A 259,859-nucleotide genomic window follows, 5' to 3' on the forward strand; every position below is an offset into this window, starting at 1 on the left:
GTAACAATGTAGGCCTTCATGTAGGGAAATAAAACTAACCGAAAGTTGGTGTGCTTGAAACTTCATTAAATAAAATATTCTTGTAATTTATAATCTATAAAAGTATTAAGTTAATTACTTTAGAAATGGAATTTCTTGTAATTTGTTTGGATTCAGTATTTCATATTTTTACTTATTTATTTTCTGTTTTTAATTTATTTATTTTGATTTATTTGTTATTTATTTATTTTATTCATTAATTATCTTTATATTGAATATTATTGGCTTATTCTTAATTCTATATATACAGTACAGGCCAAAAGTTTGGACACACCTTCTCATTCAATGCGTTTTCTTTATTTTCATGACTATTTACATTGTAGATTCTCACTGAAGGCATCAAAACTATGAATGAACACATGTGGAGTTATGTACTTAACAAAAAAAGGTGAAATAACTGAAAACATGTTTTATATTCTAGTTTCTTCAAAATAGCCACCCTTTGCTCTGATTACTGCTTTGCATACTCTTGGCATTCTCTCCATGAGCTTCAAGAGGTAGTCACCTGAAATGGTTTTCCAACAGTCTTGAAGGAGTTCCCAGAGGTGTTTAGCACTTGTTGGCCCCTTTGCCTTCACTCTGCGGTCCAGCTCACCCCAAACCATCTCGATTGGGTTCAGGTCCGGTGACTGTGGAGGCCAGGTCATCTGCCGCAGCACTCCATCACTCTCCTTCTTGGTCAAATAGCCCTTACACAGCCTGGAGGTGTGTTTGGGGTCATTGTCCTGTTGAAAAATAAATGATCATCCAACTAAACGCAAACCGGATGGGTTGGCATGTCGCTGCAGGATGCTGTGGTAGCCATGCTGGTTCAGTGTGCCTTCAATTTTGAATAAATCCCCAACAGTGTCACCAGCAAAACACCCCCACACCATCACACCTCCTCCTCCATGCTTCACAGTGGGAACCAGGCATGTGGAATCCATCCGTTCACCTTTTCTGTGTCTCACAAAGACACGGCGGTTGGAACCAAAGATCTCAAATTTGGACTCATCAGACCAAAGCACAGATTTCCACTGGTCTAATGTCCATTCCTTGTGTTTCTTGGCCCAAACAAATCTCTTCTGCTTGTTGCCTCTCCTTAGCAGTGGTTTCCTAGCAGCTATTTGACCATGAAGGCCTGATTCGCGCAGTCTCCTCTTAACAGTTGTTCTAGAGATGGGTCTGCTGCTAGAACTCTGTGTGGCATTCATCTGGTCTCTGATCTGAGCTGCTGTTAACTTGCGATTTCTGAGGCTGGTGACTCGGATGAACTTATCCTCAGAAGCAGAGGTGACTCTTGGTCTTCCTTTCCTGGGTCGGTCCTCATGTGTGCCAGTTTCGTTGTAGCGCTTGATGGTTTTTGCGACTCCACTTGGGGACACATTTAAAGTTTTTGCAATTTTCCGGACTGACTGACCTTCATTTCTTAAAGTAATGATGGCCACTTGTTTTTCTTTAGTTAGCTGATTGGTTCTTGCCATAATATGAATTTTAACAGTTGTCCAATAGGGCTGTCGGCTGTGTATTAACCTGACTTCTGCACAACACAACTGATGGTCCCAACCCCATTGATAAAGCAAGAAATTCCACTAATTAACCCTGATAAGGCACACCTGTGAAGTGGAAACCATTTCAGGTGACTACCTCTTGAAGCTCATGGAGAGAATGCCAAGAGTGTGCAAAGCAGTAATCAGACCAAAGGGTGGCTATTTTGAAGAAACTAGAATATAAAACATGTTTTCAGTTATTTCACCTTTTTTTGTCAAGTACATAACTCCACATGTGTTCATTCATAGTTTTGATGCCTTCAGTGAGAATCTACAATGTAAATAGTCATGAAAATAAAGAAAACGCATTGAATGAGAAGGTGTGTCCAAACTTTTGGCCTGTGCTGTATATGTAGGCCCATTGCATCTCTATATGTATGAATTTATTAATCAGTAAGTAGTGTTATTTGACCTCAGCATTTCTACAATCCTGCTACTGTCGTGTTTTTTTTAAAATGTATTTTCTATGTAGAGTATTCAAGAAAACTGAAGAGTAAAAGAAAGAGTTGACTTTTCTTTGATGCACAGATGACCTCGTATCTCTATCTCCCTCTCCTCTTGCTTATGTCTCAGAAGGAAGCCTACAGGCCGTTTATTGATGTCCTTTCCAAGTGATAATTCTTAACGAGCCTATTTAATTAAGTTGACAAAGGAATATGCTAGGTGAAGCCACCAAACCAGCTGTCAGGAGATAATTGGAATTTTAGATTCAAAGGCTGTTTTTACTCCCAGAAGTCTCATCAAGTCTGTAACCCTGAACATTTGTATTATGTACCTTGTATAATTCATTCCCTTCATTTTCAAGAGGAGCTCAGGTCCAACATAAATCAACCCCGTGTGCTTTTCCTTTGAGAGTCCTTCATCTGTGCAATCGCAACTGCAACAGAGGACCAGAGGACCAGGACTCAATTAACATGGGAGACTGTGGGTGGATGTGATGAGAGGAGGCGGTGAGGTGTGAGACAGGGAAGTCATTGAGGTTAAATGTCAACATGGATTTACATTTAAGTGTTTGAGGAAGATACTATTGTATCACAATGATCGCTCTGTACAGGTTAATGTTACGTTTAAATTTTGACAGCGTACACTGTTGAGTTGAATTCTCTACTAGCTTTTATTCACTAACAGATGTATTTACACTGGATTAAAGAATTGGCTCCTTTCCTCTTCGCTCTTTCAGTTATTTAATTTATTAATTTTTTTTTTCGCTGGATGAAAAGAAATTGTTAATGAAGATAAGTCATCTGCACAAACATCTTCAAACAGTTTATTTAAGCTTTTCAATTTGTGTGGATGCTTTGACTTATCACCCGAATGATCATTAAACAGGTCCAACCAGATAGTATCACACTGAATACATCATGTTGTCATTGTTTTATTATGTTTTTAGTCATTTAGCCACAAAAATGAAATATCAGTAGGTTACAAATGCATCACTTTCTTCATATTCCCCTGATATAAAAGTAATTCAGCCCCTCTGAAAGTATGAGTCAAATTATATGCCATCCCTTTAAAAAAACGCAGGTATTATGGACCGTCCTTTCTAACACAGATGATGGCGGATAATGCAGTTTCATTTATTTCACTGTGTAATGACGTCAAATAAAAGCACTCTGCCAAGACTCAACTGAAGTTTATCATGGGCAATGTTTGTAGTGACAGTTTGGGACATGTCCAGCTGTGTTTGTAGCAACAGTTCGCCACACATCTAGCTGTGATTGTAGCGACAGTTTGGGACACTTCCAGCAGTGTTTGTAGCGACAGTTTGGGACACTTCCAGCAGTGTTTGTAGCAACAGTTTGGGATACTTCCAGTTGTGTTTGTAGCGTCAGTTTGGGACATGTCCAGCCAGGTTTGTAGTGACAGTTTGGGACACTTCCAGCAGTGTTTGTAGCGACAGTTTGGGACACTTCCAGTTGTGATTGTAGCGACAGTTTGGGACACTTCCAGCAGTGTTTGTAGCGTCAGTTCAGGACATGTCCAGCCAGGTTTGTAGCGACAGTTTGGGACATGTCCAGCCATGTTTGTAGCGACAGTTTGGGACATGTCCAGCCAGGTTTGTAGTGACAGTTTGGGACATGTCCAGCCGTGTTTGTAGCAACAGTTTGGGACATGTCCAGCCAGGTTTGTAGCGACAGTTTGGGACACTTCCAGCAGTGTTTGTAGCAACAGTTTGGGATACTTCCAGTTGTGTTTGTAGCGTCAGTTCGGGACATGTCCAGCCAGGTTTGTAGCAACAGTTTGGGACATGTCCAGCCAGGTTTGTAGCGACAGTTTGGGACATGTCCAGCTGTGTTTGTAGCGACAATTCATGACATGTCCAGCTGTGTTTGTAGCAACAGTTTGGGACACGTCCAGCCGTGTTTGTAGCGACAGTTCGGGATGCATCCAGCTGTGTTTGTAGCAACAATTCATGACATGTCCAGCTGTGTTTGTAGTAACAGTTCGGGACACGTCCAGTCATGTTTGCAGCAACAGTTCGGGACACGTCTCTCCATGTTTGTAGTGACAACACAGGACACATCCAGCTGTTTTATAGCAACAATTCAGAGCACGTCCAGCTTGTGTTTGTAGTGACAGTTCAGGATATGTCCAGCGGTTTTGTAGCAACAATTTGGGACACATCCAGTTTGTAGCAATAGTTCGCCACACATCTAGCCGTGTTTGTAGCAACAGTTTGGGACATGTCCAGTTGCGTTTGTGATGACAAAAGCGGGCATTTTCTAGAAATAGTTTGGGACACTTCCAGCCATGTTTGTAACTGGTTTGAAACTGGTTTGAAAGAACATACAATGCCAACACTGATTCTGGCAATTAAGTTGGTGAGCACTGACGTCATCAAGTGGGCACCAAGCTATATCCTTTTCTTATCAAGAACAATAACAGCTTGCTCCAAACACAACCCTACGATATGTGCTCAGTCTCAACAGATGCAACACATAACCCCAATACCTCATGTGCAGATATTTCTGGTCCAATGCTAAACAAACTTATATAAACGATATTACGACATATAAACAGTCTTTTCTCTGCGTATTTCAACATTGCACAATGGCTGTGTATATCATTTATTGTCTCAATGACTTGAGCCTTCAGCCTGTTTACAAGAACAAACTCCTCAGTGTAACTGTGGATAATTAATCAATGAAACCTTCACTATCAGTGCACAGATTTATTCAAACTCCTGTTGTGTCTGTGCCATATGTGTGTCAGTGTTGTCTGTTAGCCGTCAACAAGGGTGTAACCAGGATGTAAAGCAACAGTAGAGTTTACTCTGGGGTATGCAGCCCTTTCTGCTGTTAATTCAGAGTGCATATTTGGGTGTGAAATTTGCACAAATGCCTTTAATATTCCTGTCATATCGATTGTGTCTTTGTGGAAAAATGCTGAAATAAATATTAAAAAATAATTTCCTGTAATTTGCCTCAACCTGAAAGAATTCTTAGATTGTTAGAGGATGATTCATGGAGCAACACACAACACCTTCACTGTAAAGTGTTTATTATTCGCTCTTGTGCCTGCTGGCCCCGAAAAAAAATTCTCAGAGCCAAGTTGAACAAAGGAAGGAAATCATACTCAATGCTTGAAGTCTGTTCCAAGAACTGAGACTCACACTAATCACAGAAAACTTGTATAGCCTTTGTGTGCGCAAATGAATTCATGGCATGCAAAGCTCAGCGAAGGTAAATACTGTGTAATTAATATACTCTGATTACTGAATGTGGTCGCCGGCCGCCAGGTCTGAGTGTGACATTGTTTCTTCCTGCTCCTTCAGGCTGACAATGCAGCGCGTGGGATTTGTTATTCAGAAATGTAAATATTTGCAGAGTGAAAGAGGCTTATATTAGCTTTCGCTGCTTTGAAAAATCTGCGGTTTAAATATACCCAAAATATGCACACTCCAGTTCACAGACCTCTTTACTTACTACTCTTGTATTCTTATTTCAAGTGTGATATCTCTGGAGATTAAAACGAAAACTGTATTGTCACTGCTGCAAATTGCCATCTGTAATAAAGCTTCTAAGTGTGGTTCCACTGGTGGTTAAATGAGACATTACTGTGTCATATACACTTAAATCAGATGCATTAAGGGAAAGTGATGTGGGAGAGAAAGTGCATTTTGTTTATGAGGGCTGAGATTAAGCGCTGTGTGAAGCAGACTCTCATGAATGCATTATTCAGTGGCTGTCTCACCACTTAAACGTATCCTAGGATGGGATCCTGCATTTGAACTCAAGTTAAGGTAGCAAACACAAATACACAGCCCAAGTTTTTCACCTTTTTGCTGATTAAATGAGCTTTTTATCCACGGCATGGCTATTTGAATAGTGAGGTCAGTCATCCAGTGGGTCCACTTTGGTCCAGACTGAAATATCTTAATAGCTACTGGATGGTTTGCTATGAAACGTGGTGAGGGAGACTGGGGATGGTTGTAACTGGTCCTGACTGGTCCAGGCATAGGGTCCAGATTTCTCCCAAGTCATCAGTTGAAGGTACACACAGTTTATTATATTCAGTGTCAAACTTGTGTGTGGCCATGTCATTGAGCTAGTTGTCTTTCTCAGTCAAGGAGCTGTCCATTAGTCAGTCACTCTACAGCAGGAAACGTCACTTTAAATTAACAGCTCTGTGCCAGAAATACACTATACTTCAATACAAAGTGTTTTTTACAGAGTTTGTAAGTTGCTTACGGTCCATTCAGAATGGACCCCTGACCCACTAGTTTAAGAGCCCTCACTCCACGGCAAAACCTGGTGACCAAATCATCCCCAGAAGTTCACTGCGCAGCAGAAAGACTGGCAAACAAACTTTAAGTAATCTCAGTCAACAGAAAGGTCCCTGACTGACAATTCAAATCTCTGACTTTCAAGGAGCAGCCCCAGAACGCACTGGCTTAAAAAGCTCCAAGATACACACAGAAATGTCAAAAATATTCTCACCACCCCCGCTCTCCTCTACTGATACCCGTGTTCCCCATAGGATGAACTGTTCGACTTTGTTGCTTCCCTGACTTTTCCTTTTGCACCAGCAGGTCAGAGATTTTACTTGTGAAATATGTAGTGCAGCAAGGCAGGACCTGCACACAGAGAACTAAAGAGAGATTCAGACTAAGGTCTAGATTTTAAATGTTTCTATTTGATACATCGCAGGCCTGTACAGACAGTGAAAACATGTGCACAAAGCCAAACATCTCAGTTCATGTTATACTTTCCTCAGTGCAAAATGAGGCATGCATGATGAGCACACCAGGTGCACCTCGTCAGTAATCTAGAGTTTGATTGAACACACATGAAGCCAATCGCCAGCAGGTCATTACGGACACAGCAGAACAGCATGACTCCATAGCACTGACACACATACTGATGTATAGAAGTGTTAGCTTTTGCACTGCGGAAGGGACCCGCTGGTGCAGAGACACAATAAGATCTTCACAGAGCACAGTGTATCTAATTTTTCATTCAGGCCACCAGAGTGTAGCGTTTATAGGTAGAGGACATAAAATTTAATCATTTATTGATCCACATTTCCACCACATTTCTTTTGTTGCTTCCTTTTGTCTCGCCTTCTTTGATACTGTCTAAGAAGATGAAGATGTTAGACATTCCTCACACACCCGCTATGACTTCATTAAAATCGTTACATCATTTATTACAGTGTGAGGTTCTCTCCAGGGTTCAATACACAAATGCCCGACTGTCACAAATATTCCCAGACACCAGTGACACTTGCAATAGGTGCAAACAGTCACCTGCTGATCATACTCACATGCTCTGGTCCTGCTCAAATTTAACTCATTTTTGACATCAAATATTTAACACACTTGGGACAGTTTTTGGCGTGAACCTTAACCCTGATCCTCTTAAGGCCTTGTTTGGAGGCCCACCACCTACAGCACCTCATCTTGTTTAAGTGGAAGTACACTTTTCCACCCTAACACAAAAGCTGGTTTAAGGAGATCCTAAACCACCTCAAACTTGAAAAGATTAGGTTTTCCCTTGGAGACACTGGTAAATCCTTCGACAAGGCCTGGAAGCCCTTTATGACGTTTTTGAGTAAAGCTACCAGTCGCCCAGATTTAATTTAATTTAATTTCATTTCATTTCATTTCATTTCATTTTATTTAATTTGTTTTATTTCATTTTATTTTTATTTTGTTTTGTTTTATTTTATTGTATTGTATTTTAATTCATTTTATGTTATCTTATTTGTTTTATATTGTTTTATTTTATTTTTATTTTATTCATTTGTTTATTTATTTTTAATGTTATTTTATTATTTATTCTATTTTGTTTATTTATTTTTTGCTTATCTTATTACTATTATCATTTTCTATGTGTGTCTGATGTTTGATTTCAACATTTATTTTATTATTATCACTCTGAGTAAGGGTGGAAGGGGTATATGGATATGGGAGATTAGGGTACGAATTAACAATATGGGTTCGCTTCATGTTCTGAATATTGTAGGTTTGATATATCAACCAGAGACCAGCTCACTCTGACATCTTTAACATGTCATTGTATACTGCCCATAAATCTGGTTTAAAAAAAATTAATAAACAGATTTGTGGGGGAAAAAATGGAAATTAGCATGATCAAGAAAGGATAAGACAAATATTGTTAGCTTATATTTTTCTCTTGACTATGAAACAGAGAAAGCAGCAGTGTGTTAATCTGTTTATTACAGAGCATTTAGCTGATCCCATGACTGTAGTTAGTCTTGTATTCAGTGTATTTATTTATTCATTGACTCAGCTGAACTGAGGACTTCCCTGATCAGGGTGCTGCATAAACTTTACATTCCTACAGTAAGCAGGCCCAGATTACTCACTCACAAGGTGGCACGTCTCTCACTAAAACAAACTGAACATACAAATCAACACCTTCATCTCAAAATGTTCATTCTGAACACGTAATCTTTCACAAACAATCACTCCCCCTCCTTTTCTTTCACTGGAACACGGAGCACAAGATGCAGCCCGGCCATTCCACTGCACAGATGTTGTATTACAGGCAGCGTATTTGGTCACAGACATGCTTTATAATTAAAGACCTGGGAGGCCGTCCCTGCGTATACTCTAGTGGTCCAAGCAGCATCCACTCCTCTGAAGGAGATCCTGCCCAGAGGCCAGTCAGACTGCCAGTGCACCGGGCACAGCTAAAACTAGACATTCAGAGATGATAAATTATCAAAGTGGCAGGCTGTTGAAGCTCAGCTGTGGAAACTCTCTTCCTTTGGTTTGTATTCAAGTCAGAGACGTTGATGACTTTAATTTGAGTGGCTCTTTCGGCACGTCTGCACCAGCGGTTTCAAAGCCTGCAGAAACAGACTTAGAGTAGAGGGGGCCGTCATTACGCAATAATCATGCAGCCTATAAAAGATAAATCACCGTGTTATGGATGAAGGCATATCCAAATATCAGCTGGAGCAATGCCAAGCTTCCTTTTAAATAACATGTTGGCATCAGTGCGTCATTAATTATTTAGTGGTATAGATAAATGATAACAGATTCACATACAGAAAGATAATTACAGCTTAATGAAGTAGGTCAGTAAATGTTTCATGACATAACAACGGGTATGACTTTAAGCCCACCAGAGGACTTGTGTTGTGTCAACGATAGATTAACATGATCATATCATCTGACAGAATGATACCACCAGACCTACTGTGCCTTGACCCCAACTCAACCTGAGTTTGTGCCTCTATTGTATCAGTGTATAATTGGGCAAAAGAGGTAACTCCACCACATTTCAGAGGGAAATATCAAAGATTTCCTTGTAAATGGTACATGAACGGCACTTGTATAGCTCCTTTCTACTCTTCCGACCACTCAAAGTGCTTTCACACTACATGTCACATTCACCCATTCACACACTGGGAGCCAAGGCTAACACAGATAGTGCCACCTGCTACTCAGTAACCATTCACATGCTCTTAAACATCAATGGAACAGCCATCAGGAGTAATGTGGGGTTCGGCATCTTGCTCAAGGATGCTTTGACATGCACACTAGAGGAGCTGGGGATCAAACCACCGATCTTCCGATTCGTGGCCGACCCAACTTGTCTGCATGTATATGACAGCTGGAGTGACGTGCAGGGTTGACCTCCATCCTGCAAAATATTGATTGTCCTATATGGTGTGCTGGTGCTGAAAGAGGGATTACCAGAGGTGTGGACTCGAGTCAGACTCTTTTTTCTTTAGACTTGACAAAATCAAAAAAGACTTGCAACTCGACTGAGATCTTAACACCAATGACTCATGACTTCACTTGTGCTGTGTCTCAAATCGCAAACTTCTGTACTTACACTTAAGATTTTGAGTGCACAAGTGCGTTCACACTGAGAAGTATGGAAAAATGCAGTGCACTATGAGTACCCGGATGGTGCATTCAAAACGGTCAAGAAGTTCAGTGTAGAGCTATGGACACTTCTCGCCTTCAATGGTCGCCATCTTGGCTACGTAGTGGAAGGGGAGGGACCACTTTTCAAACTGGAAATGGCGGCCGAGGACTGTGCGAACATGAACGTCGCTGCATTGTACAAATTCACGTTATTTTGCACTAAGCACCACTATACTGTTGTTGGGTATAAGCCAGCAGTATGTTTATTGGGTTAATTTAGCAGTCTGGTACCGCGAAAAATGCTAATGCTAGTTTGCTAACTAGCTAATTTGCGGTCGTCATTTCTGGTTGGTTTGAGACAACACTACCCTGCCAAAATTTGCGCACTATGCCAAAAAGTACATAGTACACATAGTATACTACATGGAAGTGTATTAATGGAAGTACGTGATTTGAGACACAGCATTGGACTTGAGCCTCTTGACTTGAAAGTACTCAATACCTTTCCCACAAACCCAAAGATTAAAAAATATGTTATTTAAGAAGTACATCCCTCATTTCATGTATCAACCAACATTAATGCTGTTTAGCCCATCAATTCGACACCATTGAAACAATCAGACAGCGTTCAGTCAAATTGCAGGAGAGAACCATGAAGAACTACCTTTGCGTTACCGAGTGCCAGGTGGGGGAAAAAAATGATACCAAAGATAATTTCTTTCATGTGCAAAAATAGGCTATGCGAAACATCCGGATTAAAAATTACAGACGGAGATGCAAAAACGTCCAACAAACTTTTAAAAAGCATTCATGACTTCTGTAAATTTGACAAAGTTATTACTCTGCTGTTAAAATGGCATTACATTTAGTGATGAGTGCATTATGACTTGTTTGGGACTCTAAGTTTAGGATTTGGGAGTTGACTTGGCACTTGAGTGCAAACTTCTTGCCAAACAATGACTTGCCCCCACCTCTGAGGAGTACTGTCCTGAATATCTCTCTGCTCTTACACCCTCTGAATGAGCTGCTCAACATGGACACTCAGTCCTGCGATAGACTGTGGGCGCATTCTGACTGGCATTGTTTTCTTTTTACCTTCAGTAGGTACAAGCAGCTGCCCTTGCAAAGTATGATCTGTTGCATGCAGTATTCATACAGTTTGGACATACAACTACTTCATAACAATGCTCCCTGAACTTTGACCCTTTTACTTAAACATCTTGGACATAAAAAAACAGCATTCAGCATGCGCCCACAAACAAGCTGGAGAGCCGGAAAACCTGACTGAACTCAGCTCAGGGTTGGCCAAGGTCTGGATGATACCATTTTCTGAGACAGAGAGCCGGCACATCCATTTATCCATTTTCATCCGCTCATCTGAAGCTGGGTCACAGGGGCAACGGGCCAAGCAAAGCACCGCAGACATCCCTCTTCCCAGCAACGCTTTCCATCTCCTGCTGGGGGACCCAAAGGTATTGCCAGGCCAGATGACATGTGTAATCCCTCCAGTGTGTTCTGGGTCTGCCCCAGGGCCTCCTACCAGTGTGACGTGCCGGAAACATCTCTAACAGGAGGCACCCAGGAGGCATCCTGATCAGATGCCCGAACCACCTCAACTGACCCCTTTCAACACAAAGGATCAGCAGCTCTACTCCGAGCTCCCTCTGGATGTCCGAGCTCCGTACCCTATCTGTAAAGCTGAGCTCAGACACCCCACGGAGGAAACTCATTTCAGCTGCTTGTATCTGCAATCTCATTCTTTCAATCACTACCCAGAGCTCATGACCATAGTTGAGGTGTGAGACGTAGATGGACCAGTAAATCGAAAGCTTTGCCTTCTGGCTCAGCTCCCTCTTCACCACGACGGTCCGGTGCAGAACCTGCACCACTGCGGAAGCCACACCAAACCACCGATCCATCTCCATGTAACCCTCATTCGTGACCAAGACCCTGAGATACTTGAACCCCCTCACTTGAGGCAGTAACTCTCCCCCAACCTGGAGGAGGCAATCCAGCAGAGAACCTCAGATTTAGGAGGAGAACCGGCACAAATATCAATATATAAGATTTCCTTTTAAGGCAGAGCAGGTAGGCACCCCAACATGTACAAACATTTGGCTGGCACTACACCATTGTGGAAGTTTAAGAAGCAGTCTCATGCCATCGTTATAGGCCACATTAAGTCTTTGCATGTTACTCTTCCTATAGGAGGGCCACAAGAGGGCAGTATTCAGCAGGGTACAAAAAAATTCTAAAAAGAGCTTTGTACACATTGACTGAACACATGCTGAATACAACTTGCAACACTGTCTGTGGATATTTTTATCCTCAGATAAATCATTGACAATATGACAGCCAAGATATTAAATCTCATTACACACTTTAAGAGCAATATCAGATAAGAATTCAGGAAATACAAATTTTCTGTCTTCTTTACATCTAACAATCATAATGTTGCTCTTATTGGCGTTATATTTGACTTCAAAATCAGCCCCATAGTTTGAGCAAATCTTCAACAGCTGTATACAGGCAGAAGATCACCAAATCATGTGCATAACTATTACGTTATAATTGTATAAACTGTGGATTCTTACCTTTTATATTCACCTCCGTAAAGTAAGCCTACGAGTACATAACACTTAAATTAATATGTCTATTATTACCAATCAACTAATCATCCGTCACTGCAAGTTTTTGTCAGCTGTCAGTGAGCTGTCATCTGTTTGTGACTCAGCTGATGTAACATACCTTCAGCTGCACAGAGGACTGTGTGTCAGAATACTGAAAGAAGCATGCTGGCTTGCACACTACAAAATCAGACTGGATGCAGTAGAACATTCTGGTGGTTTTGGCACACTGCATTTGACATACATGTCAGTATGGGGATTGGAATGCAGTGTGTCTCCCTGACCTCTGTTGTGCTCACTTGGACAGGAAGACAGGTGTGTCGACCTTACAGAGCACACAGTCCTCCACAGGGACCCCCTAAAAAGGTGATGTTCATAACACATCAACAATTTAAGTGTTTTTTAAATCCCATAAGGTACAATTCAAACCCACACTCTCAGGTCTGCTGATGCCAACCTCCTCTTACCTCCACCAGGACTGACTACCACACCTAGGGGGACAGGGCTTTCTCTATCGCTGATCCCACCCTCTGGACCTCACTGACATGAGAGACTCCCCCTCACTTTCCACCTTCAAGAAATCCCTCAAAACACGACTCTTGAAAACTGCCGACAAACTCTAACAACTGTGTTCTTCTCCCTCTCTGCATTGTTTCCCTTCTTATGGACTATTTCATTTTTGTTTTTTTCTGTTTTGTTGCTGTTCTCTGTAAAGCTTTATAAATCCAGTGTATTATTATTATTATTAAATCATAGACTGAATAATAAGTGAATGACATGACAGCTCCCCAAAAATGAAGCCGTCTAAATTGCCCCCTGGTGGCTGGCTGCAGTATAGGTCAAGAATCCTGCCTGTCCTTATAGAGAAGTAGATGGAACATCGGCCAAACTAAAAATCAAAATCCGAATTGTCAAATTGTTTTTTCCCCCTTAATACCAGTGAGATAACTACATGCAGACTCTGGCTCCAAATGATGTCAGCAGCACAAAATGGCTGCTCCCGTATCTGGGATATTTTGATTTCATTTCTGTACAGTGGCAGGACATGAAGACGCTTCGACCATCTTTATACACAGTCATTTGTACAAAGTGGTGCATAAAACTTCACCAGAAATACAATGCGTGTCAATGTCTGATACTCAAAATATCAACAAGCACAAAACTTTATTTGAAATCATTTTTACTGTTTTTCTTTTTTACAAGCACAGCTTAAGATCAAACAGGTTCATAAAAACACTAACCAATGTTTTCATATTTACAACTCAAATTTTAATACAGAAAGTAAAAAAAATATATACAGACATAATGTCACACATCGCCAGTCTTTTTTTTTCCTCAAAATTTTCAACATTAAAGGGAGCAAGTCATTACTGAGAAACATGCAGCTGGTAATCCAGCCGACAACTTCAGTCTGAACTTTCTGCCAGGATCCTGGTGAAGTACACAACTGCAGGCTGAGCATTGATATTCTGGATGCTGTAGGCGTGTCCTGTGTGAACAGAGCAGTGACATCATTACAACACTGACAAAGACAAACAGAACACTTAACATTTTTACAGGTATACATCTTAAATCTGGACATTTACCACTAAAAGGTCATACAAGGACATCTTGACATTACTAAGAAGCAATTCACTAAGATGCAATTCAAGTTTTTAATTCTGTCTTAATACACTTCAAAATCAAAATGCATCTCTTTGTTTTTGCTCCCATTTATCACAGGTTTAAGGTTTTTTTATGCACTAAATAGATATATTTCTTACATCACCAGAGCTGTTGCCGGTGAACTGAATGTTCATTTCATGACCACAAGCCGTCTCCTGTGCTGCTTCTGTGAAGTTGGCAGTACATCCAACTGGCCTTTCAGCCGCACAAGTTGCTGGTGATGATGAGCATGCAGATGAGCTTCCCTGAGACGGTTTCTGACAGTTTGTACAGAAATTCTTGTTGCATCAACTGTTCAGGTGGCCAGTCTCAGAGGATCTTAAAGGTGAAGACAATGAATGTGGACTTCCTGAGCTGGTGTGGTTCCATGTGGTCTGTTGTTGTGAGGCTGACAAATTCTCAGAATTAACATTGGAGACGGCGTATGGTCGTGAAATGAACATTCACCTCACAGGCAACAGCTCTGATGGACAGTCCTGCAGTCAGCATGCCAATGGTTCGCTCCCTAAGAACTTGAGACGTCTGTGATTTCCTATTGTGTGATCAAACTGCACATTTAAGAGTTAGCTTTTATTGTGACCATCCCAAAGAGCACGTGTAGTAACAATGTTCTTTAATCAGCCTCTTGATATGCAGTACCTGTCATGTAGATGGATTATCTTCACTCACTAACAGATTTTTACACATTTGTGACCAAATATGAGAGAAATGTATCTGTTGAGAGCATAAAAAGTCTCAGATCTTTACCTTAAACCTGTGAAAAATAGGCGCAAAACCTGAAGTATTGCTTTTAAATTTTTGTTCAGTATATATGTAGTAATATTACATTCTTACCACATGGCACCATAAAGGATTGTCCAGGGTGGAAGCGGGACTCCTTGCTGTCGATGACTACACTCACAGAGCTTGTTAATAATTCAAAAACCTTTAAAAACACGACAATGAAAGAAATAATTAGTACTTAAACACTTTCAAGATCTTATGGACAACAGGACAGAAAGGGAGACAATGAGATGACATGAAACTAACACAGGAGTAGAGCATAATCACAAGTGTATGAGAAGTGTACTGACTGTCGTGGCGCTGTGATCCACCCACAGAGGCTTCTTCATGTAGGAGCCCAGCAGGATTTTTCCGTTACAGATTGAGCCACAGTTCAGGTCCACCAGGAAGCCAATAGCTCTGCCTTGATGGAAATACCAATCAAACTGGTCTGGAGTGATCTCAGCGCCTCCTGTAATGATATTAAACAGTAAAAATGATCAATGACACGTCTGGTCAATAATTACTTCTGTTTTATACTGTTTCATAAGAATATTTTGATAATAATAGAGATAAATGACACAGAGTTTCGATTTAAAAAAAGATATGAAAGATATGAAACACTGTTGTGGGAAAATGAGTCATACAAATATATATTTTGATGCAATTAGAAATGATTGTTATAAAGATCACTTTGTGTATTAGCTCATACATCAAAGGAATACTTCTGCCACAAAATGACCGCTTGAAAATCAGTTCGTCATGCTGTGTTACTTTGAATCCATGAAGAAAACATTATTCTCGCATGCCTCCATGGAAAAAAGCAAACACATTTATTTACTGATTTAATGGAGACCACATTTAACAGCAACAAATCTATATGAAAACACTAATTTACAAACTGCCCACACAACTCTTGCAGTATAATTCAAGTCACATTTATTCAGTCGTGTGTTCAGTACTTCCCAAACACATGCGTTTGAAACTTCAGGGCCAGATTCCAATACCAAGGTTTTGGCGAAAACGTATGTGTTTGGATTATACTGCACGAGATGTGCGAGTTTTGTAAATGAATGTTTTGATAGTTTTGATGTTGTTAAATGTGCTCTCAAATCAATCAGTGTGTCCACCACTTTCCATGAAGGCATGCAAGTACAACTGGAGCTGCGTTCAGAATCACATACTTTCTCTTTTTACTTTCAGTATGTACTGCAGCTGCCCTTACAAAGTATGTACTGTTGCATGCAGCATGCACACATTCGGGACATCCTACTACCTCATAACATTGCACCCTGACCTTTGACCCTCTTGTTCATACATCCGTTACCTTGGAAGTAAAACAAAATGCCATTCATCAGGCTTGCCAGAAACAGGAGTCAGCCCAGAGAGCTCTGCTGCTGTTACTTTGCAGTGTGTGTAGTTCTCTGTCTGTTATTTTCAGTTGTGTCTTTTTGTTGCAATCTTAATGATTATTTTGTTCACTTAAAAAATGATATTCCTTTATTACTATGCCTCTGGTCATCAGTATCTTAAATGCGCTGTCATCCGTCATTGCGGCTTCTGACAGCTGTCAAAGAGGTGTCAAGCTGTCATGTGTTTGCAGCTCAGCTCGTGGGGTATCGTGGATCTGAGGATTGTGGGTCAGTATAGTCAGAATAGCATGCTGGTTTGCAGAATGTAGAATGCAACTGACTGCAGTAACAGTAAATGGACTGCATTTGTATAGCGCCTTTCTAGTCTTCCGACCACTCAAAGTGCTTTTACACTTAATCACATTCACCCAGTCACACATGGGTGGCCGAGGCTACCATACATGGTGCCACCTGCTACTCAGTCACCATTCACACGCTGATGAAATAGCCATCAGGAGCAATGTAGGGTTCAGTATCTTGCCCAAGGACGCTCTGATATGTGGACGACCTGCTCTGTCTGCTGAGCCACAGCTGCCCCCAGTGGAATGTTTTTTTGGGTTTTTTTTGGCATACTGCATTTTACATACTATGTATCAAGACACACTAAATCGTTTTCTGACATACTTACTGGTATGACAGAAAGTTTTAACATGGCATGACTAGTTGATTTATGAATGGTCATTTTGTGAGTGTAGTGTTCCTGGGTTGTTTGATCTCACTTCCAAATTTAATTTCATTTTAATTACCAAAATTACTGAGCTGGAAAGAGTTCTTCCTTCACACAGAATGTAAGGAGAATCTAAGTAACACTGTCATAACACTGAAACTTTTTCTTGGAGTAAATTCAAACATGCTCAGCTCCATAACAGATGCAAGTTAACAACACTAGGCACATCTGGGCTTGCCGAGTGACACTTTTGTGACTTGTTCTTCCTTTAAAGAAAGAATACCCCACATTCACACAGCCTGATCCCTCAAATACCATTTTCATTTCTACTTTTCTCTCTATAGTCATTGAAAATACAGGAACTATATTCTCTTACTGTCAACAGGCCAGAGACTCTGAAACCACTCTGCCAGGTTGGCCTTATCCTTCGACTGTAACACCAGCGGTTTGAGGGGAGGAGCACACAGATCTGATATGGAGAGAGCAGCAGAGACTCTGGGTAGCGGTGGACCTGAAACAAAGGGATGGCTTGGTGATCAATTAGAAAATTCAAAGTTTTCACAATTTAGCATACACACAATCAAGGACTGAATATCTGTCGTTCATAGTCATATTTAATCCGTAAAATTTGCGGTGAAGTTGCGGTAATTGGACAAAACTGCAAGGTCACACAGAGTTCACAGGGATTGGCTGAATTTGTGTTAACATTTGCACAACAACCTGGAGGGATTGTTAAGCTACAGGAGCATATTTGTAGTAAATCAATGATTATTATTCATTCCTTATTCATAATAATTGAGGTTTTTCATCATAAACTTGGCAAAACAGTACTTCCAGGGGAATAAGGAGTGGTGTTTTAGATTTGTATACTTTATCTGTACACTTAAAATAAAGTGGTAAGTGAGGCAAATATATAAATCTATATATAATGTTTAAAAACATACTCAAGTCATCATCCTCCTCTTCCTCGTACTGTTGCAGCTCAATCATGGAGGACGGCCCACTTCTGAAGAGTTTTAACCTGCCAAATAATAATTAAAGATAAATAAATAATAATAAAAACAATTTATAAAGGGAGGTGTTAAGAGTTTCAACATTTAAGCTGTTTCTTACCTGTCCTCTGACTGTCTGTCCTGTGGGGCCTCATGATTTACAGGGCTGTTGTGCTCATCAGCATCCATACTGAGAATATCTCTGTCAGACTTATTGAATGTTGCACAGTCAGTCACAGTGACGTCCTTGGCAGGATATGCACTGGCTTTATGTCTTTTATTCTTCTGAACTGTCTCTCTGCTGCTGATCACAGTCGGGGTCTCCACAGCTGAGGTGAAAATGTCTTTAACCATGGCCAGAGAGCGTTTGACAGTCGTCGGTTTCAGAGGAGGCACCGGAGTTCCCCCTGGTGGTTTTGACGAGACTGCCATGTTGCCGTTTTTGGGAGTCCCGAGTCGAGGAGACCTGCTCTGTTTGGACTGCTTTTTTCTTTCCTTACGAGGTTTGGGCTCCTGCTGCTGTGGCTCCGGCTGCGAGGAGATGTCCTCGGACACATCATTGACAGCCCACCAGTTCCCGGGAGGTTTCCTCCTCCGCCTGTTTGATTCGGCTGCCCTGAGCTGCTCCCTAGGCCTTCTGGGAGAGACAGGCGCTGGTGTGATGGACAGTTTTTCACTGGAGGCGTGATGGTATGCTCTCGGAAATACCTGCTCACCTGTAAAACATCACATATTAGTGAGTAACTTATCGGTTGGTCTTTAGGTTTACAAAACTCAAATACAGGTATTATTTGTACCTCGCTAAAAACACAAAACAGATTTTAGCTGTAACTCAAAGTGCTTGAACGAGTCGGAAATCGCTATCTGATATCAAGATAAAGCGGTGAAAATATTCTAAATATAGCCTGCTCTTAAACTGATATTGATTCTTTCCAGGTGGAACTTTTTACATGGCTAAAATATGTTCTGCTGCCCCCGTCCACAGCATTACTCCTGCCTGCTTCTCCAAACTGGGAACGTGCCGACCGCCATCAGCTGTAGGTAATACAGTGACTATTGATGAGAACCTCATACAACGCCACCTCCTCCACTGCTGAACTCACCCGAGTGGAAGCTGTGGTCTCTCCGTGTGAGGACCAAAGGACTGGACTCCACATCCAGGCCCTGGTCCAGGATCTCCAGCTGCTCCTGCCCTTCACTCTGCTCAGCCTCAATCGTGTGAAACACTTTGTCCGGTTTGTCTCCTCTTGCATTCCTGTTTTTTTTCTGTGTGGTTTTCTTTTCTCTAGCTTTATTTGTCTTTTGACTGGATGACGGCGCAGGCTGTGTCTGATTTCCTTTCTTTAAAACTCTGTCCTTCTTCGTCTTTACAGGTGAGGGGACTGCTGCGCTGGGCTCTTTGTTGTACGGCTTTGACTTCTTTGGTGTCGACTGGGTGTCTGTCCCCTTTGTTTCCTCTGCGGTCTGATGGTTCAGCCACCACTCTCCAGGCTGCCTCCTTTTCCTCCTCCCAGGAGTCCGACAGTTTTCGGGTGAACTCTCTTCAGACACAGCCGGTAGTTTGTTGTGTTTGTCCTTTCCATCTGCTACATCCTTTTCTGTTTGTGCTTCAGAGTTAATGCCTTCTTTGTCTGTGGGAAAAAAGATATAAATGTATAATGCTGTATAGATGTTCAAGGAGATGCTCAAAGTAACTTCTTTTTCCAGCTTTAAAACAGTTGTTCTATTCCCAAATGTTGATGTAATCTATCAACACTTGGGATTTACAACAGCAGCATTTACATTTAGAGACATTTACACTGACTGACCTGTAATTATGACTCACAGAAAGATTCAACGTCAACACATAGGAGGCCCTTACCTGAAAGAGGACCCAGGTCTTCAGCATCTGCGTGCTCCTCCATGCTTTGACTTTGTTCCTTCCCAGCCTCTGTATACATCGTCTCCTTTACCGCATCAGATCCCTGCGTCACTTTTCTGCCCCCCTTTAATGACTTAGACCTGCTTGTCTTGGCATTTTCATTCCCATCTTTTACAGACTTGGATCTTTTAACATCAGAAGACTTCTGAGCTTTCTTTTCCCTTTTCAGAGTGGGTTTTTCTTCATCTGTTTTCCTGCTGGCTGTGTCTTTAGGCTGCTCCTCTTCCTTGTCTCTTTCTTTAGATGGTACCTTCTTCAGTCGTTTCTTTTTGTTTGGTTTCTCTTCTTCCCTCAAGTCACCCGCAGGAAGATCCTCCGGCCTGGGCAATTCCTCCTCATCATTTCCAGGCTCGGTCACCTCCTTGTTCTTCTCTTTCCCCTTCATCTTCTTTGTTTTCTGACTGACAGTCTGACTTCCCACTTTGCTGTTCGCCTGTTCAGATTCCTGCTGTGTCTGTGCAGTCTCCAGTGGGCTCTCCTTCGTGCCCCTGTCTGTCGAGCTGTCTCTGTCGGTGCTGGATGTTTTGCTCTGTCTCTGTTTCTTGCTGGTGGCAGTCTTACTTGGAATGGAAAACCAAAGAGGTCTGTCATCTTCCAGGATCAGGAAATCATCGTCTGGCTCAGGAAGAGGAGTGGGCACTTTCACTGGTGACACAGACTTCCTGGAACTACAAAAAAAGTTAAATAAATGATTTTATGTTTTTATGTTGAAGTAAACCAGCGGTTACTTTGTAAACACATTTTGGTATTTTCAATTTTTCAATAGGAAGACACCATAGTTACAAAATACATTAAGGTGTACTCTTATCTCAACTCACCATGCAGGTCTGGGCTGTGCAGAGTCCCTAAGCTTCTTAAGGAAAGCGGTCATGTCCTTTTCCACACGGTTGAGCTCCACTGACGGCTGCATGTTAACACGTTTTGAATCTTTTTTAGGAACTGCGAGTTCAGGCTCCTGTCTCTCCACTGACACAGATGGGTCAACATTTTCTTGCCTGGGAGTAAACAAAAGTAAAAATAAATGTCATTTTACCCTAAAGGTATTAATAATAATGTAATTTCCAGTTAGGTTACTGTTATACAACAATATATTATAACTATGCGTTTCTTACATTCTGCCACAGGTTACTTATACAATGCATGTGGCATGCGTACACAGTGTGAAAATAATACATCTAAACTACGCAGGATTTTCCTAAAAAAACAATGTATAAGCAAAGAAATTTCAAAGGAACCACTCTCAGCCATCACTTATGACCCAATACAAATGTGTGGTGGTGTATTTATATGTACAGACTCTGCCCTCTGCCCGTATTTCCTTATTCAATTCTTATTTTGCTGAGCTTGAGAAGTTCCTGAGCACAGCATGCTAGTCAGATCAACTTTTCTATAAAAATAGCGACCAGGTGCCAGACTGTAAACAGCAGATATCCAAAAAGAGGTAATGAAAACTGCTGACACAGCGTTGAAAAAGTGCAAATATAGTGAACACGCTTGAATCTGGGATTGCCTTTCATTTTTAGTTTTACCACCTTTACCACCAGGTAATAAATGCTGATATAAATATTGGCGCCAGATATCCAGTATTGTGAGATCACCGGATCTAAAATGAAAGCACAAAAATAACTGCAACTACACATTAAAAAGTCATCACTTCTTACCTTGGTGTTTTTCTTTTGCCCTCCAAAACAGGTGTTTGAGGTTTCTTGGTTGTTTTTTCTTTGACTGGATGACTCTCTTTGCTGCTGCTGCAAAAAGTAAATATTCATCACATGCACCCAAGTAAAAAATCTAATAATGTAAACATCCAAATGAGTAATACAGGTATCAGAGAAAATAAAGGTCAAACATCAAAACACAATTAGGAACCCTTCACACTGCTATCGCTATTTGTGTTCTGTATTGCAATCCATCAGGTGCTGACGGACTGTTTGTGTGCTTGCAGCCAGCTTATCATAACTTTGAGAATTAGAGAGGCTCTTACCGCGATCCCTCCACTTTGTTTTTGCGACTTGACCTCTCAGGTTTGCTAAGAAGGACCTTACTTGGAGGAGACTCCAACTCAGGTCTACAAGAAAGAAACATGCTGTCAGTTAACAAGTAAAAACATACTTGCTCCTGATGTTAGTGTCGACAATAGACTCCTGCACTTCATACAAACATCTTATTTCCTTCATGAAATGTATTAATAATTACTTACTCCTCTTCGACGTGCCCGTTGCACTGGGGTTCCTGGATGGGTTGAGGCTCTGTATTTGCCTCTTCCTTTTCATCATCCTCACACGCGAAGAGAACTGGGGACACAACCCGGTGTTTTTCATTGTCCAGCTCTTCTACATGTTCCACCACCATATTGTCTTCAATAGGACTGGATGTCTTCATTGGCCCATGTGCTTCGAATGGGATGTCCAAATCTGCAACAAAAAAAATGAAGCATCCTTTAACAAGAAAAACTTTGCTGTAAAAAAAAGAGCAAAGGATGAGTGACACAATATTTACTGTGCGTGGATTTTAAAAGACCAAGGCTGGAGTCTCTTACCGATGTCTAGTTTAGGACTGGGTGAGCTTGTTGCAGGATACAGTGCCTCTCCCTCAGGATCCTAATGAGTTATAAAATATACATTATAAAAGCACATCTATGGGGGATCAGATCTTGCCTGATGAAAGAAAGGTGCACAAAGCCCATATACAGCTGCTGAGTATAAACAAGCACATAACCAGAAAGTGGAAAACCTCTGTTTCACTAGCTGAGCTGCAGCATTCAGGCACAGTGTGGATATTTCATCCCACATCATGCCAATGTGTCTTGGAAATTTTGTGACTGCCTGACAGACAGTAAAATCAATGTAAAAACAGAAAAAAGAATGTTGTGTAACTACTGCACAACGTAGAGATATGTTGAGCATGTGACAAACAAAAAAAATTTTAACGACTGGCTCATCAAGACTTTCCCATGTGAGGACATAGCAGTGAACAGCTGCTTATCAGTAACAATAACACAACACTCAGCAAGCACCTCTGCATGTTAAAATCAACCATTGCCTGCTACATCCAACGAGACATCAAACTGCATCTCAGATATTCAAGATATTTTGCCTGAACATTACCGTTTGACATTTTGGAAGTTCTTCCTTTAAGTGTACTTCCTGTGGGACTGGCGAAGCTATTCTCTCACACTCCATATCAAAGGTCTGGAGCAGAGGACATGGGTGTGATAGGTCATCAATAATATGTGATGATGGATCTGAAAAGATAGTCAAGTATAGTTTAACATGATGAAAATGCAAAACAAACTGCAAAATAGTAAAATGAAGCAATTACACTCTCAACTCACCCAAGTCATCGAACAGCTTATCGATCTCTTCCAATGTCTGCGGTGCTGTCCATTCTGGTGCACTGAAAACACAAAGATCAGGTTATACAAAATATTTAAACTCCAAAAAAAAAAAGTTACAGAAAAAAACAACACGTAACATATATATTATTTGTGACAGACAAACAGGCAAATATTGGCAAAATCTGGTGATGCCATAGGAATCATGACGCAGCGGTTACAATTCAATACACCGCGATAGGCAATGAACTGGGATTTTATTTAAATCTAATTTTACGGAAACGGTCAATGTCAGCTCTCTTTTTGACTGCCTGTTTCATAGGCCTATGTTCTTTGTGTTTGCGCTAGTGATATGTTGTATGGAAGAAGTCAAATGTCTGAAGATAAATTACAACACTGAAGGATCTAGCAGTTGGGGGTTTAAATGCAACACAAATGAACCACTGCCACAATTTTTTTCTTGTAAACATTTAAAAATAGATAGAGTTTGGGGAATCAATACAGTATCACAATACATAACACTGCTATACTAATGTATTGACATTTTCTCACACCCATCGTTCGTGACAAATAGTTTGTAAAAATTTTTTTGCAGAAACCCCAAGTTTCAGTTGTCTTGTTTCAGGATTGAACAAACAAAGCAAACTGAATAACTTACCTTTCCTTGTTTGTGAGGTAGCAGAGTTTCCTCTTTGGTCTCCTCTGTAAACAGACACATGTTGTGGAGAAAGTTACCAGAGACGACTGTAATTTGGTCACTTTTTAAATGAGAAATTACCAGCTAACATCACTTAAATATCACACTCAGTTTATCAGATATACGAAGTCACGACTACCTTTACCGTAATATACGTAATGCAACAATCATTGTTGTAACGACACAGAGTGGACAAAATATTAGAAACAGCTCTCAGTTTTACGTAATACCATTTAACAGCATCGCAATGTGCAGCCTCCAAAACGATGATGAAGGTGAAACTTTTCCAACATAAACTGAACACTATGTTCATGAAGGTTTGGGATTTATTTCATGGCGGTTGGATTGTTTTTAGCCAACTAACGTTATCGTTACCGTAACACTATTTGTCGCAGACTAGCAGCCCCTTCCTCCCGCCGTTGTCGTTGACTAACATGTTCGCTCAGCCCCCTTTCCTCAATAGCACAAAAGAAAACAGAAACTCAAACTTACCAAAGTAGCGTAATTTGTCTCCATTTATGTGATCTAGTGTGTCTGTCTTTTAACGGCGCCGTTAGTCGACAGCGAGACCGAAGCTAGCAGTTAGTTAGCTATCATTTTGTTTTCAATAACTGCTCTTTCAAGGTTTGCTTCCGGGACGCATTTATGTGTATCCACCCTTTAAAAATAAAGTCAGGAACGACAAGGTAATCTAATATTATGTATAAACATTTATAACATATAAAGCTGGTGAGCCAGCTGTTGAGAAATGATAACCAGCGTTAGCGTTAGCAAAACAATGGCGCTGTTGACAATTTGTAATTGACCCGCCGTCTCGGAAAAGTTGGGGACATTTTGCCCTGAGTTTGGCTCCCCAGGCAACACTATTGGAGCTTTGGCGGACGCTAATCCGCAGTCTGCGCTTTAAACTCCAACATAATCTCGAGTGTATTAAAAGTAAACCATAAAAGCAACTATCTGACTGATTGAGCGTATTGCGGGTGAACAAAGCCTTGGATTGCCATGAACTTGCTGCCTGAAAGACTATGCTCAGGGCGACACAGACAAGGGAACACAGAAAGAGAAGGGTGTTCTTCTTCTACATTTTTGTTCCGGTAGCCTGAGCTCACAGCTAGAGCTTCACCTTGCTGCCCTCTACAGGTCAATCATAGTTAAATCTAACAAAAATGATTTAAAATCTACAAAATATTGCTATAGTTACTGAGATAATTCAGATAATTAAACATACTTGAAATTATATTATATTAAGAATTCAAATAGTATATGTTTTGCATGATCAATGAGCTTTTGTACCCAACATACTCTGAAAAAGATTTTAACCCAAACACAGTATAAAATAACACTTACTTTTCATGATATTTGATAATGTCTATGATGTTTGGATTTCTGGAGTAGTAGGCCTTGTATATAGCTACTTGAATTATGATATTCTTGTTCATCATCAGTGCTGCTGAAATGATAAAACAGTTGGTATCATGCATGATGAATTGCATGCTTCAATCCAAATAAATATGTCAAGGTGAGGAAACTGTTGGAGCATAAATTGGTTTTTGAAATAAAACTAACATTTAATAAACCATGGGAAATGTTATATACATACAAAGGTGGCTGACTACAGTGTTGTCCCTCCGCCTCCGTGTGGTGTTTTAACAGTCTCCTTATCAGAGCCTAATGTGTCACGTTAGCAATCAGTATGTTACAAAAAAGCCATAAAAAGTTCAGAGATCAGTCAGTCAAAGTTGAAAAGCATATTGCTAATTATTTAATTATGCAAATTATGCAAAAGTGCATTTTAAATCACACGTTATGCAATCAGAATTTGATAAAAAATTTATTAGAATTTACAAAATAAAACATTTGTTCCCATGATTATCAACAGAGCAATGCCAAACACCTGCACAGCTGTCTTCTGGCATACATGACATCATCAAGTGTCAGTGTCTTATATCATAAAAATGCTTAGCGGAATATCTTCTTCTGCTTTTCAGCAATCTGCGTCGGCTCCATGGCTTCAGGACTGGCGTCTGCGTAGAGGGGCTGTTTGATGTGTTTCCAAACCACCAAAACAATCCGAATGACGAACAACGCACAGGCTAAAGCCAGCAGCACAGCTAAGAGAAGAAAACCCAGTTAGTACAACTTTAAACAGATTTCCTCATACATTGAAGGCATTAGGGCAACATTTTATTTGCTTTGCAATGGATGTAATTACTGAAAAGTCACAGCATTTTTTCCATCAATATTGTGTTTTGCTGTCCATCATGTTTCAGAGATAATGGGATGTAGACTGTTGTGATTACAACACTTTTATCACTTATTAATCCAGTGTCTCACCAATGAAGATGCCATTGCGGTTGGGTGATTCTGCATCAAAGTTTTTGTCCAGGTTTCCAGACAGCGCCCAGATCACAACCGGGTAGATGACGAGGATGTACCGCACGTGTTTGTCAAGGACAAAGTTTTCCAACACAAACCTGTGAAGCACGCAGCACAAACACATTTGCTTCAGAATTGCAGTAATGATTTTTCACATTCCCTCTTTTATTAGTGTTTTTGTAGTGACGAGCACTGACCACATAAGCAACACGACAGCCAAAAGGGAGTACGAGATAGTGGCTGCATCCGTTGGCGACATCTCTACATTATAAGTCAGAACGATGGTCAAGTTGATTAGTGTTGCAATGGTTGTCCATGTTGTGTAGATCATCACTCCGTTCTGAACCTGCAAATGTGGCATTAAAGAGGTTTTTAGTTGAAACAGTGTGCACTTAAAGCACATTATTTTAACTTCATGTGCATGGAATAGGCTCATGTAACCTGGGGCATTCACACTTGTCATACTAACCAGCACACGCAGGAGCCACAGGTCTGCTTTGTGGTATTTTTTTAGCCAGGCTCCATAAACATGGAGTCCATGGCAGACGAAAAATATCATGGAGTAGTTTGTGCAGATGACCAAGACGAGAAAAACCAGTGCAGCAATCATATCTCTTTGGTCGAGCAGAAAGACACACATTTAATTATGAACTGATGTATGACATTTTAAATTAGGTTGCTTAATTTACAAAGAATAACCACAGGGGCCACTGGAAACTCTTACCCTCTGTCCCAAACGATCAGCCAGCCAATATTGAAACAAAGATTGACGCACCAGCTAATGAAGAATCCATAAGGCAGCACTGCAGGGCTGCAGTAAACGTAGCCATAACCATTCCTACAAAAAAAGATTGTTAATTTAGGCTGCTGTTCTTTTCTGTGGCTCTTACAGCTGATGATGCATCCTAAATTTGTCTCATATCTGGTATCCCCTCCCCCCAAAACAAGGGAAAACACACAGTAAGTTTTTGAACAAGAGAATTAAAAAAGTTGGCCCCAACTTTCTGCAAAGTCCCGCTACGATGTATACAATCATCGCTGTCAGCCAGATGTAGATGACGCTCCAGATGTTGAAAGTCCATCCTGAAGGTGTGATCTGGGTGTCAAACACTGCAGACACGTTGGCTGTGGTGGTATCATAAGGACCTCGAGAGAAGAATGCAAATAATGAGTGAGAACGGAGAGGAATGCAACACGTTAAACTAATATTTGTGATTTCCCAACAGCTTTACATTCCCATCACAATCATACATAAAGTCAAGCTTTGACTTACCAACTCCAACGACTGACAGCCCGTTGAACACCAAGCTTATTGCAAAGCCGACAACAGACACCACTATCGCAGCGAGGCGTCCAGGATTATGTTTTGCCATTGTGGTCTACTGTGATGAATAAAAGCAAAAAACAGAAATTATTTTTAAAACATTTGCACATAACCACATAGATCAAAGGAATTCAATGGCTTTATATTTACAGAATAATTATTTGGCACATTGTGGTGGTTTTTACTGAAGAGCAAATAGTGTTTTGCTTGAAGAAATGTGTCCTTGATGGAGATATGTTATCCCTTCCTGTTACTGCCGGTGGCCTGCATTTGAACCTGACCTCTGACCTTTGCAAGACAGTGATGATAATCAGAATAAAGTTGTGTCATTCTCAGAAACTACCAGCTGTCTTTTGTGAAGACTGCCACCACAAAAATATTCTTAAAACGTCTGTTATTCTGGCTACAATATTTTCAAAATACAAATATCAACAACTTAAATTGGGCATCAAAACTAAGGTCCACGTGCCACTGCTGCACGCTGAGCTTCCTCCAGGATAATAAAACTGTGGTAGCAAATCAAAAAGAGTGCCCACATGACAATGACACGATAATGCCAAACAAGACACACCATACCTTTCTTTGCCTGTCTGTGTGTGAGCTGAGTCATCAGTGTGAGGAGGAGGACGGGGCGCTGCCTTTTTTATACAATAGCCAGTTGTGTAAGAGCGAGTTTTACGACCACTCGGAGCATCACGTGCACCTCTTATCTTGTATACATTTCTGCCATAGTGCAGAGAATAATAAACGACTGACAAACTGTTGCCCCCTATATGATCTATAGTAATGAAATGCATTCATGTAGGTTACTCACAAATGAATAACAGTTTATTCACCCTAAAAACAAACATTTGAAATCATGCTGGGATACGAAAGCCTAAAAATCTAATTTTCTTGTTAAGTGAGATGGAGACATCAAGTTCAACCCTAAAAAGTAATCCTTGTTTTTGTGGCTATTCGTCTCACCATGAATTGAGCCACTTTTATCTGACAGTGCTTTAAATTAGACGTAGAACAGGTGATTTCATCAATGCTTTCTCAGTATTAGGCAGGATCTGACTTTATAGTTCCTGTAAGTACAAAGTCCACACAAGAACTTGCACAATTTTTTTTTCTTTGACAGTCAGGACAGAGCAAAACCTTCTGATTGCATAAAAACACTAGACACCCTGAATGACACCGCAGATCCAGCCTGAGGGCCAACTGTCGCGTGTGCTTGTACCAAAACAAACATGGACACGAGGGTGGAGGTTTCGCTTTAACATTGGGGGGGAAATATATGACATTTTGAGCATTAAACTCTTATTTTTTTTTATTTTTTATGCACCAATTTGTGCCTTTCCTCTGCATCAATTTATGGTGTCAATGTCTTCAGTTTGGATGAGGCCCCACAGCAGACCCAGAACACGCTCATCTGGTCTGGGAACACCTTGGGGTCCCCCAGGAGGAGCTTGAAACTGTTTCTGGGGGGACATCTGGGGTGCTTTGCTTAGCCTGCTGTGCCTGTGACCCGGCCCCACATAAGCGTCCGAAAATGGATGGATGGATGTCCTTAGTTTTCTCAAAAAGTCCTCTTGTACCTCTGATGAGGACTGTAGCAATTTTTTTATGTATTTTGTGAATAAGGTTGCCAGTGTCAAGGCCAGTATAACACCCTCCTCCTCCTCCCTTCCTGATCCTCCCAAACAACAGTCAATTATTGACAGTTTCTCACCTGTCTCCTTACAAGACTTAGCAGATGTTGTGTGCACTATGAAGATCTCTTCTAGTCCGCTGGATATCCTGCCCACAACTTTGCTGAAAAATGTTTTCAGCACTATTGGTCCATCTCTGCTCTCCATAATCAATAGCTCACTGGTTTCTGGTCGTGTCCCGTCCCATTTCAAGCAAGCGGTTGTTCAGCCACTTCTCAAAAAGCCCAATCTGGACCCCAAAGTTCTTAGTAACTACCGGCCCATTTCCAAGCTGCCCTTTGTATCTAAGATTCTAGAAAAAGCAGTTGCAAACCAGTAAGTGACAGCGTTGAACAGTTACAATATCTTAGATAAATTTCAGTCCGGTTATCGTCAGTTACATTCCACAGAAACTGCTCTTCTCAGGGTCTCCAATGACATCATGATGGCCTCCGATGCCGGTAAATCCACTATCCTGGTTCTGCTTGATCTCAGTGCAGCCTTTGACACTGTTGATCACCACATCCTTTTAGACAGGCTGAGGGACAGGGTAGGAATCTCAGGGACCGCTCTTCATTGGTTTAAATCCTATCTGTCTGATCGATCCTTTTCTGTGGCTGTTGGCCCTCATAAATCAGAGTTTGCCCCCCTTTCTTGCGGGGTGCCCCAAGGTTCAGTGCTTGGGCCTATCCTCTTTTACGCTATACATGCTCCCTCTCAGAGATGTCATCAGCAATTTTGAAGGTATCTCATACCATATGTATGCAGATGACCTTCAGTTATATTTTTCTTTTAAGCCTGATAGGACCGATGGAATTGACTCACTGTACGATTGTATGAATGTAATTAAGGACTGGATGTCTTCTTACTCCCTTCAGCTGAACGCAGCTAAAACTGAGATTTTAATTATTGCACCTGATGCCTCAGTATCTAAAGTGGCCAGCTGCTTAGGGTCCCTCAGTGCAAATGTGCGCCCCAAGTTGAGAAACCTTGGGGTCACATTTGATCAGGCCATGCTCTTCGATGACCACATCAAAACTGTCACTCGCTCCTGCTTTTTCCACCTCAAAAACATTTCCAAACTCAGATCCATGTTAACTTATTCCAAGCTAGAAATGATCATCCATGCTTTTATTTCCTCATGTCTGGATTACTGTAATTCTCTTTTCACCTGTCTAAATAAAACTTCATTAGACTGCCTCCAGCTGGTCCAGAACGCTGCCGCCAGGCTTCTGTCCAGATCTCATAAGTTCACTCACATCACTCCAGTCCTGGCATCCCTGCACTGGCTCCCTGTTAATTTCAGGATCCAGCACAAGATTCTAACCATCACTTACAGAGCCCTCCATGGTCAAGCACCTGCATACTTGACGGATCTGGTGTCCTTTCACTGTCCTGTCAGGTCACTGCGGTCCGCTGAAGGCCACCTACTTACTGTCCCTCACACAAGATTAAAGACGAAAGGTGATAGAGCCTTTAAGGCTGTTGCACCGAAATGGTGGAATGCACTACCTCATGAGCTGAGAGCGGCCTCTTCCGTGGACATTTTTAAAAAGCAGTTAAAAACACATCTGTTTAGGCTTGCGTTCCATTAATTGTCCATTGTATCATCTCTGTATTTCGCTGCACTTTACTTTATATTTGTTTTCGTGTATTTTGCATTGTTTGTTATTGTATTTTTTGTATTTTATCTTGTGAAGCACTTTGTGAGTCCTCTCTGTGAGAAGTGCTATATAAATAAATTTACTTACTTACTTACTTCATGTTTTTATTGTGGGAGACAAATGCACATGCTCCAAATATTGAGGGTGGACATGTCCCCCGCATCCCCCCTGAAATCTACGCCTGTGCATGGACAATAACCAACAGTTTGCACTTTCTGTATTTTTTAATCTATTTCCATTGTGTTGTTTTCAGTCCTTACAAGAGAAGGGGGGCAACAGCTCGGGACTGGCAGCTGAAGCTCGACCTGGGGAGACAGCTTAAATTCCCAGAGAACATCGCAGAGACCACACTCAGGCCAGATATGGTGCTGGTGTCAGAAACATGAAGACAAGTGGTCCTGCTGGAGTTGACTGTTCCCTGGGAAGACCGGACGGAGGAGGCCTTTGAAAGGAAGAGGGCCAAATATAAGGAGCTGGCAGACGAGTGCCAAAGCAGGGGATGGCGGACCCGATGCAACCCTATCGAGGTTGGATGCAGGGGATTCGTCTGCCAGTCTTTCATTAGGGCACTCAAGAGGCTGGGAGTGAAGGGACTGCACACAAGGAGAGCCATCAAGAACATCACTGACGCCGCAGAAAAGGCGTCAAGATGGCTGTGGATCAAGCGGGGAGATCCGTGGACAACTAAAGGTACTTAAACACAGTATATCGTTACATTTATATGGCGCAAGGCTCATGTTTTAGAGGAGTTCAATGAAGAAAACAAATCATTCCACAGAAGTGTAAAATTGAGAGCAAGCAATGTTTTATTTTTAACATTGTACAAAATAAAAGTTAAAACACATGAATAAAAACAAATATTAACCATCTATTTTCATATTTATGTGAAAAATTTTAGCACACTATTACGACTCAGTGCAGTTTGAGTACACAATGTACTGACAATTAAGTGAGACAGAAAGGTTTTTCATTAAAATATTCCTTCAACAGTCTTACATAAATATCTTCTTCTGCTTCTCAGCGACCTCCATGGGAGACATGTTGTCTACGTTGATGTCTTCATAAAATGGAAATTTAATGTGCCTCCAGATGACCAAAAACATGCGTCCACCAAACAAGGTACAGGCTACACCCAACAGTCCATCTATAGTGGAGAGATAAATGTCAGAGGGAAGTATTAAAGTGTGCATACTGGTGGGGAACCCTGAACTGATCATTCACAGTCCATGCAATATTTGTAGAGTTGTGTAATAAGACATGAAGTAGTTCCTCACCAATGAAGTTGCTATTGACAGTAGAAATTACAGCATCCTGTTTCTTCATGAACACCCCTGTCAGCGCCCAGATCACAACGAGGTAAGTGGTGATAATGTACCTCACGTGTTTGTCAAGGACAAAGTTTTCCAGCATGAACCTGCGAGACATACAACACATTTGCTCCAGACATGTTTTTTAACAAACTTATTAAAGGTAATGCAGAATTTTCTCCTTTGCACGTACCACACAAACAACACTGCAGCCAAAACAGCCAGCGCGGCGGTGGCAGCATCCGTTGGGTACATGTTTGCATCTTTAGTCAGCACGATGGCCAGGTTAATGATGGATGCAACGGTTGTCCATGTTGTATATATGGCGACACCATTCTGAACCTGTCAGAGACAACAGACACGACTGTAATGCAGAGACATGTGCAGAGTTGGTGATGGACACAAGTTGCAGTTGAGCAGCCAAACTCACCAACACACGGTGAAGCCACAGGTCTACTTTGTGGTACTTGTTGAGCCAGGCGCCATAGCTGTGCAGACCGTGGCAGGAGAAGATTATCATCGCGTAGTTGGTCAAGGCGATGAGGATGAGGAAAACCAGTGCAATAAGCATCAACCTGTGAGGATGAGAAATAGAATAATGTATATTTTATCACAGTGATCATGCCTGCAGGAAAATGGTATGCCAGAAAATGTAATCATTTCAGTCTTGGTGTTATCAAGTCACATGCAGCATGTGACTTCTGTGGATTTCCTACTGTTTTCATAGCCTAAAATCAAACACCACAAATTTGCCTCTTAAGGCTTTATAATCTGTACAACATAGACCCTTCACTCAAATCAGGAAAAACAGCTAGATTAGGTATAAATACAATTCCAAGAAACAGATAACAAATATATACAAATAAAAGTAATATTCCAATGTGGAGAAACAGAATGACACATCTGTTTACAGTAGCTGTATGTCTGAAATATACAGTATCCTCCCAAAATTCCTCCACATTGTCACTAAATTTGTTCTCTATGCAGTCATGCCTCTGTGATCTTATCAGTTTTAGGTGATGACCCATATTTAACCCTATGACCTTACGGTTTTCTTCCTGTTTCCTCCCACATTCAAAGACACGAACGTCGGGTTGACTAGAGCAGTGGTTCCCGAGCTTTCTTCTTAAAGGGGAACTACACCCATTTTTCTATGAACTAAGACTTTACAAAAATATCAGTAAACATGAACAACTCTCTTCAAAATCCCAAAATTAGAGTGCTAGAATTCAAAATTGTGATGGATAGGGTATAAAATCTGGAGATGCTCCACGGGCAATGAATGGTTCCAGATGACACTGAGAGCACTTCTGACTATATGGTGCCACATCCTGTGGCTCCACAAAATCAGCCTCATAATCACTGTCTATGGAGCTCCAGACTCTATACTTGATGACATCACAAGTTTGAGACTTACCTCGCTGATTTCTCACTATTACAGAAAGAAGCTCATGTTGATCGAACTATATAGGCCATAGACATAAAATGTTGGGATTCTTAATTTAGGTGGAGTCCCCTTTTCTATCAGTGAGTAAACTGGTGACCCTTGACTAAGTGAGCTATTTTATGGACATTTCATGCTAAATACAATATAGAACAACCAAGCTTTGGTGACCTCCAGTGGAGTTTGGGACCCCCAGGTTGGGAGCCAGTGGAATCGAGACTCAGCCTGTGTTGTTTTTCTGCATGCTCAGTCATGCGCTTACAGCCAGTTTGTTTGCTTGTAACAACTAATCAAACATGGTTTTCTCATGACTATGAAATAAACTGCAGTAAATGAAGAAAAGGTCCTTTCTCACTTTCTGTCCCACAGGAACAACCATGCAGTATTCGAGGCCAGATTCAAGCACCAAACTGCAAAAAATGCACGTGGCAAAATAGGCGGGCTGCAGTAGACGTAACCATATGCGTTCCTAAAGAAAGAAAATCACAGAGGGGAAAATGTTTAGGTCACCAAACCAGGTACAACCAAGGAGACAAAGATAACCATGAAAATTAAATTTAGGTTCTCACTTCCTAAAAATGCCAGAGAGGACATAGACCAACACTAGAGCCAGAAAGATGTAAATGATCGACCAGATGGTAAAGGTCCATCCTGCTGGTGTGATCTCGGTTAGAAACTCATCTGAGATGTTACCGGTGGACTCCAAAAACGGATCTTTGAAATACATATTACAAAAATCAGAGCTGAACAGATGCAAAATTATTTTCTAAACTTATTTTGACAAGGTCAAAGGATGCAGCGTTATTCATACAGTTGTATAGTGAATAGCTATATCACAAAATGATGCATTAATCTTGGACTTACGTATTCCCGACGCTGCCAGAGCAGTGAACACCATAGTGATGATGAAGAAGAGCAATGCCAGCACTATAGCAATCAAAAGGCTGATGTTGTGTTTTGCCATTGTGGAAAAGTAATCTAAAAATACAAGTATTATAAATTAAAACACACATTATAAACAAAAAAAAGCATGTTTGTTTAGCAGCTTTGGACTGCATGTTGATAATTCATTCTTAAAGCCAGTTGGATAAGGAAGCCTTCAACATACCGTTTAATGTGCACTCTGGGACGAAAGCTGTTAAAGAGGCACACATAGACTACGGTCGAGGAGGGGCTTCTGTTGCTTTAATAAGAGCTGGTTGTGTAATAGTGAGGCTTTTATGGCCCCTCTGTATGTGTACCTGTGTGAAACTTAGATCATCAATGTTTGCAGACTCTCTGTCTCTGTCCTTAATGGTGGAATAAATTAATCTGTGAATCGGAGCAAAGATAAAAAGATCTGACCCCACATAACTGAGTTATAAACAATTACAAAGGCTGGACTTTGTCCCGGTAGTCATGTTTGGTAACAGGTCTGTTTTGGTTTCTGTTCCAGCATTTGAGACCAGGTACTCTTTTATGAATAGGTAATAAATCATTGCAACTTTGTACAACTTCATCTTGAGAATTTTATGAAATGTTGGTGCGCTGCCCACTGGAGAAAATTTATCATGGAAGGGTGACATTTAGATGTTCTTGCAAAATTAAATCAGTCATGACCCAACAGTCTTACCTGAATTACTCAAGTTTACTTCATGTCATTAAAATGTGCTTTTTATATATTTTAGTGGTGGAAACAAACTAAATAAATTGCTTATGTTATATTCAATTTTGAGATACTTATACTTGAGTATTTCCATATTTCTAGTTGTCTCAGAGAGAAATATTGTATATATATATTTTTTTAATCTAGTTTACTTCTAGTTTCCTTGGATGAATTACTCAAGGGTCCTACTGCACAAAAGCCCAGGGGCCCTAAAGTGTCAGAGGTCCCCTCCTGGTCTTCATCTGCAAAATATCACCAAAATCAACGAACACCAACCACGAAGTGATTTAAAACCACAAAAGCACACAAGAAGACCGCAAACAGATGCAATGCAACTGCAAAGTCACACAAAATAACTACAGAAAGGGGCAGAACAACCACAAAAGACACAAAATGACCTCAAAGAGACACAAAACAGCCACAAAGAGACACATAACTACCTAAAAGACACAAATGACGCAAAAGAGACACAAAACAGCCACAAAGAGACACAAAATTAACTAGAAGAGACATAAGACAACCACAGAGACACAAAACAAGCACAAAAGACATACAACGACCACAAAGAGACACAAAATGACCTCAAAGAGACACATAACTACCTAAAAAACACAAAATGATGTCAAAGAGACACAAAATGACCTCAAAGAGACACAGAACTACCTAAAAGACACAAAATGATGCCAAAGAGACACAAAACAGCCACAAAGAGACACAAAATGGACTCGAAGAGACATAAGACAACCACAGAGACACAAAACAAGCACAAAAGACATACGACGACCACAAAGGGACACAAAATGACCTAAAAGAGACAAAAAATGACCACAAAGAGACACAAAACAACCACAAAAACACACAAAATTACCACAAAGAGACACAGAACTACCTAAAAGACACAAAATGATGTCAAAGAGACACAAAACAGCCACAAAGAGACACAAAATTGACTAGAAGAAACATAAGACAACCACAGAGACACAAAACAAGCACAAAAGACATACAAAGACCACAAAGAGACACAAAATGACCTAAAAGAGACAAAATGACCACAAAGAGACACAAAATGACCTAAAAGAGACACAAAACAACCACAAAAACACACAAAATGACCTCAAAGAGAAACAAAATGGCCTCGAAGAGACATAAGGCAACCACAGAGACACAAACAACCAGAAAAGACACAAAATGGCCGTCAAAGAGACACCACAAAGTCTGTGTGTCTTGCTCCTGTGTAGGAGAGGTTGAGGTTGTCTCATAATCCGCCCATGCCAGTTGCATCACAGGTTAGTCTTTTACATAAACGACATATGCATAGAGTAGAGTCTGGCACATTGCTATTGTTAAACTAACAGTGTACAAAGAAGTTAAAATAACCTCCTCAGCTACAACATTAAAATGTGTCTTTCACCTGAAAGCATCATATGTAATAATCCAACAATAGTACAGCGGATTAGCAGATAAATGGTGCGCTTTTTGAAAAAGCATGACATTTCTACCATAGTTTGTACATGCCATAAGGTTTATTTTCAGATGTGGAGGGAAGTGAGATTTGACCTCTGAGGCCCGGGAGAGGTCAAATTCAAGATGGCCACCAATAATATTCAAATATGCTTAACTTTGGAACCAAACACAATCTCTAGAACATACGCTGTTCAATCATTCAACTGACTTCAGCTCATGCATTTTCCAGACTGTCTTCTATTTTAGCTAGCAGAATTATTTTGATCAGTGCCCGCCATTTATTTATTTATTTTTTTCAAATTCAATATAATTTGTCAAATTCAATGCATTTGCAAGTGTTGGACTAAGAGTCTCATCCTACTCTCCAATGTGCTATGTGTGAGCTCAGTCCTGCGTGTTCTTTAATGAAGCAATAGGAGAAGATATTCGGTCTCAGTTAATGTAGTTTATTAAGCAGTAAAGGAATAAAATTACAGAGCTCTGGGTCTCAACTTCACGTCCCTGACGAACAACAAAGGTGTCCTGTCCTTTCCCTGACCCAGTATATTTGAGCGTAACAGAGTGTCATTGTGCACGCAAGGCGTTGCCCTCTTCTCATTGGCAGTTCCACTTCCTCCTTCACCACACCACGCCCCTGCCTCGTGTTTATCTGACTCCTTCCTGCTGGCGGTGGGGGCGTGGTTCCTGTTTTGAAAGACAAGAGAACAACACAACTCCCTACATGTGCTGTACCTTACTATCTGTATATCACTTTCTATTCTTTTTACCATATATGAAACTAATTATCTAAGCATTGCGGTATGTGCTCCTCAGACTTCATGTCTCTTCCTCTCCTGTACTTCTCCACTTCTGCAAAGCAAACACATTCAGATCAGCTGAAATCATCTCAGTATTCTCATTGTTCACACATCTAAAACTTATATAGTGAAACACAACTTATAGTAAAACACATAAAATCATTCTATTCCCAACACATGTTAAGGCTTTACCCAAATATACTTATATTGTCTGTTCATAGCCAGTCAGTTTACCTGGTAGGATATTTATGTCAGAAGTGCTCTCTGTCTCGTCTGCATACTGTAGCCTACTCATCATGTTGCCTACTGACTACATCGCTGCTTAGCACGAAAAAATAACCACACATTCCAGTAAATACTAACTAATTACTGAATAATACAGGAGAGTAAAAAGTAATTGAAATATGTTTTGGGGTTCATAAAAAAAGGGAAAAAAAAGAGGGGAAAATGTTTTTTTTAAAGCAAATTTTTACCTTGACCTAAATGCATTTTCTTGAATTCCACTGATCTCAAAGGTATCACTAACTTAATGGGCACCCTAAACCTATTTGGAAATGACACCTTAAATATTTTTCTATTGTGTTTGGTTCCAAAGTTAAGCATATTTGAATATTATTGGTGGTCATCTTGAATTTGACCTCTCCCGGGCCTCAGAGGTCAAATCTGGCTTCCCTCCAAATCTGAAAATAAACCTTATGGTATGTACAAACTATGGTAGAAATTTCATGCTTTTTTCAAAAAGTGCACAATTCCTCATAATTTGTTCATATGGTTGTTTAGTATCAGCAATTTATCACCCGATCAAAGCAGCACTTGGACCAGAGGTGACTCTTTATAATTATTAATCAGTGAGTGATGAAATGATGACTCATTGCTCCCCTTTTTGCTGCACTGCACTATAGGCTACTTATATTTTTGAACTATACATTATGACACTCAGTGCACTATTACACCTTATGTCTATCTCATACTATATCACAATGTATTATATTAATGTTACTTTACTTTTGCACTATATTCTGATATATTAATAGACGAACACGGTACCGTCCAACCAACACCTGTTGACCCTGCTGTTAATAATCATACACTGACACTTTAACAGTATCACTCACTTTACCGTGTCACTTGTCTTCTAAATGCTCTTATAGGTTTTATTGTTTTAATTTTAATTTATTCACATCTTATTTCTGGTATTTTATTACTTATCTGTGTTTATTTCTGTCCCTGTACCACTGCAACAACTTAACTCCCACTGAGGATTAATGAAGGTGTATTCTTTTGCTATTAAAACGGTAGGCTACCTATTATATCTGATCTTAATTATTTAAGTTCAGGTTGCTGTAATCACTCATTTTTGTGTTAAATCTAAAGTGCATTTGCATATTTAGGTTTGGAAATACAACTATAGTTTCTTATCGAAAATAAGCTGTCAATAGTTTTGCCTGATTTCACCCTCAAATTAAACAGTTACAATGACCACAACAACAAAACTAACTTCAGCCATATTTATTTTTGATAATACATACAAAAAATAATTTTCCAAATTGTGAATTTTCAACATAGTTGTCTCAAGGTTTGAAAACATTCTACCTGAGACTGAAATCATATTTAGGCTATTCATAGCAGAGCATGACTGGAGCACAATGACAGTAACATAATAATAATGCAAAGTGCACAATTTCACTTGAATCTCATCAGGAACCTGCAACAGTTTAACATGAACACGTGCCCAAAACAGGTCTCAGTAATTATATACAGTCCTTTCAGCATCATCAGTCATTTCAGTTTCCCTTCCGAGCTCTGAGCCTGAGCCACGGCAGGATCCCCGCAGCGTCTGGCCTCCTGGCCTGTGGGCAGTAGCTGCGGGTGTGGGCGTTGTCCCCGGTGGCCTCACAGATGGGACAGGTGTAGTTGTAGAGGATGGGGCAGCTCACCTTCCCGTCCTCTGACTTCAGGTTGTGTGACCGGTACACCTTTGCAGTCTCCCCGTTGTGCCTGCAGAAGGGGCAGTACAAGGAGGAGGCCTCGCTGCAGCTGCTGTCCGAGAGGCTGGAGGGTGAGGCAGGCCCGGAGAGGCTGCTGCTCCTGGGTGACGTAGTCCCGCAGAGGGTGGTGCTCCTGGGTGAAGTGGTCCCGGAGAAGCTGGTGCTCCTGGATGAAGCAGCCTGCGGCAGGGTGAAGGCTGAACTAGTCCCTAACAGGCTGCTGCTCTGTGACGTAGTCCCCGACATTGTCAAAGGTGAAGTAGTCCCCAAGAGGCTTCCGCTGGGTGAACTAGTCCCATAGTAGTTTTTGAAATCCTCCTCCCAAGATGCCCTGAAGTAGCTCCACGGTGCTGCTGCTTCTGTCTCGAAGCCCTCCATGTCTGTGTAGCCCAGATCATGATTGCCACTCAGCATCTTCAGCAGTCCGCCCAGGTTCATGTAGTCATGCCACATGTCGAAGCACTCCCCGTCCGGGAGCAGCGAGCCGTGCAGCCCAGTCTGTCTCAGCAGTTCTTGCATCTTTGCAGAAAATTAGGGTTTTTACGCATGTTGGAGCGTGTCATATTTATAGATGTCAGATCTGGCTTTAAGGTGCAACAATATTTAAGAGGCATCAGGTTGGACAGACCGTCTGCACGTGCAGGGGGAGATAAGCACCCCCCCCTCCCCTCCACTTGATGTGCATATAGATGGTTTTCTTTCATCTCAGGGTGGTGCCAGTCAGGTTGATGGGCTGCTTTAATGATCCTGATGATGACTTTAGGTTAACGCAGGGTCAGAGGTACAATGGAATGCACTGAACTTGGAAACGAACCAGTACTATAGATAAATGGTGAAATATAGATAAAAAAAAAAACTACAAAAAAATGCAATAATAATATTGATAATTTATATATTGACATCACAATTGCATTGGACGGACCAGATGCATTGTTTGAGTGTTTTAACACACGAGCTAATTCGCAACACTTGTCCACAGGAGGCTTTTGAAATTATAAAAATAATAAATGTAAAAGGAAAAGAAAAGAAAAAAAATGCAGTGTACAATAACATACAACAACAATAACAATAACAATTAATATTATTTTATTTATATATTTACTTTACATTTTATTTTCTATTTTAATTAATTTAATTTATTTTAATGTAATAATGCTAATTATTATTATTGCATTTATTTTCATATGTGTTATATTTTATTTATATATTTATTTGAATAATTATTTTACTAATAATAATTATGATTATGATAATGATGATGATGATGATGATTATTATCAAATAAGGTAAAGTGAAAATAAGACCCTACTGATGAGTTTAAGTTCACACGGGGCAGCACTATAAATACATAGTGAAATTCAATTCAATTCATACTTTATTAAAGACACATCTCAAGGAGCACATAGCAAGAGCATAGACAAACAACATACACAATTTAAAAAAGATAACAATACACAATAAAACAGTGATGTACAGAAAATAAAATATAAGAGTCACACACAAGTGTACAGGCAAGATCGCCAGTGATTCCACATCTTAGACGTGAACCTGACTGAGCTGAGTGCAGGGTCAATTAGGCATGAAATAATACAATTTAATGAGTTCGATATTCTACATATGAATCTATACATCAGATTCCGTATCACTGCAGCACAGGTAGGGACCCCAACACTAGCAAGCATATGACTTGCACTGCAGCTTCTTGGAGCCTTAAGCAGCAACCTCATACAATCATTGTAAGCCACAGTGAGTCTCTGCATGCTGCTTTTCTTGTATCGACACCACAAGTGGGCAGTATAAAGAGAAGTACAGAATGCTTTAAACAGACAAATCTTTATATCCACTGAGCACATGCTGAATTTGCGCAACAGCATGTTTGCTTGAGCATACATTTTTCGACATTGTCTATGAATATCCTTGTCATTAGAGAGATCATTTGTCATGTAGTGACCGAGATATTTCACCTCATCACACTCTGTGAGGGCTGAGTCTGACAGAAAAAAATCAGGAAAAATTGATCGTCTGTCCTCCCTACTACGGACAATCATCACATTGCTTTTCTTTGCATTATACTTAATGTCACATTCAGTACCATACTGTGAACATATCCTCAGCAGGTGCTGGAGACCAGCACTATATGGACAAAAGATAACAAGATCATCAGCATACATTACGTGATTGATGAGAGTATCTCCTACCATGCAAAAAATGAAAAATAAATTAAATAAAATATTAAAAAATATACAAAAAATGCAATTATTATTATTATTATTATTATTATTATTATTTTTATATTATTATCATCATCATTATTATCATTGCATTTATTTTTTATTTTATTTATATATATATATATATATATACTTAAGATTTTATTTTATTTATTTTTTAATTAATTTAATTTATTTTGTAAATGCAATAATAATAAACAATAATTTAAAAAAATATTTTCATATTTGTTATATTTTATTTATGTACTATTTGAATACTATTTTTATTATTACTATTATTAATAATAAATAAGAAAAAAAAGTGACAAGATGCAAGATAGATGGGATGACATCAAATTATGAAATATAATAGAACATACTATATAATATAGCACCGTATACATATATAACAAATATGTATGTGATCGTAAAATAAAAGTGACCATATATTTTATTGTACAAGTTATTTCAACAGACAGACCCTGTTCTCAGAAGTGACACAGAGAAATAAAACATGGCATTGCATCAAGGTTTTTAGTATGAATGTAGACAGGTTTTGATATTAGTTTATGGATGATGTTTATACCAGCTCTCAAAGCTCTTAAATTATGATGTACAACACAATAACATGAAGGAAAATGAGGACAAATGGGTGTTATTTGAAATAGGTTTGTGTGGCCTGTGTGTGCTGTGATAAGTGCTGAGGGGTCAGACAAAGGTTAAAGCATTATTTGACCCTGAATGCCAGCAGTCATCACCTGCACAAAAAAAATCTAACATGAAGTAAGCATACAATAATAAAACTGTTTAAAAAAATGATAAAAAAAAAATAATAACTACTACTAATAATAACCATGGGCGGCACGGTGATGTGGTGGTTAGCACTGTCGCCTCACAGCAAGAGGGTTGCCAGTTCGATCCCGGGTGTGGGAGCCCTTCTGAGTTTGCATGTTCTCCCCGTGTCAGTGTGGGTTCTCTCCGGGCACTCCGGCTTCCTCCCACAGTCCAAAGACATGCAGATTGGGGACTAGGTTAATTGGTAACTCTAAATTGTCCGCAGGTGTCAATGTGTCTATGTGTCAGCCCTGCAATAGTTTGGCGAACTGTCCAGGGTCTACCCTGCCTCTTGCCCAATGTCAGCTGGGATAGGCTCCAGCCCCCCCGCGACCCTCAAGAGGATGAAGCAGTTAGAAGATGAATGAATGAATAAATGAATAATAACCATCATCGTAGTGATCATAAGTGTACTGTACAGTAGATTGCTTTAAAGATTAGGCTATATGATGATAATGAACAAAGGAGGTGTTATAATGATTATAATAAAGATTATTATGATGCTTTGTGTGTGTGACATCCCTGCTGGTTGTGCTCATGTGGGCATCCGTCATATATTGTTGTCTGTAGCTGTACAGATGAGCCCCCCCTTCCCTATCAAACTTAGGACCGCTGGCGCCCATGTGTCTGGTCCACTGTTAATGGCTCATCAAAATGTTGGTCACCTTAGACGCCAGTGCCTGCCCTCACCATGACCCCTTCACTGATGTTGCCGCATGCTGCGTATATTCCTGCGGCGGATGAATCTTGACATAAAGTCTGCACCCAGTATTGCTACGCAGCTCGTGAGTCAAATATGAATTATGTGTGTTGATTGTATTCTGCATATTGTCAATGGTGTATCGCATATTTTATGTAAAAGATGGAGGCTAGTTTGCAGTCATTTACAAAGCAGAAGCTTCGCGTGGGTGGGGCGGAGGATCGACGGGGGTGAGGGGGGGTCTTGCGGTGGGTGGGTTTGATATCACGCATGCGCAGTACCATACCGGCGACGGCTGTACAAACGGTGGCCTAGTGAATAACAAGGGGATTACAGAGCCCAATTTGACAGGTCAGTTCACAACAAATACATGTATGTAGGAGTCGATTCCTACTGAGTCCTTACAATCTGACGCTAATTTAATTCCCAATTTCAGCAACATTTGAAAGACACTGGGTTGTCGCGTGAGCTAACGTTACAAAACAGAGCCAACGTTCGCTAATACAGCTAGCCCCTGTTAGCTAGCTAGCTCTCGGCAGTAGATTGTGCTAACAGCGGCTATGACATTAGCTAGCTGACAAAGTGTTGCCATCCTGTGTCCTTTTGCTTGACTAATTTAATATTGTGCTGTGCTTTGCTCGTTTGTGAATCGATAAGGAAGCACCGCACCTGATAATTAGATAATGATATGTTCGGTTGGTTATTATTAAGTCAAGACACAGGAAGCTAACCTGCTATCGTTAGCTAGCTAGTATCCTTAGATGCCCTATTTTGTTGAGCTGTGTTTGAAGAAAATATGATACCTTATTTAGCTATGTAAACTACAGTTGACGCTTACATACGGTCGTTTTGCATTAGTTACTCAGTTAGTTATAGTCAATGAATGTTTTGGTAATTGTTATAATTGACACATGCTGAAAATTAGTGAAGGGTGCCCTGCTTTCAGCTAACTCTAATACACTTAGGCTAAAGATGCATATATTGATGCATTGTCAATCGGTGAGGTACACTAGGATTTGGCCATCTGTCAGCGCAATATTCAGCTCCTGAACGGGAAATTAAAAGTTTGTATGCAAACCTTATTTAAGTATGTCTAGATAACATACGTTTCTGCATATCCCTAGGCTACACAATGAGTCAGGGTAAGGACAATGCACGACTTAAGAGCTACAAAAACAAGTCCCTCAACACAGATGAAATGAGAAGAAGGAGGGAAGAGGAAGGCCTACAGCTACGCAAACAGAAAAAGGATGAACAGGTGAGCAAAAAGTGGAGGTAGTAATTTAGACCTACCCATTAAAGAATGAGTTTTAATATGTGATATTGTGGCCTAAAATTATTGATATATATATTATGCTGTTGTAGCTTTTTAAGAGGAGGAATGTTGCCACAGTGGAAGATGATGGCCTCCCAGAGGATGATGGGATGGCAGATAGTGGCTACCTGGAGTCCCAGGCTAACAACATGGATCCACTCACGGTAAGAACAGACACAAAAATATCCCTGCTGTCCATCGAAATGCAGGACTGTATTTTATTATACTTGTGAAATTGGATGTGGCAGCATTTTGTTTGTGTTAAATCAAATCTTCTCTGTGCTGTACAGGGTGGGGTGATCTCTGAAGACATGACTCAAATGATCTTCTCCAGTACACCTGAGCAGCAGCTAATAGGCACTCAGCGCTTTAGGAAACTCCTTTCTAAAGGTAAGGGTGCCGTAGAGGGCTATTATCCCTATGGATACCTAAGGGCTGGATGACAGTGTATAATTTTCCATGCCTTTTGCAAACAGTAAATCAGTTACACAGACAGTATTTTCAAGAAAAGTATTTGCCACTCCAGCTTGTCTTTGTTTTAGCAGTGAAATACTTACTTTCACCTTGACTAAAATTCAGTTTGACTGTGAAAGGACCATTAATCATATAATTTGGAATGATTGTGTAAATGTTTTAAACTATTCATATGAACATAATGTTATGATAAGTATTGCTTTATTGTCTTGCACAGAGCCCAACCCACCCATCGATGAAGTCATTGCCACTCCAGGGGTGGTGGAGCGCTTTGTTGAATTCCTGAAGAGGAGAGAAAACTGCACATTGCAGGTACATTTCCTCAGTATGTTTTAATATAAAACAATAACAGTAAGTTCTGACCAAGTCATTTCTTCAGACAAAAGGCATTCCTTTACTGCTAATGAAGAATACATCAGCACCAATGAAGAGTACATCAGTGCTGGGAATTTTAATTATGCATGTATCACTCCACTTTACAGGTGTCCTAAAACGTTAAATGCATTAAACTTTAATTAGTCTTCATTAACTGTTGGCGTAAAAAACTTAACAATGCAAAGATTAAACCCACATACACAAATAACATCCGTGTTAAAATATGATTTGTCAGAAGAGGACAAACAAAAGGAAAGAAGCCTGGACACTTCACTGCAACCCACCAGGTGTGCTCACATGAGATCAGCTGATGTCGTAATGGTTCTGTCTGGTCAGCTGTTTACATGCTGGAATCGCACATGCCACCAAAGCGAGTGTCAACAGACTCTTTTTTTTTACTGGTTGCGCAATAAATGGAAACACACAGATAAATACTCATGAAACGAAGTTGCTGGCCTGCAGTAACACGTAGACTTGCATGAATTTTAATGTGTTGCTTGGCAACAGTCCAATCCCAGTTCAGTTGCAGACCTGTTTGTGTTAGTAGAGCCAAGTAAATGATCAAATAAACAAACAAATCATAATCTGGTGTTGCTTATTACTGTTAACTAATATTTGGCACTTGTAGAACTGTTGTTTTGAAGGCAGTGTCACATTCAAGGTCATGTTGTTGTACTGGATCTCAGCATGTTTGTGGTTATCAGTCCCTCTGGTGTGGTATTGCTAAAATAACGGTGCAGGTGTGCACAAGCTGACTAAGCTGGGAACGCTTGAAGCTGCTTTATTCTTCTTGGTTGCTCTTGTCTGTTACAAACTCTTCATGCACTAACATCAGTATCAAACACTGCAAGTGTTGTATGTGTGATGCAGATGGAGAACTGTTAGTTTAAATTCTAACTTGAGTGATCAATACTTAATAAAACCATTTAATTGTTTCAGTTTGAGGCTGCATGGGTGTTGACCAACATTGCATCAGGTACATCCCATCAGACTCGGGTGGTAATCCAGGCAGGAGCTGTGCCCATTTTCATAGAGATGCTTAGCTCGGATTTCGAAGACGTACAGGAACAGGTAGGGAGGATTCAGTTACACCAGTGATTTTTCTGGTCATCACTTCCTTCTGTTTGCTAATTGTACCCTCACTATCAGTCACTTGAACTTATCTAATTATGTGTTAATTATGACTTTGATGTAAACAACAAGATAGATTTTGTTAGCCTGCCTTGATTTTAATTTTGTTCATTGACTGATCTGATTAATTGCTTTGTACATCAGGCAGTGTGGGCCTTGGGAAACATAGCAGGAGATAGCACAGAATGCAGAGACTTTGTCATAGACTGCAACATTCTTCCTTCCCTGGTGCAGTAAGTAACAACTAAAAGCCACATGACGTCCTCCTGAATCTTCTTATAACACATGAAAATAAAGGGCAACTTTGATGCTGTATCCTCAGTAGAACATGCTCCTTCTGCAGGTTATTGGCCAAACAGAATCGTCTAACGATGATGAGGAATGCAGTGTGGGCGCTCTCAAACCTGTGTAGAGGAAAGAACCCACCTCCAGACTTCACTAAGGTAATTTGCCAAGATAAACACATCACTATGGCAACAGCACACCTCTCACATTGCCTAAGTACATCATATCTCACTTTTCAAGGTCACAAGCTGCAGAAAGTTGCTTATATCTAAACTGGAAAACAGCCGCTCCCATTAAACTTAACATCAACATGTTTCCCTAACCGTCCCACCACATCTCTTATTTTTTCCCCCCAGGTGTCCCCGTGTCTCAGTGTGCTGTCTTGGCTGCTGTTCGTCAATGACACAGACATCCTGGCTGATGCATGCTGGGCACTTTCCTACCTATCTGATGGCCCCAATGACAAAATCCAGGCTGTTATCGACTCAGGAGTCTGTCGCAGGCTGGTGGAGTTGCTGATGTAAGGCCTTAAACTCATACTTCCAATTCTAAAACATTACATGACTAAGATGTTCAGTGTTTGAGAAGAGCGATGTTCTCACTCAGACAGTTGCAGAATCTCCCATGTGTACCACTTGTCACCACTACATTGGGTGTGACAGTCCAGATGTGGGTGTGTTGTGAATGTTCCCAGACAGTATTTGAGTTGGAGTAATGCATTACCGGCTGTGACAAACTGAAAAAGTCAGGAGAGGATCCACCACACTCCAAAAATGTCGAGTTGCTACAGCAAAAAGTAAAGTTTAACATTTATTTCTACCATCCTGAGACTGGAGGGCAGTTAGGTTTTAACAGACGATTGTATCAGTTTCAAAAAGGATGTTTTCTTCCTGTGATACGGTACATTCTTTACAAAATGTAAGTTTCAGAAACAACATCTGAGTGATCCATTGTTACAATTCTGCTTTGTTCCAGGCACTCTGATTATAAGGTGGTGTCCCCTGCACTGCGAGCTGTTGGGAACATAGTCACTGGAGATGATCTGCAGACACAGGTAATTGCAACGTCATGTATACACACAAAGTTCAGGGTTTTCATTATCCTGTAATTACTCTTTTTAACACCAAAAGTGCCACTCAAAGTGCCTTGACGCACTGGTAGCGAGGCCTCTGTACAAGGGGCCACCTGCTGCTCAGTTTAAACACTGTCAGCTCAAAACAGTGTGCTGAGTCTCTCTTGCCTAGTTTGGACACTCTAATAGAAAACAATACAATCAAACTGATACTGTCACTGATGCTCACTCGCTCACATTCAATTGGGACATGGTAAGCTGAATGAAAATCTTTATTGTTGTGTGGCATCACCAATAGAAACCCTGATAAAGTTATACTTCTTTGAAGAAGTAATTAAATACTTAAAGATGAATATTTATGACTTTGTGTGTAATTTGTGTGGTTGCCTAGGTGATTCTGAACTGTTCAGCGCTGCAGTCCCTACTTCACCTCTTGAGTAGCCCTAAGGAGTCCATCAAGAAGGAAGCCTGCTGGACAATCTCCAACATCACCGCAGGCAACCGAGCACAAATACAGGTGCATGGCAGCAGAATAACTTGGAAAGTTGAGGTTGAAAAGTCGACGTGAGCACTTCCTCATCTAATCCAGTCTTTTTTTCTTCCTTTTAGATGGTGATAGATGCGAACCTTCTGCCCCCTCTCATCACAATTCTGCAGGTAGCAGAGTTTCGCACAAGGAAGGAGGCGGCGTGGGCCATTACCAACGCCACCTCGGGGGGCTCTGCAGAGCAAATTAGGTAAGACCACTGATACAGTTTAACATGCAGTGTACAGCCATTGACCAGTGGCTTTTTCACACAGCACACACAGCATGCTTTGCAAAATGATGGAAGGAAATGTGAACTAGACAACAGGAATTAACTAACACCTTTAATTACACTATTATATTTCACCTAAGGTAGTAAGGAATCTTTCCTTCAGCTCGTATAATGACTGTGGTGCAGTTTTATCCTTTAATGCAGTGTGTGTGGTTTATCTTGCTTTGTATTCATGGTTGAGGCAAAGACAATTATCTGCCTTGAATGAGTAATAAAATTTCAAATCTGTATCTGTGTGTGTGCTGCCCCCTGCAGGCACCTTGTGGATCTTGGCTGTATAAAACCCCTGTGTGACCTGCTAACACTTATGGACTCCAAAATAGTTCAGGTGGCTCTAAATGGCCTCGAGAACATCCTACGACTGGGAGAACTGGAGGCCAAGAGGGGAGGAGGCATCAACCCTTACTGTGCACTCATTGAAGAGGCCTATGGTAATTGTATATGCACACACAATTACATTGATTGCATTTGTGCTGCATACATTTAATCAAGTTTAAATTAAAAAAATATGGGAAGTCCGTTGAAACTCATGTCAGTTGGTGGACAGAGTTGGTGAGAGTGACATTCAGTAATACAGTAAACAAGCCAAGTTAGCCCTCTGAGCTAATGCTTGCTAACAGCATTAAAGACGGACTGAAAATCTGCAACAATATTTTTTGTTGACACTAGATATGAAACAAAAGCCAGAGACTGTATTCTATTAAGTTGTTGCGAACTGTAAACTCACCTCTTGGGCAGAATTCAGGGGATAACATCATCTTGTAGCCTGACCAGACAAAGTCTTTCTTCCTCCGGGCAGTTGCCTCCAATTTTTACTCCGACTCACCCTGGGTCTGGGTCTGCAGCTGCCTGTACCAGAGAGCAGCGTAAAGCGAGGCGTGCTCACTCTGCAGCTGCGCCTGGGGACCAAAACCCAGGAGAACACCACAAACTAACTGACAAAAGGGAAAATAAAAGAGAGTGCTCATCTTGATGAATCTCAGATGACTTTGGGGTCTCCAACTGATGATGATGATGAAGATTTGACTTTCAGGGGGTAGCCCTAGCAAAGATGTTTAATTTATAGCAAAATAAGAGAAAACCAGCAATCCTCACATTTGAGATGCTGGAAACATTAGAGGGTCAACCCTGACCTGAGCTGTCAGTTATTTTAATTGCTTGCAGTTTATTGACCCAACACTACCTCCCTTCCTTCAGGTCTGGACAAATTGGAGTTCCTGCAGGGCCACGAGAACCAGGAAATCTACCAGAAAGCCTTCGACCTGATTGAGCGCTACTTCAACACTGAAGACGAGGACCCGTCTCTGGCTCCAGCCGTCGACCTGCAGCAGCAGCAGTTCCTCTTCCAGCAGTGCGAGGCCCCGATGGAAGGCTTCCAGCTATAATGCTAAATCCTCCCTCCCCATGTTCTCCACCTTCATCCTCACCTCTGCCCGTTTATCTCTGCCTACTGCCACGATCAAGGGTTAACAAACCTCGGCTCCCCCTCCTTTTTTCCCCTCCTCATCGTCAGAGAGATTGATTTAATCATTATCATGATTATGAAACATGTAACATTACAGGAGCACGTGTGTGTGCATACGTCCAACGTGGGTCAAGTTCTGCAGTCTTGTCAGCCAGTTCGTGAAGGTTTCACTCATCATTCTGTCTTGCGCCGAGCTCACCTCTGCGCCTGAACCCCACCTACCTGCTCAGGCCCTGGTGTCTCCTAACAGACAGATTATCCCCGCAACACCACCCTCGTCACCCTTTTTTGGATTTCCTCTGCTCATCCCAGATAAAAAGCACTTCCCCATGTTCCCGTAGGATTGACGGTCCCTATCTCTGATTAAGTGGGAGTTCGTAGGACTGCACAGCTTGTCTGATTGAAGCATTAATGACTCACAAGACAGACAAACGTGGACATGATTTTTACCCCCCTTCTACACACACACATAGAGAAGAATGATCTAACCTAAACACTGGACTGACCATGAGACGCTGACCACGTTTGACCGTGGTCTTTGGACTGAACTGCCCACACTGGGGCCATGTGGCCAGTCCCAACCCAAGGACTCAACTGACCTCTACGAAAGGCACTTAAACGACTCAAAAATGGTGGTTGAAATCCCTCGCCTCCTCTCTCCGGCCATTGGATAAGTGACCACAGATGGACAAATTCGGAACCTGACTGTGTCGCTGAGGGGTGGAGCTTGTCGGTGATAAACCAGGCTGCTTTGCGCTCCCTCCAGAATCTCATATCATGCATTCCTTTATCCAGTAATGGGACTTTCCACCTGCACAGGCTTCATCCTGAAGAGTTTAGACTGCCTCTGGTGTGATGTGAATAACCCCATGGATCCATGGGAATTGGAGTCTTCCCTCGCACTGAGACAATTAGACAGACTTGGACGAGACAAAACAGACTATTTAACCCTGGGATCTGTCCAGTAGCAGACCCAGTGGGAATTTTTATTATCTTACCATAATTTCATTTCATTTGCAGCACTTTAGTTCAGGACTGATGCCTGCTCTTTGAGAATATACCGTAGTTTTTAAGTATTTAATTGGTTGACGACACGGCTCTTCCCTCCTCAGGAAGCGAGGCCTAAAGAGGTGTGGTCTGAATCCTCGGTCCCCTTCTGGTATGACGAAGGATTACAATGTTCTTTACTGTTTACCCTTCCCACAAAGGGACTCGAGCAGATTGTGGACTGAATCTGTTAGCACACTAATTACAATCAGTAGTTGAAGCTGCCTCAGCGAATCTAGAAGAACTGTATTGTGACACAGGAAATCAAACTCTTGGAAAAAAATTCAGTTTAGCTGTGAGCAGTCTAAATGTCTTTCCAACATGTTCAGGTAGTATCTCCCAATCTGATCATGCCAAATCATCGACACATACGTCAGCTATTTGGTCTGAAGTTGGTCTTTTGTAAAAAACAATGTTTTTTTAGTTGGGGTTAGCATCTGCCATGTCGCTGATGGTGCCATAATCCTTACTCTACAGGACTCCTTCCAGATAATTTCAACAAAAATCCAGACACAAACTTGAAAATACTGGAGATAACCTTAGTTAGCGAAACTGAATGTTTGTTTACCAAGTCCTCTTAACATTGCTTACTTTTATGAAAATCTCTGCAGGAGATGACCAGCTCTACATGTTGATTACTGTTTATTGTATTGAGTTTGTGCAACTGTCCCCTGTTAAGCCATTTGCATAAAAGCTGTTTCATGAACCACAGTGTAACTGAATCGGTTTCATTGTAGTCTGTGGAAAGGGTCGATCTTTCTGGGAAGCATTTTCTTTAATCAAATTACTGCCATACTAGGGCTGGGCGATACAACGACTATGTAAGACATATCAGTTTATTTTCAAGCAAGATTTAAATTTAGACACCGTCCATATCGATACAGGGTCAAATTGCGTTACATAACGCGTACCAGTGTGCATCTCTCCTCTTACACTCAGAGACACAGAGCTGCTACTGTGTTTAATCTGTCTGTTAGTCTACAGTGCGACATTGGTCCACATGTCGCATTTGCTACACCAAGTCAGTCTGTGAGATGAATGAAATGACCACAACAGCACACGTGCAATCCAGCGCTGTGCTGCTAGTTTATGTGTGAGGTAGATCATAGTGCATCGCCACTTCTCTTGGTAGTTGTAGTCTATTTTGTTACATAGAGATGACACCTGAATGCAGGCGACAGATCTGTTTAAAAAATGCAGAGACAACACAAATGTTTCATAGCGTCTCTTGCTCCTTTCCTCCATCAGCGTTTCTGTTGATGCTGTGTGCATAAATAAAATTCATAGCCTAAATAAATAAGAATATTTAAATCATTTTCCAGCACTAGACTCATTTGAAAGGCCACGGAAAACGACTTTTTAACTCCCCTCACGTTAGTTTTGTGTCCTGTGCTGCAAACCTTTAAACCTCTGTAGCTCCAATGCTTTGTGCAAATAGCCCTGCTATTTATTTTATATAATTTTCATTTGCATGTTGTGCAGCTGTATATTTTCAAACAGGGGAAAAAAATCCCTCTTTGTATTTCATTTTGATCACAGACTGTTTTTTTAAGTGTTAAGTGACGTGCAACTGAAAACATGTAGCCCCTTTTGTAGAAAATACCGAGATATATATTGTGTCGCCATTCAGCCTGTAAATACAGAGATCACTCAGCCCTATGCCATACGGCTTAAAAAGTGTATTATCTCTGTACAAGGCAGCAACTAATGCTTATTTTCATTATCAGCTAATCACTTGGTCTCTGAAGAGTGAAAAATAACTGACTCAGACTTTTGGCTTTGGAGTCACAGTTTATATGAAACCAGATCAGGTCATAAGATCAGATGGGAATTCCCAAAAAGCAGTACTTTATTGAATTTTTTTTTTTTTTTTTTTTTTGGTGCTGACTATATACAAACATCGATGTGACATCAGTCATTAAAAACCAGCCTTATTACATTAATCTGCGGACACGACAGACCCATGAGCATGATGAATTACACCTGATCCACTTACTGACGGTCTCTTAAGAAAACTAAAGAGTGTTTGAAACCCTTGAGGGCTGAGCTGTCTTCACAAGGCAGACTCAGGCAAATTTAAAAACAGGACACCTAAGGCATATTGTTGGAGAGTTTGAGAGGTATATATTAAAAGTTTACTAGAAGCACTGGAAAAAAAACTTGATTGGTGCACCCATTCAACTGATTCTCCTGAGAAAATCATGCGTCTGTGTAATGCCAAGAATTCATTATAAAGTCCTTAAACCTCCATCACAGTACAAAGTAAGTCATGCTCGTGTTCCTTGCCCTCCTCTAAAAACAGGTACCTCTATTTATTCAATTAAAAGATCACACCTTACATTGGATTTTGGAAATTATTAAATAATCCATTACTCTGCGTCAAGGTCACTCTCCATATTACGCATCAGTTGCTCTGATATCTTTCAGTGGCTGCAGGATGGGAGTGGGGAGCGCTGAAGATGTGGGAGCTGTACAGGGAATAGTCATCTTCCGTTACTGAGCCTTCTCAGACAGAGCAATAGCAGCTTCCTTCTCTTGTCTTTGCTCCTCCCTCCATCTTGCTTTCTTCTCCATGTTTTGACCAATCAGGGACTCGTGTCTGCCCACAGCCTGCGACACAATGAGACAAATTAAGGAGATCTTAGAGAAGTTCGTTCACAAGCACAAATTCAGTGCATTCAATTAAGATACCCCCCCTGTAAACAGATACTAGAGAAAAACAATGCACACGCACACACAATGCAGGCAGCTTCTGTTACTCACCCGTTTGCCCAGGAGCACCATCACCATACAGGCCCCTATTGTGGCCGCCATCATGATATAGCAGACTTTCACTCTGACTTTGTTTCTGGCAGCATCAATCATCTCAAACCTGCGACACAGGCGGAAGCACAAATGGACGTCTGAGTAACCAGTTACTTGAATGCTTTAAAATACAATATATTAATCAAGACGACATCCACCAACAGGTTTGCTGCTGTTTGTACATTCAGGACTTAAAAGTAATGTGCATGTTCCTTTTTTTTTATTCTGGGTCTCGCTGTGAGGTCTGCAGTTTGTATGCATGACACTCAGGTCTATAATCAACGCAGCAGATCAGATATGACCTCCACCCTGATTTCAGGAACAACAGCAATTACCTCCGGCCTAAAACAGACGCCTTGTTTGAAGCTGCAGCTGCCCACAGCAGCACTGCCGCTCATGCACATCAGTAGCTCTGTTCTTCTGATGTATCTTAACTAAATCACACAAAGAGCCAATCAGATGCGAGTGCGCTGGGAGGTCTGGTATAAACAGGAAGGCGCTACTTACGACACAAACTCTGGTATCTGGTCTGCTGTCTTGAAGCGTCCTGACCAGAGAAGGATCTTCTTGTCCATATTTGAGGGTTTGTAGCCTGGGATTTTGAACCCGGCGCGAGGTGCTGCGTGAAAGAAAGGACTCATTAGGGAGAACAAACAAACAGTTTAAATCCACATCTTGAAGGAGAGAAGCAGAGAAGTTAACTTTCACAAGCTCCATCGCCCAAGCTGTAACCCCTCTTCCTGTGTCCCTCCTCCCTCTGGGACTTAAGAAAACTTTCACACACTTGCTATGGCAACAAGTGACGTGTGATGTCCAATACAGGGATGTTTAATATCTCTGAGAAAGATATCTTTCCTAAAACTTAAAGTGCTTTTAAGTAAACCAGTAACAATTAAGATGTAATTTGTGTTTGTATATATACAATATATCATATAATATTGTATATATGCACATCTGTTTCACAAGTCCAAGTTAATTATGTGTTTAATGGTATTCTGGATTACAGGTGAAAAGAATTTACCTTGTGCTGGGACTGCAGGTGGTGGAGGCTCTGCTTTGGCCTCCTGTGGTTTACTGCACATCCCTCTATGGCTCCATGTTTCAGTCACCTGTCTGCACCTCTGACCTGTGGAGATATTTAAAATAAATACAATAATAATAATAATAAGAGCACAGTCTATTGTGGAGGAATCACAGCTATGGGTGCAACTTTGATTTTTTTACATTGGCTACCCTGCTGAGTACTTTCTCAAATTAATCTTTTGGTGTATAAAATGTCCATCCCAGTTTCTTTAAGTGACTCCCTCAAGTTGTTTTGTGCAGAAAACAATCCAAAAACCAATGGGATTCAATTTCTCATCACATAAGACAAACAAAAAAGCAGATAATCATCACACCTGGGAGGCTACGACTGCAAAATATATGTGAAACGATTATCAAACAGCTGCAACTGTATGTTCTAATCATCTAATATCATTTGATTTTTTTTTTTTAAAAAAAGGTACACCTCTGCCCTATATTGGCTGAAACATATTATTATTTTAGATATTGGTTAACCTGCTGAGTACTTTCTCAAATGGTTTGTTTGGACTACAAATGTCAGAATGCCCATCCCAATTTCTTAAAGCAACTTCCTGAAGTCGTTTGTTTGGTCAGTGAAACAATCCAAAAACCAGATAAGACAATTGCGTAATCACACAAGGCAAAGAAAAGCAGCAAGTCATCCTAACTAAGAGGCTGGGACTGATTTTAACCATCATCAGTTGCAATAACACACTCAACTAATTCATGCCAACATATCAAGACGAATAAACTGACATTAAAATGTAATACATGTTAACATGAGAGCCTGACCACACTGTCAAAAATGAGCTACCTACTTTCACAATAAAATGGAGGTGTGTCAGGTTAACACAGTCTGGGAATATCATATAATAATAAAACAAAATAAGTGTGTTTGCTTGGTCAAAGTACTGCAGTGAGGCTTTAATTTATAATGGCGTGATTCAACCTGAACACGAAATACAAATGTCACAACACAGGAACTACCTTTAACTATTAACACCGCCACGTAAGGTGTACCACATTAAGGTGTACCACACAAAGCACGAAGGGGAGGAGTAAAATAAAAAATATTATATTAGCTGGTGGTAAATTATGTTTCTTTCACTACAGCCGCTAATTTAACGACACTTTTTTAACGTTAAGCTGCAAAATAACAAGTGCGACAAGAGACGCAGTCAGCCATTACAGGTCAGAAACTACACACAGGTTAAAGTTAACAATACGAACCTATGAAGTTTCCGATGGAAAGACGAGACCTGAGGAAATTCATGTTTGTTTCTGTTAAAATAAACACAGCACTACGTGTCTATCGAACCATTAAACTTCCATCAGCTGAAAGTCAACTAACTGAGCTCCGACCTGTCAGGACCCCGTCACATAGGCATAGGTGTCTGTGCTGTGTGCCTGACCAGAAAACTAAACGGACACTTATTTATTTATTTAAACTTTATTTATTCAGTCATCATAAAATGATACAAATATGGAAGAACACATTAATGAGAAAAATACAAAAAGGGTAAATAAATATTTAAAAATTAAAAAGTGTTTTTTAAAGGCACTGTAAATGACCATAGTCCTGATGACTCTCCGATTTGTCAGTCCTTTTAGTGTTTCAAAGTACAGTTTCAGTTCATGCTTAAAGTGGTGGATGTTACCAAAGATATAAAAACATAACCTCTGTCCTAATAATTTTTCCATCTCTTTCTGCAAATCATTTTTAATGCAAAAACATGTTCAACCTCAGCCCCATAAATGACCTGGTTAACTGCATCAGTGATATTTAGGGCTGCAACTAACGGTTGGTTTCATTGTCGACTAATCTGTCAATTATTTCTTCGATTAGTCGACTAATCATTTTATTGAAAAATGTGTTAAAATGTTGAAAAATGTTGGTCTGTCTCTCCCAAACCAAAAAATGATGTCATCTAATGTCTTGTTTCGTACTCATGCCAAAGGGTTTTAGTTCACTGTCATGGGAGAGTGTGTAAAGCTGCCAATATTTGAACGTCAGAAACTGCAATAAGAGTATTTTGGGGTACTTTTACAGTACTTTTCTGTGAAAAATGACTCAAACCGATTAGTCGACTACTAAAATAGTCACCGATTATTTTAATAGTCGATTAGTCATCGATTAGTCGACTAATCGTTGCAGCCCTAGTGACATTAACATCTGGATGGCCAAAACCTTTCTACAGTTAAACAAAGACTTCACTGTCTCTAAAACCCAGTGAGCAGGTCAGAAAAGTAGGTCTTGTCATGGATCCAGAACTCAACTTTACAAGCCATATTACAAGTATCACAAGGACAGCTTTGTACCACCTAAAAAAAAAATCCAAAGTTAGATCAATGTCATGATTCATGATTCAGTCAGATGCTGAAAAACTGGTTCATGCTTTCATCTCCCTCAGACTAGATTACTGTAACGCCCCTCTTGCCGGACTCCCTAAAAAGATGAGACAGCCCCAACTTATTCAAAATGCTGCAGCCAGAATCGTCACTGAGACAAGAAAAACACCAACAACAACATATTACTCCCATACTCAAAACACTTGACTGGCTTTGAAAATTGATTTCAAAATACTCCTCACTGTTCACAAAGCACCTAGTGGTCTGGCTCATCAATGCATCTCTGACCTGCTCACAGCCTACAAACCCCCCAGACCCCTCAGATCATCAGACACTGGTCTCCTAACGGTGCCCATGATCCAGAATAAATTTGTTGAAGGTGCATTCAGTCATCATGGCCTCACTCTCTGGAACAGACTGCCTGAGATTCTCTGCAACTGTGTCATCCCTTAAAGATAAGCTTAAGACCTACCTGTTCTCCCAGGCCTATGGGTAGTTTGTGTCTCTGTCTCTCTTTATCTTCCTCTCCTCTCCAGTGTTCTCTTTTGGGGATGTGTGATTGGGTATGTCTGTGCTGGTGGGTGGGCTGGGGATGAATTACTCTCAATACTTCATTTGTTTTTATTCACACATGTTGTATGTAAAAGCACATTGAGATTAGTACGTTAGAAATGTGTTATATATATAAAATTTGATTTGATCTTGAACATCAATCCAGAAGAGTTTTACATAAATAAATTCATAAAGTAAATGTATGTGTGTTTCTGTGTCAGTGTTTCAGAACACACAACATTCAGAAAGATCATGTCTATATTTTTTAAGTGATTTGTTGGATAGATTAATTATAGGAATTGTAAAATACACTTTACTAACCTTATCGTTAACAAAATATTTGTTATAGAAAGTCCAGATTAATTTCCAATTAATGTTCTCAAACTGACTACTCCAATAGTAGTTATGTATGTATGTACTATATATCATTTATCTAACCAGCTAAAAGTCTCATTGGGATGTTTTTTTAAAGAGTGACCGAGCTAAGAGGGCAGCATGAATATTGTTACAACAATAAATACAAGCAGATGAGTTAAACAGTCACACACCTCAAAGAGCAAGCACAACATCCTGTTAAAATGCAACACACGCAAAATAATAATAATAATAATAATAATAATAATAATAATAATAGTAGTAGTGATAAACTAAAATAAAGCCAAATAAAATAATGTATGTATATTTTTAAAATAAAATTTAAAAAAAATAGAAAGTTGATATTTTGCGTGAGATGCAAAATATTAACTTTTTTTGTTTGTTTGTTGTTGTTGTTTTTTTCTTACATTTGTTATCCTTCATGCTGATGCCACTCAACAAAACACCTGTCTTAAACTTTGACTGTTCAAAGCACATATTGCATATTTGTTATAGTAAGTCCAGATTAATTTCCAATTAATGTTCTTAAATTAACTATTCGAAAAGGGCGGCAGTGGCTCAGTCCATAGCGACTTGGTTTGGGAACCTGAGGGTCGCCTGTTCGAGTCCCCGTCCGGACCAAAAAATATGGAGTGTGGACTGGTAGCTGGAGAGGTGCCAGTTCACCTTCTGGGCACTGCCAAGGTGCCCTTGAGCAAGGCACCGAACCCCCCAACCGCTCGGGACACCTCACCAAGGGCAGCCCACTCTGACATCTCTCCACTTTGTGCATGTATAGGTCCTGTTTGTGCATGTGTGTGTCTTTTGGATCCCCCTCAGGGGGATTAATAAAGTAAATAAACTTAAAACTTAAATAGTAGTTATATTTATTTCCTTTATTTAACCAGGTAAAAGTCTCATTGAGATTACATTTTTTCAAGAGTGGCCTAGTATATAATAATAATAATAATAATAATAATAATAATAATAAAAAAAATAAAAATACATATAATACATAAAAGTAACATAAATTAAAAATTAAAATAGATTTAGATTACATTTGTTATCCTTTATGTTGATGCCATTTAATAAAACACTTGCCTTAAACTTTGACTGTTCATATTCATAATAATATTGTTTTTCTGCAACAATCTCACCAAGCATGTCGATACTGTGCTATATTCACGTTGAATTACACGGATATTTCGTTTCGTTAAGTCTGTTTCCCCCCTCAAATGGTGTGTGCCCTCAGTGTCTGGAGTTATAGCGTAATTTTGGTTATTGTTTCATTAGTTTAAACATCACAGAGATGACTGGTTGGGGTGGAATATAGGTTTAAGTGCGGGGGGGGGGGGGGGGGGGGGGGGGGGCAAATCGATGGGGTGCATATATTGACGTAACACCGGAGTATCTGTGGTATGATTCACAAAGTTAAGTACGTTACTGTCTGTTCATATTTAAAAAGCATACTTATTTAAATAAAGTTATTTAGCTTTAAGTTATCCCGAGATAAAAGCCTTTCACATTAAGAATGAATGTTAATATATTGCCGTGTTAATATATATTTAGCTGGATCGGGGTGAGTTTCATTCAGGCACCGTCTTGGACAGCCACCGCGCGCTGTGTTCACAGAGGACCCTGCAGTCCACCATGGCGGCGCCCGGTGGAACTTTAAATTGTGAGGACTTTTCAATGTTTCAGGTAATTTAAACGAAGGATTAATCGATCTGTGTTGACTTGTCAGGCAATGGCTGCGGTCTGAATCATAACCTCTGGAGAGTTCACATGTCGTGTTGTTAATTTCCCGTGTGAGCGAGTGAATGAGTGACCCTCCTGATCACTAATGTGTTCACTCTGTTTGCTCTGGAGGAGTTCAAGGAGCCAGACAGCACTGGATACAGGCAGCATATGGTTTATAAGTGACTGTCAGGGGCCTTCAGACGAACATACCTGAACCTGTTGGAGTTAAATGGACCTTTTTCACAGCAGACATTTTGACTTGTCATAGTAGGAGGTGAAATTGATAATACTAATGATGGCTCAGTTCCATTAAGTGTCCCAGTAAGCTATTCCAGTGAGCCAGTATGGATGATACCAGGGCCTCAGTGCAGCTATCAATTACGTTATTGAATACACATGTGCTTTCCCTACTGTGACATGTCAAAATGTCTGCTGTGGAAAAGGTCTCTTGGTCAGTTCCTGGTTGGCAGGCATACTACTGTAAATACAGCAGAGAACAATTACAGTAGTAAATGCTTTGCTAATTCCAGTAACATACTGCATACAGTTCACAGTATTTTACTGTATATGTTACAGTTAAATACTGTACAATGTTTAGACTGTCCTTATGGCGATGTAATGATGAAATTAGTGCACACACACACACAAAGGTAACAGAGAAAATATTTATTTATATTGAAGAGCCTACATTTATGTGCAATTTTGGCACATTTAAGATATTTTATAACATTTCTGCACAGCTCACACCTCTTGTTAGAGGTGTTGACAGAAAAACAGTCCCTCTGTTGTTAAAACTATCAGTTGATTGAGAGAAGGTCAGTTTAAAGTGTACTGTACACCAATATGTGGAGACCTGTTTATTTAGGCTGTTGACTGGATTTAGTGTGTCCTTACTGGCACAATATGATTTTGCCAAGTAGGACATGCTCCTGGATCAACATCCCACATCCGATCCTGAACCAATCAACCAATCTCAGCCCTCTGACAGTGTGTGCTGCTCCTGTGCTTCTTTCAGAATTCCTTTGTGCTTTTTCAGAGCCAAAATGGTTTTCCAAAATGAAGTTAGTAAAATAGAACAAAATCCTCAGTGACACAGAACAAAAAACATATACGCTACTGCAGGGTTAGCGAGTTAGCTTGCTAACTAGGTTGGCTAGGCTACCAAGTTAGCTTGCCAATAGGCTAGAATATTGTTCACTAATGAAGAGTGTGGGTAATATAACTTTCCAAATACCTGAGATTAACACATTTTCCCTCCTCTTTATAGCCTATTAAAAACTTTTTTTGTTGCAAGATTGTAGTGCTTGTGTTGAATCAGGACCACACTGTCAAATTAAAAAAGTTTTAAATAGGCAATGAAAAATGAGGGAAAATGTGTCTTTACAAGTGCAAAATTGCAAAAAATACTCCTACTCTTAATGTTTGTGAACAATATTTTAGTCTATTGGCAAGCGTACTTGTTAGCAAAGCCAACCTACTTAGCAAGCTATCGTGCTAACATTCCAGACCCAAGCTTACTTGTTAGCAAAGCCAACCTACTTAGCAAGCTAACGTGCTAACATTCCAGACCCAAGCTTAGTCGTTAGCAAAGCCAACCTACTTAGCAAGCTAACATGCTAACATTCTAGACCCCAGCTTACTTGTTAGCAAAGCCAACCTACTTAGCAAGCCAACTTGCTAACATTGTAGACCCAAGCTTACTTGTTAGCAAAGCCAACCTACTTAGCAAGCTAACTTGCTAACATTCTAGACCCAAGCTTAGTCATTAGCAAAGTCAACCTACTTAGCAAGCTAACTTGCTAACATTCTAGACCCAAGCTTAGTCATTAGCAAAGTCAACCTACTTAGCAAGCTAACTTGCTAACATTGTAGACCCCAGCTTACTTGTTAGCAAAGCCAACCTACTTAGCAAGCTAACTTGCTAACATTGTAGACCCAAGCTTACTTGTTGGCAAAGCCAACCTACTTAGCAAGCTAACTTGCTAACATTCTAGACCCAAGCTTAGTCGTTAGCAAAGCCAACCTACTTAGCAAGCTAACATGCTAACATTCTAGACCCAAGCTTACTCGTTAGCAAAGCCAATCTACTTAGCAAGCTTACTTGCTAACATTTCAGACCCAAGCTTACTCGTTAGCAAAGCCGACCTTCTTAGCTAGCTAACGTGCTAACATTCTAGACCCAAGCTTACTTGTTAGCAAAACCAACCTACTTAGCAAGCTAATATGCTAACATTCTAGACCCCGTCTTACTCGTTAGCAAAGCCAACCTACTCGGCAAGCTAACTTGCTAACATTCTAGACCCAAGCTTAGTCATTAGCAAAGCCAACCTACTTAGCAAGCTATCGTGCTAACATTCCAGACCCAAGCTTACTTGTTAGCAAAACCAACCTACTTAGCAAGCTAACTTGCTAACATTCTAGACCCAAGCTTACTCATTAGCAAAGCCAACCTACTTAGCAAGCTATCGTGCTAACATTCCAGACCCAAGCTTACTTGTTAGCAAAGCCGACCTACTTAGCAAGCTAACGTGCTAACATTCTAGACCCAAGCTTAGTCGTTAGCAAAGCCAACCTACATAGCAAGCTAACTGGCTAACATTCTACACCCAAGCTTACTCGTTTGCAAAACCTAGCTAACTCGCTAACACTGCAGTAGCTGATAAAGTTTTTGTTTTATGTTATTGAGGATTTTGATCTATTTTATTAACTTCATTTAGGAAAACTAGCTTAGCTCTGAAGAAGCGCAAAGCAATTTTGAAAGAAGCACAGGTGCAGCACACTGATGATGTCAGAGGGTTGTGATTGGTTAATTGCAGTGTTGATCCAGGAGCATGTCGTCTGCAAAATCATGTGTGTTGTTTCTGAGATGTCAGGCCACGCTCTGATAACCGGGGATGAATTCAAATGTAGTTGTGCTCATAAATTGACATACCCCTGGCAGAATTTGTGAAAACTGGTCTTTTTTTTTGATAATGTGACTTATCATGCATTCCGTATGAAATACAGTCCCGAGACAATCTACACTTGGATCTTCCAACATGACAGTGTTCCAAAACCCAAGGTCAAGTCGTCCCTTCAGTGGCGGCAGCAGCAAAAAGTGAAGGTTCTGGAGTGACCATCTGAGGCTCCTGACCTCAGTGCCACTAAGCCATTATGGAAAGCTCTCAAACATGTAGTTAATGCAAGAATTTCCAAGAATTTATAGGACCTGGAGGCTTTACGGTAAAAAGAGTGTGCAGCTTTACAACCTGAGAAAATAAAAGGCCTTGTCCACAACTGTTGCATAAGACTGCAAGCCATCATTGATCCCAAAGGGGGCAGTACACAGTTCTAAGAACAAAGGGTATGCAAACCTCTGAACAGGGACCATGTCAGCATTTTTTAATGCCATGTTTTGTTCAATGATCGTGCCACTCTGTGATGCCTTATAGTTTAATTTGAATCCCATTAAAGAACTGTGCATGTTTTTGTGACTGTCAGATGGTTGCTTGATGGTTTTAGTTGAAGTGAGGCTGCTGACTGTCTCTTTGCCACCCTGTGTGTTTCTCAGGAGGTGCTGAAGGTGATGCGCACCATAGATGATCGCATCGTCCATGCTCTGAACACCACCGTGCCCACAGTCTCCTTCTCAGGGAAAGTGGATGCCACGCAAACATGCAAACAGCTCTATGAATCTGTGAGTGACGGTCGTGACTAAAATAATGTGTCTGTGTGTGTTGTGGGGCTAAGTCTTTCACAGCTTTTTCTGTAATAATCTCATGTATTCCACAGATGATGGAGGCCCATCTGACCAGAGACAAAGCTATCAAATCCTGTATAGCCCAGACATCGGAGGTGGTGGGACAACTGCGTGAAGAGAGGGCAAAAGACAGCGAAAACCTGGAGCTCATCAAACAGCTCAGAAAGGAGCAGACCAAAGTAAGTCCTGTTTGTAACACTAGAGGGCTTCAAACACCACCAAGCTGTGAGGTGTGTGTAATGTCTTCTGTGGCTCTAGGAGGAGTTTTACAAAGTATGAAAAAAAAAATGACCCTGATGATTTCATAGTGATGTCATTATTGTCTCGGATCAGGCACAGAAAAGGAAACATTTTAATAGAGAGCCTGCATTACAGACAGTTTGTGTGGAGTTGTAAAGAAGTGGGGATCTAGGAGGCAGGAGGGGAATCTGATGACAGATGCCACCAAGTTGCCTTATGGGAAATGTAGGATGGAGTGTTTTTTGAGTTCAACCCATAGTCTGGAGTAAAAGTCAGGATATTTTGGATTCTGTTGCTTCTTTTTGTCCTTAAAAATCAATAGTTCCCCCCTTTATAAATGTATTTTTTTTTCTACATGGTAAGTTCCACACACAGACAACATTATTTTCTCCTTCTCTCATCTGCACGATTATCTACAATTTAGGTGAACTGACCCTTTTTCAGTGGAATTATATAAACAGTTAAATTGGTGTTTTATATATGTATGTAATGATGCTGCCATGTTTTCTTTCTTGTCTCCAGTTAAAGCTTATGCAATCAGAGCTGAATGTTGAGGAGGTTGTCAATGATAGAAGTCTGAAGGTATGCTCACCATTATCACTAATGTCCTATTATCACACACAAATGCTCTGTCATTATCCTCTGCCTTAATTGTTCCTGTTTTTTTACTGTGTTCAGGTTTTCAAAGAAAGGTGCAGAATCCACTACACGCCTCCGAAGGTGAAGTGACGACGGAGGTCTGACGAGCAGAGCTGCTTCACTCGAGGTTTGAATCTGGACTGGGGCTGAAACTGTGACCTGCTCCTGAGTCCTGACTGCAGGCTGCAGACCATCCAGACCACTCTGACCTCTCCTCCAACACACTTGTATTCCATTGTGATCGTTGTAATGCATTACCACAGCTGTAAAAGAGTCATCCATGTGCTTCTTTAATGACAAACATTGTACAAAAGGAGTTTTTTAAAAAGACAATGAAACATTTTCAAGTGACATGTCTTGTGTGTGTTTTAAATCACCTGGACCACCGAGGAACTCAGTGTTTTCTGTATGCAGGGAGGTGGTACAGTTGAATCCACTCCGTCTTAAATTCATGTACAGATTGATATATCTGAAACATCTCATTAACTGTTGAGTGGTTTGGTGTAAAATCTTGTACACACATTCAGGGTTACCAGGTAATAAATCCTAATGACAATGTGAACATGTTAGCATTTAGCTCATAGCACCACTGTGCCTCAGTGCAGCCTCACAGAGCTGATGGCAGGCTGCACACTCTTAATAGTGTTAGTCTTTTTTGTTTGTAATTTGTTCAGGAAAGTTTTGCAAACAGGACTTAGTTTCACTGTTTATCCTGATTTGGTCAGATTCTGTATGCTCCACACTCATTTAGTAATCTCAGAAGTAATATGAAATACATTTTCCTCCTCCAGGACTCCTGTCAAGTAACTGACAGCAAGAAAATGTTTCCTGGTTTGTGGATCAGATCTCACAACTTAAGAAATTTAAAAATCTGTATGTTCATAATAAGGTTTGTGTGAACTGCAGGGATTTATTTACCTTTTTTAAATTTATTTGTCAAACCTTTTTCCAGCCAAGCCAGCATCTATTTTAGAAATCATACTTTATAAAAGAAAACCAAATGCTGCACATAAGAACCACAAGAAATAAATATTAATTAAAAAAAAAAAAGTTTTAATCTTTATTATATATTTAGAAGGCAGTGCATTCAACTTGTAACTTTCCAACATCAAATATCAGTGTCAAATCATTTCAGAATAAAGAAGCAGAGCATTTTAACATGAGACTGCAGCCTGTAAGTGTTTAACTGTTGAAACAGGTTGTGTGATCAGTTGGTGAAAGGTACGAGGGGGTCGTCTTTGGTTTTCAATTCAATTCAATTTTATTTATAAAGCCCAATATCACAAATCACAATTTGCCTCACAGGGCTTTACAGCATACGACATCCCTCTGTCCTTAAGACCCTCACAGCGGATAAGGAAAAACTCCCCAAAAAAAACCCCTTTAACGGGGAAAAAAAAAAGGGTAGAAACCTCAGGAAGAGCAACTGAGGAGGGATCCCTCTTCCAGGACGGACAGACGTGCAATAGATGTCGTACAGAACAGATCAGCATAATAAATTAACAGTAATCCATATGACACAATGAGACAGAGAGAGAGAGAGAGAGAGAGAGAGAGAGAGATGCAGGTAATGACAGTAGCTTACAACAACATTAATGAAAGTAATAATATTATAGTTATAGTTCTGGCTACTGTGGTACAATATGTTGAAAGTATGTATTAGTATCAGACAGTATACTTGTGTGACAATAGTCATATGTGTATAATAACAGTAGAAGTATGACTAATGACTAATGATGGCAGCAGCAGCAGGAGGCATCTGGCAGGACCACGGCAGCAGCACAACCACACACGTCACACTGTCCAGGCACCGCTGCGGTATGAGTTATTCTGAGAGACAGTGGAGCACAAAGGCTCCGGAGAAGAAGCCGAGTTAGTGACATCCAGAATGGCCGAGTTAGCAAGATGCAGTAATAGGATGAGAGTGAGAGAGAGAGAGAGAGAGAGAGAGAGAGAGAGAGAGAGAGGGAGAGAGAGGGAGCCCGGTGTATTATAGGGGGTCCTCCGGCAGACTAGGCCTAAGTCAGCCTAACTAGGGGCTGGTACAGGGCAAGCCTGAGCCAGCCCTAACTATAAGCTTTATCAAAGAGGAAAGTCTTAAGTCTAGTCTTAAATGTGGAGACGGTGTCTGCCTCCCGGACCGTAACAGGAAGAAAGAAGTTTTGTGCTGCTCTACACTGCGCAGTAATTCCTTTGGGTCCAGCGCACCGTGTACAAGCAGAGGTATTTGGAAGACATTCAGATGAATATAGTCTGCTCCTCCAACATGAACCTGCATGAGAGAGGATAACTGCAAGTCAAAAGAAATATATTCATTTGGATCTTGTGTTGCTGAACAGTGAAGATCTTCTACCATCACAGATCTGGTGTTTACTGTCCTGCCATGACTTTGACATGACATTATGTTTAACACACACAATTAATTCAGTTTGTATATTATACAAAGACACATCTGAGTTTTATTACATTTTCAAAATGTGGGTTCCATGCACTTCAAGTGTCGCTATTATTCCGGCTAGCTTTTATCCTCCGATACCCCGAATGAGTTTTGTGGATTAAAAACTACACTGGACTTCTTGTCAGCATGAGGGTCAGTAAGTACTGTATGTATTTTCATTCTAAAATGGCCATTTCCTTTAAGAAGTGACTACATTTGAAAATGTCTCAGTATTTTGTTGAGGAAGGTTGACAAAGTGGCTGCTTCTTTTCTCTTTTCCTTTTTTGGTGCTTCTCCACCAAAATGGTAAAAAAACAACAGCCCTTGACATCAAATCTCCCTTGCCATGGACTTTTTTCACAGCAGACATTTTGATGTGTCACAGTAGGAGAAGCACTGGTGAAACTGATAACAGTAATGATGGCTCAGTTCCATTGCGGGTGTTTTCACACTTGGTCCTTTTCAGCCCTCTAAGCAAACTCAGAGCAGTGACTATATAAGTGAACACTCCAACAGAACTCAGACCCCTCTGAAGCAAACCGAACTTGAGTTCGGTTTGCTTCAACGGTGTTTTCACATTTAGTCCTTTTTAAATTAACCAAACTCAGTCCTCTTAAAGTGGACCAAACAGTGCACCAACTGAAGAGGGACTCAGTTCTTTTTGTAGAACAGTATCATATTGTAGAAACAGCATCTTCTGTGGAACAGACTCCTCGTCCTTGCAAAAAAAAAACGAACTCACAAGCGCCGCTAATGTAAAGATGTGAGGTGCAGAGAGGCAATGGTCCTCCAGATTAAATTAATAAATGAATAAAAAAAGAGCTCACTCATGATTTGATATTATAATTTAATACCACAGTTATTTCTTCAATTTATATTTGACTTTACTTTTCTCTAATCATTTATTAGAGGGCATTTTTAGACCCAGGACAAACACGTGACCACCTCTGCCTTTACAAATAAGGTCTTAACATGTTGAAATATGATCAAACACTCACTGTATTCTGTAAGGCAGAAAATATAATGAAATAGATTTAGTATCATGCAGTGCACCTGCACCTCTCTATTCTGGTGACACTGTGGTGTTCCTATTAACAGGTTGTTTTTTTGGCACAGAAGGGAAAGACACTTTACGTGACTCTTGTCTGTTGCTATTTGACAGATTACTGTGTGGATTGCTGCCTTGCGGGTCCTCTTGTTTCTCTGTGGTTCACTGGAAGTGAAAACCAGAAACATCAGGTCGGGTGTGGTGATCGCAGTGTGGCTTTTATTAAATATGTCACCGCCTTAGTTCAACTTTGTCTGCAGCAGCAGCACCTGAGGCAGACACACCTGTTCTCTGACATCTGGAGAGATTCTGGATTATAATATTATACAGACATTATATCAGAAAATTATCATAAACTCACTGTTGAGCTGCCACAAAAGAACACATGTTATGCGAACAATGTACAAATCTGTGTATATGATGTCAGGGTGGATCGTCTGCTTTTCACCTATAATATAAAGCAGACGGAAACAGCTTCAGACAGGATGGTGTTATCTTATGATCATGTAGCAATCAAGAACATGGAGCAATGTCAACAGCTGCTGTTTAGCTGGCACAGAATCTAACAGTAATTATTAGGACTGGTCGTCCTCCTTCTTGTGTGGAAAAATTTCTGTCCAACCCTTTTCTCACACTGCCTGCCAGCTGAAATCAAACACCTGCAGCTGTTTCATGGATCAGATTCAACAGAAAGAAAAGCAACACACAGTTTTTGATAACTCATATTTCAATAAACTGATTTCATTTTTTAAAAAAAAAAACATTCAGATATTTCTCTGTACTAATATTCAGCTCAGCACGGAAATTAATCTAACATCTGAAATATCCTGACACAACAAAAACACTTGATACAGATGACAGAATCAAAAAATCCCACCTGAAGAATGGGCCTGAAGCAAAACTGTATTCATGTCTCAGCAGTCCTTACTGTAATAACAGACAGCGCTCATACTCCCTCTGGTGTTCAGAGGTCGGCCTGTAAATCCATACAGATAAATCGAGACATAGCCCTCCACAATCATGATTGTTTTGCCAATGCGAGGAAAAATAAGTTTTAAGAGGAAAGTAATAAAATGCATGAATATCATCTAATCAATTTTATTTTATTATGTTTTAGAGTATTTGAATTATTATTTTTGTGGGCTGATAAATATGATTGTACTTAGTTCATTAGTGTAATTTCAGTTACTGTGCGTCCCTCTGCTGAACAGTGATAGAATGTAACTAAGTACATTTACTCAAGTACTGCACTAAAGTAAGAATTTGAGGTAATTTTACCTCACTTGAGTATTTTAATGATTCATATGAAAATATACACATGCAGCTGAGACAATTATTCGAAAGATATAAAAGTTAGTCGGCAACTATTTTTTACATAAATGTTGAAATTATTTTTTTATGCAAAATATTTTAGTGCTCCAGCTTATGAGGGCCTGCTGATTTTTCTTTCAATTATTTGAACTATTTTGATTATTTAAAATTATTGATTGAACATTTTTGCCAACTTTCAGGTACAAATATGTCCAGTACTTTGCTTTATGAATACCTAAAAATACCTAAAAAAAAAAATATTTCCATCAGCCTCAGCTGTACTTATGTGCTATGCTACTTAGCAAATGCTAGCATGCTAACATGCTGCTGCTAAGTCCTGGCTGCAGGCTGCAGACCATCCAGACCACTCTGACCTCTTCTCCAACACACTCATATTCCATCCCTAACCCAGTCATCCCTGTGCTTTGTTATGTTGCCTGTGATTGAAATCATCTGTGAGTCTTTAGAGGAACTTGTGTTTTCTACATGCCGTAAAGAGGTACACTTCTTAACCAAAAAAACTCACACATCCTATCGTTAGAAAGCTACACTCCTTACAGTTTGATTGATGTGGACTATTTCAAGATACATCCACTACTGCTGGTTAGAAATCCGACTCCAGGAAAGAAAACCAAATGCTGCACATAAGAACCGTAAGAAATGTATCGAGGTTTTTTTATGCTTTAATCTTTATATCTTTAGAAGGCAGTGCATTTAACTTGCTTCTTCCCAACATCAAATATCTGTGTAAAATTATTTCAGAATAAAGAAGCAGAGCATTTTAACATGAGACTGCAGCCTGTAAGTGTTTAACTGTTGAAACAGGTTGTGTGATCAGTTGGTGAAAGGTACGAGGGGGTCATCTTTGGTTTTGTGCTGCTCTACACCACGCAGTATTTCCTTTGGGTCCGGCACACCATGTACAAGCAGAGGTATTTGGAAGACACTCAGATGAATATAGTCTGCTCCTCCAACATGAACCTGCATGAGAGAGGATAACTGCAAGTCAAAAGAAATATATTCATCTGGATCATGTGTTGCTGAACAGTGAAGATCTTCTACCATCACAGATCTGGTGTTTACTGTCCTGCCATGACTTTGACATGACATTAGGTTTAACACACACAATTAATTCAGTTTGTATATAATACAAAGACACATCTGAGGCTTTCAAATGGGTTTTTTTAAATGTCACAAAATTATTTACCTTGATGACGAAGAGTTGTCCTCCCGCCACATTCTTAACCCTGTATTTAACTGCTTTGAATTCCCCGTAGTTCTTGCCTGTCTGTTTCTCCACTTGGCCCTTCACCTGTGTGTGAATGGAACAAAATATGGTGTTAATCCAGACTGAAATGCAGACCAGAGAGTTGTGTGTGGAGGTTGTGAACAATAAAGGTAGATTAAAGCTCACCAGATTACATATCATTTTAGTTGCCTCGGTGGCGTCCTCTGTCTCACTCCATCCGTCCATTGCAACAGGGTCTGTTGAAGTTAACAGAGAAGTCAACTGTTTGCTTTTATGCGTCTCAAGAGTTTGAACTGTTTATACAGTACAGTATTTATACACAGTAACCACCCCTGGGTACACCTGACAGGTGGCTCCACTACATGTTGGGTGGAGCTGCATGTGTAGCTGCAACCCTCACATGATAATGATCAGCTTTTTTCTTCTCTGATGAATTCCTCTCTAAATTCTAGTTGAATATTTAAAAAAGAAATCAATGTTTCAAAGAGTTCAGACTTTCATGGTGTCGTCCAGATGCAAAATTCAGAGGTTAATATTGTTTTGATGCCAAATGATGCAGCATTAAGGCAGGACTCCATCCTGCTCAAGTGTGGTGACCTGCTGAACTAACACATCCACGGTGGGGCTGATACTGAGTAGTATTCATCTCACACATTAACATTTCATTCAAATTAACATGTCCAAGTCTTCTTTAAACAAGTGTATATCATATCTGTCTCAACAAAGTCAAGGGCGGCACAGTGCTGCAGCGGTTTTTGCTTCACAGAAAGAGTCCCTAATTCAAACTCGGGGTGCCCGTCTGTGCAGAGCCTGCATGTTCTAACATAAAGCAGACTGAAACAGCTTCAACCAGGGTGGTGTTATCTTAAGATCATAAAATAATCAAGAGCTTGAAGTAATGTCTACAACAGCCGTCTAGCGGGCACAGAATCTAACAACAATGATTACATTTGTTTGACTTCTTTCTTCTGTTGAAAAATATCTTTGCCCAACCCCTTTTTTTGACACTGCCTGCCAGCTGAAATCAAACACCTGCAGCTAATTATTTATTTATTTGGATCTGGGGAATTTGGAGGTCAGGTTGACAAATTGAGCTCTTTGGCACGGCCATTCTTGAGCAGTGTTTGTGGTGTGGCGTGGTGCACTGTCCTGTTGGGGGCCACTGCTACTGGGGGGTGCTGTTGCCATGAGGGGGGGAGCCTCTGCACTGAAGTTTAGGTGGGTGTAGCGTGTCAGGTGGCATCCACATGAATGTCAGAACCTACGGTTTCCCAGCAAAACGTTGCACTGTACCAAGATGATCAATGTTGTTCACTTCACCTGTCATCGGTATAAATCATCTTCATCTGTGGCCCACTTATGGGCAACTTAAACAGCTGCTGTGTTTAAGTGGTTTACTCATACGACCTATCGTTAGAAAGCTACACTCCTTGCGGTTTGATTGATGCAGACTATTTCAAGATACATCCACCACTGCTGGACACATGGGGACTGTAGACTACACTGGTTACTGCATGGTGTTCAAACAATCCGAGCTCAATCCAGTGATATATTTAGTCCACACACATTTTTACATCCACAGATATCCACAAACTGTTGTTGCATTATTTCAACAGTTCAAATTTCTCCATGTACTGTCCATTATAAATGTAGTTTACATCTAAGTATGCTGACAGCATGATACCCAAATTGTGGCTGGACATGGGCCTGCCTTACTTCCTGGGTTTCAGAGCCAATCAGTAGCCAGAGGTTGGTCCAGAGACTGATGGGTCTTGTAGTCAATGACACTGCCAACCCTGAGGGAGCTTTTTTTTGTCTTGTTTACTGTCATTATAGACTATTACAAATGTAGGCTACATGAATGATCAGATGAAAACAGTCTTTTGGTTTTTAGGTTTTCTAAAAGTGTTGTTGTATACAGTAAGCTCCTAAATAGACATTTCTGTCTGTGTTGATTTGTTTTGCCCTTTCTCTCAAAAGCACCTGGACAAAACCTTAGAAAAACATTGCTATCTATATTTAATTTGGACTAGGTGAGGCTTGACGCTATGGTGCCATTGTGTTTCCCAGCTAATAAATCCCAGTTTTATCTGCAGCATCATTTTACAAACAAATATTAAGGCAAAGATAAAAAAAAAATTAACAGCAGTGTGTTGAAACTTATACAGTGTGAGATCAGTGAGATCAGCACTTACAATGATTCTGACTTATGGTGGAGACACCTCAGTGTTACCTTTCTAATGAGACCATGCATGAACATGCATGAAACAAGAACAGCTTTTTGTTAACCTTGGGTATGCCTTGGATGGGCGTTTTACAGGAATGGTTAAAGTCAGGTAAAATATCTGAAATATCTCAACAACAGGTTGGATCGACAGGGTGACCAGGCAATGAATCCTCATGACAATGTGGGCATGTTAGCATTCAGCTCAAAGCACCACTGTTCCTCAGTGCAGCCTCACAGAGCTGATAGCAGCCTGTTAATATCATTCGTCTTTGTGTTACCTTTGTTCAGGAAAGTTTGCAGACAGGACTCAGTGTGAGTGTGTTTCCTCATTTGGTCAGATTCTGTACGCTCCACACTCATTTAGTAATCTCAGAAGTATGTATACAATTAATTTTCCTCCTCCAGGACACCTGACCTGACAATTAACTGACAGCAAAAAATGTTTCCCGGTTTGTGTGTTTACTTTTTTAAATGTACTTGTAACCATTTCTTTCAGCCGAGATGACATCTATTTAAAAAATCAGACTTCACACAAGAAAAGCAAATGCTGCACATAAGAACCACAAAAATAATTAGAATTTTTTTAATGCTTTAATCTTTATGTTTTCTTTAGAAGGCAGTGCATTCAACTTGGTGCTTTCCAACACCAAATCAAAGTCAAATCATTTCAGAATAAAGAAGCAGAGCATTTTAACATGAGACTGCAGCCTGTAAGTGTTTAACTGTTGAAACAGGCTGTGTGATCAGTTGGTGAAAGGTACGAGCGGGGCGTCTTTGGTTCTGTGCTGCTCGACACCGCGCAGCACCACCTCTCCTCCATCACATGGAAGTTTGCGATAGACGCTCAGATGATCATAGTCCTCTCCAACATCAACCTGCAGGAAAATGAAAGTAAATTATACATCTTAGCAAATATATTAATCTGGAGCTTGTGTTGCTGAACAGTGAAGATCTTCTACCATCAGGGATGTTTAACTGGTGTTTACTGTCCTGCCATGAATCTAACATGACATTAGGTTCAACTGTATGTCACAATTAATTCAACTTGTATATCACACAAAGACACACCTGAGGCTTTCAAACCTTTTTGTCAAATATAGCAATATTTTTTTTACCTTAATGAGGAAGTTCTCTCCAGCCACAAGCTGACTCCTGTATTTGACTGCTCTGTAGACCGTATACTTCCGGTCTGCAATAGCCTCCACTGGCCCCTTCACCTGTGAGTGAATAGAATAAAACATGATGTAAATCCAGACTGAAATACAGACCAGAGAGTTGTATGTGGAGGCTGTGAAGAATAAAGTTAGATTGAAGCTCACCTGATCACAAATCTTCTGAATTTCATCAGTGGCATTCTTTGTCTCACTCCAGGCTCCAGGCATTGTCACAAGGTCTGCTGAGGTTAACGGAGAAGATAACTGTCTGCTTCTACGTGTCTCAAGTGGTAAATTTCAAGCTGGATTTCACATATATTTATACTGTGTAACCACCCCTGGACTCAGACTGGAAGGTGGCACATTTTTATGTGGTTCTGGGTGGAGCTTCAGCCCACACATGATTGTGGTGAGGAAATGTGATGTATTGCTTTGTGCCATTAAGATAAATGCACTAAATGTGCCAATAGCAATAAGATAAATGCAGGACCGTAAGGACAAAGTGGCCATTGTAAGAGCAATAGATGATTTCAGCAGGTTTGTTGACAGTTGAAACATTTGAAAATTTTGAGTTGCAAGAAATGACTAATTAAGTTTCATTAAAGAAGCAACAGACAGCATTTTTGCCTATATATGTCATTATTGAAATAATGTGGGTTGCACAGGGTAGTATACACAGTAAAATCAGACTATCAGCGTTTACATAGGTTACTTAATGGCTTTGCAATCTTTGCAATAAGCTTCTGCTACCGGGGACGAATTTTCGTGGAAAAAATCTGCTTTACGGCAGGAAATGCGTCATGTATTGCCAAACTGGTCAGTCAGCCAATCAGGCACTGGAGCTGGTCCTTATGAGGAACTGGCCGGGGCATGAGATAGTTGAGTCAGGAGCACAATGGCAGACAGACAAAATTTGGAGATAAGTGAAAAACGGCCTCCCAAAAGAAAACGAGCTAATCTGTCTGAGGAGGCGAGGATGCACAAAAAGGAGAGTGATAAAAGAAGAGGAAAAACAAGAGTAAACCTCAGTCAGGCGTTCAAGAGATGGAGGGAGCTCCGTGACCAAAGAGGTTCAACATCGGTGTCCAGTTAGCTTTCTTTCTAATGGCTCAGTAAGTAACACGGCTAAATGTTAGCTAGCCGAGAGAGGACTGTACTGTACTGGCTGCTAGTTCATTCCTAGCAGGCCAGCATCGCAAATCGCCGCAACCAGGGACTGGGTAGCGAGTGTTGGTCGGCTGACATCCTCGTTGCCATTCTACGGTAGCCCTCAGACAGTGATATACCCCTGCTCTGTACACTCTGCCAGCAGTTTAATAATAATGTTTTAGTAGTAGGCCATGTTCTAAGCGGGATAATGTAAAGTGAGCCAGTGACTGTTGAAAAATAACTCTGCTGCGCGTCGGGGTTCCATTCCCCTGTCGGGAGTTCTTTTTCTACAGTCACCAGCTCACTATACATTATCCCTTACGTGTCTACTGTTGTTTGTACTGATGCTGTAACGTTACATATTGGTATCATTTACTGTGAGCTGTTTGTACTGGTATTGTGCATTCTGGTATAATTATTTGCATTACTATTTGCTTTTGTCTTCAGATAAATCTGATAATTGTTGCTCGGTCTCTTTACTCATTTATTTAGTATAGTGTCCACTCACCTTCTCATTCTACATATACACAGAGGTATACTGGTGGCTTTACAGCCTACATTTTATTGATTATCTCTGATCCCCACAGTCAATTTGGTCTTTGCGACAGTGCCAGCAACACTGCTGACGCTAGGTGGCGCCAAGCTAACAAACCCCGAATCCTATCTGTTGCCTCTTTAAATATTACTATTTTAGTTTTTTATTGCAAATACAGTATGTCATCTCTTAAATCTATTTTATTATATTTTCTGGGCTCAGTCATGAAGACTTGGGCTTGAACATCTACAATATAGGTGTGATGATCAAACAACATGAAATGGAATGACTTGTTTAACCTGAAGGTCACTTTAATAATAAAGTTGATTTAAAAAATGAACTTCAAAGGGGTTGAAAAATAAATTTACCTGAAAGCCAACTATCAACCACAGCCTGATCTTATCTCCAGAGCATTAAGGGCCTTTCTCAAGGACCCGTCAATTTTTTTTAAATGCTGCTGCAAGATGCAACTTAACTGTTCAGCATGAGTCAGTCAAAACCAGTGAGATTAGATTTATTTGACTTCCTTCTTCTGTGGAAATATAATGTAATATAAATATAATATAATAAATATAAAGCAGAATGTAATATAAATATAGTATGATATAGAGCAGACAGAAACAGCTTCAGACAGGATGGTGTTATCTTAAGATCATAAAATAATCAAGGTCATGAAGCAATGTCAACAGCAGCTGTTTAGCTGGTACAAAATCTTACAGCAATGATTTGATTTGTTTGACTTCCTTGTTCTGTGGTAAAATGTCTTTTTTCCAACCCTATTCTGACACCGCCTGCCAGCTGAAACACCTGCAGCTATTTCACAAATCAGATTCAATAAAAAGAAAAGCAACACTTGTTTACATTTGATAACTCTGAATTCACTTTTTCAAAACTGGTCAGACATCTCTCCTTACTGATCAACTAATCTAACATCCAGGGCTGGACTTGGACAAAAAAATCGGCCCTGACATATTGGTCGAGAGAAGCCCACCACAACCAATCACTGTGCGGAGGACAGAGCACAACCAGGTTGCAGCCGGCCTGTGGAGAGCTGCGGCTGGTGGTATTGTCGCCCAGGTCCCTTACAGGGAAGATGACAGCTAAGGTAACAAACTGGGGACTAATTCAGCTCATATCATGACTAACTTTACACTGGTTCCCAGTAAAATCCAGAATTGAATTTGAAATCCGTCTCCTAGTACCATATTACCCCACCAGATCACTACGTTCAGAGAATGCAGGGTTACTTGTGGTTCCTGAAGTCTCCAAAAGTAGATCAGGAGCCAGAGCCTCTACAGCTATCAGGCTCCTCTTCTGTGGAACCATCTTCCTGTTTTTGTCCAGAAGGCAGACACCGTCTCCACATTTAAGACTAGACTTAAGACTTTCCTCTTTGATAAAGCTTATAGTCAGAGCTGGCTCAGGCTTGCCCTGGACCAACCCCTAGTCAGGCTGACTTAGGCCTAGTCTGCCGGGGGACCTCCTATAATACACTGAGCCCCTTCTCTCCTTCTCACTCTCAGATTCTTTACAGTTGGTTTCTTCTTCATTTGCTAACATTCATGTCCTGTTACTGCATGTCGCTGTCTCAGCTTCTTCTTCTGAGCCTTTGTGCTCCACTGTCTTGCAGGTTCCCTCGAATTGTGGCTATGCCTGGGTTGTGGGTCGTACTTACGCTGCTGCTGTGGTCCTGCCTGATGCCTACTACTACTGCTGTTATTATTAGTCATACTTCTGCTATTATTATAAACATATGATTATTATAGTCACATACATATACTATCATATATTAATATATACTTATGACATATATACTATAAAAATACTATTATTATTATTATTATATTATTACTAAGATTAATGCTACTGTGGCTATTGTCATTGCTGTTTGCCCTGCATCTCTCTCTGTCTCTAGCCCTTTTTAGATAGGAATTGTGCAAATTTGCAGGAAAGCCCAATTAGTCTTTTTTCAGCATTGGCAGTATAAAAACAAAATCGGGGAGTGTAGCAAACGCTGCCTACCTACTTTTGTTTATACAGAATGCGCCTTTCTCGGGGCAACAGGGGGCGAGAGCAAGTAACAAAACATGTACAGTAGCTCAGCGTGCGATGTAAACAGTGACGTGGGAGGGAAGCCATGGCTAGTCAGGCGGCAATTCTCTCGTTAGTTGGCCCGTTCTTCACCGTCCCTGTCATCTGACAGTTAATGGCCTCTTCGTTTGGGAGGACAAGGAGGGCACGCAATTCCTTGTCTCCCCAGTTGGTCATCTTTACAGTGTCTGTCAGGTTTGCGTTTCCCTCTTGCTACTAGCTGCTCGCTAATTCCTGCTATCAGCTGTTTCCTGTTTATCCACCACCAGTGGCTCGGTCTGTTTAAACTAAAAGGTTTCCACCAATATGACTACCCTACAAGGCGGAAAATTGGGCACCTCGGATCAACTCGCCAATCTGGCTCTGTGTGTCTAAACACTCGCAGCTTGTCAGCCCAACATTCGTGGAAAATCTGGCCGCGTAAAAGGGGCTTCTGTCTCTCTTGGTCTCTACATCTCCTAAATTATCATATGGATCACTGTACATTTATTATTTTGATCTACATGATATCAATTGTTCCTCCTGAGGTTTTTACCATTTTTCTCCTGTTAAAGGAGTTTTTTGGAGAGTTTTTCCTTATCTGTTGTCAGGGTCCAAGGACAGAGGGATGTCGTATGCTGTAAAGCCCTCTGAGGCAAATTGTGATTTGTGAAATTGGTCTTAATACCACTTAATAAATAAAATTGAATTGAATTAATTTCAGTGGATTATAACATATTGTGTATATGGAATTAATATGCAGATGCTCTAATTCAAAATGAGACAGGACTTTTGGATATATGTAACTTTTGGTGCCATGACAAAGGCCAAAATGTGACCTGCAAGAAACAGGACGGCTTGTTGTTTCTGGAAAACTTGCAGCAACCACCGGCCAGTTAAGACAAGTGATCGGAGAGGCCATTTACACGTTGCCGGCTATTTTCATAAACGGACATTTCACCGTCTCCGTTTTCAAAAAGATCTTCGTTTACACTTACCCATGTATATATACACAAGAGCATGCCAAACCTGTAGGTGGCAGTGTAACGAGAAGCTCAAGCCTTCCATGTATCCATTGTCACCATAGCAACATAGGTCGCACTTTTGACACAGGCGCAAGTTCCGGCGCATACTGTGACATCGACTGCCTATAACTCCGTTTATCTCCGTTTATCTCAGTTTACATGCAAACGCGCAACCGGAGTTTTCCAAAATCTCCACTCTGGCCGGAGTTTTTAGAAAGACTCGTTTTCAGAGGAGAAATCTCCGTTTGCGTGTAAACGAAGGGCACAAACAAAGGAAGATGTCTCTGTTTATCAAAATCACCTTGTACGTGTAAACGGCCTCGGAGTCTGCAGTCTGCAACAGTCTCTAGTTATTTCATTCTTGCTGTCATTTCCTCTTTTTTCAATTTATTTTAACTGGGTGTCACAGTTCCCCAGAGTGGATTGGAGAGTAATTCAGATCACCTGTTGCGCAGGGTGTGGGCACTGACTCCTAATTAAGAATTGAGTACAGCTTGGTGCATTTCCCCTCTGGACCACTCAGGGCGTGACTACACCCTCTCTGAGGACTTAAGAGGGGTGAGAAAAGGCACACTCAGGACATTCTGGTCCTTCCTCAACTTCAGGCAAACCTCGTGTTAGCAAACATTGCCAGCCAGCTCTTGTGAAACTTGCTTCTACATATGTTTTTAAACCTCGATAGCTGCGGCCAGAGGCGAAACGTATTCAGGTTGTCAGTCTCATCCTTGTGACAGAAGGGGAGACATTTGGTCGGATACTTAAGTGGTGACACTCATCTTGGATACCCACCTTGAAATTGTACTGACTTTATCGATCGTCTGTGCTGCCGGGGGGAAGATGTGTGTGAAGCGTCCATGTTTTCACAGACATAAATGTCAACTGAAAAAGAACCTTGGCTGGGTTTCTACATTTATGAATCACTGCAACCACTAGAGGTCCCTGAGCACAGAGTCACAAATATGCACTCAAAATATGAGGATGGTTGGTCCTGTGGTCTGGTATCTGGTAGACAGATAGATATAGAAACTCACACATGGGCAAACACGACCAAATGCATGATCTCTGCAGACTCACGTCTGGCCAAGATGACATGTCAGAGTGGATTTCCCACAGATGTAAAATAAAGCAGACTAAAGCATGTTCAGAGGGGACGGTGTAAACATAAAATCATAAATCAGTCAAGAACCTGGAGCTCTGTCAACAGCAGCCGTTTAGCTGTCACAAAATCTAACAGTAGCCTCATTAGAGTAGTTTGTTTGTCGTTATCACTTCTGTTGAAAAATGTCTTTATCCAACCATGTCTTCACACTTCACACACTTCCCTAACCTACAGCTATTTCACCCATCAGACTACACAGAAACAAAAGCAACATGTTTGATAACTCACATTTTTCTATACTGAGTTCACTTTGAAAACCCTTTCAGACATTTCTCTGTACCAACCTTCAGCTCAGCACAACAGTTAATCTGACATCCAAAATGTACTGAAGCAACCAGAACACTTGGTACGACTGGGAACAGAACACTGACAACATTTGTCTCCCAACAGTAACACTGTCACTCATTATACAGCAACCACAAAAACACTAACAACAGGTAGCATTACAGTATGTATCACAAAGACAAAAGTCTTTGAAATATCTTTTATGTATTTACCGTGAACCACAGTTATAAATATTACATAGAAATACCAAAAATCTCAGATTAGGATTATTACTCTCCAAATAAAACACTTGTTTGATAAACTTGAAAACATTTTTCCCCATTATGACCATTTGCTACATGGCCTCCATAAAAAGACAAAAATAATGTTGCATGGAATTAAAATATCCACCTCAAGTATGAGCCTGGACCAAAACTGTGATAATTTCTCAGCAGTCCTTACTGTAATAACAGACAGCGCTCAAACTCCCTCTAGTGTTCAGAGGTCAGCCTATAAATCCATACAGATAAACTAGGAAATGAAATACCCCTCCAGATTTTTTTTGTGTCCCAAAGTGGTCAGATTAGGAAACACTGTTCGTTATAAACTGAACCTTTGACTTTGTGTCCATAAATGGATCACCTCTGAGCAACGTTTTCAGGCTGTATGGTCATGCTATAATATAAATACGTAACATAGTTATGATTTTGAGAGTTTTGACAGCCACACAAGCTTTTACTAGGAATCAATCAGATTTTACTGATTCCACTTTCTCTTGTTTTGAAACTGGTTGGATGAATTCAACACTTTCCACAAGCAGGCAACTTTAATCCACTGCAGCGATCTGAATCATGATTTCTTAAAAGTTCACATGTGGTGTTGTTTATTTTCTCTGTGAGCCAGTGAATGAGTGACCCTCCTGATCACTAATGTTCACTCTGTCTGTTCTGGAAGAGTTCAAGGAGCCAGGCTAGATCAGCAGCACTGAAAACAGGCAGCATGTGGTTTAATAGTGACTGTCACAGGTCTCCAGACGAACATACCAAGCATGTAATATCCACCCTGTTGAAGTTGTACCACAGCTGTAAAACAGTCGTCCATGTGCTTCTTTAGTAATGAGAAACAACAACTACTGAGTGGATTGCTGTGCAATCTAGCACACACATTCAGGGATACTCACAGAGCTGATGGCAGGCTGCACACTCCTAATGTTGTTCATCTTTTTTGCTTTTACTTTGTTCAGAAAAGTTTGCAGAGAGGACTCTGTGTCAATGTATTTCCTCGTTGGGTCAGATTCTGTACGCTCCCCTCATTTAATAATCTCACAGGTATATATGCAATTCATTTTCCTCCTCAAGGACACCTGTCAAGTAACTGACAGCGAGGAAATGTTTCCTGGTTTGTGTGATCAGAACTTTCCCAAACTTAACCCTCTGCGGTCCAGAACCGCGCCGGCGCGTCAAAATCACGTGACCGATTTGAGACGACGTAGCAGCAACACGCAGCCTCGCTGAGTCTCCGTTTCATTTTGTGTGGAAAGTGCAAACTTCAAACTTTGTACCACCTTTTAAATCGTCTTGATAGGCCATATAAAACCGGACTTATGATAAATAATAAACGCCATGATTTTCCTGAATATTTTTGTCACGTTTGATCCGCGTTTGATGCAGGAAGAAACGGTAAAAGCGGGCCGTTCGGCCCGACGAAAGTGCTGAAGGCAACAGCAAAAAAACAAAAAAAAAACCGACACCCCCTTTCCTATTGGTTGAAAAATGCACGACGTCAACCAATCACAAAATTGTATGGCAACACACATCATTTGTTCCTGAGGAAGAGGGGGAAGTTGTGGGAGTGACGGCAGCGAGAGAGACCGCGATCGCGATCACAGATAGAGTTGGGATTTGTGACGTTTAGCGTGTTTGGAGTGTATACTTAGTGTGTGGTGTAGTGTGTTTTGGAAGAGGAGAGAGGAAAATGAGCCTCCAACGACCGCATTGAGCGGTACTCGGAGGTCCGCACAGAGGAGCGGACGGTGTGGCAGGGCACGCCCACCAGGTCCGGATCTCCGTTTGCTCAGGCAGCAGAGCCACACAGTGTGTGTATCTCTCCTCCTGTTGTCCTACTGTTGTGTCCTCCTCCTGTAGTGTGTTGTGGTGGACAGGAACTGTTTTTCAGAGTGGCACAAATAATTTGTGTAAAATCATGTAGGAGAAAAGCAAGCACTCTCAAAATAAATCCCCTAGAAAGGTGCATGGCCAAAAACAGCGACAAACACAGACATTTTGACACAAAGTCTTCTTCTATGAAAAAGACTTTCTGTCAAAATGTCTGTGTTTCTGGTACTGCCACCCAAGTTGGTTTATTAAATTTACCAAAAGGACATTTGTGAGTGCTGGCATTTTTCCCTTTGACAAATAATTTGTGTGACATCTGATTGTTTTGTAAATAGTTGTTCAAAAAACGCCTGAGGCATTGCTTGCATTTTAATGTAAATAGTTATATATAACGTTGTTGTTTGCTAAATTAGGACATATGTTTTTGAAGTTTACAATTTATATTTTTATTCTAAGTTACACAAATGGTTCGTTAGACATGTTTGTGGTTTTCACAGTAAAAAATCTAACTTTTTCCTACTCGGATTTTATGTTTTTTATGTGATTTTAGGTCCAGTGTGTTAATACAGTATGAAAAAATGAAAAAATAACTGTAAAGTCACACAGGTGAGGTTGTGCTGAAAAGAATGATACCAAACAAGGCAAGGTAAACAGTTTTTTTAAGGTGAAATTTAAAGGTAAAATGAAAACTAGTCAAAAACGGCCAATTACCCCCTAGACCCCTGCACTTAAATCACGATGTTTTCCTAAACTTAACCAAAGTGATTTTGTTGCCTAAACCTAAGACTGGAGTGTTTCATTACCTGAAATGAACATATAACTGTATAAATGTTGTGAAACCCTCTATGTCCATGTTAAGATTTGTGTGAACTAAAGGGATTTTTTTTTTTTTTACTTATTTATAACCATTTCTTCCAACCAAGCCAACGTCTATATAAGAAATCAGACTTCACAAAGAAAATCAAATGCTGCATATAAGAACCACAAGAAATACACAGAGGTTTTTTATGTTTAATCGTTATTATTTCTTTAGAAGGCAGTGCATTTACCTGCTGCGTCCCAACACCAAATATCTTTATCTCTGTGTGTTAATACATTTAAAATCAGCGTCAAATCATTTCAGAATAAAGAAGCAGAGCAGTTTAACATGAGACTGCAGCCTGTGTGATCAGTTGGTGAAAGGTACGAGGGGGGCGTCTTTGGTTCTGTGCTGCTCTACACCCCGCAGTGATGGAGGAGTTGGGAACTGCGTCCCAGCTCCTTGGACGACCATCAGATGAACGTAGTCTGCTCCAACATCAACCTGCACAAAAAGAGAGAAACATTGGACATCTGAAACACACAAATTCATCTGGAGCTTGTGTTGCTGAACAGTGAAGATCTTCTACCATCAGGGATGTTTAACTGGTGTTTACTGTCCTGTCATGACTTTAACGTGACATTAGGTTCAACTGGATGTCACAATTAATTCAACATGAATATTATACAAAGACACACCTGAGGCTTTCAAATGTATCCTTTGAAATACCAGAATATCATTTACCTGTAATTTAACTGTAAACCCCATAGTTCTCGCCTGTCCTTTTCTCCACTTGGTCCTTCACCTGTGTGTGAATGGAATAAAACATGATGTAAATCCAGACTGAAATACAGACCAAAGAGTTGTGTGTGGAGGCTGTGAAGAATGAAGGTAGATTGAAGCTCACCTTATCACACGGCTTCTGAGTTTCCTCAGTGGCGTCCATTGTCTTAGTCCATTCTCCCATATCCGTAGCCATTGTCACAAGGTCTGTTGAAGTTATCAGAGGAGTTGACTGTCTGCTTCTACGTGTCTCAAGTGTTTATTTTCAGCTGGTTTTCACATATATTTATACTGTGTAACCATCCCTGGATTCAGACTGGAAGATGGCTCCGATACCTGATGTTGTGGGTGGGGCTACAGTACAGGTGTAGCCACAGCCCTCACATGATTGTGGTGAAGAAATGTGATGTATTGCTCTGTGCCAGTATCACTCATTTCTTATTTCTTATACAGTAATAGTAGAATAAATGTAGGAACATAAGGACAAAGTGGCCATTGTAAGAGCAATAGATGATTTCAGCAGGTTTGTCAACAGCTGAAACTTTTGAAACTTTTTGAATTGCAAGAAATTATTAGTGAAGTTTCATTAAGTTGCATCTTGCAGCAGCATTTATCAGCCATATTTGCCCATCAAGTCTTTGAGTCTTACATACAGATAAGAATCTGTCACATCAGGTTTTAATTCCCGTTTTTTTCAGTCTTACAAACCAACATGTTGCTTTAAGATTTAATTTTGTGTCAACAGACCAGCTGTGAGAATGTCGTATGTTTACTGTCATTTACTGTCACAGTGTAGCTTCTAAATTCAACACTCAACTTTCACTGAAAGACTGCCACAACATAAGGACAAGATGGTTTCAGGTGCAGGCCTTTCTGATGCTGAATCTCTATCATTCATTAATTACATTTGAAGCAGCTGGCACTCTGACAATGCTTTTGCAAACAACCAGCCACACCCCAGATCGTGGGAAACATTAAAAGATTTGTTCTGAGATTTAAAAGGGTTTTTTTTGGCTGTTTTCCAATGTTGTTTCAGTAAGAAAAGTACAAGTGTGAAGCAGAGGGCGAGAGAGTCGTGCTTTTACAAGAGCTAAATATTATAGTATGCTTTCCAATTGTCTGTTTAAGCACCTCAAACTAAAATTAGTGGGCTTCAATTGTCTTCGATACCGTACCAGCAGACTGATTCTGAGTGCCCTGCCCCTCTTTATTTCCACCACCGAGAGGCCCTTGAGAAAGGCCACTAATGCTCTGAAGATCAGCTCACACTGTGGTTGATAGCTGACACAAAAGAACGCATGTTATTATGTAATGAGGTGTAAATACAGCAGAGCAAAATCACGTTACTATATGAACATTTTAAAGTGATCATATAAACTAGATGGTACAATGTGGTGTTTTAATCAGTGCAGTATTTTCAGCTCATTGTAAGTTACTAAACTGCAGCACAGATGTTGTAATATTATATATTATTATGGCTTAAAATGATAAACTAGTGTTCAGATTGTTTATGAATCAGTAGGCGTATATTTGACATTTCTATATTGTGTTTATGAACAATATTATTGATTATATTATTCAGTGACTGGGGAAGAGGCCTCTGGCTGCAACATTCAAACAATTGAACAAGTTTTAAATGTCCTGTGCATGATTTTATACACATTTTCCCAAATTCAGCCTGACATATTTAGAAATTCTGGGATCTCCACTGGAAGTTTAAATAAAGTTCTGTTGGTTTGAATCATGTTTAACTGCACAGCATGAGTTTGTAAAGACTCCATGACCGTAGAAGAGGTTAATAACACTGAGTTGTATCCCTATTACACAAATCTGTGTAAGATATGATGTCAGAGTGGATCCTCTGATTTTCCACACCTATAATATAAAGCAGATGGTGGATGGTGTTATTGTACGATCATAAAATAATGAAGGTCGTGGAGCAATGTCGACAGTAGCTATTTAGCTGGCACTGAATCTAACAGTAATGATTTGATTTGTTTGACTTCCTTCTTCTGTGGAAACACCGTGTGCTTTTTTGAAATGAGAAACATTGTACAAAAAGGAACCCAGTGTTTTCTACATGGAGTGAAGCTGACTGAAATATCTGAAATATCTCAACAACAGTCGGGTGAACTGGCAAAAAACTCAACCCAGATGAATCCTCATGACAATGTGAGCATGTTAGCATTTAGCTCAAGGAACGACTGTGCCTCAGTGCAGCCTCACAGAGCTGATGGCAGCCTGCAGACTATAAACCTTCTCTGTCTTTGCTTTGTTCAGGAAAGGCTGCAGACAGGAATTAGTTTTGTTGTATTTCCTCGTTTTGATGCACCACACTCATTTAGTAATCTCAGAAGTATGTATGAAATTAATTTTCCTCCTCCAGGACACCTGTCAAGTAACTGACAGCAAGAAAATGTTTCCTGGTTTGTGTGATCAGATCTCACAATATAAGGATGTTAAAAATCTATATCTGTGTTAAGGTTTAGCCAAGACGACATCTATTGTAGAAATCAGACTTAACGATAGAATCACAAATGCTGCACATAAGAACCACAAGAAATATAAAGAGTTTTTTTTATGTTTAATCATTGTTATTTCTTTAGAAGGTAGTGCATTTACCTGCTGCGTCCCAACATCACATATCTTTATCTCTGTGTGTTAACACATTTAAAATCAAAGTCAAATCATGTCAGAATAAAGAAGCAGAGCATTTTAACATGAGACTGCAGCCTGTAAGTGTTTAACTGTTGAAACAGGCTGTGTGATCAGTCGGTGAAAGGTACGAGGGGGTCGTCTTTGGTTTTGTGCTGCTTGACACCGCTCAGTGATGGAGGAGTTGGGAACTGCGTCCCAGCTCCTTGGACGACCATCAGATGATCATAGTCTGCTCCAACATCAACCTGCACAAAAAGAGAGGAAAATTGTGCATCTAAACACATATATTCATCTGGATCTTGTGTTGCTGAACAGTGAAGATCTTCTACCATCAGGGGTGTGTAACTGGTGTTTACTGTCCTGTCATGACTTTAACATGACATTAGGTTCAACTGGATGTCACAATTAATTCAACATGAATATTATACAAAGACACATCTGAGGCTTTCAAAGTTTTTTTTTTCTTCAAATATCAGAATATCATTTACCTTGATGAGGTAGTGGGTTCCTCCCATCAGATGCAGATTCCTGTATTTAACTGCTTTGAATTCCCTATAGCACTTGCCTGTCTGTTTCTCCACTTGACCCGTGACCTGTGTGTGAATGGAATAAAGCATGATGTAAATCCAGACTGAAATACAGACCAGAGAATTGTGTGTGGAGGTTGTGAAGAATAAAGGTAGACTGAGGCTCACCTGATCACAGATCTTCTGAGTTTCCTCAGTGGCGTCCACTGTCTCACTCCATCCTCCCATATCCGTAGCCATTGTCACAAGGTCTGTTGAAGTTAACAGAGGAGTCGACTGCCTGCTTCTACGTGTCTCTCTGTTTCATTTCAGTTGGTTATCCAATGTATTTACTGTGTGACCACCCTTGGACTCAGACTGGAAGGTGGCTTTAATTTCTGTCATTCATTGATTTCAGTGTAATTCTTTGGAAGCAGCTAGCCCTCTCACAATGCTTGGCAAGATAGCAGGGTGATGTGGTCTCGGGAGCGGGTGTGGGTGAACAGGCAGGCAGCAGAGTTCTGGATGTGTTGAAGTTTATTGAGGAGTTTGAATGATGAGCCATAGAGGATGCTATTGCAATAGTCCAGTCTGGATGTGATACATGCATGGATGAGGGTTTCTGCAGCAGAGAAGGTGAGTGAGGGGCAGAGACGGGTGATGTTCTTGAGGTGGAAGAAGGCAGTCCTGGTGATGTGATTGATGTGGTGGTCAAACCTTAGCTGGCTGTCGAAGATGATTCCTAGGTTGCGGGTATGTGGTGAGGGAGACAGAGTGCAGTTATCGAAGGTGAGGCAGAGGTTGTGGGTGGCTTTGGTGCAGGATGTGGGGTCAATGAGGATGTCACTGTTCAGTTGGAGATAGTTTGTTTGCATCCATGATTTTATTTCAGTGAGACAGTTGGTGAGTGTGAAGTGGGTGGTGTTGGTGATGGCTTTGTTGGAGATGTACAGTTGGATGTCGTCGGCTTAGCAGTGGAACTGGAGGCTGTGATGACGGATGATCATGCCAAGGGGGAGCATGTAGAGGATGAAGAGGAGGGGACCAAGTACTGACCCCTGGGGGACAACTTGGGACAGGGGAGCAGTGGGGGAGGTGCAGTTGTTTATACTGATGAACTGGTGTCGGTTGGTGAGGTAGGAGTAAATCCAGGAGAGTGCTGTGCCGGTGATGTGGAGAGATGATTCCAGTCGGGAGAGCAGGATGGAGTGATTGATGGTGTCAAATGCTGCTGTGAGGTCAAGGGGGATGAGAATGTTGAGGTGTCTGAAGTCTAAGGAGAGGAGGAGGTCATTGGTGACTTTCAGGAGGGCTGTTACAGTGTTTTGAACGGAAACCGGATTAGAAAGATTCGAACAGGTTATTGGAGGTGAGGTGGGTTCTGAGTTGTGATGCGAAAGCACGTTCCAGGATTTTTGACAGGAAGGGGAGATTGGAGATGGAGCGGAAGTTACTTGGATTGTCAGGGTTTAAACCGTGTTTTTTGATGATTGGTGTGATGGCAGCCAGTTTGAGGGTTTGGGGGACAGAACCAGAGCTGAGGGAGGTGTTAATAATACCAGTAATGAGTGGGGAGATAACAGGGAGGCAGTCCTTAATGAGTTTGGATGATATGGGATCCAGAGTGCAGGTGGAGGTTTGTATTCCGGTCATGATGGTTGTTAACTGTACTGGGGATACTGGAGAGAAGTGGGACAGAGGCTGAATGGTGATGGGTGGTGAGGCAGGTGGGGAGATGGGAGGGATCCTGGAGGTGTTGAGTTTACTGCAGATGGTGTTTATTTTGGTTTGGAAGTATGTTAAGAAGGATTGGCACTTTTCAGAGGTGAATGATCAGGAGGTGTTGTCATGTGGTTTGAGGAGGGAGTTTATGGTGGAGAACAGATCCTTGGGGTTGTTGGAGCCAGAGTGGATGAGGTGAGAGTAGTGGGTGGACCGGGCAACGTTGAGTGCATCTTTGTATTGTTGTAGGTGGTCGGTGTAGGCCAGGAGGTGGACTGATAAACCGGTTGTCATTTCCGGGTCTTCATTTGGCGAAGTGCAGGGGTGTACCAGGGGGCAGAGTGAGTGAATGAGACGGTTTTTGTTTTCATGGGGGCGAGCTGATCCAAGCAGGAGGAGGGTGTGTCGTTGTAGTAGTTTACCAAATTAGCGTAGTGGCTAGCAGACTTCTCTCTACTCCCCACCTGGTTTGAAACCCAGGGTGGGGAGTTTGAACACCAGGGTGGGGGAGTCCTTATGTGCAGAGCCTGCATGTTCTCCCTGTGTCAGCGTGGGCCTTTTCCGGGTTCTCCCACTTCCTCCCGCAGTCCCACTCTAGTAGCCTCTTTGTACACGGCATTGTTGTGGTCACCAGTGTCATGTCATCCATGTAAGCCCTAACTGGTGGAAGATGCACCCCATTTTGCTGTCTCTTCCCACCTACTATTCACTTAGAAGCCCTGATGATTACTTCCATCGCCATAGTAAATGCTAATGGAGAAATTGCACACCCTGCCATAATACCTATTTCTAGCCTCTGCCAACCTGTTGTGAAACCTGCCGTACTTAGAAACAACCTAATATCCTGAAAATATGCTTTCACTAAGTTAACAACTACCTGTGGCACTTTGAAGTAGTCAAACGCAGTCCAAATGAGGCTATGTGGTACTGAACCAAATGCATTTGCTAGATCTAAAAATATTACATGCAGGTCCCTTTATTTAATCTTCGCTGCCTGAATCTGGTGCCAGATCATGCTAGTATGCTCTAAACACCCTGGTATTCCTGCCCTGTGCACCGTAGTATCTATTAAGCTATTCCTTTCCAGGTAGCTAGCTAATCTCTGCACTACTACACTAAAGAAAATCTTCCCCTCTACATTCAAAAGAGAAATCATCTGGAATTGGCTAATATAAGGTCCACGGACTCCTTCTCCTTAGGAATGAGGACACAGCCTGCCCTACGCCATGCTCTTGGGATAATTTGTTTCTCCCAGACTATTCTTAGCTCTTTCCACAAACATTTAAAAACTCCTTTTGTGCAATGTTTCCCATTATAGAAGCACACAGATGACTGTTTCGCAGCTGCAGAAATGCATCGCAACAATCGCAATGGAATATAAGTGTGTTGGAGAAGAGGTCAGAGCATAGGTGGATTTTGACACCTGGCCCCTGGTCCTGGACATGTGTAAGTCCCCCCCAAGCAGGTAAAATACTGCTTCTTCTCCCTGCAGAGTTGAGGTCCTAAACTGAGGGAATTAACACTCACTTAAAATGTGAGCGGGTTAGCTGTTCAGCATAAGTTGCCATGGTGATTTATCCCGGTAAAAAGAGAACCAGCTTTGTAGTACTGAAAACCCAGAGTTAACCCTGAGGTTACCTCGTTAACTCCAAATCCTGCTTTGTTGTACAGGCCTCAGGTCGACTGAGTTCTAATTATGGTTATATTCATGTATAATAAAAATGTACCTGAAATTTAAATAAGAAATCCCAAACCTTAAAATTTAACATAATACAACCAAAAAAAGTGTTTTTATGTTTTCCTTTCACTTATTGAGACTTTTCTTTCTTTCTTTTTCCCCCAATTTTTAACTTATTTATTTAATTTTTATTTTTATTTTTTTGGAAAAGCATCTCCTGTGTGAAACACATAAATGCTGCTGTGTAGCATTCATTATTAAACCATGTGACCATGTACAAGGTGAGATACATTAGAATTACTGGTAAAATAGCTTCAGTCCACTGTAATCGTCTACACCATCCAGACCTTGTTCAGACATTTGCTTGACTTAAATCTTTTAGTTTACTGAGGTTGTCGTCATGTTTAACTGTGTTTGGCACAGCTATTTCAGAGCCATGAGACCAGTGATGTGATTTACTGACTGAGAGAGTATTTCATAGTTACCACACACCTGTTGATGTAGGATATATTCACCTTTCACCACATCCTTTTGCACATTGCGCTGCTGAACATACACAAACCAAAATAGTGCCTCTATATTTCTGATTTCAACTGAGGGTGAAAAACAGTAAACTGCAGGTGCAGTGCATGCTTTCATTTATCATTTTCTTTCTATTCTATTTTTTTTGTAACAACTTCTTCCATCCAAGACGACATCTATTTAGAATCAGACTGTATAAAAAAGCAAGTGCTGCATATAAGAACCACAAGAAATACAGAGATTTTTTAATGTTTTAATCTTTATCATTTCTTTAGAAGGCAGTGCATTTACCTGCTGCTACCCACCATCAAATGTCTTTACCTCTGTGTGTTAATACATTTAAAATCAATGTCAGATCATTTCAGAATAAAGAAGCAGAGCATTTTAACATGAGACTGCAGCCTGTAAGTGTTTAACTGTTGAAACAGGTTGTGTGTCAGTTGGTGAAAGGTACGAGGGGGTCGTCTTTTGTTTGTGCTGCTCTACACCGCTCAGTGATGGAGGAGTTGGGAACTGCGTCCCAGTTACTTGGACGACCATCAGATGAATGTAGTCCTCTCCTCCAACATCAACCTGCACAAAAAAGAGAGGAAATTTGTGCATGTAAACAAATAGATTCATCTGGATCTTGTGTTGCTGAACAGTGAAGATCTTCTACCATCAGGGGTGTTTAACTGGTGTTTACTGTCCTGCCATGACTTTAACATGACATTAGGTTCAACTGGATGTCACAATGAATTCAACATGAATATTATACAAAGACACATCTGAGGCTTTTAAACTTTTTTTTCTTCAAATATCACAATATTATGTACCTTGATAAGGTAGTGGGTTCCTCCACACAGAACCAGATCTCTGTATTTAACTGCTTTGTATACCCTGTATTTCTTGCCTGTCTGTTTCTCCACTTGGTCCTTCACCTGTGTGTAAATGGAATAAAATATGATGTAAATCCAGACTGAAATACAGACCAGAGAGTTGTGTGTGTAGGCTGTGAAGAATAAAGGTAGACTGAAACTCACCTGATCACAAATCTTCTGAATTTCCTCAGTGGCGTCCTTTGTCTCACTCCATTCTCCCATATTCGTAGCCATTGTCACAAGGTCTGTTGAAGTTAACAGAGGAGTCGACTGTCTGCTTCTACGTGTCTCAAGTGTTTATTTTCAGCTGGTTATCACATATATTTATACTGTGTAACCACCCCTGGACTCAGACTGGAGGGTGGCTCTGATACCTGATGTTGTGGGTGGAGCTACAGTACAGGTGTACAAAATAAATGTAGGAACATAAGGACAAAGTTGCCATTGTAAGAGCAATAGACGATTTCAGTAGGTTTGTCAACAGCTGAAACATATGAAACTTTTTGAGTTACAAGAAATTATTAGTGAAGCTTCATCAAGTTGCATCTTGCAGCAGCATTTAAAATGAAAACTGACACATCCTTGAGAAAGGCCCTTAATGCACTGGAGATCAGAAGATCAGATTAAACTGTGGTTAATAGTTGGCTTTCAGGTAAATTTATTTTTCAACCCCTTTGAAGTTCATTTTTTAAATCAACTTTATTATTGAAGTGACCTTCAGGTTAAACAAGTCATTCCATTTCATGTTGTTTGAGCATCACACCTATATTGTAGATGTTCAAACCCAAGTCTTCATGGCTGAGCCCAGAAAATATAATAAAATAGATTTAAGAGATGACATACTGTATTTGCAATAAGAAACTTCTGTGTGTCTGAATAATATTTAACTGTTCAGCATGAGTCAGTCAAAACCTAACAGTGAGATTAGATTTATTTGACTTCCTTCTTCTGTGGAAATATAAAGCAGAATGTAATATAAATATAATATGATAAATATAAAGCAGAATGTAATATAGATATAATATGATATAATATAAAGCAGAATGTAATATAAATATAATATGATATAATATAAAGCAGACGGAAACAGCTTCAGACAGGATGGTGTTATCTTAAGATCATAAAATAATCAAGGTCAACAGCAGCTGTTTAGCTGGTACAAAATCTTATAGCACTGATTTGTTTTGCTTGACGTCCTTGTTCTGTGGTAAAATGTCTTTGTCCAACCCTATTCTGACACCGCCTGCCAGCTGAAACACCTGCAGCTATTTCACAAATCAGATTCAATAAAAAGAAAAGCAACACTTGTTTACATTTGATAACTCTGAATTCACTTTTTCAAAACTGGTCAGACATCTCTCCTTACTGATCAACTAATCTATTTACTGTGTGACCACCCTTGGACTCAGACTGGAAGGTGGCTTTAATTTCTGTCATTCATTGATTTCAGTGTAATTCTTTGGAAGCAGCTAGCCCTCTCACAATGCTTGGCAAACAACTAGCCACACCACAGATAGCAGGAAACATTCAAATCTGAACTTTGTTCTTTGTCGGGTCCAATAAAAACTTTCTCTATTCTGAGAATTAAGGCAACATTTTTAGGCTGTTTTCCAATGTTCTTTCAGTAAGAATAATACAGGTGTGAAGCAGAGGGTGAGAGAGAGTCGTGCTTTTACAAGAATAAAATATTTAGTTCACTTTCCAATCAGCCTCGTTATTACTCGCAGCATTCACAGACAAAGAACTTGTCTTTTGCTGGACATATTTTCCCCACAAATACAAAATGCTAATATTTTTAGCACAAGCCTATAGCATTTTACGTTTTATAAATTAAAAATAAATAAATAAGTAAATTTTATTTGTAAGCGCTTTTAACAAATGCTCAAAGACACTTTACAGTTTTTTAAAAATCATAAAATAGAGCTAAGTCAGAATAAAAACCAGCAATAAAAAAGTATAAAACACACAATATAGGAGCCAAATATGTTATTGGGAGGTTTTGTGTTTAACTGTGTAATTCACTGTGTCGGCATTGGGGGGCACTGTACTGTCACCTGGTGAGTTCAGGTATTTAGGATGTGACCTCACTATGGTCATCAGGTGTTTGGCCCGGAAGGGCAAATGGTTTTTGACCCCAATGGTGCGGAACGCTACAGTTTTGTTTGTGTGTTTTGTACAGATAGACGAATGTGTATGTAACAGATGGACTTTGCCATGCACTTGTGGAATAAATGTTACGGTGATGCAACGCAAGAAGCTACATGGACTCTGATTAAGCATTTGGATAACGAAGGTAGCATAGCGTGTCCAGCAACAGGCACGTCAACCCTGGTCAAATACCTCAGTAGTAGTAGACTTAGCTCCTTTAACACACAAACTTATACATTAAAAGCTGATTTAAAAAGGTGAGTTTTTGGTCTTGAATGTTGGGAGGCATGTGCAGATAAGGATGGGTTTGGAGAGTGAGTTCCAGAGGGATGGGGCAGCGATGGAGAAGGCCCTGTCCACCCAGGTTCGGTTCAGGTCTTGGTCTGTGCAGGTAGTGAGAGGAGATTTCCTTCGGATGAGCGGAGGTCGCGGGAAGGGGTGTGGTGGTGGAGTAAGTGTGTGAGGTAGGAGGGGGCCTGGTTGTTGAGTGCTTTGTGTGTGAGGAGGAGGATTTTGAACTGTATGTGATGTGTGATGGGGAGCCAGTGTAGGTTTTGGAGGACAGGGGTGATGTGGTCTCGGGAGTGGATGTGGGTGAACAGGCAGGCAGCGGAGTTCTGGATGTGTTGAAGTTTATTGAGGAGTTTGAATGATGAGCCATAGAGGATGCTGTTGTAATAGTCCAGTCTGGATGTGATACATGCATGGATGAGGGTTTCTGCAGCAGAGAAGGTGAGTGAGGGGCAGAGACGGGCGATGTTCTTGAGGTGGAAGAAGGCAGTCCTGGTGATGTGATTGATGTGGTGGTCAAACCTTAGCTGGCTGTCGAAGATGATTCCTAGGTTGCGGATATGTGGTGAGGGAGACAGAGTGCAGTTATCGAAGGTGAGGCAGAGGTTGTGGGTGGCTTTGGTGCGGGATGTGGGGTCAGTGAGGATGTCACTGTTCAGTTGGAGATAGTTTGTTTGCATCCATGATTTTATTTCAGTGAGACAGTTGGTGAGTGTGGAGTGGGTGATGGCTTTGTTGGAGATGTACAGTTGGATGTCGTCGGCTTAGCAGTGGAACTGGAGGCTGTGATGACGGATGATCATGCCAAGGGGGAGCATGTAGAGGATGAAGAGGAGGGGACCAAGTACTGACCCCTGGGGGACAACTTGGGACAGGGGAGCAGTGGGGGAGGTGCAGTTGTTTATACTGATGAACTGGTGTCGGTTGGTGAGGTAGGAGTGAATCCAGGAGAGTGCTGTGCCGGTGATGTGGAGAGATGATTCCAGTCGGGAGAGCAGGATGGAGTGATTGATGGTGTCAAATGCTGCTGTGAGGTAAAGGAGGATGAGAATGTTGAGGTGTCTGGAGTCTAAGGAGAGGAGGAGGTCATTGGTGACTTTCAGGAGGGCTGTTACAGTGTTTTGAACGGAAACCGGATGAGAAAGATTCAAACAGGTTATTGGAGGTGAGGTGGGAGTTGTGAGGCGAAAGCTCACAACTCAGAACAATTCCCCTTCCTGTCAAGAAAGGATTTTTGACAGGAAGGGGAGATTGGAGATGGAGCGGAAGTTACTTGGATTGTCAGAGTTTAAACCGTGTTTTTTGATGATTGGTGTGATGGCAGCCAGTTTGAGGGTTTGGGGGACAGAACCAGAGCTGAGGGAGGTGTTAATAATACCAGTAATGAGTGGGGAGATAACAGGGAGGCAGTCCTTAATAAGTTTGGATGGTATGGGATCCAGAGTGCAGGTGGAGGTTTTTATTCCGGTCATGATGGTTGTTAACTGTGCTGGGGATACTGGAGAGAAGTGGGACAGAGGCTGAATGGTGATGGGTGGTGAGGCAGGCGGGGAGATGGGAGGGATCCTGGAGGTGTTGAGGTTACTGCAGATGGTGTTTATTTTGGTTTGGAAGTATGTTAAGAAGGATTGGCACTTTTCAGAGGTGAATGATCAGGAGGTGTTGTCATGTGGTTTGAGGAGGGAGTTTATGGTGGAGAACAGATCCTTGGGGTTGCTGGAGCCAGAGTGGATGAGGTGAGAGTAGTGGGTGGATCGGGCAGCGTTGAGTGCATCTTTGTATTGTTGTAGGTGGTCGGTGTAGGCCAGGAGGTGGACTGATAAACCGGTTGTCATTTCCGGGTCTTCATTTGGCGAAGTGCAGGGGTGTACCAGGGGGCAGAGTGAGTGAATGAGACGGTTTTTGTTTTCATGGGGGCGAGCTGATCCAAGCAGGAGGAGGGTGTGTCGTTGTAGTAGTTTACCAAATTAGCCTAGCGGCTAGTGGACTTCTCTCTACTCCCCACCTGGTTTGAAACCCAGGGTGGGGAGTTTGAACACCAGGGTGGGGGAGTCCTTATGTGCAGAGCCTGCATGTTCTCCCTGTGTCAGCGTGGGCCTTTTCCGGGTTCTCCCACTTCCTCCCGCAGTCCCACTCTAGTAGCCTCTTTGTACACGGCATTGTTGTGGTCACCAGTGTCATGTCATCCATGTAAGCCCTAACTGGTGGAAGATGCACCCCATTTTGCTGTCTCTTCCCACCTACTACTCACTTAGAAGCCCTGATGATTACTTCCATCGCCATAGTAAATGCTAATGGAGAAATTGCACACCCTGCCATAATACCTATTTCTAGCCTCTGCCAACCTGTTGTGAAACCTGCCGTACTTAGAAACAACCTAATATCCTGAAAATATGCTTTCACTAAGTTAACAACTACCTGTGGCACTTTGAAGTAGTCAAACGCAGTCCAAATGAGGCTATGTGGTACTGAACCAAACGCATTTGCTAGATCTAAAAATATTACATGCAGGTCCCTTTATTTAATCTTCACTGCCTGAATCTGGTGCCAGATCATGCTAGTATGCTCTAAACACCCTGGTATTCCTGCCCTGTGCACCGTAGTATCTATTAAGCTATTCCTTTCCAGGTAGCTAGCTAATCTCTGCACTACTACACTAAAGAAAATCTTCCCCTCTACATTCAAAAGAGAAATCATCTGGAATTGGCTAATATAAGGTCCACGGACTCCTTCTCCTTAGGAATGAGGACACAGCCTGCCCTACGCCATGCTCTTGGGATAATTTGTTTCTCCCAGACTATTCTTAGCTCTTTGCCCTACGCCATGCTCTTGGGATAATTTGTTTCTCCCAGACTATTCTTAGCTCTTTCCACAAACATTTAAAAACTCCTTTTGTGCAATGTTTCCCATTATAGAAGCACACAGATGACTGTTTCGCAGCTGCAGAAATGCATCGCAACAATCGCAATGGAATATAAGTGTGTTGGAGAAGAGGTCAGAGCATAGGTGGATTTTGACACCTGGCCCCTGGTCCTGGACATGTGTAAGTCCCCCCCAAGCAGGTAAAATACTGCTTCTTCTCCCTGCAGAGTTGAGGTCCTAAACTGAGGGAATTAACACTCACTTAAAATGTGAGGAGGTTAGCTGTTCAGCATAAGTTGCCATGGTGATTTATCCCGGTAAAAAGAGAACCAGCTTTGTAGTACTGAAAACCCAGAGTTAACCCTGAGGTTACCTCGTTAACTCCAAATCCTGCTTTGTTGTACAGGCCTCAGGTCGACTGAGTTCTAATTATGGTTATATTCATGTATAATAAAAATGTACCTGAAATTTAAATAAGAAATCCCAAACCTTAAAATTTAACATAATACAACCAAAAAAAGTGTTTTTATGTTTTCCTTTCACTTATTGAGACTTTTCTTTCTTTCTTTTTCCCCCCAATTTTTAACTTATTTATTTAATTTTTATTTTTATTTTTTTGGAAAAGCATCTCCTGTGTGAAACACATAAATGCTGCTGTGTAGCATTCATTATTAAACCATGTGACCATGTACAAGGTGAGATACATTAGAATTACTGGTAAAATAGCTTCAGTCCACTGTAATCGTCTACACCATCCAGACCTTGTTCAGACATTTGCTTGACTTAAATCTTTTAGTTTACTGAGGTTGTCGTCATGTTTAACTGTGTTTGGCACAGCTATTTCAGAGCCATGAGACCAGTGATGTGATTTACTGACTGAGAGAGTATTTCATAGTTACCACACACCTGTTGATGTAGGATATATTCACCTTTCACCACATCCTTTTGCACATTGCGCTGCTGAACATACACAAACCAAAATAGTGCCTCTATATTTCTGATTTCAACTGAGGGTGAAAAACAGTAAACTGCAGGTGCAGTGCATGCTTTCATTTATCATTTTCTTTCTATTCTATTTTTTTTGTAACAACTTCTTCCATCCAAGACGACATCTATTTAGAATCAGACTGTATAAAAAAGCAAGTGCTGCATATAAGAACCACAAGAAATACATAGAGATTTTTTAATGTTTTAATCTTTATCATTTTTTTAGAAGGCAGTGCATTTACCTGCTGCTACCCACCATCAAATGTCTTTACCTCTGTGTGTTAATACATTTAAAATCAATGTCAGATCATTTCAGAATAAAGAAGCAGAGCATTTTAACATGAGACTGCAGCCTGTAAGTGTTTAACTGTGTGTCAGTTGGTGAAAGGTACGAGGGGGTCGTCTTTTGTTTTGTGCTGCTCTACACCACGCAGTGATGGAGAAGTTGGGAACTGCGTCCCAGTTACTTGGACGACCATCAGATGATCGTAGTCCTCTCCAACATCAACCTGCACAAAAAAGAGAGGAAAATTGTGCATGTAAACAAATAAATTCATCTGGATCTTGTGATGCTGAACAGTGAAGATCTTCTACCATCAGGGGTGTTTAACTGGTGTTTACTGTCCTGCCATGACTTTAACATGACATTAGGTTCAACTGGATGTCACAATGAATTCAACATGAATATTATACAAAGACACATCTGAGGCTTTTAAACTTTTTTTTCTTCAAATATCACAATATTATGTACCTTGATAAGGTAGTGGGTTCCTCCACACAGATGCAGATCTCTGTATTTAACTGCTTTGTATACCCTGTAGTTCTTGCCTGTCTGTTTCTCCACTTGGTCCTTCACCTGTGTGTAAATGGAATAAAATATGATGTAAATCCAGACTGAAATACAGACCAGAGAGTTGTGTGTGTAGGCTGTGAAGAATAAAGGTAGACTGAAACTCACCTGATCACAAATCTTCTGAATTTCCTCAGTGGCGTCCTTTGTCTCACTCCATTCTCCCATATTCGTAGCCATTGTCACAAGGTCTGTTGAAGTTAACAGAGGAGTCGACTGTCTGCTTCTATGTGTCTCAAGTGTTTATTTTCAGCTGGTTATCACATATATTTATACTGTGTAACCACCCCTGGACTCAGACTGGAAGGTGGATCTAATACCTGATGTTGTGGGTGGAGCTACAGTACAGGTGTACAAAATAAATGTAGGAACATAAGGACAAAGTTGCCATTGTAAGAGCAATAGATGATGTCAGTAGGTTTGTCAACAGCTGAAACATATGAAACTTTTTGAGTTACAAGAAATTATTAGTGAAACTTCATTAAGTTGCATCTTGCAGCAGCATTTAAAATGAAAATTGACACATCCTTGAGAAAGGCACTGGAGATCAGAAGATCAGATTAAACTGTGGTTGATAGTTGGCTTTCAGGTATATTCATTTTTCAACCCCTTTGAAGTTCATTTTTTAAATCAACTTTATTATTAAAGTGACCTTCAGGTTAAACAAGTCATTCCATTTCATGTTGTTTGAGCATCACACCTATATTGTAGATGTTCAAACCCAAGTCTTCATGGCTGAGCCCAGAAAATATAATAAAATAGATTTAAGAGATGACATACTGTATTTGCAATAAAAAACTTAGATTAAGTTCTGTGTGTCTGAATAATATTTAACTGTTCAGCATGAGTCAGTCAAAACCTAACAGTGAGATTAGATTTATTTGACTTCCTTCTTCTGTGGAAATATAAAGCAGAATGTAATATAAATATAATATGATATAATATAAAGCAGAATGTAATAAAGATATAATATGATAAATATAAAGCAGACGGAAACAGCTTCAGACAGGATGGTGTTATCTTAAGATCATAAAATAATCAAGGTCAACAGCAGCTGTTTAGCTGGTACAAAATCTTACAGCAATGATTTGATTTGCTTGACTTCCTTGTTCTGTGGTAAAATGTCTTTTTCCAACCCTATTCTGACACCGCCTGCCAGCTGAAACAGCTGCAGCTATTTCACAAATTAGATTCAACAAAAAGAAAAGCAACACTTGTTTACATTTGATAACTCTGAATTCACTTTTTCAAAACTGGTCAGACATCTCTCCTTACTGATCAACTAATCTAACATCCAGGGCTGGACTTGGACAAAAAATCGGCCCTGGCATATTGGTTGAGAGAAGCCCACCACAACCAATCACTGTGTGGAGGACAGAGCACAACCAGGTTGCAGCCGGCCTGTGGAGAGCTGCGGCCGGTGGTATTGTCGCCCAGGTTCCTTACATGGAAGATGACAGCTAAGGTAATAAACTGGGGACTAATTCAGCTCATATCATGACTAATTTTACACTGGCTCCGTCATATTCAGTATTGAATTTGAAATCTGTCTCACTTACAAAGCTCTAAATGGTCAGGCTCCATCATATCTTAGAGAGCTCATGGTACCGTATTATCCCACCAGATCACTGCATTCAGAGAATGCAGGGTTACTTGTGGTTCTTATAGTCTCCACAAGTAGAACGAGAGCTAGAGCCTCCAGCTCTCAGCCTCGTCTCCACATTTAAGAGTAGACTGAAGACTTTTCTTTTTGATAAAGCTTACAGTCAGGGCTGGCTCAGGCTTGCCTTGGACCAGCCCCTAATTAGGCTGACATAGGCCTATTTTGCTGGGGAACCTCCTATAATACACTGTGAGCACCTTCTCTCTTCTCACTCTCAGATTCTGAAAAGTTGGATATTCTTTATTTGCTAATATTCATGCCCTGTTACTGAATATGGCTAACTCTGCTTTACTGCATGTCACTAACTCGGCTTCTTCCCCAGAGCCTTTGTGCTCCACTGTCTGACAGGTTCCCTCGAATTGCAGCGGTGCCTGGATGGTGTGTCGTGGTTGTGCTGCTGCCGTGGTCCTGCCTGATGCCTACGACTACTGCTTTTATTGTTATCATACTTCTACTGTTATTCACACATGATTATTATTGTCACCTACATAACTATCATATATGCTTATAACATATATGCTACCAAAGTACTATAATTGTTATAATATTATTTCTAAAGTGAATGTTGTTGTAAGCTACTGTAAATACTGTCTGCCCTGCATATCTCTCTGTCTCTGTCTTTCTTTTTGTATCATTTTGTCATATGGATTACTGCAAATTTATTATGTTGGACTGGTCTGTATGACATCTATTGCATGTCTGTCCATCGTGGAAGAGGGATACCTCCTCACTTGTTCTTCTTGAGGTTTCTACCATTTTTTCCCATTAAAGGAGTTTTTCCTTATCCTGTGAGGGTCCAAAGGGCCGAGGGATGTATGATGCTGTAAAGCCCTCTGAGGGAAATTGTGATTTGTAATATTGGGCTTTATAAATAAAATTGAATTAAATTAATTTCAGTGGATCATAACATATCGTGTATATAGAATTAATCAGCAGATCGTCTGACTTAAAATGAGACAAATCTTTTCGATATATGTCACTTTTGGAGCTATGATAAAAAATGGGCTTTTACAACTGAGATCACGATCAAAAATGACACAGAGGTTTCTTACTAGAGGTCGTGTCTGTGTGGCCAGATGACCCAGTTTAGTGAGTGTAGATTTATTTGACTTCCTTCTTCTGTGGAAATATAAAGCAGAATGTAATATAAATATAATATGATATAATATAAAGCAGAATGTAATATAGATATAATATGATATAATATAAAGGAGAATGTAATATAGATATAATATGATATAATATAAAGCAGACAGAAACAGCTTCCGACAGGATGGTGTTATCTTAAGATCATAAAATAATCAAGGACATAAAGCAATGTCAACAGCAGTCGTTTAGCTGGTACAAAATCTTACAGCAATGATTTGATTTGTTTGACTTCCTTGTTCTGTGGTAAAATGTCTTTGTCCAACCCTATTTTGACACCGCCTGAAAATATTAAAATATTAGTTATTGAACCTTAGAACTGATTGTATTTGATGGAACCTTTAGCAGCAACAGCACTAAAATAGTCACAAAAACGCGGGATTTATCTAAATGGGCAGAATTTTTACAGCCCATACTAGAATCAGCTTCCAATCATTGTTGTCACATTGTGAGTGACAGATGTCGTTGATTTACTGTCCAGTTGGGCTAAATTAATTCAGCCCAGGCCACTGACTTTTGGCCAATGACAGTGCGTGGCTACAGTGAGGGCCTGCCCGCTGTTACTGTAGTGGGAGAGTGAGTGTTGAGTCTTGTGAATTGGGTTAGCATCATGCTGAATGAGGTGGATTATTTTAAATGCTGTCTATCGAGCGGGACCTCATCCAAAAATCATCAGACTTAAATGATTAACCTGTTTGCATCCCAGAAAGGCCGTCGATGTGAGCTTCTCTTCAAATAAGGTCATGCGCTGCGTAACTGCTTTTGTAGTTACCTTCATACGGCGGCAGAACGGGGCCCGGCCGACCTGCCTGCCTGCCTGCCTGCCTGCCTGCCTCACGCACCTCCAGGCCTGGCCGACCGCACCAAACCCAGGCCTGCAGGAGAAGAGGGCCCGGGAGCTGCCAGCCCTCCCTCTTCCCTCTAACGTTATACATACTGTATAAGGTTTTATACACAATAATAGATGGATTAGCAACCGTTTTACTTCTGACGATAAATAGTTTCCATCCTAGACTTGTATGGCTTTTTAAATTGTTTTATTTATGATGTAAAAAAAAAAGAGAGAAGACAATACCACGATATACCGTCACTGCATCCCCCCAAAATAATACCATGATATTGATTTTAGGCCATACCACCCAGCCCTAGTGTACAGCACAAAATAATCTGTGTGTGTGTGTGTGTGTGTGTGTATGTGTATGCGCGTGCGTGCGAAAACAGAGAGAGAGAGAGAGAGAGAGAGAGAGAGAGAGAGAGAGAGAGAGAGAGAGAGAGAGAGAGCTTTTGGCATCAGAACATTTTTGTAGTTAGCCTAATTCTCTAGTTTTGTTGTAGTGCATTGTTGCTGTAACCTGGTACTGTATCTCGGTGTGATGATACTGTTACTGCAGCTGAACTATTGATCAGTATAGGCCATAGGCCTAATGCGTTAGCCCTCCCACCCAATTTCACCACGAGCCGCTACTGTACATATAGATATATATATATATATATATATATATATATATATATATATATATATATAAAATGATCAAATACCCACTTTGAACTTTGATTATTGTTTAAAACAAAACCTCAACAGTGGACTGGCAAAAATCTCAACCCAGATGAATCCTAATGACAGTGTGAGTATGTCAGCATATAGTTAAAAAACCAACACTGTGCCTCAGTCCAGCCTCACAGAGCTGATAGAAGATTATTTCACAGACATAAAATGAAATGTAAATAGAATAAAATGATTCTTTGAGTTCCATACTCTTACTCTTGTTAGTGTATTGTTTTGTTTATTTTTTTAAATGTACTTATTTTTTATTTTTTATTTATTGCTTTGTTCAGAAAAGTTTGCAGAGAGGACTCAGTGTGAGTGTAATTCCTCATTGGGTCAGATTCTGTATGCTCCACTCTCATTTAGTAATCTCAGAAGGATGTATGAAATACATATTCCTCCTCCAGGACACCTGGCAAGTAACTGACAGCAAGAAAATGATTCCTGGTTTGTGTGATCAGTAGATGATTTGAATAGGTTTAATGGTTTTAATAGTCGACAGCTGCAACATTTGAAACTTTCGGACTTGTTGTAGAAATGTTGAGTGACATAAGTTTTCTTAAATTGCATCTTGCAGCAGCATTTAATGGCCATATTTGCCCATTAAATCTCAATGGGGACAATTACTAAATTCTGTTTGCACGCTATAGGGTCACAACTCAGTTGTTGCATAAAATCTGATAATGATTTATTAAAGTGGCCGTATCTGACAACAAATCTAAATCCCCTTTATGTCCTACAGAGCTGATACTGTTTTCATTACATCCACTGAATTGTGACAAATGTTTCCCCCATTGCAACCTGTGGTCAATTCAGAAGTCCACCACTCTGTATTGTTCAGAATATGCAATATCAATTAGCATCTATATCTCCACAAGTCTTCATCCAATTGCTACCAACACTGACAGACATTCTTTGGATATTAGACATCAAGTGTTTCAGAGGATGATCAGATAAGTCAAATGGTGACTCTGCAGTGACATTCAGTGTCAACACTAGATCTATTTCACCAAATTTTTGATCAAACATCACCAAAATATGTGAAAATACACCTGAAACCAACCGTGGTGTGTGATTTTTGTCAGAATGTTATCACCAACATTTTCACTGTTGTAAGCGTTTTAAGTTTAATTCGACAAAAATGCCAGAGCTTTACACGTGAGGTCATTGCCTCAACTTGTGAGAAGGTGTATGAACAACCATGTCTCCCCATTCACAAAGTCAGTAAGTCATTCTGTCTGCAGATAAAAAGGTACTGGCTTTGAATCCCCAGCAGGCCAAGTCATTTATGCATGTGGTATGTTTTCAAGTGCTCACTGAGGTCATGTCAAGTCAGAGATTGCACTCTGCTTGGACCCCGCTCATTGTTGCTTGAAACTATATGCAGTACAGTTTATTCTCTCTTACAAACCAACATGTGGCCCAAAGAGTTCATTCAGTGTCAATTAACCAACTCTGTAATTTGTCACTTGGTAATGAATTTAAGTCAAGATGCTGTTAAGAGTGTTGTTTGTTTACTGGCATTTACTGACCCAGTGTAACATCTGTATTATTTACTCAAACTCCTCACCACTCCTTTCAAGGTCACTGAAAGATTCCCACAGCAACACAACAAAATAGTTTCAGCTACAGGCCTGTCCTTGAGATTGATATGAGATGACTGAGCAGAACGTTTCCAAATCACTGTTCGTTAATCACTGTCAGTTAAGTACTTGAACTGTAATTCTTTGGAAGTAGCTGGCACTGTCACAGTGCTTGACAAACAACCACCCACACCACAGATCATGGGAAACATTATCGGTTCAAATCTCAACTTTTTTTTGTTTAGTTTTCATTTTGTTGTAGAGTCTCACAAAAACTTCCTCGCTTCTGAGATTTAAAGCAACGTTTTTAGGCTGTTTACCAATGTTCTTTCAATAAGAATAGTACAAGTGTGAAGAGAGAAGTACTTTTACAAGAGTAAAGTATTCCAGTACTTACTTCTTTCCTGAGTTTAAGCTCCTAAAACTAAGAGAAATGGGCTTCGACTGTCTTCAATCCCCAAACGAACACAATGATTTTGACTGCCCTGACCCTCCGTTATTACCACCATTGAGAGGCCCACCTGTACTGTGGATGTTTACACTTAGTGAATCAAACAGAAGTGTTCATGGCTGAGCCCAATAGCAAGTTTGTCCTGTTTTTTTAAAACCATGATTTTTTTTCTACCAATTTAAAACACTCACCACTGTATCCTATGAGGCACTAGAGGCTGTGAGATTTTATTGCTGTTTGACAGGTTACTGTGTGGATTGCTGTCATGCAGGGCCCCTGGTTTCATGGTGGTTCACTGGAAATAAAATCAGTAACATCAGGTTGGATGTGGTAATCCTGGTGTGGATGTGTTATGAATATTTCACCTACTTTGGTCAGTGAGAGGTTATTAATAATGAGTTGTACCCTCATGCTATTGTTTTTAATCAGGGACCATGTTTAACAATAGAAAACTATATCAAAACACCTGTTTATGAACTCTCACACAGCTCCATTCATTTATTCATTCATTCGTTTTCATCTGTTTATCCTGGGCAGGGTCATGGGGGCAGCAGGGTGAGCAAAGTGGTGAGGTTCAGATGCCTCTCCCCCCGGCAATGTTTTCCAGCTCCTCCTGGGAGATCCTGAGGCATTCTCAGGCCAGATGAGATATATGAGATGAGATGAGATGAGATGAGATGAGATGAGATGAGATGACATGTTAGAACTACATCAACTGGTGCCTTTTGACACAAAGGAGCAGCGGCTCTACTCTGAACTCCTTACTTTATCTGGAAGGCTGATTCCAGCCATCCTACGGGGGAAACTCATTTCAGCCGATTGTATCCATGATCTCATTCTCTTGGTCACTACCCAAAGTTCTTGGGGCATTCAGTAACTCTCTCCCAACCCAGAGGGGGCAATCCACCACAGAGAACAGGTATGTCTCTGGGGGGAGCAGCAGATATATGGTCTAAAAGTGCAAAAAGTGCAAAAGGTCTAACAGTGTCCACCATTCAGCAGCCTTACTGCATCTGGGAAAAAGCTGTTCTTCAGCCTGCTTGTCCTTGCCTGGATGCTACGCAGCTGCCTGCCTGAGGGGAGAGGGTCAAACAGTCCATGTGCGGGGTGGGTAGAGTCCCTCATGATGGCACTCGCTCTGTCCTTGCATCTGATGTAGTAGATGGATGACAGAGGTGGCAAGCTGCAGCCAATGATCCTCTGTGCAGAGGTGACCACCCGCTGTAGTGTCTGCTTCTCTGCCACTGTGCAGCTGCAGTACCACACGGTGATGCAGGAAGTGAGGATGCTCTCCACCACACACCTGTAGAAGGACTTGAGAATGTCTGTCTTCAAGCCCGCCCTTTTGAATTTCCTCAGGAAATACAGGCGTTGATGGGCCTTCTTAATAATGTTGGTGGTGTTATCCTGCCAGGTGAGGCTGTTGGAGAGGTGCACTCCCAGATATTTGAAAGTATGGACACAGCTGTGTTATCAATTAAAAGAGGGCGGGGAGGAGGGCCTTTCTTGAGAAAGTCCACTATCAACTTGTTGGTCTTCTTTGTATTCAGGATGAGGTTATTTTTCTCACACCACAGCCTCAGTCCACTCACCTCCTGCCTGTACGCAGTCTCATCCCTGTTGCTGACAAGTCCTAGCACTGCTGTGTCGTCCACAAACTTTACTATGACATTGCTGTCATAGTGTTCTCTGCAGTTGTTGGTGAGCAGTGTGTAGAGCAGTGGGCTGAGTACACAGCCCTGAGGAGAACCGGTGCTGAGGGTTATGGGTGAGGACGTGGTGTTGTTAATCCTGACTGACTGGGATCTGTTGGTGAGGAAATCCAAAATCCAGTTGCAGAGTGATGGGGCCAATCCGAGTGCTGACAGTTTGTTTACCAGCACCCTGTGGAATAATAGTATTAAAGGCAGAACTAAAGTCCAAAAAGAGCAACCTCACATATGAGTTCCTGGTTTCCAGGCATGTGAGAGCATGGTGGATCACAGCAGAGATAGCATCTGCAGCGGAACGGTTCTGCCTGTAAGCATACTGGTGAGAGTCAGATGTTTTGTTGATGGCCTTCTTGATGTGTGTCATTACCAGCCTCTCAAATGATTTCATTACTATTGGGGTTAGGGCAACAAGCCAATAGTCACTGAGGCAGGATACTGTCTGAGGGATGATGGTAGAGGTTTTGAGGCTTGTTGGGACAATGGCCTATGACAGGGAGATATTGAAGAGGTCACTCAAGACCCCTGAAAGTTGGCCTGCACAGTCCTTGAGGACGCAGCCTGGAATTCCGTCAAGGCCTGCTGCTTTGCGAGGGTTTATCCTCTGCAGTGTGAGTGTCACCTCCCTTTCTGTCACACTGAGTAGGGGTTCCTCTGGCAAGGATGTCAGCCTGGTGGTAGTGGTGTTGTTGGAGGCCTCGAAGCGGGCATAGAAGGAGTTCAGGGCATTAGGCAAAGGTGTATTGTGCATTTTTCTTGCTGTAATCCGTAATGCATTTGATGCCTCTCCACATGCTCCGAGGGTCATTTGAGGTGAAGTGCCCCTAGATCTTAACAGCATAATCTGATTTTGCACTCTTTATTCCCGTCTTCAGGCTCCGCTGTGCCGCCCTGAGTACTTCCCCATCCCCTTCCCTGAATGCCGCATCCCACGCCTTCAAAAGAGAACGCACATCTGCATTCACCCATGGTTTCTGGTTTGGAGGGATTGTGGTGGTTTTAGTGATAGTCACATCTTCCACACACTTCCTGATATATGCCAGGACTGATGCTGTATATTCTTCTAGGCAGAACCAGCCCAAGGCATAAGCCAACTAAGCACCTGCTTAGGGCCCCGTGACCACTAGGGGGCCCCCAAGAGCAATTAACTTAAAAAAAGAAAAAAATTATTATTTTTTTCCACGTGTGAGTGATGATGACGAATATATTATCAAATGTATGCTGCTGTACAAAAAGACAATATTATGTTAACAGAGTGTAGTTTCCTACTGTCTCTCTGCTCTAAATGTCAGAGCTCCACTAGTAAGGTGTGCATCCAGCCGTGCAGTTTGCACTGCACATCCAAGGAGCTAGGAGCAGGTGGAAGGCCTAATAATGTTGCAACAAAGGACACACCCTTCAGGGGCAGAAAAACATAAAGGAAGAAAGAGGAAGAGGAAAAAAAAACGTTAAGATAAAGGTATGTTTGCATGTCTTGGTAATGTAACGTTTGGTGTCAAGGAGATTTTGAAAAGTTTCCTCAAATTAGGAAAGTCCTTAATTATTGTTGATATTTTGTTCCAACTACGTTAGCCTATAATAGCAAATTAGCTAGCTAATGTTAGTTCAAAACTACAGAAACTTCTCTTTTAACTGGAAGGTTAGATAGCTTACTATTTAAGCTAACGTTTTTGTGTAATAGCATACTTTGAATAAGTTGATTCTCGGTGTATATATAGGCTATATATATATTCTGGGTCGCTTTTTGGCATCAAAACAACGTTTTTGATTACGTTTGATAGCAAATGTTTAATAACAACTAACATTAATTACAGACATGGTGACGTTTGCTAGCAATATGTTTTTGCATTAATGAATTAACTTAGTTAACTTACAGTTTGAGATATGTTGTATGCTGCAGAGCATAGTAATTTATGTGAGTAAATAAACATATTCCTTTTACATCAACTCCCTGTTATGCTCAAAAGTTAAATGAAACTTCCCCAGGAGCACTGTTAAAGTATTTTGGACTCAGCCCAGGGGCAGTCCACCTCCTCAGACTCAGCCAAGGCTAATGAAACAGGTGAGGGAAAAACTGTCACCATATATATTTAATTTCTAGTCAAATTATCTCATTAAGATATACTAATATAACAAGACATAATCATATGACAAGGGACATGTTTTTCATCTTAGGTCCATCTCCATCCACTGTGCCCACTTTCTCCTCCGTGTCTGCTACAACCTCAGCTCTACCTGGTAAGTTAAAAACAAAACAGCCTTTGTAATTGCTCAGTGTACTGCAGAACATTCTGAGATGAATAATTTTTAATATAAGATATAATCATATGAAAAGGGACATGTTTTTAGACAAATGCATATTATTTCAAAACTTTTCAAGCAATTTTCAGTTGTTCCACTGGCGGATTGTTTTCATATTACAAGCTATAGTTGTACTATTTTACTTAGTAATAAGCAGCATAATTTTCAAGTGTAATATAACATCTAACATGACTAGCTTTTGTTGTTGTTTTGCATCTTAGGTCCATCTCCATCCTTTTCTCCATCCACTGTGCCCACTGTCCCCTCTGTGTTGCGGTATATTTAAAAGAAAAAATAATAAAGCAGATTGTGTTTACAGTAAATGACTGGTTTATTTTGTTACTTTTAGTTGGCCTAGATGACATTCGGTATCCCACTTAGTGCTATATCACTTTACTAAGTGTAAATCAACCCCATGCTGCTCTTGTGGCTGAATTTGCTACCATTTCAGATTAAAAACCATAAATGGGTAAAACATGCCAGGCTGCTCTTTGAGGTTTTATGTATTGATTGTCTGTGTGGCCAGTAGGGGGAGTTGCTGACTTTGCCAAATACTAATTGAAAGATTTTTCAGCAAGTTTGCAGATCTGTTGTCTGCTTCCATGGCCTTAATCACTGTGGATTACAATCTAACTACAACAAAACGTTCTCACATTTAGTTTAACATGTGATGACAGAGTAGAACATGAAATGACTTACAGTAGGTGTGTGAATGATCAATGATCAGTATTATTGGCAGTAATAGAGGGCCCCAAAATCAAATTTTCCTTAGGGCCCCATGGAGGCTTGGGCCTGCTTCCAGGTTCACATCACCATCCACTGTTACTGCATCTTTGAACATCTGCCAGTCTGTGGTTTCGAAACAGTCCTGGAGCATAGGGACAGCCTTGTTTGGCCACAGTGTGATGGTCTTCTGGGTGGCTTTCTTGCTCTGTAACACAGGGCAGTATGCAGGGGCCAGCATAATGGAGATGTGATCCGATGAGCCAAGGTGGGGGCGGGGAAAAGCTCTGTATGTCTTACGTCTGTTTGTATGCACTTTGTCAAGTGTATTGCTGCCCCGAGTGGCAATAGTGAGGTGTTGATGGAATGTTGGGAGTGTGTCTTGCAGATTGCCGTGATTAAAGTCACCTGCAACCACGTACGCAACCACGGGTGACCTGAGCCAATTCCTCTCCAAATGAAGAGTGTGTTTCAGCTGCAGATGTCTCACATCTCTCAGCTTAGTGGTGTTTGGAGCCCTCCTGTGTTACAAACAGGATTTACTTTGGTCTGATCCTCTCTGATCTGAGCTGTTTGATGAGTGTCAGGTTTTAACTGTCTTTTTCTTTCTCTCTTCATGCAGCTGTCCCACCACCTCAGATGTCTGGAACAGAACTTGATCGCCAGATGTTGCTTGGTGGGCCTCCATAATATGTTTACCGAAAATAGTGTGGTATTGTGATATTCATGGACAGGATCTCATGGTGCAGGCATGGGGAGAGAGGGGTTTGGTTTGGGGATGTCAGGATTGCATCTGCTCTTTGCAGATGATGTGACCTCCAACAGGCAATGGGGTGGTTTGCAGTTGAGTGTGGAGTGGTCAGGATGAGAGTCAGCACATCTAAGTCTGAGGCCATGCACCCTAAAATCCAATCTTATAATTTAAGTAGTACTATAAATATGTATATTATACTACAAAAACCCCCAACAAAATTAAAAAAAAAGTACTGAGGCAGGAGCCTGGTAATGTTAAACAAGTAATACTTAAAAAAAATATACTAAAAAGCTAAAAAGCAAAAGCTTATGCTGGCTGCTAGATTCTCTAGGTATATACTGCATTTATTTATTTATTTATTTATTTATTATTCCACTGAGAACTGAGTACTGTATTCCATTCATCATGTACATGATGAATGACAAATAAAGCAACCTCGAAAGCACAAAAACAAAACATTTTTTCACTTTTATTTTACATTTATTTCACTTTACTTCACAGAAACGGTGTCCCAGTTACTCAGGATAATCTGCCAAACTCACTGTGGACAGATTTCATAGGGACTATTTCTTCAGCAGAAAGTGAAAACTGATCACAGCCACCGCGAGGTCTGTGGATTATCCAGAAGAACTAGGACATCATTGCTTTAAAGACACACAATTTTACACATTAAGTTAAATCAAGTTCAGTTTACTCGTCATGGGAAATACTACTCACCTTGTGAAAACAGCTGTGTCATTTCTTCTGTAGCTGTAAACATTCACTTTAAAGATGATGATGCATTTTAAGTGAGTGTTAATTCCCTCAGTTTACTCAGAGGACCTCAACTCTGCAGGGAGAAGAAGCAGTGTTTTACCTGGCTGGTTGTCATTGCCCTCCCTTGGTCATATAATCTGCTGTTTTGAATTTCAGTTTCACTGCTTTGCTGATGACATTCAGCTCTACATCTCCACCAAAGCCATCACTCCTGCCACTCACTCTACCCTCACATGAAAGTCACCTATCAACCACAGTGTGATCTGCTCTCCTGAGCTTTAGGGCCCTTTCTCAAGGGCCTCTCGGTGGTGGAAATAAGGGATGGGCAGGGTGCTCAGATTCATCCTGTTGGTAAGGAGATCGAAGCCCATTTCTCCTAGTTTTAGGAGCTTGAAATCATGGAATATTTTACTCTTGCAAAAGTACTTCACACTTGTACTATTCTTATTGAAAGAACATTGGAAAACAGCCTAAAAACATTGCTTTAAATCTGGGAATCTTTCAGTGACCTTTAAGAGAGTTTCAGAATAAACAATATAGAATTCATACTTTGTCAGTAAATGACAGTAAACATACAACATTCTCACAGCTGGTCTGCTGCACAAAATTAGATCTTTGAGCAACATGTTGGTTTGTAAGACTGAAAAAACTGAATCAAAACCTGATGTGACAGATTCTTATCTGTACGTAGGACTATCAGGGTGTTTTCACATATATATATATCCTAGTCCTTTTAAATGAACCGAACTCAGTCTTCTTAAAGTGCACCAAAAAGTGGACCAACAGAAAAGGTACTTGGTTCTGTTTCTGGTCAACTGCAGCTCTGATGGGGACTCAGTCCTCTTTCTGTTTACACTATAGCCCATATATGATATATATTGAAATAGTTTTGTTTTTACTTTGACGTGGCACTGCGGTGCAATTATGAAGCCCCTCGCTTTCAGATGAACTTAAATAAGGAACACCTTAGTGTTTCTGTGCTGTAGACTGTATCTGTTTGATGTATTCTATCTTCCACATCTGGAGACGTGCAGTATCTTCTGTGGACCAAACTGCTCCTCATCTTGTGTCCTTGCAAGCATGACAGGCCAACATAGTTTTAGATGACAAAGCAATACATCACATTTCTTCACCACAATCATGTGTGGGCTGTGGCTACACCTGTACTGTAGCTCCACCCACAACATCAGGTATTAGATCCACCTTCCATTCTGAGTCCAGGGGTGGTTACACAGTATAAATATATGTGATAACCAGCTGAAAATAAACACTTGAGACACGTAGAAGCAGACAGTCGACTTCTCTGTTAACTTCAACAGACCTTGTGACAATGGCTACGGACATGGGAGCCTGGAGTGAGACAAAGGACGCCACTGAGGAAACTCAGACGATTTGTGATCAGGTGAGTTTCAGTCTAGCTTTATTCTTCACAACCTCCACACACAACTCTCTGGTCTGTATTTCAGTCTGGATTTACATCATGATTTATTCCATTTACACACAGGTGAAGGACCAAGTGGAGAAAAGGACAGGCGAGAACTACAGGGTATACAAAGCAGTTAAATACAGAGATCTGCATCTGTGTGGAGGAACCCACTACCTTATCAAGGTACATAATATTGTGATATTTGAAGAAAAAAAAAGTTTGAAAGCCTCAGGTGTGTCTTTGTGTAATATTCATGTTGAATTAATTGTGACATCCAGTTGAACCTAATGTCATGTTAAAGTCATGGCAGGACAGTAAACACCAGTTAAACACCCCTGATGGTAGAAGATCTTCACTGTTCAGCAACACAAGATCCAGATGAATTTATTTGTTTAGACGCACAATGTGTTATGATTTGGTTTTGTGTTTGGACCCCAAAATGCAGAGATGGAAGCGGCAAAACAGTTCAAAGTGTTTATTGAAAAAACACTAAGTCCAAAAATCAGAAAAAGGGCCAAATGGAGGCAGCGGAGGGCTGGCTGGCGTTGCTGCCTCATTATGATGAGCCAGCCAGCCACACCCTCAGCTGCACACACACTGCCAGGGAGAGAAAAGGGAGGGGGAAAAAGAAAAAACACAGAACATCCCAAAACACAAAACCAAACACCAAAACAAACATTATCATGACATTACCCCGCCCCCTCAATGGACGCCACCCGGCGGCCTACCGGGCTTGTCCGTAAAGTCCCGATAAAAGTCATTCAGGTGGTCCAGGTCCAAAATCAAGGAGCGGGATACCCAAGACCGCTCCTCCGGACCGTACCCCTCCCAGTCCACCAGATACTGATACCCCCGGCCCCGTCTGCGGACGTCCAGCAGCCGCCGGACAGGGTAAACAGGATGATCGTCAATGAGCCAGGGGGGCGGAGGGGGTTCGGCCGGAGGGCACAGAGCACTGGTGGGTGGACCAAGAGGCAGGATGTCTTGAAGTGACGCACCGGAGAGCCGACTCGAGGTCCTGATTGGCCCGCTCCGTCTGGCCGTTGGTCTGCGGATGGTACCCAGACGAGAGGCTGGTCGACGCCCCCAGCGTCTGGCAAAAAGCCCTCCAGACTTGGGAGGAGAACTGGGGACCCCGGTCGGAAACAAACAATGTCTGCAGTCTCTAAAGCAGACGGGAGTTTGGACAGGGGAACAAAATGCGCAGCTTTGGAAAAACGATCAACAATGGTTAAAATAACTGTGTTACCCTCTGAAGGTGGGAGTCCAGTAACAAAGTCCACAGCAATGTGGGACCAGGGACGATGAGGAATAGGTAAGGGGTGTAGGAGGCCAGCAGGTGTTTGATGAGAGGATTTGCTACGAGCACAGATGGAGCAGGTGGAGACAAACTCTCTGGTGTCAGCTGTGATGGTTGGCCACCAAAAACTCCGCCAGAGCAGGGTGAGGGTCCGGAGGAAACCAGGATGGCAGGCGACCTTGGATGCATGTCCCCACTGGAGCACAGGTGACCTGGCAGGAGGCAGGACGAACAATCAGTTGGGGGGACAGTTCTCAGGGGTAGGTTGGTCACGTTGGGCCTCCTGAACTACCTGCTCGATCTCCCACCTGGCAGCACCAACCACACAGGAGGAAGGGAGGATGGTCTCTTCAGGTGAGGCTTCCACAGGAGGGGTGAACTGACGGGATAAGGCGTCAGGCTTAATGTTCCGGGACCCAGGGCAGTAGGTAAGGGTGAACTGGAATCGACCCAGGAACAAAGCCCACTGAGCCTGGCGTGAGTTCAAACAGCGAGCTGACTGCAGATAAGAGAGGTTCTTGTGGACAGTCCATACCACAAAGGGGTGTGTGGAGCCTTCCAGCCAATGTCTCCGCTCCTGTAGGGCGAGGACAACAGCCAGTAGCTCCCTGTTACCAGCGTCATAGTTTCTCTCTGCTGGCGTGAGTCGACGAGAGAAAAAAAGCACATGGGTGAATTTTTTGGTCTTCAGGGGAGCGTTGGGAGAGCACAGCACCAATGCCAGTGTCAGAGGCATCAACCTCCACCACAAACTGAAGAGAAGGATCTGGGTGGGAAAGCACAGGTGCAGAGGTAAACAGACACTTTAACCTTTTAAATGCAGCGTCAGCTGCCTGAGACCACACAAAAGGGAGCTTAGAGGAGGTTAACTGAGTAAGTGGCAATGCTGCTTGACTGTAGTTGCGAATGAATCTCCTATACAAGTTTGCAAAACCCAAAAACTTCTGGAGTTGCTTCCTGGTGGAAGGGATAGGCCACTCAGCCACGGCCTGGATCTTGGCAGGATCCGCCTTCAACTGTCCTTTCTCCACCACAAAACCTAAGAAACTGATTGAAGTGACATGAAACTCACATTTCTCGGCCTTCACAAAGAGTCTGTTCTCTAACAGTCTTATCAACACCAGTCTCACATGTTGCACATGTTCATCCAAGTCTCTGGAAAAAATCAAAATGTCATCCAAGTAAACAAACACAAATCTGTTGAGCATATCATGTAATACATCATTAATGAGTGCTTGGAAGATGGCTGGGGCATTGGTTAAGCCGAAGGGCATGACTAGATACTCAAAATGACCGAGAGAAGTGTTGAAAACCGTCTTCCACTCATCTCCCTCCTTGATTCTGATGAGGTGATAGGCATTGCAGAGATCTAGTTTAGAAAAAATGGTGGACTGATGCAGGGGACCAAAAGCGGAATCTATAAGTGGAAATGGGTACTTATTCTTGACTGTGGTATCACTGAGCCCTCTGAAGTCTATGCAAGGACGCAAAGTTTTGTCCCTCTTGTCGACGAAGAAAAAACCTGCTCCAACAGGTGAGGAGGAAGGACGGATGAGACCTGCAGCTAGAGAGTCTGTGATGTACTGCTCCATGGATTCCTTTTCAGGCTTGGATAAATTGTAAAGTTTTTTGGATGGAAGGGGGGAGCCAGGGAGTAACTCAATGGAGCAATCATATGGTCGATGTGGAGGTAGAGAGAGGGCTCGGTCTTTGCTGAAAACCTCCTGGAGGTCGTGATAAACTGAGGGAATGTTAGACAAGTCTATAGGTTTTGGTGGCACAGGACGTGAAAGGTCACTTGAGGGGGTAGCTGAGTGTAAACAGTGAGAGTGGCAGAATGTACTCCAACTGGTGATGGATGATGTGGACCAGTCAATATGGGGGTTGTGTAACTTGAGCCAGGGGAGACCGAGGACTAAAGGAGATGTAGGTGAGGGAATGACAAATAGAGAAATGATTTCATGGTGGTTACCTGACAGCTGGAGGGACAGGGGAGCAGTACGATGAGTGACACGAGCCAGTAACTGTCCATTTAAGGCAAAAACCTTCTTTGGCTCAGGGAGAGTCTCTGTGGGCAAATTAGCTTGGGTACACAGTTCAAAGTCAATAAAATTGTCATCTGCTCCACAATCGACTAAAACTTGCAGAGGTACAGAGTTCTGAGGAAACCTGAGCATACCTTGCAGCTGAATCTGAGTGGAGGGTGTGGTGGAAGAAGTGGTACGGCTCATCAGTGCCCCCCCGGTGGCTGATGAGCCAGCTGTTTTGGCAGCTGGGGGCAGGATGCGAGGAAATGGCCGGGCTGACCGCAGTAAATGCAGAGCCGGTGCCTGACTCTGCGTTCCCGTTCTGCTTGTGACAGTCTCATCCTCCCCAACTGCATGGGCTCCTGTTATGACCCTGGGTCATTTATTTGTGATTCTGCTGTTCTGTTGTTCCTCCCTGCCTGAGGGTGGTGCTGCCACCCTTAGTGTGTTTCTCTCTCTCCAGGTGCTGGCTGCTGATTGGTGGTTGGAGATTGGTGGAGCTGGTATAAAATGGCCGCTGCTTGAGCTGTTCTCCCTCTTCTCTTGGCCCTACTCCCAACTGCACCATGCTTTGTTGTACTGTGTTAAAAATGAGTTAATTGTGATATTAGTCCAGCAGTCCAGGTAGCCGTAGGGGTGGGTAGCCCTTTCTGTTCATCCTTTTTCTCCTGTTTATTTATAGGGAGTCAGGTGAGTGACCTGTATTTTCATTTTCTTTACTTTTGGGTAGGTAAGTTAGTTTTGGAGAGTGGATTGTTTTGTTTGTTGTTTTGGGCCACGCCCACCCTGAAGCTTATTGCTACCTTTCTTGTTGAGTGTTAAATAAATTATCTTTTGTTGGACTGCAGCTGTGTGGCATTGGTTGTCCTTGGGACTGGGGAAAGAGGGGAGCATCCTTTCATGTTATGTACTGGTTCCCCTAGGCCGGTCGTAACAGTCCTCAATGCAGTGGGAGGAGGAAAAACTTGGACCTGGAGCTGGCGCTGGGACTGGAGTGATGTCACGGGAGGCACAGAAGGGGGCAGCAGAAGACGGTGAGTTGGTCTGAGCAGCGGAGAGGGGGACACCCTGTCTCCCTACTCTCTCCCTACGTCTGTCTCGTAGCCGGTTATCTAGTCGGATGGCTAAAGAAATCAGTACATCTAGAGACTGGGTCTCATCTCATGCAGCTAGTTCGTCCTTAACATTGTCAGCTAACCCCTTAAGGAAAGCGCTCTGTAAAGCGATCTCATCCCACCCGCTCTCGGCTGCTAAAATGCGGAAATCGATGGCATATTGGGAGACTGGAGTGACACCCTGGCGGAGGGAAAGGAGCCGATTACCGGCTTCTTTACCCTGAACCGGGTGATCAAACACCTTGCGCATCTCAGTGACAAAGGAGTGATAAGACTGAGTAACAGCGGAATCGTTGGCAGAGATAGCTAAAGCCCAAGAGGAAGCCCGGGCGGACAGCAAACTCATGACGAAGGCTATTTTAGATTTCTCAGTAGAATAAGTCTGGGGTTGCTGATCAAACACTAGAGAACACTGGTGCAAAAACTGACTACATGTCCCTAGCTCACCTGAATATCTGACTGGAGTGGGGATGTAGGGTTCACGGGAAAGACCGGGTGGGGAGGCTGAAGGAACCGCAGCAGGAGCTGAAAAGGCTTGTGGATCCCCTGGAGAAGCCAAACTGGAGATCTGGGTGACGACTTGATCCAAGTGACCACCGAGCTGAGTAACACTGGTGGAGAGGTTCTTTAGAGTGTCCATAATTTCATGGATAACTTGTTCGTGTTGGCCAACACGAGGGCCTTGAGTTGATAGAGCCTGTCGTAATCTGTCTGTCTCCGCGGGGTCCATGTCTTGGCCAGATTATTCTGTTATGATTTGGTTTGTGTTTGGACCCCAAAATGCAGAGACGGACGCAGAAAAACAGTTCAAAGTGTTTATTGAAAAAAACACTAAGTTCAAAAATCAGAAAAAGGGCCAAATGGAGGCAGCGGAGGGCTGGCTGGCGTTGCTGGAATGGACTCAGCATGCGGAGACACGGAAGCACTGGAAGCTGCAATCAGGTACGGCAGGAGGTACAGCGGCAGCTGCACAAAAACAAAGAACGCTTAAGAGTGACGAAATAACACGAAATTCACTTTTTCACAAAAGACTGGAGCCACTACGTTAGCGACTGAGTCGGGATAATCTGGCACAGGAGTGACGTCTTGACCAGGCTTTATTGCAGGAGTGATTACTGAATGAACACCAGGTGTGCCTCATTATGAAGAGCCAGCCAGCCACACCCTCAGCTGCACACACACTGCCAGGGAGAGAAAAGGGAGGGGGAAAAAGAAAAAACATCCCAAAACACAAAACCAAACACCAAAACAAACATTATCATGACACAATGTTTCTCTGTTTTTTGTGCAGGTTGATGTTGGAGAGGACTACGATCATCTGAGTGTCAACCAAGTAACTGGATCACAGTTCCCATCTCCTCCATCACTGAGCGGTGTAGAGCAGCACAAAACCAAAGACGACCCCTTCGTACCTTTCACCGACTGATCACACAACCTGTTTCAACAGTTAAACACTTACAGGCTGCAGTCTCATGTTAAACTGCTCTGCTTCTTTATTCTGAAATGATTTGACTTTGATTTTAAATGTATTAACACACAGAGATAAAGATATTTGATGTTGGGACGCAGCAGGTAAATGCACTGCCTTCTAAAGAAATGATAAAGATTGAAACATTAAAAAATCTGTGTATTTCTTGTGGTTCTTATGTGCAGCATTTGCTTTTCTTTGTGAAGTCTGATTTCTAGAATTGTCCTCTTGGCTGGAAGAAATGGTTACAAATATATTGTAAATTAGGTAAATAAATCCCAGTAGTTCACACAAACCTTACCACAGACACAATGTTTCTGATTTAAAAAAAGCACATGGTGACCATAAGGCTTGGACAAATATGTTTCTAGAGAAGAAGGAAGTCAAACAAATCAAATCATTACTGTTAGATTCTGTGCCAGCTCAATAACTGCTCCATGACCTTGATTATTTGATGGTCATATGATAACGCCATCCTGTCTGAAGCTGTTTCAATCTGCTTTATATTATAGGTGTGGAAAATCAGAGGATCTACGACATCATATCTTACAGGGAAACAACTCAGTGTTATTAACCTCTTCTATGGTCATGGAGTCTTTACAAACTCATGCTGTGCAGTTAAACATTATTCAAACCAACAGAACTTTATTTAAACTTCCAGTAGAGATCCCAGAGTTTCTAAATATGTCAGGCTGAATTTGGGAAAATGTGTATAAAATCATGCACAAGACATTTAAAACTTGTTCAGTTGTTTGAATGTTGCAGCCAGAGGCCTCTTCCCCAGTCACTGAATAATATAATCAATAATATTGTTCATAAACACAATATAGAAATGTCAAATATATGCCTACTGATTCATAAACAATCTGAACACTAGTTTATCATTTTAAGCCATAATAATATATAATATTACAACATCTGTGCTGCAGTTTAGTAACTTACAATGAGCTGAAAATACTGCACTGATTAAAACACCACATTGTACCATCTAGTTTATATGATCACTTTAAAATGTTCATATAGTAACGTGATTTTGCTCTGCTGTATTTACACCTCATTACATAATAACATGCCTTTTGTGCCTACTCAAGGAGTGAGTTTATGATATTTTTGTACAGGTGTGAACAGGTGTGTGTGCCTCAGGTGCTGCTGCATAAAAGCATCTGCATCATGTTTTATTCCATTTACACACAGGTGAAGGGCCAAGTGGAGAAACAGACAGGCGAGAACTACAGGGTATACACAGCAGTTGAATACAGGGCTCAGCATGTGAAAGGATGAAACTTCCTCATCAAGGTAAATACTTAAAATCAATGTCATGGCAGGACAGTAAACACCAGTTAAACATCCTTGATGGTAGAAGCTCTTCACTGTTCAGTATCACAAGATCCAGATGAATGTATTTGTTTAGATGCACAATTTTCCTCTCTTTTCCTGTAGGTTGGAAAAGGACTACGATCATCTGAGCGTCTATCACAAACTTCCGGGTGAAGGAGGAGCGGTTGTTTTGCGTGGTGTAGAGCAGCACCAACTGATCACACAGCCTGTTTCAATAGTTAAACACTTACAGGCTGCAGTCTCATGTTAAAGTGCTCTGCTTCTTTATTCTGAAATGATTTGCCGCTGATTTTAAATGTATTAACACACAGAGAGAAAGATATTTGGCGTTGGGAAGCAGCAAGATGAATGCACTGCCCTCTACAAAAATAATAAAGATTAAATCATTAAAATATATTTCTTGTGGTTCTTACATGCAGCATTTGCTATTTTGTACAGGTTCTATTTGGTTCTAAATAGATGTCATCTTGGATGGGAAAAATTGTTACAAAAAAAAAAAATAGAAAATGATAAATGAAAGCATGCATTGCGCCTGCAATTTACTGTTTTTCACCCTCAGTTGAAATCAGAAATATAGAGGCACTATTTTGGTTTGTGTATGTTCAGCAGCGCAATGTGCAAAAGGATGTGGTGAAAGGTGAATATATCCTACATCAGCAGGTGTGTGGTAACTATGACGTACTCTCTCAGTCAGTAAATCACATCACTTGTCTCATGGCTCTGAAACTATGGGGTGCCATTTGTAAAGTGGCTCGCACTGAAATTAACAGCAACATTTTTGCCACATTTAGCCTCAAGCAACATTTAAAAACATGGTGTGAAGTTTTTAAAGTCACTTTTACAGCATTATTTTAAATATGTTAAACATAATGTCACAGTTAAATCTAAATATTAAATGTTAAATCTAAATCTAAACGTTAAATCTAAATCTAAATGTTAAATGTTAAATCTAACTGTTAAACCTAAATCTAAATGTTAAATCTAAATCTAACTGTTAAATCTAAATCTAAATGTTAAATCTAAATTTTAAATCTAAATCTAAATGTTTAATTTAAATGTTAAATGTCATATCTATATCACGCTGATGTATGTTCAAGTGTTCATTTTCTCTGATTTATTTTGGCACTTCCAGTGACCGGCAGTGTGCATATATTAGCTAAATATTTAGTTTCACCAAGCACATTTAGATTTAACATTTAACATGTAGATTTAACATTTAGATTTAGATTTAACATTTAACATTTAGATGTAGCACCTAATATGAAACCCTAACCCATATGAAACAGCTGTGCCAATCACAGTTAAACATGTTGACGAGCTCAGAAAAACTCAAAGATTTAAATCCAGCAAATGTCTGAACAAGGTCTGGATGGTGTAGACGATTATAGTGGACTGAAGCTATTTTACCAATAATTCTACTGTATCTCCCCTTGTACATGGTCACATGGTTTAATAATGAATGCTACACAGCAGCGTTTAATATGTTTCAAACAGGAGATGCTTTATAAAAAAAAATAAAATGAAATAAATTAAAAGATTGGAAAAAAGAAAGAAAGAAAAGTCTCAACAAGCTTTAAGGAAAACATAAAAACACTTTGCATAAAGAAAGACAATTTGTCTCTCAAAATCTTAAACTATTAAATTTATCCAGTAGTTTATTTTTATTTTTATTTTTTTATGGGTTTCACATCAAATCAAAATCATAGCGCCTAACATTTGATTTAGGCCTACCTGAACATGTAGATGACTTTGGCCCTCTCCATACTTAACTCCAGATATGACATTTATATGTTTTCATAGATCGTATGTAAAGGTACATATACAGTCTGTGGTTCTGTAGATTGAATTATATTAAGTTTTAAGGTTTAGGATTTTATATTTAAATTTCAGATACGTTTTCCATCATACATGAATATAACCATAATTAGATCCATATAACATCAAATACAAGATTATTTATTGGGGACCCACTGAATTTCCCTGGGACCCACTCAAATGACCTGTTGAGGCTCCTGGAGACTGAAAACCTATTAAATCACTGCTTGTACATGATCATAACGCTTAGGAAGGCCCACTCAGTCCTGACTATTTTGAGCTGCAGTGATGGAATCAGGGTGTAAAAAAGCAGCACTATCACTGCGGACTAAAATAAACTTTACATCGGTTAAAATCCTGCTGACATCATGTGTTTAGTGTTGCTATGATTTCTCTGTTTGTTAACAGCTCTGATGTGTAGCCCTGAAACAATGAAATGACCTGCTATTACCACTGACATATAACATGATATAGATTACTCTTTTTTTATTTTTTTTTGTTTTACCTGAGACTCTGGACTTCAGTGCCATCTTTTTCTGTGTGGTTTGAGAGTGATTTTAAAACCTAAATAAATATATAAAACAATCTTTGAACACTAGGTCCCCTGCATCTGGGCTGTTCTTAGTGTTTCTGTGCAAGAGTTTATCTTGCCAAATGATCACCTAACAGCAGTCCTTACTGTAATAACAGACAGCGCTCACACTCCCTCTAGTGTTCAGAGGCCGGCCTATAAATCTATACAGGTTAAGTAAGAAATGAAATAGCCCTGCAGATTTTTTTGTGTCTTAGAGTGGTCAGAGTAAGATTTGGAAACACTGTGAACCTTTGTGTTGATAAATGTGTTGAACTTTGTCTTGTACGTTCCAGAAACAGAAACTTCATCACTTCTGAGATTCAAAGCAGTGTTTTCAGGCTGTGTGGTCACGCTTTAAAATGAATACGTGATATAGGTATGATTTACAGTTTGAAGGTTTTAACAGCCACACAAGCTTTCACCAAGAATCAATCAGATTTGACTTATTCCACTTTGTCTGGTTTTGAAACTTATTGGATGAATTCAATACTTTCCATAAGCAGGCCACTTTAATCTACTGCAGCGATCTGAATCATGACTTCTTGAAAGTTCTGAAAAAATCTATATCTCCATGTTAACGTTTTTTTGTAAACCAAAGAAATTTATTTACCTTTTCTAATTTATTTGTAACCATTTCTTCCAGCCAAGCCAACGTCTATTTTAGAAATCATACTTCACAAAGAAAAGAAAATGCTGCACATAAGAAGAACAAGAAATATATAAAGGTTTTTTAATGCTTTAATCTATATTAATCCATAAGAAGGCAGTGTATTAAACCCGCTGTTTCCCAACACCAAATATCTTTATCTCCGTGTGTTAATACATTTAAAATCAGTGTCAGGTCATTTCAGAATAAAGAAGCAGAGCATTTTAACATGAGACTGCAGCCTGTAAGTGTTTAACTATTGAAACAGGTTGTGTGATCAGTTGGTGAAAGGTACGAGGGGGTCGTCTTTGGTTTTGTGCTGCTCGACACCGCACAATATTTCCTTTGGGTCCGGCGCACCGTGTACAAGCAGAGGTATTCGGAAGACACTCAGATGAATATAGTCCTCTCCTCCATCATGAACCTGCAAGACAAGAGAGGATAATTTTAAGTCGAGAAAATGATAAAAAAAATTGAATTTTTTAAACAACCACCATCTCCACTGGAGTCAATATTAATCAATGCCACTGTAGAGAAGGATAATACAAAAAGAGTCTCACAGATGTATAAAAGTCTGCAATCTCTCATAGCAGGGAATACATTGAAATGGGACTTGAAGACAACAGCAGATGAAGTGCTCATGTAGGTTGCAGTATCATGGTATCCAGGTAGGTGCTCTTTGGTCAGGAAGTGTAGTACATCTTGAAAAAAACAAAATCCAAGGCAACTCTTCTCTGGTGCAAAAGTTAAAAGGCCTTTATTAAATGGCTAGTTCATGATGAACATTAAAATCACCAACATGTTTCGGCCATGCTCACTGGCCTTCATCAGGACATCAGGGCCTGATGAAGGCCAGTGAGCATGGCTGCTTTTTCAGTTGGAGCTAAATGTGATTATTGAAGATGAGGACTGGGAGGAGGTGTGCGAATGAGCGCATAAAATCCTCAATAGTCCAGCCTGGAAAGAATTTAGTTGGAAAATGATAATAAGACTTTTTAGAACCCCTCGTATTGTCTCTAAATATGATCAAAGAACAACGAATCTGTGCTGGAGGGATTGCAAACAAGTTGGAGATCATGCACATATTTTCTGGAAATGTCCAAAATTGAAATCATATTAGTATTCATACAGAAATATTATCTATCTTAGGTATTGACTTGTCCGTGGACCCTAGGTTTTATATTATAGGTTTGACTCCGGCGGGGCTGGTGGATAATAAATAATAAAAAAAAATGTTGTATACACTTCTACTGATTGCAAGGAAGATGATCACCTTGTCTTGGAGTAACCCCCTCCCGCCCACAATACAACAATGGCATAAAAAGATTGTGACTCCATGGAAAAAATAACAGCTAAAATACAGTTAAAGTTTGATATGTTTTTAAGAAGATGGAAACCTATAATAGATTATTTAATTTATCAATCTGACCCTTTCCTGCTATATTTATATAGTGGTGGTATGCATTGTTTACATGTTTTGTCTATGGAAAGAAACTTTATGAAATTATGATATTTTGTTTTTCCTTCCTCTTACCCCTCGTGTGTGAGGTTGTTTTGTACTCTCCGTTTACTTATGTATGCAACTGATGTCGGATGTACGATACCCTAGTAATGTACTATTATGAAATTCAGAATTATTCTGATCTGATATTTATGATAATGGTGAATGTTTCTTTTTTATGTTGTGTTGAAGCAAAGAAAGTTCATGATTTTTTTTGTATTGTGGTCATTTATTTATTTAAAGGTTTTTTATGTGTTTATTATTATTATTTTGGTAAATTAATTGCTCTAGCCTTAGGGTCAAAGTGAAAAAGGAAGAAAGGAGAAAAAAGAGGAAAGAAAAGAGAAGGGGGGAAAGAGGAGAAGAAAAAGAGAAAAAAAGGGGGGAAGGGAAAAATAAGGTTGAATATAAAAAATGCCCTCCTTATGTATTTATTTATTTAATGATTTATTTGCTTCATGAACTAATATGGTTTTGTGGTTTTTTCTTTTTTCAAATTAGGTTGACTATTTGATGCCCAATATTGAACTTGTGTTTATAGAGAGATGGAACAAGGATAAAGGAAAGGGAAGAGAGAAGGGGGGAAGGGGAACAAAGGGGAAAGAAAAGAAAGGGAGAAGGGGAAAGAAAGGAAAAGAAAAAACCTTGGATCGATTAAGGTTAATTTTGGTTTACCATTTTGGTTTAACATTGCCTGCCTCACTGTATATAACTACACTTTTGGTGTTGTTTTATTTAATTTTAATTTTTATTTAAATAAGAAAAAAAAAATAATGAAAAAAAAATAAAATTTCGCATTAATCATTACCTTGAAAAGGAAGCTTTGTTCATCAACAATCTCACAGTATTTCACTGCTGTGTATACCCCATAGTTCTCGCCTGTCTTTTTCTCCACTTCGTCCTTCACCTGTGTGTGAATGGAATAAAACATGATGTAAATCCAGACTGAAATACAGACCAGAGAGTTGTGTGTGGAGGTTGTGAAGAATAAAGGTAGACTGAAACTCACCTGATCACAAATCTTCTGAGTTTCCTCAGTGACGTCCATTGTCTCACTCCATTCTCCCATACCCACAGCCATTGTCACAAGGTCTGTTGAGGTTAACAGAGGAGTCGACTGTCTGCTTCTACATGTCTCAAGTGTTTAATTTCAGCTGGTTATCACATATATTAAACTGTGTGACTGCCTCTGGAGCTGGTAGTGGGCTCTGATGACATTTTGGGTGGAGGTGGAGGTGTGGTTAGTGTTGCTCATCCTTTGTGAATTATTCCCCAATTCAAGTTCACTACCTGTTCAGCACCAAACAGCATGTAGACAAAGTTACTGACTATCTGATGAACATCGTGGAACATTGAGCAGCTAATGACAGAGAGACTGTATTTCCTTCAGGAGTAGGTAAGGACCAAAACAGAGCTAAAAAGAGAGTGAATATTGAACTTCTAACCATCAGGTGGCCAGAAACAAAACATATTGTTTATGTCTGCTGGATGTATAAGTAGGCAGCTGTTTGCTAATAATTCAGCCATATTAACTCTATAAGTAAATGATATGTGCAGGTGAAATGTGCATTTTGGGTCTGAGAGCTTGTTTAATCCCAGAAGAACAAGAAGGTCAGGCTGGTCACGCAACTTCCTCATTCAGTATGTATATTGTGTAAGGTTGTGTTCACTCCCATATTTTTTTAACATCATTACTTCAGAAATATGAAGATTAACCAAGAAATCCTCCTCCACATCGCTCGTTAGAATTACTCAACAGTTAAGGAGAGACTGTGGTGCACACTGCACCATTTAAACATGCAATCTGTTAGGGCAGTTCAATATTAGGACCCAAAAGCAGACACCACCAGAAGACTGAACAGTCTAGACAGTTTATTTTTGGACAAAAAAGGAAAGTTGGTTGAAGGCTTGGCTGGAGTGGACAGGCTGAGGAGGTTGGGTTCGGCGGAGCAGGGCAGGCGGTGGAGTTGAAGGAGGAGAAACCAAATTGGCTGCTGAAGACAGAAGTGAGGCAGGTCGAGTCTTGTATAGTGGTGGAGCTGGCGTGGTGGATCTGAGGCACAGAGAAAAAAAACAGGTAAACTGGTTGTCCAGGAAAAAAAAAACACCAGAAATACAAATGATCCAAATAGTCTTAGGAAAGGAGACCTAGACGTCTGTACCGCAACGGAAACTGAACGATCTGGCGGAGTCTGGAGGTCTGAACCAAGGTTATATACACTGCAGGGCTTGATTGGAGATTAGGTGCAGGTGAGGAGAACCAGCAGCTGCAGGAGATCAGATGGCAGGCAGGAGGAGGGAACCCAGAGTCCACGCCCAGCAACACAGACAGACTGAGACAAACATGACACAATAGGGAGGGGAAAACAGGAAAACACAAGGAAAGGGAGAGGCTACGCCCAAACTCTAACACAATCATGGTGACTAATCAGAGGTTAGTTTGATTTCAACTTGATTCAAAGGAAAATTTTCTTTGTTTTCACTGTATAAATCTACAGGATTATTATCTTAATGAGCCAAAAATTGCTTTGTGTCATTTAAATAAATGTACTATTTGTAGAATTTCTTGTGTGAAAATATCATCTCGAAAATTAATGTGTCTGTTTACTATAAAACCTAATGAATTTTCATATCAAAGATGCCCTGTTTAATTTGTCATCTTACCCAGGAAACAAATACACAATGAGGCTCTGCACTCAGCTGTGTTCACAAACCTGTACCACCACAACAATGGCTGACTCTTCACTGAATCCCTCAACTGAGCTTCACCCAAAATGGTTCTGATGTTGCAACTGTACTGACCAAAACTCTCTCCCTAACGAGTAATTCTAACGAGCGATGTGGAGGAGGATTTCTTGGTTAACCTGCAGCAATGACGCTAAAACCTTACCTTACACAATTTAGGAAGTTGAGTGACCTGCAAGTGCCCCCTGACCTTCTTGTTCTTCTGGGATTAAACAAGCTCTCAGACCCAAAATGCACATTTCACCTGCACATATCATTTACTTATAGAGTTAATATGGCTGAATTATTAGCAAACAGCTGCCTACTTATACATCCAGCAGACATAAACAATATGTTGTGTTTCTGGCCACCTGATGGTTAGAAGTTCAATATTCACTCTCTTTTTAGCTCTGTTTTGGTCCTTACCTACTCCTGAAGGAAATACAGTCTCTCTGTCATTAGCTGCTAAATGTTGCACAATGTTCATCTGATAGTCAGTAACTTTGTCTACATGCTGTTTGGTGCTGAACAGGTAGTGGACAGTGGGGTGAAAAGAGCTTTTTGCTGAAAACATCCGCCTGCTGCAGCAGCAGAATCACAATGAATCATTGACAGAGTCACATTCAGAGTCTGAGTTACACAATTTGAAACATACAATTTTAGAGAGTGAACTTGAATTGGGGAATAATTCATAAAGAATGAGCAACACTAACCACACCTTCAGCTCCACCCAAAATGTCATCAGAGCCCACTACCAGCTCCAGAGGCAGTCACACAGTATAAATATATCAAATCAAATCAAATCAAATCAACTTTATTTATATGGCACTTTTCATACACCAGTAACACAAAGTGCCTCACAGAGGTTAAAAACAATAAAGATCCAAACAGAAAACAAAAAGAAAAGAGAAAACCCAGCCCTCCCACCCAACAAAAAGCTATTTAGCTCATAAAATTGAGTTAGTAGCTAGGTAAGAATGATCTAAAACAGAGACATAAAATGCATCAAAACTAAAACCTATAGGCTAACTAAAATAACAAAAGATAAAGGTTAAATGAGATAAGAACGTAAAAAGAGGAAGGGTAAGAATATAAAAAATAAATAAAAAATAGATAATAGATGGATAAATCGGTTATAAGAGGAATTTAAAATAGATAAATACAGAGATCAGTTAAAAGCCTGATTAAAAAGATGAGTCTTGAGCCTCTTTTTAATAACATCAACAGTCTCTGCAGCTCTGAGGCTCTCCGGCAGGCTGGTCCACAATCGGGGGCCAATAGCTAAATGCCGCCTCCCCGTGTGTTTTAGTCCTAACTTGTGGCATGGTTAAAAGGCCGGTGCTGGAGGACCTCAGGGTCCGCGAGGGTTGATATGGTAAAAGCAGGTCAGATAAATAAGAAGGCCCAAGACCGTTAAGACATTTAAAAACTAATAAAAGAACCTTAAAATCGATCTTGAAGCGCACAGGGAGCCAATGCAGCAATTTTAAAACTGGTGTAATGTGCTCCCGCCCTCTGGTCCTTGTCAGCACTCGTGCAGCTGAATTCTGTAATAATTGTAGATTTGAGATACTCTTTTTGGGAAGACCAGAGAGCAGGGCATTACAATAATCTAACCTACAGGAGATAAAAGCATGCATCAGGACCTCCGTGCTGGCCTGTGATAACCAGCTGAAAATAAACACTTGAGACACGTAGAAGCACACAGTCGACTCCTCTGTTAACTTCAACAGACCTTGTGACAATGGCTATGGGTATGGGAGGATGGAGTGAGACAATGGACGCCACTGAGGAAACTCAGAAGATTTGTGATCAGGTGAGCTTCAATCTACCTTTATTCTTCACAACCTCCACACACAACTCTCTGGTCTGTATTTCAGTCTGGATTTACATCATGTTTTATTCCATTCACACACAGGTGAAGGACCAAGTGGAGAAACAGACAGGTGAAAACTATGGGGTATACACAGCAGTGAAATACAGGAATCTGCATCTGATTGGAGGAGAACACTACCTCATCAAGGTAAATATTTAATATGTTTAAAATAAAATGTTTGAAAGTCTCAGATCAACACAAGATCCGGATGAATAAAAGTGTTTCACATGTCCAATGTTTCTCTCTTTTTCATGCAGGTTCATGTTGGAGGAGAGGACTATGCTCATCTGATGGTCGTCCAAGTAACTGGGACGCAGTTCCCAACTCCTCCATCACTGCGTGGTGTAGAGCAGCACAAAACCAAAGAGGCCCCCTCATACCTTTCACCAACTGATCACACAACCTGTTTCAACAGTTAAACACTTACAGGCTGCAGTCTCATGTTAAAATGCTCTGCTTCTTTATTCTGAAATGAACTGACATTGATTTTAAATGTATTAACACACGGAGATAAAGATATTTGGTGTTGGGACGCAGCAGGTAAATGCACTGCCTTCTAAAGAAATAGTAACAATTAAACATAAAAAAAACCTCTTTATATTTATTGTGGTTCTTATGTGCAGCATTTTCTTTTCTTTGTGAAGTCTGATTTCTAAACTAGATGTTGGCTTGGCTGGAAGAAATGGTTACAAATAAATTAGAAAAGGTAAATAAATTTCTTTGGTTTACAAAAAAACGTTAACATGGAGATATAAATTTTTTTCAGAACTTTCAAGAAGTCATGATTCAGATCGCTGCAGTGGATTAAAGTGGCCTGCTTATGGAAAGTATTGAATTCATCCAATAAGTTTCAAAACCAGACAAAGTGGAATAAGTCAAATCTGATGGATTCTTGGTGAAAGCTTGTGTGGCTGTTAAAACCAGCAAACTGTAAATCATACCTATATCACGTATTCATTTTAAAGCGTGACCACACAGCCTGAAAACGCTGCTTTGAATCTCAGAAGTGATGAAGTTTCTGTTTCTGGAACGTACAAGACAAAGTTCAACACATTTATCGACACAAAGGTTCACAGTGTTTCCAAATCTTACTCTGACCACTCTAAGACACAAAAAAATCTGCAGGGCTATTTCATTTCTTACTTAACCTGTATAGATTTATAGGCCGGCCTCTGAACACTAGAGGGAGTGTGAGCGCTGTCTGTTATTACAGTAAGGACTGCTGTTAGGTGATCATTTGGCAAGATAAACTCTTGCACAGAAACACTAAGAACAGCCCAGATGCAGGGGACCTAGTGTTCAGAGATTGTTTTATATATTTCTTTAGCTTTTAAAATCACTCTCAAACCACACAGAAAAAGACGGCACTGAATTCTCAAAGGGCCAAGAGACCTGAGTTTCTGTCTGACAATAGGCTCATTTGAGATGAACAGGCGGCTGCAGCAGGAGATGGTGACGATTTATTAAGATGTTTCAGTCTCTAATAGTTTTAATTATGATAGAGTGACCTATTAAAATGCTTTACAGGCGATCTGTAATTTATATTCATGGTTCAACCCCCATTTTACGTGAATTCTCATGCACATCAGCATCATATCAGTTTGCTGCTGCACAGCAGACCTGTCCCCTCAACAACTCAGGCTAAATTAATTGTGTCTGAACATAAGGTTAATATTTTCAGAGGAAAAAAATACAAGGCAACAGCTTTCATTAAAGATCAGAGGGCGTTGTCACGCCCTGATTGGCCCAGAGGGGAAATGCACCAAGCTGCTCTCAATTCTTAATTAGGAGTCAGTGCCCACACCCTGCGCAACAGGTGATCTGAACTACCCTTCAATCAAGTCAAGGGAACTGTGACCAAAGAGCATGGATACCAAGAGGCGAAGCTCCGTTGAATTTTTGCCAACAGCCACTAGGGGCGCTGCCGCCATTTTGGACTGTTGAGCTTGGACTGTTGCGGCCAGACAACATGCAAGATGTGAAGGAGAGAGGAGAAAAAAAGTAAAAGAAAACAGTGTAGTGCAATTAACTGCAACAACTATCAGTGGAACACCCCGCACCTGGCCTTCCACCGTTTCCCGAAGGATCCCGACAGGTAAGAACTCCTGAGGTGTAAGTTTTAAAGTGTTTTAATATTTAATATGGCAGTTTTGGAGGGAAGGTAACACATATATATAAATATAAATATAAATAAATATATAAATCTATCTATCTATCTATCTATCTATATATATATATATATATATATGGCCTCTTGGACCATTTATATCAGAACTGATTACTGCTTTAGCATTAAAATACATCATATTAAAATAGCCTGTCCCCTTACTGTACAAACTCTAAATAAATCTTTATTCCTGACTATGTGACTTCGTCATTAATGTGTTTCTAGTTAAAATATTAATTTTGTTTTTTTTTTCAGTAGATTGGCTTATGGGGTGATTTTGAAGGAGTAATTAAGTTAATCTTCTCATAAGTGGATGTAATATGTAGAGATGCCATCTCGGCCGTTTTTCCTCATTTTGTTTTTTTTAAAGTTTATATTTTGCTTTACAAAAACGTGAAAAAGCAGCTATGACCAAGCTATCACAAGGTGAGTAGCATTGTAAGCATAATTAATAGCGATATACTTCAGTTTGTGTGTGTGTTTTTGTGTGCAAGCGGGTCTGCTGCGGTCTGCTGACAGTCCAAAATGGCGGCAGCAGGACGAAACCATGGGCGAGTCTGTTGCTATGGGGCGTTCTATTGAGCTTCGCCTCTTGGTATCCATGCTCTTTGCTGTGACATCCAGCTAACATGAGCTGATAAAGCAGGAAATGACAGCAAGAGTGAAATAACGAGGGACTGCAGCAGACTCCGATCACTTCTCTTAACCGGCCGGTAGTTGCTGCAAGTTTTCCAGAAATCATCTTGGCTAAAAACAACAAGCCGTCCTGTTTCTTGCAGGTCACATTTTGGCCTTTGTCATAGCTCCAAAAATGACAAACATCGAAAAATGCTGTCTTATTTTGAATCAGAGCATCTGCAGGTTTATTCCATAGACACGATATGTTATGATCCACTGAAAGTAGTCATGATATGAGATGAATTAGTCCATGCATTTGTTACCTTAGCTGTCATCTTCTGTAAGAAGGAGAGGACAGAGAGAAACTCAGGGTTTGTGCAGGAAACTTGACTCTGAGTAGGCTAGGTTCACAAAGTCAGTCACTGTTAGTTACCATAGTAACTGACTCAGAGTTTACCTCTCTTTCTGAAACGGAAAACAGAGTTTCCCTCATCTCAGGGTTAACTAAATCAGAGTTTACACTAAACCTGCTTTGTGATGCAGGATGTGCAGTTAAGGAATTAACTTAAGGGTTAACTCTGGTCTTTATGAGGCTGGTTCTCTTTTTACCAGGAAAAATCACCGTGGTAACTTATGCTGAACAGCTAACCTGCTCCAGAGCATCCACACACAGTTAATTGGCTCCAGTTATAATACATGCAACATTTGGGTCACACAGACCTCATCAGTCATTAACTACTTGTCCACCCTTTACCTCAGCAGCAGAAACAGTCTGGTGTTACTTTAAAGTGTTTTATGAGACATATTCAGAGTAGTTTCATCATCATCATCCGACAAAACAGGAAGAAATACTCTACACTAATGTCACACAGGCTAACAGCTCAGTGATACCTGCAGGTAATTTCAGTCTTCAGTCTGATTTTTTGGATAGTGTTCTCAATGTTTCTAGATTTTGTCTTCAGATTACAGAGTATCGTTTACATCCCACACCACTGACATGTTACTGTCTCGCAGTCCCAGAAACTTTCGGTACCATTTCATCTCTTATGATATGAAGCAGCCTACTTCATTCATGGTTCTCATGATGTTGCTCGTAAATAAAACCTATACACCCTAATGCAACCTTGTCTATATGTATATTTCATGACACTCTCCTTTCCTACACCACCTCACTCCACCTCAGATCAGTCAGATTCTCAGTCATCCAGGTCATGGTAATCATAAGTGCTATATCGGCGACTGGACTTGCTTGCATTTCTTTTTTGTCAAAGTTAACAGAACATTTTCATGTGCCGTGTTGTCTGTGATTGAAATCATTTGTCTTTTGAGGAAAATGTTTCCTGGTTTGTGTGATCAGATCTTTCCCAACCTTAATGGTGCCTACACCTTAGACAAGAGCGTTTGGTGACCTGAAAGATTTGTTGCCTGTGAACATGATCCAGGCAGCGTTAACATTTTTAAGCCAACATCCATTTTAGAAATCAGACTTCACAAAGAAAAGCAAATGCTGCATAAGAACCACAAGAAGTTTATTTATTGCTTTAATCTTTATTAATTCATTAGAAGGCAGTGCATTTAACTTTCTGTTCCCCAACATCTAATATCTTTATCTCTGTGTGTTAATACATTTAAAATCAATGTCAGGTCATGTCAGAATAAAGAAGCAGAGCATTTTAACATGAGACTGCAGCCTGTGAGTGTTTTACTGTTGAAACAGGTTGTGTGATCAGTTTGTGAAAAGTACGAGGGGGTCGTCTTTGGTTTTGTGCTGCTCTACACCAAGTCCTCTCTTCCAACATGAGCCTGCAGAAAAAAAGAGGAAAAAAATGCACATGTGAAATATAAATACATCTCTAGGGTTTACAGAGGATGGTCCCAAAAAGAGAAAATATCCAGTGAGGGGCAGTTCTCTGGGTAAAAATGCCTTGTTGATGCCAGAGGTCAGAGGAGAATGGCCAAACTGGTTCAAGATGATAGAAAGGCAACAGTAACTCAAATAACCACTGGTTACAACCAAGGTCTGCAGAAGACCATCTCTGAACCAACAACATGTCCAACCTTGAAGCAGATGGGCTACAGCAGCAGAAGACCACACCAGGTGCCACTCCTGTCAGCTGACAACAGGAAACTGAGGCTACAAGGCTCACCAAAGGCTCACCAAAACTGGACAATAGAAGATTGGAAAAACATTGCCTGGTGTGATGAGTTTGGATTTCTGCTGCCACATTCAGATGGTAGGGTCAGAATTTGGTGTAAACAACATGAAAGCATGGATCCATCCTGCCTTGTATCAACGGTTCAGGCTGGTGGTGGTGGTGTAATGGTGTGGGGGATATTTTCTTGGCACACTTTGGGCCCCTTAGTACCAACTGAGCATCATTTAAACACCACAGAGCGTATTGATGAGTATTGTTGCTGAGCATGTCCATCCCTTTATGACCACAGTGTGCCCATCTTCTGATGGCTACTTCCAGCAGGATAACGCACCATGTCACAAAGCTCAAATCATCTCAAACTGGTTTCTTGAACATGACAGTGAGTTCACTGTACTCCAGTGGCCTCCACAGTCACCAGATCTCAATCCAATAGAGCACCTTTGGGATGTGATGGAACGGCAGATTCTCATCATGTGATGTCATCATGATGTCATCATGTCAATATGGACCAAAATCTCTGAGGAATGTTTTCAGCACCTTGTAGAATTTATGTCACCAAGACCTGAGGCAGTTCTGAAGGCAAAAGGGGTCCAACCTGGTACTAGCAAGGTGTACCTAATAAAGTGGCTGATGTGTGTGTGTGTGTGTGTGTGTGTGTGTACATGTATGTAAACATAATTTACCTTGATGAAGAAGTTTTCCTTTGCCACAAGCTGATTCCTGTCGTCAGTCGTGGATGAAGTATCAGACCTCAGTATCTCACCAGAAAATGACTTTAGTAAAAGTTAAAGTCACCTATTAAAATATTACTTGAGTAAAAGTCTTAAACCTTTGCTCACTGGGCCTCTGGCTCAGGCCTCCACTTGAAAACCATATGCCCAAAATTAAGAGTATTTCTCTGCAACTAAAGACTTATATGGAAAAATCTTGTCTAAAGTTAAAGGTAACACTTCGGAGATTTACTGCACCAGTGTAAGCATCAGTATAGATGCCAGTGAGTCAGATTAAATGAGAGAATAAAATGGAGTAAATAATAGATTTTAAATTTTACATTTTCAGAGTGAATATCCGTTTGAAATTATGTAGTTTCAGCACAAAACCTTTAGTAAACCGAAAAGCAACAGCTGAACATTACATATGCATAGACAGATGCTAATAAAGTGAAGACAAACATATTTATAAAGAGAGAAATGTTTTGGTAGAATCTTTATATTGTTTTTTTTAGGTACATTTGTGCACCCTGTTTGGCTCTCAGTTTGGGGGGGGAAGATGACCTTTTTTCCAAAATATTCTTATTAAAGTTTCCAAAAGGAAAAACAAGCAAAACATATAAAAAAGAAACTTTTGAAATTGGTGCTACAGAACCAGAGAAAACAGAGAACAAGAACTCTTTTGCTCAAGAGGGAGAAAACCTACAACTACTAGAGAACACTGCGCCGCACCAGACCTATAAACGCTCCCGTTGGTGGGTGATGTAATGAAACGTGATTGAAAAAAGAAAATGGCGGCTGGCTGGCAAGAAACGGTCTCATTCAAGTAGGAACAACGCAGGTGAAACTTATGTGTTTTCATTGAAAGACAGTGAACAAACGATTGTCAAAGGAGCAAAGACAACAGCTGGGTGGAAGTTAGATACTATTTCACTGCAAGATTAAAAAGTTGCATTTATCTCATTTGTATGTGATTTTTATTTATTTATTTTTAATAACCCACATGCAAGCAGCAGCTGGCCCATCTGGGTGGAGCTACAGTACAGGTGTGGTCAATGTTGTTCTTTGTGAATTACTTGCAACACTTCCCAAAAATTGCACAAATAGCTCTGATTACACCATTTTTCACTATCGGGTCAGCACCAAACAGCTGATAGACAAGTTAGTGAGTAGCTGATGAACATAGTGGAGCATTTAGCAGATAACAAACCGGATTGTTATTAAGAGTAGGTGAAGACCAAAACAGAGCAAAAAATAATGAATATTGCATTTTGGGTCTGAGAGCTTGTTTAATCCCAGAAGTACAAGAAGGTCAGGGGGCACTTGCAGGTCACTCAACTTCCTCACTCAGTATGTATATTGTGTAAAGTTGTGTTCACTCCCCCTTTTTTTGCATCATTACTACAGAAATATGTAGATTAGGCAAGAAATGCTCCTCCACATCGCTCGTTAGAATTACTCAACAGTTAGGGAGAGAGTTTTGGTCAGTACAGTTGCAACATCAGAACCATTTTGGGTGAAGCTCAGTTGAGGGATTCAGTGAAGAGTCAGCCATTGTTGTGGTGGTACAGGTTTGTGAACACAACTGAGTGCAGAGCCTCATTGTGTATTTGCTTCCTGGGTAAGATGACAAATTAAACAGGGCATCTTTGACATGGAAATTCATTAGGTTTTATAGTAAACAGACTGAAGTAGACACTGCACCATTGAAACATGCAATATTGGTGACTAATCAGAACTATGTGGACACAAATGTTCACAGAGGTAAGATTGATTTCAACCTCATTCAAAGGAAGTTTTGTGTTTTCACTGTATAAATCTATGGGATTATTATCTTAATGTGTGACAACAGAACCAAAACATACCAGACTTCACTTGAAACAAGGTACAGGACAGGAAGTCTGGCCAAAATCCAACAGAGACTCCAAGAAAGACAAAGCAGAGGCAGAGTCAACAGAACATAAAATTGCAAAAGTTAAATGAGAATATTGACACCTGCCTGATGCCTTACTAGTTGCTTGGCAACCTTACGAACAGACTTCACTGTGTAGGTGGATTTAACTCAAGGACAGAACCAGGCTGGCTGTTTCTCACTGTTTCCAGTGTTTATGCTGGGCTAAGCTAAGCTAATCAGCGTCTGCCTGCATTATAATATCTATATTCAACACATTCTCATCTCAACTCATCAAATACCATCGCTTTGACAGTGGACCTATAAGTGTATAAATATGACATACTACAGGTACCCATCCGTGCATCAGTTTTGGATGTTCAGGAATGGTGTGCCAGTTTACGTTTGTTGTGCGTCCTTTTTAAACACACTTTTTGTACAGTGTCTGCTCATTACCTGCATACAGTCCCAAATTACGGTCGGCAAAACACTTCATTTTTAGGTTTCTTTCCGTAAGTTTAGTCAAGAAAAAGCCATGTAGTTGCCAGCAGCGTTACAAACTGCTGCCGCCCAGTGTGTATAATACTGCAGAGCTTCTTTTTTTTTTGCTGACGACTTCTGCCAGCTGCACGAGACAATCAGAAGTGTTTAATTTGAAACCTCCAATTTTGGGAAGTGCTACAGACAACTGAAATTAGGGAGTAATTCAAGAAGGGTGAGCAACACTGACCACACATACTGTATACTGTAGCTCCACCCAGAACATCGGCCATTAAGGCCACTTTGCAGTCTGTATCCAGAGGCAGTTACACAGTATAAATACGCTGATAACCAACTGAAAATACACCTCTTCTGATTCGTACAGCAGACGTTTGACTCCTCTGTTAACTTCAACAGACCTTGTGACAATGGCCAACAAGCCCGGAGGATGGAGTGACACAATGGACACCACTGAGGAAATTCAGTGGATTTGTGATCAGGTGAGCTTTAATCTACCTTTATTCTTCACGACCTCCACACACAACTCTCTGGTCTGTATTTCAGTCTGGATTTACATCATGTTTTATTCCATTCACACACAGGCGAAGGACCAAGTGGAGGCTTTCACTGGCGAGAACTATGTGGTATTCACAGCAATTAAATACAGGAGTCAGGTTGTGGCTGGAGAGAACTTCCTCCTCAAGGTAAAAAATATTGTGATATTTGACAAAAAATTAATTCAAGTATACAAGTTGAATTCATTGTGACATCCAGTTGAACCTAATGTCATATTAAAGTCATGGCAGGACAGTAAACACCAGTTAAACACATCTGTGAATGTAGAAGATCTTCACTGTTCAGCAACACAAGATCTAGATGAATATATTTGTTTAGATGCACAATTTTCCTCTCTTTTCCTGCAGGTTGATGTTGGAGAGGACTACCATCATCTGAATGTCCATCGCGTATATTCTTGTGACGGACATCGGATTGTGCTGCGTGGTGTCGAGCAGCACAGAACCAAAGACTACCCCCTCGTACCTTTCACCAACTGATCACACAACCTGTTTCAACAGTTAAACACTTACAGGCTGCAGTCTCATGTTGAAATGCTCTGCTTCTTTGTTCTGAAATGACCTGACACTGATTTTAAATGTATTAATACTTACAGATAAAGATATTTGATGTTGGGAAACAGCAGGTTAAATGCATTTCGTTCTAAAGAAATAATAAAAGATTAAAGCATTAAGAAATGATAATTATTTCTTGTGGTTCTTATGTGCAGCATTTGCTGTTTTATTCTAAAGTCTGATTTCTAAAATAGATGTTGTCTTGGATGGAAGAAATGGTTACAAATACATTCAGAGGGTAAATAGCCTAAATCCCTTTAGTTCATACAAACCTTAACATAGACATAAAGATTTTTAACCTTGTCGTTGTGAGATCTGATCACACAAACCAGGAAACTTTCTTACTGTCAGTTACTTGACATCAAAAATGTATTCCACACATACTTCTGAGATTACTAAATGAGAGTGGAGCGTACAGAATCTGACCCAACAAGGAAATACACTCACACTGAGTCCTCTCTGCAAACTTTTCTGACATAACCAAGCTCTCTTAACTGAGTTGCTGCAGTCTGATATAAAAAACTCAGCTCCTTTATCTCAGAGTTATTACACACTATAAATAATATTCATTGATAATGCAGTTATATGAAGTTCTGTGTGTGTTAACAGGTGAGGATATTTAGTGTTGAGAGGGAGGAAGTTGAGTGTTTCTGCACCTTCTCCCTCTCTGCAATCTTTTCTGGCATTAAGCTCTTTAAAGATATAATCTGTGTTTTCAGAGATGTTCATCTGGCAGTCAGGAACTGTACCAAGATATTTAAAGGTTTCCAGAGTTTCAACAAGTTGGCCATCAAGTGAAACTGGTTGTGCTCTCAGGTCTTGCTTTGTACAAATAACCAGCTCCTTTGTTTTGGGCACATTGATTTCTAGGTGGCTATTTTGACACCGTGCTTCAAGGGCCTTAGCGTGGGCAAGATACGAGGCCTCACCAGAGGGGTTGGTTTTCTGTAACAGGCCAACTAAGGCCATGTCATCTGCATATTTAATCAATTTAAAATTACAATCATTAAGTGCAAATTCATTTGTAAAAAGGGAAAAGAGCAAAGGTGATAGAACACTGGATGGCAAGACAGAAAATCTCTGATCCAAAGAATCAGGCCCTTATCAACATTAAGATGAGACAGCCTTTTCAAAAGAATATGTAGCTTCCTAGAATTAAAGGCTGCGCTGAAGTCTACAAATAGGACCCTAGCATATCCTTTAGGAAACGTATCTCAGAGTTATTACACATTATATGTAATAATCCTTGTGTTATATGAAGTTCTGTGTGTGTTAACAGGTGAGGATATTCAGTGTTGAGAGGGAGGAAGTGGAGTGCTTAATTTTAGAGAGTCAATATTTTAAATAAAGCAACAGAAAATGAGATTTCGGGGCGTTGGTGGCTTAGTGGTAGAGCAGGCGCCCCGTGTACAAGGCTGTTGCTGCAGCGGCCCGGGTTTGAGTCTAGCCTGTGGCCCTTTGCTGCATGTCTCTCCCTCTCTCTCCCCCTTTCACACTTAACTGTCCTCCATTAAAGGCAAAAAATGCCCCAAAAAAAAAAGAAAAAAGAAAATGAGATTTCTGGCAGTTGTTGCTTTTATTCTTTGATGTTCAGATGAACAGATTTGTGAAACTCATTACATGTGGAGTTTCTGATTACATGCAACATCATTTGGTTCATATGAAAGTGGAGACTATGAGGAAATGACTTTGTTGAGACAGATATTGTTATTGTTAATTTGAATGAAATGTTAATGTGTGAGATGAATACTACTCAGTATCAGCCCCACTGTGGATGTGTTAGTTCAGCAGGTCACCACACTTGAGCAGGATGGAGTCCTGCCTTAATGCTGCATCATTTGGCATCAAAACAATATTAACCTTTGAATTTTGCATCTGGACGACACCATGAAAGTCTGAACTCTTTGAAACACTGATTTCTTTTTTAATAATTCAACTAGAATTTAGAGAGGAATTCATCAGAGAAGAAAAAAGCTGATCATTATCATGTGAGGGTTGTGGCTACACATGCAGCTCCACCCAACATGTAGTGGAGCCACCTGTCAGGTGTACCCAGGGGTGGTTACTGTGTATAAATACATGCATGTGTGATAAACAGTTCAAACTCTTGAGCCACATAAAAGCAGACAGCTGACTTCTCTGTTAACTTCAACGGACTCTGTGACGATGGCTCACCATCATGACAAGCTTGAGTGGAGTGAGACAAAGAATGCCACTGAGGAAACTCAGAGGATTTGTGATGAGGTGAGCTTTAATCTACCTTTATTCTTCACAACCTCCACACACAACTCTCTGGTCTGTATTTCAGTCTGGATTTACATCATGATTTATTTCATTCACACACAGGTGAAGGACGAAGTGGAGAAACAGACAGGTGAGAACTATGGGGTATACACAGCAGTGAAATACAGGAATCTGCATCTGATTGGAGGAGAACACTACCTCATCAAGGTAAATATTTTTGTTATGTTTAAAATAAAATGTTTGAAAGCCACAGATCAACACAAGATCCAGATGAATATATGTTTTTCAGATGTCCAATGTTTCTCTCTTTTTCGTGCAGGTTCATGTTGGAGGAGAGGACTATGCTCATCTGATGGTCGTCCAAGTAACTGGGACGCAGTTCCCAACTCCTCCATCACTGAGCGGTGTAGAGCAGCACAGAACCAAAGACGACCCCCTCGTACCTTTCACCAACTGATCACACAACCTGTTTCAACAGTTAAACACTTACAGGCTGCAGTCTCATGTTAAAATGCTCTGCTTCTTTATTCTGAAATGACCTGACACTGATTTTAAATGTATTAACACACAGAGATAAAGATATTTGATGTTGGGAAACAGCGGGTTTAATACACTGCCCTCTTATGAATTAATATAGATTAAAGCATTAAAAAACATTTATATATTTCTTGGGGTTCTTATGTGCAGCATTTTCTTTTCTTTGTGAAGTCTGATTTCTAAAATAGATGTTGTTGGCTGGAAGAAATGGTTACGAATAAATTAGAAAAGGTAGCCTAAATAAATTTCTTTGGTTTACAAAAAAACGTTAACATGGAGATATAGATTTTTTCAGAACTTTCAAGAAGTCATGATTCAGATCGCTGCAGTGGATTAAAGTGGCCTGCTTATGGAAAGTATTGAATTCATCCAATAAGTTTCAAAACCAGACAAAGTGGAATAAGTCAAATCTGATGGATTCTTGGTGAAAGCTTGTGTGGCTGTTAAAACCAGCAAACTGTAAATCATACCTATATCACGTATTCATTTTAAAGCGTGACCACACAGCCTGAAAACGCTGCTTTGAATCTCAGAAGTGATGAAGTTTCTGTTTCTGGAACGTACAAGACAAAGTTCAACACATTTATCGACACAAAGGTTCACAGTGTTTCCAAATCTTACTCTGACCACTCTAAGACACAAAAAATTCTGCAGGGCTATTTCATTTCTTACTTAACCTGTATAGATTTATAGGCCGGCCTCTGAACACTAGAGGGAATGTGAGCGCTGTCTGTTATTACAGTAAGGACTGCTGTTAGGTGATCATTTGGCAAGATAAACTCTTGCACAGAAACACTAAGAACAGCCCAGATGCAGGGGACCTAGTGTTCAGAGATTGTTTTATATATTTCTTTAGCTTTTAAAATCACTCTCAAACCACACAGAAAAAGACGGCACTGAATTCTCAAAGGGCCAAGAGACCTGAGTTTCTGTCTGACAATAGGCTCATTTGAGATGAACAGGCGGCTGCAGCAGGAGATGGTGACGATTTATTAAGATGTTTCAGTCTCTAATAGTTTTAATTATGATAGAGTGACCTATTAAAATGCTTTACAGGCGATCTGTAATTTATGTTCATGGTTCAACTCCCATTTTACGTGAATTCTCATGCACATCAGCATCATATCAGTTTGCTGCTGCACAGCAGACCTGTCCCCTCAACAACTCAGGCTAAATTAATTGTGTCTGAACATAAGGTTAATATTTTCAGAGGAAAAAAATACAAGGCAACAGCTTTCATTAAAGATCAGAGGGCGTTGTCACACCCTGATTGGCCCAGAGGGGAAATGCACCAAGCTGCTCTCAATTCTTAATTAGGAGTCAGTGCCCACACCCTGCGCAACAGGTGATCTGAACTACCCTTCAATCAAGTCAAGGGAACTGTGACCAAAGAGCATGGATACCAAGAGGCGAAGCTCCGTTGAATTTTTTGCCAACAGCCACTAGGGGCGCTGCCGCCATTTTGGACTGTTGAGCTTGGACTGTTGCGGCCAGACGACATGCAAGATGTGAAGGAGAGAGGAGAAAAAAAGTAAAAGAAAACAGTGTAGTGCAATTAACTGCAACAACTATCAGTGGAACACCCCGCACCTGGCCTTCCACCGTTTCCCGAAGGATCCCGACAGGTAAGAACTCCTGAGGTGTAAGTTTTAAAGTGTTTTAATATTTAATATGGCAGTTTTGGAGGGAAGGTAACACATATATATAAATATAAATATAAATAAATATATAAATCTATCTATCTATCTATCTATATATATATATATATATATATATATATATATATATATATATATATATATATGGCCTCTTGGACCATTTATATCAGAACTGATTACTGCTTTAGCATTAAAATACATCATATTAAAATAGCCTGTCCCCTTACTGTACAAACTGTAAATAAATCTTTATTCCTGACTATGTGACTTCGTCATTAATGTGTTTCTAGTTAAAATATTAATTTTGTTTTTTTTTTCAGTAGATTGGCTTATGGGGTGATTTTGAAGGAGTAATTAAGTTAATCTTCTCATAAGTGGATGTAATATGTAGAGATGCCACCTCGGCCGTTTTTCCTCATTTTGTTTTTTTTAAAGTTTATATTTTGCTTTACAAAAACGTGAAAAAGCAGCTATGACCAAGCTATCACAAGGTGAGTAGCATTGTAAGCATAATTAATAGCGATATACTTCAGTTTGTGTGTGTGTTTTTGTGTGCAAGCGGGTCTGCTGCGGTCTGCTGACAGTCCAAAATGGCGGCAGCAGGACGAAACCATGGGCGAGTCTGTTGCTATGGGGCGTTCTATTGAGCTTCGCCTCTTGGTATCCATGCTCTTTGCTGTGACATCCAGCTAACATGAACTGATAAAGCAGGAAATGACAGCAAGAGTGAAATAACGAGGGACTGCAGCAGACTCCGATCACTTCTCTTAACCGGCCGGTAGTTGCTGCAAGTTTTCCAGAAATCATCTTGGCTAAAAACAACAAGCCGTCCTGTTTCTTGCAGGTCACATTTTGGCCTTTGTCATAGCTCCAAAAATGACAAACATCGAAAAATGCTGTCTTATTTTGAATCAGAGCATCTGCAGGTTTATTCCATAGACACGATATGTTATGATCCACTGAAAGTAGTCATGATATGAGATGAATTAGTCCATGCATTTGTTACCTTAGCTGTCATCTTCTGTAAGAAGGAGAGGACAGAGAGAAACTCAGGGTTTGTGCAGGAAACTTGACTCTGAGTAGGCTAGGTTCACAAAGTCAGTCACTGTTAGTTACCATAGTAACTGACTCAGAGTTTACCTCTCTTTCTGAAACGGAAAACAGAGTTTCCCTCATCTCAGGGTTAACTAAATCAGAGTTTACACTAAACCTGCTTTGTGATGCAGGATGTGCAGTTAAGGAATTAACTTAAGGGTTAACTCTGGTCTTTATGAGGCTGGTTCTCTTTTTACCAGGAAAAATCACCGTGGTAACTTATGCTGAACGGCTAACCTGCTCCAGAGCATCCACACACAGTTAATTGGCTCCAGTTATAATACATGCAACATTTGGGTCACACAGACCTCATCAGTCATTAACTACTTGTCCACCCTTTACCTCAGCAGCAGAAACAGTCTGGTGTTACTTTAAAGTGTTTTATGAGACATATTCAGAGTAGTTTCATCATCATCATCCGACAAAACAGGAAGAAATACTCTACACTAATGTCACACAGGCTAACAGCTCAGTGATACCTGCAGGTAATTTCAGTCTTCAGTCTGATTTTTTGGATAGTGTTCTCAATGTTTCTAGATTTTGTCTTCAGATTACAGAGTATCGTTTACATCCCACACCACTGACATGTTACTGTCTCGCAGTCCCAGAAACTTTCGGTACCATTTCATCTCTTATGATATGAAGCAGCCTACTTCATTCATGGTTCTCATGATGTTGCTCGTAAATAAAACCTATACACCCTAATGCAACCTTGTCTATATGTATATTTCATGACGCTCTCCTTTCCTACACCACCTCACTCCACCTCAGATCAGTCAGATTCTCAGTCATCCAGGTCATGGTAATCATAAGTGCTATATCGGCGACTGGACTTGCTTGCATTTCTTTTTTGTCAAAGTTAACAGAACATTTTCATGTGCTGTGTTGTCTGTGATTGAAATCATTTGTCTTTTGAGGAAAATGTTTCCTGGTTTGTGTGATCAGATCTTTCCCAACCTTAATGGTGCCTACACCTTAGACAAGAGCGTTTGGTGACCTGAAAGATTTGTTGCCTGTGAACATGATCCAGGCAGCGTTAACATTTTTAAGCCAATATCCATTTTAGAAATCAGACTTCACAAAGAAAAGCAAATGCTGCATAAGAACCACAAGAAGTTTATTTATTGCTTTAATCTTTATTAATTCATTAGAAGGCAGTGCATTTAACTTTCTGTTCCCCAACATCTAATATCTTTATCTCTGTGTGTTAATACATTTAAAATCAATGTCAGGTCATTTCAGAATAAAGAAGCAGAGCATTTTAACATGAGACTGCAGCCTGTGAGTGTTTTACTGTTGAAACAGGTTGTGTGATCAGTTTGTGAAAAGTACGAGGGGGTCGTCTTTGGTTTTGTGCTGCTCGACACCAAGTCCTCTCTTCCAACATGAGCCTGCAGAAAAAAAGAGGAAAAAAATGCACATGTGAAATATAAATACATCTCTAGGGTTTACAGATGATGGTCCCAAAAAGAGAAAATATCCAGTGAGGGGCAGTTCTCTGGGTAAAAATGCCTTGTTGATGCCAGAGGTCAGAGGAGAATGGCCAGACTGGTTCAAGATGATAGAAAGGCAACAGTAACTCAAATAACCACTGGTTACAACCAAGGTCTGCAGAAGACCATCTCTGAACCAACAACATGTCCAACCTTGAAGCAGATGGGCTACAGCAGCAGGTGCCACTCCTGTCAGCTGACAACAGGAAACTGAGGCTACAGTTCACACAGGCTCACCAAAACTGGACAATAGAAGATTGGAAAAACATTGCCTGGTCTGATGAGTTTGGATTTCTGCTGCCACATTCAGATGGTAGGGTCAGAATTTGGTGTAAACAACATGAAAGCATGGATCCATCCTGCCTTGTATCAACGGTTCAGGCTGGTGGTGGTGTAATGGTGTGGGGGATATTTTCTTGGCACACTTTGGGCCCCTTAGTACCAACTGAGCATCATTTAAACACCACAGAGCGTATTGATGAGTATTGTTGCTGAGCATGTCCATCCCTTTATGACCACAGTGTACCCATCTTCTGATGGCTTCTTCCAGCAGGATAACGCACCATGTCACAAAGCTCAAATCATCTCAAACTGGTTTCTTGAACATGACAGTGAGTTCACTGTACTCCAGTGGCCTCCACAGTCACCAGATCTCAATCCAATAGAGCACCTTTGGGATGTGATGGAACGGCAGATTCTTATCATGTGATGTCATCATGATGTCATCATGTCAATATGGACCAAAATCTCTGAGGAATGTTTTCAGCACCTTGTAGAATTTATGTCACCAAGACCTGAGGCAGTTCTGAAGGCAAAAGGGGTCCAACCTGGTACTAGCAAGGTGTACCTAATAAAGTGGCTGATGTGTGTGTGTGTGTGTGTGTGTGTGTGTGTGTGTGTGTGTGTACATGTATGTAAACATAATTTACCTTGATGAAGAAGTTTTCCTTTGCCACAAGCTGATTCCTGTCGTCAGTCGTGGATGAAGTATCAGACCTCAGTATCTCACCAGAAAATGACTTTAGTAAAAGTTAAAGTCACCTATTAAAATATTACTTGAGTAAAAGTCTTAAACCTTTGCTCACTGGGCCTCTGGCTCAGGCCTCCACTTGAAAACCATATGCCCAAAATTAAGAGTATTTCTCTGCAACTAAAGACTTATATGGAAAAATCTTGTCTAAAGTTAAAGGTAACACTTCGGAGATTTACTGCACCAGTGTAAGCATCAGTATAGATGCCAGTGAGTCAGATTAAATGAGAGAATAAAATGGAGTAAATAATAGATTTTAAATTTTACATTTTCAGAGTGAATATCCGTTTGAAATTATGTAGTTTCAGCACAAAACCTTTAGTAAACTGAAAAGCAACAGCTGAACATTACATATGCATAGACAGATGCTAATAAAGTGAAGACAAACATATTTATAAAGAGAGAAATGTTTTGGTAGAATCTTTATATTGTTTTTTTTAGGTACATTTGTGCACCCTGTTTGGCTCTCAGTTTGGGGGGGGAAGATGACCTTTTTTCCAAAATATTCTTATTAAAGTTTCCAAAAGGAAAAACAAGCAAAACATATAAAAAAGAAACTTTTGAAATTGGTGCTACAGAACCAGAGAAAACAGAGAACAAGAACTCTTTTGCTCAAGAGGGAGAAAACCTACAACTACTAGAGAACACTGCGCCGCACCAGACCTATAAACGCTCCCGTTGGTGGGTGATGTAATGAAACGTGATTGAAAAAAGAAAATGGCGGCTGGCTGGCAAGAAACGGTCTCATTCAAGTAGGAACAACGCAGGTGAAACTTATGTGTTTTCATTGAAAGACAGTGAACAAACAATTGTCAAAGGAGCAAAGACAACAGCTGGGTGGAAGTTAGATACTATTTCACTGCAAGATTAAAAAGTTGCATTTATCTCATTTGTATGTGATTTTTATTTATTTATTTTTAATAACCCACATGCAAGCAGCAGCTGGCCCATCTGGGTGGAGCTACAGTACAGGTGTGGTCAATGTTGTTCTTTGTGAATTACTTGCAACACTTCCCAAAAATTGCACAAATAGCTCTGATTACACCATTTTTCACTATCGGGTCAGCACCAAACAGCTGATAGACAAGTTAGTGAGTAGCTGATGAACATAGTGGAGCATTTAGCAGATAACAAACCGGATTGTTATTAAGAGTAGGTGAAGACCAAAACAGAGCAAAAAATAATGAATATTGCATTTTGGGTCTGAGAGCTTGTTTAATCCCAGAAGTACAAGAAGGTCAGGGGGCACTTGCAGGTCACTCAACTTCCTCACTCAGTATGTATATTGTGTAAAGTTGTGTTCACTCCCCCTTTTTTTGCGTCATTACTACAGAAATATGTAGATTAGGCAAGAAATCCTCCTCCACATCGCTCGTTAGAATTACTCAACAGTTAGGGAGAGAGTTTTGGTCAGTACAGTTGCAACATCAGAACCATTTTGGGTGAAGCTCAGTTGAGGGATTCAGTGAAGAGTCAGCCATTGTTGTGGTGGTACAGGTTTGTGAACACAACTGAGTGCAGAGCCTCATTGTGTATTTGCTTCCTGGGTAAGATGACAAATTAAACAGGGCATCTTTGACATGGAAATTCATTAGGTTTTATAGTAAACAGACTGAAGTAGACACTGCACCATTGAAACATGCAATATTGGTGACTAATCAGAACTATGTGGACACAAATGTTCACAGAGGTAAGATTGATTTCAACCTCATTCAAAGGAAGTTTTGTGTTTTCACTGTATAAATCTATGGGATCATTATCTTAATGTGTGACAACAGAACCAAAACATACCAGACTTTACTTGAAACAAGGTACAGGACAGGAAGTCTGGCCAAAATCCAACAGAGACTCCAAGAAAGACAAAGCAGAGGCAGAGTCAACAGAACATAAAATTGCAAAAGTTAAATGAGAATATTGACACCTGCCTGATGCCTTACTAGTTGCCTGGCAACCTTACGAACAGACTTCACTGTGTAGGTGGATTTAACTCAAGGACAGAACCAGGCTGGCTGTTTCTCACTGTTTCCAGTGTTTATGCTGGGCTAAGCTAAGCTAATCAGCGTCTGCCTGCATTATAATATCTATATTCAACACATTCTCATCTCAACTCATCAAATACCATCGCTTTGACAGTGGACCTAAGTGTATAAATATGACATACTACAGGTACCCATCCGTGCATCAGTTTTGGATGTTCAGGAATGGTGTGCCAGTTTACGTTTGTTGCACGTCCTTTTTAAACACACTTTTTGTACAGTGTCTGCTCATTACCTGCATACAGTCCCAAATTACGGTCGGCAAAACACTTCATTTTTAGGTTTCTTTCCGTAAGTTTAGTCAAGAAAAAGCCATGTAGTTGCCAGCAGCGTTACAAACTGCTGCCGCCCAGTGTGTATAATACTGCAGAGCTTCTTTTTTTTGCTGACAACTTCTGCCAGCTGCACGAGACAGTCAGTAGTGTTTAATTTGAAACCTCCAATTTTGGGAAGTGCTACAGACAACTGAAATTAGGCAGTAATTCAAGAAGGGTGAGCAACACTGACCACACATACTGTATACTGTAGCTCCACCCAGAACATCGGCCATTAAGGCCACTTTGCAGTCTGTATCCAGAGGCAGTTACACAGTATAAATACGCTGATAACCAACTGAAAATACACCTCTTCTGATTCGTACAGCAGACATTTGACTCCTCTGTTAACTTCAACAGACCTTGTGACAATGGCCAACAAGCCCGGAGGATGGAGTGACACAATGGACACCACTGAGGAAATTCAGTGGATTTGTGATCAGGTGAGTTTCAGTCTAGCTTTATTCTTCACAACCTCCACACACAACTCTCTGGTCTGTATTTCAGTCTGGATTTACATCATGTTTTATTCCATTCACACACAGGCAAAGGACCAAGTGGAGGCTTTCACTGGCGAGAACTATGTGGTATTCACAGCAATTAAATACAGGAGTCAGGTTGTGGCTGGAGAGAACTTCCTCCTCAAGGTAAAAAATATTGTGATATTTGACAAAAAATTAATTCAAGTCTACAAGTTGAATTCATTGTGACATCCAGTTGAACCTAATGTCATGTTAAAGTCATGGCAGGACAGTAAACACCAGTTAAACACATCTGTGAATGTAGAAGATCTTCACTGTTCAGCAACACAAGATCCAGATGAATATATTTGTTTAGATGCACAATTTTCCTCTCTTTTCCTGCAGGTTGATGTTGGAGAGGACTACCATCATCTGAATGTCCATCGCGTATATTCTTGTGACGGACATCGGATTGTGCTGCGCGGTGTAGAGCAGCACAGAACCAAAGACTACCCCCTCGTACCTTTCACCAACTGATCACACAACCTGTTTCAACAGTTAAACACTTACAGGCTGCAGTCTCATGTTGAAATGCTCTGCTTCTTTGTTCTGAAATGACCTGACACTGATTTTAAATGTATTAATACTTACAGATAAAGATATTTGATGTTGGGAAACAGCAGGTTAAATGCATTTCGTTCTAAAGAAATAATAAAAGATTAAAGCATTAAGAAATGATAATTATTTCTTGTGGGCGGCACGGTGGTGTGGTTGGTTAGCACTCTTGCCTCACAGCAAGAGGGTTGCCGGTTCGATTCAGGGCGGGGGAGCCCTTCTGTGCGGAGTTTGCATGTTCTCCCCGTGTCAGCGTGGGTTCTCTCCGGGCACTCCGGCTTCCTCCCACAGTCCAAAGACATGCAGATTGGGGACTAGGTTAATTGATAACTCTAAATTGTCCATAGGTGTGAATGTGAGTGTGAATGGTTGTTTGTCTCTATGTGTCAGCCCTGTGATAGTCTGGCGACCTGTCCAGGGTGTACCCCGCCTCTCGCCCGATGTCAGCTGGGATAGGCTCCAGCCCCCCCGCGACCCTCAAGAGGATGAAGCGGTTAGAAGATGAATGAATGAATGAATGAATTATTTCTTGTGGTTCTTATGTGCAGCATTTGCTGTTTTATTCTAAAGTCTGATTTCTAAAATAGATGTTGTCTTGAATGGAAGAAATGGTTACAAATACATTCAGAGGGTAAATAGCCTAAATCCCTTTAGTTCATACAAACCTTAACATAGACATAAAGATTTTTAACCTTGTCGTTGTGAGATCTGATCACACAAACCAGGAAACTTTCTTACTGTCAGTTACTTGACATCAAAAATGTATTCCACACATACTTCTGAGATTACTAAATGAGAGTGGAGCGTACAGAATCTGACCCAACAAGGAAATACACTCACACTGAGTCCTCTCTGCAAACTTTTCTGACATAACCAAGCTCTCTTAACTGAGTTGCTGCAGTCTGATATAAAAAACTCAGCTCCTTTATCTCAGAGTTATTACACACTATAAATAATATTCATTGATAATGCAGTTATATGAAGTTCTGTGTGTGTTAACAGGTGAGGATATTTAGTGTTGAGAGGGAGGAAGTTGAGTGTTTCTGCACCTTCTCCCTCTCTGCAATCTTTTCTGGCATTAAGCTCTTTAAAGATATAATCTGTGTTTTCAGAGATGTTCATCTGGCAGTCAGGAACTGTACCAAGATATTTAAAGGTTTCCAGAGTTTCAACAAGTTGGCCATCAAGTGAAACTGGTTGTGCTCTCAGGTCTTGCTTTGTACAAATAACCAGCTCCTTTGTTTTGGGCACATTGATTTCTAGGTGGCTATTTTGACACCATGCTTCAAGGGCCTTAGCGTGGGCAAGATACGAGGCCTCACCAGAGGGGTTGGTTTTCTGTAACAGGCCAACTAAGGCCATGTCATCTGCATATTTAATCAATTTAAAATTACAATCATTAAGTGCAAATTCATTTGTAAAAAGGGAAAAGAGCAAAGGTGATAGAACACTGGATGGCAAGACAGAAAATCTCTGATCCAAAGAATCAGGCCCTTATCAACATTAAGATGAGACAGCCTTTTCAAAAGAATATGTAGCTTCCTAGAATTAAAGGCTGCGCTGAAGTCTACAAATAGGACCCTAGCATATCCTTTAGGAAACGTATCTCAGAGTTATTACACATTATATGTAATATTCCTTGATAATGCAGTTATATGAAGTTCTGTGTGTGTTAACAGGTGAGGATATTCATTGTTGAGAGGGAGGAAGTGGAGTGCTTAATTTTAGAGAGTCAATATTTTAAATAAAGCAACAGAAAATGAGATTTCTTGCAGGTGTTGCTTTTATTTTTTGATGTTCAAATGAACAGATTTGTGAAACTCATTACATGTGGAGTTTCTGATTACATGCAACATCATTTGGTCCAGATGAAAGTGGAGACTATGAGGAAATGACTTTGTTGAGACAGATATTGTTATTGTTAATTTGAATGAAATGTTAATGTGTGAGATGAATGCTACTCAGTATCAGCCCCACTGTGGATGTGTTAGTTCAGCAGGTCACCACACTTGAGCAGGATGGAGTCCTGCCTTAATGCTGCATCATTTGGCATCAAAACAATATTAACCTTTGAATTTTGCATCTGGACGACACCATGAAATGAAATGGTTACAAATATCGTTAAGAAATCCCGTCACACAAGACTTAACACAGACATACGAGATACAGGGAAAATCAAATATCACAATATTTATGATCAAATACCTCGATATCAATATTACAACAATATTTTAGAGTTGTCTCTTGGTGCCATCACAAAATAATTACACAGAGATTTTTTTAATGATAAATAATCATCAGTAATGTGGATATAATGACTAAGTGGGTAAAGGCAAAAAAGCAGAACAGTCAGATCAGTCTGGTAAGTTCAGGAAATAACTCTAACTAAACTAAAATCAAGTGACAAAAAAAACATCCTCTTGTTGTTGCGATTACATAAACCAGGAAACATTTTCTTATCACAAGTTACTTAAAGGTGCTATATGTAAGAATGTGGCCAAAACGGTTACTGCACTCAAATTCAAAATACTGCCGTGAGTCATGTCCGCCCCCCCTCCCCTACAGATTCGAGGTTGCTGGACAGCGGCACGCTGGAGACTGATTTGTTTGCCCACAGGCGGCTGCCGTGGCAGGGCTGCGTCGCCGCGTCCTTGATCTTCGGCTTTCCAGCAGACCGTTCGAGCAAGTCCGGCTTCTCTGCTGCTAACGCTGCTGCCAGGATACAGCTCATGAGGAGCCGGCTGCTAATGCTGGGACACTGCTAATGCTGCTTGCCGTGCTGCTGTAGCTCAGTCGTAACTGTAACTGATGCTGAGACTCTACTGACTGCATGACTGGTAGACGGCGATGGGTGGTGCAACAGAAACATGATTTGCGGACCGTAAAAATGTGTTTTAAATGCAAATATTCTGGCTGTACTATTATTGTCGGTGAGATCAGTATGTTATATGAACATTATTCCTTAGTTTCTGTGACATATTAGGATGATTTTACGACTATTTGCTTTAGATTTCTTACATGTAGCTCCTTTAACAGGTGCCTTTGATATGAAAAAAAATTCATACATACTTCTGAGATGACAAAATGAGTGTGGAGCGCTACAGAATGTAACCAAACGAGGAAATACACTGACGCTAAGTTTTGCCTGCAAACTTTTATGAACAGAGCAAAAACAAAGAGCTGGGTCACTTTCATGGGGGACAAACATTCAGACTTTGTGGTGGTTTTGCATCTCCTTGTGGGCATTATATATCTTTTTGTGGATTTGTGTATCTTTGAAGTAATTTTGTGTGTTTTTTGGGTGTCATGTTGTCGTTTTTGGTCAGTCTGTGTCGCTTTGTAGTCGTTTTGTGTCTCTTTGCAGTTCCTTCGCATCTCTTTGTGGTCTCTTTGTTGTCATTTTGATGCTCTTCCCAGGCCCTGGTAGGCCCGTTCAGTAACCCATCCATGCCAAGAAGACAAAGGCCCCGATCAGAAAGAGTTTCAGCAGCTGGAGGCGGCTTTTTGTAATAGTTTTTACTGAGAATGAACCTTTTTGCTTGCTGTTTTTTTATCCTTATGCTGATAAAAATTCTAAATGTGATGCATTTAAATGGCACAAAGTAATACACTGGGTTTCCTCATCACAATCATGTGAGGGCTGTGCCTACACCTGTACTGTAGCTCCACCCACAACTTCAAGTATCAAATAAAAATAAACGCTTGAGACACGTAGAAGCAGACAGTTGACTCCTCTGTTAACTTCAACAGACCTTGTAACAATGGACGGAGCCTGGAGTGAGACAAAGGATGCCACTGAGGAAACTCAGAAGATTTGTGATCAGGTGAGCTTCAGTCCACCTTTATTCTTCACAACCTCCACACACAACTCTCTGGTCTGCATTTCAGTCTGGATTTACATCATGTTTTATTCCATTTACACACAGGTGAAGGGCCAAGTGGAGAAACAGACAGGCAAGAACTACAGGGTATACAAAGCAGTTAAATACAGGATGCAGATTGTGGCTGGAGAAAACTTGATCATCAAGGTAAATAATGTTGTGATATTTAAAAATAAAAACTGTGATATCATCAGATGTGTGTTTTTGTGTGATTTTCATGTTGAATTAACTGTGACATCCAGTTGAACCTAATGTCATGTTAAAGTCATGACAGGACAGTAAACACCAGTTGGTAGAAGATCGTCACTGTACAGCAACACAAGATCCAGATGAATGTGTTTGTTTAGACGCACAATTTTCCTCTCTTTGTCTGCAGGTTCATGTTGGAGGAGCAGACTATATTCATTTGAGTGTCATCCAAGAACTTCCATGTAACGGAGGAAAAACTGTGCTGCGCGGTGTAGAGCAACACCAAACCAAAGACTCCCCGCTCACAGTTTTCCCCTACTGATCACACAACCTGTTTCAACAGTTAAACACTTACAGGCTGCAGTCTCATGTTAAAATGCTCTGCTTCTTCATGAAATTATTTTACACAGATATTTGCTGATGGAAAGCAGCAGGTTGAATGCACTGCCTTATAAAGAAATAATGAAGATTAAAGCATTAAAAAGATCTACACATGTACAGTCTTTCTTGTGGTTCTTATGTGCAGCATTTGCTTTTCTTTTGTGAAGTCTGATTTCTAAAATAGATGTTGGCTTGGCTGGAAGAAATGGTTACAAATAAATTCAAAAGGTTAATTAAATCCCCGTAGTCTGCATAAACATTAATAGACTTTTTTACCATCTCATGTTGTAAGTTTATAAACCAGGAAACATTTTCTTGCAGTCAGTTACTTGACAGGTGTCCTGGAGGAGGAAAATGTTTTTTTATACATACTTCTGAGATTACTAAATGAGTGTGGAGCGTACAGAAAGTAACCTACAGGGAAATACACTTACATTAAGTTCAGTCTGCAAACATTCCTGAATAAAGCAGCAACAAAGAAGAATAAATCAGATTAGTTCACACAAGCATTTGCACAGATATATACATGTTAAGATAAGAGATAAGATAAAATACACCTTTATTGATCCCATAATTGAGAAATTCCAGTATTACAGCAGCTAAGGGGAAAGAGTCAGATTAAAGATTTCAAAAATTAAACTTAAAAACTTAAAACTTAAAAAACTAGGCATGCAAAATAAGTACAAAAATAGAAAAAAGAAACGACAATAAATAACAATAATAATAATAATAATAATAATAATAATAACAATAATAATAATAATAATAATCATAATGAGCAGCAGTGAATGAAAATGAGCAGTGGATAAAGGGAGCACATCTAGTGTAGGTGATTGTATGTGCAAAACAGCAGACAGCTGTGGTGTCCATAAAGTGTCCATAGTGTCCCTAAAGTGTCCATGGTGCAGTTTACTGTGAGCAGTGCTGGTTATGTAGCCTGACAGCAGCAGGCAGGAAGGACCTGCGATAGCGTTCCTTCACACACTTTGGGTGAATCAGTCTATCGCTGAAGGAGCTCTCCAGAGCTTTTATCTCCTCCTGCAGAGGATGGGAGTCATTAGTCCTCAGAGATGACAGCTTGGCTGTCATCCTCCTTTCTCCCACCACCTGCACAGAATCCAGAGAGCATCCCACGACAGAGCTCCTTCTTGATCAGCTTGTCCAGTCTCTTCCTACCTGCAACCAAGACGCTGCTGCCCTAGCAGACCACTCCATAAAAGATGGCTGATGCCACCACAGTGTCAAAGAAGGTCTTCAGGAGCGCCTCCTGCACTCCAAAAGACCTGAGCTGCCTCAGCAGGTAGAGTCTGCTTTGGCCTTTCCTGTACAGTGCTGTTATGTGATTAGTCCAGTCCAGTTTATTGTTAAGATGAACACCCAGGTACTTATAAGATGTCACCATCTCAATGTCCTTTCCCTGGATGTTCACCGGTGTTGGGGGGAGGAGTCTGCGCCTGAGGAAATCCACCACCAGCTGTTTGGTTTTCCCTGCGTTGATCTGGAGGTGGTTCCTCAGGCAACATTCCATAAACACCTGGTTCAGTTCTCTGTACTCCCTGTCGTCCCCATCTGTGATGAGGCCGACTATGGCAGAGTTGTCGGAGAACTTGTAGAGGGTGAAGAGGAACGGTGCCAGCACTGTCCCCTGCGGGGCCCCCGTACTGACATACTGTGGCCGGTCCGTGAGGAAGTCCAGGATCCAGGATGTGAGGTGATTAGCCACCCCTATGTGCTCCAGTTTGTCCCTCAGAAGTGCTGGCTGTATGGTGTTGAAAGCGCTGGAGAAGTCATAGAATATGATTCTCACAGAGCTTCCAGGCTTCTCCAGGTGAGACAGAGCTCTATACAGGAGAGAGCTCTAAGCATGTTTAACTTCCTTGTGTGAGTTCTGATTAGACAAACAAGGAAACACTTTGTTATTGACAGTTTACTGACAGGTGTCCTGGAGGAGGATAAAAATACGTTCATTGAAGATTAACAGAATATAACCAAAAGAGGAAATACACTGACACTACATATTGTTTGCTTTTTTCATGTCCTGCGTAAAGTAAAAATAAAGAAGACTAATGTCAACAGGATTTGGATCATTTTAACGAACATGAAGGGACAGCAGAGGAGACGGTTTTTCAAGGAAGAACAATTACAAACTAAAAAGAACAATTTTTGTCGGTAACCATAAAAAACACGTGAACAATGCCAGGAGGAGCTACAGCCAAACATACAAGAGGGGCTCTGTGTATGATCAGAACCGCTTGTCAGGAAGTAAGATCACTTCCCTAACAAGCCGGGGAAATTAAGGGGAAAACCCATTCAGTCCAACACAAAAGTTGCATGCACACACAAACACACAAAACTAAAGGTCAAGTGCAAGGTGCTAACACAGTAATCAGCACTCAACCGTTCAATAGGAGTGGATGCTCAGTTAGCTAAGCCCCAGCTTTACCAGGCCCCAAACATCCCTCCTTCAATCCAGTTCCAGCTAAAGACAGAAAAGAACAGTAGACTGGGCAGATGGGAGATCCAGACCCTTGAGAAAATACCCTTTTTAAAACTAATGCTGTGTCTCAAATCGCGTACTTCTGTACTTACACTTAATATTTTGAGTGCATGAGTGCGTTCACACTGAAAAGTATGGAAAAATGCAGTGCACTATGAGGACCCAGATGGTGCACTCAAAACGGTCAAGAAGTTGAGTGTGGAACTTTGGACACTTCTCGCCTTCAATGGTTGCCATCTTGGCTATGTAGCGGAAGGGGAGGGACCACTTTTCAAACAGGAAATGGCGGCAGAGGACTGTGCAACTGTGAATGTCGTTGCATTGTACAAATACGTTCAGATTCAGATTCAGAAAACTTTATTGTCTGTCGTAATAGAAAATCTTCGACGTGGCTCCACATACAAGACAAGACAATACAGAAACAATCACACAACACAGATTCTGAAAGCACACACAGTGTGTATAGATTTTAAAAACAAGTATAAAATTAAAACTGTAAAAATAGACAAGATAAAAGGTGTGGACATGTGTAAAGTGACATAGTGCATCAGGGTTATTTTTGTCCATTGTTCATTGTCCATACATGTGTTTATTGCACTAAGCACCACTATACTGTTGTCGGGTATAAGCCAGCAGTATGTTTGTTGGGTTAATTTAGCAGTCTGTAATGATTTGGTATCGCGAACGATAACGCAAATGCTAATGCTAGTTTGCTAACTAGCTAATTTGCAGTCGTCATTTCCGGTGAGTGCACAACGGCCGTGTTTGGTTTGAGACAACACTACCCTGTTGAAATTTGTGCACTACGCCAATAAGTACAGTGCGCATAGTATACTACATGGAAGTGTACTAACAGAAGTATGTGATTTGAGACACAGCATAAAAAACAGCCAACCCTGCTACACTAACAATTTTAAGAGTCTGCAGCCTGCTAACAGCCTTGTGAGGATATACAGAGGCACAGTGGTGCTTAGAGCTGAATGTAACATCACCATGCCAACATGATCACACTGACATTGCTATAAAATGGATTGGTCCAACAAACACCAACTTTCACCTTGGACAGCAGCATTCCCGTCCAAACCTTTTTTCCAAAACCTAACCATGTGTTTTTGTTGCCTGAACCCAACCACGTGCATTAGTTGTTGGAGGAAAAAAAAAACATCAATATGCAGTGTTGTGCCGATGTAGTGTGTTTATTTTGAAAGAGACAGCATGTAAAACAGAAGTGTATTTTGAAAGAAGATGCATGTAACAGGCAGAACGTGACACAGTGTCCCAGAACATCAACAACCAACACACCCAGGGTACCTTGCACATCTGAATGTGGAAAATCCATGACCAAACGTCAATATGTGACGAGGTCGGAGTGAGAATGTGTTGGCTATGGACAAATCTTCACTTCAGTTATTATAATGTATCCTGAGAGGGACATGAATATCTGAAGCACGTTTCATGGAAATCCTAAGTGAGGACTAAAGTCATTATGATTCATCCTCTGGGAATCATGACTGTGTGAACCAGGTTTAATGGCAATCCATCAAATAGTTGTTGAGTTATTTTGGGGAGAATTAGTTACAAATTAATAAAAAGGCTGATCCCCCAAGTTAAGTAGAACAATTAACAATGTTATCTCAGATGTGTTTGTTAGAACCGAGTTTTCTTACAGAATTCAGACATCAAAATATAAATATGTTACATTTCAAAACGTTCCTCATGTTTGTGAGATCTGATCACACAAACCAATCTTGCTGTCAGTTACTTGCCAGGTGTCCTGGAGGAGGAAAATGTATTCCATACATACTTCAGAGATTACTAAATGAGAGTGGAGCATAGAGAATCTGACCCAACGAGGAAATACACTCACACTGAGTCCTCTCTGCAAACATTTCTGACATAAACAAGCTCTCTTAACTGAGTTGCTGCAGTCTGATATAAAATGCTCAGCTCATTTATCTCAGAGTTATTACACACTATAAATTATATTGCTTTAAGATGCAGTTATATGAAGTTCTGTGTGTGTGTTAACAGGTGAGGATATTCAGTGTTGAGAGGGAGGAAGTCGAGTGTTTTATTTTAGAGAGTCAATATTTTAAATGAAGCAACAGAAAATGAGATTTCTGGCAGTTGTTGCTTTTATTCTTTGATGTTCAGATGAACAGATTTGTGAAACTCATTACATGTGGAGTTTCTGATTACATGCAACATCATTTGATTCATATGAAAATGGTCAAAATGATCTATGAACTATGAGGAAATGGGGGTCATCCCTGTGTTTCCAGGGTTCTATGTTCCCCACTTAACCCTGCAAAAAAGCTTCTATGTTCCCCACTTACACAAAAAGGATGCACCTTCTTGGCCACTGGTACCAAGAAGGTGCATAAGCCTACAGGATGCACCTTCTTGGTACCAGTGCCCAAGAAGGTGCATCCTGTAGGCTTAAATGACTTTAGACCAATTGCGCTGACCTCGCATATCATGAAGGTGATGAGAGATTGGTCCTGGTGTACCTCAGGCCACAGGTGCGATCATCAGCTGACCCCCTGCAATTTGCATATCAGCCCCATGTAGGTGTGGAGGACGCAATTATTTACATGCTGCAGAGGGCGTACTCTTCACTGGACAGACCCAACACTACAGTGAGGATCATGTTCTTTGATTTTTCAAGTGCCTTTAATACAATCCAGCCCAGTCTGTTAAAGGCCAAATTGGAGAACATGTAGGTGGAGGCTCCTCTGGTCTCATGGATTGGGGACTACCTGATGGGCAGACCGCAGTTTGTTAGGCTGCAGAACTGTGTGTCGGAACATCTGACCTCTAACATCGGGGCCCCCCAAGGAACGGCGCTCTCCCCTTTCCTCTTCACCATGTACACATCTGATTTTAAGTACAGCTCAGAGTTATGCCACATCCAAAAGTTTTCAGATGACACAGTCGTGGTTGGGTGTGTGGAGGGGGGTCAAGAAGAGGAGTACAGGGGGGTGATAGACAAATTTGTGCAGTGGGGTGAGGAAAACTGTCTGCTACTCAACGTAGCAAAAACAAAGGAGATTGTGGTGGACTACAGGAAGAAAAAGCCCCCAGCTTCTCCTGTCTATATCAGTGGGAGTGACGTGGAGATTGTGGAGCAGTACAAGTACCTGGGTGTCCTACTGGACAATAAACTTGAATGGTCCACAAACACAGAGGCAGTGTACAGCTCAGGTCCTTTAATGTATGCAACAAGATGCTGCAAATGTTTACCAGACTGTTGTAGCTAGCACTCTTTTCTTTGCCGTGGTGTGCTGGGGGGTGGGTGTTAAGAAAAAGGATGCCAATAGGCTCAACAAGCTGGTTAAGAAGGCCCAGTCTGTTGTTGGCCTGAAGCTGAGCACTCTTGAGGAGGTGGTGGAGGACAGAATCCAGGCCAAATTCAATAGGATCATATACAACACCACCCATCCTCTCCATAAAACACTGGACACACTCAAGAGCACATTCAGCACCAGATACAGACTCCCCCGCTGTTCAAAAGAGCGCTACAAAAAATCATTCATACCCACAGCAATACAACTGTACAACTCCGCCCTCCAATCAAACTCGTATGCACTTTGAACCATTCTTCCTATTTATTGTACTGTTTTTTATACACCTTTTTATACCCTTTATTCACACCTTGTGATCTTATGTACTTTTAGGATTTTTTTTGTGTCAGTATGTGTGCTGTGTTCTTGTGATCTGTGTCTTTTTTTGTCATTATTGCCCCTGCTGCTGAGGACATTTTAAATTTCCCCCCTGGGGATTAAAAAAAGTATATCTATCCATCTATCTATCTATCTATCTATCTATCTATCTGTTTCCCGCTTGGTTGAGCGGGCAACATAGAACCTTTTTTGTGTAAGCGGGGAACATAGAACCTTTTTTGCAAGGTTAAGTGGGGAACATAGAACCCGGGAAACATAGATATGCTCCCAGGAAATGACTTTGTTGAGACATAAATAATAAACACTTGTTTAAAGAAGACTTGGACATTGTTCATTTGTGTGAGATGAATACTACTCAGTATCAGCCCCACTGTGGATGTGTTAGTTCAGCAGGTCACCACACTTGAGCAGGATGGAGTCCTGCCTTAATGCTGCATCATTTGGCATCAAAACAATATTAACCTTTGAATTTTGCATCTGGACGACACCATGAAAGTCTGAACTCTTTGAAACATTGATTTCTTTTTTTAACAATTCAACTAGAATTAAGAGAGGAATTCATCAGAGAAGAAAAAAACTGATCATTATCATGTGAGGGTTGCAGCTACACATGCAGCTCCACCCAACATGTAGTGGAGCCACCTGTCAGGTGTACCCAGGAGTGGTTACTGTGTATAAATACATGCATGTGTGATAAACAGTTCAAACTCTTGAGCCACATAAAAGCAGACAGCTGACTTCTCTGTTAACTTCAACGGACTCTGTGACGATGGCTCACCATCATGACAAGCTTGAGTGGAGTGAGACAAAGAATGCCACTGAGGAAACTCAGAGGATTTGTGATGAGGTGAGCTTTAATCTACCTTTATTGTTCACAACCTCCACACACAACTCTCTGGTCTGTATTTCAGTCTGGATTTACATCATATTTTATTCCATTCACTCACAGGTGAAGGGCCAAGTGGAGAAACAGACAGGCATGAACTACAGGGAATTCAAAGCAGTTAAATACCGTGAGAATGTGGGAAAGGAACTCTTTCTCATCAAGGTAAATAATTTTGTGACATTTAAAAAACAAAGTTTGAAGCACTCAGGTGTGTCTCTGTCAGTGATATACAAACAGAATTAACTGTGACATCCAGTTGAACCTAATGTCATGTCAAATTCATGACAGTAAACACCAGATCTGTGATGGTAGAAGATCTTCACTGTTCAGCAACACAAGATCCAGATAAATATATTTCTTTTGACTTGCAGTTATCCTCTCTCATGCAGGTTCATGTTGGAGGAGCAGACTATATTCATCTGAGAGTCATCCAGTTCATTTGGCTTCTCCGCTGTGTGCCGCAGGAAGTGGACATACTGAGCGGTGTAGAGCAGCACAAGACCAAAGACGACCCCCTCGTGCCTTTTAAAATCTGATCACACAACCTGTTTCAACAGTTAAACACTTACAGGCTGCAGTCTCATGTTAAAATGCTCTGCTTCTTTATTCTGAAATGATTTGACTTTGGTTTTGAATGTATTAACACACAGAGAGAAAGATAATAGATGTTGGGGAACAGAGAGTTCAATGCACTGCCTTCTCATGAATCAATAAAGATTAAAGCATTTTAAAAACTCTATATATTTCTTGTGGTTCTTATATGCAGCATTTGCTTTTCTTTATTAAGTCTGATTTCTAAAATATGTGTTGTCTTGGCTGGAAGAAATGGTTACGAATAAATTAAAAAGGTAACAAAAAATAATCCCTGTAGTTCACACAAACATTAACACAGACATAAAGAGTTTGCACTCTCTATTGTTGTGAGCAACAATAGAGAACTCTGACAACTCTGTCACCTAGAATTAATGTTGGTATGTTATTAAACTGTTTGCTTAATTCTTTAATTCTTTTGGCAACATTATCGTTGCCTGGATCATGTTCACAGGCAACAAATCTTTCAGGTCAGCAACACTCATGTCTAAGGTTTAGGCATCACATGCAAAGTGCATCAAGGTTGGGAATGATCTGATCACACAAACCAGGAAACATTTTCTTGCTGTCAGTTACTTGACAGGTGTCCTGGAGGAGGAAAATGTATTTCATACATACCTCTGAGATTACTAAATGAGAGTGGAGCATAGAGAATCTGACCCAACGAGGAAATACACTCACACTGAGTCCTCTCTGCAAACTTTTCTGACATAAACAAGCTCTCTTAACTGAGTTGCTGCAGTCTGATATAAACAACTCAGCTCCTTTATCTCAGAGTTATTACACACTATAAATTATATTCCTTGATAATGCAATTATATGAAGTTATGTGTGTGTTAACAGGTGAGGATATTCAGTGTTGAGAGGGAGGAAGTCGAGTGTTTTATTTTAGAGAATCAATATTTTAAATGAAGCAACAGAAAATGAGATTTCTGGCAGTTGTTGCTTTTATTCTTTGATGTTCAGATGAACAGATTTGTGAAACTCATTACATGTGGAGCACTTGACAGCTTTGTGTCTGGTCAGATGGGCCTCCATCATCAGTTTAACTACAGCCATCAAAGCAATGAGCTGAAGGTCACAAAAAACGTGTGTTGAGCTGCAGTACATAACATTTTTTTTTAATTCATACCATATTGGCCACTGGGATAAACTATAAGCAAGACTATTCTTCCATCAGACAGCAACAATGATTTTACCTTGTTGAACCCAAGAAAGAGCTGCTGGTCTGCTGCTGCTTCAATCAGTTAGTTCGTTTGTGTTATTGTGAGACTTTGGTGAATCCGAACTGACCCTTTCAATTAATCAGAAGGAGCCTATATGTGAGGAGTGGATGCACAAACTTCCAACAAATCCAGCCATGTACATTTTAGTCTGAGCACAGTTGAAAACTGTTTGCATCCTAACACCTGTGCTTACTGGGATGAACTTAACTATCATGGCTTGTCTCAGCCATGACATAAGCCACCTAGTGGCGTGGTGGGATAATACATTTCACACAAATCAAACATACACCCATCAGCCGAAACATTAAAACCACTGACAGGTGAAGTGAATAACTTTGATTATTTTGTTCCAGTGCATTGCTCTGCTGGGAAACCTTTGGTTCTGGCATTCATGTGGATACCACCTGACATGTTCCACCCACTCAAACACCATTGCAGACCAGGTACCCCCCTCAACAGTACTCCCTAATGGCAGTGGTCCCCCAGCAGGAAAAAGCAGCATGCCACACTGCAAACATCACTCAGGAGTGGCCCAAGGGATGTGACAAAGGCCTCCTAACTCCCCAGATCCCAATCTGAATGAGCATCTGTGACACAACCCACTAGACTAAATGGATCTGCCGCCAACACACTGGTGCCAGACACTGCAGGACACTCGCAGAGATCCTGTGTCCGTGCCTCGACAGGTCAGAGCCATGTCCCATCCAAGGAGGCCCCACCTTGGATTAGGGGCACATCTGGGGTACCACACAAGAATCCTTGAGCAGATTGGGACCTGGGAAATTTAGAAGCCAGGTCGACACCTTGAGCTTTTTGTCACGCTCCACAGGCCATTTCTAATGGTTTTAATGTTTTGGGTGATGGGTGTATGTCTCCAACAAAGCTTAACAGCTGTCAGATCATATGTTTGGCCAATAAAGGGAAATGATGCCCATGTCAGAGTTTTCCATTGTCACAGTGTTATGGACACAGCTGCTTGGCAACAGATGCCCAACTTTGTGTGTCAGAATATTTCTTCCTTTCACATATTCAGTAGGCTACACTTTGAAAATCATTATTTCCTCCCATATGTAATTTGTCAGTATCCTACAGGGGGAAAACATTATGTAGACACTTAATGGAGCAGGAGTCTCAAGAAATTGTGTCACCTTTAAAAACAAAAGTGACTTAATCAAATTAGCTTTCAAAGTAACATTAGAGCTACAAAGGCTACAAAGAACTGCAGAGCCAAGCATCAAGTATCTTATTCATTTATTTCATTTGTTAATAGGAACCAAAATCATGCAGCATGTGATTAACAAAGAGGAACTGTAGTCACAAGATGATACTGACAAGGATGTGACTGACGTGTGAAGTCCAGAGATACACAAATACTGCTGACACACAACCTGATGCGGGTTGAGCTAAAGCACCAAATGTTGTTTGCGGTTGTTTGATCACATTATCAGGACTGAGATAATTTAATTTAAATGACTTCTAATTTAATCATTGTGGCATAAGCATTGAAAGAATCATCAGAAAATAGAGGCAGAAATTTGCAGGGACAATTTAGCCAGAAAGGTCCACAGTTAAGATTGTGTAAGAGCACTTGGTTGCAGAATATAAATGTAATTGTGTATTTTTATATGTGTGTTGAGTATGTAGCCTATAGCAGAATAATTATAGACCAATGAGCAGGGGTTCATAAAGAGGTCGGGAGATACACCTTTAAAGGAAATGTATAAAAAGATAATAAAAACAATACAATTTAGTATAGAATATGAAAAAGTGAACTTATAATTAATTGTGGATTAAAACTTCATATTTGTCATGAGTTCATTCAGTGATTAACTGCTATAACATTCCTTGTCATCAAGTTCAGGGTTCACCTCCTTTGCAGTGGGTGTGATTCATAAGCATGTGCTTAGTTCACCCGATGTGTTCTTGTTCAATCTAAAACACACATGTGACTCATGCAGATGTCTTAAGGTTTGGGTGTGCTTCATGGGAAAGTGCCTGTGTAAAAAATACATTTGTTTAAGATACAGTTTAACATGTTGTCATTTTTCACCAGGGCACAAATGAAGCCTGAGGTCTTTAAACAATTTATAATGTAACGACTTAAATGTGCTCTTGAGTGATAGCTTTTGGTTACAAATTCATTACTTAAAAGAATACATGTTATCTTATTGCGATCTGGCTACAAAAGGCTAACTATATGTCACTTGTCATATATGTAAAATGTTTGCCATTGTGATTATTTTTGTACTTTACTGATGGGTTATGTGGTATAAAATCCAAGCATGGCAATAAAATCCTCTTAACGGCAGCCGCTCTCATCTATAAAATCACACCCCTTCAACTTCACTTCCAAGCCACAACTACACACCTTCCATTTAAGGTGTGGCTCCACACCCTGAATAATATAGCTTTACATTTCATGGATATATAGAAGGGATCAGCTCAAGAGCAGCAGGGCTTGAATTTATATTTCAACCTCTTTAAATCCATTATATACATTAAATTTATATTTAAAGTGACCTTTAGGTTGGAAGACATTTAATTCCACACATATGGTCTGGAATGTTTACATTAAACCCCTTTTCCACCATAAGTTCTGTTTTTTCATCCTGGTCCATTAGGGATTTCTGGAACTGTGGTGCAACATCTAAAACCAGCCTGTGTTTTTCCGTTAGAATTTAACGTTAAGTTCTGTGTCACTGAATTATGTTTAACTGCACAAAGTGGTTAAAAGTATTCAAATGTGCAATTTATCCCTGGTGAAAAAACATCAATACAGCCAGTGCCTTGACAGATGTGTTTAAATTCAGAAAATAATCGTGAGTTGGTTCCCCAAAATCTATGTAAAATACTTTCAGAGTGGGGTTCCTGATTTTCCACACATATAACACAAAGCACCCTGCAGCTTGAGTAGGGACAGTGTTATCGTAAATCCACATAATCAATCAAGAACCTGGAGCACTGCCAACAGCTGCCATGTAGTATTTGAAACATCTTACAGCCTTCAGTTTTTCTTCTTTGCTTTTGTCCAACCCTTTTTGTTCTTCACACTGTGTGCGAGCTGAGGCTACAGTACACGCCCCTCACCTGCAGCTATTTCACAAATCACATACCACAGAAAGAAAAGCAACACTCGCTCTTACAACAAACCAGATTCATTTATTAAGTCACCCTAAACAAAAAACGTTCCAGTTTGACTCCTTACACCATGATCTACAGTATGATACAGTATGTCATTACATGTCAGGAATGGGAACGGCATTTAGCGTTATGTTACAAAATGAACCAGGATAATCTGATAAAGCTGATTTGAATTAAATGGCAGTCTGTAGACACAGACGTTTCTTTTGGGTGGGGATCCAATTAGAAGTACTCAACAGGGTCTTGGTGGGTCTTGTTGTGCTGCATATCACTCAGCTCAGGTCCTCCTCCATTACATGGCAGTGGTTTGAAAACACGGAGGTGAACATGTTCGTCTCCTCCAACATGAACCTGCAAGGAAGCAAAAGTGAAGTTTTAGGTGATATTTGTCTTTCGTTTTTGGTCTTGACTGATGCAAATACAGAAGTTCAATGACGTGTACATTGTCAACAACCAATAGCTGCACTCCAGCACCAAAAATGAAGCTGCAAAGTGGGTTGACAGTAAACATGTGGGCAACTCAGAGAGGCGCAAGAACGTGTACAAGTTCTCTTGTGCTGTGGAAAAGGAGGAGAAACTGTTGGACTTGTGTGTTTAATTCAGCGTGTATCTGACCCACCAACCAGCACTTACTTTAGTGAGAATCTTAATTTTGGAAACAATTCGCCTTTCATTCCCATAGTTGTCTCCCAGTAACATAGCACAGCTGGCCAATGGAAGCCAGTATGGTAGAAAGAACAAAAACAGTTTGAGGATCGCACACAGATATGTCCGTCAGCAGATACAAAGTTTTTAATGAAGCCTTTCAAGCATTTTTAAGGACAAAGTGCTTTCGGCTGTCCAGCCTTAATCAGTGTGAGTTACAAGACTAGCAGTGCATGCACTGATTTAACAGCTGCAGTGGAGTCTGCAGATCAGCGATGTTCAATCAACAATCACCGATACAGACCCTAGAGTGGCATGTAAGATGGTACATGCTACACACAACATATTGAAAACAAAAGACAATAAACTGACAATCCAATATCACATTCGTATGTGCTGAGTTAAAAACATGTCTTTCAACAACTCCAACTGTCACTGAAAACATCAGGTATGACTACTGTTCATAGCCAGTATGGCAGCAACATCCCAAAATGTACTCAAGTTTGTATGCAAATACAGTTTCTTTATAGATCATATTGATGCTAAATTGACAAGAATACTGTCGACACATGAGACCTTTTATCATGTGTTTTCAGAGTTGGGTGCTATGCAACATATGAATTTGCAGACACATAAGGATTTGTTAATGTCAAATTCCTAAAAGATGTTTGGCGAAATATTTTCGGCTAGGAGCAGGATGGGATTTAAACTTGCAGTCTTGCAAACAGTGACCCTGGAGTCTTTGCAAAATCTTAAAGTCTGTGACTAACAACTCACATTACCTTTAGATGTGAGACAGTGTAAGACTTTAGTGTTTTAAAAGTATTTTAAGCCTTTTCAACACACAGTCAATACAGTCAATACAGTGTGTGTGTGTGTGTGTGTGTGTGTGTGTAATAGTGGAGTAATAGTCATTTCCGGTTAATTTATGAGGACTTCGGGGCCTCCGTAGGTTGGCCAAGTGCTTTTTTTTTTTTTTTTTTTTTTAAATTAACAATTACCTTGATGAAGAAGTTGGTCCCAGCCACAACTTGACTCGTGTAGCTCTTGGCTGTGAAAACGTCATAAGTCTTCCCTGCTTTTGCCTCCGCACTGGGCTTTACCTGAGTAACAATAACAGGACAGCATCAATGAAACACAGGCTCTGTTCACGGTGTGTATAGTTTTGAGGTAAGAAAGTCCAAGTGTAATAATAATGTTCTTTCTCTCTCTACTTACCTCATCACACAGTTTCTGGATTTCTTCGGTGGCATCGGCTGCCGGGCCGGTCCCTCCACATTTCATAGGCATTGTGATAGCTTTTAGTCGAGAAATACAGGGAGAAAACAAATGAAACTGACACTGTTTCCGTCTCGAGACGTTCAATTTGAGTCAGAAGATCATATGACTCTGGATGTTGGATTATACCATCAGTAGGGGGGAGTATTTTTTGAAACGATGTCACACATCGACTACAACAACAAAAAACGTATTTGAGATGTATAAACCTGTTTAAACTACATTTTATTCATACAATACACCGTTTAAAGTATCAGGAATGAATATTTTTGAAATATAGTTTAATATATCGCTCTGCTCTCCCTATTTACAGAGACTGTGGTTTAGTCCAGGGCGTGACTGTGTTTGGATGTGGCAACTCAGCGTCGTGTGTTAAACACTGTTGTGGATTGACAGGAATTTGCTGACTTTTTGGGGCTGGAAAATGTTATGATAAACTTGTGGTTTCCATGTCTGAACATTTTGAAGATGAAAGATAAGTCACGCTCTAACTGAACAGCTCTATAAGCTTTTCTATGTACTCGTGCTTCCTCATTTAACAGTCATTTCTGCTACGCAGCAAACCCCTCTAAACAAATAAAGGCGTAGGTGAAACTCAGACAGGGTTTAAACCCTCTCTTTAGTCCTCTTGTCAACAAGTGGATTATTCATTCTCGAGCAATTGTTAGAATTCCAAATCCAGTTTTGAAAAAACAATTTTGGCAGGTTATCTATCACCTAATGGGTCAGAGGTTGTGACTCATCCACCTGAGTATTTTTTGTTTGTTTTGTATAGGGGAGACTGGGTATGGTTGTAACGACACCTATAGCCCCAGTTCTACCACACACCTCCGGTATGGTACCTTTGGAACCAAAAGTAACCCCTTCAGACATGGTACCTAGACCCTAAGTCTGCTTAAGTCCCTGTTTCCACTGAGCAGTATAGTATAGTTGTCTGAGTTGTGGCTGGTTTTCAGAATCAGAATCAGAAATACTTTATTGATCCCCGAGGGGAAATTATTTATGTTACAGGTGCTCCTTGCAAGAGAGGAAAGATACGTGAAAATATAAGAAATTTAAACAATAGTATTAACAAATATATAGTTAAATAAACAGGAATTATTAACAAACATAAACGTAAATAAATATATATATATATATACACATATATATATTGTAAAACTGAACAAGATTATTTACACAAACAGAATATATACAGTCAGGGTGAATGGGGTTATATTTTGAGGCTCATGTAACCACTGTTCATACTGTGGAGAGTTTTATTAGTAAACTGTAACTATAAAATGACAGGATGTTTTGCTGGTTCTTGCCGCAGCTGGAGTCTGAGAAAAAAGAATTCACTGGGCCGACTGCCGGCGACTTTTAAGGTGGAACATCATCTTTTAATGTTTCTTAATGCATGACATGATGATGGGAATCATGGAGAGAGACTCTCACTGCAGCTTGTTTTATTTTGGTCTGAAAATGTTGGCGTGCAGCCTCGTTCTGTGGACAATAAATGAAGTGCAGACTTCCATCTGTGTCACTGGTAATGAGGAAATACAGTGAGTGCTGGACGGAGCAGTGAGTGACAACAACCCCGCCCACATTTAAGAGTACTGTTTGCTGTGGAAACGTCAGGGTCTAGATACGATGTGTGAAACGTTAATTTTGGTTCCAGAGGTACCATACCCAAAGTGTAACTAATGTATGTAAACTCCACAGTGTGAACAGTGGTTACATGAGCCTCAAAACCAGCCACAACTCAGCCCTGAGCAGAGTGACGGTCCTCTATTGACCAATCAACAGACTGCAGTGTTCACAGCTCCACCTTTTAGCACCAGATCTGTGTGCTAGGTACCCCAACAGACTGCAGTGTTCACAGCTCCACCTTTTAGCACCAGATCTGTGTGCTAGGTACCCCAACAGAGGGGGGACCTAAAATGGGGACAGTAAGGAACAGTTCTTTTGGTACCATCCACAACTTTTCACAGTGCAAACGGAACAAAAGCGTACCAAAGTGAGCTGTACTGTACTGCTCACTGAAAACAAGGCTTTTGAGTCATGTAAAAGGCCTCCATTTATTGTGTGACCTTGCATGTGAAATTTCATAGCTGTGTGAAGAACTGTGCAGATTTTAAGTTGGTATCTTGTATTACACTAGTAAGTAGTCTCAAGGGTAAAATGTGAGGCATTTCATCTTTGCTCATTTTAAATCACTGTTGTTACAACTAATAAACAACGGCGGTCAGGGATGGGGATAGTTATTACACATTTTAAAGGAATGTTACAACTAACCCAATGACAAACACATGCTCTCTCTCTTTTTTTTTTTGAGCAGGCCAGTAGAGTTGAAGAGACAAAACTGATAGGTGTGTGCTTGCACATCTAACTGCAAAGCAAATAGCACAGCTATAAAGCTAACTATAAAGCTGTCTGTCTGTCTGACCTTTATCTACTTCACACGTGGCAGGTGTATTGCTGGGCACCTAAAGTTGTTTTTACATGCTACCCCTGGGACAGATAATTTGTCATCACAACATCTCTTTCCATAAAGCTGGATGTCCCAAAACTTCTAAAAATGTAGTATTCTTGTTATTCTTGTTATTGTTATTCTGGACAGTGGTATGACCATGGAGCAACATGTAAAGAATGTTGTCCAGTCTTGTTTTTACCAGCTGAGGAATATCTCCAAATAACTTTGACGTAACTATAGGTGAACTTTAATAATGAAGCTCACAGTCAATGTGGCTTTTATTACACTCAGGGTCACTAACAGCAATTTTATAAAAGCAGTTACAAGTTAAAGCATCTTGGTGCAGGGGTGTGGCGCACCAGTCGGCTGGCCTATGCACCAGAAGTATACAATCAGTGGACAAACACTTTTTCCCCCAACAGAAAAACACTTAAACTACTACCAGTGCCACAGCAAACCTAAAATTATACCACCACACCTCAACAGGTGAACTCCTACTGCACCAGCTGCTCCCATGACCAGAGGATAACACCAGCTGCAGCACTAAAAAAGATAAAACAATAAAATAAATGATTATGTTCAATCTATAAGGACAGAGAAACACTTTAAAATGAACAATGTAAAGTAAATGGCAACTAACACTTTGCCTGAGAATTTAACGCAGCATGTTAGTCTCAGTGTAACCACACACAAACACAGTTTAGTATTAACATTCACATCTTGCTACTGTAACAGCTCCTGGGCTGTAAAACAAAGCATTGTTGGCAGACCCACAGAAGTGTTATCAACTTTGTTTGGTGAAATCTAATGGACAAAGTCCTGTTGGCTCCATGGCGTCAACTTCTGTGTTGGCCTCCAATAAACGTCATCCCTACTGCACTCTTTATTGCGCTCTTTGCATCTTTGCAGAGTCAGCTGGGGAATGACTGTAACGGCACTGTAGCTGTCATTTTTACCATTAGGAGCTGTACACATGCTGCGTCTTTAATGGCCTGGAAAATGCAAGGTTGGACGCTTGGTGCTACTCTTGTGCCTAATTTGTGCCAGCTTTCAAGGGTGTGGAGGCAGGTTGCATCTGAGGTTGCTAAGCAACCATAACCAGCACGGATTTGTAGCCAACTTACCAGGAATCCTGAGTGCAGAGCTGATCTTCCTCCAGGTGTTCTGTAAGTGTGTTGTAAGCCAAAAATATTGTCAGTGGGACAGATGTAACAGTCTGGGTAGAACTGCACTAAAAGGATCAACTTCTTCTTCATATTTACACCAGACTGATATTAACAGAAGATGAGGCGATTGGTTGTTCCTCATCATGTGACATGCGGTGTGGACCAAAAGTTGAACTTGTTTATCTCAGGGTGCAGCCATCACGCCCTGAAAAACAAGGTGCTTGGGAAAAGGTGAGCCCCGTGATGGTGTCGCATCTGCCTTGCATCTGCATTGAACACAATGAATTTGAAAGTGCATAAAACACATCATGTGTATGGCCTCTTATATAGTATAGTTGTGACATCACAACTTCAGAGCGGTCCTGATGGCTTGTTTAAAGGCAATGGTCACATATTGTCAGAACACGGACATGGACTGTGTGCATTTGTCTGTGGATTGAGCATTTTGATACGTTCACAATATTTATATAGCACCTATACCTGTTGATAAAAGAAAAAGACATGGAAATCTGACTTTTTGCAATATGGGACCTTTAAATTTTAATGTACGTTTTGAAAACATGCAGAGAATATGATTATTTTGATGCTAAAATCAGCATTATGGGTACATTTTAGGCAAACCAAGGGAAATATGGCCTCTACTGCTGCAAAACATCAACATGATAATAAAATTAAAAGTATATATATTATTCTAATTTCTATGAATGAATGAATATTTTTTTATTTGGTTACATACATCTGGAAAAACAAAAATTATTTCACACAAATTTGCTCACAGTCAGTAACCGAAAAACGAATAGGCTGAAACCTCAGGCTGATTTATGCCCAGAATATCAACAATACCAAAGAAAGGAAATAAACTCAGTTCTTTTCCATTCTGATCATTTTACATTGTAATCCATAATCATTTTACATTTTAAGGCTTTTTTAGACACTCAAAAGAGAGCAACACAATTTGAAATCATCACTGAGTTCATTCCATAGTTTGACTCCCAAAACTGAAACACATTTGTGTTTTACATTGGTTCTCTTAATCTAAAAAAAAATAAGAAATGAATACAGATAGGAAGGTTTCTGATGACAACTTGAAAAATTAATTCTAATGTTTTTAAATACACAATGTCTGGAAATTTGATGGTGTACGATGCTATAAACTGTTGATTAGTTGATTCCCTATAACCAGCTTTATGTGTTATCATAAGGGCTGTAAGCATTTCCCCAAATTTCAGCACAGTAGGACACATATGGCATTACAAGTGAAACGTTTAATGTGTTCTATGTGTGGCTTCCAACATAGTTATTTCTAGTGTGAATAATTTGATTTAATGGGGGAAAAAATCTTGTGAACATTTGACAGGTTTCCCCCCAAATAACATAAAGTTACATGCTTGTTTCTTGTTTTCTTTTTAGTGAGCACCTGTCCTGAGTCTGATGTTTAATGACCATAACATTTCCAACCTGAGGATGGCGTCAAATGCAACATTTATTGTGGTGCATTTAATTTCAGGCAGGAGAAGAAGAGGACAGACTGCCTGTGAGAGTCTCAGTAGTCAGACGACATGTTTGTCAGTCTCCACAGCGCACTTGTCTTCACAATGCTGCTGTCCTTTGTGCTTTCCCGAGGCTTCTGCCAGCTTGCGGCGGAAGTGAACCGCAGGTCTTGCCCGACCTTTAGCTCTGCTTTACGGGCTTTTACAACCTCAGGTCCCAAATGCGGAGAGGCGCCCGACAATGGTAAAAACATTTCCTGGTTGTATACTGTGACTGCGTCCAAGAGGGATCACCTTTTTATGTCCTTGTAAAACTCCTATTGGCCTATTTAGTCTGCTATTATAAAAGTCCTACTGTATGCTGGTGGTGTAATGTCAATCAAAGTGCTGTTTGAGTGCTGTTAAAAATGTTAAGTGCTCCTCTATGGCATTATCAGAGGCTGTCAGACTGAATGGCCTGCAGTGTGTGTGTGTGTGTGTGTGTGTGTGCGCGCGCGCGCGCGCGCGCGTGTACCTAGAGTTTTTCATGTTATTGTTTCAAACAGAGAGTTTGGTTGACTATGGCATTTTTGTTTCAAAGGGATAACAATGGTGTGTCAGTGGGGAAAAGGTGTAGTTTGTCCTCACAGTATTGCCCAGCACTGCATGCTAAGTTAACTCAGGTTACTGTTAAATCAATGGATGGTGAGTTTACAGACTTTTAAGGCAACTGTAAAAGTGGCAAAGGCTTGATTTTATCTTTATACTTAAGTGTAATCTAATCTTTTATGTTTCGCTCTCAGGTTTAGTGGTGACCTACTCACAGCTGAAGAGCATGCTGTCCAACAGAGACATTCAGCTCTTTGATGTGAGAAACCCGGATGAATTCCAAGCTGGACGCATTCCAGATGCTGTCAACATCCCATGTGAGTGTTAACACATGCATAACATGGGAAGAAGAGTGGTTTCACGTGTGTTTTTACTCTTATTTCTGGGTTTGAATGTCAGTGGACAACCTGGAGGAGTCTCTGAAGCTGTCCCCAGAGCGCTTTCAGCGGATGTTTGAAGTGAAGGCTCCTGGGAAGGATGACGACAACATCGTGTTTCACTGCAGGAGTGGGAAAAGGAGCCTCACAGCGCTGGACATTGCCCATCGGCTGGGGTTTAGCAGGTAAATTGCAGCAGATGCAGATGCACGTGAAACATCCAGCAGTCCAGTTGTTACATAACCAGTTAATGAGCCAATGATTCCACTGATAAACTCAGCGTGGACCCTGCTAAACCTCTTGATGTGCTGTAGTGGAGCTTGTATCACGATAAATGGCACATTTTGTGTGTTGTTATTTAATTATTAATCAGTCCTGGATGGTACTGACACTAGAGTACAATGTCCTCGGACGCTGCTTTGGTTTGTTGAATGCTGCATGACCTTTTAGTAGAAAAACAAACAGCCATGATAAGAGACTGAGCTCTTCTTCTTATGCTCCTTCTTCTTCTCAGGGCGAGACATTATAAAGGAGGGTACATTGACTGGGAAGAGCAAGAAGGAAAATGAACCCGGACTGAACCGTGGTGCTTAAGTTCCAGATTTTTATTAAGAATACAGGTAGTGCAAAAAAAAAACAAACTACAAAACATAAATCAGAGGTGTTTGTTACTCTTGAGCAACATTCAGTTGACTGCTTATAAATTACAAATTACATTCACATTGACTGTTTCTTTATAAGTTACATATTTCAATCACATTAACCGTTACTTTATAGATTAAAAAAAACACTTTAAAGATCAACCTTCTTCGCTGTGTTACATTTTTTTAGCTACTGATTTGACTGATTTTGTAATATGCTGTGCATCCTTTTTATTCTGTGATTCATGACAAACTGGTTAATGTAGAAGTGCTTAATGTTGATTAAATTATATACAAATTTCAACATGTTATTGTACGTCTTTGTAAACCTGCAATTTGTCCCAATTCAGCACTACACATTTTTTTTTATGGATTTTCAGCCATAAATTTTGAAGGAATACTCCACCCCAAAATGAACGTTTATATATCAATTACTCACCCTGTGCTACATTGAATTTATGAAGAAAACTGTGAACTGAGGTCAGAGAAAATTCTTCATGAGCTGAAGTCATAGAGTCTTGTGTTTAACAGCAGCAAAACTATATCAAAACATCTGCTTATAAACTCTCACACAGCTCGTGCAGTATAATCCAAGTCTCATTTATCCCGTCAGACACTGAAACAGGGAACTGAGCAGAAAGCGAAAGTTAATCTATAATCTTCTCAAAGCCATTAAATGAAGAGATGTCAGAGTGAGGGGGCTTTCTTGGACAGGCACCCCAAGCAGTTGGGGGTTTAGTGCCGTGCTCAAGGGCACCTAAAAGGCACCTCTTCAGCTACCAGTCCACACTCTGTACTTGAACACAAGACCCTGTGGTTCCCAAGCCAAGTGTGGACTGAGCTACTGACCTATAAAATTCTATGCATGTTTTTTACCCCTCACTCCAGACTTTAGACCATGTCAGAATACTTTTCTTCCCAGTGATCTGATCGGTCAGAGGTCAGAATGCTGACAGGATGTGATCAGACACTTTGAAGTTAACCTGCGGAGAAGGAGGAGGAGGAGGAGGTTAACTCTGGCATAAGTTACCCCGGTGATTTATCCTGGTAAAAACTGAACCATCTCTGTAGTACTGTAACCCTGAAGTTACCTTGCTAACTCTTCATCCTGCTTCATAGTACATGTACAGGTGTCTGGTTAACCGCTGCCTCGATCAGTTAGTTAGTGTTATTGTGTGACTTTGGTAATGACGACATATGACACCCCCCACTTAAATCCTTAATAACGAGTTTTGATGCCCCTGGCATATCCATAAAGACAACATTTGACGCCCATTTGAACAGGTTCCTTGTTTGGCTTTGTAACAGACACTCTTATTGGTAGACACGAAACCCAGTAATACTTGAGCAATTAATAGGATTAAGGGATACAATTTCGCTGGGTTTCCCAAAGTTTGTTGAACTCGTGGAATTTTTTTTTTTTTTTTTGTACCACCTGATGAGTTTGTTGTTTTTTTTTGAACAATAGAAAAATTATATATTCAAATACAGTCGAAAGTAAAATTGGTTTTAAACTGTTCTATGCCAAATCTGGTGAATCTGGTGTTACTTATTTCAATAATTTGGCAAATATATTTGAACATTTGTTGTGTATCTAAAGTTCATAACATGTATATATTTGATACAAAGTATAATTTATTTTAAAAAATGAAACTCCACTTTAAAGAAATTCAAGTTTTCAAATGGTGATGACTGACTGGAAAATGTATGAAAACCCACTGAAATCCATGGGTAGCCTCAGAATGGTCTATAAGGGTGCTTCTCTTAGGCGTTTTATGGGGTAAAGAGTTAAAAAGTTGGCTCAGATTCACCAAAGTCACACAATATCTCAAACTTACTGGTTGCAGCAGTGCCAGACCAGCAGCACCCATGTTCAGAAAGGTACAATTACTGTTTTTGTCAGTGGAGTCTGGCTTTGAAGAGGGCATGGACGCGTTTTTATTTCACTTCGCAGTCAGACAGGACTGTCTGTTTGGGAAGTACTAATAATAAAGATAAATATCAGCTTAATACATTTTATTTATATCTTGCTTTTCAGGTTGCACAAAGACACTTTACACAACTGTATATATCAGACTTGGATTACACTGCACAAGCTGTGTGAGAGTTTGTAAACAAATGTCTTGATTTAGTTTTGCTGTTGTTTAACGTAGTTACCTATGACTTCAATTCATCAAAAACTTCCTTTGCTTTTTGAATTCTTCGTTCACCATAGAGGCATGTGGGAAAAGCAAAGTTTTATTCACAAATTCAAAGTAACACAAGTGAGTTTTGATCACAAATGATCATTTGGGGGGTGAAAACTTATTCTTTATCAGTTCCTCCCTGTCCTTTGTGCCTTGTGTTGTTGTTTTTTTGCCCATCAACTCCACACTTATTTTTACTTCTCTTTTACAGTGTGAACATGCGTACAGTATTACAAACCAAGCTTGTGAGTTTCTGTCAGATAAATGCAGTTCAATCTTTCAACCAGTAGATGGCAGCAGAATTTCAACCAACTCTGAAAATGTTTGTATCTGTTACTCTACCACTGTCCTTTATCATGATTGTAGCGATGCCCTCTCAGGCCTGGCCTTCACACCACTATTGGTCTAGACAGGTATGGATCCTGTGAGTAACAGCTCTATGAGGAGCTGTCAGGAGCCCAGTCAGCACAAGGTCTGGAGATGCCTCATTCAGAGGGAAAGCAGATCCCACTTCGCCTTCAACCTCCATCCCATTCTCTCTCAACCAGGTCATTTGCAAACATCAACAGTGCAGCATGTGTGTGTGTGTGTGTGTGTGTAGGAGCCAGTGCTGTGTTTATTATCTCTGCATGAAGAGAAATGATTGTGATGGTGCTCTGTGATCCACTCAGTAACCTATAAAAAATGAGTTTAGATGTGCCTCTATTTAAAAACCTCTATTTTGTGCACATTTAAGACATAAATCAGCACGTCAAAGAGGCAATAGCCTTTCCGGAAAACAATTACACACTTCCAGTCGCTGCCATTCATCTGGGAGAGACTGAGATTGATTTCCTGAATGTTGCATTATGTGCATAAATGAAATGCAAGGGACATCTGGATTTATCAGACATCATTTTGAGTAACTGGAGAAACCACTGTGCACTCATCCAGAGTCAAAATTTAGCACGTGTTATGGATGTCACACACCATCAAGTTTGTCAAGTCTCAGATGTATGGATTCATGCCTACATGGAGCAGATCATCAACCTCCTGCTGCTCACTGCATTTTGAAACTGGTCTTTACAGGAGGCTTTGTAACAAAATCCACAGTGAGTGTAGGTGCTGTGATGTGTTACATATAGAAATATCTGGAAACAAGAGCCATGTAATCTTCCATTTGCCTCCCAATTGACAGATTAATGATTAAAGAACCCAAGTATTAAAATACAACCAAGTGCCACACAAAGGTCTATTGGATTTTCTCCACTGAAACTGGACTCCTTGCATGTTGGAATAAGTTAAAACAGCACCTTCCCATGGTGCACTTCACATTGATCGGTTTGGTCCAGATCTCATTTGTCTGGTGTGTGCTGCCCCTGCAGGGCTTATTACACTTATCTTTAAAATGCCATGTAGAAGGTAGCAAAACAAAACACATTGGCTGACTTTGTGAGGTATAAGACACAACCTGTTGGTACTTTTTACTGAATGGACACAGTTTTTTGTTCTTGTTGTGTGAAAGGGGACTAGAAAGGGACCCAGAGCCACAGTTGTGTGCCGTCTATACATTTTTGTTTCATGCATAGACCCAGCTTGACCTCATTTCGCTCTGTGGGTTTTACTGGTCCTGTTTTATGAGGCCAACATTACGCTATTTTTGTGCGAATGTCACTTCCAGCAAAGCACGACCCAGACTGGTTCAGGGTCACGCGGAGGACTACAGCCAGGGGACAGGACTGTGGCACAATTTAAGCATATGTGATTATTTGCATCATAGAAAATTTAATTTCAACTGAATATGAGGAGAATAAAAGCGTTTTTGTTGTAATAATCAGTCACCTTCATATGTCACGCGCAAAAGGAGACACCTGACGTCTCCACCACTACGCGCGCCTCCCCTGTGGCTGCCAAATTAGAGTGTAAGAAAAAAAAAGAAGCAGCTCAGCGCGTGTTAGCAACAGTCACACAGCCACGCAGCGTCGGTGGACATGTAGTAAGTGAGCGCTTCATCTGTGAGCTTCCCTTATTCACATTCGCCTGCGCGCAATGGCACCGCGCGCTCCTCCTGCTGCTCCCCCACCCCGCTCGCCTCGCAGTGCTGGACGCGATGACCGGATAACTTTTACCTCTGCACGGATGATGCTTTCCCTCGATGGCATCTGATGAATCCTTCACTGGGAAACAGTAACAGGTATGCAAGTCTGGTTACTTTATTCTGCACTGGTTGTTAAGGAAAGAAAGAAAAAACACTGAGGTGTCATTAAGTTTTTATGTTTCTGCTCCAGTGTGTGCACCTTAAATTCTTATCTGCTGTTTTTCTTTGCTAATTGTCTCACTGCGAGTGCGCTCTGATGGCTCATCATTTAGGGAAATTGTTTGGCGCTTCTATTCCTCTGTTACTGGACTATATTTGACCCCAGTCAGTGGAAGCGGGATTGTGGAGACTGATAAGGAAGCTCTATCAGTGGATTTAATTGAATTCGCGATTAAGGTTTGACCTGCGTAAATGAAGCTTCCCTGGCAGCTATAATACATTTGGAAGAAAAGGAAAACAATAGATTTTCTTTGGCTGATGCATTATTAATGTTGTTATAACTACATTGCCTTTAGGTCTTCTTGTACATGAGGTTAAATACAGTAACCCCCCTTCTCCTCCCATAACATCCTGCCTAATGGCTTCACAGCATGCAACAACACTGTATATGTATGTGGGCATGTGCATGTGTGTGCAGTTGAGGATGCATATCACACACTTGTAGGTCAGAGTCCTGCACGTTGGCATGAGGGAACAAAAGAGTGGAGAGGGAAATCTGTCTCAATTAGCACTTAATTTACAACATACAAACAGACCATTCACTGGAGCAGCCTTGTATCACATAATAAATGCCCTCAGATTAAAGATTCATATGTGTGTGGATGTGGTTTTATGATTTGCATTCCTTGTGAGCTGTCAGAACTGATTTTGTGTGTTTTATTTTGATAAACTCCCATTAGGAGACTTCAAGGTGATTGGTATCGGTGTTTTTTTTTTTTTCTTTGCTTCTTCTAGTGGAGAATCATATGATACTGGAGCCACTGAGGCACTGAGTGGAATTATAGACTGGGAAATCTTTAAAAGCCTCCTGGGTTTGAGCCAGATCTAAAAATGATCCTAGTTTCTCAGTGTCTTTCTCCCTATTTCTGTCACAGGTGAAGAGAGTTGGGGAGGAGGGGTGTTGGGGGGGTGGGGGGGGCTGAGTAAGATGGATCAGTTTGTTTAACATGTAGACACAGGTGTGAGCACTACCACAGTGTTGTTATCTGGATTCAGGCCAGATAGGGAGAATTGGGAATAAATGAGAGGAAGGATGGAGCGCGAGGAGCCGAGCCCGGGACCAGAGCCAACCGGACCTCTCAGGGTGGCAGCACAGACTTATTACCCCTCCCTGATGAGCTAACCTCACTGACACTGCTCAAAGGCACACTGCCAGCCCCTCATTAAAGTTACCATCTCTGCTTTGGACTTTGCTGTATTACAAGCCATTTGCAGGAAGGAAGGAAGGGGATACATTTGAGAGGCTGATTGGAACAACCATAAATGCACTGTCGATCAAGTTTGATGTTGAGAGAATGAATTTCTGCTGAGTCTTCATGGAGCTGATTGTCTGCACAGGAGCAATGGAGCTTGAGGCGGCATCAATATGTGCCTCCACCTTTCATTCAGCAGGAAAAATAACCCAGTGTAAACAGCAAAGAACACAACTGCAGGGATGCTTTTCAGTTGTTTTATTTATCAGTTCATCTGACTACTGTCACTAGGAGTCATGAAATGATGCTGCCGTCATCATCTGATGGCTAATAAGCTGCACTTTCATCTGACTAATGAGTTGTGAGAAATGTTAAGTCTGTCTTTGAGGAGGAGGGAGCTATGTGATGAATGGTTAAAACAACAAACTGCTCTTTTCCTTTGTTAGGTCTGCCAAACACCTCACCTCCCATGTCACCGGGACGTCTCCATGGCGATGTTTAGCAGCGCAGAGCGGCTCTGGAACGAATCAGACCGTCTTGGATGGGACTCAGAGAGGAATGAGAGCTCAGAGGCATCAGGGCAGGATGAGCGTAACTACTATGCCATGCTGTACTCCCTGCTCATTCTTGCCATCGTGTTTGGAAACGTGCTGGTGTGTCTGGCTGTGCTGAGGGAGCGTTCACTCCAGACGACCACCAACTACCTGGTGGTCAGCCTGGCTGTGGCGGACCTGCTGGTGGCCTCGCTGGTCATGCCCTGGGCTGTTTACCTGGAGGTGAGGAAGGAGGGTGTCTTTGTTAACAAAATATCAGTGTATGAAAGAAGCATTGATTAGAGCAGTGGTTCTCGAGCCTTTACTCAAGTAAGTTCTCATACTGTTTGTGCTGGAACACTTGTATTCCCCCTCAGTCTCAAACACTGTTTGTGCACCTGTCCCTTTGAGCCCTCCTCCTGAAACAACACATTCTCACTCCGACCTGACATTTTGGTCATTGACTTTCCACGTCCACATACGACGTGCAAGATACCTTGGATGTGTTGGTTGTTGATGTTCTAGAACACCGTGTCAAGTTCTGCCTGTTACATACATTGTTTTCTCTCAAAATACACTTCCGTTTTCACAGGAAATGTAACATTTACATACAGTCTCTTTAAAAATAAATGCATAAATGCTAACCCAACAACAAACGGAAGTGGTTAGGTTTAGGAAAAAAAAGATCAGGGTTTGGCTTTAGAATCTTACAGGACGTGAACGCTGCGCTCTCGGGTGAAAGTCGTTGTTTGTTGGACCCAACTACCAACCCTCCCACCTGACCCAGTCAGACTTTCGCCAACTCAGCTTCCGTCTTTGTCCTGCCGCCTTTCCCCCTGATGTCGCCGGGTGCAATTATACTATAACGGCAACCCGTAGCTTATCATGCCGACGTTAAGGACGCCTTTTTTCATTGGTCTCTGATGCCGCAAGGCATTGCCCAAGCACTGGATTTCGATGACTTCGGAGTGAAACTGTGCTCCCTGAAAAAGCCCAGTGTGCTCCGATTGATCCATGTTTCTCGGCCCACTGCATCTCAGCGTATCTGCGGGAGCGTATCTATGTTTCCCGGGTTCTATGTTACCCACTTAACCCTGCAAAAAAGGTTCTATGTTCCCTGCTTACACAAAAAAGGTTCTATGTTTCCCGGGTTCTATGTTGCCTGCTCAACCATGCGGGAAACATAGAACTGTTTTTGTGTAAGTGGGGAACATAGAAGCTTTTTTGCAGGGTTAAGTGGGGAACGTAGAACCCTGGAAACATAGGGATGACCCCGTATCTGCACCATTATTGCAGCCGGGGGAACAACCAGGCCCCCCAGGAATGCGACTGAGCCTTGCACGCAATTTTCACAGTGGCCACTCACGGCATTGCAACGGAAAAAAAACCCTGTGACTTAAAAAGTGTTTTCCCTGTAAGTCAATATTATACAAGAGACGTCTGTAAATCTGTTGACAGGACACCTCAAACTGCAAACAAACAAGCAGGACTTATTGTGAATTTCTGATCCATGGAGGTTTTATAACTATAAAACTATCCTGGAGCTAAGAAAACCGATTAAAAAATCTGTGATGTTATCAAAATGTAAAGTCTATGAGCCAAGTGGGAACTCGCAGGTGGGGCCAGCAGGAGACACACTGCTGTGTATCTTTAGTGAGCTGCATACCGTGGAAATAAACTCGGAAGCAACTCTATTTGAATGAATTGGGGATCCGGTTTCTAGTTATTATTTATACATCTATGGGAAAGACTGTATCGAAGTGTAGCTCAGTTTTTACTGTGGAAATCACCAATAAAAGCTTCTAAACCAAAATCTTCACAACTGGACATGTTCCAGCAGGAATATGATCCAAAATTTGGGAGAATTTAACAACATTGTCAACCAAGTTACGCGTTTTCCTGACGTTAGCATGAAGCTACATGTAGCAGTGTAGGCTGCATAATGTAAACACTTGCAGTAGTGTGCCTGGAGCATGACTTTATAAAGAAATCTGTCACGATCTGACGTCAGCTTGCAACCAAAGTAGAAAAAAGGTTTGAAACAGAAGCCTGAGGTTATTGCACACAGGGATTACTTTAACATACATTTACCTCATACTGCTAAGTTCTTTAAAGTTCATTTCAATACATTTCAAAGTGGATGTCAACTAACACATACAAACCCAATACCTAACAGTGGATATTAGGCATATTTGGACCAGCACATCTGTGGACTCCCTGAGAGGAAGTGCTCACAGGGAGGTCCCCAGAGAACTACATGCCTTCAGAGCCTTTTTTTCTGTTTGCATTCGCACCACCAAGAAATTGAAGTGACATATTGTAAGCCATCTGGTGGTTGGGATAGCAATATCTCTTGAACTTTGACGAGTCAAAATTGTGCCTTCACATATGCTCAGTAAAGCCTGAACTTTACTGTCAGTCCATTTGTCCGTGTTATCTTTCATTTTTTCATTACAAGCTGCTGTGTGTGTGTTATCTGTTGTTTTCACGGCTGACAAGTTGTTGGAAATGGTGGTTAGCAGTGCTGCATTGGCTGTGTGAGACCAATCACCATACACTTATGTCACTCATGGTTCCTCTTGTGCAGAGAGGACCTTCTCTGAAATAGGAGCTAAAAAGTCCCTTCTCAAACGGCGTTCTAAGAACTATAATCGTTCCTAGTTCTTGCAGTGCAAACACAACAAAAAGGCAGGTTTCTATAACTATGAAAAAGTTCCTCCAGTCCGAGAACGACTTTTTTTTTTTTTCCCTTAAAATTAGTTTGTCAATGTTTGCAGTTACTAACCTTTGGAGGAGCAAAAACCACAATTTATTCAATGAAAACTGACAGCTAAAATGGTGGATAAACGGTTACAATGACTCATGTTAGCTAAAAGAAATGACTATAATAACAAATACATAAAAAGGCTTATGCTGGCTAAAAGTATGGATAAACAGTTGCAATAGGCAGCTGGAAGTAACTTTTAACTGATTATGTCCATTTATCCTGTTTATCCCTTCATTTCTGCCAAAAATGTTAACCATTTAACGATTCATTTTGGATGACTTCAAAGAAAAAAAGATTTATCCATTAGTTACTTTCAACAAATTACTTTGACTTCTTTGATAACATTTAGCTCCAAATTCACAAAACCAGCCTGAAAATGAAGGAAATTTGAAACAATAGCATTAGAATCAATGGAGCACAGCTGTGTTGTTGTTGGACCCTGGTTATGATTGGCCAGTCTGCGCCTGGGGGCGGGACTTAGCGAAGGGTCAATTATTTCACATTAATAAGAGATTGTCACTGTGACAGTAAATTCACTAAATTACCAATTTACCATTCTAATTGGAGGTTTATTTTCTTCCCTAAAACAATTATTGGATGTGTTTTTTTAATCAAATCATGAATTATTGTTATTTTTAATTACTTGAGCTACCCCACAATCTTTTCACCCATCCTGCTCCCAATTATGCTACATGCACCCCTGTTGGGAATCACTGATGTGGAGCTCTGAAGGGAAACAAGGGTGAGACAGTGGAGAGGAAGTGGAAGAGATTGAAATACAGATGCTTGGCAGTGAGTGAGGAGCGGACGCTGGAGAGGAGGAAAGAGGAGAAAGGGCAGAAAGTTACGTGGCAGACAAAGTGGACTTTTGAAACAAGAAAAAGGAGCTACAGTCAGATAGAAAAAGGATGAGGGTCATTTGGAGCTTATTACGCAGTGACAGCTGTGTGGGTGATAGGAAGACACTAATGATGATAAAAAGCTGGTTTAGATAGTGCTTCACTGTTCATGTAGATTATACATAATTGCTGAAGTATGTATTGAATATTAACAAATAATGACTTCATCTACTTTGGATAATTGGCCAAGCCTCAGATGACATCGGGGCAACTGCAAAATGGTGAATTTCATTTTTATCAGAATCTCTGTATTTGCTGTTAGTTTGTTCTACATGTGTTTCTCACAAATTACTCACTAGTTTCTCATAGTTTTTCTGCTCATAGTTAATTTCCTCAACCTCCATCCTTTTGTCCATAAATGGATTTATGAATGAGCCTACTGGGCACAGGTCCAGGGGCCAAAACTGTCAGGGCCCCCCTGGACTTCACCTGCAAAATGGCACACAAATTGACACATACCAACCAGGAAGAGCCTCAGAATGACCACAAATAAACACAAAACAACTACAAAGACACTCAAAAAGACCAAAAAGAGATCAGGAAATGACTGCAAACAGACTCACAATGGCTATGGAAAGGGGGAAAACAACTACAGAGACACACAAAATTTCTACAAAGAAGATTATAGGTGCTATATCAGAGGCATCTGGACTTGCTTGAGTTTCTTGAAGATGTTTAGCCTCTCATCCAAGAGGCATCTTCAGTTCAGAACTGAAGACGCTTCTTGGATGAGAGGTGAACGCAAGCAATTCCAATTGCCTATGATATAGCACTTATGATTACCATGACCTGGATGACTGAAAATCTTCACAAACGTGTTACAAGGAAGTTCAAAATAACTACAAACAGATAAAGTAAAACTGCAAATTGTTTCTAAACCACTAAAAAGAAATGCAGACACAAAAGGACTCATGGCTATTAAAAAGGGGCAAAACAACTACAAAATACTCAACATTACTACAAAGAGATGCAAAACGACTACACAGAAATGCAAAACAGCTGCAAAGAGACACAAAAAGACACACAATGATGATGAAAAGCAGCAAAACAACCACAAAATGACACAAAATGCCTACAAAGAAAATTTCAAAAAACTACAGAGACACAGAACAACTACGAAGAGATTCTAAACCACTAAGAAATGGACCAGCTATACTTGCAAAGAGACACAGAAAGACTCATGACTATGGAAAGAGGCCAAAAAACTACAAAAACACTGAAGAGATGCAAAACAACATCATATGAATGCAATACAGCTGCAAAGAGACACAATATGATTCACAAAGACAATGAAAAGTGGCAAAACAACCACAAAGAGACACAAAATGACCACAGAGAAGATTCAAAATCACTACAAAGAAACATAACAACTGCAAAGAGTCTCTAAACCACTAAAATAAATGCACCTGCAAAGAGAAACAAAAAGACTAGACTATGTAAAAGGAGCAAAACAACTACAAAATACTCAACAACTACACAAAAAAGACACAATAAGACTCATAACGACAATGAAAAGCAGCAAAACAACCACAAAGAGACACAAAATGACTACAAAGAGACAAAACAACTACAAAAATAGGCTAAATACCTATAAAGTCTGCATGTTATACTTCTATGTAGGAGAGGTGGGGGGTCCTGTCCATGTCTGTGCCCAGGGCCCCACTGTCTCATAATCTGCCCTTGCATGTTTGTGTCAATTGCTGTTCAGTAACTCCATTAACTGTATGGGTGCACATGACTCAGGCATCCACATCTCATCAAAGTAATACTGTGCACACTGAAAATGAGTGTCCTGTTTGTGTAAGCACACAGGCACAGGCTTGTGAGAGTGTGTAGAATACCATCCTTGAAGCTCGGGGTATAGAGTGTGTTGCTCAAAGGCAGGTGTTTGCCCACATGAGGTCTAAAAATCATCTGGTTGAAATCCAGTTATATTTAACGAGCAGCCACCCCGCTGCTGCCTGAAGCTTGCTCACTGTCAGCAGAAAACACAATTTCTCACAGTGAGCAGAAGATCCACTGGCAGGTCAACCATAAAAAATTAAAGAAATAAATTACCACGCTCAGTGAGCAGAGGCTGACAAATTAAAGATGATTACATCTTATGAAAGGTAAATTGAGGTAGCCAGGAACCTCGCCGGGATTCAGTCCTGAGTTCCATGCAGGCAGTCATGCTGTCAGAGCATGCGCTACGTCTTTTATTTCAGATTCAAAGGGTAAACTCACAATCCTGTACGGAACGAGTCATTAAAAGATAGTATGACACACAGGTGCAATTTTTATTAATTTAGCAGGAATGTAAAGGTCAAAAACGTTGGAGAAAAAAAACACATCAGCACAAAGACTTTCAACTCCCAGCACTGTGAGCACCATCACCCTGCGAGCTCTCGTCTGAAGGATGGGAGATTAACTTGTTGTGACCAGAGGGTTGCTGGTTTCCTTCTGCAGGTGTGTCTCGGCAGGGAAAGTGACTGAGTATCTCACTCCCCAGTCCCACCCGTCAGAGGGTAATCATATGTCCTTGAGCAAGCCAACATATCCCTGGATGGTACAGTTGATGTATGATTTGTACTTGATGGAAGTGGTTGTATTTGCAGCAATGACTCACTCTACTCAGTATATCTTAAACGATGCTACTCAGCCGCAGCAAACGTATGACCTGACTATGGGAAGAGCTCCATTTGTAGTGCGGAGGTTACCACTCTGTCAGGTCAAGATTTGTCAGTAGGATGTTATTATATGGAATACAGGGAGATCTGACCGAAAACAGGAGATTAAGCAGGGCTTGGCAACGTGGAGAAAATTAAATATCACACTATTTTTGAGCAAATACCTCAATATCGATATTGCTACAAATTTGTTGGGTTCATTACACAATGAGATTTTTGATAAATAATCAATAGTAATGTGAATATAATGAATAAATGGGTAAAGACAAACAATCGAACAACGAGAACAGTCTGGTAAGTTTATCCTCCTCTTACAATATTACAGTTTGTTCTCATTCCAAGGATGTCAATACCAACGCTTTGTCATGCCCCTCAGCATGTGAGGTCGACGCCAAAGGCACCCTGTAGCATGTTTATGAGACAAAGGCTTTCAGGTACAGTACAGGCCAAAAGTTTGGACACACATTGTCATTCAATGTGTTTTCTTTATTTCCATGACTATTTACATTGTAGATTCTCACTGAAGGCATCAAAACTATGAGTGAACACATGTGGAGTTATGTACTTAACAAAAAAAGGTGAAATAACTGAAAACATGTTTTATATTCTAGTTTCTTCAAAATAGCCACCCTTTGCTCTGATTACTGCTTTGCACACTCTTGGCATTCTCTCGATGAGCTTCAAGAGGTAGTCACCTGAAATGGTTTTCCAACAGTCTTGAAGGAGTTCCCAGAGGTGTTTAGCACTTGTTGGCCCCTTTGTTGGCCTTCACTCTGCGGTCCAGCTCACCCCAAACCATCTCGATTGGGTTCAGGTCCGGTGACTGTGGAGGCCAGGTCATCTGCCGCAGCACTCCATCACTCTCCTTCTTGGTCAAATAGCCCTTACACAGCCTGGAGGTGTGTTTGGGGTCATTGTCCTGTTGAAAAATAAATGATCGTCCAACTAAACGCAAACCGGATGGGATGGCATGTCGCTGCAGGATGCTGTGGTAGCCATGCTGGTTCAGTGTGCCTTCAATTTTGAATAAATCCCCAACAGTGTCACCAGCAAAACACCTCCACACCATCACACCTCCTCCTCCATGCTTCACAGTGGGAACCAGGCATGTGGAATCCATCCGTTCACCTTTTCTGCGTCTCACAAAGACACGGCGGTTGGAACCAAAGATCTCAAATTTGGACTCATCAGACCAAAGCACAGATTTCCACTGGTCTAATGTCCATTCCTTGTGTTTCTTGGCCCAAACAAATCTCTTCTGCTTGTTGCCTCTCCTTAGCAGTGGTTTCCTAGCAGCTATTTGACCATGAAGGCCTGATTCGCACAGTCTCCTCTTAACAGTTGTTCTAGAGATGGGTCTGCTGCTAGAACTCTGTGTGGCATTCATCTGGTCTCTGATCTGAGCTGCTGTTAACTTGCAATTTCTGAGGCTGGTGACTCGGATGAACTTATCCTCAGAAGCAGAGGTGACTCTTGGTCTTCCTTTCCTGGGTCGGTCCTCATGTGTGCCAGTTTCGTTGTAGCGCTTGATGGTTTTTGCGACTCCACTTGGGGACACATTTAAAGTTTTTGCAATTTTCCGGACTGACTGACCTTCATTTCTTAAAGTAATGATGGCCACTCGTTTTTCTTTAGTTAGCTGATTGGTTCTTGCCATAATATGAATTTTTACAGTTGTCCAACAGGGCTGTCGGCTGTGTATTAACCTGACTTCTGCACAACACAACTGATGGTCCCAACCCCATTGATAAAGCAAGAAATTCCACTAATTAACCCTGATAAGGCACACCTGTGAAGTGGAAACCATTTCAGGTGACTACCTCTTGAAGCTCATGGAGAGAATGCCAAGAGTGTGCAAAGCAGTAATCAGAGCAAAGGGTGGCTATTTTGAAGAAACTAGAATATAAAACAGGTTTTCAGTTATTTCACCTTTTTTTGTTAAGTACATAACTCCACATGTGTTCATTCATAGTTTTGATGCCTTCAGTGAGAATCTACAATGTAAATAGTCATGAAAATAAAGAAAACACATTGAATGAGAAGGTGTGTCCAAACTTTTGGCCTGTACTGTAGCTCCAATATAAAGCCATCCGCTGCAAGTCTTAACGCTGAGAGCAACTGACGTGGTGTGAGGGGGATGAGGTGGATTGGTCAAAGAAAACATGACTTTCACCCAGGAGACAGTTGTGACGCATTCTCATCCCAATTCATCAAATACCACCGCTTTGTCAGTGGACCTACACGTCCAGCTGTGATGTGATAGGTACCCCACTGCATCAATTTTGGACGTTCAGGGACGGCTTGTCAATTTATGATTGTATCTTTTTAAACTGAACTTCTGTTTTCACAGGAAATGTACAGTTTCTGATCAATATATGTATACAGTCTTTTTCAAATTGAACTTACAACGTAGGTAAAGTATTTTCAAGTTTAGGTAACAAAAGACCATATTTATAGGTGTTGAGAAAAACCATCATGGTTTAGCTTAAAATAAGTATGGTTGTTACTGAGGTAATGTAACGTCATGTAACAAATGTCAACAGCATAGCATGCTACACGTACTAGCACGCCACATTCTTATAAGAATAACTCCACTGACTTGTGGTTTCACATGGGAAACGAATAGTGGTCTCCGGTGTGAAAGTGCAGACTTTGTTTGAGCCATCGTCCTCATCTCCCACCCGCCCTATGGACTTTCTCGCTCTTAATGCTACAGTGGTTGCCAGCAGCGTCAAAGACTGCCACTGCCTGTTGTGTATCATATCGCCGCGAAGGGTGCCTGGGTATGTTGGTGTCTGACGTTGAGGTCCACCGAAAAAACGGCGGTATTTGACGAGCTGGGAGTGAGAACAGATGGGCAGTTCAAGTCCTTTGCGAAACTGACAGTTAGTGCTGTTTTCATATAATGTTACTCAGTTTACACAGTCGTTGCACAATGACATCAGTCACGTGACGCGCTTACTTCATATTACGTTGCATAATAAACATATTTACTTTAACCCCCTAAAATAATCTTTTTTCTAAACCTCACCAAGTTTTGTTGCCTAAACCAATCTGCGACCACTTGACGACATTAACCACGTGTTACAGTGTGTTTCAGCTGTGCGTCACTATCAGATGCAGAGGGCCGTGACGAAGCATGTGTATTTGACAGCCTGGGAATGAAAACAGGTTGATTGAGAATATCTAAAATCTAAGACAATATCAAGTCTCATCACAATATAGATGCAATATCTATTTATTACCCAGCCCTAAGATTAAATGAGACAAACGTACTCCTGCATATATACTCTGTTGATCTATTCTTGGCTCGTCAATTTGTTCCTCCAAAAATGGTTTTGTCATCTGCACCTGTTTCACATAATTTCCAAAAGGGTATTTTATTGTAACATTAATGTGATATGATTCTATTATTTGTGCTTAATGAAAAACAATAGAAACACAAACAGATTCCTCTAACAGATACTCCATCTCCCGTCCCAGTGTCTCAATAATTGCCCCTCCTGCTGTGTCCTTTTACGGAGACATTTAGCACAACTGACTGCTGTGAAAGTACAGATCACATACGTTCAAACACAATCGACGCGAGGTGTCTGCGGAGCCCCACTGAGTCACCGTCATTTTCCCACACTGTGCACACAATGTTCAATATGTGCCCACATGTGTGCCTCAGTCTTTTTGTGTGAGGGGGTGACTGAATACAAACAGGTACTGTGTACACGCGGTGCATAAATTGTTTGTATTGGTGTTATTTCTGTACTTGAGAAGACCAAATGTCCTCACAGAGATAAAAGAGGAGACACAGAGGACATTTTCTCTGTGCTGTGCCATAACGCCACACTACAAGCTCGGTACATACCATACTAAATGTCATAGAATTCTGTTTTTGCAGTTAAAAACTCCATTTTGTAGTTTTTTTGTTTCTAAGATCTTTCTGTCCCATCAGCAATTTATTTCAGTTTTTGCAGCAGTGAGCAGCTTCTCCATTTCCTTTGTGCAGTGCATTGCAAATCAACAGTGTGCATCAATGGCACACTCATAAATCAAGCATTTCTTAGTATGCTACTTTATTTGGTTTGTGTGCTTTTGTCATTTCTCCCATGTGAAAACACTATATATTCATTAACCTGCTCTGGAATCGTATGGAGCTCCAAAAATGCTCATTCCTACTTTCCCCATAATGCCTTTGAATAGTACATTTGATTGCACTCTCCTTGCCTACTTAACTTATCTTTCAAACTCAGTGTCCCTAGTTGGTGGAAGACATACTATCCCAGCAGGAAATGCAGCGATGTCCCATTAAAAAAACAACTTGTGGTGGAAATACAGCAACGGGTCACAAAAAAGAAAGTTTGGTGGCTAAAAAGCTGCTGGAAACACAGCAATGTCTTGAAATAGTGCAACTTTTCGTGGCAATATATATCATCACTTTAGAAACGTTGATGTGATACATATGAAACATACAATTGTAACATATCCGTGGTTTGTAGAAACGTACAAAGCAGCAAACGAGGCTGAATCATATGCCAAGTTAACAGATTTTAATGTGTAAAATTTCGGGAATGCTCCTTTAAAATGCAATGAGAATTATAAGATCCGGATATGTGTTGTGTCAAGTTTGGGAATAAACGTTAGCAGTGAATGTTTTTACACTGGTGTGTATAAACGTGTATCTGTGTATATGTGATGACTTTGGTCCCCGCGAGAGAGATCACTCTCTATTTACATCTTCATACATGTGTGTGTGCGTGTGTACATTCCCATGTGTGTGCCGCCTCTCTGTGTAGGTAGGCGTATGTTCCCATCTTGGATATAAGAGATTCAGCAGGCAGGCGATGGAGCTTGGATCCCATTCATCATTGTCAGACAGTTATTACCTGGCATTATGGAGCCTGAGTGAAAGCCTGTTGTGGAGGGGTGGGGGGAGGGTGGTGTTTGGGGTGTCATTGGTGTAGCTGGGGGTCAATGTCCTTTGAAAATTGGAAATTTCCTTGAGGATAATTAGATTTATCAACATTGTGTGTGTTATCCGTCATGGTGCTATTATCGCAGAATATCTACACATATGCAGCTTGCGTTATCTGAGAATAAGTGACATAAACATATTTAATTCATGCATAAATTAGCCTAATTAATTTCCCTATTAGCATATTTGCTTTAATTAAATATATCAGGGTGAATATGTTTTTATTTTTGGCAGCTTATTTTTCTGCATCCCTTCTTATAACAGGGGTCAAACTGTCTTCATGTGTTCCTTCTTCCTTGTTTTTCTGTCACATGTGCAAGTGTGTGCATTCATGTGTGTGCTCAATAGGTGCGTAACGCTTCACGGTGAGGAAGGGAAAGAGAAACGTGTGCGTTGATAATCTGCCTGTCTGTCCTGTGCAGGTGGTCGGCGGTGCCTGGCTTTTCAGCCGGCTCTACTGTAACATCTTTGTCACGCTAGATGTGATGATGTGCACCGCCAGTATCCTCAACCTGTGTGCTATCAGCATTGACAGGTGAGTGTGCAGTGTGTGTGTGTGTGTGTGTGTGTGTGTGTGTGTCTTTCTTCTTGATGCAGTTACTGTGTACGACTACAAATATTTGCTGTGACACCTCCTGTATAAATGTCATCCATATGAGAGGCATATGAGATTTCCAGGTCTCGTTTCTTTCTTCACCTCACCTCAGAGATATTTAAAAACTTAATGGAGAAAAACAATATTCTCCCGTCCTCTTCATATCCTCTTGATAGCTGTGCGTCAGTGTGTATCTCAGTGTGTGCCAGTGAGAATGAGAGACAGCAAGGAGGAGACAAAAATCAGGAGATTTTGTGCTCCGTGTGGTTTTGATTTGATGCTCCAGGTTCAGATTCAGGTCTGTTCGCATCTAATTGCTGTGCATTTGTTTGCATTAACAAAGGCGGAACTGTGCCGTGCATCAGTCTGAACCTTTACTGTAGATGTGCATCTTGTATTTAAATTATTTATTTCCTTTTATTTCTGGTGTCTCTTAATATTTAATCAGCTCTGCAGCCTTTGAACTTACAACCTACAGGCATCAAGAGTTCAACTACATAGACTGTATAAAGTACTACATAGGGACGAGAGGTGTCATGAGGATGTATTTGTGCAGTTAGTAAGACTTTCCGATGGGTGCTTTCATACAGTAAGATAGTGTTGTCAGGACAAAAGCGTCTCTAACTGGGCAACAGCTATCAGGAAACCCAAAAGTCCCAAGTTCACCACACAAATTTGTAATAAAATTTGCACCTCTTACCTACAGTAACAAGTAACGTGATCCTGCATTATTATCTGATCAGAATCTAGTTTTAACATCTATCATTCCAGTTTGTGCTCCCATGGTGCGTATATAATAATAATCTATCAAATGACAATGTGAAAACAATGTGACAACATGTGAAAGGGGGTCACTCGTAGTGTTGAACCTACAGATGATTATCACATGACTCTGCTGCTCCACTCAGCTTTACAGAGATCGCTCTCACAGTGTTGTTTTCAGCCGCAGCAGGCAGTTGTTTTCAGTATAAAAAAAGCACTAAAACCTTGCTGTACATGACCTGCTCAGCACCAAACGACAAACAGTCAGCTGTTACACAAAGTGGAAGATTGAAAAACTAGAGTGACGGATATTTCCCTCAGGAGATGGTAGAGACCAAAAACAGAGCTAAAAGAGACTGAGTATTGGACGACTCCAAATTAATGACTTTGCCATATTAGCCCAGACGGTGATGCTAAATGTTGGGCTCACTTGTTTCTGCTGCTAAATCAGTTATTGCCAAGAGGCAACCCTGTCTTTTAAAAATTTCATTTGTATGTTGCTAAACTGCTTTCTTAATTGCATTGTTGTGGATCATGATTATACATGTTTCTGTCAGATAATGAAACTCTACGTTTGTGTGCTACGTAGCCCAGGGAAGGAGGTTGATGGAGAGCATGGTGGACATGCAACCTTCACGACCATGACACCAGAACTTTGAGCTCATGTTCAGACTCTTGTCTTGGGGTTAAGCAACAAAAGCACTTTGGTTTAGAGCTCTGATCTGGCCCAAAAAAAATTAGGCCCAACCTTAACTGAACCTTCACAGTTCCTTTCCAAGCCCATCCCGAGCCTGAACTACAGCAACAGTTTGGGGTCCAAGCCTTATTAAACCAGGAATTCTCCTGTTAAAAAATTATATTTAATACATCATAATTCATCCATTACACCCTGGACGGGGTGTACCCCATAGGTGACACATAATGACAGCCAACCTTTCACACTCAATTGTGTGTTGTATCATGCACAACAGGTTTGGCAGAGCAAGCTGCACTCCCTGATGCGTCTAGTGTGCACTGTGTCACTGTGCTGTAGAAAACGTAATGTGCTTGGCACTACATTTCCCTCAAAACGTTAATGTTATTTCGACGAGACAAATTTGCAATGAGTGATCTCGGGGTCTGAAATTTTAAGCCAACGGTAAGTGCCTTAAATTAGCATTCTTCCTAATGGCCTGCAAGGGGCGACTCCACGGACTGCAAAAGAAATCTGATAGTATAGAAGCCTGTGAGAAAATTTGTCTGCTTAATTACCTCATTAAACATTTGAGTTTATGGTCTCAATCTCTAGTTTCATGCCTTTTTCAACATAGCATATTGTTCATTCTTTAAATTATGGTTCCTTTTAGAGTAAAGCAGGGTATGGTTTAGGGCAGTGGTTCCCAACTGGTCCAGCAGAGGGGTCCAGATTGCACTTTCATCATTAGTTCAAGCGTCATACATACATTTGGCCATGTCGTCGAGCTAGTTTGCTGTCTCTGTCAAGTATCTGTCCGTTATTTACTCACTCTACCACAGGAAACGGCACTTCAAAATAAAAGCTTGTGTCTGAAATTCACTGCACTTCAAAATAAGGTGTGTTTTTTTACAAACTTGACATGTTCGCGAGTCACTTGCGGTCCATTCGGAATGGACCAGCGACCCACTTTTGGACCGCAACCCACCAGTTGGGAACCACTGGTTCAGGGCATGGCTACCTTTTGATTGACAAGTCACTACCACAGCAGTGTCCTTGGGTTCTCAGTCAGATTCACCCCTCGCTCTTCCACAGCTCCACCCTCCTATCCAAATACAATCACTTCTGGCTCCAAAGATAGAGCGACGGCCAAAACTAGAGAATTACCACAAGTTAATTAATACACTAAATAAAAACCAGCAGCCAGAATAGGGTCTTAATTGGAACTTAGAGGCCACATGGTACATACACAGTGCAGATGCCCCAGGGACCCCTAACAGGTTAATCAGGCTGTGGTCATGTACAATAAAGCGTGCCAAACCCCCTTACACCACCTTTAATTTTACATGGTTACACGCTTGCTGGTACATACATTTGTGCGAATGAATAATTTGCTTCTGAGAGATGAAGTTCCCTGTGGTTCCCTGTGATTGATTATTAGACACGTCAACACCACGGCATCATACGCTCTGTGAGGTGCTAAATTAAAGCGAAGCACCAGGGGCATTCTGTGTCACTGATAGTGTTCAACACACCCGCATTACCTTTGTGACAGCAATGTTTATTTATAAGTTTGTAACAGTGGTTGCTGTGATAGCGGGGAAGATTTGTTGAAAGAAGAGTCAAACCAGGCTATTCGGAAGCAGCATAAATACACCAGGAAGGAAGTTCTTGCATCAAACTTCAAGGTGAAGTGTTTGATAAACAGCAAAGGTCATGTTTTAAGAAGCGTCTCAGAGCCAAAGAGCCTTGTTTTTATCCTCTACTAGAAGTGTAACTGAAAGCAGCACTTGATCAATAAATCATGTACATCATTTTTTACCTACTCCACTTTTCCCTCTCTGCTTTTATTTAACCAGACAGCAGCATGGCAGGGGGGGGAGAGTATTTTTAGTGAACGTCTGTGCTCCGGGTTTAGCCCTGCATTATGCCCAGAGAAGAACCCAGTGTAATTAGTCTGATGAGGATAAACAATCATGGCAGTTATCTGGCTCTAAACAACATAACATCACATCCATTTTGGGTCGGGGTCCAGCATAATTGCTGCTCCTTCTGAGCCTAGTTTTCCCGGACTCATTATACACTCTTGGCGTATAGTGTGCTGATTAACTTAAATCAAAGCTCCACTTGGTGTATTGCTGAATGCCCAACTTGTTTTAGATAGAAATGCCTGGTTTGCTGCTCCATTGTTGATCTTTATATCCACTTTCTCTCAGCAGTGCATTTCTTGGCATCCCTGAAGCCCAGTTCTTTTCAGAGGCCCTCTTTTTCTCACTCTAATTATTTTCCTATATCAGCACTTTTGTCTTCATTCATATGTCACCATCTGTCCCCTGTATGCACATTGTTAAAGCAGGACAGACTCTAACTTGTGTGTTTCTACAGGTACACAGCAGTGGTGATGCCTGTCTTGTACAACACCACCCATCGCTCCAGGAAGAGAGTTTTTGTGATGATTGCCACTGTGTGGGTCCTGGCTTTCACCGTCTCCTGTCCACTGCTGTTTGGTTTCAACACCACAGGTCAGGTCAACAACACTATGACTCCATAGTCTTGTCAGGATGCACTGGAGCGAAAAGTCAAGTTATGCAGGATGTGAAGTAGAATGCAAGGCACGGAGGCACTGTGTTGATATAAAATTCAGGGTCAGAATTCATTTTACATGCGGTTTAGGGTCACTGCTGGGACATGAAATGTAATCTAGAATGGGAATCAGAGGTGCAGTCCATCTATTTAGCATGTCAGAGTCAATTTGCTGGTCACGGACTGTGCTGCTCAGCCTGTGAAAAATGTTGTATAATATTTTCTGTGATTCTGTCTTAAGCTTTGGGAAGCCTGAGAAAATTTCCACTGTTGATAATGGTTGAGAGACTTCAGATTTGTAACAGAGAGCCTGTGTTACAAACTGGAGCATGTTCAGTTTGAAAGGCATGGCTGATTAATAATATTCATGTCATTTCATTAAAGCTCTAATTGGGAGCAGCTAAATGGTAACAACTGTTTGCTTTGGAGTTGTACTTTGTCCACAAACCCGTGGTAGAGGTAAAATTGGTGGTAGTTACATCTAAATAAGAGCCACAGTTATATTAAGAGGTTTAAAGATGTAATACATGTAATACACCGGGGTATTTAGAAATCCAGAGTGTATTATTTTCAATACTATCTTAAATGTAGATGCTTCTCTTTCTGTTAAACTGATATGGAGGTGCTGTATTGAGGCAATGTATTGTAGTGCACAGCACGCACCACCAGAGGTCAGTCTTTACTGCTCAGTACAGACCAAAGATTCGCAACAAGATGAGTTGAAACTTGCAGTGCCCCGATCTGCAACGTTCTGAAAACCTGGCAGTTTACACCAACACGACGAGACGAGATGAGACGAGACGGTGGATAGTCTCAATAGCAACAACACTCTGTTCTTCTGTTCTAATTTCCAGCTTTTCAGGTTTAGTTCGTAGCTGAATATCATTTGTAGCTTCTGCGAATATGAAGAACGGTATTGATAGTGAGATACTTGCTACAGTTGCATTTCTAGTAGTGATGAAACGGTGAAAACACAAACAAAACAACCTGAGCTTCAGATGGTATTCAAAATAAAAATGCCACAATTATTTAAATAACCAGCGCTGACTAATCAGTCAATGAGTACGTGTATGTGACGTGTGCATGTACAGCCAGCAGCAGCAGCAAAGAACCGTCCGACAGTGACACACCGTGAGGGTGGAGACTGACATACATGTCAACAGCCACAGGGATGTAAATGAGACAGATTAAAGCAGCCTTCAGACCAAAGATTCCCCTTGCAATGACATGCAACTATGTGCACCCATTTGCAACTAAATGGCCTTGCAATGTCTTGCAATGGTACAGTTCACATCCGAGGCACCCAGCTGAGACTGGCTTAACTCTCAGTGACACAATTAGCCACCTTGAATGGAGCTGAGACAGGCCAGTTAACACAGCTGCAACTTTTCTCTGCAACATCCTGAAATAGTTTCGTCTTGTCATGAATCTTTGGTCTGAACTGGGCTTACTGGTGGAACAGGCAGCTGAACTGAGAAAGATGTTGACTATATGTGGTGTGGTTAATGTTACAGGACTAGTTAAAGAGTAAAAATGCCTCTTCCCCTGTTTGGGAGTATTGCCATTTAACCTTGTCTTGAGACTTTCTACCACAAAAGCAGTTTATTAGCCATTCAACACATCATCTCTGCTCAGTGCATTGTTTATCAGTGCAACGAGTGTCACTAGGTCCTCCAGCAGGGAGGGCGTTTATTTCCTATCTATTCATTATTCTATGGGCCATATGAATTTAAGCCCAGCAAGACTTGTCTAAGTAGGCTAATTGCATATTAGACACATAGCACTGTAGGCAAGAAAATGACATACATGCTACTATGACTTCTATCACCAGAAGCTTTACCTTTTTTTCCTTTTTTTTTTAACATGATTAACACCCCATACTGTATACTCTGATGAAATGTCAGGAAGGTATGAAGGTGTAAAAGAACAGATACCCCCTAAGACTAGAGCACCATTTATTTGGATGTGGTTTCACTTGTTAACAAAAAGAGCAAATTTATCATTGGCTACAAGGTTACAAGTGAAGGTAACCATCTTTAAATAATGTGTGATCGTTCTCGATGTGCAATAACAGGAGGCTTTTTTTTTCAACATTGCATTAATGCTGAATAACAAAAGACATCATTGAGTTGCTCTATAAGAAATGTAGAATCCAGGGACCAGTTACACAATTAAGTGTGACACTTAATTCCTCCTTAGTTTAGGGACTTAACAGATGCAGAATCCCTGAAAAGGTTTCCTTGTTTAAGGAAAAATGTTAACTCGTTTACTGCATTGACAGAGATTTCACAGCGGTAAAAGTTTCCTTGGAGATTATCTGTTTGCTTGAACTCACAGTTGTGATGCCTGTTATCATCTCACAAAATTGGATTATAGATAGTGGAAAAAATGGCAGAAGAACGGAAGACAAGAAAACCATACTGGTCAGAGGAGGAAAATATTACACTTCTGGAGGGATGCAATAATGAAAAGCACAAACTTTTGATCCCCAAAATATGAGAAAACAGAAAACGATCGTAGGAAGACATTGCAACGAAAATGAATTCAGTCAGTTCTATAGTGTAAAATCAAAACGTATCCATCTGGTCCTCACACTGGGCCTCATTCACTAATATCTGCACAGAAATGTTCTTACTCTCCGCAAAAAATAAGTAGGCTACTTGCACAAAATCACCGTCGGATTCATGACACGTGCGTACCGGCCAATTTTGTTCTCACCACCGTGCGTATGTTAGTAAATCAGAACCATTCTAAATTGACAGGCGCGTGTCCGCGATCTGCAATCAGCATACTACCACGCCCCCATTTCTCCATATAAGGAAACCGCTTGCCTAGAGTTGATTCATGAATGAAGGAAGCGGTTACGCGAGGAGAGAAGTAGTAAATTTCACAGTTTGTTAGAAGCGATGGCGCCGGGTCTTACAGGAATGCCATGGGTCATTGTAAGATTGTGGAGGACACAGCATGCCAGGATGATCTTGCACACCTTCTCAGGGGTATAAAGTAGTTTGCCACCGGCCGTGTCTGATCCAAACACATCCAACGGCCCTTAAGCACGCCAAAAGTGCGCTCTACGGCGCTGTTTTAAGGCCATATGTCCGGTCACCCAAACAATATAACATTTTAACATTAACGGAATAGAGACTTACTGAAAATACTAACTTAAAACAATTGAAATAAAAGACTAGAACAAAAGATGCTCACCAACAAGCCATCTACTTCTCACAGCCCCTGCCCCCAAACGCATTCCCACTGTACTGTTGTGCAAAATAAATGAGTCGTGGGAGCCTCCTGGCCAGCGGGCCACAGCGTTAAGGATATGGCAGTCGGCATTACAGATCATCTGCACGCTGATGGAGTGATAGTTTTTCTGTTCATGTTATTGTTAATATTTTAATTGTCACAATGATAAGGGTGAACGTGTGTCAATTTCATGGTAATTTAATCCATTTGGCCAATATATTAGTAAATTAATTATTTTAAAAAATGTTAATTAAATCTCTTTTTCATGAATGTGGTTTTATAGACTCTGCATGTACTTAAAAGGTATGTTTGCATTTTCTAAGTCAGTTCGGCCTTCCTCATTTGTGCATATTTATGGTCTGAGGCAGTTCTAAATTTGTTCACAGAGTAAGAACAAATTCGGGTAAGAAAATATTGATGAATCCCGGATTTGTGCGTCAAACGATCGTACGCACAGTTTAAGCACAGATTTGTGCGTACACACTGTTTGTGAATGAGGCCCACTGTTCTTGGGGTGTGTTAGTTTTTTCATTTATCACCATAAACTCAGTCATGTTGCAGTTAGTCAAAGGTACCTTAAGTTTTTTTTTTTGTTTGTTTTTTTACCATGCTTCGATTGGTAAGGTCTTTTGTGCAACAGTCCAGGGATTCCTTAAGTATAGGACCAAGACAAGGAGAAAACCATACATACTTATAAGTGAACATTTTTAGGAAACATTAAGGAGAAGACTTGAGGTGGTTTTTGTATCCATTTTTTGAGGAAAACTTCATTAGGACTTCATTAGGAAAATCTTAGCTAAAGGTGTTTTGTGCAACCGGCTCCAGGTCTTTTGGAGCTTGAGCCATACCAGAAATCAACACAAATAAACAGCTCAGCTAACAAACAATACTAATAAATGAATAATTAAAGGATACAGTGTGTTTGCTGCTCTTCGTAGGGCTTTTACCTTTTCATTTTCTCAATGCTTGAGCATGTCCTGATTGTGATGATCACTCACAGATGAACACATTAAGGTGAACTGCATTGCCAGGACTATAGGTGATACCGATACCAACTGTTAGCGTTAGACCTTTGAATCCTTTTTCACTTTATTTTGATTGTTTGGGGGTTTTTTTCAAAGAAACTGAGGGGATTTTAGCCCCATTTCTACCAAACAATTTCAGTATGGTACCTCTGGAACCAAAAGAAACCCTTCAGACATGGTACCTAGACCCCACAGACAGTACTGTTACACATGGGCGGAGTTGTTGTCACTCACTGCTCCATCCAGCACTCACTGTATTTCCTCATAGACAGAACGTCTGCACCTTGTTTATTGTCCACAGAATGAAGTGGCGCACCGACATTTTCAGGACAAAATAGAACAGCCTGCACGCAGTGAGTCTCTCTCTATGGGATATTTTAAAAATAACGAGTTTGTGCATTTAGTCCTTCTCAGGCAAGCACAGTCAGCCAGAGCCCACAGGAACGATGCTCCACAGATCCACTCATTACTAAAAGTGTATGTCATACAAAAACTAAAGTAATGGTCAGCTCTTGCATTGAGTAACATTACAAGTAAACGTTCTACCTTAAAAGCTGCTGGCAGATGGCCCAGTGAATTGAGTTTTTTTTTTCTCAGTCTACAGCTGCTGCTAAAGGAGGCAAATCATCATTTCATTTTATAGTTACAGTTTACAAATGTAAAACTACTGTGAACCACTGTTCACAGTATGAACAGTGGTTACAAAACCAGACACAACTCAGCCCTGAGCAGAGTGACCGTCCTCTATTGACCAATCAACAGACTGCAGTGTTCACAGCTCCACCTTTTAGCACCAGATCTGTGTGCTAGGTACCCCAGCAGAGGGGGGACCAAAACACGGGGACGGTACGGAATGGTTCCATTGGTACCATCCACAACTTTTCACAGTGGAAACAGAAAAAAAAGCATACCGAACTGAACCGTACCATACTGTACTGCTCGGTGGAAATGGGGCTTTTGGTGCCTTCTCTCTAGGTGCAACCCTAGGCAGCAGCTTATGTGACCTATACGTGGATACGCCACCTATAAGATGCTCAGGTCCTCTTAGGCTGTTACAGTATATAATTTATCTGTGATGTTAAGTGCACCACAATTAATGTTTTGTGTATCTTTATATTTACAATAGTATATATAATATAGTTATTTAATATGTTTATGTTTATGTAGTATATTTGCACTGAACTGTGGTTAGATGGAGTTGCTGCATGAGGAGCGATGGTGACATCCTCATGAACCACCAGACAACACAAGGGACAGAGAAATGTGAGAGCCATCACCAGTAGCTATTTTAATTTCAATAGCCAGCAGCACCGATGCGTGACTGCACATACACAATTAAGAACATTAGTCAAACACAATGTAAAGCTACTCACACAGATATGGGCATTTAGTTTAGTCCATTTACAAAACAAAGGCTGCTGATTGCAGGAATCCCACTTTTTTGTCAGTACACAACCAGGCATCAGCATTGGAAGGAGGCACTGGGAGTTCATATGAGGTCTGGGGTCCTTCATCGCCCTTCAAAAAGGAAAGGATTGAAAAAGAGCAGCTACACAAATACTGTACAAGTGGCAAATGAAATAATATGAATCTTGAAACTGAAGGGGGTTTGGAGTGTGGCTAGAAATAGATTGTATCTGTCTGCCCTTGTTTGCATCTCTCTGTGTATCGAGGTATGTGATATTGATCCAAGGGAACGTCCAGAGAGGCACATCATGTCAGTTTGTTCATGCCTCTGACATGCAATATGCATTTCACAGCTGTGGTCACAGCCTGTGTCTTTTTTTTTTGGTTGTTTTTTTGTTTTTTGTTTTTTTAAATTTGAATTTACAGCTCCATTAGCCCACTTGATAGATATTCAACTCTGGTATTTTGATTGACTAATTGATCTATAGGCTATTATTATTGTGCCAAATGGGCTCCTATTCTGAATTAATGGAGCAATTATTGTCACATCAGTCACACCTCCACCCCAGAGTCAATGCTGTACAATTAAAAATGCATGCAGAATATGAAAGAAGACAAGCCATCGCGGTCATTTTCAAGATGGAGAGCAGCAGCTCAGGTCAAATGCCAGCCTGCTGTGTCTTTATTATCCCGGGATTTTGAGGCTGTTTTGCATAATGCTATTTTGTTTTTGACTCAGATGACCCCATGGTCTGCTCCATCTCCAACCCCGACTTTGTGATCTACTCCTCGGTGGTGTCCTTCTACCTGCCGTTTGTTGTCACTCTGCTGGTCTACATCCGCATCTACGTCTTCCTCAGGATGAGGCGGAAGAGGATCACCTTCGGCCAGACCAGCGGAAAGGTGCAGCCAGGCTCAACTCCGCCATCTGTGGTGAGACCATAATTTCCTTTGTTATGAATTATGGCATCACTTTTTATACCTCTGTGGCTGTGTGCCTGTGCAGTCTGTGCGGGCTGGTGTGTGCGCCTCTCACATGTGCCAGGCATGATGGATTGTATAAGTTATTTCACACATGCATCTTGGGACTTGCTATTGAGGTTTTGACAGCTTACCTCCACTGTTGCCCTTTGTCTCTCTGTGCTGGATAAAAAGGAGGAGCCAGGACAACATGATATAGAAGGCTGGTATCCCCTTCCCCCTGTACTCCTGCTGCTTTTTGCCAACTTCTTCTTCATGTTTTGGAATTTGTCTCTCAGAAGCCTCCATTTTCAGGTTCACTCTCCGACATCACTCTCCAGCTCTTTATCGTTCTCCTTCCAGGAACAGTGACTTACTTTTCTTTTGAATAATCTTAAGAAGAGGGATCATACAAGTGCTGATATCTTCTAACTTGCTCCACAAGCTTTACACAAACTGGTCTATGCCTGTTGTTGTAGCAGATAAGAGGTACTCCCCAGAGGAAAGGACAATTCAATCTCAAAATCTCTTATTCGCCCAGCCTATTTCTGCTAGACATACCTGAGTCAGTGTAACGTCAATGTGAGAATATGACCACTTTCTCGTACTTTCAAAATTCAGCTCCTGAGAAATAGTCTTCGTCTTGTCTCAGCTCGATCCTGCAACCAGAGTCCTGATCTATCTTGTAACTGATCTATAAAGCATTAATAAAAGATTTAATATCATTAATAGTTACAACAAACAAATGGATGCCATATGCTGTATGCCCTCTGAGGCAAATTATTATTTGTGATATTGGGCTTTGTAAATAAAATGGAATTGAACTGAACATATAAGCCCTTTATAAATGGTGTCTACCTGAATTATTGCACAGAGGAAAAATACCATTATCCACCATCATAAAACCCTTTGGATCTGATTGTATTAAGTCAAAAATTATGTTCTCATTGCCTCTCTATAGTGAGAGACGATGAGACAATGAGCTTCCAAATCCCTATAACCAAGTTGTGTATTGGTTATGTATGCTTCTTTTCTTTTGTTTTCTTTTTTTAAGCTCCTAATAATCTGGGGTCAGTTGCACAAAACACATTAGGTTAAGATTTTCATTAAAGTCCTCAAAAAAAAAAAAAAAAAATCAGTTGCAATAAACACCTTTAAGTTTTCTCCTTAAAGATGTTCACTGAAGTATTTATGGTTTTCTCCTTGTCTTGAGCTTGTACCTAAGGAACCCCCAGACCGTTGCACACAAGACCTTAGCAACCAAAGCATGGTAAAAAAAACAACAACTAAAGGTACCTCCAACTCTATCTTAATTGCAACATGACCGAGGAGAGTATTCTGCAACCAGGAAAACCCAGTGAATACACTTTTGATTTTACACGACAGATTTGACTGAATTAATTTTCGTTGCAGTTTTTCCTACAATCGTTTTCTGGTATTTGGGGATCAAATTTACTTTGTAGTTTGTGTATTCCTCCAGAATCTTTTCCTCCTCTGACCAATATGGTTTTCCTGTCTTCTTTTCTTCTGCCATTTTTTCACTAACTATAAGCCAACTTTGTGAGATGATAACAGGCATCACAGGCGTGAGTCCAAGCAAACTCCATCTCCATGGAAACTTTTACTACTGTAAAATGTCTATCATGGCAGTAAATGGGTTAATGTTTTTCCTTAACTTAGGAAACCTTTTAAGGGATTCTGTGCAACATACTTAAGAAGAAAACCTAAGCTGTTTTGTGCAACCGGTCCCTGATTTTTTGTAGATGCAACGTTTCCTCCTGACCACAGCTTTGTATTCCTCATGTGGATGCAGTCTCCCTCATTCACACTCACCCACATTCATAATGACTTGCAAATTACAGTTCACCTTCATATTAGACCTTTTTCCGTCAGACCTCGCCAGCAAAACCTCCTCCAAAGCCTCATAACCATTTCCATTACAGCACAAGAGAACACTTTGATCTGAAACGCTCGGTCAAACTGCCAAAGTTAAAGCCTCTTTATTCATTTGCATGAATTTCTATATGTCATTTGCAGGTAAAATGCTTCAGGCGAGATGTCAAAAAAAAATTTAGGAATATTACTTTTTGCTCTTATAGGAGAGAAAAGTGTCTGTAAAGATAGGCTGAGGGAAATTGGCCTCTCAGGTGAACCCATTCAGGGCAAAGATTAAATTTATAGACAAAATGTATAGCTCGGTTCATGAGCAGATGATACAGCTGTCACTGTTAAACTAAAGCTGTTCCTAATGAAAATAGCCGGTAAGGTTGAAAATAGTCAGTCTTTTTATTTTTAGTACTTTGGAATAAGGGTGACGCTGTTCTTTAAATGGTGGATATCTCATTATGGAGCAAATCTGAATTCTGTTCACAACCAGCTGTCAGTTCTTTGATGACATCCATCACGCTAATATTTGTCCCAGTTACATCTATCATACAAACGATGGCTTTGTCTTTTATCCAGGGGCAAGGAGACACCAGGTCATGCTCTGTGTATCTGTATCTACCCTATTTTTAAAATATGGTGTATAAAAAGACACTATTAGATAATATAATCCAGTAACGTGATCAGCAGTGGCGTATCCAGGTGCTTTCACTCCATTTTTATCCCTTCATTGCACACTACTTCACAATCAAGTCCTCTATTATAACAGCAGGTTACAGATGATTGGTTGTGGTTGAGCCCCAGTCATCCATGAGTGCAGACACTCATTGTGAGATCTAAGCCCTGGAGGAGATCAAGCTGAGAGTGTTATAATGGGAATGTGTTTAGAAATAACATAATAGGACTCTGACTCAATCAAGTGAAGGAACTGATATGAAGGAGGAGGAGGCTTGTTTCAAAAGCTGCTATCTTTATTTCTGCATTGAGCTTTAATTGAGTGGCTCGGTGTTTCGTTCAGGTGTGAAAGCGACAGATAAATAACAGATGTGAATCATAATGAAAACATCCTCCAGAGATACACAGAGATAAATCAATAACTTCAAATGAATGGCATACACTTTCTATACCTGTATGGGGAATGGGGAATATGGAGAGGTTAAGAATTTCTCTGGAAAATACTTTCTTAAACTTCCCTCTGATTCCCTAGGAGACCTGTCTACAAGAGGAGACTCCCAAGGCGAGGCAAGACCTGTCACCTATAAGAATCAAAGTGGTGAGTGCTATTGTAAACCAGGGATCCAACAGAGCTCTTGAATTGATTTATTTCACTGCTCTAGTTTTGCTGAATGCAACGCAGCCTAATGCCTGACTAACTCTCATATCTACTGTGTTGGCGTATTGTGACATGGCGGCACGCAGGGCGGTTCTGTTTTTAGCTTTTCATGTGAGTCTGTCAGTGTTTATGTTCATGCACACTTGGGTTTTTCGTTCCGCTGTGTGCTCGCAGCCCAGGGGTCTGTGAAGGAGCTGAAAATTGTGATTCTGAAGCGTGGCTTGTTGCCTCTCCTCACCTGGTCACTTGTCAGCTGAGCAAAGTCTGTGGGTGACGCACTGCAGCACCTGCATGATCCACAGACTGCTCAAAGGCGGAGAGGAATAGCAATCTGTAATTTTCCTTTGAGGAAAATGTGTCAAGAGATAAGTGTGTGAGAGAAAGAAGAAAGAAAATGAACATTTCTGGCTATACTGGAAATACACGTTGCACAATTAGCACAACTAGTTAATTATGCTTCTTTTTGCTACGTGGGTAACGGCTCAGTGGAGCTGTACTTGCTGAATTTGCAGTTTTAGAATGAGGCAGTATTTGTTGGTATGCTATGAAAATGAAATATTGTCTTTAGAGGTAATTTACAGATACTGCTGGCACACTGATGTACGCTGAATGCACACTGTGCATAAGTGATTTAAAAACTTGCAGTGGAGGTGCAGGACAAGCTCTCACTCTGTCTGAACAGCATTTCTGAGATGTATTGGCCATAACGTTCAACTTTCTGAGTCGTACTGCCCACTTTTTTGGCTCACTGGAGTAGCATTCAGCTTCATTTTCCACATATGGTCAAGGCAGGATAAGATAAAGGTAATTTTTCAACAGAGAAGTGGTGTAGGAAAGCAATGAATTATGTTTACCTGAAATTCAAATAATAAAGCTGCAATAATTTATTTGTTTTTGGCAACAAGATGTAAACACAACACTGACACATTATCATAAAGTTGTTGGCAGTTTGCTATTTACACACTAGAGCACCATCTAGACACCTGACAAATATAAAGGCCATCGTACACCACATCCGTATTTTTCATATGCATTTTTTAACCCTATGGGCCCGAATGACGCATAGTGCGTCCAAATTCACACCTGTTCTTCTCTATTGATTTTCTCCGCGACCGTGTGTCATAGCGAGAAGCCACGCATATCACATGAAACAGCAGAATTGTAGCTTTCCGACAAGACCAAGCACTTGTCGGTAGTCCAATGTTTTTACAGCGAAAAACAATGATAAATTTACACTAAAATTATGTATAACAGAGCTTTCACACAGCTCTGCACACACATTACTGTTGGATGGATTACTCGCGCAGAAATGCCACGCATATCACATGAAAGCGCAGGAGCAGACCTTTCCAATGATACCACACACACCATTGTGCTGTCATCTTATCATGCTATAAATCCAGATTAATTGTCTACAAAATAAAAACCTGACGAATTTCTTTACAACCCATTATACAGATCTTATTATCAGTCACTTCATATAGTGAGGAACATCATATCTTACCACGTCTTAGGCTTGGGTGTGTTTGTCCCTGTCTATCCACATTTGTAGTCCGGCTTTCAAGATGCAAATATCTCCATATGACATATGACAAGACCAGCCACTTCACCTTTGCGCACCTAGACAACTGAGGCCTAATTATGCATGCCTGACAGGGCCGTAGTCACCATATACATTGAGGGGGACATGCCCCCCCCAATGCTCAAAATGCCCCCCCAATATATAACTGAAACTGAAAAACAACAGCAAACTTTGTTTACTGCAAACAAAGTTATCTTGGAAGACATCATTGCACTTGGTTGACTATATTTCTATGATCTTAGATGTAAATATTGCATGTTTATTTCAGATGAAACACATTTTTGACTTGTGAATGAGTCAATGGAATTTCTTGCAATAATGAAAAAATACTGGCAATCATGTCCGCCTGGCACAAATCACATGTTTTGGACAGCTGTGAAGTGACAGAATGTCCCACCATCATGGTTCTTATATTGCCAGATTCCAGAGAGTCTCCCCTCTTCAGATATGGCAGAATATGTCATTTTCCAACTTGCTATACTGAGATACATGTAAAAATGTAAGAATTTAGTAACATGGATTTGTTTTTTTCATTGATATAAAAATTAATATAAAATACAGGCACATAGAAGGACATGGAATGTTGGCAAATCCGGTTAGCCCACATTGTCCTGAAAAAAAACAAGATATAGCATGTGTAGGCCCTATGTAGCCTTTATAATGACTGTGATATGATCTTAAAAGTAAAGGCAGTAAAAATACCCCAAAAACGCCTAGGGCCCATAGGGTTAAAATCTGTGATCTGATAAAACTTATACACACAGAATCCTTGCACGGTGAGTGTGATGCATTTTATTGTTCTGTTCATTGTGAAAAGTTGCAGTACAAGAAAAAATGGACAGACACATTTCTTCCCTTGCGTCTCACCACTTACTTCCCTAGACAACCTGGTCGTTCTCCCAACTCATCAAAAATTAAGATGAGTGAGGGTGGATGGGTCAAACAAACTTTGGACTTTCACCCGGGAGCCTGCTGTTTGTGTTCTGTGTGAAACCAAGTCAATCAAGTTGTTTTACTAAGGACGTAGTGCCCTAGTATGTGTAGCATACTATGCTAGCGAATTATGTCACATGACCTATGTGACATTACATTACATTGGTAACAAACGTAGTGACTTTAAGCCAAACCGTGATGTTTTTTTCTGAACTTAACCACATGTTTGTTGTTGCCCAGACCTAAGGAAGTAAACCTGATAGCACAGTTTGTTACCTTTGGTCAAAGTTTATTTTTAAAAAAGTCTGTATGTACAACGAAAAGAATTAGTGCATTATCTGCAGACAATGCAGGTAACGAGTATAAACTGACCCTGAAGCTGACACAGGAGGTATATCTAGCACATAATATTTTGGGGTGACAGAACACTGATCAAGTATCAATATTTGATGAGTTGGGAGTAAGACAGGGGCGTAAATATAGACAGTGCAGGCAGTGCACTCATGGGGTGGAGGGACCCATAGAGAGAGCGGGAAAGTGATTCAGATTGCCACCTTGAATATATACCTGTGGTCAAAGAGGAATGATAAAGAAAAAAATGTTCCTAATCTAAAAATGGTTGCTATAAATGTCTTCAAAAAAGGCAAACCATGGTTTACTTTTCTATTTTTAGTTTTTAAGCTATCTAAAACAAAACTATATGCATTCTCTACAAAAGCTATAAAATCTATAAATAAACTATAAAAACTATTAAATTAAATGATTAATTTTCTTTGATATTTTTGTCAGATATGCAATAATACTTGCTGGTAATATGTATGTTGATTTTGTCCAGTGTCACGTCTCTATTTGTGTCAAGACAATACATGCACAATAGTGTGCACTAGGGCCCGTCATAATAGTGTGCAATGGGGTCCGTCGTAATTTCCTTACACCGCTGGAGGGAGAATACGTTGCCCTAGGTGCCCACGTCTTTCATTTGGCGCTGAGGCTACTAGAGTTATGAAATGATACTGTGCAGATAATAAATTGCACTTCATCATTGTTGTTGTGTCTTTCTAGATCAGCTAACATTATATTGTCTTTGTTGTGGAAGATTTCAAAAACAGCTGGCCCTCTACCCTGTTCCTCTCTCTTGTTGCAGATGCATGTGTCTCACACATTCCTCACTGCGTCTTGGTCAAACAACTCTCGAAAGGCTTTTGACGGATGCAAAAAAAAAAAAAAAAAAAAAATGCAGAAAATCAAACCTCTTCCAGAACCTTTAATGATGGACAAAAGTTTCAGATTCTGGGTTAACACAACGTAAGGTCACATTTATTTTTAAACGTGCAATAATTCCCGATGAAAATGTGGACTTGGTGTGCAAAAGCCTTCAGTCCAATATTCAGTTCTTTTTACTGTAGCTCCATTTTGGTCTTCACCAACCAACAAGGAAAATATTCAGTTGTTCAGAGAGTTAAATGCTCCACTTTGCAATTTCATACAGGTAGCGAACTGTACTGTAGGTTTACAGAGGGTAAAGTGCTGTCTGTTGTGAGTTAATATTAAAGCTGGAGGCCAGAAAACCAAAACAATGAGCTGAAAGATGCTAAAAGAGCTGAGGGGAACTGCAGAGTTGGGTAATAATTCTGAAGCTTGTTTCTCCATACCACTGACAACTGTCATATTACATATAACTAAAAATAGTGCCGCTTTAATGATGTGACATTTCTATTACAATAAATAATATGATAACATGTAACTGAATATGTGTGCTGATTATACAGCATCTCTTTATCATGTGTGATTTGTCCTGACAGCAGAGTGTAGAGCCTTCAGATCCCTCCAAGCCCAACCTGTTGTCAGGATGCCTGTGGCGCAAACGTCCAAAGACGGGACCTGTGGGGAACTCTGTGCTGCCCCAGGTGGACACGCAGAACTGCTGCAGCATCAGTCATGCCTCCTGTGGCCGCACTGAATTGGATCTGGAGCAGGATCGGGAGGAGGAGAAGGCGGAGGAGAGCAACCAAAATGAACAGCCTCCTGTCAGGATGAGCTGCGAGGTGAAGAATCTGTCCAATGGACGAACACACACGTCACTGCGGTCGATGGTACATTCTCACATCAACAATCCACGATTCAGGAGTATGCACGCACGGGAGAAAAAGGCCACTCAGATGCTGGCAATTGTTCTTGGTGAGTGGAGATTGTCTTAAGTGGCTGAGGGAAGGGAAACATAAATGTCATGCTAACACTTATCACAGGCAATTATATAGATAGTTGCTTATTCCACTTCAGCTCCTTTAACATTTTCCTGATGGTCTTTTCTGCCATATGTGCCCGGTCACCTGTACCGCTCTCTCATCTAGCGATGATGGCACCAGCACATTTTCTTACCCCTTGTGCATTTGCTGCATATTTTGCAGAGCCACAATAAATCAAGCTGAAATGTCAGAAAAGTCTGGTTTGCTTCAGGTTCACAGTGTGTGTCCAGGCACACGCTGTAGCTCCTGACACAGCTTTCACATGCTCCAATTATCAGCCAGGTTGCTATAAGCCTGGTCAAGTTGGCTCTGGCACAGCAGAGATCTCGCTGACAAAAATGTAATCAGAGGTGTCTCATTACGTTACACTGGTGTCAGTGAAAACTGTGGCACACACACAGAAAATTATCTCAGTCCCGCCCACTTCCCACCTGCTTTTCACCCAGCTGACCACTGCTTTGCAGTGATGTTGTGACCCCAATTATGGTACTTGAATTTAATGACTGTTTCAAGTATGCTGCAGCATTCATAGTTGTTTATACATAATAAACGATGTCCTGTTGGCTGCTGCTGGGTTTATTAAGTGTCTTCAAAACCTGAATAACCACACAAAGTGCAGGTTGGGAACCAAAACAGTTTTAACTGACCCCTGGCAAAGCCTATCAAGCCTTCTGTTTTGCACAACACACATGGTTTTCAAAGAACAGCAGATTACTCGAAATGCGTAGTCATTTCTGAAGCAATGGGTCTTTGATTTTACACAAAAGTAAACAGGCAGGCCAACTATAGCTGCCAACAGTAGAATTTGTCAGCTGAAATGACTGTAGTTACCTATTTGACTCACACAAACTCCATGTGTTGGTTAAAAAGCTAACTTTTTAATGATTCCATCAGACTTGTTTTAAAAATGGCTGTGCAGAAGAGTCTTAAATGAAAATAATAACCACACATGATGTAATGCTAAAAAAATAAAAAACTAAGGCTGAAGCTGGGTTAAAAGATCAGCATCCTCACCAGTCTTACTTACACAACTCTAAACAAGTGATTATCAACTGGTCCAGCCACGGAGTCCAGATTTTTCCTTAGTCATTAGTTCAAGGTCCACATTTCATGTTTTCGGCGTCATACTTGCATTTGGCCATGTCTCAAGCTAGTTTGCTTTCTCTGTTAAGTAGCTGTCTGTTATTCATTCACTCTACAGCTGGAAGCAGTGCTTCAAACATAAAAGCTGTGTGCTAAAAATTTACTATACTTAAAAATAAAGTGTGTTTTTTACAAGGTTGATATGCTAGCAAGTCACTTGTGGTCCTATCAGAATGGACCCATGACCCACTTTGGACCAAGACCCCCCAGTTGGAAACCACCGCTCTAAACCAATGACTGCATATAAAGATGGACAACATGACAGCCTCCCAAAAGTGAAGCCAAAACATCTTGAATGTCCCCTGGTAACTAAGTGGCTGTAGTATAGGTCATAAACCCCGCCCCTTCCAGACCAGCCCACTCACACCGAAAATCCCCCCCCCCCACATAGGTCAGTTTTGCAGGCAGCTGATTATGTCCCCTCTAGTGGCTCAAGTAATAATTACAAGAATGGAGGAGGAAGTGACATGACCTAGCATAGAAAGCGACAAAGACTGGTATATGGATCAAACAAACACAGGACTTTCACCCAGGAGACCTGTGCTCATGTCCTAAAGTCACATTAACTTATTTTAATAACAACGTAGATGCTCTTAAAAGGGGGTTTGATGTCATGATTGACAGCTGTATGTGTGTATGTGATCTGTGGTGCTGCTCATGATTGGGTCAGACCAGTGTATGAGTGGGAAATAAATCCCGCACCACTTCCTAATTCGTAACTGCACAGACTCTGGCTCCAAAAGCGTAAGGTGGTAGTGCCTGTATGTGAAATATTTTCTCTTCACTTTTGTATATTGTGAGAAAATGGAGACACGTCGTCCATCTTTACATACTGTCTATGCTCTAAACTGTGATGTAGTAATGTTAGCATTTTGGCTCCTGTGCAGCATGTCAGTTCTGAACAGAATTTTTTTTAACGTAACCTGTAACCCCATGTAATAACCAATGTAGTTTGCTACATTGCTACATTAATTATTATATATCCTCCTGAGACCCTGTGTCCTAATGTGAGAACATCACATTTTTGGTTTCCTGCACCTTATACTTCATTCTCCTTTACGTAGACCTGTTTGTGGACACTTTTTGTGCCATCTAGTGGTAGTAAGACCACAGTACACTAATCCAAGTAAAAACAATATGGCAGCCATCTCTGCCAAGTCAGTCTGCAGCCAATCCTGAGACAAAAGTGGACAAGGTACAAAACCTGATCACATTTTATGGTTGAAACTTGTTTAATTATGATTGATAAAGTTTGTACTTTGATATGGCAATAAATTTGACCAATTTTAGCAACAGTAACAAGATAAGACACTTTTAATTAGGAAGTGCTCATTTGAGCATATTGGGAATTTATCATCACCTCGTTAAAAGACATCGGGACTATATTGTTGGTGACAATATTTATTTATTTTTTTATGATTATCAGGTCCTACTGATCCCAAATAGCTAGGAGAAATTAAAAATGCATTCCAAACAAAAGTTTGGGTTTCAGGAGGATATTATCAGCTTACTTTGGAAGTAACCCTTGATTACTACTGTTGGTAACAATCTAGTTAGCCAAACATGCTAAAGTTTGCGGCTGATGTTACAGCGGACAAACTCACTGTTTCTTACAATTTTTCTCTTGTGTTTATGTTTTCGTCCTCTCTCCATACCTCCCTGCTCTCTGGCTGCTTCAGGGGTGTTTCTCATCTGCTGGCTGCCTTTCTTTGTGACTCACATTCTGAACACCCACTGCCGGACATGCTACGTGCCTCCTGCGCTTTACAGTGCTTTCACCTGGTTGGGTTATGTCAACAGTGCTCTCAACCCTATTATCTACACCACCTTCAACATCGAGTTCAGACGAGCCTTCATCAAGATCCTCAGCTGCTGAGGAAGACAGCGCCAGGAAATTAAAATGGAAATGAGGCTGTGCACTCGTGCTGCAACTCAAGCATGGTGCATTTGGTTAACAGTGACCACAGATGTACACTGGTCATGGTCCAAATAAGCAAAGCTGTCCAACAGGAGTCACACAGCAGCAGCAAGGTGAAGCATGAAAAACAAGAGACGCTGTGGTGTGCAATAAATACAAACACCAGAAGATTTTTTTCCTAAGAGTGCTGGGACTCCATTTGAACAGTATTACTTCACTGATAAGACTTATATTTTCACTTGCGTACAGTCTCATTGATAGCACAGGGTGTTGGACTTTCTTGTGGATTTGTCTTGTACAGTATTTGTGCTGCTCTTTGGCACAGGACTTTTAAATTGTTGTGTGGAAGCCCAAGATGAAGCTTTAAGGCTAAAGTAATCACAAAGCTGTGGGCCACTTTGTCCTGAAACGCGCTGCCACCGCACTGTGTGATCAACTGATGTTACTCACCTCCCCCCACTCACCGTCATCGCCATCAGTTACTCTCCAGTGCATGCACACATCAGATTTCAAGGGCGCTCACTTGAATTGTGCTGGAAGGATTGTATTGATCTCTGCCAAGACTTACATCATTCTGAAGATTGTCATTTGTATTGATGTGGAGGCATTGTGCTCAGTGTGGATTCATTATAATTAAAATGTGAGATTTTGAAGTAAAGCACAGTGGAAACAATTTCAGTTTTTTTTAAGGGACTGTCTATTTATTGGCAAATCCTCCCGTAAATTAAGAGCTACCTGCTGGCCGTTCTGATGTGCTGATAAAGACTGGAGTTTTGTGATCTTAAAGATATACTGTGCAGGATTGTCCTGATAAAACACTGTGTAGACTCATACAGAGGTAATCCCTCTCAGTCATCATTTATGACATACTGGAAGTGTGTGGCGGTGTATTGATCTGCAGAACTCTGCCTCTGACTGTGTTTTCTTATTTTCTGTGAGCACTTATTCCTACAGCACTTAGGTGGGGTAGCGACCAGGTGCTAGCAGGCATGTTAGAGACACAGCACCACAAGGAACCCTACAAATAAAATGAGGCCGAACGCCAAACGAGAGTAAGTCTGGGGTTGGCTTTTAAACCCCAATTCCAAAAAAGTTTGGATGCTGTGTGAAATGTGCATAAAAACAAAATGCAATGATCTGCAATTCCTTTTTGACATACAGTGGGAGATTAAGTATTCAACATGTCCACGTTTTCCTCAAACCTATTTCCAGTGCAGCTATTTACATGGAATTTAGACCAGACATGGGTATTAACCAAGTGTCAACCTTCAGAGCTGATAAATGAAGCCAACACAGAAGTGCCAAAAACTGCAGTTCCTCTAATGGCCACTTGAGGCTGGCTCCATAAGCGACTCAATCCCCTTAGACCCCCCATGTTAATATGCCCAACTTTACAGCAGAAATAAACATGTTTATAACCTGGTTCAAAACATTTTGGTCTCTATAGCTAATTTCAACATTCATGACAACCATACAGGGGGTGAATGTTTATATAGCTCACCCGTTATTGAGGCTTAAAGTTACGCATAATTAAAGGTGGGGTCGCTTTGAGTGACAGGCTGTCTGCCGATATTGTCCTCAGCTTCTCAGTTAGATGCAACCTCGCTCATCCACAGTGCCAGCCTCTCATCCAAATAGGGTCACTTCTGGTTCCAAAAGACCAAGATGGTGATGGCGATGGTCATAATGGCGAACTCGAGGCTTCAAAGCAGGAGTCCACAAACCAGTGAGTGACATCACTGTAGCTACATGCACTATTTTATACAGTCTTTGGTAATAACTCAATAAAACTACACAGATAAAGAAATCATAACATTTCAACCCAAAAAATGTATGTGCAATAAAGTGGAAGGTAACACTTTATATTAAGGTATTGTAATAAGCGTTCATTAATGCTTAATAAGCACAAATTAACAGTTAATGACCACTTATAAGATGTATAAGATGCTTATTAACATTAATAAGACTATATAAGTGTTTATTAGTGTTCATTAACTGTTAATTGGTGCTTATTAAGCATTAATTAACGCTTATTACAGTACCTTAATATAAAGTGTTACCAAGTGGAATGATACAAGAAAAAATCATTACATACTAACTTAAATTTATGTAACACTCGGAGAAGCCTTTGTTTGCAATGCCAAACTAAGGTCTCACAGTGTTCAGATGGGATTTTGGCCCATTCTTACACACAGACAGTTGTTAGATCTTGAAGTAATTTCAGGCACCAGTTGTGAATCCTGAGAGAGAAATTACACTTTCAAAACTTCAACAGTCTGTGTTCTCAGTTCCCAAATGCTTACTGAGTGTTGTTAAACGAGAAGGTGATGTAACACAGTGGTAAAAATGGCCATGTCCCAAGTTTTTTGGAACGTGTTGCAGGCATTATTTACAGAAAACACTCTAGTTTATCAGTTTAAACACTACATTTCTTGTCTTTGTACTGTACTCAATTGGATATAGCTCGAAAAAAGATTTGTAGATCATTGCATTCTGTTTTTATTTCTGATTTAAACAGCATCTAAACTCTTTTTGGAATCTGAGTTGTATTTTAATTTTTGGCGGCGAGCATGTTTACAAAGAATAACCTACAATCCTGCACAGTGTACCTTTAACAGTTCAAACAGGATTGTTAAGCGTGTGGTGTTCAGGTCTGTCATGGACTGAGCGTTTACTGCAGTGTGCTGTAAATAAAGAAATGATGAAACGTTTTCCAGGCTATTCATACACTCTTACACAGCTCATGTCTGCATGTGTGTGCCTGAATGTTGCTGATGATGGGAGACGCCATCAGATCCTGGTGCGTAAAAGTGTATGTGGGCTTTCTGTGGGGAACACAAGAAGAACCAATCTGAGTGAGCGGGATAATGGGAGATTTAGAGACAGAAAAAGGAACAACACTGACACAGAAGGAGGATGAAAAACACAATATGAGATAGAGGATGATGGGAGAGTGGAGTGGGAGGGAGTAACACCAAAAAAGAGAAAAGAAATGAAGTGGGATAACAAGCATCAAAGGTAACTAGGAAGAAAGGATCAAAGGTATAGGAGGGGGGGGATGGTGGATTAATCAAGGAGCTGCAGAAGGGAAGGATCTCAGGCTCTCTTATTTCTCTGAAAGGCATTAACACCTGCTCCCCTGACACTTTGTGCCATTGCGTCGACTCAGCCTTGTTCCACCGCAACTATTTATGATGATGATGCGTGACTATTTATGGGTGTACGCTGTGATGTGAGAGAAACCTCCAGTCTGTAATCATCATAATGCCAATAACCCATAGTGTTCATTTATGTTTATTCTCTCTAAATAAAATCCTCATGCAACTGAAATCAATATTTACTACAATGTAGAGGTTTAATGTTGTAATCAGGACAAACAAATTCCACAGTGTTTGCTCTTCTGTTCTTTGATTGAATTTGAATGTGCATTAATTTAATTATAGATGCATTTCATGGTGTAAATACTGCACAGCTGTGCACATGTGCCTGCTAATTACATTCAGTCACTCAGAGACAATAATAAAAATCTATTACTGTTAATGAACTGCACATAGGCCCAAAATCCCACAGGCCAGAAGCTGCTCATAGACCCCCAGAGGCTGCAATGTTCATTACATCCAATAATATGCAGCTCCATGGAGCAAATGTATGTTGATATTACTTTGCATAATCATCAGCAGTGAGGCTAAAAAGTTGTAAGCCTACGTTTGTCCCTAGTTGCTGCTGGAGGAAAGGTTACAGGGTCATTAGAGTTTATCCCTTTGGGACCATGTATGTGTTCATCCAATTTCATGGCAATCAGCTCTTTACATTGAAAGACATCTTGTGTGCATAGCTTACATTTTATCCTGAAGGTGATGCAAGTGCATGGAGAGCTTCTTGAGTGTCTAAAACTGTGAGGAAGAGGTTTACTCTGATGGTGTGTGAGAATATTTGCTTCCAAAATGAGTTATTTGGTTTCAAGAATTTTAAAGAAATTAGACTGAGTTTAGTGGAATCTATCTGTAGTCATGGTATATAATATTCCTCACTATGTTTTCATCAGTCTCTAATCACATGAAAATAAGAATAGCTGTGCTTTCATTATCTCAAAATGAACTGTTTCTATCTACATATGAAGCAGATCCTCTTCCACAGAGTCTGACATGTTAATCTATGCCACTAAATCACACACACTGGACCTTTAAGAGACATTGTCTCATAAATCCCTCAACAACTCCTCAGAGTCATTTAACTACATAGGTCATATGTTCCTACTATCTGAATACAATCCACAGGAGCCCAGGGGGCCACATGCAGTGTATGTGTATGCCATAACTGCGTCACCCTGGTGTTTGAGCGTGCCTGCCACGCATCTACATTGAAAACATTGAATTTGAGGGCTCAAAAATGGTGGCATGTGCACGGCTCCTAAATTAGAGCTCCTACAGGTGGATGACAAAGTAATTTGCATACGACATTTAATGAGTGCAGTTTTAAGCATGTGGTTAACGTTGTGAAACAGTCGCAGTTGTGCCAACACTGCCTGTTGCCTGTTAGGTTTAGGCAATAAAACTGCTTGTTTAGGTTTCAGTTAAGTCTTGGGCCAGGGCCAGCACTACATTGGTACAATACCACAAATTGACGTTTTTTTCCTTCAACATTCGTACATGGTTACATTTTGCCAACCACACACATGGTTGGGCTTAGGAAAAATAACAGGGTTTGGCTTTACAATCTTGCAGGAGGCGAAGGTTGGTGGTTGTTGGACTCATTCACCACTCCTCCCACCCACCCTTTTTGGACTTCCGCCGCCTTAACTGTTGTAGTTGTCACGCTGCATAATCTTTGTGATGCTGCCAGGCGTTGACCAACTGCATATCATGCTAATGTTAAAGGATGGCTTTTTTTCATCTGTGCTGTACGCTGGAAGTCATTGCCCAAGCGTCATTTTTTCAAGGACTTTAGAGTGAGACCAGGTTGGACTTCCTTCTTTGCTCCCTCAATAATCACTCCAGCCTCTGCTTAACAAAAAAGCATATATATGAGTCATAATTTCTGTATGTAAAAATGACCTATGTGGTCATGTTTCTGAGGGAGATGGTCTCAAGTTCCAAGACATTTCCTGTAAAGCATTTCCTGGTAGTAATTATAGACAAAATAACTGTTTGCACTGCAGTCTTGAAAGCTGGTGTGCACAGCAGATCAGTGAACATAAATATCAAATTTGTCTACAGACAAGCATACAATTCAACAAACTGTATGTAAGATTGGTTTTATGATTTTAAAGGAATGATCAAATTGTTTGTGTCTAATGGAGCTTTCACTCAAGGAAGTCTCTTTTATCTTTCTAATTAGTAATAAATCACGTTATCTCCTGAAAACTTTGGGAAAGTAGACCCTTAAAATAATTAATTTATCAAAGTAGCTTGTATGAAATTATTTTTTTACAAGTACATGTCAGGCACACATGGTGCAGTCAGCCACCATCATAGGGGCTCAGCTTCACTCTTGGGTACTTACAGTGTTCAAAGTCCATATTGCTGCACCCCTGCTGGTTTGTTGGAACGCCCACACAGAGATGCTGCGCTCTGAGGATCTGAACCTCTGTGTGCATTACACCCCCCATGCACTAACCTCCATGCATCTAATGTAAAGAAATTTCCTTCAGATGTTTCTCTGTAGTCTACTTTTGATTTTTACCGCGAACTGAGTCGGATTGAAATAATATAGTTTGAAACACATATAAGTTTGAGTTTCATATTGCTTGAATAAAGCTATGCTTCTCTATCTAATTTATCTTCTGGGAAACATGAATATCAAAAACTGTTTCATTACATTTCAATTTGTGGCCCAGTGGGATGTGGGATTGGTGGCATTGCAGGGGGTGTAAATGACTGTGGGGAAACAAAATATGGAGCAGAACTAATGTTGAACAAATCTGAAGAATGTGGAAATGATTAACAAACAAGAGTGCTTTCACGTTAGCGGGATTCAGCTTACGTAGGAGAACGTAAAGTAATTTTTCTTTGACAAGCAGGAAATAGAAAACAGGTAATGCTAATCAAGCAAACATGTCAGTCAAAACCAAAATATGACGACGTCATTTTGGTCTTGAGTTTACAGTCATTGTAGTAGGAGACGTGTCTGAATGTTAGAGCAAAGTTTTTTGTTTTTTTTTGTTATTGTTGTTGGATGTTGTTTTTAAGTATTGTGTGCAATAAAAAATATCATTTAACAAAGTCATAGTATAGTATGTCATTAAAATGTCATTCAAAAAAGTCATAGTATAGCATGCCATTAAAATGTCATTTAAAAAGAAATCATGGTATTGAAAAAGGTCATAGTATAGTATAACATAGAAAGGTCATTAAAAAAGTTATGGTATAGTATGTCATTAAAATGTCATAAAAAAGAAAAAAGTCGTAGTATACCATGTCATTAAATTGTCATTTTAAAAAAGTCATAGTATAGTATGTCATTAAAATGTCACAAAAAGAAGTCATCGTATAGTATGTCATAAAAATGTCATTCAAAAAGTCAGAGTATAGTATGTCATTAAAATGTCATTAAAAAAAAGTCATAGTATAGTATGTCATTAAAATATCAAAAAAGAAGTCATAGTATAGCATGCCATAAAATGTCATGAAAAAAGTCATAGTAAAGTATGTCATCAAAACGTCATTAAAAAAAGTCACAGTATAGTATGTTATAAAAATGTCAAAAAAAAGTCATAGTATAGTATGTCATAAAAATGTCATTCAAAAAGTCATAGTATAGCATTTCAGAAAAATGTCAGCAAAAAAGTCAGAGTATAGTATTTCATCAAAATGTGATTTTAAAAAAAAGCATAGTATAGTATGTCATTAAAATGTCATTCAAAAAGTCACAGTATAGTATGTCATTAAAATGTCATTAAAAAGTCAGTATCGCATGTTAAATTAAAATATTTTTTAAAAAGTCATAGTATAGTATATCATAAAAATGTCATTAAAAAAGTCATAGTATAGTATGTCACTGAAATGTCATAAAATAGTCATAGAAGGGATGTCATCAAAATGTCATTAAAAAAAGTCATAGTATAGCATGTCAGAAAAATGTCAGAAAAAATGTCAGAGTATAGTATGTCATCAAAATGTGATTTTAAAAAAAGCATAGTATAGTATGTCATTAAAATGTCAGAAAAAGAAGTCATAGTATAGTGTGTCATAAAAATGTCATTCAAAAACTCAGTATCGTATGTCATTAAAATGTCAGAAAAAATGTCAGAGTATAGTATGTCATCAAAATGTGATTTAAAAAAAGCATAGTATAGTATGTCATTAAAATGTCAGAAAAAGAAGTCATAGTATAGTGTGTCATAAAAATGTCATTCAAAAACTCAGTATCGTATGTCATTAAAATGTCATTAAAAAAGAGTCATAGTATAGTATGTCATTAAAATGTCAAAAAATAGTCATAGTATAGTATGTCATAAAAATGTCAAAAAATAGTCATACTATAGTATGTCACTAAAATGTCAACAAAAAAAACTCTTAGTATAGTATGTCATCAAAGTGTAATTAAATAAAGTCATGGTATAGCATGTCATAAAACATCATAAAAAAATTCATAGTAAAGTATGTCATTAAAATATCGTTACAAAAAGTCATAGTATAGTATGTCATCAAAATGTCATTAAAAAAACACAGTATAGTATGTCAGTGAAATGTCATAAAAAAAGACATTGCATAGTATGTCATTAAAATGTCATTAAAAAAAGAGTCATAGTATAGTATGTCATAAAAAAGTCATTAAAAAAGTCATAGTATAGCATGTCAGAAAAATGTCAGAAAAAATGTCAGAGTATAGTATGTCATCAAAATGTGATTTTAAAAAAAGACATAGTATAGTATGCCATTAAAATGTCAGAAAAAGAGTCATAGTATAGTATGTCATAAAAATGTCATTCAAAAAGTCATAGTATAGTATGTCATTGAAACATCATTCAAAAAGTCATAGTACAGTATGTCATTAAAATGTCAAAAAAATAGTCATACTTGTATGTCATTAAAATATCATTAAAAAAAAGTCACGGTATAGCATGTCACTAAAATGTAAAAAAAAAACCTCTTAGTATAGTATGTCATCAAAATGTCATTAAATAAAGTCATGGAATAGCATGTCATAAAACATCATAAAAAAATCATAGTAAAGTATGTCATTAAAATGTCAAAAAATAGTCATAGTCTATTATGTCATAAAAATGTCAAAAAAAATAGTCATACTATAGTATGTCATTAAAATATCGTTACAAAATTCATAGTATAGTATGTCATTAAAATATCATTTAAAAAAGTCATAGCATAGTATGTCATCAAAATGTCATTTAAAAAAGTCATAGTATAGTATGTCAGTGAAATGTCATAAAAACAGACATAGTATAGTATGTCATTAAAATGTGACAAAAAAGACACAGTACAGTATGTCATCACAATGTCATTTAAAAAAGTCATAGTATAGTATGTCATCAAAATGTCATAAAAAAGGTCATATTATAGTATGTCATTAAAATGCCATATAAAGATGTCATAGAAGAGTATGTCATTAAAAGGTCCAAAAAAAGTCATAGTATAGTTTGTCGTTAAAATGTGATAAAGGAAGTAATAGTATAGTATGCCATAAAAATGTCCTTTAAAAAAAGTCATAGTGTAGTATGTCATCAAAATGTGATAAAAAAAAGAAGTCATTGTATAGTATGTCATTAAAATGTCATAAAAAGAAGTCATAGTATATCATTAAAATGTCCAAAAAAACAGTGCCTTAAAAAAAGTGTCACAGTCTTTAAGATGTTACTGCAATATCAGTGAAAATAATTAAGATCCAATGAGACACATTTTTTGCTAATTCTCCTACATTCTTAACAGATAATTAAAACTGTAATGGGGTCTCTGCTCCCTAAAGGACGACAGACTGAGCAGCCAAAAATCATTCATGACCTTCATTAGACTCCTGCTGGTAATGGAGAAAAAATAACAACAGACATGATCTCTGTGCCCCTTAAAGTAGGTATAACCCAGAAAATTATATCAACACTATAAACGGATTCTAACAGGTTTTCATGCCATACCTCTTTGTATGTATATCCTGTACTCACTGTCAGTGTGTAGTCCTATGCAGAGCAGCTATATGCACATAGGCGTACATACACAGGCTTTTCGACATTTATTATTTGATGCCATCACATGCAATAGTTTGATATGTAGGTGTCTTTGCAAGCATAAACAGGTGCTTCCCTTTCTTTGTGACTGTGCGCATATGAGGAGCGTATGATGGATCATAACAGGTCTAAGTTAGCATGGATGTTCTAAATTGAAGGAGCCCATCCATGAGTGAAAGGCAGAGGGAGGGGTTTAGCTGTGCGTCTAGTTGGAGATGACACGTCAGAGGAAGAAGATAAATGTGATGTGGAGTTTGCATGTTTATCAGCAGGTCTCAGAAGGAGCAGGATGCTTGCGTGAGTGATGGCTTCTCATCGTTTAATTAAGGCGGTCAGACTCCTGTGTGTTTTTAAACTTTCTAAAATCCCTGCTGCTTTGCATATATCTGATTGAGGAGGCAAAGCACACAAGAAAATAGGTGGATGACTGAAAGTGGTACCAGTTCCCACACAAATAACAAGTCTCTTCCTGCTTCTTTCCTTTGTCTTAATGATATGAGAGGCTTTGTGCATTTTTGTGGGTGGACGAACAGATGTGATAGGCACTTGCAGTCTTTAGCAGCGGCTAATGATGATGGATAAAGATGTTGATTACAGACAGGGATGGCTACATGCCTTGACTGACATTCAGTCTGTCCCTCTCTCCTTCCACAAAATGCCTCCCCTTTTTTTCCTCCCACCAGTGTGTCAAAGCAGCACAATAATCATTCCCCCATTCTCTGCCACTCACACACATGCTGCTTTTACAGTTAATTTGATGCCATTTTGAGGTTAAGGGGTCATGTGTTGAGGGAACCAATCCTGCAAAAGTGGGAAATGTGTTATAGCGATTTGACTCCACAAGATGTACCACATCAAGTTCCATTCTGGCTGCATACACAATGGTGTCTCTCTCTTTCATTCACTGTCATCTGCCTTATTTTTTTGTGTGTACTGTTAGAATGATCTTGTGGAGGCAAAAATATGTTAAGGAAGTCACATTAAAGGGGCTCACCACCTTAGAACTGAAGAAGCTTCTTGGATGAGAGGCGAAACGTCTTCAAGAAACGCAAGCAAGTCACCTACGATATAGCACTTATGATTACCATGACCTGGATGACTGAGAATCTTCACTGACTAGCTCAAGTGATCATTCTGTTACTTGCTCTTTCCAGTCTTTATGCTAAGCTATGCTAGTTGTCCGCTGGCTTCATTTTTAAAGGTCCAGTGTGTAGGATTTAGTGGCATCTATCAGTGAGGTTGCAGAACTGAAACTTCTTCCTTGTGGCAATCCAGTCGGAGAACTCGGCGGCAGACGCAGAAACTAGGACCAGTGTCTTATTGTCTGTTCTGGGCTACTGTAGAACAACAAGGCAAAGTCTGTGGGAGAGGACCCCACACTTACATAGATATGAATGGTTCATTCTAAGGTAACAGACATGAAATGTTCGTGGTGGACTATCGGACACCCAAGAACAGCCACACTTACAATTATCTTTAAATGCCGCATGAGTGACAGGCTGGTAAACTCCAGCAAGTAGTTGGCGCCAGCACGTTTCACCAGCCAGCAAAACCACTTACACTGGAGCAGCGTCAGCCATTGGTGCAAGGTGTGAACTGTAATTCGGCAGTAAATAACCAGCCATGTGTGTCTGACTGTGGATGGTGGAGCTACTGAGTGGATTTGTGGAGTTTATTAGCTACAGTGGTGGCTGTTAGCAGCTAGCTCCACTTGTTAGCCACTGAATGGCAGCGGAGCAAGCAGCCACCAGCCAACAGACTTCACAGCTGATCCCAACTGGACTCCATTTGATCCAGACTGTTTATGGAGGGTCTATGGGTTGATGGTGTTTGACAGGCAGGTAGGAGGCTCAGTTATCTGTGAGTGTAGCTGTGATGTAAGTAAACAGACTGAACAGTTTTCTCTGACGAAAACACAATGATTCTTAATTCAGGTGATTATAAATTACTGAAAACATAGTTGGATGGTTCTAAATCCTGTAAACCTTTAACAGATACGAGAGTCGTGGCGATCTTCTCATTAATTCACAGAAAGTAGGGTTTAAGTTAACATTAGTCATTTGCTCATGGTTCAGCTCAGGATGAGTCTCCAGGGAAATAACGTAAATGAATAAAATGTTTTCCCAAGTGAAAAAAACAAGTGTCTGTGCATGTGTGTAAATGTCCCCCTAGTGACAGGTTAATACCAATAGATTCTAACGAATGCATAATGTGGCCAAGGGGGGGAAGATAAGCCTTGTAACATGTCGACTGCAGAGAATCAAAGCAGACATGCAGACATATTGTAATCAGATTCAGACATTATCAGTTTGTCTTAGAAAGATTTGGGTTTTACTAAATTCTAAAATAGGCTACCTTCTGGGAAAAAAAGAGACTACAAACAATCACTGTTACACTGGATTTTATTTTGCATGTCACAACACTTTAATGCTTCACGTTGAGAGGAGAGGGATGTTTTTTACCAACATCATTTTAACACAAAATGAAAAACACCCACACACCTTATTTTATGCTTTCAGTTGCATTTTCATCACTGGGTTTGTAAATGCAGTTATCTAAAACCCAGTCAGCTGCTACATGTTGTTGCAAGTATTTCGATTAAAAATAGTGGAATATAAAACACCCATTACCCAGTGTGTGTTAGTTAAAAAAATGTACACTGTGCACCTGTCCCCACAGATTGGCAAAACCCACAAATTCACAGTCATGGTATCTACAGCCCTCATTAGAGGGATACTTAAGGCCGTTTTTAGCCACGTCTGTGCCACTGCAGTGTGGGGAATGTATGCAGATGAACAATGTTAACGTGCCCCCATATGCCATCACCTCCCAGATCTTCCCACCTGTCTGCTAGCCAATGATACATTATTGAAGACATAAAATGACACGCTTTGTGTCAGGCAGATTTTGGCTCGAGGCAAGGTCGGGGAGTTCCTGGCAGAGTAAGCACAGGAGGTGCCTTGACAACACTGACCCACACTGCTATGACATAGATTTGGTTAAAAACCTGCAGAGTATCCCTTTAGTACTCAGGCTAAGGTGTAACGATCCGTAACTATTGTTTTGTGTCTGAACCTTGACAGTTATTACTGAGCTGAATTTGATACTTCTGTGAAATGATCTTGTTGTTAATTCATGTTTTACTGCTGTTGGGAGAAGTTTGCCTTCAGGGCTTTAAGTAATTTTTAGGAAAAAGATGGTTGGGGTTAAAATGAAAAGATTTATTCCGGAAAGAACTTTCTGGCAGAAAGCCTTGAAGTTTGCTGTTTTATGTGTGTTAGTGGAGTCGGTTTACAGTAAACTTCACTGCACTTCAGCGGTTCCAGTTACTGACATTATTTGTGTGTTGTTTTATCTTTTATGGCCAAAAGTAAACAAGAAAGGTGTGTCAGCTTCTTCTGTAACTGATTGTGTTAAGGATACACATAATATTGTTTCATATCGAGCAGACCCCTGATTCGCATCGAATCAAAATCGTATCGTGGCAGACTTTGTAATATCGGCAAATATCGTATCGTTGTCCAAATAATCGAAATGATATGGTAAAGTGATGAAACTGGTGATTTATACTCCTACAGGCTAACAAGATCCTTGATATCTGTTTTTATGGAGGACCTTTACTGCTAGGGAAAAAAGTTGTGTATGATACTGTAGAATAAAAACACTCATTGTTAGTCAAAAATATGAGATAGTTAAAAGTATGAGGTAGGCTAGTGAGTCAGAATTAAGATATTTTGACCAAATGTATAATTGCTGTATTGTAAATCAAAATTGAGAATTAGACTCATCATTCTGATTTATTATTTTAACTATTTGAATTAATACGTCATACTTTTAATTTAGTATCTCATCATTAGGACTTTAATAATCAATAATTTAAAAAAAGTAACTTCTCTTTTTTAAAATGTATTTATGTATTTACTTACTTACATATTCTATTATGTATTGTTCAATTCAATTTAATTCAATTTTATTCTATTTATGTATTTATTTATTGTTTAATTTTTATTTATTTATTTTTACTTTTTTTTTTTTCATTTTATTTGCAGAAACTGGTAAGATTTGTCTTTTGTCCAAAACAACTTCCATAATTCTTATACACATACAGTATCAGGGACAATTGATGGCTCCATGTCATCCTCAAGGACATTTTAACACAACAAACCACATATGATTAATAGCCAGGCAGCAACTTATGAGGATGAAAATGAAGCCAAATTGGAGCTGCACTTCTGTTTTTTATATATAACTCACCTGTTTACATTTTGCGGATCAGATCCACCCCTTACTCCTCCACAGCTCCACCCTGCAGTCCAAATATTGTCACCTCTAGCTTCATAAAATCGAGATGGCGACAGGCAAAATGCCAAACTTGAGGCTTCAAAACAAACATCCACAAACAAATAAGTGACATCACGATGGCTGTGTCAACTATTTTAATACAGTTCATGTTAATGGCCAACGGTAAGCCCAGCTTAGTTACAGCTGTCATACATATTCTTTGCATACATATACATATAATTCAAATCTTTATCTATGCAGCGCTGTAGGAGTTGTGGTATCTTCACCCCGTGTTGTTTTAGGGTTATTCTGCATTGATTGGCTGGTTCACTCGCCATAGTTTAAAACGTGACTTGACTTTGTGGGGGGGTTTTATCTTCAGCAGGTGTCTGGGCACTCTCCGATAGCATGCAAATCTCAACATGCTCCTGCACTGGCAATCCCTGAGCGCTCCTTTGCAAATGACTCCTTGAAAGGTGCAGCCCCGCACGTCTCCTTCATGTATCCCCAGCTGCATTTATCTCACTCCTGTGATAAGGACTGAACAAGAGGCAGAATGGAGGCCTCTAGAGAAGAATGTTCTTCATGAGTTTCGTGACACACAATCATAAGTAGCGCTGAGTATTTTGAGCTAACTATTTGCCTGATTAGATATAATTAGTTCTAGACAGTTAGGGATGCAGACTGTTGGTAAGTAAGAGGGGAAAGGGGGCGTTTCAAAGGACTTTTCAAAGTGAATTACTTCAGTAAGACACCTTTCGAATCAAGATGTATAGTATGAGTCTGTTCTATTTCTACCAAGGACGTGGACATGAAACACGAAAAGAGAAAAGCTGTAACAAGTGCTTTGGCATTTTTTGCTAAAAAGAAAAAGCTCAAAAAGACTCCAGCTGCGGTTAAATGCTGTGTGAAAGATGGCTGAGCAAAGGGATCACCTGGTAAAACCCTGAAAAACCTTCAAACACAGTTGCACAACTGCATGCATTCACACACCCATGCAAATGCTTGCACAGAAAAACCAGTGCACACTCAGAGGTTTGCGTAGTAGCCAGTGTACTCCGACTCTTCAGGGTGGGTGCTTCAATGTTTCCTCAGATCCTCTCCTGTGGAACAGATTAAAGAGCAAATGCTGCTGCCCTGAGAATTACCATCACAATGCAACCCGTGTTAATTTCGTTGACAAAAACTATGATGAATTAAATTACCTTTTTTCCATGATGAAAACAAAATAGCTAAACATACATCTTGATAATAAAAACCAAGATGAAGTCTGTGTTTCATTTTTGTTGACAAGACCAGACATGAAATGTTCGTGGTGGACTATCGGACATCCAAGAACAGCCATACTTAATTATCTTTAAATGCTGCATGAGCAGCAGACTGGTAAACTCCAGCAAGTAGTTGGCGCCAGGATGTTCTGCTAGCCAGCAAAAACACTCACACCGGAGCAGTGTCAGCCATTGGTGCGAGGTGTGAGCTGTAATTTGGCAGTAAATAACCAGCCATGTGTGTCTGACTGTGGATGGTGGAGCTACTGAGTGGATTTGTGGAATTTATTAGTTGCAGTGGTGGCTGTTAGCAGATAGCTCCACTGGTTAGCCACTGAATGGCAGCGGAGCAAGCAGCCACCGAATGACAGACTTCACAGCTGATCCAGACTATTTATACAGGGTCTATGGGTTGATTTTGTTCGACAGGCAGGTAGGAGAATTCAGAAAGAAAGAATTCAGGCTTTAATTAAGTTTTTTTTCTGCTTCTTAACAGTGAGTTCAATAAATCAATAATTACAGCAAACCTGGTTACAAATCCTAGCTGTCTCAGGTTAGTTGTTTGTGTTGTCAAATGTTTATAGAGCATATATAGAGAAATGTTGAGCTTTTCAAATGATGATCAGTAAGTGTGTACTCGAAAATTCCCCCTTGAACATGTATAAACTGCAGGAGACATGCAAGTTTGTAAGTATTCAGAAATAATTTGTAGTTAAAAAAGTTAAAAAAAATATATCTAAATGACATTTTTATGCAGCCTGTCATCTTGATTATAATTTCTGATATATGAATTAGCCTAGCCTTAGTTTAAGAAAACATAATGACATAATTTACTTTCGTCGACTAATATTAGACAAAAACTATGGACAAAATGACTAAAATGTGACTAAAACTACTGAAACTAGCTAAAACTAATAAACATTCCCATCTCAAGGCCCAGACCATATCTAAAATAGCTGTGGAAATTAAGGCTGAATGCAGCCATGTGATTATTATCAGCTAGTCAGGTCTCGACCAGGGAGCTACTTTCAGAGTTAATGAGCAAAGGGGAAGAGGGAAATAGAGATAAAGGCAGAACAACCCCACCACACCTATCAGGATTCATCTGAAGATGAATCCACTCTCCCTCTTTACTGAGCGAGCTGAATGAGTTAATCTCCCTTAACACACAAGCTCCTGTATTTCCCCTGAGAAACGGTTTAATTCCACAGGAAATCTTGTCAATGAAATGATTATTTTACCCAATCGGAAGAACACTCTGTATCTTTAAAATTGCACTTGTAGATAAACAGTGTTTCTTAAATGGAGGCACGCACTCAGTAAAGCATCAGGAGATGGCATATACATAAGTAATGCATTCTATGCACTGTCACACCTTTCTCACTCTGGACCCCAGCACCTGGGCTCTCCTTATTCTGTCAATCTGTCGAGCAATTAAAGCAAGACCTCCCCAGCACCTTGGCAGGGTTGACGGGGAGCGACTTGCAGTGTGAGTGGTTTATGAGAAAAATGTGCATTGATTTGCTTGAGGGTGTGCGTGCATGTGAGGCAGAGCAAGAGAGACAGAGGAGGATGGTCACAGAAAGGCTTGGTCATTATATTTCTTTTCTATAGGGGTCAAAATTCATGCAGCATTAAATAGTGCATAATTACATCTCATTTAGACCTAGACTACCAGAATAAATGTAAATTACATACTTTCTTATCATGCTTGTTGCCCAGTTCACTATGTAGGATTCAGTGGTATCTACCAGTGAGGATTGCAGATTGCAACCAGCTGAAAATTCTCCCATGTGGCAAGTGTGAACTCCTGGTTAGATTTTCGTTAGGGTTCATTGTTTAGGAGGTTTTTACCAGAAGCCGAATTATATTCAAAGGTCTCTTCCACAGCAAAACAAATGTTAAATGTGATTTAAACCAGTACAATCACAGAATACTGCAGCTTCATGTTACAAATCAGTGTTTCTCCGACACTGTTAAGCTCATCAACACTAAAACTAGCCCAGCATCTGCTAATGTGATGCTTACGTTTTTCTCTGATAAAATTAAAATCCAGATGTGTGGGAGGTTTTTATCAGTAGCCGAATTATTTGCAGATATCTCTTCAGCTCCAAAACAAAAACACCTGGTGATTTAAACCGGTAAAAACACTGAATAAAGCAGTTTAATGTTAAAGATCAGTGTTTTTTGACACTGTTGGGCTTGTCTCGGAGGGGCTGCTAACTACGATGGCCAACACAGTAACGCGAATGGCCCTATCTAGAGTTAGTGTTTGGTTTGTCCTTCTGGGCTACTGTAGAAATACAGTGGTGCAACTTGGGGGACTCCCAGGTCCCCAGGAAGTGCGCTGGGCTTTGAAGCCAATTTTCTGAGTGGCTAAACAGTTGAATAACAATTTCCAAGCCCATCACATGATGTCATTTGGCCGAAAAAAGACGTTTTCCCACACACTTTAATTGGGAAAGAGACGTCTGTAAATCAGTGGATATATTTTTTTAAGCATCACAACTCCCGCACAATGACCCGTTAAACTATCAGGATTATGATCCATTCAGTCGGATAACATTTGTAAAGTCTAGAAGAGCCACAATATCAAATCATTTTATCCCCATTCAAGTTAGCAGAGCACTAAACCAGACAGAAGCCTCTAGTGCGCCTGGTCTATGGGCCCGATGATGCCAAAACAGCACCTATCATCCAGGTTATACGTGGTAGATGAACATTTTTGGCTCAATGCACTACTGAGCAACTCCCATAGAAATAAACAAGGTCCCGTCTCCAACACTGTATCCAGGTCTCTGTACACATCTATGTGGACAAGGACTCGCTCCATATATTGATTTAAACGGCTCATTTTAAGGGAAATGAAAACCCAGCGATTCTTATTTTAAGTGATTACACACTTAAGAAAACATTTATTGTATTCTATTCCATTTCTGCCAATATATCCCCCTAAAGCCTACACACAGGGCCTTCTGATGCTTCGACAGAGGATACTAAAAGAATCATTCACTCTTTCCTCGTTCATGCTTATTTAAAAAACTTACCACACCTCTAGGGTCTGTGTTTACTGCTAGTTTTTTTTTATCACACCCTCACAAGCACCTGGAAAAAAGTTTAATCAGCACATAGACACACACACCACATCTCTGTTTGCTGGTAGGGCTCCCTGCTATCTGCCCTGCTCACTCTCAGTCTTAGTTTTACTCTGCTCCGTGTTCCCTCTCTCTGCTCGGTGAAATACTCTTCACATGTGACACCAGCGCCAAGCGACAGAGTCTGAGAGCAATCCTAAACTGACTACACACACAAATCTTGTTTTTCTCCTAATTTCGTGCCTTCTCTTGTGTCAGTGCTTCGTAATTGTTCCATCTGCAGCTCGCTCTGCTTTGCAGTCACGTATGTGCTTTGCTCGTGTGTCAGGCTCTGGTGTATTGATTGTTCAGTGATGATGCACAGGTGGTTGTTAGGCGACCACGAGGACGTATTGACATATTGTAGCAAGATGCATGTGATTGGAATCAAGACTGGACTGAAAGTTATAGCTCACCATTTTGGGAAATATGCTAATTTGGTTTCCTGCTGAGAGTTAGATGAGGGGACTGATACCATTTTCAACTCTATATGCTAAATAAGAAGCTACAGCTAGCAGCCAGTTAGCTTAGTTTAGCTTAGCGTAATGACCAAAAATAGGGGAAGACATAGCTACAAGTATTAGTGCCTGTCAGCACCTCTACTAATACATGCCAATAATATATGCTAATATAGTATATACAGTACAGACATGAAAGTGGTATTGAGCTTCCTTAAAAGAATACTTCACCTGCCCAAATTAACGTTTGTATGTCAGTTACTCACCCTGTGTTACACTGAATTTGGGAATAAAAGTTTGCTTTTCTCACATGGCGTTCGTGTCATGTCGTACATAACTTGACTTTGATCGTTATTAACGATTAACGTTATTTGTCTGTAGGCTCCAGCACAAAGGAAATAACAATAAAAAGAAAACAAAACTGCAAACTGACTTTTGGTAGAAGCACAGATATTTATCTATTTGGAGTTTTACCAGTGAACTCACTACTGTCTGGATCCCAGCGTGGGCAAAAGCCCCAGCTACACTTACTGCAAGAAGGGTTATTCTGCTAAATAGGAAATCCCCTGACACTACACCATTTAGACACTGGGTTAGAGACCTATTGATGTCTTTGAGCTTAGAGAACATCAGATGCCCACATGAAGCACAAAGACCGCCCAGTGGAACTGTCCCTCCTGGCTCCCTACACTCAAATGACAGTGAAGATAACAAAAATAGGGACTAAGTTATCTCATATTGTGCCTAACTTAAGTAGATCACAACACATCAGTTATGGAATTAATTAATTATTGTCAGTTTTCAAGCAACGACAAAGGCCAAAATATGTCCTGCAACCGACAAGGTAAGGCTTGTTGTTTTTAGCAGAGACACTTTCTTGAAAACTTGCAGCCCTCACCGGCCGGTTAAGAGAAGTGAGGAGTTAACAGTGACGGTATTAAACAGTAAATAAAGTTTTTTTTAACAACTGGAATTACCGCAACCATGAGAGGTCCTTAAGCATACAGTCATCCATGTGTAAACAAAATATTAGGCTCATTGGTCCAGTAGTTTGCAAGATTAGCTGCGGACAACATGGATATACACACACACACACACACACACACACATTCGATCAAACACAGCAAAACTCAAATGGTAAACAGTTTTGAGGGATTAAAAGTCATAAGTGACCATGTTTAATAACAGCAAAACATCATGCTCTCCAGCCTTTTCCTCATGTTTTATTCCTTGGTTTTTGACTTTGCCTAGATTTATGGACTTTTCTTTCTGTGTGATTTCCCTGAATGGATTTTTCTGCCTTTGCTGACTGCTGTCACGTGTTTGACCTCTGACCTCTGAGTCCCAGTTTTGTACTAAATCGTTACAGTTTTTCTGTGTAAACAGTGCAGGTGCACTACTCATATGGACTTGTCTGTCTCACCCACGGATGTTCAGTTTCTCAAGCACGTCTACCCATTTTTAGCTTCTTTATTCATCGTGGAGGTGTTCAAGAAAAGCAACGTTTTATTCCCAAATTCAACATAGCATGGGGTGAGTCATTGATATATAAATATTCATTTGTATTCTTTAAAAAGTGTACGACTGATGTGTGCTTATAAATTTAAAATATTCTTACAATCATCTTTCTTTTTCCTATTCTAAAACATCAACTTCCTTAACTCAGCCTCCTTTCTTCTTGTTGCCCAAGGCCCTGTCTTTTTCTCATACCAATTGGCCTTTTTGTCTCTCACACCTTCCCTTTCTTTCATGCTCTGCTTTTGCTCAACACATAATCCACTCGCACTCTCCCAGCTGCAGGCCCCTGCTGCCTCTTAGTCCTGTGAAAGTTGTTAATTAAATCTGCAGATTGAAAGACCCCCGGGGAACAATGTTTAATCGATGAGCACAAATAGATGACTTTCATTCCACACAATTCTTCCCATAACGTTAGCCCAATCCTTGGCCCAATTGAGAGAAGTGAGTGTGTGCCCTCACACAATTACAACGACACCATCTAAACAGTGACAAAGCAATCTCAGTCAATTACTAAATGCTAACAATGTTCCTCTCCCTCAGTCATAGCAAGTCTCTCTGCTGCAGAACACGTCTCCTTTTTGTTATTTCTGTGCTTAAAATGATCATTTTCTTAAACTTTTGCCCTTTCCTCATTTGCCTGAGGCTCCTCTATTTTGCTATCAATAGGCTATGTCAGCTAAATCAGGAAAGACAGTGCTTCCGCTTGAGTTTTAATGAGTACCTGATGTGTAGCGGAGGTTTCCTATAACCAGCGGCTGTCATCTCATTCCCAAAGCCAGACCGACATCACTGGCAATTTATAAGGAACAGAACAGAGGTTACATGCAAATTAGGTTAAAACTGTGCCCAACCATGTACAAATAAAGACAAATATCGCATGTGCACTCACACACATATACTAGATGCACGCCGTAGTCAGACAGAGGGGTGCCTGGCCTTTCTTCAGCTGCAGGCAGTATCCCAGCTCACCCAGCTGTTCTTTTACCCCTGAAGCTAGCTTCGTGTCTGACCTCCACATCCCAGGCAACAACAACCCGACCCAGCTGGCTCAAACATTAGCAGCGCCCACAACAACACCGAAATGCAAAGTCACTGAGAAAACATGGCCGTGAGTCATCACAGACACAACAATCTCTCTCAAAATAGCCAAAATAGTCCCAAAGCGCCTGCAAAGATGTCATCATTGACCCACCACGGGTTTTACACATTCACAGGTGAACTTCAGCAGCTGTTTCATAAAAACATGTTAGACTGGTCATAGTTTCATTCTTGGATTCAGTTGTCAAAAATAAAAACTGACTTATTGAAGCCAAGACATTTGTCACCAGATGTCAGGGTAGCTAAGAGCTGTGTTTCCGTGGAAACAACAAGTGGCAATCAGTGTCACCTGCTAACAAAAGGTGGGAAAATATGACTTAATTTGTGGTGTTTGAACACGTAGGTGGTGAGAGAAATGAGGAGAGAATTGTTATGGACAACAGGAAGACTTTTTTTCTATAGCTTGTTGCCATGGAATCTCTTTTGTGCCAGTAAATTACCTTGTTAAGGTGCAAATTTTCTGCTTCTATGCTTTCAATAAAAGTAGCTGTGCAAGAGTAATTTCCCCAGAATCATAGAAAAATAGTCCCATTTAATGTAAGAGCGAGACATACAGCTGATGACCTCATTTAATAGGCTGTATTTGGATTCAGTCAACACAAATATATATAACTTCTTTATTATAGATTTTTTACTTTGCCCCACCTATGAGGGTTTTTTTTGTTTGTTCGTTTTTAAGGGCTTGTTATTTATGTTTCATTGTTGTCATTTCCTCTGATTTATAAATGCATTTTGTGTTTTTGGAAATAACGTAAAGAGCGCTGATTTTCTACGGAGCTCAGCCTCTTACTTTTGCCGCCAATGTGAACCAATTGGGCTGTTCATACTGGCCAGCTTGCTCTGCAGCTATAGTTTTTGTATCTTGTCTATTTTTTCTGTGGCAAGAAAATACATTGATTATAGGCTATATTGTAAACTATGTAAAGGATAAATTATATATGATAAAAATGATATGAACTAACTGTAAGCTTTATCAAAAAGGAAAGTCTTAAGTCTGCTCTTAAATGTGGAGACAGTGTCTACCTCCTGGACCGAAGCAGGAAGATGGTTCCACAGAAGAGGAGCCTAATAGCTGAAGGCTCTGGCTCCCACAATAATGCAATAATAATAAAAGTGCAAAAACAAATTCAAACACATGCAGTCCAAATCTCAGAAGACACAGAGGCCGCACATGCATAATTTTGTCCGTTATGTTCACGCCTGCTTTGATTAGACTTTTAATAGGTTCTCATTTCTTATTTGGTGGTTTCAACTGCAAATGTACAAATACAGACACTTCTTTGGATTAAAAAAAATGCAAATTCAGGCCCCTTGTGGACTTGTGCTAAGGAGAGAAGATGCTGTGACAGCAACGAAGGCTAAGGCCACCAGTATCCAGGAGGCATGTGGCCTTAGGGACCAAAAGGCTGATGTAATAATATTCTGCTCCTGTTTCAGCTCCTGTACTTTGAGCTGTTGTTATCACAAGTTCCTAGTCTCTTTTTCTTTGTAGTAATATGTATATTTTGTGCATTTGTTAGTTCACATTTTGTCAGCATCTCTGGTATATTTTCAAGCCACCCAAACTGAAGTCTGATTTTGTTCTAAAAGTCACATCATGTACAGTACAGGCCAAAAGTTTGGACACACCTTCTCATTCAATGCGTTTTCTTTATTTTCATGACTATTTACATTGTAGATTCTCACTGAAGGCAACAAAACTATGAATGAACACATGTGGAGTTATGTACTTAACAAAAAAAGGTGAAATAACTGAAAACATGTTTTATATTCTAGTTTCTTCAAAATAGCCACCCTTTGCTCTGATTACTGCTTTGCACACTCTTGGCATTCTCTCCATGAGCTTCAAGAGGTAGTCACCTGAAATGGTTTTCCAACAGTCTTGAAGGAGTTCCCAGAGGTGTTTAGCACTTGTTGGCCCCTTTGCCTTCACTCTGCGGTCCAGCTCACCCCAAAACATCTCAATTGGGTTCAGGTCTGGTGACTGTGGAGGCCAGGTCATCTGCCGCAGCACTCCATCACTCTCCTTCTTGGTCAAATAGCCCTTACACAGCCTGGAGGTGTGTTTGGGGTCATTGTCCTGTTGAAAAATAAATGATCGTCCAACTAAACGCAAACCGGATGGGATGGCATGTCGCTGCAGGATGTTGTGGTAGCCATGCTGGTTCAGTGTGCCTTCAATTTTGAATAAATCCCCAACAGTGTCACCAGCAAAACACCCCCACACCATCACACCTCCTCCTCCATGCTTCACAGTGGGAACCAGGCATGTGGAATCCATCCGTTCACCTTTTCTGCGTCTCACAAAGACACAGCGGTTGGAACCAAAGATCTCAAATTTGGACTCATCAGACCAAAGCACAGATTTCCACTGGTCTAATGTCCATTCCTTGTGTTTCTTGGCCCAAACAAATCTCTTCTGCTTGTTGCCTCTCCTTAGCAGTGGTTTCCTAGCAGCTATTTGACCATGAAGGCCTGATTCTCCTCTTAACAGTTGTTCTAGAGATGGGTCTGCTGCTAGAACTCTGTGTGGCATTCATTTGGTCTCTGATCTAAGCTGCTGTTAACTTGCGATTTCTGAGGCTGGTGACTCGGATGAACTTATCCTCAGAAGCAGAGGTGACTCTTGGTCTTCCTTTCCTGGGTCGGTCCTCATGTGTGCCAGTTTCGTTGTAGCGCTTGATGGTTTTTGCGACTCCACTTGGGGACACATTTAAAGTTTTTGCAATTTTGTGGACTGACTGACCTTCATTTCTTAAAGTAATGATGGCCACTCGTTTTTCTTTAGTTAGCTGATTGGTTCTTGCCATAATATGAATTTTAACAGTTGTCCAATAGGGCTGTCGGCTGTGTATTAACCTGACTTCTGCACAACACAACTGATGGTCCCAACCCCATTCATAAAGCAAGAAGTTCCACTAATTAACCCTGATAAGGCACACCTGTGAAGTGGAAACCATTTCAGGTGACTACCTCTTGAAGCTCATGGAGAGAATGCCAAGAGTGTGCAAAGCAGTAATCAGAGCAAAGGGTGGCTATTTTGAAGAAACTAGAATATAAAACATGTTTTCAGTTATTTCACCTTTTTTTGTTAAGTACATAACTCCACATGTGTTCATTCATAGTTTTGATGCCTTCAGTGAGAATCTACAATGTAAATAGTCATGAAAATAAAGAAAACGCATTGAATGAGAAGGTGTGTCCAAACTTTTGGCCTGTACTGTATATAGAACAAAGTCATTACAACTATTAAAGCTGGAAAAGACAAAAAAGGCAGAATTAAAGATAAACTCTCCTCCTGCAGCTCCTCTCTCAAAATTGGGTGTCACAGCTGGCTGTTGGCCAGTCGGCAGCACAGGGTCTAACCGTGTAACAGCAGCAACAGAAAGTTCGCTGCTTCAGCAGGGAGTCAGGGCTGTCCAGTCCTCCGAAGTCGGGATTTGCGCTGCCTGGAATCGGGTTGCTGCAGCCACTAACTGGGGGTCCATCTCCATACCAGCTTTCTCCTGCCAAGGTGGTCTATAGCAGTAGCCCACATTGGCAGGGAGTGAGACGGAGGACACATTGGGATTTGAGGCAATAGCTATATTAACATGAAGTTGAAGCCACAGCTATGCTAAGCTCTGGTTAGCAGAGGGCTAAACTATTAGCAACATTTTCTGTGAACACCTTGCAGCTATTTTATCTTTACTAGGCACTTTTTTGACTATTTTATTCTATTTTGCTCTTCAACCCATTCTCATTGCGAAGTCGACAAATACCGCCACTTGGTCATTGATTTCCGGGTCGGACACCAACAAAAAAAGGACATCCTTTCATGTTGGTATGATGTGCTGCTGGGCAGAATCAGTTTGAAATGCCACTGGACAACAATGTAATTTAAAGTGCTGGAAAGTCCCTATAGGCCGGGTGGGAGGGGAGGTGGATGGGGTCAACAAACACAGGACTTTCACCCAGGAGCCCACTGTTCACTTCCTGCAAAAATGCAGAGCCAAGCCATGGCGATTTTTTAAAAACTTAACCACTTGCTTCTGCAGCACAAGGAAATAAATATTAATATGAGGTGTTTTACAGACACTGTAAGTTTATTTTGAGAAAGACTGTATGCATAACGAGCAGAAACTTTGTATTTTGAGGACACAATGCATCTAACAGGTGTAAATTGACACAACATCCCAGAACGTCAACAACAGACGCGCCAGAATATGTAGAGGTGAAAGTCAGCAATATGTGATGAGTTGGGAGTGAGAGTGTGTTGTGCTTTTAGGGACTGTGTTTGTTTTTTTCATTGCTAGTATTGGTTTTAACAGTAATTTTATCGCTAGGGTGTTATTAGTTTTTAGTGTTTAGAGTGTCCTCTTATGATGTTATTCATTTCTGTATTTTGCACCCAAGACCTTTGAGAAACGCTCTTATTCTGCTCTGCACAACAAATTTGTGGTGAAATGACAACAAAGCTGAATGAATGAATTGAATTGAACTGAATAATGTCAGACTTTCTTTAAGAGTCTCTTTATGATTGGGCCCTTCCTCCTTTTTTGGGTTGCTTTGCAGCGTAGGCAGTTGCTGCCAATACTATAATAGCAACTTTCTCTGCAGGATTCTCCGCCATTGAATGAGGCTTTCAGCACAGGGATGTGCACATGCATCTGCATTTGTAGAACAGCCAATAGGAACGCCCTCTCTCTGAAATGGCCTGTGATTGGCAAAGTTTTCCATTACGAGCTAGATTTTCTAAAGCCTGAAAACAGAGCCATGAGTAACAAGTCTAGTTTTCTCTCAATCCACTTGAATTACAATATGCTCAAAGTTTACCATGTGATTTTTGCTCAGTAATGCCAAATGAAACTACCAGCCCCAGCTTTAATAGGATTCCAGTGTGCAATGCCAAAGAAAAGAATTATGGGCTTTTATACCTACTATACAACCTGCAACCTCAATTAACCTTGAATGTAAACAATTTATCAGACTGTAATGGAAATGTTTTTGAATCACCTTCACACACATGCAAACATACCGTAAATTATTGGTGTCACAAACATCGCCTCAGTGGCGTGATGATAGTTGGAGCAGGTGGATTGCTGCTGATTGGACATGGGTATAGTGCGGTCCCATCTTATGCATTGCAAATGACCTTGATTGTATGGATGGATGTACTTGAAAAACAGATGCAAATATACCAGTTTACATCAGTACACTTTCATCTGCCCTACTGATCACACTGCTGTGCCATTTCTCTGCTAAATATCCCAGTGAGGGTGAGTGACTGAGGCATGCTCAACACTTGTGGTGTTAAAAGGTGGACAGCAGCAGAGATTTGTGTCTGCCCGACAGCCTTTTCATCATCAACACTGAAAAACTGGACTAATGCCGGAGTTTCAATGAGAGTTTTGGCTCCATCATTCACAGAAACACACACTCCCTTCAGCCTGGAGCAACGAGGCGATGGAATCTGCTCACAGATTGTACAGAGCAAAAGGACGAGGGTTTAGATCGAGAGAGGGTAAAACATTAGACACAGGTCCTATAGGCTGAATCCATAGCATCAAACACTGAGCCACCAGCACGTTTGTCTCTTGATATAATCAAAAAACAAGGAAATTGCCTTCAAACTCAATGAATGTCAGTGTGTCTATCACACACAGTGGCAACCCCAATCACAGTGCTGGTTTCTGAGCCAAAAGCCCAGAACAACTGAAGCAATGCCTCAAACACCCCTCCACTCAAAAATGTGTTTTTGCCAGTGCTCCTTCTTCTTTTGGATATCCGACTGTATGCACTTCTGTTTATGCCGAGTTTGCACAAGGCGTGTTTTCCTCTGCAGAGGGGCGAAAGGTTTCTCTGTCCTGTCATGAAATCTCAGTGGCAGATGTGCATGATTTGTGACATCACAAGTAGTGGCAGCCAATCATGGTCCAAAAACAGATTCTCTGAGAAGGTGGAGACAGCTTGTGTCAAGTGGTTAATCTTTTGGAATTAACATGACAGGTTGACGACCCAGAGCTGAGAGTTTCTCTCCACTACATATCCAAGTAATACCATGCTGAGACAGAAAAGATTGGATTTTATTTGCTCGCAAGTTAACTTTGACGCCTGCAAACTCTTTATCCTCAGGCAACAACTGCAAGTATGTAAGGATTTATATCATTAAGCAAACCCTAAAAAGAAATCTTTCAACACAGAACATATTTCCTGGGTGACTCTGATAATGTTATCTTACCACCAGCAGCCAGCAGATTGGATCAGAGAGTGTGTGCTGAGAGTGTTCATATATCAAGTTGGCCAGATTTTGATCCAGTGGAATTAAGGAGGGAATGATTGTGGAACCAATTATTTCTTGTTGTCAGCACCAATTTAATATGTGTATGATGAACAGTAACACACTTCAGGTTAGAGTCCATCATGTCAGTCTAATAATTCCCTCAGCTGTAATCATGCAGGTAACAATCACACACCTGGCCTCATGCAGCAACATTCTCTTACTGTACGTTCCAACCAGAAGCTTCCAAAGAGGCAAAGTCTGTCGCAGATGCCCAAGAAGCACGACTGTCAAAAATATTTGCGGCAGCTTTGGTCGCTCTAGTCGCTCGTCACGTGAATCATTGAACGTTCGATCGTGCTTGTCAACTTAAAGGAGCGGCAAAGTGGACTACTGGCTTGAAAACAGTGTAGTTGCTACTTGCTGTTGTCCAGTCAAAAAGCTCATAGTTGGCCTACAGAAAGTTATGTTTGGTCAAAGAAAACATTAAACATATGTCATCCCAGTCATCTAAACTAAGCAAGGAAGACTTGCATGCTACGTCGCAACATTAGCCTGCAATTCTCTCCTCTATTACTTACATTATACACTTTAAAACTCACCAGACCAACCAACTACCTCCACGACGCAGTCCCAACCCTCATTCTTTCTATTTTGGTCTCTGTAACCGAACAGCAACACATTATAAAGGATTGAGTGGGCGTGGACGCAAGTAATATATTTCTCAATATCCATTGTTGGAACAAGTCTGTTGTAGGAACCAAAGTTACATGGCTTGTTCTCTGGGACCCGCTTCATCGAAGCTCATCAGCATTCCGACTGGTTGCCACTGAACCCGTCAGAGCTCATTACCATAAAGTTAAATGAGTTTTAACTCCCCTCCGGACCACTCCGGTCGCTTTGGTTGCCCAAGACACGAGGCTGACGTCCAGGTCACCCAAGTCGCCCAAGTTGCCCAAGTCGCTGGCGTCTCATTGAAAATGAATGACTTCTGCCGCTTTGGAAGCTCTGGTCACTGTTGGTGTGAACGTACAGTTAGGGTGCTTTCAGACCTAGAGTTGTCTTGCTTTGGTCTGAATCAGGGACTAATTTTGTCACTCGTTTGCATAATTGCCTAGAGTTGGTTCGAGTTCTCATAGCAGCATTTACAAGCAGACAAGATTAAATGCCTTGCACGAGAAAGCTGCTCTTGATTGGTCAGAATTTCCATGCAGGAAAAATCCAGGAAGTAAACAAAACGTTGAAGAAGAGTACACTTGCAAAATAAATGTGACACTTTCTAATGTCACAATGGAGGGACAACTACGCAGGTTGATTTTAGTGCTGCTCATCATGGACTATATTGCTGTCATTGTTCATTTTAGTCAAACCATACAGTTTGAAAACAAGGCGCGGCTCCAACTACAAAACAATGTTTTGATGCATTGGATGTGCTGAATGTGCATATTAAGGCAGTACAGGAGGAGGTGCACATTAATAATCCTCCAGGACTGTAACATGCTCATGTTTAACCCAAACAATGTGTAATGTGACTGCAGTTGGTTCAGATCAAGGTCAGAACATGTTCTCACCACAAACAAACTGCACCAGCGTTAGTTTGTAACCGGACCGAGACCACCTCTTCAAGAAGGTCTCAGTCCGGTTGTTTTGGTACGCACCCGAGTGCAATTGCTGTGTTCACACCTGCCCAAATGAACTGCACTTAGGGGGCAAACAAACTTGGCTTGCCCTGATATTCTTACTTTAACCTTAACAATCTCACTCCTCATGCCTAAACCTAACTAACCCAACCAACAAAGGCACTGAACTAGCCAATCAGAGGGAGAGTAGGGTGGAGGCTACTGGCTGTCTCATCTCGAACAATCAAGAAGAAAGAAAACCTCATGTTGCTGTGTACACACCTGCCCAAACGAACCGCACTTAGGGGGCAAACAAACTTGAGTTTGATTGAACTCAACCAAACAAGGCAGGTGTGAAAGCACCCTTAAATTTATCTTATATTTTCTCTTAATTGTCTTTTAAGAGAAAAAATAAGCAAAGTCAACTGTGGATGCACCAAATGTTCTTTACCATCCGATTCTGCTCTTGGTCAGTCAAATCAAGCCACAACCTGAGTGGTCAGTTCAATCAAACTCAAAGTTTGTTTGCCCCCTAAGTGCGGATCATTTGGGCAGGTGTGAACACAGTGAGGTTTTCTTTCTTCTTGCCTGTGCAAGATGAGATAGCCGGTGGATTTGAAGAAACATCAAAAGCAGATTTGCTTGTTGAGCTTTAAGTCACATCACGTATCTGTTGTCTCCTCCGAGAACCATCACCTTATCATGGTGGAGGAGTTTGAGTGCCCTAATGACCCTAGGAGCTATGCTGTCGGGGGCATTTTGCCCCTGGTAGGGTTTCCCATGGCAGATTGGTTCTGGGCGAAGGGTCAGATGAAGAACGGTTCAAAAGACCCTTCATGATGGATAAAAACAAGGATTCGTGTACCCGGCCCAGAGGATTACCGGGGCCCCGCCCTGGAGCCAGGCCTGGGGTTGGGGCCCGTGGGCGAGCGCCTGGTGGCCGGGCCTTTGCCCATGGGGTCCGGCCAGGCCCAGCCCGAACCGGCTATATGGGCTCGTCCCTCTGCAGGCCCGCCACCCGCAGAGGGATCCAGAAGCGTTCGGTGCTATGTGGATTGTGCAGCAGACCAAGGCAGGGGCCTTGGCGGTCCGATCCTCGGCTACAGAAGTTGGCTCTTGGGACATGGAATGTCACCTCTCTGACGGGGAAGGAGCCGGAGCTTGTGGAAGAGGTTGAGCGCTACCGGCTAGATATAGTTGGCCTCACCTCGACACATAGTTCCGGCTCTGGAACCCAAGTCCTTGAGAGGGGCTGGACTTTCTCCTTCGCTGGAGTTGCTCCGGGTGAGAGGCGGAGGGGCCGGGGTGGGCTTTTTTGATCTGAACCTGAGAGGTGTTCAGTTATTAGACTTCTGTACGGGTCGCAGTTTGGCCATAACTAACACCATGTTCAAAAATAAGGATGTCCATCGGTGCACGTGGCACCAGGACAGCCTAGGTCACAGGTCAATGATTGACTTTGTAGTCGTATCATTTGACCTGCGGCCATATGTTGTGGACACTCGGGTGAAGAGAGGAGCAGAGCTGTCAACTGATCACCACCTGGTGGTGAGTTGGATCAGATGGCGGGGGAAGACGCCACGCAGACCTGGCAGGCCCAAACGAACAGTGAGGGTCTGCTGGGAACGCCTGGCGGAAGAACCTGTCCAGATGATCTTCAACTCTCACCTCCGGGAGAGCTTCGACCGCATCCCAAGGGCAGAGGGGGACATTGAGTCCGAATGGGCCTTGTTCCGCTCTGCCATTGTCGAGGCGGCGGTTGCGAGCTGTGGCCGCAAGGCCGCTGGGGCCAGTCGCGGCGGTAATCCCCGAATCCGCTGGTGGACACCAGAGGTGAGGGGAGCCGTCAGGCTGAAGAAGGAGGCCTACAGGGCATGGTTGGCCTGTGGGTCTCCGGAAGCAGCTGATGGGTACCGGTGGGCCAAGCGGAGCGCAGCGGCGGCAGTCGTGGAGGCAAAAACTCGGGCGTGGGAGTTCGGTGAGGCCATGGAGGAAGACTATCGATCGGCTCCAAAGAGGTTCTGGCAAACCGTCCAGCGCCTCAAGGGGGGAAGGCGGCAACTTGCTCACACTGTTTACAGTGGGAGCGGGGAGCTGCTGACGTCAACTGGGGACATTGTCGGGTGGTGGAAGGAATACTTTGAGGAGCTCCTCAATCCCACCAACACGTATTCCAGTGAGGAAACAGAGATGGGGGTCTCGGGGGCGAGTCTTCCAATTTCTGGGGCAGAAGTTGCCGAGGTAGTGAAACAACTCCGAGGTGGTGGAGCCCCAGGGGTGGATGAGATTCGTCCTGGATATCTCAAGGCTCTGGATGTTGTAGGGCTGTCCTGGCTGACACGCCTCTGCAACATTGCGTGGACATTGGGGGCAGTGCCTCTGGAGTGGCAGACCAGGGTGGTGGTCCCCATTTTCAAGAAAGAGGACCAGAGGGTGTGTTCCAACTACAGGGGGATCACACTCCTCAGCCTACCCGGTAAGGTCTACTCCAGGGTGCTGGAGAAGAGGGTCCGATCGATAGTTGAACCCCAGATTGAGGAGGAGCAATGTGGTTTTCATCCCGGACGCGGAACCGTGGACCAGCTCTTTATCCTTGCCAGGGTGCTGGAGGGGGCATGGGAGTTTGCCCAACCGGTCCACATGTGTTTTGTGGATTTGGAGAAGGCTTACGACCATGTCCCCAGAGGCATCCTGTGGGGGGTGCTCCGGGAGTATGGGGTTGGTGGCCCCTTGCTAAGGGCCATCCAGTCCCTGTACCGAAGGAGCATGAGTCTGGTTTGCGTGGCCGGCAGTAAGTCAGACCTGTTCCCAGTGAGGGTTGGACTCTGCCAGGGCTGCCCTTTGTCACCGGTTCTGTTCATAACTTTTATGGACAGAATTTCTAGGCACAGCCGAGTGGTGGAGGGTGTCAGGTTCGGTGACGGGAGGATCTCGTCCCTGCTTTTTGCGGATGACGTGGTCCTCCTAGCTCCATCGAACAGTGACCTCTAGCTCTCGCTGGGATGGTTCGCAGCCGAGTGTGAAGCGGCTGGGATGAGAATCAGCACCTCCAAGTCTGAGGCCATGGTCCTCAGCCGGAAAAGGGTGGATTGCCCACTCCAGGTCGGGGGGCACGTCCTTCCTCAGGTGGAGGAGTTTAAGTATCTTGGGATCTTGTTCACGAGTGAGGGTAGGATGGAGCGGGAGATTGACAGGCAGATTGGGGCGCCGTCAGCAGTGATGCAGGCGCTTAACCGGTCGGTCTAAGAGGGAGCTTAGCCAAAAAGCTAAGCTCTCGATTTACCGGTCAATCTACGTTCCAACCCTCACCTATGGTCACGAGCTCTGGGTAGTGACCGAAAGAATGACATCATGAGTACAAGCGGCCGAAATGAGTTTCCTCCGCAGGGTGGCTGGGCTCAGCCTTAGGGATAGGGTGAGGAGCTCAGACATCCGGGAGGGACTCGGAGTAGAGCCGCTGCTCCTCCACATCGAGAGGAGCCAGTTGAGGTGGTTTGGGCATCTGGTAAGGATGCCTTCCGGACGCCTCCCCTGGGAGGTGTTTCGGGCGTGTCCAGCCGGGAGGAGACCTCGGGGCCGCCCCAGGACACGCTGGAGGGACTATATCACCCGGCTGGCCTGGGAACGCCTCGGGGTTCCTGCGGAAGAGCTGACGGAAGTGGCTGGGGAGAGGACTGTCTGGGCTTCTTTGCTGAGGCTGCTGCCCCCGCAACCTGGACCCGGATAAACGGAGGACGACGAGTACGAGTACGAGTACGAGTATGAATATGCATGGAGTCACTAAAATTGTGGTGTTTTTATTCATATTTCCCCTAAAATAGCTCTTACAGTTTAGATTTAAAGAACTCTGCATTGAGGGATATATTGCTTATAATTGATTTTCCACAAATAAAAGCTCAATAAACATCTGGAGAATCCCTCAAAGCACATTTAATCCCTCATCGAGAATTCCAGAGGGAGAGTAGGGTGGGTCATGCCTTTACTATCCTAGGAAATGCAAATTTGAGCCCAAAGCCCCAGAGCTTTCAAATGAATCTTAAATGTTAATTGTTCTTAGTCAGAACAGTCCACAGGGGCCCTCGGACCATTTAATTTTTTTTTTTTACACATACAGTGTGAGCACTCAGGTTGTGGCTTGATTGATTGATCAAGAGCAGAATCGTATGGTAAAGAACATTTGGTGCATCCACAGGTGACTTCGCTTATTCTTTCTCTTAAAAGAAAATTAAGAGAAAATATAAGATATTTTTAAGGCTACTTTCACACCTGCCTTGTTTGGTTGAGTTCAATCAAACTCAAGTTTGTTTGCCCCCTAAGTGCGGTTCGTTTGGGCAGGTGTGTACACAGCAACATGAGGTTTTCTTTCTTCTTGATTGTTCGAGATGAGACAGCCAGTAGCCTCCACCCTACTCTCCCTCTGATTGGCTAGTTCAGTGCCTTTGTTGGTTGGGTTAGTTAGGTTTAGGCATGAGGAGTGAGATTGTTAAGGTTAAAGTAAGAATATCAGGGTAAGCCAGTCAGAGGTAGAGTAGGGCACGTCATGTCATCGCTATTCGAGGAAATGCGAATTTGCACTGAGCAGGGCAGGTAGTCAATTATTTGCTCACAGAAGTACGCTCAAAATAATGTAGGGCCAGACGTCCCAAAAAGAGCTTAAAAGGCCATTTCTGCAAAGATGGTTCAGTCCCAGTTCTGATTCCCTCTCTCTCTCTTTCAACGTCCCTTTAGCGGCAGTGTGAGACGCACCTGTGATACCATTTATAATGCTCCAAGCAATTGGCATAGTATAAAGAGGAAGTCCCCATGAGGTGAATGGGTCAAACAAACTCCAGACTTTCGCACAGTATATAACTGTTTGTGTCCCATGCGAAACCATTTTCTCTAAGACTAGGAAAACATTGGTGAATCCCAGAAATCAACAACAAATTGTGGATACAAACAAAAAGAAAAAAAGAAAAAAATTGTAGCAAAATATTTGTACCGTACATCCATCACAGGACAAGCCATGTCTCTGGCCAGCTACGTAAGTGTTGGATGACAGCAGCAGTATGCCTATAGTCTGCAATTTAGCCATTACTGAGCATACTGCACAAATCAGAGTTAGCTCTACTTCTTTTAAATGACATGGCTTTTGTGGCGGCTTGTGTAAGCGGACAAGCAGTGGTGGTGGGTGGAGCGTGAGGCCTGAAGCAACTGCTATTCATACTGTAGACTGGAATTCTCGATGAGGGATTAAATGTCCTTTGAGAGATTCTCCAGCTGTTTATAGTAGAGTTTTTATTTGTGGAAAATCAATTATAAACAGTACATCCCTCAATGCAGAGTTCTTTAAGTCTAAATTGTAAGAGCTATTTTAGGAGGAATATGCATAAAAACACCACAATTTTTAGTGACTCCATGCTAAACAACAGATGCGTGATGTGACTTAAAGCTCGACAAGCAAATCTGCTTTTGATGTTTCTTCAAATCCAGATGAACTTTTAATTCTCAGCTACCGGCTGTCTCTCTCGCACATGCAAGAATAAGAAAACCTCATGCTGAAGAGCAGAAACAATCAGATTTCTCTCCACGCTCTTCATTTCTCCCACTTAAAAATTCACTTTCTATGGTCATCTGCTCCCTCTGAAGCTGCTGTCTCTTTGTCCTTACTTCTTTTCATACTCCATCAAATGCTCTGTGGATACCCAGCTAGTTCTGCAAAACAGACTGATGCTCCACAACTTCTTAGAGGAAAAAAAAAAAAATTCTATACTGAATCTCAGAGTTTGCACCATGCCACACATGCCACAACGTATTGCAACAATGGGCAATCCTCGCCGGTCGTGCCTTTGAGGTGAAGACAAATCTCAGCTGATGCTTCACTCCATCTCTACAAGGAACAACCAAACCCCCGGGAGAATGCGATCACTATTTAATCAAGGCTCTGCGTGTAGGCCAATCATGATGTTGAGTCACACTCGTGAGAACGAAACTCTCTAAGCTGTCATTACAATCAAATTGATTTGGGCCTGATTGTCGGTGACATTAATGTTTCACTTCCTGTATGCGTGAACACATACAAAAAAAAAGTAAAAGGGGCAAATCATGTGGGCATTTGCTTACAGTTCTCTGTAAAGTAACAATCGTGGCAGTACATGAAGTCAGTGTGTTTTATGATTCACACCTCTGATAAAAGCTCTGTATGAGGGTTGGTTGCTATTCGTGAGGCAGTGCACCTCAAATTGCAGATAATGGATCAGGTCTCGGAATCTTAACATCCATTTCTCTTTATTCAGTCACTCTAAAATGTAAAAGAGAACTTGTAATATAAAAATTAGCCTATATTGCATTTTGAACTTATAAAAAATTACTTTAGAAATAACAGTATACCATGAATAATAACTGACCTGCATATGAATAGATCATTTGAAATGGAAATCCATGAGAGCGGTTTGATTGATGCCAGGGTGATCACATAAATTCACCATCATTAAGTCTTCCTTTATTGCACGTCGTTTTTCTCTTTCAAACAAGCACCACAAAGGCTATAAACAACAGTGGCAATCAAATATTACTGGTTTGAAGGTGCATTACAAATCACCCCCTGGGGTCCTTAAGGAAATCTCATAAACAATTCCCTCAAGGTAATAGTCCACATGTGTCACGCCATTAGGAGAAGATGAATCTCTCAATCATCTGTAATTGTTTTAGAGCGTTTTCAAACTACTGCCTATCCAGACGCACTGTAGGGAGGCGTCTGTGGAGAAACCTTTAGCTGTAAACAATTAAAGTGCAGCAGATCACTTCAGGCAACTTCCCTGTGCCCTATAAAGTGATAAGAATGGGGCGTTGGTAGCATAGTGGATAGTGCCGCACCCCATGTACAGAGGCATTGCCTCGCTGCAGCGGCCGCGGGCTCGAATCCGGCTCGCGGCCCTTTGCTGCATGTCAGTCCCCACTCTCTCTCTGTCTCCCCATTTCACCTTCTGTCCTATCAATAAAGGCAAAAAAGCCAATAAAAAATAATCTTTAAAGTGATAAGAACGCAGCTGCAGAGAAACTTTAACCTGTGTGTCTCACCTTAGAAAAGTTCCTCTTATTTCATTAGAGGAAAAAATGTCTGCGTAAAAACGGCATCTATTAATATTATTATCCACCGTTAAGTTAATTTTCTTAAGTCCCTAGTTCATATCACCCCCCCTTGAAAATCCGCATATTTATTTGAACCCAACAGCGACAAAAAAGCCTTTCTCTATATGGCTATTTAGCGTAGCCTCGGTCGGGTCGGACACAGCGGAAGTCAGCAAACCAGAATACAGCACCTGGAGGCGGAAGTAAGTCTGCACGCCTGCAGCGGCCCGCAGCCATTAAACCACAGAAGAAGAAGGAGCAGTGTTTACGAGTAGGATTTAAGAAACAGGCTAAATGACATGTAGTAGGGAGTAGTGAATGATTTCGGACACATTGCACACTCTTGTACAGTAGGTGGTGGTATGCACCTGGAAGTTGTTTACAGAGAGTGTTCTTCAAGTAAGCGGTACGCAACTGGCATTCCTGAACACATAACAGTTTTACCAGATGTATCTATAAGGACTTGGTTGTACTTTCGATGTCATGGCAGATAAAGAAGGAGCACCATCTAAAAGAAAAAGAACAGAAGAACAGAAGGCGGCTAAACGGGACAGTGATAGGGCTTGATCCCAAACGCGTGTGAAAACCTCGGTCGGGCATTCACCAAGTGGAGAGAGCTGAGAGATTTGAAAGGTTTTAAAACTGATCCCGAGTTGGCCCTTTTCCTAATCGACAGGTATGTAATTTTTGTTTTTATTTAGAGAATATACCGCAACTTATTAGACGTTGTTTCACTTCAATATATGATGACATGGAAGTTATAAGCCAGCTAAATGTAACGTTAGCTGATGTGAACCGCTTTTGTCTAGTAACGTTACAACAAACGCCACAAAATTATCTGTGACTGTGACCACAAACACAAATATACAGCAGGCAGCTGTCCTCAGTTTATAAGAAATTCAGAGCTACACCAGAACATTTATGATTTTCCTCTCGCTCTCCAAAACAAATGCATGCAGTAATTGCCGGTTACAGTCGAGATTTTAAGAATGAAGCCGAATGCTGGTGGCAGTCGGAATTCTACGACACCAGGCTGTGGGTGTCGTACCGCTTTGACCAAAGGGGGCGCTATAATCGACGAAAACGTAAAGGTCCGCACCGCTGCTTTAATTAACATCAGTTCTGATCAGAACTAACAAGTATTCATTTATTTTTTAGAATTTTAACCCTTTAAATGGCATATTTTCTGTTTACCAAATGCTAGGGAGATTTTTTTTTTTGTGCAATGTCAGATTTTTAAAAAATCATCCTCTCGTTACCTTAGAGGACAAAAACATCCCCTTCCTAGAAACTGCTATAAAAATACTTTATTGATCTTATTTTCCTCTTTCACTGAGTTAATTTTTTTTGACAACTTAAGTTCTAAACATAACTAACAAAAATTATTCATTCAATTTCAGAATTTTTAATCTTTTAAATGTTTGTTTACATAATGCTACTGCTGTTTTTATGAAGAAAAAAAATATACTTTTTTTTAATTTAATTTTTCTGTATACTTAATGCTAGGGGATTTTTTTTCTTAGTCCGATATAACATTAGTAAAAACATTGATTTTTTTAAATCACCCTCTTGTTACCATAGGCCCTGTGTCCACACAGTGTATTTTTCTCAGCGCCAGCATCTTTTTTTGAATTGTTCTCTAGGAGGAGTGGGCATAGGCTTATATTGTTTACATAATGTCACTGTTGGGTTTTTTATGAATAAAAAATGCAAAAAAATGAAGTATTTTCTGTGTACTTAATGCTAGGGAATATTATTATTATTTATTTATGTATTTATACATTGATTTTGATACATTTTTATTTATTTATTTTTTGCAGGGTCAGAGTTTAACAAAAAACTCCCACTTGTTACCTTAGAGGACAAAAAAAACCAATGTACCGCTACTAAAACTGCTAGAATATTTTTCCATATCCATTTCCATTCAATATATTTCCAGTATCACTGAGTTAGATTTCTAAATCAACATCAGTCCTGTGTGCATATGTGTGTTCATGTGAGGGGGTGTTGTGACCTGTAGTACAATACAATTTCTATCTCTTACTGCACACACACACACACACACCTCTCCCCCATATAAAAAACACACATACCATTTAAGTTGTGTACATTTGCTGCACTGGCCTGCAGCTCTCCATAAAACAACAGCAATGCTCCTAATGAAACCAAGAAAATAGCATGTCTCTATCCCACAGGGCAAACATGAGAAATGGCTCAATCTGGTGGAAGACAGTTAAAAATACAGATTTGAGGTCAGGACTATTAAAGGCTTGATATCACTGAATGTAAAACTTTATGCTGTAATGGCTATGGGATCAAACAGTGTGGTTTTAATGGGTTTTAATGGGGATGTCTTTGTCCTTAAGAATCTGAGTGTATTTGGCTACACAGCTTATGATAGAATTATGAAAGGAGCTGAGGTTGAACTTCCAAAATTTAAAACAAACAAAACTTTTGCCAAATATACTGTATGCTTATACATCAACACTTATCACACTTAGCAACACTTAGCAGCAAAGATTGAAAAATGAGAAAGCCAGAAACGTCCCTGATGAGACACAAGGGTTAAGTGTTCCTTCTCTTCCCCGTCTCTCCCTCCTTTTATTTTAGCAAACAGCCCAGACCTGAAATGATGATGCTCCCCAGTAAAGGTCAAATCCTACATGGCCTTTTCAGCCGTCCGCCGTCCCACTGCCCTGAACATGACTGACCTTTCGTTCAACTTCCTGTGACCTCTAGGGCAGTAGAGGGCTATAAATGAAAAGCCTGTTTTCATGAAACACAGAAACTACAGAAGCAAAAGCTCATCCGACATTCTGTAACATTTAGTGTCCTTTGAATAACCCCTTAATTAACTTACTCAGATTTTTTAATTACTTTTATCCAGAAAAAAGGGACATGTTCTCTTGGGATTTTATCTCCCCGGACAGTAACAGCTGCTACTATCACACAATAATCATGCATTTAGGAACTGAAACACCGCACAGACTGAGCATCACATTTTAAAGGTGCCAAAGATGATAAATGGTCGTTACCCTCGTGTCCCTGGGTGTATTGCTCTGCTATCGATCGGTATAACAAAATATATGTTGTCAGAAAAAGCATTTTTTAATGTTTTCTAAAAATTCCAACCATTTTTCTTACTGCAGAGAGCCTTTCTGCTGACTCAGAGGCAAACAAAATAAAACACTTCCTCCAATAAAACATGATTTCGAGTTACCCCCAGCCAACCTCTCCACTCAAGTAAAACCTGCAGGTCTTGTTCTTTAAGTCTGATGGTGTTTTTTGTGTGCACAGGCAAAGAGGAGGATTTGTGACTCAAAAAGAAGTGTCAGCGTAATCAGTAAAGCTGAAACGAGTGATTGATCAATCAAAGTTTCTCTGATTCCAACGATTTGGTACTTTGTTTTCTGTTTTAGTGAACTGATTGTTTCCTGAAACAGACTGAAATGTCTCAACAACTACTGGATGTATTGTCGGGAAATTTGGTGCAGATGCTACCCTCACGATAAACTGTGATAACACTGATGATCCCTTCACTTTAATTCTAGCACCATCAGGTCAGTGTCTTCAATGCTAGTTAGCAAATGTTAGCATGCTAACCAGGCCTCCAGGCAGTGCTGCGGGCTTTGAAGCCAATTTTACATAGTGACCAATCTGTGGAAATACAATGTCCAGGTTTGTCACATGAAGCCATTGGGCCCAAAAAGGCTTTCCCAAAGAGTGGTGCAGGAATGAGCCCTAAAACCCTGAGAGGAGTTAGCATTTTAGCATTCCCGCTTCCTTCCTCTAATAGTCAATAGGTTTTTGGTTAGATGCCTGTGATAAGGTCAGTGGTTAACACAGGTTAAAGAGACGTCCATGTTTTGTTCTACAACATAAAATACATCAGTAAACAGACCACTTGTAAATTCTGAAGTTTTATGTGTCCTAAAAAGACGGTTACAACCAAGTGGCTAAATGAGACTACAGCAAGTCATCACACAAAACACAGCTTTACAGCCTACTTGTGGCGGCAACAGTGAAGTCATGCGACCGTGCTGTAGTTCGTTTATCGCCTAAAGCTTTTCACTTCTGCCGATTGTATTTATGTTTCAAAAAATTAAAGTTATGTTTTGTTTTGTGAAGGTTATCCTGCTGAACCAAACATATAAGTATCATAAACATTTATTTGCTTTATCCTATCTTATTTTTTACAAAGATCCAAAATCCAACAAAAAATTTGCATTGGCTTTTTTTTTTTTCCTTTTTCGTTGGCCTACAAAAACAGCCATCCCTGCAGCACTCTATAGACGTACATTATGAAAGACATGTCTGTAAATCAATGGACAATTTTTTTGGAGCATCACAACCTCTGTGGAATGCCTTGTATTACTATCAGGATGTGATCCATTTGGTTGGATAACATTTGTAAAGTCTAGAAGAGCTGCATGATTAAATTATTTTATCCCCATTAAAGTTAGTGGAGCACTCAACCAGAAATTAGCTGGTTAGTCCACAGAAGTTAGCTCACAAAAGTTCTTTAGAGCTTGCTCTAAGGGCCCAACGATGTGGAAGATCTGGGTCATTTTATACCCAGGAAGTTCAACTTTTTTGGCTGAATGTGCCACTGAGGAACTTTCATAAGAATGGCCGAGGCCCCACCTTAAAAGCTGTATCCAGTTCTCCTTATACATTCTTGGAGGTAGCACTCTAAAACACTGATGTTGGTATTTAGTTAAAAGCAACAGAGCTGTAGACTGTTAGACTTGTTTTATACTTCACAATTAATCAAGAAAATTATCAGCAAATTAACCAACAAATAAAATATTGTTAGTCACAGCCTTAGTGTGCCATTTGTCATATCTGTTATGTTCTGTTCATGCAACATTAAATTTTCGACAAAATATAATGAGCTTCTTACTGAAAGTGTTTCTGTTTGATTAGCTGACCATGTCATTCAATCAATGCACCCAATACCCGATAGGGTCAAAACATTTCCTGTTACAGTCCAATAAGGTTCAGGAGCTGTAATCCAATGTATACCTCCCTCTTCTACATTCATTGGATTTGCTGTTCTGCACCAAGCCTGAATATGAGGTGGGATCTGCACATAATGGCAAAATTCAGCTGCAGCCTCTTCACCAACCCACAAAACATCAGTGCTTACAAATGTTCAACAAAGTCACAGGATGACATATATTCGGTTCTTCTATTTTAAATATAACTCCACATTTCCTTCATGTTTTGAGGAACCTTTTGAGTAGTGTCTCCTGTCACCACCTCACAAGCACAGCTGGTGTGTACAGAAATAAACACACACACACCTGGCTTTGCAGTGAGCAAACTGAAACCTGAAAAAATAAGGTGTCAAACCCATTCCAGTGAGCCTACAAGAAAATAAAAAGGACAAGATCACAATAATGGAGCATGACATGCAAAACCAGCCTACACATGATGCTGCATTATCGTCCATACATTATGATTCTGTGTGTGACTACAGGCTGGACATAAAGCCGTCATAGATGAGCACGGACCCAGGACCTAGATGTATTCTATGCACATTCACAAAAGGAGACTTCATTTATCACATCACATTACATTTACACATGACACCAGGGTAAAGGTCACAAGGGATGTTAACCAATAAGTTCTGAGCATTAATGTATTATGACCTTCTCTATCTCTGTGTTTCAGGGTACTTTAACCTACGCTTATACACTATGACGTGCAGAGCCACAGCGCTGATGAAATATTCACTCAGGGCGTGTGACGGAACGAGGAGGTCCCAGCTGATTTAGAACACTGTCACCTGATGATTAACGCGTGTAAATGGATCCTGAAATACATCGGGGGGATAATAAGGCATTCGGCCCTCTGTTTAGTAAGCAATCATTCACAGCCAGCATAGTGGAGACGATCACGACGGCTCCTCGCTGTGGTCAAGGGTTACTATGGGGACAGAAGAGAGGGTCAGGAGCTACCAAGGGAGTCATTGACATGTTGGTTTGTGGTGTCCTGATTGTTTATGATAAATGAGGAGATCCTGAAAGATTAGCTAACAGTATGGTGTTATACTGTGACTGTTCTTCACAGGAGCAAGACACACGAAATAGCTTTAAAGAGACTAAATTTAGATTGTATGTGTCTGTTTCGTAACTCATCATTTTTTTGTGATTGTTTTGTGTCTATTACAGTCATTTTGTGTCTGTGTGGTCGTCTCTGTTGTGATTTTGTGTCTCTTTCGTCCTTTTGTCTGTCTCTTCAGTAGTTTTGTATATCTCCATCATCATTTTGTGTTTTTTTCTAGATATTCTGTGTCTCTGTGGTCCTTTTGTGATGCTTCGCAGTCATTTTGTGTCTCTTTCGTCCTTTTGTCTCTTTGCAGTTGTTTTGTATCTGTGTGGTTATTTTGTGTCTCTTTGTAGTCATTTTAAATCTTTGTAGTAATTTTGTGTCCCTTCAGTAGTTTTGTATCTCACCTTAGTCATTTTGTGTTTCTTTCTAGATATTTTGTGTCTCTGTGGTCGTTTGTGATGCTTCACAGTCATTTTGAGTCTTTGTAGTAATTTTGTGTCTCTTTCGTCGTATTGTATATCTCCGTAGTCGTTTTGTGTTTCTTTCTAGATATTCTGTCTGTGTGTGGTCGTTTGTGTTGCTTTGTAGTTATGTAATCCTTTTGTGTGTGAAAATTTGTAGTAATTTTGTTTCTCTTTATAGTCGTTTTGTATCTCTCTGTAGTTATTTCGTGTCCCTTTCTGGTCATTGTGTATCTCTGTGCTCAATTCGTGTTGATTTGTAGTTATTTTGTGTCTTTTTTGTTATATTTTTGTCTGTTCAGTTGTTTTGTGTCTATTTGCAGTCATTTTGTGTGTCTCCCATAGTTTTTTCTTTCTAGTCATTTTGTATCTCTGTGATCAGTTTGTGCCACCTTTTAGTTAGTTAGTCATTTTGTGTCTCTTTTTAGTAGTTTCGTATGTCTTGGAACTAGTTTTGTATCTCTTCATGGTCATTTTGTGTTGCTTTGTAGTTATTTTGTGCCTCTTTTTAGCTGTTTTGTTTCTCTTCATAGTTGTTTTGTATCTCTCTGTAGTTATATTTTGTATTTCTAGTCATTTTTTGTCTCTGTTTTGTCTCTGTTCTGTAGTCATTTTGAGTCTATTGTCATCGTTTTGTGTCTCTTTCGAGATACTTTGTAGTTTATTTGTGTCTTAGGCATTTTGAATCTTTGGAGTCATTTTGTGTCTCTGTTTAGTCAATTTGTATGTCTTGGTAGTAGTTTTGTATCTCTCCATAGTCATTTTTTTCCCTTTCTAGTTATTTTGTGTCACTGTGGTCATTTTGTGTTGCTTTGTAGTTATTTTGTATGTCTTGTCTTTGATGTCATTTTGTGTCTCTCTATTTATTTTTGGTCTCTTTAGTCATTTTGTGTGTCTTTTTAGTGGTTTTGTATGTCTGTCTGTAGCCCTGTTTGTAGTCAATTTTAGAGTTTTGTGACTATTTGAAATCATTTGTGTGTCTTTTTAATCATTTTATTACTCTTTGTATTTGTTATGTGTCTCTTTGGGGTCATTTAATTGAATTGCCGACAACAAAATGTTATTCACAAAAAGAAGCTCCCCCTGAGGTCTGGTGGCCCTCAGGCCTGTGCCCAGTAGGCTGGTTGAGTATTTCACTCATGGCTATGACACCTTGTCGAATCAATGATTTAAGCTTCCAACGCATCACAACATGACAGTTGCCAAAGTGACAAATACTGGCAGTTTCCCACTTCAGTAAAGACGCTGGATGCTCTGCTCTGACAGCACAATCCCTCAGTGATAAAACCCTTCTCTGACCATCATTTCCTGCATGATAACACCCACTGTACTTCACACCGCTGGCTTTATGAGACTTTCTGTTGTCTTGGGAGAGCAGCTGATCTCATCCATTTTCGTGTTGTGCAGCCATGACAGCAGATAACAATCCCTCTGCCGTGTGAAGTGAGGGATAAATGTCAGGGTTGGCTCGCACTGCAAACTTGTTCAGGAGAGTGGACAGACAGAAAGGAAACTTGTAGTGATCCAGCCTGAATGGCTCCATCCCCATCTGTATAATTGGTTGAAATGAGCAATGAGGGCCACCTGCTGACTGTGTCATTCAAAGCTCTTTACATGGAAATTGGGCCCAAATGTGTTCAGTGCAGCACAGAGAGACACACACAAACTGAGCATGAGCACAACCATCAGCTCTCCAAAATGTTAAACTCCTAGATGGGAATTAGTCTTAAGTGGTTTAGTGGACACATTTTTAAAAATCATATAAGCTTATCCAGCAATGTCAGTACTTACTTAATCCCCACAATTAAGATGCAAAATGGCCACATAACTGAGATAACAGCTATGCATTATATACTTGCAGAATTAAAATGTGTGTCCTGTGCAGTACTGCCAGTTTAAAGCTGCACTTATAAACATTTCCATGTGCAATGTTAAAGAGGTCATCACTTACAGTGACAAATCTACAAAGAATAATCGCCTAAGTTTCCTTCAGCTCTCGTTTTAGTGTCTTTCTCTACATTGTTTCACTTTCATGGCCCACAGCTTTACTCTGTTGGTTCTGTTTCATCGTTCTCACCGCGTCATTTTCAGCTGCAGCAGGAAGCTTTTTAACTGTTCACTACCTGCTGAGCAGTTCCTGAC

The 259,859-nt window shown here is 40.7% G+C and overlaps 18 protein-coding genes and 1 pseudogene across 26 annotated transcripts; 8 read left to right on the plus strand and 11 right to left on the minus strand.

Annotated features, from left to right (window-relative positions):
* Nucleotides 1–13,705: 13,705 nt before the first annotated feature.
* Nucleotides 13,706–24,808, minus strand: LOC117265016 (uncharacterized). 3 transcript variants are annotated; one of them, XM_033639398.2, is made up of 17 exons: nt 24,485–24,808; nt 23,954–23,997; nt 23,296–23,357; nt 23,069–23,205; nt 22,501–22,561; nt 22,162–22,375; nt 21,946–22,029; nt 21,623–21,706; nt 20,780–20,956; nt 19,902–20,629; nt 19,144–19,671; nt 18,162–18,756; nt 17,993–18,069; nt 17,425–17,559; nt 15,281–15,441; nt 15,042–15,132; nt 13,706–14,031 (listed from the first exon to the last, which is right to left on the minus strand). In XM_033639398.2, the coding sequence occupies exons 1-17, from the start codon at nt 24,506–24,508 to the stop codon at nt 13,949–13,951; spliced, it is 3,285 nt and encodes a 1,094-aa protein (XP_033495289.1). In that variant the 5' UTR covers nt 24,509–24,808; the 3' UTR covers nt 13,706–13,948. The 3 variants fall into 3 exon arrangements, with proteins under 3 accessions (XP_033495289.1, XP_078018793.1, XP_033495288.1); XM_078162667.1 differs by having other exon boundaries at nt 19,144–19,581; nt 21,623–21,709; nt 24,485–24,806; XM_033639397.2 differs by having other exon boundaries at nt 21,623–21,709; nt 24,485–24,806.
* Nucleotides 24,809–25,810: 1,002 nt separating this feature from the next.
* Nucleotides 25,811–28,310, minus strand: LOC117264907 (uncharacterized). Its single transcript, XM_033639222.2, has 8 exons — nt 28,269–28,310; nt 27,642–27,750; nt 27,370–27,514; nt 27,093–27,206; nt 26,838–26,982; nt 26,566–26,714; nt 26,327–26,466; nt 25,811–26,103 (listed from the first exon to the last, which is right to left on the minus strand). Exons 2-8 carry the CDS (start codon nt 27,739–27,741, stop codon nt 25,952–25,954), a joined length of 945 nt encoding a protein of 314 aa, XP_033495113.1. The 5' UTR covers nt 27,742–27,750; nt 28,269–28,310; the 3' UTR covers nt 25,811–25,951.
* A 3,502-nt stretch (nt 28,311–31,812) lies between these two features.
* On the minus strand, nt 31,813–34,955 carry LOC117264954 (uncharacterized). The gene is made up of 8 exons (XM_078162630.1): nt 34,889–34,955; nt 34,645–34,758; nt 34,350–34,494; nt 34,136–34,249; nt 32,767–32,911; nt 32,530–32,678; nt 32,304–32,443; nt 31,813–32,173 (listed from the first exon to the last, which is right to left on the minus strand). Exons 1-8 carry the CDS (start codon nt 34,932–34,934, stop codon nt 32,022–32,024), a joined length of 1,005 nt encoding a protein of 334 aa, XP_078018756.1. The 5' UTR covers nt 34,935–34,955; the 3' UTR covers nt 31,813–32,021.
* Nucleotides 34,956–39,188: 4,233 nt separating this feature from the next.
* LOC117265050 (uncharacterized) lies at nt 39,189–40,315 on the minus strand. Its single transcript, XM_033639433.2, has one exon. It carries the CDS (start codon nt 40,191–40,193, stop codon nt 39,471–39,473), a length of 723 nt encoding a protein of 240 aa, XP_033495324.1. The 5' UTR covers nt 40,194–40,315; the 3' UTR covers nt 39,189–39,470.
* Nucleotides 40,316–43,680: 3,365 nt separating this feature from the next.
* On the plus strand, nt 43,681–52,114 carry kpna1 (karyopherin alpha 1 (importin alpha 5)). Its single transcript, XM_033638899.2, has 14 exons — nt 43,681–43,769; nt 44,543–44,676; nt 44,784–44,897; nt 45,024–45,123; nt 45,425–45,519; nt 46,522–46,653; nt 46,858–46,946; nt 47,057–47,156; nt 47,355–47,518; nt 47,974–48,052; nt 48,462–48,587; nt 48,680–48,807; nt 49,144–49,319; nt 50,086–52,114. The coding sequence occupies exons 2-14, from the start codon at nt 44,551–44,553 to the stop codon at nt 50,271–50,273; spliced, it is 1,617 nt and encodes a 538-aa protein (XP_033494790.1). The 5' UTR covers nt 43,681–43,769; nt 44,543–44,550; the 3' UTR covers nt 50,274–52,114.
* A 1,109-nt stretch (nt 52,115–53,223) lies between these two features.
* fam162a (family with sequence similarity 162 member A) lies at nt 53,224–56,654 on the minus strand. Its single transcript, XM_033638901.2, has 5 exons — nt 56,498–56,654; nt 55,227–55,331; nt 54,713–54,824; nt 54,164–54,272; nt 53,224–54,010 (listed from the first exon to the last, which is right to left on the minus strand). The coding sequence occupies exons 1-5, from the start codon at nt 56,538–56,540 to the stop codon at nt 53,894–53,896; spliced, it is 486 nt and encodes a 161-aa protein (XP_033494792.2). The 5' UTR covers nt 56,541–56,654; the 3' UTR covers nt 53,224–53,893.
* A 3,457-nt stretch (nt 56,655–60,111) lies between these two features.
* mix23 (mitochondrial matrix import factor 23) lies at nt 60,112–65,231 on the plus strand. Of its 2 annotated transcripts, none has more exons than XM_033639211.1 (5): nt 60,112–60,223; nt 63,813–63,938; nt 64,034–64,180; nt 64,764–64,823; nt 64,920–65,231. In XM_033639211.1, the coding sequence occupies exons 1-5, from the start codon at nt 60,173–60,175 to the stop codon at nt 64,968–64,970; spliced, it is 435 nt and encodes a 144-aa protein (XP_033495102.1). In that variant the 5' UTR covers nt 60,112–60,172; the 3' UTR covers nt 64,971–65,231. The 2 variants fall into 2 exon arrangements, with proteins under 2 accessions (XP_033495102.1, XP_078018794.1); XM_078162668.1 differs by having other exon boundaries at nt 60,124–60,200.
* Nucleotides 65,232–70,341: 5,110 nt separating this feature from the next.
* LOC117264901 (leukocyte cysteine proteinase inhibitor 1-like) lies at nt 70,342–81,966 on the minus strand. Its single transcript, XM_033639212.2, has 4 exons — nt 81,689–81,966; nt 71,091–71,161; nt 70,884–70,988; nt 70,342–70,657 (listed from the first exon to the last, which is right to left on the minus strand). Exons 2-4 carry the CDS (start codon nt 71,148–71,150, stop codon nt 70,511–70,513), a joined length of 312 nt encoding a protein of 103 aa, XP_033495103.2. The 5' UTR covers nt 71,151–71,161; nt 81,689–81,966; the 3' UTR covers nt 70,342–70,510.
* Nucleotides 73,729–74,629, minus strand: LOC144458247 (cystatin-B-like). Its single transcript, XM_078162672.1, has 3 exons — nt 74,472–74,629; nt 74,268–74,369; nt 73,729–74,027 (listed from the first exon to the last, which is right to left on the minus strand). The coding sequence occupies exons 1-3, from the start codon at nt 74,532–74,534 to the stop codon at nt 73,896–73,898; spliced, it is 297 nt and encodes a 98-aa protein (XP_078018798.1). The 5' UTR covers nt 74,535–74,629; the 3' UTR covers nt 73,729–73,895.
* Nucleotides 81,967–86,767: 4,801 nt separating the features above from the next.
* On the minus strand, nt 86,768–87,736 carry LOC117264902 (cystatin-A5-like). The gene is made up of 3 exons (XM_033639216.2): nt 87,558–87,736; nt 87,351–87,455; nt 86,768–87,107 (listed from the first exon to the last, which is right to left on the minus strand). Exons 1-3 carry the CDS (start codon nt 87,627–87,629, stop codon nt 86,973–86,975), a joined length of 312 nt encoding a protein of 103 aa, XP_033495107.2. The 5' UTR covers nt 87,630–87,736; the 3' UTR covers nt 86,768–86,972.
* Nucleotides 87,737–91,529: 3,793 nt separating this feature from the next.
* On the minus strand, nt 91,530–92,469 carry LOC117264900 (stefin-C-like; annotated as a pseudogene). Its single transcript, XR_013488254.1, has 3 exons — nt 92,313–92,469; nt 92,106–92,210; nt 91,530–91,863 (listed from the first exon to the last, which is right to left on the minus strand). The product of XR_013488254.1 is annotated as a stefin-C-like (transcript).
* A 6,190-nt stretch (nt 92,470–98,659) lies between these two features.
* Nucleotides 98,660–126,952, minus strand: LOC117264473 (cystatin-A3-like). 3 transcript variants are annotated; one of them, XM_033638433.2, is made up of 3 exons: nt 126,140–126,393; nt 99,190–99,294; nt 98,660–98,947 (listed from the first exon to the last, which is right to left on the minus strand). In XM_033638433.2, exons 1-3 carry the CDS (start codon nt 126,209–126,211, stop codon nt 98,813–98,815), a joined length of 312 nt encoding a protein of 103 aa, XP_033494324.1. In that variant the 5' UTR covers nt 126,212–126,393; the 3' UTR covers nt 98,660–98,812. The 3 variants fall into 3 exon arrangements, with proteins under 3 accessions (XP_033494324.1, XP_033494323.1, XP_078018797.1); XM_033638432.2 differs by lacking the exon at nt 126,140–126,393 and adding an exon at nt 99,397–99,553 and having other exon boundaries at nt 98,792–98,947; XM_078162671.1 differs by lacking the exons at nt 98,660–98,947; nt 99,190–99,294 and adding exons at nt 123,697–124,053; nt 125,939–126,037 and having other exon boundaries at nt 126,140–126,952.
* On the plus strand, nt 113,031–141,793 carry LOC117264478 (cystatin-A3-like). 2 transcript variants are annotated; one of them, XM_078162670.1, is made up of 4 exons: nt 113,031–113,322; nt 113,425–113,529; nt 119,080–119,102; nt 141,472–141,793. In XM_078162670.1, the coding sequence occupies exons 1-4, from the start codon at nt 113,251–113,253 to the stop codon at nt 141,581–141,583; spliced, it is 312 nt and encodes a 103-aa protein (XP_078018796.1). In that variant the 5' UTR covers nt 113,031–113,250; the 3' UTR covers nt 141,584–141,793. The 2 variants fall into 2 exon arrangements, with proteins under 2 accessions (XP_078018796.1, XP_078018795.1); XM_078162669.1 differs by lacking the exons at nt 113,031–113,322; nt 113,425–113,529; nt 119,080–119,102 and adding exons at nt 141,000–141,126; nt 141,229–141,333 and having other exon boundaries at nt 141,446–141,793.
* LOC117264475 (uncharacterized) lies at nt 129,521–138,968 on the plus strand. Its single transcript, XM_078163006.1, has 6 exons — nt 129,521–129,670; nt 129,773–129,877; nt 129,988–130,144; nt 138,113–138,252; nt 138,355–138,456; nt 138,676–138,968. Exons 1-6 carry the CDS (start codon nt 129,599–129,601, stop codon nt 138,805–138,807), a joined length of 708 nt encoding a protein of 235 aa, XP_078019132.1. The 5' UTR covers nt 129,521–129,598; the 3' UTR covers nt 138,808–138,968.
* A 7,736-nt stretch (nt 141,794–149,529) lies between the features above and the next one.
* LOC117250487 (uncharacterized) lies at nt 149,530–154,927 on the plus strand. The gene is made up of 6 exons (XM_078162603.1): nt 149,530–149,732; nt 149,835–149,936; nt 150,156–150,284; nt 154,067–154,189; nt 154,292–154,393; nt 154,623–154,927. The coding sequence occupies exons 1-6, from the start codon at nt 149,661–149,663 to the stop codon at nt 154,755–154,757; spliced, it is 663 nt and encodes a 220-aa protein (XP_078018729.1). The 5' UTR covers nt 149,530–149,660; the 3' UTR covers nt 154,758–154,927.
* A 6,770-nt stretch (nt 154,928–161,697) lies between these two features.
* LOC117264472 (leukocyte cysteine proteinase inhibitor 1-like) lies at nt 161,698–162,621 on the plus strand. The gene is made up of 3 exons (XM_078162676.1): nt 161,698–161,843; nt 161,946–162,044; nt 162,272–162,621. The coding sequence occupies exons 1-3, from the start codon at nt 161,766–161,768 to the stop codon at nt 162,416–162,418; spliced, it is 324 nt and encodes a 107-aa protein (XP_078018802.1). The 5' UTR covers nt 161,698–161,765; the 3' UTR covers nt 162,419–162,621.
* A 4,217-nt stretch (nt 162,622–166,838) lies between these two features.
* On the minus strand, nt 166,839–168,860 carry LOC117264394 (cystatin-B-like). Its single transcript, XM_033638311.1, has 3 exons — nt 168,704–168,860; nt 168,487–168,588; nt 166,839–167,191 (listed from the first exon to the last, which is right to left on the minus strand). Exons 1-3 carry the CDS (start codon nt 168,773–168,775, stop codon nt 167,063–167,065), a joined length of 303 nt encoding a protein of 100 aa, XP_033494202.1. The 5' UTR covers nt 168,776–168,860; the 3' UTR covers nt 166,839–167,062.
* Nucleotides 168,861–173,803: 4,943 nt separating this feature from the next.
* LOC117264354 (thiosulfate:glutathione sulfurtransferase) lies at nt 173,804–175,784 on the plus strand. Its single transcript, XM_033638247.2, has 4 exons — nt 173,804–174,118; nt 174,657–174,779; nt 174,862–175,024; nt 175,354–175,784. The coding sequence occupies exons 1-4, from the start codon at nt 173,944–173,946 to the stop codon at nt 175,406–175,408; spliced, it is 516 nt and encodes a 171-aa protein (XP_033494138.2). The 5' UTR covers nt 173,804–173,943; the 3' UTR covers nt 175,409–175,784.
* Nucleotides 175,785–175,914: 130 nt separating this feature from the next.
* drd3 (dopamine receptor D3) lies at nt 175,915–218,610 on the plus strand. 2 transcript variants are annotated; one of them, XM_033638418.2, is made up of 9 exons: nt 175,915–177,911; nt 178,033–178,214; nt 181,602–181,931; nt 193,412–193,524; nt 197,405–197,541; nt 204,017–204,210; nt 207,329–207,394; nt 211,772–212,147; nt 215,038–218,610. In XM_033638418.2, the coding sequence occupies exons 3-9, from the start codon at nt 181,644–181,646 to the stop codon at nt 215,232–215,234; spliced, it is 1,371 nt and encodes a 456-aa protein (XP_033494309.1). In that variant the 5' UTR covers nt 175,915–177,911; nt 178,033–178,214; nt 181,602–181,643; the 3' UTR covers nt 215,235–218,610. The 2 variants fall into 2 exon arrangements, with proteins under 2 accessions (XP_033494309.1, XP_033494308.1); XM_033638417.2 differs by lacking the exons at nt 175,915–177,911; nt 178,033–178,214 and adding an exon at nt 179,464–179,839.
* Nucleotides 218,611–259,859: the final 41,249 nt, after the last annotated feature.

Source organism: Epinephelus lanceolatus, chromosome 20 (genome assembly GCF_041903045.1).
Source record: "Epinephelus lanceolatus isolate andai-2023 chromosome 20, ASM4190304v1, whole genome shotgun sequence".
Taxonomy (NCBI): domain Eukaryota; kingdom Metazoa; phylum Chordata; class Actinopteri; order Perciformes; family Serranidae; genus Epinephelus; species Epinephelus lanceolatus.

Bases quoted from the DNA above. Each gene is read 5' to 3' on its own strand.
- LOC117265016 (XM_033639397.2), bottom strand. From the start codon at position 24,508: ATGGAGACAAATTACGCTACTTTG. The intron at 23,358-23,953 runs GTAAGTTATTCA...TTGTGTTTTCAG, and splicing joins TACCTCACAAACAAGGAAAG to TGCACCAGAATGGACAGCAC. The intron at 20,630-20,779 runs GTGAGTTGAGAT...CTTTTTTTGTAG, and splicing joins GCACAGCCCAGACCTGCATG to TTCCAGGAAGTCTGTGTCAC.
- LOC117264907 (XM_033639222.2), bottom strand. From the start codon at position 27,741: ATGGCAAAACATAATCCTGGACGCCTCGCTGCGATAGTGGTGTCTGTT. The intron at 27,207-27,369 runs GTTGGGGCCAAC...CTTTTTTTGTAG, and splicing joins GTAGCGGGACTTTGCAGAAA to GAATGGTTATGGCTACGTTT. The intron at 26,104-26,326 runs GTGAGACACTGG...TTCTTCTCTTAG, and splicing joins CCGCAATGGCATCTTCATTG to CTGTGCTGCTGGCTTTAGCC.
- LOC117264954 (XM_078162630.1), bottom strand. From the start codon at position 34,934: ATGTGTGCCTCTTTAACAGCTTTCGTCCCAGAGTGCACATTAAACG. The intron at 34,759-34,888 runs GTATGTTGAAGG...TTGTATTTTTAG, and splicing joins CCCAGAGTGCACATTAAACG to ATTACTTTTCCACAATGGCA. The intron at 32,679-32,766 runs GTGAGTTTGGCT...TGTCTCTGACAG, and splicing joins TGTGGCTTCACCGTGTGTTG to GTTCAGAATGGTGTCGCCAT.
- LOC117265050 (XM_033639433.2), bottom strand. From the start codon at position 40,193: ATGCAAGAACTGCTGAGACAGACTGGGCTGCACGGCTCGCTGCTCCCG.
- kpna1 (XM_033638899.2), top strand. From the start codon at position 44,551: ATGAGTCAGGGTAAGGACAATGCACGACTTAAGAGCTACAAAAACAAG. The intron at 47,157-47,354 runs GTAATTTGCCAA...TTTTCCCCCCAG, and splicing joins CACCTCCAGACTTCACTAAG to GTGTCCCCGTGTCTCAGTGT. The intron at 48,588-48,679 runs GTGCATGGCAGC...TCTTCCTTTTAG, and splicing joins GCAACCGAGCACAAATACAG to ATGGTGATAGATGCGAACCT.
- fam162a (XM_033638901.2), bottom strand. From the start codon at position 56,540: ATGAATTTCCTCAGGTCTCGTCTTTCCATCGGAAACTTCATAG. The intron at 54,825-55,226 runs GTAAATTCTTTT...TCTTTCACGCAG, and splicing joins ACCTGCAGTCCCAGCACAAG to CACCTCGCGCCGGGTTCAAA. The intron at 54,011-54,163 runs GTGAGTAACAGA...ATTGTGTCGCAG, and splicing joins TGGTGCTCCTGGGCAAACGG to GCTGTGGGCAGACACGAGTC.
- mix23 (XM_033639211.1), top strand. From the start codon at position 60,173: ATGGCGGCGCCCGGTGGAACTTTAAATTGTGAGGACTTTTCAATGTTT. The intron at 63,939-64,033 runs GTGAGTGACGGT...TGTATTCCACAG, and splicing joins GCAAACAGCTCTATGAATCT to ATGATGGAGGCCCATCTGAC. The intron at 64,824-64,919 runs GTATGCTCACCA...TACTGTGTTCAG, and splicing joins TCAATGATAGAAGTCTGAAG to GTTTTCAAAGAAAGGTGCAG.
- LOC117264901 (XM_033639212.2), bottom strand. From the start codon at position 71,150: ATGGACGGATGGAGTGAGACAGAGGACGCCACCGAGGCAACTAAAATG. The intron at 70,989-71,090 runs GTGAGCTTTAAT...ATTCACACACAG, and splicing joins CTAAAATGATATGTAATCTG to GTGAAGGGCCAAGTGGAGAA. The intron at 70,658-70,883 runs GTAAATAATTTT...TCTCTCATGCAG, and splicing joins GACAACTCTTCGTCATCAAG to GTTCATGTTGGAGGAGCAGA.
- LOC144458247 (XM_078162672.1), bottom strand. From the start codon at position 74,534: ATGCCTGGAGCCTGGAGTGAGACAAAGAATGCCACTGATGAAATTCAG. The intron at 74,370-74,471 runs GTGAGCTTCAAT...ATTCACTCACAG, and splicing joins TTCAGAAGATTTGTGATCAG to GTGAAGGGGCCAGTGGAGGC. The intron at 74,028-74,267 runs GTAAAAAAAATA...ATTTTCCTGCAG, and splicing joins GAGAGAACTTCCTCATTAAG to GTTGATGTTGGAGAGGACTA.
- LOC117264902 (XM_033639216.2), bottom strand. From the start codon at position 87,629: ATGGCTACGGATATGGGAGGATGGAGTGAGACAGTGGACGCCACTGAG. The intron at 87,456-87,557 runs GTGAGCCTCAGT...ATTCACACACAG, and splicing joins CTCAGAAGATCTGTGATCAG to GTCACGGGTCAAGTGGAGAA. The intron at 87,108-87,350 runs GTAAATGATATT...CTTTTTGTGCAG, and splicing joins GAACCCACTACCTCATCAAG to GTTGATGTTGGAGCAGACTA.
- LOC117264473 (XM_078162671.1), bottom strand. From the start codon at position 126,211: ATGGCTGTGGGTATGGGAGAATGGAGTGAGACAATGGACGTCACTGAG. The intron at 126,038-126,139 runs GTGAGTTTCAGT...ATTCACACACAG, and splicing joins CTCAGAAGATTTGTGATCAG to GTGAAGGACGAAGTGGAGAA. The intron at 124,054-125,938 runs GTAATGATTAAT...CTTGTCTTGCAG, and splicing joins AACAAAGCTTCCTTTTCAAG to GTTCATGATGGAGGAGAGGA.
- LOC117264475 (XM_078163006.1), top strand. From the start codon at position 129,599: ATGGCTATGGGTATGGGAGGATGGAGTGAGACAATGGACGCCACTGAG. The intron at 129,878-129,987 runs GTAAATATTTAA...TTTTTCATGCAG, and splicing joins GAGAACACTACCTCATCAAG to GTTCATGTTGGAGGAGAGGA. The intron at 130,145-138,112 runs GTTAAACACTTA...TAACCAACTGAA, and splicing joins TCACACAACCTGTTTCAACA to AATACACCTCTTCTGATTCG.
- LOC117264478 (XM_078162669.1), top strand. From the start codon at position 141,049: ATGGCTCACCATCATGACAAGCTTGAGTGGAGTGAGACAAAGAATGCC. The intron at 141,127-141,228 runs GTGAGCTTTAAT...ATTCACACACAG, and splicing joins CTCAGAGGATTTGTGATGAG to GTGAAGGACGAAGTGGAGAA. The intron at 141,334-141,445 runs GTAAATATTTTT...TTTTTCGTGCAG, and splicing joins GAGAACACTACCTCATCAAG to GTTCATGTTGGAGGAGAGGA.
- LOC117250487 (XM_078162603.1), top strand. From the start codon at position 149,661: ATGGCCAACAAGCCCGGAGGATGGAGTGACACAATGGACACCACTGAG. The intron at 154,190-154,291 runs GTGAGCTTCAGT...ATTTACACACAG, and splicing joins CTCAGAAGATTTGTGATCAG to GTGAAGGGCCAAGTGGAGAA. The intron at 154,394-154,622 runs GTAAATAATGTT...CTTTGTCTGCAG, and splicing joins GAGAAAACTTGATCATCAAG to GTTCATGTTGGAGGAGCAGA.
- LOC117264472 (XM_078162676.1), top strand. From the start codon at position 161,766: ATGGCTCACCATCATGACAAGCTTGAGTGGAGTGAGACAAAGAATGCC. The intron at 161,844-161,945 runs GTGAGCTTTAAT...ATTCACTCACAG, and splicing joins CTCAGAGGATTTGTGATGAG to GTGAAGGGCCAAGTGGAGAA. The intron at 162,045-162,271 runs GTAAATAATTTT...TCTCTCATGCAG, and splicing joins AGGAACTCTTTCTCATCAAG to GTTCATGTTGGAGGAGCAGA.
- LOC117264394 (XM_033638311.1), bottom strand. From the start codon at position 168,775: ATGCCTATGAAATGTGGAGGGACCGGCCCGGCAGCCGATGCCACCGAA. The intron at 168,589-168,703 runs GTAAGTAGAGAG...ATTGTTACTCAG, and splicing joins TCCAGAAACTGTGTGATGAG to GTAAAGCCCAGTGCGGAGGC. The intron at 167,192-168,486 runs GTAATTGTTAAT...GCTTCCTTGCAG, and splicing joins GGACCAACTTCTTCATCAAG to GTTCATGTTGGAGGAGACGA.
- LOC117264354 (XM_033638247.2), top strand. From the start codon at position 173,944: ATGTTTGTCAGTCTCCACAGCGCACTTGTCTTCACAATGCTGCTGTCC. The intron at 174,119-174,656 runs GTAAAAACATTT...TTTCGCTCTCAG, and splicing joins CGGAGAGGCGCCCGACAATG to GTTTAGTGGTGACCTACTCA. The intron at 174,780-174,861 runs GTGAGTGTTAAC...TTTGAATGTCAG, and splicing joins AGATGCTGTCAACATCCCAT to TGGACAACCTGGAGGAGTCT.
- drd3 (XM_033638418.2), top strand. From the start codon at position 181,644: ATGGCGATGTTTAGCAGCGCAGAGCGGCTCTGGAACGAATCAGACCGT. The intron at 193,525-197,404 runs GTGAGTGTGCAG...GTGTTTCTACAG, and splicing joins TGTGCTATCAGCATTGACAG to GTACACAGCAGTGGTGATGC. The intron at 212,148-215,037 runs GTGAGTGGAGAT...TGGCTGCTTCAG, and splicing joins GATGCTGGCAATTGTTCTTG to GGGTGTTTCTCATCTGCTGG.